Source organism: Eulemur rufifrons, chromosome 6 (genome assembly GCF_041146395.1).
Source record: "Eulemur rufifrons isolate Redbay chromosome 6, OSU_ERuf_1, whole genome shotgun sequence".
Classification (NCBI taxonomy): Eukaryota; Metazoa; Chordata; class Mammalia; order Primates; family Lemuridae; genus Eulemur; species Eulemur rufifrons.
The window spans coordinates 90369644-90658001 of record NC_090988.1 but is presented as its reverse complement, the minus strand read 5'-3'; the positions used below and the strand labels follow the sequence as shown (position 1 = coordinate 90658001).

The 288358-nt window shown below is 43.0% G+C and overlaps 14 protein-coding genes across 14 annotated transcripts; 4 read left to right on the top strand and 10 right to left on the bottom strand.

Moving 5' to 3' along the window:
• The first annotated feature begins 1340 nt into the window (after positions 1 to 1340).
• On the top strand, positions 1341 to 2270 carry LOC138384397 (olfactory receptor 4C46-like). The gene has a single exon (XM_069469904.1). The coding sequence runs from the start codon at positions 1341 to 1343 to the stop codon at positions 2268 to 2270; it is 930 nt and encodes a 309-aa protein (XP_069326005.1).
• Positions 2271 to 6585: 4315 nt separating this feature from the next.
• LOC138384396 (olfactory receptor 4A5-like) lies at positions 6586 to 7530 on the bottom strand. Its single transcript, XM_069469903.1, has one exon. It carries the CDS (start codon positions 7528 to 7530, stop codon positions 6586 to 6588), a length of 945 nt encoding a protein of 314 aa, XP_069326004.1.
• A 15374-nt stretch (positions 7531 to 22904) lies between these two features.
• LOC138384395 (olfactory receptor 4A5-like) lies at positions 22905 to 23891 on the bottom strand. Its single transcript, XM_069469902.1, has one exon. It carries the CDS (start codon positions 23889 to 23891, stop codon positions 22905 to 22907), a length of 987 nt encoding a protein of 328 aa, XP_069326003.1.
• Positions 23892 to 38012: 14121 nt separating this feature from the next.
• On the top strand, positions 38013 to 39041 carry LOC138384394 (olfactory receptor 4C46). Its single transcript, XM_069469901.1, has one exon. It carries the CDS (start codon positions 38036 to 38038, stop codon positions 38972 to 38974), a length of 939 nt encoding a protein of 312 aa, XP_069326002.1. The 5' UTR covers positions 38013 to 38035; the 3' UTR covers positions 38975 to 39041.
• Positions 39042 to 41549: 2508 nt separating this feature from the next.
• On the bottom strand, positions 41550 to 42611 carry LOC138384393 (olfactory receptor 4C12). Its single transcript, XM_069469900.1, has one exon. It carries the CDS (start codon positions 42575 to 42577, stop codon positions 41648 to 41650), a length of 930 nt encoding a protein of 309 aa, XP_069326001.1. The 5' UTR covers positions 42578 to 42611; the 3' UTR covers positions 41550 to 41647.
• Positions 42612 to 53194: 10583 nt separating this feature from the next.
• Positions 53195 to 54198, top strand: LOC138384925 (olfactory receptor 4C5-like). Its single transcript, XM_069470572.1, has one exon. The coding sequence runs from the start codon at positions 53260 to 53262 to the stop codon at positions 54196 to 54198; it is 939 nt and encodes a 312-aa protein (XP_069326673.1). The 5' UTR covers positions 53195 to 53259.
• A 6613-nt stretch (positions 54199 to 60811) lies between these two features.
• On the top strand, positions 60812 to 61765 carry LOC138384924 (olfactory receptor 4C45-like). The gene has a single exon (XM_069470570.1). The coding sequence runs from the start codon at positions 60812 to 60814 to the stop codon at positions 61763 to 61765; it is 954 nt and encodes a 317-aa protein (XP_069326671.1).
• An 8487-nt stretch (positions 61766 to 70252) lies between these two features.
• On the bottom strand, positions 70253 to 71283 carry OR4C3 (olfactory receptor family 4 subfamily C member 3). Its single transcript, XM_069469899.1, has one exon. It carries the CDS (start codon positions 71181 to 71183, stop codon positions 70275 to 70277), a length of 909 nt encoding a protein of 302 aa, XP_069326000.1. The 5' UTR covers positions 71184 to 71283; the 3' UTR covers positions 70253 to 70274.
• A 7315-nt stretch (positions 71284 to 78598) lies between these two features.
• On the bottom strand, positions 78599 to 79528 carry OR4S1 (olfactory receptor family 4 subfamily S member 1). Its single transcript, XM_069469897.1, has one exon. It carries the CDS (start codon positions 79526 to 79528, stop codon positions 78599 to 78601), a length of 930 nt encoding a protein of 309 aa, XP_069325998.1.
• A 7957-nt stretch (positions 79529 to 87485) lies between these two features.
• On the bottom strand, positions 87486 to 88415 carry OR4X1 (olfactory receptor family 4 subfamily X member 1). Its single transcript, XM_069469896.1, has one exon. The coding sequence runs from the start codon at positions 88413 to 88415 to the stop codon at positions 87486 to 87488; it is 930 nt and encodes a 309-aa protein (XP_069325997.1).
• Positions 88416 to 98247: 9832 nt separating this feature from the next.
• Positions 98248 to 99177, bottom strand: LOC138384389 (olfactory receptor 4X2-like). The gene has a single exon (XM_069469895.1). It carries the CDS (start codon positions 99175 to 99177, stop codon positions 98248 to 98250), a length of 930 nt encoding a protein of 309 aa, XP_069325996.1.
• A 6672-nt stretch (positions 99178 to 105849) lies between these two features.
• OR4B1 (olfactory receptor family 4 subfamily B member 1) lies at positions 105850 to 106779 on the bottom strand. The gene has a single exon (XM_069469894.1). It carries the CDS (start codon positions 106777 to 106779, stop codon positions 105850 to 105852), a length of 930 nt encoding a protein of 309 aa, XP_069325995.1.
• Positions 106780 to 115490: 8711 nt separating this feature from the next.
• On the bottom strand, positions 115491 to 116420 carry OR4X2 (olfactory receptor family 4 subfamily X member 2). Its single transcript, XM_069469893.1, has one exon. It carries the CDS (start codon positions 116418 to 116420, stop codon positions 115491 to 115493), a length of 930 nt encoding a protein of 309 aa, XP_069325994.1.
• A 19135-nt stretch (positions 116421 to 135555) lies between these two features.
• On the bottom strand, positions 135556 to 282620 carry PTPRJ (protein tyrosine phosphatase receptor type J). Its single transcript, XM_069470569.1, has 25 exons — positions 282174 to 282620; positions 179193 to 179211; positions 177842 to 178072; positions 175376 to 175639; positions 172187 to 172408; positions 170818 to 171057; positions 166614 to 166883; positions 163701 to 163958; positions 159276 to 159533; positions 158265 to 158543; positions 156061 to 156351; positions 154545 to 154676; positions 153029 to 153239; positions 152789 to 152913; positions 151611 to 151698; positions 150139 to 150180; positions 149292 to 149300; positions 149105 to 149192; positions 147794 to 147884; positions 145827 to 145900; positions 145590 to 145724; positions 142822 to 142941; positions 141187 to 141347; positions 140299 to 140434; positions 135556 to 138497 (listed from the first exon to the last, which is right to left on the bottom strand). Exons 1-25 carry the CDS (start codon positions 282618 to 282620, stop codon positions 138339 to 138341), a joined length of 4350 nt encoding a protein of 1449 aa, XP_069326670.1. The 3' UTR covers positions 135556 to 138338.
• Positions 282621 to 288358: the final 5738 nt, after the last annotated feature.

The window sequence follows — 288358 nt, the reverse complement described above, 5'->3', positions numbered from 1 at the left end:
TCAAAGATGTCATTGTGTGTGTGCACGTGTGTGTATGTCTACTGATGAAATTACTCCATACAAATTTGCCTCCTAAGTAGTATTAGAGTAGTTACAATAACAAAGGTCATATCAAAAGTAGATTATTAGTTTAATGTTGTTTATTATAACATAGAAATATAGGACATGGGTTCAGGATTTGGAGAAAAAAAATTAACTAGTAGAATCTGATCTATTCTTGACTCTGCCCTTTGTTAGCTATTTGATCTTGGACAGAATCTTGAACTTCCCTGTTTCTATTTCCTAATATGTAAGATAAGTACATAAATGATTGGATTAACTATTTGGGGGGCTTATGTTAAGGATTAAATCAGCAATTGTCTGCAAAAAATATTTAGAACTGCTCAGTATGTTTTAGGTAATATCATCATTATTACAACTGTGAATGTTTTAATGTTAATATGAGTACTTTTATAACTATTACTGTGTTAATATAACCATTAACATTAGCCTCTGACATTGTTGCCTCATCTGCAAAATGGATGAAATAATACCAACCACACACACAGATTGTTACCAGTGTTAATTGGAGTCATATGTGCAAAGCACTTACTAGAATACCTTCCACAAGGAAATTAATCATTAAAAGGTATATATTATTAACTATTATAAAATTAATTAGATTTAGACAATAACATTGTGAATTCTTTTACAGTAGCTCTCATATTCTTTTCTGCATACCCATCACAATGCCCAGCTACTTATGTCAACTACTCTAAATATTCTGCTCACTGGGGTTTCTTTCTCTGGTTTCCACCTCCTTGTGGAATCTCAGTCCATTTCATTCAAGACGCACAAAGACCTTCATTAGAGGAATATCCCAAGATTTCTGCTTCCTGAAATTCCTCTTCATCCTCAGGCATATTCTCAGTAACCTACCAATGTTCCTCATTTTCTAAAGAATAAAGAACAAATTCCTTAGCTTTACAACCATGGCCTGTACATTCAGCTTCAACCTCCCTTTTCAGGTTTAGCTGCCACTCTGTGTTCAATCTACTACTTCAAATTAGGCTCTTAGTCACTTCAGATGATGAAGTGTACACAGATGATCTCTTGACTTGTGTGTTTAAAAAAGTTCCTCATGTCTATACTCTTAACAGAGTCTTCACCAAGGAAGTAATTTGAGTAATCTTCACGAACAGAGAATCTTTATTTGCATCTCAAGAAAAATCTTATAAGCATTCACAGATCTATAGAATTCAAACAGTTATTATTTATTAGAATGGACAAGTGTAATGAATTCAAGGTTGCATCAATAAAATATTTTTTCAGGTAATGTAACTAACCATCTCATGAAATACATGGAAAATAGAAACAACGTCACAGAGTTTGTTTTACTGGGCCTTACAGATAATCCAAAGATGCAGAATATCATATTTGCTGCATTTTTTCTCATCTACATCATCACTGTGGTAGGAAATTTGCTTATTGTGGTCATAATCATGGCCAGCCCATCACTGAGGTCCCCCATGTACTTTTTTTTGGCTTATCTCTCCTTTATTGATGCCTGCTATTCCTCTGTCAATGCCCCTAAGCTGATCACAGATTCACTCCATGAAAAGAAGACCATCCTGTTAAATGACTGTATGACTCAAGTCTTTGGAGAACATTTCTTTGGAGGAGCAGAGGGCATCCTACTTACTGTGATGGCCTATGACCGCTATGTGGCCATCTGCAAGCCCTTGCACTACACCACCATCATGAACCAGCGTGTATGTGGCCTTCTGATAGGAGTGGTGTGGGTGGGAGGCTTTCTTCATGCAACCATACAGATCCTCTTCATCTTCCAATTACCCTTCTGTGGCCCTAACATCATAGATCACTTTATGTGTGATCTGAACCCTTTGCTCAATCTTGCCTGCACTGATACCCACACTCTTGGGCTCTTCGTTGCCGCCAACAGTGGGTTCATCTGCCTGTTGAACTTCCTCCTCCTGCTGGTCTCCTATGTGGTAATTCTGTGCTCCCTAAGGACCCACAGCTCAGAAGGGAGGCACAAAGCCCTCTCCACCTGTGTCTCCCACATCACAGTGGTTGTCTTATTCTTTGTGCCCTGCATATTCGTGTACATGAGACCTGCAGCTGCTTTACCCATTGATAAAGCAGTTGCTATATTCTACACTATGATAACTCCCTTGTTGAACCCTTTAATCTACACCTTCAGGAATGCCCAGATGAAAAATGCCATTAGGAAATTGTGTATCAAGAAAGCTATTTCAGGTAACAAATAAATGTGCCTGGAGCCCAACTTTGATTTAACTGAGGCAGGTGTCAAAAGAATATTTTGGACAATCTCAGGGTGGCATCCTTATTGGATAGAGATAAAATTCGCCATACCATTCATAGATTCTGCACTGATGGAAGTAGAAATGCTTCCAGAAAACAGGAGCAAATCTAATCCTGCACAACCCTGCATATTTAGGAAATTCTACCAAATTGGGGCTTAGTTTTACTAGCTTCATCCACTACATGGATTCATAGGCTTTCTTTCTCATTAAAAAGAAGAAATATGTGCCCTTAAGTATTGGTCAGTTAAGTCAGTTATTACCAATTTGATGGTGAGTACATATGGTGCATGTTTTTCCATTTTTCTGATACTTCACTTAGCAGAATGGGCTCCATACAGTAGTAACATTCATCAGGTGTCGGGCAGGTGGGAGAGAGGAGGAGGGGTTGGGTATATTCACAGCTAATGAGTGTGGTGCACACATTCTGGGGGATGGACATGCCTGAAGCTCTGGCCCAGGTGGGGCAAAGGCAATATATGTAACCTAAACATGTCTACCCCCATCATATGCTAAAATTAAAAAATAATAATAATAAAAAATAAATACATTAATAAATGAATAAAAAGAAGTAATACAATATACTGGTATTGAGCAGTAATATCAACAACACTCCAAAGAGGGAAGCATATTGTTACCCCCATTTCGTAAGTGAGGAAAATGACAGAAAGGGGAAGTTATCGAAACAGAAACATTGACAAGCCAAAAACCAAAATATGATTGATTTTCCAGACCATACTCTTGACTTCTGCAGTACTCTGCCACAGAATGGTGACTAAAAGGTCACATAATTATACTGCTTAACATCTTGGAACCAGGGACTGTGCTGGGCACATTGCATACATTAGTTGGTTATATAAACAAAATGTAATAATTTTTATTAATAACAGCTCATTTTATATATCATAATTGATGATCATTTGATGTTTGAAACATTATGGTAACTAACTCCTTTAGGGCCATAAATAGCAATGGGCCATTTAACTTCTCCTGGGTAGGTAATGAAGTTTATGCCATGTTTCCAATTGTTCTTGTAAGCTTTAGAACCACCTTGTATTGCTCATGTCACCCATGTTACACTAAAATCCATCAGAAGGACTGATGACTCAAATAAAAGAACATTTAAATGTCAGACAGAAATTTCTATTCATTAAATATACAATCATAGGCCATAAAATATCACCTGCTAGATAACAATAGTTACCACAAGGCAGCACAATGTCCAGTACATGAAAAATATTGAATGAATGAATAAAAACACTAAGGAAGATGAATGAATTCAACAAAACGTAGAGAGAAAAATGGTATTGGAGACAAGGGAATTCTTTCCTACCCACACCTGATTCAGAATCTGAGGAGAGTGTCAGCTGGACCTCTTGAGGAAATAACAGTTTGTTTTTATGCCTCTGTACACCGAAGAATAAGTAAGAATTTGAAATAAACTCTCAGCATATTACCAAATAGTTAACCTTGAAATTCTCTCTGCTCTCACTAAATTTCATTATCTTATGATTGTGAACTATGTATATTTCTCTGTTAATCAGTTTGCTTTTTCATAACAGTGCATTATGTATTTAAAAACATGTAACTCCATATGTTTGTTGGCCATTATTGTCTTCTTCTGAAAAGTTTCTGTTCATGTCCTTTGTCCACTTTTTGATAGGGTTGTTTGATTTTTTTCTTGCTGATTTTCCTGCATTCTGAATAGATTCTAGTTATCAGCCCTTTATCAGATGTGTAGCATGTGAATATTTTCTCCCATTCTGTAGGTTGTCTGTTTGCTCTCGTGATAGTTGCTTTCTTTGGCTGTGCAGAAGCTTTTTAATTTGATCAAGTCCCATTTACTTTTTTTTTTTTTTTTTGCTGTGATTACCTTTGGGGTTTTAGTCATAAATTCTTTGCCCAGGCCAATGTCTACAAGAGTATTTCCAATGGTTTCTTCTAGAATTCTTATAGTTTCACGCCTTAGGTTTAAGTCTATTATACACCGTGAGTTGATTTTTGTGAGAGGTGAAAGGTGTGGATCCTCTTTCAGTCTTCTACATGTGGCTATCCAGTTTTCCCAGCACCATTTATTGAATAAAGATTCTTTTCCCCAGTGTACGTTTTTGTCTGCTTTGTCAAAATTAGATGACTATATGAGGATGGTTTTATATCTGGGGCACTCGAATGTTTATAGCAGCACAATTCACAATTGCGAAGATGTGGAAACACCCAAGTACCCAACAATACATATGTATATTAATAAAATGTGCTATATGAATACCATGGAGTCCTATTCAGCTACAAGAAACAATGGTGATATAGAACCTCTTGTATTTTCCTGGGCAGAATGGAACCCATTCTACCAAGTGAAGTACCCAAGAATGGAAAAATAAGCCCCACATGTACTCACCATCAAATTGGTTTCACTGATCATCACCAAAGACCAAATTTAGGAATACCATTAATCAGATGTCGGGCAGATGTGGGGGGGATGGGTGTATACATACATAATGAGGGCAATGTGCACTGTCTAGGGGATGGACACTTTTGAAGCTCTGACTCGGGGGGTGGGGGGAGGGCAAGGGCAAAATACGTAACCTAAACTTATGTACCCTATAATATGCTGAAATAATAAAAAAATAAGTAAATAAAAATGAAAAAACAAACCCACAAGGAACTCACAGTCTTAAAGCCATTCCATTAGCAAAAATATCAAACATCTCACAATATCAAGTATTGGTAAGGACACAGAGCAATGGAACTGTTGTGTCCTACTGGTACAAAAGTCACTTATAACATAGCATTAGGGAAAACTGCAGCCATCTGTAAAAGTGAACATATAAAATTTCATTTAACACAAAAGACTTGCCATCAGGATATCCATAGCGGTACTATGTGCAATATAAAAAAACTGCTAACAATGCAAATGGTTCCTGATTGAATGGTTACATATCCCGTGGTATATTCACACATGGAAAAACACACAGCAGGGGACAGGATGAGACTAAGGCAACAGGCAGCAATGTGATCATATTTTAGAAAGTTAACATTGTGGATAACAGTAAAATTCAGAAAATTGTGTACATATAAGATAATTTTAATAAAGGTAAAGAATAATAAACTATCAATAATATATTTTAAGGAAAAGTTTAGCATTGGGATTACATCTGGGGAGAGACAGACTAACAGCATCAGGTAGGTACAAATAGGTAGTTCAATGACATTGATAATATTCCAGCTAAGAAGTTACAAAATTTATAAATAAATTGTATACATGATTGCATAGGTATAAAAATTTTAAAATAATGAGTTCTAAAATAATGTTTTCATTTAGAAAAGTACAATTGTTGTACATTATTAGATCTCTACACTCATTCGTCCTCATATCTGCTTCTGCTCCTTTCTATCCTCTAATACAGAAAAAAAAATTTTTATGCCACAACAAATCATTTTTAAGTCTATAAGTAAAGTATTCAGATCTAACATAACATTTAGGAAGCACATTGCTTATGCAAACCAAGACATTTCTTTACCAATATCTTCAGCATCGTGAAGACAAAATAAGAAGCTTTGCCTGTTCTTTGAAGAATGGCAATAATGCACACGATAACTAGTGAGGAAAATCACAAAATAAACCAAAGCAAAGTATCCACCACATAATCAAGAACTATAGTCTGTTTTTGTCACCCATCTACATTTCAACCAACAAAATTGTCCACTGAGAGTGTCCTTAACTAAACATAATATCATCTGTCAACCAAATACCCTGAACTGGAAATGCATAGTCAATGACCTAAGAAACCAAAGTAATCTGTAAAAAAAAAAGTACAATACAGCTAGAGAGGTATTTTGCTGATAAATTAATGATCATTAAAACACAAAATCTAATTGTTTGGACTTGGGAATTTGTTCTAAGTATTAGTCAAATTGCTTTCTCATGAATGTGAGTGATAGTAAATTTTCAAGAACAGCCTTTTTTTCTCCTTTGAAAAGAATAAACCACTTTCTTATAAGTCCCATTTCAATATAAACTAAAAAAAATAAAATTACAAGATGAGCTTAGTTTTATTATTACTTGTAATAGGATACCAGTGTTTTATTCACCCTGTAGAACTTCTCAATTAGAATTATTCTAATCTCAAAACATAATTTCTTCCACTTTATTGGTGACTTTGATTAAAGAGAAGCATTTCTAGAGAATCCGTTGAATGGACTACATAATCCATCATTAGAATTTACTGTAGGTTTGTTGCCTTAGAACAGGAAATAAACACGTTCATGTGGAAGACATTCTTATTCTATCTATAGTTAACTTTTTACACAAGAGTTTTTCCATAGCATTTTTCATCTCTGAATTTCTCAAGGTATATATTAAAGGATTCAACATGGGAGTGACAACTGTGTAAACCACAGTCACAGACTTATCAATGGGAAAGTTGGAGACAGGTCTAACATACATGAAAATACAGGGAACAAAAAAGAGGACAATCACCGTGATGTGGGAACTGCAGGTAGACAGGGCTTTACGCCTCCCTTCCTGACTGTAACTTTTAAGGGAGCTTAGAATGACTCCATAGGAGATGAGTAGAAGGACAAAGACGACTGTGCAGATGGCTCCACCATTGGCAACCACAGTCAGACCTATAACGTAGGTGTCAGTGCACGCAAGTTCCAATAACGGGTACATGTCACAGAAGAAGTGGTCAATGACATTGGGGCCACAGAAGGGGAGACTGTACACAACGACAATTTGGACCACAGAGTGCAGAAAACCTCCAACCCAGGCCACCACCAACAGAAGAACACAAACTCGTTGATTCATGATGGTCAAATAGTGCAGAGGCTTACAGATGGCCACATAACGATCATAGGCCATTGCCACCAGAAGGAAGACCTCAGCTCCACCAAACAAGTGTTCTATAAAGAGCTGGCCCATGCATCCTAGGAAGGAAATCCTCTTTTTATCACAGAGTAGGTCTACAAGCAATTTAGGTGAAATGGTAGTAGAATAAGCACCATCTATGAGTGACAGGAAAGCCAGGAAGAAGTACATTGGGGAGCCCAAGGAGGGGCTGCTGATAATAGTCACCATGATGAGCAGGTTGCCCACCATCGTCACAATGTATATGAGTAAAAGCATTACAAATAATGCTTTTTGTCCATGAGGATCCTGAGTGAGACCCAGAAGGACAAATTCTGTCACATTGTTACTCTCTCCCATTTACTCTTCTGGAAGGCTTGTATCAGAGCTGAGAGCTCAGGAGAACAGCTCCTGTAATGAAATTGTGACAGGGCTACGAACACACCCACGATGTTATGAAACACATCTTCATCATCATACCTTCAACAGTGGTTTACACATAATATACGTTCAGTAAGTATTTATTCAGTTCCTCTTCTGAAGGAGAATACACCAGGTTAATAATTTCATTTTGATGTTTTTGTTTTGGTCCTACAGATGAAAGGTTCTATCTCTAAGTTTTATTGGATATTCTATAAAGAAGAATAAGGGCCCAATAGTCATTCACACATTTAATAACTCGTTATGTAAAATGTGTTACTACTTGGCACAGATATCAGCTACAAACAGAGAAAGTGTTCCAGCTCTCAGGAAACATACTCTCTGGTGGTAGCAATAAACTCTAAATAAATAAATTGGCAGAGAGTCAGTCCCTTGAATTTATAGCAGTCATGGCATCTTTACAATATGATCTGTGTAGCACCAAACATATTAATAGAAAACTCTTCCAAAATATCTCACACAATACTATGTCATGCCACTGTGTGAAGGAAGAGAAAATAGACACTGAAAAGAGAGGTAAAGAACAGTAGGACAGGGGTTTATTTATAATTCTGTTTAGGTACCAAGAGTGCTCAAAAATAGAACTTCAGTGTCCAGATTCCAAAAGGAAGCATATTTGAGGGAAAATTCCAAGCTCAACGTAAGAAGACATGGGATTGAGTAATTTTCTAAATGTAATTACAAGTCTGGCTCAGTTTACTCACTGGGAAATAATGGGATTGAACTAGACAATCTCAGAATCTTTTTCAGTCAAACTATCTATGATACTATTGGGGCATCCCTATTTTATTGCATTCAGCTAACTTTTTTTTCATTTATCAGATTTTTGTATTTAAATACTAATATCCCAGATTATCATCATTACTTGCACAATGTAAACCAGTCACAAATGGGATTTGATCATTACAGTGAGCAAGTAATGACTGTATGTTTCTCATTCAGGGTGTACATATTTAAGATCCCAGGCATCCCTGGAGACAGAGCCCCACGCAGCAGAGAGTAATGTGGACTCTGGAGCCACACTGCCTCTGCTGCAGCCCCAGCTTCACCACTTACTATGTGACTTTGAGCCACCTAATACAACTCTGGGCCTCAGTTTCATCATTTTTAGAATGGGGACACCCATAGTGCTTACCTCTTAGGCTTGTTGTTTATTACAACAGGTAAAGTGCCTAGAACAGTGCCTGGCACCTGGTAAAGCCTGAATAAATGAGAGCTGTTACTAGTGTTCTTGAAAGCTTCACTGTGAACATTGAGTCTCAACAAATCATCTGGAAGTTAGTCAACTTGAAAAGAATTATAGAAATAGTCCAAGATAAAATGAAATAAAACCCATAAGTCATTAACTTCATTTTAGAAACAACATAAAATGGTATCTCTCAGGAATTACTAAGATAACTATATGAGAGAAGTAATTATACCTGTGCTGGGATGGACTTTGACGAGAAGCATGCAGAATAGTAGGGGGAAAATTCAACCCTTCATGAGAAGGAGAGCTACATAGTAGAAAAGGAAAGAAAAGAAGGATCAAATCAGGAAACAGATAGTATAGTTAATAAATGAATGTGCACAAGTAATAAGAATATTAATGTGATAATTAAGTGAGGCTAGTATTCTTTTAAAAAATCTTCAAAAAGGATTTCTTTCAGTGAGGAAGTACTGGGAGCCCAACCTCCTAAGCATCCCTGGGGATACACAGGAGGATTCATGGGGTTTCCACAACAAATAAAGTCAAACTAGATCCTAGTAAAGAAAACTTCCAAAAATTCACAAAGACAAAAGCGTTGATTTCTTAAAGTTTCTAGGTCTGATGGTTAAGGACAAACTTAAAGAACAGAGAAAAATGGAAAAAGGTATAGCTACAAACCTAGACTTTCTGATTATTCACTGCTGAAGAAAATTAATAAATCTCAAATCGTAGACAAGATGATTCCATTTACATAGATTTGACAGTGGGGGAGGTCATGTGCAGGGAGAATTTGTGCTCTTCCTAGAAGGCATATGTGATTAACTACACATCTCATTCACATAATTCACGAGTTCTGTCATTGTTGAAGCTATATAGACCAATAAATGCATAACTATTGAAGAACGTAAGAGTATAAAGTACTCTGTACCCAATTCTCTTTCGTTATACCTACCTTATTTCTGTGAGGTGAGGGCCTTTTCTCTCTTTAATCATCAATCATAGATCTCACCTGGATAAGTCTTCTATTGAGCAATTTAAATGTTTACTTGTCAATTAGGGTACATTAACTATCCTCTATAGTTTAAGCCATCAAAAATTTAATATATTAGGAAAGTATTACTAGGCTTTCAATGTAAAACACTATTTTAACACTTTTCTGGTAGAAAAATAATTGCATGCAGTTTCTTAAAAACATGACATTTTTAAAAGAAAAATTCTCATAATAACAAAAGTAAACTCTTTGGTATTTTACAATTACACTCTTATAAATCATTCTAAATGACAGTACACAAGGTAATTTCCAAGTGTCATGTTTGCTAGGATATGGTCCCTAATATGTTTCCTAGATAATTTTTAGATTTATACATTAAAGCCCATATCGTGTTTCCAAACAAAATACACATTTGTTCCTTTACACTCTAACACTCTTGGTATGACATATGATTTTAAATTCTCTAATTCAAATATATCTGAAAGGAAATCTACATGTTTATTAACATACCATGTAAAGTATGATATCCCCAAAACTGAAATTATACATCCATTGATTTATTTGTTATATGTGTAAAATGCAACATGTTTCTCATGTTATTTGGCAAAATGAAAAATAAATGCCTATCTAGCTGTATGCTATAATCAAATGTACTTTGTATATGCTGATTAATTTCTGTGTATTGCTACGTTAATATTTAAAATTTTGATTTCTCCAATGAAAACATATGATATTTAAAACATTAGCTATATTTCAACCTATCACAAGAAATTTCAATGAGTAGCTGTTGTCAATTGTGTCAAGAACTCACATCTTGGGTCTTGTCCTTGGTCTGGAAAAGTCAATGCTTCTTTCACTTAAGGTAGCTGTAGATACCTCAAGCATCGATGTGTGAGCATAAAACACACGATAACATGTGAATGATCAGTGAATCTAGAAATAGATCCCAGTGGCAACAGTTTCCATATTTCTACAAAGGCTTCCCATTATCTCAGTCCTTCAGACAGGTGTAGAAGCTACCAAGTCTCATGCCTAAAGTATAAACACAAGACACTTAAACATAATGTCAATATTTACTGTACAAAGGTAGTTGAATATTCTCACCTGCTGGAAGAATTTCTTCATAGAAAAACAAAAATGCTATGTTTGCATGACGATGTAAAAATTGACCTAACTACTGTAAATTAACAAGGCTAAGCGCATTATGGGTGGCACAAATAAACAAAACGTTTAACAACATTAAATTTAGTTACTTGAATTTTTCTCTCCTCAGTCACTTAAGATGAAGCAACCAAAAAGTATTTTACTATGATTGAGGATTTATAACTTTCATATCTTTAAGCTCTGTACCTAACAAAGCAAATGCTGAAATTTAACTTCATGGAAAAGCCAATGGCAGAGCTTTATCACAGCTAGAAGAAAAACTCTTCAGTTATTCAGTCATTCAAATAGCATACCCCTATGAACAATTTACTAATTAAAAGCATCTCCCTATATATCCCAATCTCATCCCTGGAAATTGAGAACTTCTACAAATTTCTCCAAGCAATGATGGATATAACAAGAAAACATCACATCTAGAGGACTAGATACCAACTGAACACATACTCCAGCTTGGGCAGAAAACTGAGTCTTCAGAAATCTCCTGGGTTATTTTATCAGGAAAGTAATTCTTCCATTTATATACGCAGACACATTTTTACGACATTTTAAATTATCACTAATTTAAATGGTGGAGAATGTAGGTCATTAAAGATTAGTTCATTGGAATATTTGGCACAAACTCAGATGAAGTAATCTCCCTGAACAGTTTTCTTCCCTAGAACAATCCCTAGAGGAAAAAGACTTGAGTCTTTCCAAGAAAAAGTAGTTGAATGCCAAGGAATGTGAAAAGCCTGTAATGTGAAAAGAAAAATCCTCCAGTAAATTCAATAATAAATTATGAGTTTCACATTATGAAATGTTTAGGTAAGGTAAGTCATATTTAAATCAGAATGAAGGAGAATGCAGCCCCAGGTTCCCTTACCCAACCATATCCCCAGCAAAGGAGCGTTTTACTCTGGCTGTTAGAAAATCTCTGCCCCTGAAGCCATGAAGCTCAAAGACAGAGAACCCTAGGGCTGAAGTTGGCATTCTTATGCTCTGAAAGATAAGCAATCTTAGTTCTGCAGTTTTAGGTTGGATCAGAGAGTATTGATCAAGGCCTGTACCTATGTCAGATGTAACCATGATGATCTTTAGTCTGTCACTTAATCCCTTAATTTTAGTTCAATATCAATTCAATGACTGTTTCTACAAGAAAAAAAAGTGTTCTTTTCCAACACAGCAACAGCACCTAAAGTCCTCACTGTTATTTCCTTGACTTGACTTCCCTTTGGCTCCACTGAGCATCTTTATCTTTATCTCATGTTTAGTTAAATATGGGTCTTCTATGCCATAAGGGCCTTAAAGAGTCACATAAATACCTATCTGAACCAGCCAAAATCTTTATCATGTAATGGGCTCCACTAAAAGTTGGCAGTTTTCAATTTGCCCAATATATCGGTTTAATCCAGCAACCCCAAATGTCCTATGTATTATTTCTAAGAGTTAAAGAGCATATCTAACCACTGTGCCTCTCTTATTGGTAAGTGGTAAAAGATGCACATACTTTAATTCTGAAGAACTATCTGATGGAATCAAAGTCACTGTGGATTAAATTATGACTCTAAGATGAAAAACTACTATACGCATAAGCCATAATTTTCTATGTCCCTTCCAGCTGAATTCAAAGAACTACTAATGCTTTCTGCTTATTTGAATGAGGCAACAGTTTGCTAGATCAGATGATGTCCACAACAGCCCAGAATCTGAATTTAATTACTCCAATAAAAAATACATTGAAAATATTAACTGATATGAATGTTGCCTCAAAATATGCTACAGTAATTTTCTATAACCAACATATATTGCCCAACGAGAAAGTTAAAGATAGATCTAGCAAAAAGGGCTTCCTTTACCCCAAATCCCCATATAAGAACAACCATGAGAGCTAGAAACATGAAATATGTATGTCTTGAAAGCATTTTAAACAATACCTGGAACAAAGAATTTTGGGGACCGATATTTTGAAGGAAAGCCAGAGACCTAGACTCTGCATTTGGGGTCTCTTTTCTCTAAAGGTATGGAATAATCCTAGAAGCCACACACAAAAGCCTGAAAAGCTGAAACCTTCTCTCTTTAGATGCTTTACCCTGAGGGACAAGTGAAATTCAAGGTCTATCAAGAAGAAGAGTCCTTTTTAAACAGCCAGGCTTTCATTGAGACCATTTGAGGGCTTTACTCTTGTAGTAAGGGAGAATAGACTATAGAGTAGGCCTCAAAGGAAATCAAGCCCAGCTTGAGTCATCTAATTTCTTGATTATATTAGTGTTACATGGGACCTTTACCTCTCCAATTCTAGCTGCCACTCATAAACATAGGAAATCCTCTCTTGAGGCAGAAAACTTTGGAAAAAGTCTACAATTGTCTTACAACTTTTTATACACAAAATCTAGCACTTAAAAATAATAATGTATAGGAGAAGACAAGGCCTGATTGAAAGGAAAGAGCAATAAAAGTAGACATAGATGAATCAAATAATTAAAAGCAAGCTAAAGTAAGCTTAGCAAGTACAAATAATTAAAGCACGAGAGAGATAATAAATTTGAAAACTCAAATATATAACCTAAATTAAGAAAATTCATATATGGAAGAATAGTACACAGTAGAAAGCCTCAAGAATAGGGTATATCAAGCAGAAGAAAGAATTTCAGAGCTTGAAGACAACAACTTTAAGTTAAAAAAGTCAGTCAAAGAGAAGGAACTGAGAAATAAGGAGGAAAAAACAAAACCTCCAAGAAATATGGGATTATGTAAAGATGCCTAACATAAGATTCATAGGCATCCCTGAAGGGTGAAGAAGAAAAACTACAAGGGTTAGAAAACCTATTTGAGGAGTAATTGAGGACAATTTCCCTGGCCTTGCTAGAAATCTAGATATTCAGGTACAAGAAGCTAAAAGCACCACTGGGAGATTCATTGTAAGGAGACAATCACCACAACACATAGTCATCAGACTGGACCAAGTAAACACAAAAGAGGCACCCCTATGAGAGAAAAGGCAAAAGCATCAGGTAACCTAAAAGGAAAACCTACCAGAATAACTGCAGAATTCTCAACAGAGACCTTATAATCCAGAAGGGATTGGGGCCTCATTATCAGTATTCTAACACAGAATAATGGCCAACCTAGAATTTTGTATCCTGCAAAACTAAGTTTCGTATATGAGGGAGAAATAAAGATTTTCCCAGACAAGCAAACACTGAGAGAATTTTTCAAGAACCAACCTGCCCTGCAGGAAGTACTCAGGTCTCCATTATACACAGATCAGAACAATAGCCACCAGTATAAAATCACCCAAAAGCTAAACATCAGAGCCCAGAGACTACAATGGCTCAAAACGTAAAATAAAAGTATAAAGTTCTACTCACCAAAATAAACAGAAAGTCATCCCACCTATCAATTTTTTAAATAAATGGGAAGAGCTTGAAGTTCTCAGTCAAGAGACATAGGCTAGAAAAATTTATAAAACAGAATACAAGCCACGTATGTGCTGTATCCAGGAAACACATCTAACCCACAACGACTCATTCAGACTCAAGGTAAAGAGATGGAAAACAGTATTCCATGCAAATGGAAACCAAAAGAAAGCTGATGTAACTGATCTCATATCAGATAACAGTGACTTCAAATCAACAAAAGTAAAGAAAGACAAAGATGGTCATTATATAATGGTGAAGAGAATGATTCAACAAGAAGACCTAAAAATTCTGAATATTCATGTACCTAACACAGGTGCACCAGGATTCATAAAGAAAATCCAACTTGATCTAAACAAAGTCATGTTTAGTCATGTCCCCATTGTAATAGCTGGGGACTTCAACACCCCACTCACAGAACTGGACAGACCCTCCAAGCAGAATACAAGCAAAGAAATGACAGACTTAATCAGAACTCTAGAACAAATGTCCCTAACACACATTTACAAAACATTCTACCCAACAACCATTGAATATACATTCTTCCCATCAGCTCATGGAACATTCTCTAGGATTGATCACATACTAGGCCATAAAATATGTCCCAAAAAATGTTAAAATATAGAAATTATGCCATGTGTCTTCACAGACCACAAAGGAATAAAATTAGAAATCATTTCCAATAGAAACGCTCAACTCTACACAAAGTCATGGAAATTAAACAACATACTGCTGAATGATTTTTGGGTCAAAGAAGAAATCAAGGTGGAAATCAAAAGATTCTTTGAACACAATGACAAAGGGAACACAAATTATCAAAATCTGTGGCATTCAGCAAAAGCAGTCAGAGGAAAATGTATAGGCTTAAATGCCTACACTCAAAAGACAGAAAGATTACAAATCAATCTAAAGCCAGACTTGGTGGCTCAAACCTGTAATCCTAGCACTCTGGGAGACTGAGATGGAAGGATTGCTTGACATCTGAGGTTCGATACCAGCCTCAGCAAGAAAGAGACCCCATCTCTTCTAAAAATAGAAAAAAAGTAGCCAGCCACTAAAAAATTAGCCAGGCATGATAGCATGTGCCTGTAGTCCCAGCTACTCAGGAGGATGAGGCAAGAAGATAGCTTGAGACCAGGAGTTTGAGGTTGCTTTGAACTAAGCTAATGCCATAGCACTCTACTCCTGGAAACAGAGCAAGACTCTGCCTGGGGGAAAAAAAAAAAAAACTAATGAATCATCTTCAGGAATTGGAAAAAGAAAAGCAAAGTAATCTCAAGCCCAGCAGAAGAAAGAAATAACTAAGGTCAGAGAAGAACTAAATGTAATTTATAGCAAAAGAATTATACAGAAGATTAATGAAACAAAATTTGGTTCTTTGAAAATGTAAACAAAATTGACAGGCCTCTTGCTAGACTAACCAGAAACAGAAAAGAAAGGACCCTAATAAGCTCAGTTAAAAAGGAGATAGCACAACTGATACAATGGAAATATAAAATATCATCTCTGAATACTATAAAAATCTCTAGGCTCATAAACTTTAAAACATTGAGGAAAGGGACAAATTCCTGGGAACACACAACATCCTTGGGCTCAATCAGGAAGAAACAGAACTCATGAGCAGACCAATATCAAGTACAAAATTGAAGAAGCAATAAAAAATCTCCCCCCTCCAAAATCCCAGATGGTTTCACAGCCAAATTTTACCAGACCTACAAAGAACCTATACTGCAGAAATTATTTCACAAAATAGAGAAGGAAGGAATCCCCCCAGACTTGTCCTACAAAGTTAATATCATCTTGATACCAAAGCCAGGAAAGGACACAACAAAATGAGAAAACTATAGACCAATATTCCCTATGAATATAGATGTAAAAATTCGCAATAATATCCCACCAAACAGAATTCAGCTGCATATCAGAGAAATAATCCACCATGATAAAGTGGGCTTCATCCCAGAGATACAAATTGGTTGACCATAGGCAAAGCTGTAAACGTGATTCACCACATCAATAGAAGCAAAAACGATGACCACATGATCCTCTCAATAGATGCAGAAAAAGCATTTGACAAAATTCAGCACCCTTCTGTGATAAGAACACTTAACAAAATAGGTATAAATGGAACATACCTCCATATGATAAAAGCCACATATGACAAACCCACAGTCAACATCATACTGAATGCAGAGAAACTGAAAACATTCCTGCTTAGAACTGGTACCAGACAAGGTAGCCTGCTGTCATAGCTGGTGCTGAACATAGTGCTGGAAGTCCTAGCCAGAGCTATGAGGCAAGAGAAGGAAATTAAGGGTATCCAAATGGAGAAACAAGAGGTCAAACTGTCGCTCTTTGTAGATACGATCTTCTATCTAGAGACCCTAAAGATTCTGCAAAGAGACTACAGGAATTAATAAATAAACTCAGAAAAGTTTCAGGTTACAAAATCAATGTGCAAAAATTATTGGCTTTCCTATATGCCAATAACAGTCAAGGTGAGAGTCAAATAAATGTCTCAAAACCTTTCACAATAGCAACAAAGAAAATAAAATACCTAGGAATATATTTAACCAAAGAGGTGAAAGACCTCTACAGGGAGAACTGCAAACTCTGAAGAAGGAGATCACTGAGGATGTAAACAAATGGAAAAACATACCATACTCATGGATCAGCAGAATCAACATTGATAAAATGTCTATACTATCCAAGTGATTTATGCATTCAATGCAGTCCCCACTAAAATACCAATGTCATTTTTTTTGCAGATCTAGAAAAAATAATTGTATGCTTTGTATGGAACCAAAAAGACCCCCAATAGCCAAAGCAATCTTAGGTAATAACAAATCAGGATGCATTTTCCAACCAGACTTCAAGCTATACTACAAGACTATAGTATATATACTATATATACCAAAACAGCATGGTACTGGCACAAGAACAAAGACATAGACCAATGGAATAGGACTGAGAACTCAGATATGAAACCACCCTCATATTGTCATCTAATCTTTTACAAAGCAGACAAAAATATATACTAGGGAAAAGAATCCCTATTCAATAACTGGTGCTGGGGAAATTGGATGGCCACATGAAGAAGATTGAAATTGGATCCACACCTCTCACCTCTCACAAAAATCAACTCACGATAGATAACAGACTATGCCCAAGACATGAAACCATAAGAATTCTAGAAAAAAATGTTGGGAAAACTCTTATAGACATTGGCCTAGGCAAAGAATTTATGAAGAAGACCCCCAAGGCAATCACAGCAGCAACAAAAATAAATAAATGGGACCTGATCAAGTCAAAAAGCTTCTGCACAGCCAAAGAGCTATCATTAGAGCAAATAGACAACCTACAGAATGATAGAAAATATTTGCATGCTACACATCTGATAAAGGGCTGATAACTAGAATCTATATAGAATTTAAGAAAATTAACACGAAAAAGATCAAACAGCTGCATTAAAAAGTGGGCAAAGGACATAAACAGAAATTTTGCAAAAGAAGGCAGAATAATGGCCAGCAAACATACAAAAGTGCTCAACATCTGTAATCATCAGGAAAATGCAAATCAAAACCACTATGAAATATCGCTTAACTGCAGTGAGAATAGCTTTTATCAAAAAGTTCCGAAACAAAAAATGCTGGTGTGGTTGCAGAGAGAGGAACACTCTTACACTGCTGGTGGGCCTGCAAATCATTACAATCTCTATGGAAAGTCATATAGAGATACCTTAAAGAACTAAAAATAGAACTATCATTTGATCCAGCAATCCCACTACTAAGCATCTACTCAAAGGAAAAAAAGGCATTTTATAATAAGTCTTTATTTAAGACTGCACTCGAATATTTATGGTAGCACAATTCACAATTGCAAAGATGTGGAAACAACCCAAATCCCCATGAATACATGAGTGAATTAATAAAATGTGGTATACGTATACCATGGAGTACTACTCAGCCACAAAAAACAATGGTGAACTAGTACATCTTATATTATCCTGGTTGGAGCTAGAGCCCATTCTTCGAAGTGAAGTATCAGAAGAATGGACCACATGTACTCACCATCAAATTTGTACTAATTGACCAACACTTAGGTGCACACATGAAAGCAATATTCATCACGTGCCAGGCAGGTGGGATGGGGGTGAGAGGAATGGGTAAACTCTTAACTAATGAGTGCAGAGCTCAATGTCTGGGGATGGGCATGCTTGCAGCTCTGGCTTGGGTGATGCCAATGTAATATATGTAAACAAAGTGTTTGTACCCCCACAATATTCTTAAATTTAAAGAAAGAAAATAAATAAAAATAAATAAGAAGTCATTTCACTTAGCATAAAGTCTTCCGGGTCCATTTATGTTGTTGCAAATGATATCAAAACATCTCCATAAGAATATAAAATAATCTGTCAGTTAAAACTAAAAGGCATTATTAAAGTCCTCCAGGTTTATGCATGTTGTCATAAATGGCAAGATTTCCTCTTTTTAAGCTTGAATAATATTCCATTATATATATTTTTCATATACACGTGTGTGTGTGTGTGTGTGTGTGTGTGTACACAGGGTACAAAGTTTCAGTTATGCAGGATGAATAAATTCTGGAAATCTAAGGTATAACATGCTGACATTAGTTAATAATACCATAGTGGGGAGATATACATAGATGTATAGATATATATTTAAAAACCATATTGGGAGAGATATATGTATAATATACCATATTGGACATATATGTTTGAATGTGTGTGTTACACACATATACATATATCATATTTTCTTTATCCATTCATCTCTTGACACGTTGATAGACATTTAAGATATTTCCGTACCTTCATTATTGTGAATAATGCTGCAGTATACATGGAAGTGCAGATCTCTTCAAGATACTGATTTCATTGCCTTTGAATATATACCAAGAAGCAGGATTGCTGGATCATATGATACTTCTATTTTTCATTTTAATTTTTTTAGGAACCTCCAAAGTGTTTTTCCATGATGGCCATACCAATTTACATTCCCCCCAACAGAGTACAAAGGTTCCCTTTTCTCCACACTGAAAAATAAATACCGCATGATCTTACTATATGTGGAATCTTAAAAAGATGAATTCCCAGCAGTAGAGAATAAAATGGTCATTACCAGGAGCCAGGGGTGGGGGTGGAGCACAGTTGAGAGATTCTGATCAAAGAATACAAAATTTCAGCTAAATACAAGGAATAAATTCAAGAGATCTATTGTACAACCTGGTGACTATAGTTAATAACCATGTATTTTATTCTTGAAAATTGCTAAAAGAGTAGATTTTAAGTGTTCTCACTCATCACTTAAAATAAGTCTGTGAGGTAATATACATATTAAATACCTTGATTTAGCCATCTCTCAATATGTATGTATTTTTAAAACAAAATGTTATGCATGATATATCTATAAAATTTCATTTGTCAATTTAAAGAGTTAATGAATTAGGCCGGGCGTGGTGGCTCACGCCTGTAATCCTAGCACTCTGGGAGGCCGAGGTGGGCGGATCGTTTGAGCTCAGGAGTTCGAGACCAGCCTGAGCAAGAGCGAGACCCCATCTCTACTAAAAATAGAAAGAAATTATATGGACAGCTAAAAATATATATAGAAAAAATTAGCCGGGCATGGTGGCTCATGCCTGTAGTCCCAGCTACTCGGGAGGCTGAGACAGGAGGATCACTTGAGCTCAGGAGTTTGAGGTTGCTGTGAGCTAGGCTGACGCCACGGCACTCACTCTAGCCTGGGCAACAGAGTGAGACTCTGTCTCAAAAAAAAAAAAAAAAAGAGTTAATGAATTAAAAAGATGAAAATTAAGAGGTTTTTTATTTTCTTTCATTTATTTAAGAATCTTACCGAAACACACAAAAACACAACAAAAACTAAATACAATTTGTTACGCTTCATGGGTGATCATTTTTACTTGCAAGAGTAAACCTTCCCAAATGCAGCCAATACATTTTTAATGCATGCGGCCAATTTTTTAAGTTACATATAAAAATGGCTGGAACAATCAATTCTTGACACTTGGACCTGTATTCCCATGAAGGCTGAAGTAAGCAGTGCACTATCGTTAGAACAGTGCATACTCTTCACACACGGACGGACACTCCAAAAGAGAGTACCAATATAAAAAAGGAGATTTAAAAAAAAAAAAAAAAAAACAGAATGAAATAAAAACAAAGCAAGAGTATACATCCACCTTTCTTTCAAATTGTCTTTGGAATCCACTAGATCTTGTTGTTTCGAGATGCACCGTGTCAGATTACTAAAGGAGGAAGATCTATGCCTACATATAAAACTATCCTTTGCTCAGAGGAGGTAGAACCTGGCAGAAGTTTTATTGCTCAGACACCGTTAACCTCTTCCCACCTCTCGTGGTTCATGATACGAACAACTGGTTATTGAAAAGTATCAATACTTTGCAAATTCAGTATAAACCATGAACAGGATGATTTTTTTCTAGTAGCAGTGAGGCCGCAATGTGCTATGTAGAAAAAAAGCTCTCTCTGCACTTTCATCAAATACAATTATTATGTATCAATAAAAAAATAAAAAAAGAATAAAAAGACAAATTTCTGCTCTGCATAGAATAACAGTTAAATAAGAAAAGATATCTAATGTGTGGTCAAAATTAACTTATAAACTTCATGTAATTCCAATGGCACAGCAATGGTTTGTTTGGTAACTTAACAATATTCTTCTACAATTCAAATAATAATCACATGAAAATAACGTGAGTATTTAAAGAGTAAAAAAAATTATAAAAATGGAAAATCACAAACTGAGAAAATATTCTGCCATACCTATAAACAAAAAAGATCTAGTATGCAGGATTCCTAAAAAACTCCAATAAATTAATAATAATGAAAAACAACCAGCAGAAAATTGGGAAAACAATACACATTTCAGAGAAGACTGGAAAAAAAATGGAGATCCAATAAACATATGAGAATATCCACAACTTCAATAGCAATAAACAATGCAAATTAAAACTACAAGGAACTCACAGTCTTAAAGCCATTGCATTAGCAAAAATATAAAACATCTCACAATACCAAGTATTGGTAAGACACAGAGCAGTGGAACTCTTATGCCTTACTGGTACGAATGTCACTTATAACACAGCATTAGGGAAAACTGCAGCCATCTGTAAAAGTAAACATATAAAATTCCACTTAACACAAAAGACTTGCCATCAGGATGTCCATAGCAATACTGTGTGCAATAAAAAAAAACTGCTAATAATGCAAACGGTCTCTGATTGAATGGATACATAACCTGTGGTATATTCACACATGCAATAACACACAGCAGGGGAAAGGATGAGACTAAAACACCAGGCAGCAATGTGATCATATTTTAGAAATGTAACATTGTGGATAACAGTAAAATTCAGAAAATTGTGTACCACATAATTTTAATAAAGATAAGGAATAATAAACTGCCAATAATATATTTTAAGGATAAGTTTAACATTGGGATTACAGACTAACCGCATCAGGTAGGTACAAACAGGTAGTTTCAATGACATTGATAACATTCTAGTGAAGAGGTTACAAAATTTATAAATAAATTGCATATATGATTGGGTAGGCATAAAAATTTTAAAATAATGAGTTCTAAAATACTTTTTTCCTTTAGAAAAGTAAAATTCTGTACATTAGATGTCTACACTCATTCATCTTCATATCTGCTTCTGCTCCTTTGTATCCTCTAATACAGAAAAATTTTATTTATGTCACAACAAATCATTTTTAAGTCTACAAGTAGTCAGATTTAACATAACATTTAGGAAGCACATTGCTTATGCAAACCAAGACATTTCTTTACCAATATCTTCAGCATCGTGAAGACAAAATAAGAAGCTTTGCCTGTTCTTCGAAGGATGGCAAAAATGCAAATGATACCTAATGAGGAACATCACAAAATAAACCAAAGCAAAGTCTCCATCACATAATCAAGAACTAATCTGTTTTTGTCACCATCTACATTTCAACCAACAAATTGTCCACTGATAGTGTCTTTCACCAAACATAATATCATCTTGCAAAAAAATTTCCTGAACTGGAAATGCATAGACAATGACCTGAGAAACAGAAGTAATCTTAAAAAAAAAAAAAAAAAAAGTATAGTACAGCTAAAGAGAGCTGCTTTGCTAATAAATTAATGATCACTAAAACACAAAATCTAATCTTTTGGACTTAGAAATTTGTTCTAAGTATTAGTCAAATTGCTTTCTCATGAATGTGAGTGATAGTAAATTTTCAAGAACAGCCTTTTTTTCTCCTTTGAAAACAATAAACCACTTTCTTCTAAGTCCCATTTCAATATAAACTAATAAAGTTACAATATGAGCTTAGTTTTATTATTACTTGTAATAGGATACCTGTGCTTTTTATTCATCATGCAGAACTTCTTGATTAGATTGATTCTAATCTCAAAACATAATTTCTTCCACGTTACTGGTGACTTTGAATATAGAGAAGCATTTCTAGAGAATCTGTTGAATGAACTACATAATCCATCCTTAGAATTTACTGTATATTTCTTACCTTAGAACTGGAAATAAACATGTTCAGTGCGGAAGAAATTCTTATTCTATCTACAGTTAACTTTTTACACAAGAGTTTTTCCATAGCATTTTTCATCTCTGAATTTCTCAAGGTATATATTAAAGGATTCAACATGGGAGTGATAACTGTATAAAATACAGTTATGAGTTTATCAATAGGAAAGGTCGAGACAGGTCTAGCATACATGAAAATACAGGGGACAAAAAAGAAGACAACCACGGTGATGTGGGAACTGCAGGTAGACAGGGCTTTACGCCTCGCTTCCTGACTGTAACTTTTAAGGGAGCTTAGAATGACTCCATAGGAGATGAGTAGAAGGGTAAAGACGGCTATGCAGCTGACTCCACCATTGGCAACCACAGTCAGACCTATAAAGTAGGTGTCAGTGCACGCAAGTTCCAATAACGGGTACATGTCACAGAAGAAGTGGTCAATGACATTGGGGCCACAGAACGGGAGACTGTACACAAAGACGATTTGGACCACAGAATGCACAAAACCTGCAACCCAGGCCATCACCAACAAAAGGACGCAAAACCGTCGATTCATGATGGTCAAATAGCGCAGAGGCTTACAGATGGCCACGTAGCGATCATAGGCCATTGCTACCAGAAGGAAGACCTCAGATCCACCAAACAAGTGTTCTATAAAGAGCTGGCCCATGCATCCTAGGAAGGAAATCCTCTTTTTATCATAGAGTAGGTCTACAAGCAATTTCGGTGAAATGGAAGTAGAATAAGCAACATCGATGAGTGACAGGGAGCCCAGGAAGAAGTACATTGGGGAGCCCAAGGAGGGGCTGCTGATAACAGTCACCGTGATGAGCAGGTTGCCCACCATCGTCACAACGTATGTGAGTAAAAACATTACAAATAATGCTTTTTGCCCATCAGGATCCTGAGTGAGACCCAGGAGGACAAATTCTGTCACATTGTTACTCTCTCCCATTTACTCTTCTGGAAGGCTTGTATCAGAGCTGAGAATTCAGGAGACCAGCACCTGCAATGAAATTGTGACAGGACTATGAACACACCCACAATATCCTGGAGCACGTCTTCATCATCATACCTTCAACAGTGGCCTACTTACAAGATACGTTTAGAAAGTATCTATTCAGTTCCTCTTCTAAAGGTCAATACATCTGCCATTAATAATTTTAGTTTTCCTCAGATGAATGTGTTTTGCTCCTACATACCTCTAAGTCTTACTGGATATTCTATAAAGAAGAATAAGGGCCCAACAGTCATTCACACATTTAATAACTCGTTATGTAAAATGTGTTACTACTTGGCACAGACATCAGCTACAAACAGAGAAAGTGTTCCAGCTCTCAGGAAACATACTCTCTGGTGGCAGCAATAAACGCTAAATAAATAAATTGGCAGAGAGTCAGTCCCTTGAATTTATAGCAGTCATAGTATCTTTACAATATGATCTGTATATCATCAAACATATTAATAGAAAACTTCCAAAATATCTCACACAATACTATGTCATGCCACTGTGTGAAGGAAGAGAAAATAGACACTGAAAAGAGAGGTAAAGAAGAGTAGGACAGGGGGTTATTTATAATTCTGTTTAGGTACCAAGAGTGCTCAAAAATAGAACTTCAGTGTCCAGATTCCAAAAGGAAGCATACTCGAGGGAAAATTCCAAGCTCAACGTAAGAAGACATGGGATTGAGTAATTTTCTAAATGTAATTACAAGTCTCAGTTTGCTCATTGGAAAATAATGGGATTGAACTAGACAATCTCAGAATCTTTTTCAGTCAAACTGTCTATGATACTATTAGGACCTCCCTATTTTATTGCATTCTGCTGACTTTTTTTATTCTTCAGATTTTTATATTTAAATAATAATATTCCAGATAATCACCATTACTTGAACAATGAAAACGAGTCGCAAATGGGATTTGATCATTACAGTGATCACATAATGACTCTAAATTTCTCATTCAGGGTGTAAATATTTAAGATCCAAGACATCCTTGCAGAGAAAGCACAGCACAGCAGTGAATAATGTGGACTCCGGAGCCACACGGCCTCTACCAGTTTGATCACTTACTATGTGACTTTGAGCCACCTAATAAAACTCTGGGCCTCAGTTTCATCATTTTTAGAATGGGGACACCCATAGTGCTTACCTCTTAGGCTTGTTGTTTATTACAACAGGTAAAGTGCCTAGAACAGTGCCTGGCACCTGGTAAAGCCTGAATAAATGAGAGCTGTTACTAGTGTTCTTGAAAGCTTCACTGTGAACATTGGGTCGCAGCAAATCATGTGGATGTCAGTCAACTTGAAAAGAATTATAGAAATAGTCTAAGATAAAATGAAATAAAACCCATAATTCATTAACTTCATTTTAGAAACACTATAAAATTGGATATCTTAGGAATTACCAATATAACTATATGTGAGAAGTAATTATACCTGTGCTGGGATGGACTCTGAAGAGAAGCATGCAGAATAATAGGGGGAAAATTCAACCCTTCACCAGGAGAGGTACATAGTAGAAAAGGAAAGAAAGGAAAGATCAAATCAGGAAACAGATAGCATAGTTAATAAATGAATGTGCACAAGGTATAAGAATACTACTGTCATAATTAAGAGAGGCTATCATTCTTTTAAAAATCTTAAGAAAGATTTCTTTCAGTGAGGAAGTACTGGGAGCCCAACCTCCTAAGCATCCCTGGGGATACACAGGATTCATGGGGTTTCCACAACAAATAAAGTCAAACTAGATCTCAGTAAAGAAAACTTCCAAAAATTCACAAAGACAAAAGTATTGATTTCTTAAAGTTTCTAGATCTGATGGTTAAGGACAAACTTAAAGAACAGAGAAAAATGGAAAAAGTATAGCTACAAACCTCGACTTTCCAATTATTCACTGCTGAAGAAAATTAATAAATCTCAAATCGTAGACAAGATGATTCCATTTACATAGATTTGGCGGTGGGGGAGGTCATGTGCAGGGAGAATTTGAGCTCTTCCTAGAAGGCAGCAGTGAATGCTACACGTCTCATTCACATAATCCAGGAGTTCTGTCATTGTTGAAGCTATAGACCAATAAAGGCATAACTGTGAAGAACATAAGAGTATAAAGTAGTCTTTACCCAATTCTCTTTTTTTTTTTTTTTTTTGTTGAGACAGAGTCTCACTTTGTTGCCCAGGCTAGAGTGAGTGCCGTGGCATCAGCTTAGCTCACAGCAACCTCAAACTCCTGGGCTTAAGCGATCCTACTGCCTCAGCCTCCCGAGTAGCTGGGACTACAGGCATGCGCCACTATGCCCGGCTAATTTTTTCTGTATAGATTTTTAGTTGTCCATATAATGTCTTTCTATTTTTAGTAGAGACGGGGTCTCGCTCTTGCTCAGGCTGGTCTCGAACTCCTGACCTCGAGCGATCCACCCGCCTCGGCCTCCCAGAGTGCTAGGATTACAGGCGTGAGCCACCGCGCCCGGCCCCAATTCTCTTTTATTATCCACATCTTACTTTCTGTGAGGTGAGGGCCTTTTCTCTCTTGAATCATCAATGACAGATCTCACCTGGATAAATATTCTATTGGGCAATTTAAATATCTACTTGTCAATTAGGATACATTACCTGTACTCTATAGCTTTCGCCATCAAAAATTTAATATTTTAGGTTAGTATTACTAGGCTTTCAATAGAAAACACTATTTTAACACTTTTCTAGTAGAAAAATAATTTCGTTCAGTTTCTTAAAAACATGACATTTTTAAAAGAAAAATTCCCATAATAACAAAAATAACCTCTTTGGTATTTTACAATTACACTCTTATAAATCATTCTAAATGACAGTACACAAGGTAATTTCCAAGTGTCATTTTTGCTGGGATACAGTCCCTAATATGTTTCCTGAGATAATTTTTAGATCCATATGTAAAAGGCCATATCGTGTTTCCAGAACAAAATACACATTTGTTCCTTTACACTCTAACACTCGGTATGACATATGATGTTAAATTCTCTAATTCAAATATATCTCAAAGGAAATCTGCAGATTTATTAACATACCATGTAAAATATAATAGCCCCAAAACTGAGATTATACATTAAAATGCAACATGTTTCTCCAGTTATTTGGCAAAATGAAAAATAAACACCTATCTAGTTGTATACTACAATCAAATGTACTTTGTATATGCTGATTAATTTCTGTGTATTGCTACATTAATATTTGCAATTTTGATTTCTCCACTGAAAACGTATGATATTTAAGACATTAGCTATATTTCAACACATCACAGGAAATTTCAACGAGTAGCCCTTGTCAATTGTGTCAAGAACTCACATCTTGGGTCTTGTACTTGATCTGGAAAAGTCAATGCTTCTTTTACTCAAGATAACTGTAGATACCTCAAGCTTCTATGTGTGAGCATAAAACACATAGCAACATGTGGATGATAAGTGAACCTAGAAATAGATCCAACTGGCAGCAGTTTCCATGTTTCCACACAGGCTACCCATTATCTCAGTCCTTCATACAAGTGTAGAAGCTACCAAGGCACATGTCTAAAATATAAAAACAAGACACTTAAACATAATGTCAATATTTACTGTACAAAGCTAGTTGAATATTCTAACCTGCTGGAAAAATTTCGTCATAGAAAAACATGGTTCTCCTGGAGAGAGTTGGAACCCATTATATTAAGTGAAGTATCCCAAGAATGGAAAAACAAGCATCACATGTACTCACCAGAAAATTGGTTTCCCTGAACATCACCTAAATACAAATCTGGGAACGACACCAATTGGACATCAGACTGAGGTGGGGGGTGGGGGAGGGGATGGGGGTATGCCTACACAATGAGTGCATTGTGCACGATTTGGGGAGTGGTAACACTTGAAGGTGCTGACTCGGGAAAGGGGGGGGTGGGGAAAAAAAATATGAAACTGTTGTTTTTAACTTGCATTGTTCACTTAATAATTTATCATGAATATTTCCCATATTATTTCATATCATTGTACAAGAAATAATAAAAAAAAATTTCATTAATACTTACTGATTTTCTTTGGCCTTTTAAAAATAAAAAAAATTTAATAATAAAAAAACACAAAAATGCTATGTTTACATGACTATGTAAAAATTGATCTAACTAGTGTAAATTAACAAGGCTAAGCCCATTATTTGGTGGCACAAATAAACAAAACATATAACAACATTAAATTTAGTTACCTGAATTTTTCTTTCCTCAGTCACTTATGATGGAGCAACCAAAAAGTACTTTACTATGATTGAGGACTTACAACTTTCATATCTTTAAGCTCTGTACCTAACAAAGCAAATGCTGAAATTTAACTTCATGGTAAAGCCAATGACAGAGCTTTCTCACAGGTAGAAGAACTCTTCAGGTTTTCAGTCATTCAAATAGCATATCCCTATGACTACTTTACTAATTAAAAGCATCTCCCTATATATCCCAATCTCATCCCTGGAAATTGAGAACTTCTACAAATTTCTCCAAGCAATGATGGATATAACAAGAAAACATCACATCTAGAGGACTAGATACCAACTGAACACATACTCCAGCTTGGGCAGAAAACTGAGTCTTCAGAAATCTCCTGGGTTACTTTATCAGGAAAGTAATTCTTCCATTTATATATGCAGACACATTTTTACGACATTTTAAATCATCACTATTTTAAATGGTGGAGAATGTAGGTCATTAAAGATTAGTTCATTAGAATATTTGGCACAAACTCAGATGAAGTAATCTCTCTGAACAGTTTTCTTCCCTAAACAATCCCTAGAGGAAAAAGACTTGGGTCTTGCCAAGAAAAAGTAGTTGAATGCCAAGGAATGTGAAAAGCCTGTAATGTGAAAAGAAAAATCCTCCAGTAAATTCAATAATAAATTATGAGTTTCACATTATGAAATGTTTAGATAAGGCAAGTCATATTTAAACCAGAATGAAGGAGAATGCAGCCACAGGTTCCCTTACCCAACCATATTCCCAGCAAAGGAGTGTTTTACTCTGGCTGTTAGAAAGCTTCTGCCCCTGAAGCCATGAAGCTTAAAGACAGAGAGCCCTAAAGCTGAAGTTGGCATTCTTAAGCTCTGAAAGATAGGCAATCTTAGTTCTGCAGTTTTAGGTTGGAACAGAGAGTATTGATCAAGGCCTGCACCTGTGTCAGATGTAACCATGATGATCTTTAATCTGTCACTCAATCCCTTAATTTTAGTTCAATATCAATTCAATGACTGTTTCTATAAGAAAAAAAAAATTATTCTTTTCCAATACAGCAACATCATCTAAAGCCTTCACTGTTATTTCCTTGACTTGGCTTCCCTTTGGCTCCACTGAGCATCTTTATCTTTATCTCATGTTTAGTTAAATATGGATCTTCTATGTCGTAAGGGCCTTCAAGTGTCACATAAATACCTATCTGAACCAGCCAAAATCTTTATCATGTAATAGACTCCACTAAAAGTTGGCAGTTTTCAATTTACCCAATAAATTGGTTTAATCCAGCAACCCCAAATGTCCTATGTGTTATTTCTAAGAGTTAAAGAGCATATCTAACCACTGTGCCTCCCTTATTGGTAAGTGGTAAAAGATGCACAAACATACTTTAATTCTGAAGAACTATCTGATGGAATCAAAGTCACTGTGGATTAAATTATGACTCTAAGATGAAAAACTACTATACGCATAAGCCATAATTTTCTATGTCCCTTCCAGCTGAATTCAAAGAACTACTAATGCTTTCTGCTTATTTGAATGAGGGAACACTGTTTGCTAATCAGATGATGTCCGCAACAGCCCAGAATCTGAATTTGTTTACTCCAATAGAAAATACATTGAAAATATTAACTGATATGAATGTTGCCTCAAAATATGCTATAGTAATTCTCTATAACCGACATATATTGCCAAACTAGAAAGTTAAAGATAGATCTAGCAAAAAGGGCTTATTTTACCCCAAATCTCCACACAAGAACAACCATGAGAGCTAGAAACATGAAATATGCATGTCTTGAAAGCATTTAAAAAAATATCTGGAACAAAGAATTTTGGGGACCAATATTTTGAAGGAAAGCCAGAGACCTAGACTCTGCATTTGGGGTCTCTTTTCTCTAAAGGTATGGAATAATCCTAAAAGCCACAGACAAAAACCTGAAAAGCTGAAACCTTCTCCCTTTAGATGCTTTACCCTGAGGGACAAGTGAAATTCAAGGTCTGTCAAGAAGAAGAGTCCTTTTTAAACAGCCAGGCTTTCATCCGAGACCATTTGAGGGCTTTACTCTTGTAGTAGGGGAGAATAGACTACAGAGTAGGCCTCAAAGGAAATCAAGCCCAGCTTGAGTCATCTAATTTATTCATTAGATTAGTGTTATATGGGACTTTTACTTCTCCAGTTCTAGCTGCCACCCACAAACATAGGAAATCCTCTCCTGAGGCAGAAAACATTGGAAAAAGTCTACCACTGTCTTACAACTTTTTATACACAAAATCTAGCATTTAAAAATAATAACGTATAGGAGAAGACAAGGCCTGATTGAAAGGCAAGAGCAATAAAAGTAGACACAGATGATTCAAATAATGAAAGGCAAGCTAAAGTAAGCTTAGCAAGTACAAATAATTAAACCACAAGATGGATAATATTTGAAAACTAAAATATATACCCTAAATTAAGTTTCTTGTATGAGAGACGAATAAAGATTTTCCCAGACAAGCAAACACTGACAAAATTTGTCAAGAACCAACCTGCCCTGCAGGAAGTACTCAGGTCTGCATTATACACGGATCAGAACAGTAGCCACCAGTATAAAATCACCCAAAAGCTAAACATCAGAGCCCAGAGACTACAAGGGCTCAAAAGTTAAAACAAAGGTATAAAGTTCTACTCACCAAAATAAACAGAAAGCCACCCCACCTATCAATTTTTTAAATAAATGGGAAGAGCTTGAACTTCTCAGTCAAGAGACATAGGCTGGAAAAATTTATAAAACAGAATGCAAGCCACGTATGTGCTGTATCCAGGAAACACATCTAACCCACAATGACTCATTCAGACTCAACGTAAAGAGATGGAAAACAGTATTCCATGCAAATGGAAACCAAAAGAAAGCTGATGTAACTGATCTCATATCAGATAACAGTGACTTCAAATCAACAAAAGTAAAGAAAGACAAAGATGGTCATTATATAATGGTGAAGAGAATGATTCAACAAGAAGACATAAAAATTCTAAATATTCATGTACCTAGCACAGGTGCACCAGGATTCATAAAGAAAATCCAACTTGATCTAAACAAAGTCATGGCAGCATTGTAATAGCTGGGGACTTCAACACCCCACTCACAGAACTGGACAGACCCTCCAAGCAGAATACAAGCAAAGAAATGACAGACTTAATCAGAACTCTAGAACAAATGGCCCTAACACACATTTACAAAACATTCTACCCAAAAACCATTGACTATACATTCTTCCCATCAGCTCATGGAACATTCTCTAAGACTGAGCACATCTGAGGCCATAAAATATGTCCCAAAAAATGTTAAAATATAGAAATTATGCCATGTATCTTCTCAGACCACAAAGGAATAAAATTAGAAATCATTTCCAATAGAAACACTCAACTCTACACAAAGTCATGGAAATTAAACAACATACCGCTGAATGATTTTTGGGTCAAAGAAGAAATCAAGATGGAAATCAAAAGATTCTTTGAACCCAATGACAAAGGGAACACAAGTTATCAAAATCTGTGGCATTCAGCAAAAGCAGTCAGAGGAAAATGTATAGGCTTAAATGCCTACACCCAAAAGACATAAAGATTACAAATCAATCTAAAGCCAGACTTGATGGCTCAAACCTGTAATCCTAGCACTCTGGGAGACAGAGGCAGAAGGATTGCTTGACATCTGAGGTTCAAGACCAGCCTCAGCAAGGAAGAGACCCCGTCTCTACTAAAAATAGAAAAAAAGTAGCCGGGCACTAAAAAATTAGCCAGGCATGATAGCACGTGCCAGTAGTCCCAGCTACTCAGGAGGCTGAGGCAAGAAGATAGCTTGAGACCAGGAATTTGAGGTTGCTTTGAACTAGGCTAATGCCATAGCACTCTACCCCTGGAAACAGAGCAAGACTTTGCCTGGAAAAAAAAAAAAAACCAATGAATCATCTCCAGGAATTGGAAAAAGAAAAGCAAAGTAATCCCAAGCCCAGCAGAAGAAAGGAAATAACTAAGGTCAGAGAAGAACTAAATGTAATTTATAAATAAAGAATTATACAGAAGATTAATGAAACAAAAAGTTGGTTCTTTGAAAACGTAAGCAAAATTGACAGGCCTCTTGCTAGACTAACGAGACCCTAATAAGCTCAGTTAGAAAGGAGATAGCACAACTGATACAATGGAAATACAAAATATCATCTCTGAATACTATAAAAACCTCTAGGCTCATAAACTTTAAAATATTGAGGAAAGAGACAAATTATTGGGAACACACAACATCCTTGGGCTCAATCAGGAAGAAACAACATCTGTTGTTCCAAAACAACAGATGCTGGCATGGATGTGAAGAGAAGTGAACACGTCTACACCGTTTGTGGGACTGCAAATTAGTATGACCTCTATGGAAAATAGTATGGAGATACCTCAAAGAACTAAAAGTAGACCTACCATTTGATCCAGCAATCCCACTATTGGGTATTTACCCAAAGGGAAAAAAGTCATTTTATTAAAAAGACATGTGCATTCAAATATTTATTGTAGCACAACTCACAATTGCAAAGATGTGGAATCAGCCCCAGTGCCCATTAATACATCAGTGGATTAATAAAATTTGGTATATGTATACTATTGATACTATGCAGCCATAAAAGGAAATGGTGAACTAATGTTAATACCCTTTGTAACAACCTGGGTGGAACTAGAGACTATTCTTCTAAGCAAAGCATTGCAAGAATGGAAAAACAAACACCACATGCACTCACTATTAAATTGGAGCTAATCGATCAACACCCATATGCACGTATAGTATTAAAACTCAACTAAAAACAATGAGGTGGGGGGGGAGGAGGGGACAGGTAGATTTACACCTAACAGGTACAATGTACTCTACCTTGGTGATGGGAACACTTATAACTTTGACTCAAACTGCACAAAACCAAAACATGTAACCAAAGTTTATACTCCCATAATATTCTGAAATGTTTTAAAAGTGGATTCACTTATATACAGTAAAGTAAATATAAAATAAATACAGTAATAAAGTGATCATCTCTGATGGCTAAGACTCAAAAAAATATGTCTAACACACACATACACACACACAAATATGGAATATTATTTTGCCCTAAAAAAGGAAATCTTGCCATTTGCAACAATATGGGAAAACCTGGAGGACATTATGCTAAGTGAAATAAGCCAGACACAGAAAGACAAATACTGTGTGATCTCACTGTATGTGGAATCTAATCTAGTCAAACACATAGAGACAGAGAGTAGAATGGTGGGTCTAGGGCTTGGGGATGAGGGGAATGGGGACAAGTTGATCAGAGTCTGGGTATCTAACAAACAGAGCAGTGATGTATGTGTTAATTAATTTGTTTGTAATAATCATTACATAAGGTATACATCTATCAAATCATCATATTGTACACTTTGAATCTATACAATCCTTGTCAATTAAATATTTTTAAATAAATAAAATTTAAAGGCCGGGCGCGGTGGCTCACGCCTGTAATCCTAGCACTCTGGGAGGCCGAGGTGGGCGGATCGTTTGAGCTCAGGAGTTCGAGACCAGCCTGAGCAAGAGCGAGACCCCATCTCTACTAAAAATAGAAAGAAATTATATGGACAGCTAAAAATATATACAGAAAAAATTAGCCGGGCATGGTGGTGCATGCCTGTAGTCCCAGCTACTCGGGAGGCTGAGACAGGAGGATCGCTTGAGCTCAGGAGTTTGAGGTTGCTGTGAGCTAGGCTGACGCCACGGCACTCACTCTAGCCTGGGCAACAGAGTGAGACTCTGTCTCAAAAAAAAAAAAAAAATTTAAAAATCAAATATCTTAATTAAATGGCTGCCATTAATTTTGTGCCTTCACCGCTCTAGATCTCAAGCAATGGTGGGTTTCCAGAAAAGGTTGAATAGTGATAAGAAAACAAAACCTCTTTCTGTGACATGAGTCAGCAGAGAAACTCCACCACGGGTCCACACACTGGAGTTAGGCCACCTTCATGGTCACGTAGCATTCAGCTTTCTTTTTTTTTGTTTGTTTGTTTTAGTTTTATTTATTTCAGCATATTATGGGGGTACAAAAGTTTAGGTTATGTATATTGCCTATGCCCCCCAACCCACCAAGTCAGACCTTCAAGCGTGTCCATTCCCCAGACAGTGCGCATCACACTCATTATGTAGATATACACCCATCCCCTCCCCGCCCCATACATCTGCCCGGCATTCAGCTTTCTTAACAGCCTTGCTTCAGATGGAGAAAGGGGACTCTCACAGGCTTATCTTCCAAGTGTAAGGAATACAATTCCCCATTCAAAATGGTGTTTCCCAAACATGTCTCTCCAGAATACCTTCTTCTAAAACAAAGTCTTTTCATCAAAGTAGATAATGAATTCCTGGGAGAGAAAGCAGCAACTACAGAACAAAATCCCTGAACCTTTATGGAAACCTCTTTAAATAACCATGCAATGAAGATGAAAATGATTTCATTGCCATCCACATCTCCACAGCAACATTATTCTGGGCGGAGTGACCCATTTATATCTGTTTCCTTCACATTTTCTGTCTCTTGCACTGCAGGCACAGAGCCCTATATAGGCAATCAATTGTTCATAGGGTTTCAAGTAAATCTACTTTAATTCAAATCCCAGGTTTTCTGTGAAACGTTTTGAGGCTTAGGCCAGGTAAAAAAAAAATTATACTTGTAAGAACACCTTCCTTTTTTCAAACAGCTTTACTGAAGCATAAGTGCCCATTAAATGTATACAATTTCTTAACAACTATTGATTTGATACTGAATTGTCTGAATAGGCTCCTCACAAGTATGAAATATCTTTCACATTGATGCTTACTCCAAGAGAAGATCAATTTGAGAAGGGATTGTTTCTGGACACCCCCCAACATCAGTAAGACCGTCTAAATGCTCAGACTACTGAGGTAAGCTTTTTCATAGTACTGCTGCTTATTAAATATTGTTACTTTCCATAAATTGTAATCAGTATTTTTAACACTTCAAATATAGCAATAAAGTCTTTCATCCTCATCCTAATTCTTCAAAGAGAGTTGGTAAATCCTATTAATCTAATTTGACAGTTGAAAAATTTGAGGCTCATAGAGATCAAGCAATTTGTAGAACCCAGCTCTCTGATACCACACCATGCTTTTGACTGAGACACTTCCTTAATAATCAAGACTAGTCAGGAGGATTTTTTTTTTTTCAGAGTATTAGAGGGATACAAATGTTAGGTTACATGGATTGCTTTTGTACTGCTTCAGACGAAGTTGTAAGTGTGCCCATGACCCACATAGTGTACATTGTACCCATTAGGTATGATTTCACCCCTCCACTCTTCCCCTCTTTCACCTGCTTGATTTCCATTAAGTTTTACTTCCATCTGTGCACATGAGTGCTATTTGGTTAGTTCCAATTTACTAGTGAGTACACGTGGTGTTTGCTTTTCCATTCTTCTGATACACTTCACATATACCAAAGACATAAATATAAGTAATAAATGGCATAAATCATCAGCTGTTTAGTCCAAGTGCAAAACATGGAGAACCCTTCATGGGATGAACTTGTATGAATAATATAAGTCTCTGTTGCTTCTTTGAGAATAATATTGGAAATGCTTCTTCCAGAGCTTATTGCATGATTAAATGTTTCTCTGATTATTGCTCTATCAATTCTTACTATCTCCTATATGTATACAAACTCATAAAAATAAATGAGTCCTATGTGTATCCATAGCACTGCACTAGATTTTTTTTATATGTGTTCCATCAATCGATTCCCATAACAATCTGTGAGTTAGTATTGTTATTTTCACTTTATGTTAATAGATGAAGAAACAAGGATGTAAGGTGCCAAGAAATGTACCCCAGGTAAAAGAAGTTACAAGTGGAAAAACCATGATTCTAATGCAATGTACTTCTGATTCTAAATCTAACATAATTAACCACTGTGGTAGTCATTTTCAACATTTTGCAAAAGAGTCTGGGGGCCCATGATTTGAAGCAGGTTTGAGAAAGGAACAAATTACTAATATATGAAACAACTTGAATGGTATTCAGAGAATTATGCTGAGTGAAAGAAAAAAACCTTCCCTAAAAGTGACATAATGTATGATTCCATTTATATAACATTCTTGAAATGACAAAATTATAGAAATTAATTGGTGATTGTCAATGATTTGCCATGGTTAAGAGAGAGTTAGGATGGGCAGGTTGTGGGTGTAGCTATACACAAGCACAAAATGAGGTGATATAAATGTTCTGTATCTTGACTACATTAATATCACAGTCCTGGTCAAGATATTGTATGGTTTGTAAGATATTTCCGCTGGAGAAACTGGGTAAAATGTACATGAAATCTCTCTGTATTATTTCTTACAACTGCATCTGAATCCATAATTATATCAAAATAAAAAGTTAAATTTAAAAAAAAAGAACTGAGGCTGAGGGAGAGACTAAGATCAAATTCTCTTCAATTAATACAATATCACATTTTTCTTAATATTTCCGAGTTCAAAGATGCCATTGTGTGTGTGCATGTGTGTGTGTGTGTGTGTGTGTGTGTCTACTGATGAAATTACTGCATACAAATTTCCTTCCTAAATAATATTGGAGCATTTACAATCATAAAGGTCATATCAAAAGGAGATTACTAGTTTAACATTGTTTATTAGAATGTAACAAAATAGCGCATGGATTCAGAATCGGGAGATAAAAAATTGACTAGTATAATCTGACCTAATTTTGACTATGCCCTTTATTAGCTGTTTGATCTTGGACAGAATCTTTAACTTCCCTATGCTTCTATTTCCTAATATGTAAGATAAGTACATAAATGATTGCAGTAACCATTTTTTTGGGTTTATATTAAGGATTAAATCAGCAATTGTCTGCAAAAAAGATTTAGAACACACTAGTGCTCAGTATGTTTTAGTTAATATTATCATAATTATTACAACTATGAATGTTATAATGTTAATATGAATAATTTTTATAACTATTATTGTGTTAATGTAACCATTAACATTAGTCTTTGATATTGTTGTCTCATCTGCAAAATGGATAAAGTAATACAAATCACAGAGGATGTTACCAGTGTTAATTGGAGTCATATGTGCAAAGCACTTACTACTGTACCTTGCACAAGGCAATTAATCATTAAAAGGTATATATTATTAACTATTATAAAATTAACTAGATTTAGACAATAACATGGTGAATTCTTTTACAGTAGCTCTCATATTCTTTTCTGCATACCCATCACAATGCCCAGCTACTTCTTATGTCAACTACTCTAAATATTCTGCTCACTGGGGTTTCTTTCTCTGGTTTCCACCTCCTTGTGGAATCTCAGTCCATTTCATTCAAGACTCACAAAGACCTTCATTAGAGGAATATCCCAAGATTTTTACTTCCTGAAATTCCTCTTCATCCTCAGGCATATTCTCAGTAACCTACCAATGTTCCTCATTTTCTAAAGAATAAAGAACAAATTCCTTAGCTTTACAACCATGGCCTGTACATTCAACTTCAACCTCCCTTTTGAGGCTTAGCAGCCACTATGTGTTCAATCTACTACTTCAAATTAGGCTCTAAGTCACTTCAGATGATGAAGTGTACACAGATGATCTCTTGACTTGTGTGTTTAAAAAAGTTCCTCATGTCTATACTCTTAACAGAGTCTTCACCAAGGAAGTAATCTGAGTAATCTTCAAGAACAGAGAATCTTCTTTTACATCTCAAGAAAAATCTTATAAGAATTCACAGCTCAATAGAATTCAAGCAGTTATTGTTTATTAGAATGGACAAGTGTAATGAATTCAAGGTTGCATCAATAAAAAATTTTTTCAGGTAATGTAACTAACCATCTCATGAAATACATGGAAAATAGAAACAATGTCACAGAGTTTGTTTTACTGGGCCTTACAGATAATCCAAAGATGCAGAATATCATATTTGCTGCATTTTTTCTCATCTACATCATCACTGTGGTAGGAAATGTGCTCATCGTGGTCACGATCACGGCCAGCCCATCACTGAGGTCCCCCATGTACTTTTTTTTGGCTTATCTCTCCTTTATTGATGCCTGCTATTCCTCTGTCAATGCCCCTAAGCTGATCACAGATTCACTCCATGAAAAGAAGACCATCCTGTTCAATGACTGTATGACTCAAGTCTTTGGAGAACATTTCTTTGGAGGAGCAGAGGGCATCCTACTTACTGTGATGGCCTATGACCGCTATGTGGCCATCTGCAAGCCCTTGCACTACACCACCATCATGAACCAGCGTGTATGTGGCCTTCTGATAGGAGTGGTGTGGGTGGGAGGCTTTCTTCATGCAACCATACAGATCCTCTTCATCTTCCAATTACCCTTCTGTGGCCCTAACGTCATAGATCACTTTATGTGTGATCTGAACCCTTTGCTCAATCTTGCCTGCACTGATACCCACACTCTGGGGCTCTTCGTTGCTGCCAACAGTGGATTCATCTGCCTGTTGAACTTCCTCCTCCTGCTGGTCTCCTATGTGGTCATCCTGCGCTCCCTAAGGACCCACAGCTCAGAAGGGAGGCGCAAAGCCCTCTCCACCTGTGTCTCCCACATCACAGTGGTTGTCTTATTCTTTGTGCCCTGCATATTCGTGTACATGAGACCTGCAGCTACTTTACCCATTGATAAAGCAGTTGCTATATTCTACACTATGATAACTCCCTTGTTGAACCCCTTAATCTACACCTTCAGGAATGCCCAGATGAAAAATGCCATTAGGAAATTGTGTATCAAGAAAGCTATTTCAGGTGACAAATAAATGTGCCTGGAGCCCAACATTGATTTAACTGAGGCAGGTGTCAAAAGAATATTTTGGGTAATCTCAGGGAGGCATCTTTATTGGATAGAGAAAAAATTAGCCATACCATTCATAGATTCTGCATTGATGGAAGTAGAAATGCTTCAAGTAGGAAATTCTACCAAACTGTGGCTTAGTTTTACTAGCTTCATCCAATATATAGATTCATAGATTTTCTCATTAAAAAAAAGAAATAATAAAATATACTAGTATTGAGCAGTAATGTCAACAACACTCCAAAGAGGTAACCACTATTGTTACCCTCATTTCATAAGTAAGGAAAATGACAGAAAGGGGAAGTTATCAAAACAGAAACATTGACAAGCCAAAAACCAAAATACGATTGATTTTCCAGACCATACTCTTAACTGCTGCAGTACTCTGCCACAGAATGATGATTAAAAGGTCAGATAATTACCCCACCTAACATCTTGGAACCGAGGACTGCGCTGGGCGTATCACATATGTTAGTTATCTAACCAAACTGTAACAATGTTTATTAATAATGGCTCATTTTATATATCATAATTGATGATCATTTGATGGTTGAAACATTATGGTAACTAACTCCTTTAGGGCTACAAATAGCAATGGGCCACTTAACCTCTCCTGGGTAGGTAATGAAGTTTATGCCATGTTTCCAATTGTTCTTGTAAGCTTCAGAACCACTTTATATTGCACATGTCACCTATGTTATGCTAAGAAGCCATCAGAAAGAGTGATGACTCAAATTAAACAACATTTGAATGTCAGGCAGAAATTTCTATTTATTAAATATACAATCACAGGCCATAAAATATTGCCTGCTAGATAACAATAGTTACCACAAGGTAGCACGATGTCTGGTGCATGATAAATATTGAATGAATGAATAAAAACATTAAGGAAGATGAATGAATTCAACAAAATGTAGACACAAGAATGGTATTGGAGACAAGGGAATTCCATCCATACCTGATTCACACCCTAAGGAGAATTCTAGCCGAACCTCTTGAGGAAACAACAGTTTGTTTGTATGCCTCCTTACACCGAAGAATAAGTGGGAAATTGAAACAAATTCTCAGCATATTAGCAAATACTTAACCTTGAAATTCTCTCTGCTCTCACAAGATTTCATTATCATGATTGTGAACTATTTATGTTACATTTCTCTGTTGATCAGTTTGCTTTTTGGTAACATTTATGTTTTTAAAAGCATGTGACTTCACGTATACACAAAGCCATTTCAGAATAAATAAGTCCCATCTTTCCTTCTAAGTCTTATTTGTTGATCAACAACTATTTTAACCCAAGGAATGTGTCAGGCACATTTATAATTTCTGAGGCTTCAATGGTCAATAAAGAGTAACCCAGGTTCTGCCTTTATAGAGCTTAGGATCCATTGAGAGACTCCCAGAAGAGGACAGAAAATTACAGCACAGTGTTGTAAATGGTAAGATAGTGGAAGCACAGGCATGTGGTAGGGACACATAACAAGGACCTGAGGGGTCAGGAAAGGATGCCTTCATGAAAAGATACCAAAAACGGGACCCAAAGGATGAAAAGGAGTCAGCAGAATGAATAGGCATGAGACTGAGGCACAAGTGTTTCTAGGAGAGGGGATGCAGGACAAAGGCCAGGAGGTGAAAGAGAGTGTGTGGGAAACCTAATCAGTGCAATATGGCCATAGTTATTAATTCATCTACTCATTCAACAATTACTTACAGAACTGAGTGCCAAGTGCCATGTTGTACACTGAGCTTGTAAAAGTTTGTAAATAGCAAGACTTGAAGCTGGAGAGACAGGAACAGGGAAGATCAAGGAGGAACTTACAGTTGTGTTAAGGTTTAATGCTAAGGAGCATGGCGGAAACGTTGAAAGCATTTTGAAGCCACTGAGTGATGCAGTTAGATCTGAATTTTAGAATGATGACTTTAACTACAGTCTGGAAAATGGAATGAAGGGTCAAGATTGGAAGCAGAAGAGCAGTTAGGAGGTTATTTTAATGATTTAGATATGAGTGGCTGGAGGCCTGATCCCTCGTGTTGCCAGTGAGGATGCAGACTGTGATGGACACCATTGTGTCCAGCTCGAATCTCCTTTACTGGGCCAGCACACCCATGGCCAGCTACTGTGAGTCTGGGCTGCTAACGGCTCATAACCCTACCCATCTCTGGACAATTGCACAAGATAAAATGGGAACTGCTTTACTATACAACTAATGTTTAATGAACAATAAAATTCACAAAAGAAAACATTTATATTAAGGCCAGAGTCCAAAGTAAAGGAATATCATTAAACATGTTATTTTCAATAATCAATAGTAACCAACATCTCAATGTTACATAATTGAGATGTTGGTTACTATTTTTAATATCAATCCAATATTTAGATTGATACTTTTTAGCATCTAGAGATGTTTCAGATTTCCAGGTACTTGATAAGTATTTATTGATTAAGAAGCAATATTGATGATGACAAGAGGGTGGGATGAGAGACAGTAAGTCTGGATTATAGTACTAGATTTAGCTTTATACTTTAGTGACTACCTGCAGTTATCATCCAACCCCTTGTTAGAGTTGATATCTTCACCTGCAGATCAAGAAGCTTAGACATCTATTATCTTTATATGTAATGAATGCTCAGTGATCTTATTTAATCATTATCTGAGGTTACTTTTTTTCTCCAGAGCTTCCTTATTGCATTTTTTACCTCAGCATTTCTGAGGGTATAGATCAAAGGATTTAACATAGGGACCACCATAGTATAAAACACAGCAACCGCTTTATCAATGGGCAGAGTGGTCACAGGACGCAGATACACAAATATGCAGGGCACAAAGAATAAGACAACTACTGTGATGTGAGAGACACAGGTGGAGAGGGCTTTGCGCCTCCCCTCCAAGCTATAGTTCTTTAGAGATTGCAAGATGATCACATAGGATACCACCAAGAGGAGGAAGCTTAACAGACAGATGAACCCGCTGTTGGCAGCAACAAAGAGACCTAGGGTATGAGTGTCCATGCAGACAAGGTCCAGCAAAGGGTACAAGTCACACATGAAGTGGTCTATGACATTTGGGCCACAGAAGGGCAGCCAGACAGTGAAGAGGATCTGGATGGTTGCGTGGAGAAATCCCCCCGTCCAGGCCACTCCCACGAGGAGCGTGCACAGCCTGTGGCACATGATGGTTGTGTAGTGCAGAGGCTTGCAGATGGCCACATAGCGGTCATAGGCCATCACTGTCAGCAGGATGATCTCAGTAGCACCAAAAATGTGTTCTGCATAGACTTGAGCCATACACCCATTAAAGGAGATGATTTTCTTCTCCTGAAGGGAGTCCACAATTAGCTTAGGAGCTGAAGAAGAAGAATAAATCGTGTCTATCAAGGAAAGGTGGGTCAAGAAGAAGTACATGGGGGAGCTCAGAGCCCGGCTGGTGATAATGGTAACCATGATGAGCAGGTTGCCTGAGAGTGTTGTTATGTACAAAACCAAAAATACCACAAACGTGACTTTCTGCATCTTGGGGTTCTGTGTGAGACCTATTAAAATGAATTCAGTCACATTCCTTTTAATCTCCATCTATGTTGTGTGGGTGATAAAAACTCCAGGAAGGAAAATTTTACCTTGAGGAAAAAAAAAGGAAAAAAAAAACCATAAAAGAATTAAATAATCCAAAACTCTGCCTTTTCAGTACTCTGCCATCTCAAAGGTGATTCCTTCTCTTCCCCAAACTCTCTAGGAATAGGTACCTCAACACTTATCTAGCTGTCTCTCTTAGTTTTTTGTTATCTTGACCTCAAAAATCTTCTAAGATACAGGACACCCAGAAGAAAGAATGTCCATTTCCAAGGGTCAGAGTAGTCATTGCAAAACTTCACTTGGACATCAATATGAGGTAATAATGTAGTCATTAGAAGTAATAATTTTGGAGTCTAATAAGACTTAAAAATGTATATGTGAAATAACATTAATTAAAAACCAAAAATAGTCTCTATACCCTAATTATAGTTATATAAATATACTGTAGGTAAAAAGGTAGTGGTAATAGTTATGGAGAATTTGAAGATTATAGATTTTATATGTATATTTTAAGAATAAAATTTAAATTCAAAAATTTCACTTATAAAATTTTATACAGGTTTTATTTCACCTATGTTAAAGCATATATATTTAAAAAGTTGATAAGGAAATAAATTAATATATTTAGGACATTTATCGCTGGATGTGAAATTATGAGTGATTTTTTTTATTTCTTTAGGATTTTCAGTATTTTCCAAATTTCTACAGTTTGCATTACTAATTGTATGGTCAGAAAATAAATACAATTTCCGTATTTTTTTCTTAGAGGTCTGAAGTTGAAACCATGAATCTTTAAATTGAGTGGAATATATGGGAAAAGAAAGATAGGGAATTGTACATTGATACATCATGGAAACTCAAAGAATATTATCTGAATGTAATTGAAGTAAATGCTGTAATGTGGTCATGAAATTATTGTCAGCAATTCACCAAATGGACACAGGGTAAGGGCCTGACTGGGCACTAACTGCTTTGAGAAGATCAGGACAGAGGAAGAGGCTGCATGACTGCCCCCATGGATAACTTACAATTTTCCTGAATATCATCTTTCATCTACCGGCCAAAGATCACTGATCTCTGGTTGTAACTTATACCATTGATACTGATAGTCAATAAGTCAACTCTGAATAATCAACCAGAATCAGTTTAATAGATAGTCTATTTTCATTTACTTGATGAACAATGCACATATCACTCAATTAAACTTCAAGATAGTATTTAAAACTAAGTTTTGCCATTATTAATTCTTTGTCCTGGACCTCAGATTCCTTTGTATTTTACTTTATGTGTTCTTAAAGCAAGGAGGCAGTGAAGGATAAGATGAATTGTCCCTGTTACATGTGGTACACGAGGTACATGGAAAGGAAAACTCTTCCCGATGATCCCGCAAATGCTTCATTGAGAAGCTGGCCTAAGAGCCCCCAGCCCAGCACCGTGGTCTCCCTTCTGGATAACCCCATGCATCAGAGAATCCTTGCAGGGACAAGAACCCTTGAGAATAAAGTGTAGTACACTTCTAATTGCCAACTCTTCCCTAGAGGAAAAGACCTTTGGGAGGACCAATAACTGACTATAAGTTTTTATAACTTCCCGAAGGTCTGTGCCAAAGGTTATATTACATGATCAAAACCAGACAAAAACTCCAAACTTGACTCATTCATCTTTGTGATTTCACTTATTAGTTCAGTTTCTTACAAATCTTTAAGTAATAGGAATATATTTAAAACACAGTTCTCTTTTATGATTTTCATCTGTTTTCTAATCCCCCACAGACACAAACATACAAACAGAACAACTCAGTGTCATGTCAACATTGATGTCTTTGATGTCTGCTGTTTATTGGCAGACCCAAACACAGGGTCCGTTTCTTTTACTTTCCTAAACCAATAGTGTACCTATTACCACTTAAATCCTCTAGTACCCATACTTTTATAGAAATGAGAAATAGAAAAATGTGTCACTCAAGCAGGAAGACCCTGATCTTCCATAAAAGACCCTGAGACTGCCAATGAGAGACAAGGATCTAAACAGACAAACTTCTTCCCAAATAGAGAAACCTTTGTTACTTGTTCAAATTCCATATACTCAAACATTTTAATATGCAAACTTTTACTATGACTCTGCTTTTCCCCATTCTTAATAGCATGCAGAGATTTATTTTTACACCATGTACTCCCTATAATAATTGTTCATTTTTATCGAGTGTTTTCCACATACTATACTAAATGCTTTACATGCATTCTTTCACTAAAACCTCACAACAATGTTATGAGGTTGGTACACCATTATCCACATTTTAAAGAAAAGGAAACTATGGTTAGGAGAAAAACAACTTATCCAAAGTCATAATGATAAAAAAAAAAAAAAAAAGGGCCGGGCGCGGTGGCTCACGCCTGTAATCCTAGCACTCTGGGAGGCCGAGGCGGGTGGATCGTTCAAGGTCAGGAGTTCGAGACCAGCCTGAGCAATGAGCGAGACCTCGTCTCTACTAAAAATAGAAAGAAATTATCTGGCCAACTAAAATATATATAGAAAAAAAAATTAGCCGGGCATGGTGGTGCATGCCTGTAGTCCCAGCTACTCGGGAGGCTGAGGCAGTAGGATTGCTTAAGCCTAGGCGTTTGAGGTTGCTGTGAGCTAGGCTGACGCCACGGCACTCACTCTAGCCTGGGCAACAAAGCGACACTCTGTCTCAAAAAAAAAAAAAAAGAAGACAAAGCTATATTTAAATCTGGTATGTGTGTCTCTAGCTCTTCAGCACTTATTTCATGCCTCTCTAGTATAGATCCAGTTTACTTCTTGGAATCAACAGTGCCAGAGTTTGGACAAGTGGATGAGTAGCTAAAGCTACAACCTATGACCACAGGAGTCCTTTTGCTAAGCTATGAAATTGCTTAGGTAGAATCAGATGTTAATGAGTTCAAGGATTCATTGGACAAGACTCTAGAATTGTACATTAGAAATCCTCATGTACCTTGCATTTTATCAACTTATATGTGCTTTAAAGATGTGGAAACTGAGGACCGGAGAGGTAAAATCCAAGGGAAAACTGATAATTGATTTGTGGCAAAGAACAATAAGAATTCAGGTCTACTAATGCCCAACATAATATTTTTTTCACCATCACATCTTGCCTTCCTTAAGATGCCTTAATATGAGTGTATACCAGGAAAAATCACTCTAAGGTGACAAAATTGACTTTCCTCTCTTACTTTAGTAATACCTATCTTGACTCTCTAAGAAAGAGGGCTGGGTCTGAGTTCAGAGGTGCAGAAATTCAGCCATATTGCTGGGTACACATCCATTGTAGCATAAACAAGGTCTCACCTGGTGAGAACAATATTTGAGAATTTGCGTAGAGTCAAAACAAAAAGTGTCTCTAAGCATGTAGTTCAATATAGATTACTCTTTCCTTGAAGATTCTGTGTTTTAATGCATTTGCCTTTGGATCTGTTTTAGAGTTAAAGTTTCCTTTGAAAAACAGAATCCAAATGCTGTCCTCCTCCTCCCTCCCATGCTGAGCTGTCTTGACCTCAGTGGTGGTCACACACCCTGGCTCACCTCTACCTCCTATTTGCCTTTTTTTTATTCTCAGTTGCCTCTCATAACTCCTTGTGTTAGTACAAGGTGAGATTTTCCCTCTTTGTAATCCCTGGAAATTTTCAAAGTCAGATCACTATTTCAACAAAATGAGTGACTGTGCATAAACCGATCTCTGATTATCCAAATCATCATCTCATACACCCTGTCCCTGAGGAAACCCTCACAGACCCCTCCAGCTACTGTACTCTCTCCACACTCAAAAGCTTAGAAATTGACTCAGGAATCCATAAAATGTAAACTTTTCCTGATAGGTTGTAAATATATCGATATACAGTGAGAAGAAAAATATTTTTTAAAAATATCCTAAAATATCTATTAATAGAAATGATCCACCATCAAATATCAGAACTAATGATTTTATTAATAGTTATAAATGCCCTGGGAGAAAGCAGCAATGTAAGAACCTCTATTAAATATCAGCAATTCTAAATAACTTACCGTGGTTGCCTCTGTAGTTGAGGAGAATACCCAATGTATTCATAGATAAGAATTAACCATTATCTGTAGCTGTTCAAACAGCATGTATGTAATGTATATTTCCCAAGTCCCGTTGGGACAATATTACAAAAATCAGGGAATGTTAAAATGGTACAAATTTCTCCAAATGGATTCAGCGAGCATTTTTAAAGCTCCAGTGCCTTTGAAATTCAAGTTAAAGGAAAAGAAAATGCTCTACTGAATTTGAAATCCAAACTCCTTAGGCACTACAGAGAATCTTTTGATCTTCTCCAGCACCTAGATCTATGTTACAGAACAAGAGACACAAATATTCTAACACTTAATGCCCCTCTCTTATTCTGCCCTTAAAATAAGAAAATAGCTGCTTCTCGAATCATAGTGTTTAGAGAGGATACTGATAACATCAAAGGACCTAGCCTTTTATCTAAGGCTTTGTCCTCCCAGGAATTAATTATCTCTGTTTATTAAAGATTATTTTTCTTAGGAACAGTTTATTTGGGAATATTCATCTATAAACAATACAATTTCACTTGATTAGGATTTTTCCTTGCACTTTAAACTGATCTATTAATATCCTACATTACTGGTCTGGAATATTATCCAATAAAGCACTCTGTTACAAGCCTTACATATCATGAACTGGAACATGAAGGACTGTATATGCTGTGTGAATAACAACATGGGGTTTCATTCAGGTTGCATATCCCTGAGGAGATTCCCTCACTGTTTGAGGTCACAGAGGAGGCTGAGATACTGAATGCACATATCACTCAATTAAACTTCAAGATAGTATTTAAAACTAAGTTTTGATGTTATTAATTCTTTGTCCTGGACCTCAGATTCCTTTTTATTTTACTTTATGTGTTCTTAAGGCAAGGAGGCAGTGAGGGATAAGATGAATTGTCCCTGTTACGTGTGGTACACGAGGTACATGGAAAGGAAAACTCTTCCCGATGATCCCACACTGGAAAGGGAAGAGTATTACCATAATTGGTTTCAGCTAATCTGACTTCACACCTATGGCCTGGATAAACCCCAGTTTGCCCCAAACACATGGCCACCTGACACAAGAACAAAACAGAGTTCTATTAGAAAGAAAGAAGATAGGAAAGAGCTGCTCTGTGAGCAACCAACAATGTCTACCCACACAACATTCTATATTGATTACTCCTCTTTCTCTCCTATCTCTCTCTCTCCCCACCATCTTATTCCCACTAGCATTTAAACATCAAGTTTCTCCCATCTTAAAAAAACCATTCACCCTCAATCCCATTTCCCCCTCAGTGACTAATTTGATTCTCATACACCCTGTCATGTAATATTATCTCTATTTTGCATAACAGAAAACTGAGGTACAAGGAAGTTGAGTAACTTCCCCAAGATCACACAGCTTGGTCAGGATTCAATAAAGATAGCCAACAGTACCATAGTAGTAGAAAATGCAAATATTTCTTTCTTGAATTTCAGATTATTATGGGTGTACAAACATAGATTGCCTTTGCACAGCCCAAGGAAAATCCAAGCATTTCTCTCAATTTAATTCAGAAGATATTTTCCATGCATAATTCACTAGCTGATTTTCACATGCTATCTTTTTGTATTCTCCCCCAGTAATCCTAATTTAAGGCTGTTTTATAGGCTCAAGTATGTTAAGTGATAAGCATGTCAAGTGACAAGCATAGAGCCATATGGTAAATAGAAGAATTGAAAACCATACCCAGGTTATGTCTATTTTGTATTATTTCTCTAAGACCCTGACACTTTCCATTCATGTAGAGGATGCTCCTTGTCCTACATCTGAATTTCTGCTTAGTCATCCTTTCCATTCCACAGGCATCAGGAAATTTCCAGAATCAAAATTTCCAAGATGGCACCGAGGCAGTTCCCCAGGATGCAGCCCAAAGGTAGGAAAGGAAGATGAAAGATGTTCTCTTTTCTCCATGCCTCTCTTTTATGGACAATTGCTGCACATGAGATCTGACTGAGGAACATGTTCTGCTTGCCACTGCAGGTAGAACCAAACTTGCTGGTCTGTGTCAGCACCTCCCCTCCCATCACACCCAATAGATGAGACACATCATGGACTTAGTGTCTAGTCAAGTATAATATCATAGTAGTTAAAGCTCAGGCTTAGAATTAAATCAGCCTGAATTTAAATTCAACCTCTACCAATTATTAGCTTTTTGGCCTTGACTAAAGGATACTTATTCAGAGTGAGCATCAGTTGCCTTATACATAAAATGGAATTAATATTTTCCTCATGGGGACTATGTGTGAATTAGATGAGATACCACAGTTAGCAGAGTGACTGATAGAAAGTGGTTATTATTTGTTACTTCTCATTGTACCCACATTTCCTTTATCTCCATCTACAACCATTTCAGGGAATCTTAACTTCAGTGTCAATTTTTTAGTGTAAAGAAAAATATCAAACTCTCAGAGAAATATTTTAAAATTATAATGATTTACGAATCAGTATTAAATACCTCAAAACTTGGCCTTTCTTCTCTCCTAATTTCTGGAACTTTCCTATCCTACCAAACATAAGAGTAAAGAAGGCAAGCCATATATAAATGAATTGATACAGTTCTTGCCATAAATCTGAATCAGTCACATCATGAGCTCTGATTTCCTATACAGAAAGTGACAACAGATAACAGTGAGCTTTTTTACACTTTGCCAAGCGCTATTCTAATTACTTTACATGCATTATCTCATATAATCCTCAAAATAGTCCTAGAAGTACAACTATCACCCCCTTTTAACAGATGTGGAAACTCAACTATAAAGAGGCTGAGGAACCAAGGTAAGCAGTAAGTAGGAGAGCCAGTGAAGCTCTGACTCATAAGCATGATTCAGTTATTTAATATTAAAGAGCAGTTTCTCTAGTCTACACGTGTGTATCCTCGGGGTGTTAATAATAGAATAGCACTTTTGCACTGACTTAGACATTTTCACATTATCTTGCTCAATCATCCCTACATTAGCTAATTGGTCTCATCTAATCTGAATTCACACCTGTGGCCTGTATAGAGCCCACTTTGCCCCAAACATACAGCTACCCGACACAGGAACAAAATGGAGTTCTATTATTATAAAGAAAGAAGACAGAAAATAGCTGCTTTGTGGGAAACTAACAATGTCTACCCAACCATGGGTACATACCTATATAATACCTAACTATACCTGACAGATATCTTAGGGCTGTTTGATAGGCTCTGACTGGCTCATGCATCCATACACCAGGACATTCTGTGCCTAGGATCTCAGGCTGTAAGAGCACTTCCTAACCTCCTGAGAGAGGCTGTTAACCCAGTAGCTGGCTCTCTCCCCACTCTTTGGAAACAGATGTCTTGGTCACAAGAGAAAGAACAGGATAAATTGGTTTGGCTCCCATCTTGGCTCAAGCTGCTAATTCTAATCCTCTGGGAGCTGAAAGGTCAGAGCATCCCTAACTCCTTGTACTTGAATAATATCCATTAAATATTACCCTGAATCCACATTTGAAAATGTTGATAAGGATGGACTCTGAGGATTTCTGACCCAGGAAGACTACATAATCATAATCAGCTACAAATCACAGATGCTGTTTGGTTCTAAATTTCCAACTCATTTGGATCCAGACTTCCAGGGACCAAAGAAGCTATCTCCAGGCTGAGCACAGGCTTACCAAGAAAAAGGCTTAAAATAGCTGACTTTGGAGACCTGCTACTGTGAGGCAACTTTAATTTGTTGCTGATTTCATGGTGCTTGCAATCTCTAATCTTTCTGCTTTTATAGTTTGCTATTTTCAGGGATCTAGATCTCAGATCAAGTGATTTTTATAATATACTTCATCTGGTCATCAAGAAAGACTGGCAAATGTGTTATAAGGAAGCTTGGAGAGAGATATCCTTCAGTGGTTAGGGTTTGTTGTTTTTTTTTTTTCTTTTTTTTCATCAATTTCTTTTGAAGCCTAGCTGAAGCCTAAGGAAGCCTTTGGAGGTTAACTAAAGACACTCATTCTCTGAGCTGGAATGCTTGTACCTCATACTCACCAGATGGTATGACCCTATAGAGCAAAATAAACCCAGCCCATGAACTCAGCTTTATTTCTCCTAAGCAACCATTTTTAAGTCACTAATTGAGGGAAAGACATATAATACTTAAGTTAAAAATGGGTGAGCCTATAAAGCAGCAGTTAATGATGGGTCAGTGAATGCAAACTCCATGCAAACTATTCTCTACAAATATGATGCCTTGCCAAGGAATGGACCTGTTACTTGTTTTCCTTATTCATAATTGTTTTCTCAAGGGTCTTCAATTTACAGGTGAGTTGGATTTAGATATGGTTTTCTACCGTCACATATTTTTATGAATAATAACCAACATACCCAGTCTACCAAGAAAAAAAAGTCACTCAGGATATTATAGACCCAGACTGATAATAAAATAAAATTTCTTTTATTAAATTATTTTATTGACTGTAAAGGTAATATATACCCTTTGTAGAAAACTCAGATCAGAAAGTTTTTAAAAGAACACAAAAATTGCCCTTAATCCCATAATTCAGATAAGGATGATTAGTCTTTAGCATACTTTTTTCAGATGCTTTTCTATGGAAATATGGCATTTTGGACAATTTAGATCATTCTATAGAAGCTACTTTATATTTTATATTTTCCACTCAATATTATATTGAAAGAATCTTTCCACATCATTACTCTTTCTTGTAAATAACTAATGTCCACTTGACATATCATAACTATAATTCAGTTACATGTTCCTCTTTATTTAGACATTTGGATTGTTTTTACTTTTTCATTATAAAAAAATTATGAAATATTATACAACCTATATACATAATTTTTCCTATATTTTTAATCTAGAATAGATGTCTATAAATAAGGAATACTGTACCAAGAGATATGACCATAAATTTATAATTAAACCCTTATTATATCCGACCAAACTTCTTTCTAGAATATTTTATATCAACACACACTCACCAGCACTGACTAATGTGACTGTCATAAATCTGCCAGTTTACCAATTAGTTTTTCATTGTTTTTAAATTGCATTTCTTTGATTTCTTATGAAATTTTTTAGATGTCTAATGTTTTTTCTAAGAATTATTTTTTATTAGTTTTGCCCCTATTTTTATGATCATGTGACTAAACATTTTAATTTGTTAAAAACTATTTCTATAATAACAATTGTCATACTTGTAAATATTCTCCCAGTGTGTTCTTTATATTTATGTAGATGAATTCATCAGTGTTGTCCTGTATCGTCTTATATCATTGCATTTTTGTTTAAAAATCTCCTTCCTGGCCGGGCGCGGTGGCTCACGCCTGTAATCCTAGCACTCTGGGAGGCCGAGGCGGGTGGATCGCTCGAGGTCAGGAGTTCGAGACCAGCCTGAGCAAGAGCGAGACCCCGTCTCTACTAAAAATAGAAAGAAATTATCTGGACAACTTAAAATATATAGGAAAAATAAGCCAGGCATGGTGGCGCATGCCTATAGTCCCAGCTACTTGGGAGGCTAAGGCAGAAGGATCACTTGAGCCCAGGAGTTTGAGGTTGCTGTGAGCTGGGCTGACGCCATGGCACTCTAGCCTGGGCAACAGAGTGAGACTCAAAAAAAAAAAAAAAGGTACAAACAGTATTGAAGAATACTGATATTCTTCAATTCCTCCATGACATTTATTTTTCCCATTTTATATATGAAAAAGTTTAGGTGCAGTAAGACTAAGATTTGTATACAACATCATGTGGCCAATAATCAGTGAAAATGGAATGTAAAAAATAATCTAATTCTAAAGAACACACTCTGTTCATTAAATTATGATGCTTTTGTTTCCTCACCTTAAAAGTATCTGTTTTCTAAACAGATCCAGATATTTTTTCATAATCTTCCTTAAATTGGGTTTTGATTTGCAAAATGCCCCTGAAATCTAAACACGACAGAAGTTCTCCAAACGGTGAATTCTGAAGTTTCAAATAAATTTGGGGAATGTTGCATTGTATGATGCTGTTTTATCCTCTTCAGGATATGCTTCTTCTAGAGGTGTTGGGTAGCATTATTAGACAATTCTGTCTGGAGGTAGCACAAACTCACAAATCTCTCTGCCAAGGTGTATCTTACTGCAGCCTCAAACATTCACACAGTTCATTTGATTCTGAAATGTGACTACCTCATCCCTAATTTCAAACTGAATTCACCTGATGTTTTATATGCACCCTGAAGCGAGTTAAAAATAATAAGAATAACAAACTCCATATGGTTCTCTTTTTATTCCTGTTTTTTTAATGAGAAAAAATACTATGGGAGTGACCGAGAAAGGTGCCTAACATGTCAACATCATAAAACCAGGCTTGTATATGTGAATGAATGTGTGTATTGGTCTGTGTCTGTGTGTCTCTGTGCATGAGAGAGAAGAGGGACATGTGTCTATAATGGACTCATATGGTAATATGGCCCAACTTGAAGTCTTGGGTGTACCTGCTTGGGAATTCTATCAGTGGTACAGAAAATAATCTTGACCAAAATTATGTTCTTGTTCAAAACTTATGTGCCACAATTGCAGTCCTTGTCCTATTCACAGATAAGCTGATTGCCCGAATGCCAAAGTGGATTCATGGAGCAAGTGAGCAACGTGACAGAATTCATCTTGCTCGGCCTGACACAGAACCCAGACATGCAGAAACTCTTGTTTGCGGTGTTCACAGTCATCTACTTTCTCACCCTGGCAGGCAACCTACTCATTGTGGTAACAATCACCACCAGCCCAGCCCTGGGCTCCCCCATGTATTTTTTTCTGTCTGTCTTGTCCTTCATAGATGGCTGCTGCTCTTCTACCATGGCCCCCAAAATGATATTTGACTTACTCGCTGAAAAGAAAACTATCTCCTTCAGTGGGTGCATGACTCAGCTCTTTGCAGAACATTTCTTTGGGGGAGCTGAGATCATCCTGCTCGCGGTGATGGCCTATGACCGCTATGTGGCCATCTGCAGACCCCTGCACTACATGATCACAATGAACAGGCAGGTGTGCAGCCTCCTGGTGGCTATGGCCTGGGCCGGGGGTTTTCTACATGCTCTGATTCAAATTCTCTGTATGGTCTGGTTGCCTTTCTGTGGCCCCAATGTCATTGACCATTTCATCTGTGACCTTTTCCCTCTGCTAAAACTATCCTGCACTGACACTCACATCTTTGGACTCTTTGTTGCCACCAACAGTGGGCTGATGTGTATGCTCATTTTTTCTATTCTTATCACCTCCTATGTCCTCATCCTTTGCTCCCTAAAGACTCACAGCACTGAAGGACAGCGGAAGGCTCTCTCCACCTGCACCTCCCATATCACTGTAGTCGTCCTATTCTTTGTACCCTGTATATTCGTGTACCTTCGGCCCATGATCACCTTCCCCATTGATAAAGCTGTGGCCGTGTTTTATACTATAGTGACACCTATGCTAAACCCTTTAATCTATACCCTCAGAAACACAGAGGTGAAAAATGCCATGAGGAAGCTCTGGTACGAAAATGTAATCTTGAGTAATAATTTGTGTGCATAGAGAATATAAAAACAAAATTGATTTATATTTTAACAACTACAAAGATCAAGAATGATCAGGGAAATATGACACCACCAAAGGATCAAAATAAAGCACCAGAAACCAACCCTAAAGAAATGGATATTTATGAACTCCCTGACAAAGAACTAAAAATTATTGTTTAAGGAAAGCTCAATAAACTTCAGAAAATACAGAGAAAAAAATAAATTAAATGAGGGAAAAAAATAATTGACCAAAATTAGAAATTTAATAGAGAGATTGAAATTATCTAAACAAATCAAACAGCAATCCTAGAGCTAAAAATGGCAGTGGTAAATTCTTGCCTATTAATAATTACTTTGATGTAAATTGATTAAATTTCCCAATCCAAAGACATAAAGCGGCTGAATGGATTTTTAAAAAGGAAGATCCAACTATATTCTGCCTACAAACATTCACTTTGGTTTTAAGGACACACATAAGCTAAAAGTAAAGAGATATAAGAAGATATGTCATGCAAATGGTAACCAAAAGAGAGCAGGCCTCACTATCTTTAGATAAAATAGACTCCAAGTGAAAAACTGTCAGACAATACAAAGAAGGTCATTATTTAATGACAAAAGCCTTAATTCATAAAGAAGATGTATTATTGTAAATATATTATGTGAATCTCGTGGTAACCATAAAGAAAATCTCTATGTAAGATAGACAAAAGAAAAAGAGAAAGGAATAAATTTATATCAATACAAAAAAGTCAATCAAACCACAAAAGAAGTACCACATTTTGAGGAGATTGGCAAGATGGTGGACAAGAAACACCTCCAGCCAGAGCATCTCTGCAAGAAGGAGAAATTTTAGATGAAAGTGAAAAAACAAATAGGCAGACAAGCACAGATCGGATGAGGGTCAGAAGAAAGGGTGCCTGAAACTACAGGAGACTCCACAGGAAGAGGCTGAGGAGCAGAACTGGAAGGAGAAAGGCATGAGCAGGGTCTAAACCCTGAGAGGCTTGGAGACCAGTGACCGAGGGTAGGTGGAGAGGTTACATTTCCCCTCCCTTGCATCTCGGACTGCCGGTGGGCTCCTGAGCTGCTGGAAAGACCTGCCAACACCAGCCCAGAGACGGCCACCATAAGTGAATAGAGAGCCTCTTGCGGACAGGGCAATAGGCTCCCAGCTACCTCAGGACACCTCCCATCCCACAGACCCGAGCCGATTGGCAGGCACCATATTACTTCATTCTCCCCTTCCCTTACCCTACCCGCAGCTACCGAGAGAGACAATTTAGCCACCGCCCAGAGGCAGCCACAGGGAATGGAACCTTTCCTTTTGGGGCCCTACAGTGGACTGAGGGGTGCTTGGACTGTGAGCTCCCTAACCACCGGCCCTCCCTGGTGCTGCTTGCCTGGTGACTCCAGCAGAGCAGGGCAAACCTCAAGGCAGAGAGACATTGATGCAGCTTGGGCACCCTGTGGGTGACTTGGGACCAGCATTCTTCTCCCTGGCATGGTCAGGAATTGATTTCTGGGGTCTTGGGGGACAGGCTTGCAGGCTAGATCCCACACACCCAAGTCTCGATCGCATTGCCCAGGGGCACAGAAGGGATATTTGTGAACTAGTCTACTGAGGTGTGTGTGCCTTCGGGAGCAGATCAGTGTGGGTCTTAGCTTCAGCATGCTTGAGGAGCACCCTTCCTCCCATGGGAAGGCCACGCTCCCAGCTAAGGCCAAGATCCTGGGCAGGGAACCTCCTGGCCTGCATCACAGTTGAGGGAGAGCTCAGCTGACTTGAGATCCTGCCTGCAGGCAGAGGCCCAGGGAAAACCACAGAATAGAAGAGGGTGGAAAGGAACGAGGCCAGCTCCAGACTGCCAGACTGTGGATATCAGATAGCAATTCCTCTCCAGCTTGGAGGACAGGGTGTTGTATAAATCACATAGAGTTGTGGATGCAGAGAGATAGGAACACTCATACACTGCTGGTAGGACTGCAAACTAGTACAATCTCTGTGGAAAGCAATATGGAGATACCTCAAAGAGATACAAGTAGAACTAGCATTTGATCCAGCAATCCCATTACTGGGCATCTACCCAAAGGAAAAAAAGACATACTATAAAAAGACATCTGCACTTGAGTGTTTATAGCAGCACAATTCATAATTGCAAAGATGTGGAAACAACCCAAGTGCCCATCAATACATGAGTGCATCAATAAAATGTGGTATATGTATATCATGGAGTACTATTCAGCCACAAAAAACAATGGTGACCTAGCACCTCTTGATTATCCTGGATAGAGCCGGAACCCATTCTACTAAGTGAAGCATCCCAAGAATGGAAAAACAAGCACCACATGTACTCACCATCAAATTGGTATTAACTGATCATTGCTTAAGTGCACATATAGTAGTACATTCATTGGGTGTTGGGCAGATGGGAGAAGGGAGGAGGGGATGGGTATGTACATACGTAATGGGTGCAGTGTGCACCGTCTGGGGGATGGACACGCTTGAAACTCTGACTCAGGTGGGGCAAGGGCAATATATGTGACCTAAACATTTGTACCCCCATAATATGCTGAAATTAAAAAGAAAAAAAATAACCCCCCCCAAAAAAAAACAGATAAAACTCGAGGGCATTATGCTAAGTGAAATAAGCCAGTCAAGAACAAATATTGCATTATTCCACTGATATCAAAAATATTCAAACTCATAGAAGTAGAGAGTACAGTGGTGATTGCCACAGGCTGGGGTAAAGGGGCAATAGGGGGTATCTATTCAACAGGGATAAAGTTTCAGTTATTCAAGATAAGGTCTAGAGATCTGCTGTATAACATTGCATCTATAGTTAATAGAACTGTACTGTATACTTACAATTTTGTTAAGAGGATAGATCTCATGTTAAATGTTCTTACTATAATAAAAAATCAAGGAATAATGAATAAACAAAATGTGGTTTATTCATACAATGGAATATTATTAGCCTTAAGAAGGAGAATTCTGACACATGCTAATACATGGATGAACCATGAAGACATTACATTAAATGAAATATGCCAGATAGTAAGGGATGAATATTGTATTAATATGATTCCATTTATAGGAGGTACTTCTATTTTCTGTTAAACTATATAGACAGAAAATAGAATGGTTATTTCCAGGGCCTTGGAGAAAGGGGGAATAGGGAGTAACTGTTTAACAGTTAGAGAGTAACAGTTTGGGAAGATGAAAATGTTCTGCAGATGGATGGTGAGGATGGACATACAACAATGTGAATGTATTTCACACCACTGAACTGTACACCTAAAATGGTTAAATGACACATTTTTTTATATATAACCACAATTTAAAAAATAAATAACAAGGGAGAGGGTAGCAAACAAAGGAGCAAAACAGTTGACTATTGAGAATAGAGCTAAAGGCTTTTCTTTGCTTTTCTGGTCCTGGATTTCAGGAGTGTGTCAGTTTGTTTTAAAGGTAAAAGTTAATAGCAAAAAAGGTGATTCCATGTGAGGCTGCAACCAAGTCTTCATCACCTCAGAAGCTAAAGGAGACAATACAGTAGAGGAGCCTCCTTCTAAAGCATCTCTATTCTGCACCTCTGGATGCCATTATACATGAGTGATTGGCGGAGTGTGATAGTCTCAATGGCTGTTTGGGAAAGCGTGGTGCCTAACTCTAAGTCCACCAGCCATTCGCTCTTTGTGGGATAGAGAGAAAAGATATATACTCCCGAATTAATCAAGAGAATGTGTCATCTAGGTAATCATCCCATGGGAAGTTAAAATCTCTATGTTTTAAGTCATTCAATCTCTGGTAGCTGGGAATCCTGCCATCTAAATTACCTCAGTCAGTTACTAATAAAAATATCACAGTCTTCCAGAGTAATTCAGGCACATGACTTTGAAGACTGGCATTTTTGTTCTTCAGAGCAACTATAATAGTTAACCCAGTCATGTTTTCAGAGAAAAATAAATCCATTCTAACAACTCTGATCTTTGCCTAAAACCAGGCCAGGCTCAACATGTCACAGTTAGAAAAATAGCCCTATAATGAAAGTTTCCAAATTATGTTACCCAAGTCTTATCCTAAACTATAGTGACAGACATATCTTTAACCCAAGCTCAACTGCATTTCTAAAACTAGCCACTAGTGATGTTTGTGGGTGCTACACGGGAGTAAGTGAAGCACCTTGACTCTTGCTTTGGTAAAGATTCCGAAAGGGCCAATTACTAATCCTCCGGGTACTAGAGAGGTCAATGCATTGCCAAATCCTGCAGTCTCTGAAAGTCTATTTAAACACTTCTCTAGAGTCAATGAAGGAAGAATTACAAAGAAGGGCCTGTGAGAAAATGACAGCAGCGGAGCCAAGTACCAGCAAGGTAAAGATTTGTTTGAGAGACGCTACTCTTGAGTTTAGTGGGTGTCTAGGGAAACAGAGTCAAAAGAAACACATGAATCAGGAATAAAAGAAATCTTCTCCACATTGTTCATCAACTCTTAAGGAAACAGAAATTCAGCAAAATCGATTTGTGAAAACAATGTTAATTAAGTGGATTTGAGTCATTTATTCAGGTCATAGTTGCATATACTAGCTTTCCAGATTTGAAGAATTTTGCATTATCCCCATTGTTTTTAATTTGGATTGAACATAGTTCTAAGAGATCTGAAAATATATATTATGTATGTTTTATATATATATATATATATATATATATGATTGGCTTATACTTTCATAGGAAACCAAGAAAGTGAGTAGAAGTTAAATCCTAGGTATATTGAAGTTTCCTAACTGAAACAGTTCGTTTTCTGAGTAAATCCATACTGACACTGGAAACCAAAATAAACTAAAATGTCCAAATTGGGAGAGTTGTCCAGAGAGAGAGGAATTCCAATGTCCCGTGTGTCGGCTCAGACTCTCTTTGTGGTTGTGCTCCATATGCCTGTAGAAGAATATAATCACTAAAAACAGAAGAATCCACCATCAAGTAGACCCAGGTCAGTGAAAACTCAATCTTTTTCCCTAAATTTTAAGCAGATTAACTTGATTTGGCCAATTTATTTTCACTAAAGTAGCTTTTATAATTACATATTTAACCTGAAGTTTAGTATTTTGCTCTAAAAATGAATTTGGACACAGCAACATAAAAATACAAAAAACACTATCTGTAATGTTGCCAGACCAGGTGCTGTTAAGAACTTCTGAAGTCATTTTTAAGACACCATGGTTAACATTTATGTCTCACTAAACATACTGTTTCTATAGATTTCTGCTTATAGTGGCTTGAAATTTCTTTCCCCTTTTCATGACTTGTTGCCACACTGATGTTAGAATTTGTGAATTAAATCCATTAAGAATGATTAACCACATATCACCATCTACAGGAGCCACAGATAAAGAGGAAATAAGTCAGCTTTCCTTAAAACCAAAGATATCTTTCCTCACCTTTATTGAAGCCTAGAGGTCATGATGCTGAATTCTGTGCAGAAATGTTTGAGGAAAAATATGTGGTTATATTTTTCATCAGGGATTGGGAAAAGAAGGAGAAAAAGAAGAGGAGAAAGAATAAAATATCTTATGCTCTCTTGTAACAACAACATGAACTCACTGTTGAAAATTCAAGTTCAGATCATTCAAAAATATATGTTTTTGTATACATTCAATATTTCCCGTTAACAATGAAAATTTTCAACTATTTACCAGTTAGCAATGAAAACTACAAGTTCATCTTAATTGATTGAATTTATCCCAAAAAGGAAAATTGTATTATCTCAGGTGAGCCTAACATTTCTGCCTCGTCAATAGAAAACTCAAGGAGAGCATGACTCAATTCCATTTGTAAAATACGTGTGGGGAAATATATCTAATGCAGAGCATAATTCTACATGTGACAAGAGTCCAACTACAAGGAAAATTTATTTGTGAAATATTGTGAACTTTTAGGGGAACTTTACACCATTTACATATCCACATCCAAAGATGCAGAAGGAGTGAGCATGAAAGAAAGGGTCACGTAGAGACAGACACGACATCCAAGGCTGCTGAATGAATTATACTCAATGAGCTGTTATAGTTCCTTGGCATTCAGAAAGAAAAGTAACTCCATCTGCAGCTCTGTCTCTAACTCTGTGTACGTGTGCATTCATATGAGAGAAAGGGAGAATAGATCCCAGAACACAGCTGGCTTAGATTTAGTAAGGCACATTAGTATCTGATACACAGTTGACTTTAAGAGATGATTGTGTTCACATACCTATAAATAACCATAACAATAGACAAGTAGAACTTCAAAATAATTGTTATTGATGAAATTTGTCCCAAAAATGAAAGAGAGCCATCTGTGAGATTTTTAGAGCCAGAAAGAAAGTTTGGGAGTCAAATGTAAGTAAACGTGTTTAATAACACCTTGCTTTATGGTGGTACTTGTAAGGCGTCGTCACTACTCCATTAATATGAATTAGAGGAAATCTAACCTCTTTCTGTTCTTCTTTACAACTCTCTGCGGAATAGCAGAGGTGAGTGGAAGTTCAGCTCCATCAATCTCAGAGACCAGGACTAAAGATGTGATGAAATATTTTGGTATTGAATTAAAAAATCATCACTCAGAAATACTGTGATTTTTTTCAGATGGACCATATGCACACAACCCAAGCTAAATCAGCGGAAAGGATAAACAATGTAACAGAATTCATCCTGCTGGGCCTGACTCACGATCCAGAATGGCAGAGATTCTTGTTTGTTGTGTTTTTAATCACCTACTTGATCACATTGTTAGGTAACCTGCTCATCTCAGTCACCATCTTCATCAGCCCAGCCCTGGGTTCTCCCATGTACTTTTTTCTGTCCTGTTTGTCCATCATAGATGGCTTCTACTCTTCTTCCATAGCACCCAAAATGATCTTAGACTTGGTCTCTGAAAAGAACACCATATCCTTTAGTGGCTGCATGACTCAGCTCTTTGCTGAACATTTCTTCGCTGGAGCTGAGATCATCTTGTTAATTGTCATGGCCTATGACCGCTACGTAGCCATCTGTAAGCCCCTGTACTATGCGACTATCATGAGCCAACCTACGTGTGGATTCTTGGTGGGGATGGCTGGGATTTTGGGGTCTGTTCATGCAGGGATCCAGACTTTGTTCATGGCTCAGTTACCATTCTGTGGCCCCAATGTCATCAACCACTTTATGTGTGATTTAATACCTCTTCTGGAGCTGGCCTGCACAGACACTCACACTTTGGGGCCCCTGATTGCTGCCAACAGTGGGTCACTGTGTTTCCTCATTTTTTTCATGCTGGTTGCTTCCTATGTCATCATCCTGCGCTCCCTGAGGACTCACAGCTCTAAAGGACGTCGCAAAGCCCTGTCTACTTGTGCCTCTCATGTCACTGTTGTCATCCTATTCTTCATACCTTGTTCATACCTTTACTTAAGACCCATGACCTCTTTCCCCACTGACAAAGCAGTGACTGTGTTTTGCACCCTAGTGACGCCTATGTTGAACCCTTTAATCTATACCCTCAGAAACGAAGAAGTGAAAAATGTCATGAAGAAGCTCTGGGGACAAATAATAAAAACTGATGATAAATAAATCTTGAAATTTGACTATTTAGGAAAGAATATCTACTGATATTTTATGTAGAGTCATCCCCTTTTCAATTGATTAAATTTGGGACAGTCAATTATCCTGTCTTCATCAATTTTTATTAGGAGCACACACAGTGGGCTGGGCTGACACACATAAGGCACAGTAGGAAGTGCTGAGAGCCCACGATACTTATAGGAGCCCCTGAAATGCTTAATTTCTTTAAAATAAGGGGGAGGGAGGAATGAATATAATCTAAATCCAACTTGCGTTATATTTGTCTTTATGTAAACATACTAATAAAATATAATTTTTAATATTTCTTACCTAGGGAAGGACCCAAGAGGGCAAAAGTACCAAGGGCTCACAAAAGTAATATTGTTCTGATTGTGGGTATGAAACAGATCAACAGCAATATTCTTGTCACCTTTCATACCCAGCACCACAGCCAGAATGAAGTTTTATTTTAAAAGAAAAAAGAAACAACTGTCTATGAAAGGACTGTAGAACAGTATGGAAAGAGTCTCAAGAAGTACTTTCATCAAAATATACTTTTTTATCTTCCTAAGTTTGAGAGGTTTATAAATGTTCTATAGCAGCAATAGAAAACTTTTTGCATAACACAATCCCAAAAAAGGCCACATTTTCATGAAAACTTACTTTTAAAAACATTACATCTCCACTATTCCCTGTGGTATACAATTATTTACCAAAAAAAAAAAATGGAAACAGAATTGGCTGGAGCAAAAGAACTACAATTGATAAAGTCTGTAAGGTTAAGGCAGAAAATATCTATACATTAAAGTCTGGTCTTAGCTATCAACAAAGGAAAAGAAGGCTCTGAAAACAAAACAGCTGTTATAGGAAATTACAGTGATGTAAAAAAAAGTTTGCATCATGGAACTAGATGACAATGATCAAAAATCTGGATTATAGAAAAGTACCATGCACATAATGAAATACTAAAGATTGAGAAATAGTCAGATGCTTTGAAGTTAGGGATTAAGAGCTTTGGATCAAATGACCTGATTTCTCATCTTGTCTCCATCATTAGTTAGCCTTATAAATGTAAGCAGGCTGCTTCACTTCTCTACCTGTTTCTTCATCAGTAAAAGGGAAATAAATAATTTTACATGCTTCTTTAAATTGTGATAATTAAATGATTTACATTGAAACTAAGAGTCAGCTGAAAAACGGCAAAAATTGCTCAAATACTGAATACCCTTCAGGGATGTCACCAGAGTCTAAGGTGTGCTGGGCACTGCAGTTCCTGACACAGGAGAACAAGAACATCACTACTATTCTTCAATAGCCACTGTCACAGCAGGCTTAGATGTCTGTCTCAGCCTCACTGTACTTCATAATAGATCATAAATGCTATCCATTTACCAGTACCTACAGCACAATGGTGTCCTAGAGGCCAGTGACCAGGTCTTAGAAATTAATCCTATTCTGAGATTAAAATACCCTTAAAAATCTCTGCAGTTTCAAATGATGGAGCAGGTGGGAACCACTATGAAATGCTTCAGCAGAACTAAGCTTAAAAGCTCTCACAAATTATGGGTCCCATCCCATTCTGTTCCTCTGGAAGAAAGAGGAGAAAGGAGAGACCAGTGCCAGGGACCAAAAGATCCACCTCTGTACTGAGCTTGTGGTTTCTGTGGGAGAGTCCAGAAACAGGTTTTCACGAAGATATTTCTAACGCTTGGATTTGAATATCAGCTGATGCCGACATTTCCTGTGTTCTCGGGACTTTACATCAGGACAGATCTCACATACAATGCCTTTTAAAAAATAAATGCATTGCCGTAGTTTCCTATGAGTGTCCATTTTGTAAACACATAGCAGCAACAGTATGTTTTTAAAAATCAACTTTATCTTTTAAAGACGTAATTGTAGTTCCCAAGAAAAACAGAATGAGAAATAGGATCATATAAAAATAAGAATTATGTTAGTGATGATATTGATGATATTAATAACTAATGTTTACTGAGTAGTTTCTGAGAATAAAGTCCTGACCTAAGCACTCACTTTATGTGTTCTATATGTCTTGGAGGCAGTGAATTTCTTTTTTTAATGTTTTATCTTATTTAAATTCACCAATAAAATTATATATATCTGTCATATACAACATGATGCTTTAAAATATATATACATTGCAGAATGGCTAAATTAAGCTAACTTACATATGCATTACTTCACATGGTTATCCTTTTTGTGATGAAAACACTTAAAATCTACTCTGTTAGTATTTGTTAAGAATACAATATATCATTATTAACTATTGTCATATAAGTACCGCGTGCTAACCAATTGCGCCACTGGTAATGTTTTTTTTAAATAAAATTCCAAATGTTTATTTAAAAAAAAACTATCGTCACCATGTTGTGCAATATATCTCTTGACCTTAGTTCTCCTGTCTAACTGAATTTTGTATCCTTTGACCAACATTTTAGAGTCAGCAAATTTCTGACTTCAATTTATTTCTGTTCTTAATTTTTTTAAGCCTCAAACTGTGGAACTTACCTCCATCTAAAACATTTCATTATTTGAACATAATGGTGATTCTACTCATAGGACAGTGTGAGCATCAATAAAACATGATAGTATTTATAATTATGATAGCTATTTTTAATTGATTTGAGTGCTTTATGTGTGAAGTGCCTTATATTCTTTTTGTTATTTAATTCTCACTGTAGCCCTATAAGCACAATAATATTGATATTCCCATTTCATAAATTAGGAAATTAAGGGATAGAGAAATTAATTACATTGTTGAAGATTAATTAGCCAAAATTTGGCTTAGATAGAATTTAAGGCTTAGCCTGTTCAACCAAAACCCAGTGTGCTTTGCCAAATCCTATTCGACTTCCCTTTAATATAAACAAACAAGTTAATTTGTTACATTTGTCTTAAATTTCTTACATTTTCTTTGGAATTCTCTTCTTGAAACTCTTTGGCCTTCATTTTTTTAGAGAAATTTTATTGTTTATATCATTTTTTAATTAATGTATAGGTGGACTTGCTTTCACAGACAGGCCAGGCTAAAAACGTGTCGGCAAAGAACCAGGCAGTGACTTGTCAATAGTTTATAACTCTATGAATCTTTCAATTTCCATATAACAGGAAATTTCTTTGAAATTAATTATTTCTTTTCCATTTGTACCAATTTGTACATGGAAGAAGCAGCCTGTGGCTTATAGAGTGGTACTTTCCTCTGATAAATAAGAACAAAGGAAAAAAATAGCAAATACATTTGAAATGAGCATATATATTCATCCTGCTGTCGTTCATTTAAAAAAAAAAAAAAAAACTCTACTTGAAGGAAAGAAGTTCCAAAGAGTTAAAAAAAAAAAAACTGATTTTTTAAAGTAGCTTTCCAGTGGCCACATATAATGAGTTTCAGAATAAAAATCTCAAATACAAGTCACCTTTTTAACTCCACCAGTGCATTTTCCACAGTACTTAAAATTTAGAGGTTTACATTATTTCTAGGCTTTATTTTACTCCCTTTTCTTGCTGGCAGGGAAGGGAGCTAACATTTATTAGGCTCCTATCACCTGTCAGACATTGTGCTTTCTATACACACTCTCTTTTTACAAGGGCATAACCTAAGGGATAAAACGCCCACTTTTGGACAAGGAAACTGAACCTCAGGTTTATTTTCCTAAGATGACTCGGAGCTGAACAAAGAAATAATTTAGCCCTGGAGTGTAGTTTCCACCTTTAAGGTTGGCAGAGACTTAACTAAGTTTATAGATGAAGCCGAAGTTGATAACAAAGAACAGTAATTGAGGAGTGAAGAGGTCCTGGAAGTGAGACGATGAGAGGGGTTCATGGGGAGCAAGGGAAAGGCTGGCCTTGGATAGGAGGGTAAGTCAAAAAGAGTAGAGTGGGCAGGGCAGAGGGAATTCATGGGACCGGGAGAGGGGCATAAGCACATGTCTTTGTTTTGACGCCATTTAAAGAAAAATCCACATTGACTTTTACATTTAAAAAACACATAAAATACAAACAACAGGAAAAAAAAAAACACCATTTTTTACCACCAACAAGCAACAATTCTTAAGTTTAGCGTATCTGGTTTTGTGGGGTTTTTTCATTTTTAATTACATAAAGTCATGTACAAATGTATTATACTTATTAAATTAGGATATAGGCTGGGTGCAGTGGCTCACACCTCTAATCCCAGACTTTGGGATGCCAAGGCAAGAGGATTGCTTGAGGCCAGGAGTTTGATACCACCCTGGGCAACATAGTGAGACCTTGTCTCTGCAAAAAATAGAAAAATCAGCCGGGAGTGGTGGTGTGCTCCTATAGTCCCAGCTACTCAGAAGGCTGAAGCAGGAGGATCGCCTGAGCCCAGGAGTTTGAGGTTCCAGTGAGCTATGACGATGCCACTGCACTCTAGCCTAGGCAACAGCACCACATCCTGTCTCAAAAAAAATAAAAACAAAAAATGAGCAAATAAATAAACTAGGATATAAAAGTAAAAGACTCCTCTATTCTTCTGCTTCTCATGATAGAAAAACAAAACTACGATCATGAATCTGGTGGTATTCCTCGAATCCTTTAGCATCTGCCTTCACATACACAAATACACACTCACACATGCATACACAGAGAGAAAATAATATTGGTTTTAGTGGTTTCTTTTTCTACTAATGTTATCATACTAAATGCATCATTCTTCAACTTACTTTTTCACTCAACATTATGTTTTCCAGACCGATTTCTGTTGCTAGATATTCGAGTCATTTCTTTTAACTGCTGTGCAGTGATCCATCATGTATGCCATAGTTGTTTAAGCATTCCCCCACTTGATTCCTTCTGTTTATTATGCACATCCTTGCACATGTTTCCATGTGTGCATTCATGAAAGTTTCTCTGAATAAATACCTACAAGTTAATCAAACGATTTGTTTTTATTTTTAATAAATACCACCAAAGAGCTTTCTGTAGTGGCTGCCACCAGCAAGATGTGAGAGAATCGCCACGTCTTATCTTTGACAACGATTGATATCATCAAGTGTTTTAGTCTTTGCCAAACTAATATGTAAAATGGAATCTCATTGTTACTACAATTGGCATGTTCCTGATTACTCCTGAGGTTGGGCATCTTTTAAAATGTTCATATAAACTGTAAATTTCTTGTTCATACATTTGCCTGTTTATTTATTGGTTGTCTAACTTTTTCTTCTTATTCGTAGGAGTGCTTTTTATATTCTGATTCTTTGGCTGTTATATATGTTACAAATATCCTCCCCTCCCCCAGGCACTGACTTTTCTTTTACCTCTATTTATGGTGTCTTCTTATCACTCAAAAGCCATTTGTTAATTACATGGCCACATTTGTTGATCCATTTTTATATCTCATTTCTGAAAGCTTTCTCTAGCCTAGACCATGAATATGTTCTCAAATATTACCTTCTAATAATTTTTTAAAAGGAATTTTTGAGTTTAGGATTTTTTTCCAGCTGCAATTTTTCTTAGTCCTATAAAGGAGAAATCTAATTTTTTTTAAAACCCTCAAAAGTCCACATATCCTTACAGAACTGAGTCCATTCATCTCCCTTTCCAGTCTGTGTTCCAGCTACACCAAACCATGCACTGTGTCCAGAAAGCACATATTGTCCCCATGACTTGAATTCACTTTCCATTTCTCAAATGTTTAGTTGATTTGTTGGACTTCTTTTACTCCTACTTTAAAATTCAGTTAAAATATAGCCTCCTGCGTGCAATACTCCTGCTCATCTCCTGACTATACCTGGTTCACACACTATTGTTTCATTCATCACACCGTGAAATCATTTATTTACATACTAAGATTTGACTCCTGATTCTGAAATGCCTCCTAATTCATGGCCACTCTACTATGTCTTTTCTTGCCTCTAACTTATGAATGAGCTTACTCCTCTAGACTATTCTTTTCTACCTCTGCTCCTGGCTAACTCTGACTCATCTACTAGGTCTCATTTTTTTCCTAAGGAAACAAGCTTAGATGTTTAAAAATATTTGACTAAAAGGATATTTGTCTCAGTGCTATTTACAAAAGCAAAAACTAGAACCAACCTAAAATTCACCAATAGGGGTCCAGTTAAATATATTTATTAAGTCTATACAATAAACACTAAACATCCAGACTGATGTCACAGAAAACTTTGAATTATGTGGCTATTCATGCCAGACATAATTTTAAGCAGGCAAATCATATTAAACAAATAAGTATAGAAATATCACATATATTATATCCTTATGTCATATATATGATATGATAGACTATATATAAAGACAGGGAGAAAGAGAGGAAAGGAGAAGAGGAGGGGGATGAAGAGGAGAAAGAGGAACAGGAGGAAGAGAAAAAGAAGATGATGATGGCTAGAAGAATATCTACCAAAATGTTGATAGTGATTATCTCTAGGTAATGGGTCTAAAGGTAGATTTACACACATACATATGCCTTTATTTTCTTGTTTTATAAATTTTCTAAAATAAATATGTATTATAGGGAAAAGATATTTTACATGGTCTCTAAAATGGAAATACAACTACTTTTATAAACAAGATTAGTAATAATTTTTAAATTCTCAAAAAAACTTCTCCTAATATTTACTCATGTATTTAATTGAGCAGGTTGAAATTTTTCAAAAAGAAGCACCATTCCTAAGTTAAGTGGGATGTTGCTAATCATCAGTTGGATGCTAAAAGGAAGCATACACTAGGATCAGTCCTTTATGCTATTTGATATTTTAACTGTACTGAAAATCAGGGTACATTTCAAATTCCAACTAAAATAAGTGTACTTTTCTAGAAAGTCTCTTGAGATAAAATTGTAGCAAGCTAGCAAAAAGATAGGCTATTTTTTAGTAAACCTTATCATGATTTCACATTTCTTAGTTGATTTGCAAATGGGTTCAGTTATACTTTTACCATCTAACAGCAGAAATGAATGGGTATAGAATTCAAGGTCTCAATTATACCTAGCTATTATTAATTAGACTATCAAAATGTGACAAAGTGAAAGAAAGCAGTATTTCCTTCACCTAAAAATTCTACATCTGTTGTTTTTATTATACATAGAGGTATGAGAGTAAAACAAGACCTATTTCCTGACAATCTTCCAAATTTAGTGGAGACTAATATCTTCAGAACTAATTTTGAATATATCTTCCTAGGCAAATTTCTTTTCATATTAATTTCTGGGTTTTTTTTCATAACACAAAAAATGAATATGTTGCAGCATGGTGAATGACAGATTGTTTGTCAAACAAAGGATAAGTTTATTGTAAATCATGGGAGCCTATAATCTTAAAGGGTAAAGTTTTGGAAGGGACATAATGAGAGTTTATAAAACCGGGAAAAAGATGGAATGAGCATTGACATACGTTTCAGATTCCAGAACACCAGAATTCTTTGAAGTCTGGAACAAGAAGAGTTAGGAAAAATAAAGGGAAATGCCACTTTGCATTACTTAACAAAAAAAAAAACTGTTCTCCTCTAAAGGCAGTATATATTTCAAACCTAACAGAGATAGAAAAGCCAAAGCAACCTCTTTATGGAAGGTAAGGAAAGGTTTGAGGTAGACATAATAATGTCAAATGAACATGTTGAGAGTTTACCATGTGCCAGAAACTGCATTAAGAACGTTATGTAGATTATCTACTTTAATTTTCACAATCACATTTTGAGACACGTATCACCTTTGCCTTTTCTTCCCCAGCTGTATTGGGACGACACCTTTAAAAAGAAAGAAATCCTGTCATTTGCAACAAGGTGGATGGACCTGGAGGACATTATACTTAGTGAAATAAGCCAGACACAGAAAGACAAATACTGTGTGATCTCACTTACATGTGGAATCTAAAATGTCTTTACTTGTATTTTAAAGACAGACATCAGAAGATTATAGAGTTTTCTCAAGGTTATGCCACTGGTAAGCATAGGAAATAAGATTCAAACTCGGGTTGGACTGTCTCCAGAGCCAAACTCTTGACCTCTCTGCAGTGGTGCAGCAGCTGTACTGCTGTCATAAAGGGTGATGAGAAGGAACAGAAGCCAGGACTGGATGCACATGAGGCTGCTAAATAAATATGGCTAAGCTTGGATACTCTGCCTCACATTTCTACAACTCAATAATTATCACATAGACTCAACACAGTTGCTGTTTAAAGATCTAGATGATGGATCAAAAATAACAGATTCTGAGCTTTGGTTTAGGCACTTAAAAACCAGACAACCTTGATTAATCAACTAACCACATCAGGAGACAGAGTTTCCTAATTGGTAAAATAGGAATAATAGTCATTCATGCCATATGTATTTCATATAGTTGTTTTATAATCAAATTATGCAATTTAAGTAAAAGACTAAATAACAATAAAAGCCTATGAAGATTAAAGGATGGATAAGATAGATGAGATGACATATGGTAAGAAGAAACAAACCTTGGTTTGTTCCGCTTATAGAAAGTCACTTTTATTTCCTGCTTTATCTCTCATTATCCACATGCAACTTCTTACTGTGTGAAAAGCTTTCTCATAGCATTTTTTACCTCTTCATTTCTCAGGGTATAAATGAGTGGATTCAACATAGGTGTCAGAATACCATAAAATACTGCCATGTTTTTTTCTGCAGATAAAGTAGAAAATGGATTCATATAGGTAAATATACAGGGCACAAAGAACAAGGCAACAACAGTGAAATGGGACCCACAGGTGGACAGGGCTTTGTGTCTCCCCTTTGCACTGTGGAACCTCAGGGACAGCAAGATGACAATGTAGGAAGCAACCAACATGAGGAAGTTCAACAGGCAGAGCACACCGCTGTTGGCAACCACCAGCAGACCGATGACATATGTGTTCGTGCAGGCGAGTTCCAGCAAAGGGTACATGTCACAGACAAAGTGATTGATCATGTTGGGCCCACAGAAGGGCAACCGGAGGACCAGAAGGAGCTGAACCAATGAATGCAGGAAGCCCCCCAGCCAAGCTACCCCCACCAGGATGGCACAGAGATGCGTGGTCATGATGGTCGTGTAGTGCAGGGGCTTGCAGATGGCCACGTAGCGGTCATAGGCCATCACTGTGAGCAGAAGGATCTCAACACCTCCCAGAAAATGGGCTCCAAAGAGCTGAGCCATGCAGCCCTCATAAGAGATTGCTCTCCCCTCATACAAGGAGTCAGCGATGAGTTTAGGGGCCATAGAGGAAGAATAACAGATGTCAATAAAGGATAGGTTGGCCAGGAAAAAATACATAGGGGAAGCCAGAGCAGGGTTGGAGGTGATAGTGACCACAATGAGCATGTTGTCACAAACTGTGACCACATAGATCATCAAAAAGACCACAAAGAGAACTCTCTGTATCTCCGGGTTCTGTGAGAGTCCAAGCATGAAAAATTCTGTGATATTTTGTGGTATTTCCATAGATTCCAAGGACACTGTGAAAGCAGATAGAGTATTACCTCCAAAGTCAAAAGAGAAACAAGTAATAGAACTAATTCTGGGCAAGGAGGAATGTTGCAAGGTTTCCATAAGCACACCAACTTCCCTGTGTCCCTCTTAACCCTCTTCTGTTCCAAAATTCTCATACCGGTTGATTCTGTTAACCACAAAATGTAATCATACATACTTTAGCATCACTGGGCACTTGATATCTTAGCTATTAGATGAAAATAACTTTATTATCTAAATTTGCATTTTTTTGCTGCTAAGATTGAACATTTGACAGACATTGATTTTCTAATTCTAACTGGAGTACATCTCTGACTATTTTCAGCATAGATAAGATAGCAGTTGAGAAAACCATGAAAAATTAGGATCTGCTGAAATTTCTGCACATATGGTCCATGGTGGGCAGCGTTTTTCTGGTGGTAACACAAATTGATGTAAAAGAAACAGAAGCAGGATTGGCAGAAACTGACGTGGTTACAGCTGGAGACTTGTCCAACTTCTCCACTTCTCTCCTTGTTCATTTACTCCTACCCACACCCCTGCTGTGGACAGCATCTTGTCTGGGAGGCCAACTTAATGTCCTCGTCCCCCTTCCTTTACACTTTCATGTACTTATGGGTTTTGCTTTCTCTGGCCTTCGTAAAATCCTTCTAGCTAACGGCTGCTAGTCTTTCTGCAGTCTACAGGAAGGACTCAAAGTAAATAATAATAATAATAATAATGGTGAGCATCAGTGAAAGATTCTATTAAATGATTATCTGCCTATTGACTACATCAGAGAAGCTACAGAGGCAGAGAGAACAGATGCCCTATCTTAACCAGCTATAAATTATAATCCCCTATGGCAGAATATCAGCTCTCCTTAAAGTTGCTGAATGCTCCCACTTGCTGAAGATTTAATGCTCAGTATGAGGCTGGGCGCGGTAGCTCACACCTACAATCCTAGCACTCTGGGAGGCCGAGGCGGATGGGTAGTTTGAGCTCGGGAGCCTAAGCAAGAGTGAGACCCCATCTCTACTAAAAATAGAAACAAATTATATGGACAACTAAAAATACATACAGAAAAAATTAGCCGGGCATGATGGCACATGCCTGTAGTCTCAGCTACTTGGGATGCTGAGGCAGGAGGATAGCTTAAGCCCAGGTGTTTGAGGTTGCTGTGAGCTAGACTGATGCCACGGCACTCTAGCCTGGGCAACAGAGTGAGACTCTATCTCAAAAAAAAAAAAAAAAATGCTCAGGATGAAGAGAATTAAGGGAGAACTACCAAGTGTTTGATAAATAGAGATACTCAGATACAAGAAATACTGGAGACAAAAGTCCTGTGCTGATCAGAAAATGGCCCCCTTTTTTCTCTCTCCACACTTTATTGCAAGAAGGCAAAATACAGCTTCTGCAAGTCATAAGCCTGATGGGGACCTTTTCAGAGTAGAACATTATGGCCAAAAGCACAGAGAGCAATAATAAGAGCAAACATCTACATAGCGGTTAATCTTGGCCAAGCATTATCCAAACTGTTAGCATATATCACCTCGTTTCATCCTCACATCATCCCCAGGAGGTAGATTACTCTTTGTATCTCATTTTGCAGAGGAAGACAGTAAGACACATACAGCTATAAGTGGCAGAACTGGGGCTTGCACCCAGGCAGTCTTGCCACAGGGTCTGTGGCTTCACTGTACTTATACTGTCACGTTAACACATCTGGGTTTGAATTCTTCCTCTGCCATTTTATTGGCTGTGTAGCCACACACAACTTCTCAAAGTCTCAATGTTCTTATCTATAAAATGAAGATAAGAGTACTGCAACACCCTGAGGTTGCAGAGAGGACATGGAAACTGTGCATGTCAAGTGTTTTCACAGATAAGTATTCAATAAACGGCATTTCTTATAATCACTATAGTCAACACCATGGGCAACAAATTCTTCATGTGGCTTTAGGAGCCAAGGACCTAAACATATGCATTCAAGACTAAGCAGGTATTGATATGGGTATAATTTCACTATAAATATGAAAAATGCCCTAATACTGATCCTCATATGGAACACAAGGAAGTAGAGAAATATAATCAATATGAGTAGTATACAATGTAGCCAAATAATGAATTTATTTGCCCAAAAATGAAAATGATAAGCTGATTCATCTCTGTGATTCAAATTTGGGGGACTACAAAATAAAGTATTTGTTAAAAACTCATAAAGAAAGGAAGTTTCCTGTTCAAGTTATCCATGAGAAATAAAATTATTTTACAGAAAATAATGAGAATTTTAGTAAAATTATTCTTCTGCATTTTTATCTGGGTTTCATTTTTCTTTTATTTAATTTTAAAAATAGATTACAGAAAACTTACACTGACTGGATCTGAAGACACCTACAGTTGTCCAGAATGCATTTTACATCATGGAACAGCGTACCTAGATGCATTCTTAAAGGGTTGTCAAGGCCAACTTCAAGCATATGATTCCAAATTTCATCATTCCATGTTTTTAAACTCCTGGATGAGATTTGAATTGCTTTTTATATTGAGGCAAAGCTTAGATGCTATCAATTACCGAAACTCACCTAAGCTGAGAATTTCTTAGAGTGGTACTAGATAAAAACCCAAACGGGGGTCATTCATTTATAGGCAGCTGGGAATTCATTCTTTCATCCATTTCCCTTTTATTTGGTGAAGAACCCTATACATTTAAAATCATCTTTTTCAATTGCCTCCATTTTAATGGTGGATTTGAGATTCAGAAAGGTTAAGTGCCGTTGGTCCAAAGTCACATGGGTGATTCGTGGTTGAGACACGGCTGGAACTCAGGTGGCTCATCGCTCCAGTCTGCGGCCTTCCCAATATAGCCACCACCTTCCACTGTCCACTTCCTTTCCCTGGGATAAGTCAAAAAGCCCCGCTGCTAATATTCAGGAGAAAAGCCTCACAGAAGGGATAGCCAGTGTGTTGGCTCTGCTTTCTGCTATGAACCAGCACAGTCTCAGGAAATCTTTCTCGGTTCACTGAAAAGAGCTACTTATAAGGTGGAAATGAGAACATAGGGATTATGCCTTATGCTTTCTGCCCCTCTGAGGGAGACTAATTCTCTCCTCACAGGGTCACTGGCTGAGACAGTGTTGAAATGAGCTTCTGCCGTGTTCACAGGTTAAGAACAATGTTGGTGCCATATTTAATTAGTCCCTGTGAATACAGTTTTGGTCTCACAAGGAAGTAACTTCCATTCTGCCTCCTAAAAGCACCCAGTGTCCTTCTAGTCTCTAGAGAGACTGTCCAAAAATTATCAGGAAGAAAAGGAAATTAAGTTATTTCGGGAACTGATATTGGAGGGTCAGCGTTTTTAGGGAAATCACTGACTGAACAATAACAATAAAATCGACAGTACTTATTGAGCATCTCTTGTGTTCTGGGCACAGGACTTAGACTCTCCCCCACATGTCATCTCCTTCATCTCCCCCCTACAAAGCTGAGAGAGAAGAATCTCTGTCTCTTACCCACACCTCTACTGTGCGACATGCTAAAAGATCAAGGGAATTAGAGTCAGAACAACCTGAATTAGAATTACACTTCCACTGTTTCAGTCACTCAGTAAGCATTTATCACTCAGGCCCTAGCTAATAAAAGATAACACTCTGCTAAATGCCAGGAATATTATGGTGAATAAGACAGACCTAGTTTCTAGCACCGTGGAGCTTACATTCAAAAAAGGAAAGTAGCCACCCTCAAAACAAAGCAGGAAGAAAAAGAAATAAATAGAATGATTAAAAAATCAAATATATAGAGTTTCTGGAAGAATTTTATAAATATTTTTAATGCCAATAACTATTGACAAATTTCTATCCAAAAAGGCTGCCCCAATTTACCTTCCCACTTGAGCCCAGCAATCCCGCTTTTAGGAATTAATCCAACGGATATAGTCCCACATGTATATACAATGGAATTGCTGATTAAGAGGGACAGGCATGTTCAGTACTTACTGATAATATGCAGCAAATTTTTCTCCATAAAATTTGTAACCATTTACATTTTCAATATTCTTGCCCGTATTGCCATATGCATCCAAAAATTCCCTAGATGGAGTCTATTCTAAGCCTTTTCCAAAACTGTTTTCCTGAAAGCACCTACTAGGAAAAGTAACAAAATAGGGAAGATTTAGTCTGCTATAAATTTGTGTCACAAATGTCAAAAGGCTTTCAACATTGCCCAGCAATCCTACTATATTTCTTTAATCAACACATATTCCCAACTCTCCTCAAGGACCACGTAAAACTTTCTTCACTTTCTTCAAAATTCCTTTCCCCTACCTCCACTCTCTGCTCTTCACCTTTAATTCAAAGACTCTCTGTCAGTGTTGATAAAACTTTCTTAGAACTATGTGTAGTCTGGAAGTTTCCTTCCTTCCTTTTCTCCCTCTCTCCTTCATAGAAGTTAGACCTGCAATATTCCTGGTGGCTCTTCCCACCTTCCCTCACTGGTTTTTTTCCCAATAAATCTCTTTCATATTTTATCTTAGCATCTGCTTCTCAGAAAACCAGGACTGATACAGAATATATAAAGAATTCTTATAAATAAATAAGATAAAGATAGATAACAAAGTGAGACTTGAACAAGCACTTCAGAAAAGATGGCCACTAAACATATAAGAAAGTTGGGGAGGGCTCACCTCTCTAGTTATCAAAAAAATGTAATGTGTAACCACAATAAAATACCATTGCTATGCTCCTTCTGCATGACTAAAATCAGAGATTGCCAAAACCCAGTGTTTGTTGTCAATATAAAGAAGTGGTATCTCTCATACACTGCTGGTAGAAATGTGTGTTGATCTTCTAAGAGTATATTGGAAAACTATTGGAGATTATTTGCTAATGTTGAATATACATATAAACTATGACACAGAAACTCTACTCCTATGTATAAATCCTAAAGAAATGTGTGCACTTATGCATTGTAAGACACATTGTCGAGTATTAGTAAAGCATTATTTGTAATAATACAAAACTGATAACAACCCAAATGTCCATCAGCAATAGAATGGATTTAAAAATTGTGGTATATTCCTATAATGAGCTAATATAGCAAATTGAAAGCAAATGAACTACAGGTACAAATAACAACATGAATGAATCTCACAAACAATGCTGAGCCAAAGAATCCAGACACAAAAGATTACACATACTGTGTGATTGCTTTATTTAAGATTTAAAAGTGAGAAAAACTAGGAATGCAGTTAGGTGGTAAATGTATAAAAGTATAATGAAAAGCAAAGAAGTTTTATCATAAAAGTCACGTTAGTGTTGATTCTGAAAGGAAAGCTAGAGGTGTAATTGAGAAGAGACATGATGGAAGGACTGGCAATCTTCTACTTCCTGGCCTGGTTTGTGGCTATATTGATGTTCCACTTTATAGTTTAAACGTTTTTATTTTGTTTTGATTTTTTTATTTGACAAATAATAATTGTGGGGGTACAATGTGATGTTTTGATATATATATACATTGTGGAATGAGGAAATCAAGCTAATTAACATATCTATCACCTCATCTACTTATATTTTTGTGGCAACAACACTTAAGACTACCCTCTTAGCAATTTTGGAATATATAATACAATATTATTAACTATGGTCACCACGCTGTGCAATAGATATTTAAAATTTATTTCTAATGTCCAACTGAAACTTTGTACCCTTTGACCAACATCTCCCCTTTCTCCAGCCACCAGCCCCATACTCTGGTAACAAAATTCAACTTAAAAGACATCTGCACTCAAATGTTTATAGCAGCACAATTCACAGTTGCAAAGATGTGGAAACAACCCAAATGCCCATCAATATATGAGTGGATTAGTAAAATGTGGTATACGTATACCATGGAGTTCTACTCAGTCATAAAAAACAATGGTGAACTACCACTTGTATTATCCTGGATGGAGCTGGAGCCCATTCCTCTAAGTGATGTATCACAAGAATGGAAAAACAAATACCACATGTACTCACCATTAAATTGGTACTAATTGATCAACACTAAAACTTATGTGCATATATAGAGGTAACATTCATCAGGTATCAGGAAGGTGGGAGTGGGGAGGAAGGGATGGGTGAACCCAAACCTAATGGGTGCAGTGCACTCTGTCTGAAGGATGGGCACACTAGTAGCTCTGATTCGGGCAGTGCAAAGGCAATTTATGTAACCAAAGCATTTGTACCCCTGTAATATTCTGAAATAAAAAAAGAAAGAAATGCAGCATCTCAGACCCCACCTGAGACCCACTGAATTAAAATCTTAATTAAAATTAATTTCATTAATAAATAAATTCCAATTAATAGAACACTAATGTAGGGCACAAGTCATGGCAAATAAAGACCCATACTGAAAATGTAAGTGTTGGAAGATTTTATCCTCGACACTACCTCCTAGCTTTGTTAGAATTAAATAAAATAGTTTATGGATACTGCTTAGATTAGTGTCTGGCATATAGAACATGTTAAAAGATAGCGTACATTATATACCCTTGTTCATAGAGGCATTATTCATACTGGCCAAAAAGTGGAAGAAACCCAAGTGTCCATCCACAGATAAATGGATAAACAAACCATGGTCTATCCATACAATAGAACATTTTTAGCCTTAAAAAAGAAGGAAATTCTGACACATGCTACAATATGGAAGAACTTTGAGGACGTTATGCTAAGTGAAATAAACCAGCAAAAAAGGGCAAATACTCTATGATTTCACTTATATGAGTTTCCTAGAGTTGTCCAATTCATAGAGACAGAAAGTAGAACGGTGGTTGCCAGCGGTGGGAAAGAGAGGAATGGGGAGTTAGTATTTAGTAGGTACAAGGACCTGGGTTCTAGTCCCCACCCTGCTCTGGGCTTATTGTGTAACTTTGGGTGAATCTCTTAATCTCTTCACACTTATTTAATTTATTCATCTGCCTGCTGAGAGTATGAAGGGATAAGAGTAAAATGCTTTGAATATCCTAAGAAAGAAGAAAATGAATTTTATTGAGCACTGTGTTAGCCAACACAAAGGAACTATGTAGTGCTTTTATCTATGTATAGGTGAAATACCTGGACTTCCAAGAGACTCCCTCATTCACAGGTTTACTGAATGAGCTCTTAAGTATCACACTAAGAGCCTCCTGGACTGTAATCTCCTTGAGTGTAAAGACTGTGTCTTACATCTATTTGTATTCCCAGTGCCTCACTCATTATGAACACTCAATAAATATTTAATGAATGAAGGATTGAAAGAATACCTGGGATTGTCATAACAAAGAGCTACAAATATGGTTCTCATTATAATCATCAAACTGGAGATACAAAACCTGTAAGATGCTAGAAGATGGGAAGTCTCCCAATTTCTTGCCTGGATTGAGATTCTATGGAGTGTCACTTCTCTCCTAAGCCCCTCCCAACCCTAAACAGTTTTCTCATGGCATTTTTTACCTCATTGTTTCTTAGCGTGTAGATCAGAGGGTTCAGCAAAGGTGGCATCACAATGTTAAAAAGGATGACAAGCTTGTCAGCAGCCAGGGTGGTGGAGGGACGAATGTACATGAACATGGGGGGCACAAGGACCAAAAGGACAGTGATGATGTGTGAGCCACATGTGGAGAGAGCCTTCCGCCGGCCCTCAGATGACCGGCTTCTCAAGTTTAGTAAGATGGCCACATACGAGAGGATAAGGACAAGGAAGGAGACTAAGGAGATCATACCACTGTTGGCTACCACAATGAGCCCCACCATGTAGGTGTCTGCACAGGCCAACTTCAGCAGGGGATGAACATCACAGAAGAAGTTGTCTATCTCATTGGGTCCACAAAAGGGCAGCTGGACTGTGAGGAGGGTCTGCAGGATGGAATGCAAGAAGCCAGCGACCCAGGAGGCCCCTGCCAGCAGGCCACACTTTCGCCGATCCATAATGGTTGTATAGTGCAGGGGCCTACAGATGGCCACATAGCGGTCATAGGCCATGGCTGTGAGAAGGAAGATCTCAGTGCCACCAAAGAAGTGAGCAGAAAAGAGCTGGGTCATGCAGCCATTAAAGGAGATAATCTTGCGTTCCACGAAAGTGTCAGCAATCATCTTGGGCGTGGTAGCAGAGGGATAACACATGTCGGCAAAAGACAGGTGGCTGAGAAAGAGATACATGGGAGAATTCAGGGTCTTGCTGGCATTGATGGTGATGATGACCAGAAGGTTCCCCAGGACAGTGAGCACATGAAAGAGAGAGAATACCATGAAGCACGCATGCTGCATTTCCCTGCTCTGGAAAAGGCCAAATAAAACAAACTCAGTCACGTTGTTCTTGGCACCCATGGATTTTCTACCCCGAACACCAATAAAGTGGCTGACTCTGCAAAGACACAAATTATATGATATAAGAAAGTTTCTTGAGACATCACCAAGGTAGTGGAGTAGGAGAGATACCAGCCTTATTCCCCTCACAAAAAAACAATAAAGACAGCTATCCCCAAACCAAAATATTCCTGAGAGGGCTCAAGGATCCATTAAAGAATCTGCAGCAACATAGTGGAGAAAAAAAAATTGAGAATAACCACACTGGAAGGATTCCTGGTGAGATTGGTGTATTTGAGATGCCAGAAAATGGCTAGAAACAAAGAAAGGAGGAGGCAATTGGTGTCAGCCATGTGATAGGAACCACCATGGTCCCTGGAAGCCTGCTCTGCTGAGGACACTGGTATCTTTTATCACTGAGATAACCAACCAGGCATTCCCACCAGGGAACCCTAGAAAGGGAGATGCAGCTACACACCCCTCCCTTACCCCAAGAAGCTGATGCTGTTCAGCCACTTTGGAAAAGGAGTCCCCACCTCTCCCAACCCCATGCATACCCTGAACCACAAACTTCAGCTGCCCCTTGAATGTTCACACTCCAGACCTAGGCTCTGTGACTGGAGTGCACCCACCCACATCTCAGACACCAGAGATATCACCAGAACAGGGTAGTTTGCACTCTAGGTCCCAGAGTCAGGGTCTCTCTGAACATGCCCACATTCTAAGCACCAGCTCAACCTCCATAGAAAACTAGTCCTCATCCCAACTGCAGAGACAATAACTCTGTGTACATCTGTGCTCCCACTCTCAGCTCCCCGGCTCCTTCACAAGCATTCACACCCTGAACACTGTTACCAATGTGGCAGCAGGGGTGCCTGCACCCTGGGCACCAATATTATTACCACCTTGAATCCCAGAGCCATAGTCACTCCACATACGCCCCATGCTTCAGGCCTCAGCTCTGTGGCTGCTCCGCAGGTGCCACTCATCATACACCTGTGCCACCACCACCAAGAGGGGGCACACAATCCAGACCCAATGCCAAGAGGTATTCTCCTCAGCCACAACTTCTCCAGTGGGAGAAAAACAAATCAGGAAGACCTCAACAGCCACCACCACCAAAGACCCAATAACTATCACTGCCACTGCAGATATCTATAGCATTGGCCACTGTGAATCCCTGAAATCTCTGTCAACACCAACTGCAACTAACAGAGCTGCATAGAGACTACACAGCTGCATCCCACTGGTGCCAGAAGTACTCCACCCCACCCAGAAGGCACCCTCCCACCCCCACAGGAGAAGATCTTTCCACACTGCAACTAGCCCATAAAATCTAAAAGAGATGACTACTCCACCAAATCCACAGACATCAACTAAAGGCAACAACATGAAAAACCAAGGACATATATCACCACCAAAAGAATACAATAATTTTCAAGTTGCTGACCCCTAAAAATGGAGTTCTATGAACAGCCTGAAAAAGAATTCAATATAATTGCTTTAAAGAAGCTTAGCAAAGTATAAGAAAATACAGAGAAATTATTCAACAAAAAAAATCAAGAACACAATAATCAAATGAGAAATTTGACAGAGATATTGAAATTATTTTTTAAAAAGTAAATAGGAAGAAAGAAAGAAGATTCATAAAATCAGAAATGAAAGAGGAGACATTACAACTGATGCCACAGAAATATAAAGGATCATAAGAGACTGTGAACAATTATACGCCAACAAATTGGATAACTTAGAAGAAATGGATAAATTCCCTAGACATATACAGTCTAACAAGGCTGAATTTTAAAGAAATAGAAAATCTGAACAGACCACAGTGAGTAAGGAGATTGAATCAGTAATAAAAGTCTCCCGTCTAAGAGATAGGAACATTCATACACTGCTGATGGGACTGCAAACTAGTACAATCTCTGCGGAAAGCAATACGGAGATACCTCAAAGAAATACAAGTAGAACTACCATTTGATCCAGCAATCCCATTACTGGGCATCTACCCAAAAGAAAAAAAGACATTCTATAAAAAAGACATCTTCACTAGGATGTTTATAGCATCACAATTGCAAAGATGTGGAAACAACCCAAGTGCCCATCAATACATGAGTGGATTAATAAAATGTGGTATATGTATACCATGGAGTTCTACTCAGCCACAAAAAACAATGGTGATATAGCACCTCTTATATTATCCTGGGTAGAGCTGAAGCCCATTCTACTAAGGGAAGTATCACAAGAATGGGAAAACAAGCGACCACATGTACTCACCATCAAATTGATATTAACTGATCAACATTTAAGTGCACATATAGTAGTTACATTCATCAGCTGTCAGGCAGATGGCAGGGGGGAGGAGGGGATGGGTAAATACACACCTAATGGGTGCAGTGCACACCGTCTGGGGGATGGACATGCTTGAACCTCTGACTCAGGTGGGGCAAGGGCAATATACATAACCTAAACATTTGTACCCGCATAATATGCTGAAATAAAAAAATTTAAAACAAAAAAAAAAAAGACCTAGGTGTTAGTCTCAACTCTGTCACTTGTAGCTGGAAGACCTCAAACAACTACCTCCCTCTCCTTGGTGCTCTGTTTCTCCATCTATAAAAGATAAAGCTTGGACTAAGTGCTGTGATTCTAAGGTGGAAAAGTAGAAATACACTAAAAAAATTAATTTCACTGATATTGATTAATTTAATGATGAATCAGTATTTCATACATTTAGAAATGACAAGAAAGTATAAAGAAAAATAAAAATCTCCGGACACCTACCCCAGCTCCTTATGCAAAAGGGAAGGCCAAGTCTAGAGGCTGAGTCATGCAACACCCCCTTCTAAATGAATAACTGTCAATAACATTATGCAGCAGTAGAACCCCAGGGGAAAGTCAAAGGCCTCATGCATCTAAGGACTGCCTCCAAGACCATTCATAAGGAAATTCCTTGCTGGCCTCCCATAACAAGGATGTGCAAATTGTAACTTTGGGTCTGCAGGCTAAGTCTAGCTCCTAAAACTAGTCTGTTGGATTTCACGCTAATAATGGTGATTACAATTTCATCTTCCCAGGTGCAGAACAGAGGCAAGACAAGATCAATCATTCCTCCACCTACCCAGGGATATCTACATAATTGATTCTTCCTTCACCCACTTTTTATAATATCTTCAAACATTCACCTTATCTTATGTAAAATGTGGATTTCCTGGACCTCACAAGAATGTAACCATTTAGCCTCACTGTCCACCCCCTCCTCCTTTTTATTCCTGTATGCCTCCTCCCTTTTAAATACTAACATTCCCAAATCCCCCTTCAGTAAAATAGTGACAGATGCATCTATGGTTTTTGTTTTTCCCAGGTGTGTCCTCAAACTTTGGCTTAATAAACCTTCATGGGTTGAGATCTTTCCCTCAGTTGCTTATTTACAGTTGTCAAAAGCAAATAAGTACCTTTACATCTTTATTAATTCCCTTCACTACTTTGCCTGGAAACTGGTGGGAAATGCAGGTTCATATTACAGTGAATTTGATCTCTCACCGCTTTTCAGATACATTCTCTGTCTTGAAGAAGAAAGAACATTTGTCATGCAATTTAGAAATATTTCTGCCTTAAAATAATAAGATGTATAAAGTCTTCTAAGGTCTTTTAAGCTTCAGGTATTCAAAAGATTCATTTACATGAAAGAGCACTTTGCCAGGCGGGTAAGAATTTGGTGGAAAGTGTTCCAACACTATACTTCAGTGACAATACACTCAGGATTGCTCTAATTTCCAAAAGGTTAATGTGGCTTCAGGGATCACATGCCAGGGAAGCCCATTCCCTGGTCAGTAAACTCTGACGTCTCCACTCTAAGCACACATCCTTCCCCACTGGCAGCTCCCAGCCATGGTCCAGACATTCATCTAATAAGCCTCTAAATAACAAATCACATACAAAAGTACTCTCTGAGCTTTAACTCTTCCACAAGTAGAGGGAACAGTAACCATAGCAGTATGCCATTTGCTTGCACTTATTGAGCACTTGCTGCATGCCAAGCCTTGTGCAAAACACTTTAAATGCCTCATTTCACTCGATACACTTAATACTACTTTGAGGAAGCCACTGTGATTGTCCCTATTTTTCAGGTGAGGAAAGTGAGGATTAGAGTCAATGGGTGACTGGGCCAAGTTCACACACCAAGTGAGGGTTAGAGCTGAAAATGCAACCCAGCATATAGAGATTTAGAGGGTAAACTAAAAATAAAATGCTAAGCCCCCCCTGCCAACTGAATGGACCCCCTCTTGGCTCAGGGGACCCCCAGAAAAACCTTAAAACTGAGTTCCTGGCCATGAAGGGGATGGAGGTTGGACATGCTTTGATTATACCCCTTATCTTTTGGAGTTTAGATACAATTGACCAGAATTAATATTAAAACAGAGATCATAAGACTGACAGAACAGAATCTTTGTGACAATAAGATACTAAAATATTAACAGGAACTAAGGCCACGCAAGATGAAGGTTAAATCACACCTGCAGGCCATCAATTTGCTGAACAGATCACTTGAGTCAGTGTATTGGGTCAGTGTATCGTACTGTCTCTGACTAACAGACTTCCTTATCTTAACTTAAAACATTCCAAGCCTTTAGACAAAGCTTTATTTCTTTAACCAATTACAAACCAACAAATTATTGAACCCACTTATAACTCCCCCCCTTTAAGACATCCTGCCTTTTCAGGACAAATCAATGTATACCTTCCATATATTGATTTATGATTTTACCTGTAATTCCTATCTCGATGAATGTGTAAAACCAAATTGTAACTGGCTGCCTCGGGTGCATTTTCTGAGGACCACTTGAGACTGTGCTCCTTGGACCATGGTCACACATATTCAGCTCAGAATAAATCTCTTTAAATTATTTTACAGAGCTTGGATTTTTTTCATTAACAAAAGCCATCCTTTAGTCACTACACAACACTCCTGACCAGAGATCACCCAAAGAGACCATGTCTTTGGCAGCTAAAGAGTGGGAAAGAAAATGATTAAGAAGAATTTTAGTGATGTCATGGGAATCTGAAAAAAAAAAATCAGACGTAAAACTTCCATTTGAGGCATTTGAAGGCAGGAGGCTGAGAAACAGTGTGATATTCTGGTAGGATTTCCATCTTGGTTTGGGAACAGGACAGAGAGAGAGCAAAGCAGATGAAAACATCTGTTTTCTATAAGGGTCCTTGGTTGGTCAGGTTTATTTTAGACAGAGAGTCCCCGAAAGATGAAGCCTACAGGAGAACTGACCTCAGTGAGCTCCACCCTCCTCAGGTGAGCAGCCAGAATGAAGGAGTCTGGCCGGAGACCTGGAGGGTTGCTGTGAACTTTTAAGCACAGTGGACTGGGGGGAGCTTGTGTAGTAGGTATCACCCCAGCCAAAACCATCACCAGACTTGAGCGCCTCTGCTTTGGAAGTCATAGCACATTCATTTTTTAGCAAAATCACCTTGAGGCTTGCTAATGAGACCCCAGGAGCATTGTAACCCAATTAGAGGAGTGGGCCATGGAGACAGCTTACCCCCTTGTCACATAAACTTTGTGGTTCAGATTAACTTTAGAGGCTAAGAAAGCCACTTTTTTATCCCTGTTTTAGGCTCCTGTACTGAGTCATCCCAAACTCTTTCATTCAGTATGCAGTTATTAAGCAGCTACTATATACAGGGTATGATTTCGTGCCATCTATTTGGGGAAATAAGCTGGTATTAAACATGAAGTGATCTAGTTTTTGTTGTTATTGTTGTTGTATTCTAAAAAGCAGGGACAAATTTGAACTAAACCAGCCCACTGACTATCCACTTTATGTTAACACAGCACTCTGGAAAATGTTTTTACCCTGTGAGTTAGGAAAGACAGACAAGGAGTGGTATATGACATGGTGCTTAAAAGCATAGATGAAGGAGTCAAGCTGCCTTGTTTAAAGGCTGACTCTCCCATTACTAGGTACATAATTATACCCCCAACAAGTGGCTTAATTTCTTAATGAAGGATGCCATTTCCTCATCTACAACTTTTTCTTAGATTTAAAGAAATCAATAAACAAGTCCACAATAATAATTGGAGAAATTAACTCCACTGCCCCAGAAAGCAGTAGCATGATTAGATCAAACTATAGAAACAGAAGATCAGAACAACATATGAACCACTTTAACCTGATTGATATTTACAAAACCGATACATTGAAGAATACACATTCTTTTCAAGTACACATTGTGCATGCACCAGGATAGACCTTATGTTGGGCTATCAAACAAGTTTCAATAAATGTAAAAGGAATGACATTATTCAGTGTGTTCTCTGACCACAATGGAATTAAATTAGAAATCAGTAACAAGAAATCAAGCAAAAAAAAAAAAAAAAAAAACCCTTTATTTGGAACAACACAGTTCTAAATAATTCACTGGTCAAAGAAGAAATCATTTAAAATTAGAATATAGTTTAAACTGAATGATAATGAAAATAAACGTGAAATCTTGCAGAATGCAGCTAAAGCACTGCTTAAAGGAAGTTTACAGGTTTAAACTTACATTAGAAAGGAAGTAAAGTGTAAAATCAATGAGCTATTTTTACCTTAGGAGATTTAAAAACAAAAAGAAAGAACAAATTTAAACACAATCTAAAAGGAAGAAAATAAGATAGAAATTTATCACATAGAAAACAAAAACAGACAAAAAATTTTAGACAAAAGCTAAAAAATGGTTCTTTGAAAACAACAACACTAATGAATCCCTAAATAGACTGCTCAAGAAAAAAAGATAGAAAGCACAAATTTTAATATTGGAAAGGGAAAAGGATATTACTACAATCAGATGGAAAATAAAGGATGATGAGAGATTATTATGAGCAACTTGAAGTTTCAGTATCAATGTCACTTGATGACCTGAAGTCCATCAAATTCATATCTTAAAAAGGATTTTTTTAGGTTTTACATTGAATAAAAAATTAAAAATCCAAGTGACTTTCAGGTGCACTAAGGATTTTAAAAGAGTTTCCTACTGTATCCATGTATAATAAAAAAAAAAATTGTACTCCCTTAATATTTTGAAAATATTGCCTGCTACGAGTGAGTGGCAGGGCTAGGGTTGAGGTTTGGGGTACATTCTTATGGTCTAGTGGCTGCTGGAAATAAGACTCCAAAAAGGATGGCTAAAATATTGCAGGACAGCAGTGAGGACCCAGCGGCAGTTAAACCCATACCTTAATCAACAGGTACCAACTGATCAAAGACTAGGAAGGACTGGAGTACTCGTGGATGGTGAGCAACGAGAAACTAATGGGCCAAACAGCTGGAGGCAGAAGGAGGTAGAGGGCACCAGTGTGAACAGAAGAGAACTTTAAAGATGGGAATGTTGATGATACAGGGAAATAAAACTTGTGCCTACAAAGTAGATATCATGGTCGAGAGCTTTCCAATCACTTAAAATCTCCTTGTGGTTCCATTTGATAGTTTAGAAACCTGAGCCTAACGCTAGCATGAGCTCGGGTGAACCTCTCCACAAGAGTCAACGCTTTCTATTCTGACGACTAAAAACCCTTCTAAGTCAGCTTGGCCCGCCCAGAACCCTCTTGGCAAATCCTCACTAGGGCAGGTCGAGAGAATTTCTACCCATGTGAGTGTTCAAACCTAAAGATACACATGACCACTGCTCCCTGAGACAGCTCTTCTCCCGCCTGCCCCTTCACGACTCCCAGACTGACCTGGCTTTCTGGAAGATTCATTCTCTCCAGACCAGCCAGCCTACCTCGAGGCCGCTGTCAGATGTGGAACTGGCCCCTCTTACCGTTTCAATCTTGTCCAATGCCCTAAAACTGAGGAAACTGAAACTTCAAGAAAGAAGGTGACTGGCCCAAGACCTCCCCATGAGGTAAGGGAGAGCCAGAGTGAGACCTTAGGTGTCCCGATGTCCCACCCCATAAGCCCCCTATCTTCCCTAAATCAATCATCTATTTCTCTTCCCAAGTCACTCTCCTTCCCACGAGTCTCCTCATGGCATTTTTCACTTCCGCATTCCTGAAGGAGTAAATGACAGGGTTTAAGAGAGGTGTGACGACGGTGTAAAACACGGCGACCATCTTGTCCGCGGGGAGGGTGACACAGGGCCTCACGTAGACAAAGGAGCAGGGTATGAAGAACAGGCCCACCACGGCCACGTGGGAGGCACAGGTGGCGAGGGCCTTGCGCCGCCCCTCTGCGGGGCGGCTCCTCAGGGAGCGCAGGATGACGAGGTAGGAAGCGAGCAGCACCGAGAAGCTGATCGCCGAGATGGAGCCGCCATTGGCGATGATGAGCAGCCCGGTGAGGAGAGTGTCCGCACAGGCCAGCTTCAGCACGGGGTGGACGTCACAGAAGTAGTGGTCGATGACGTGAGGGCCACAGAAGGACAGCTGGAGAACGAGGACGGTTTGCCCGACGGAATGCAGCAGGCCCCCGCCCCATGCCGCCCCCACCAGGCGGCCCTGCGCTCGTTGGTTCATGACGGTCGTGTAGTGCAAGGGCTTGCAGATGGCCACGTAGCGGTCGTAGGCCATCACTGTCAGGAGAAAGATCTCGGTGCCACCAAAGAAATGGAGGAAAAATATCTGTGTGATGCAGCCCTTGAGGGAAATGACTTTCCTCTCGGTGAAAGAGGCAAAGATGAGCCTGGGGGCCGTGACAGAACAGTAACAGATCTCCACAAAGGACAAGTAGCCGAGGAAGAAATACATGGGGGAGGTGAGCCCTTTGCTGGCCATGATGGTCACCACGATGAGGCCATTGCCCACCACGACGGCTGTGTACATGAGGAGGAATATCACAGAAATAACCTTCTGCTCATCCTGCTTCTGGGAAAATCCCAAAAAAATGATGTCAGTCACATTGCTTGTAGCAGCCATGCTTTAAAGCATGGGATGACAGCCCGGAATCACAAAAATCAAAGAACTCTCCTCAATTAGAAGCATCCTTCTCAAGCCATGAGGACTATTGTCATTCTGCTCCCTCTTGAGTTCTCTCTCTGACTTGGATTTCCCCAAAACACGTTCCCTATGAGCAAACAAAACGGCAATCACCAGCTATTTGATAGTGTTCCCAAAATATGGCTTGACTGTGTGGTGTTGCTGCTTCGAAGCGCTTTCTCTGACCCAGGCACGTGCATTAGCTGATTTAATCCTCACAACAAAAATGAGAGAACATTTTATAGATAAGAAAACTGAGACTCAGAGAGGGTTAGTCACTTGCCCAAGGCCATACAGCTCATATTTGAACCTAGGCCTGTATTTTTCAAAATGCAGATGCTTCCACTACATCTCCTAGTCCTGAAGAGTGCCTTATATTGGTGGCATAATAGTGGTTTCAGGTCAATTTGCCTTGCACGGTAATGTGGAACCCATATTTTATAGCGAGTGCTAGAGTTTCTCAACCCCAATTATTCTGCAACCTGGAAACTAACCAGGCTCCCTAACAGTCATAAGAAAGAAACTGAAGAACAGATTCACCACGATTTAACCACTGTCCTTGGAGGTGGATATGGAGAGGGGGAAATGTAAGTTAATAACAGGTTTCCTTAATGGTCCATGGACCAATAGCTAAGAAACAATTCAAAAGACATTTTTTATGGTTAAATTAATGTTGATTTATTTTAAGTCCCATTTTATTACACCCTATTGTTCCACAAGGTTGTCAAAACATGCTTAGGTCACAGCCTCAAAGCACAGTAAGTCTGCACAAAGAAAGCCTCTAAGCTGGGTATCAAGACTGCCTCCTGAAGCAACAGCATGTTAGGAGACCCCAACACACACTACAGAGGGCCCTGAGACTGACGAAGAATGATCAGACACAGAAAATCACAATCACAGCCTTTGACGTGGTCACTCCTTTGGGGTGAAACAAGCCCTGCCAGCAAACTGAAGGTACCCTGAATCGCACACTTCAACCGGGAGCTTGCAGTCCAAGCCAGCCCTCCACATGTGGGAGAGCAGCTGTGGCACTGTGGTCTGGTGACAGGAACACAGGGTTTGAGATCAGGAGTCCTGAGTTCAAATCCTAGCACTGATGCTTAGGAGCTTTGTGGCATTTAAAAAGCACAGAAATGCTTCCAAGCATATAATTTTCATCTAAAAAATGAAAATAAAAATACCTTCTGCATAGTGCTCTTTTGAGAATTAAATGAGCTCACAAATATTAAAAGCGAATTATAACTATAGATTATAATCGATTATGCTTTTATTCAGTTTCATCACCCTGTTAGTGCGTGTGTCATGGAGATTCATTAAGTTGCTCTTGCTGCAGGTGGCAGGCCTGACACTCACCTTTGCTTTGCAACTCGCAGTGTCCCAGTGTTCTGATTTAACCATCTTATACAAGCCCTTAGAACAGTCGGCTGTTATAAATTGCAACCGAACATGCTAAGTGACCTGCTAAACCAGTTACGGAGAAAAATATATTCTATGAGTCTACTTATATGAGATACCTAGAATTCAGGACAACAGAAAGTAGAATGGTGGTTTCCAGGGAATGGGGGAGGGCAGAATGTGGAGCTAGTATCTAAGGGAAGGGTTTCAGTTTTGGACAATGAATAGTGTTCTGGAGATGAAGGGTGGTGATAGTTGTACAACTATGTGAATGTACTTTTATGCCACTGAACTGTACACTTAAAAATGGTTAAAATGGTAAATGTTGTTTTGCATCTTTTATCACACAATTTAATTAATTAATAATAAATAAATAAATGAAATGCCTTCTGACTTTTTACCTCCTCACACATTTCCCCTTCTCCATACCTTCTTCCAAGGACAGTGGTTGATGCTTGGTGGCTTCGTCTTTTTCCTTTTGCAGCTTCTTTCTTATGCCTGTTAGGAAGCCTGGTTAGTTTCACAGGTTGCAGAACAATTTGGATTGAGAAACAAAGTCTAAAGACAAAGAGATCAAAGAAATATACATACTGTGTTAGTGCTCACCTTTCTAAAACTTGGAAATCTTGGCTTAAGATTGCTTCTCAGCAAAATGTAGGTTTCTGCGTAGACTGATCTCCATCCAGGGTCAGATGAGCTAATACTTTTATTTCCCCCAGAGAAGGCCAGATATGAGAATGTCTTAGGCCCCTTGAACTCTTCAAAAGAATATTCCTAAATAATACATAACTCAGCAGTTGATTCAGAAAGCTAGTTTTGCAAACTATTCCACACTGGCCAGGTTACCTGTGGCTCTGGTGAGAATGACTGTAACATCTGCTCTAAGCCAAGATGTAAAGTGAATTTCTCACCCTGTTCTTTAACTAGGTAGGTAAGGCTTTAACAGGATGATGTCTAAGATCTGCCCCACCAGCTGGAACAGTGAGCAAATACAAAAGCTCCCCATGTGTGGAAGCATGAGTAATGCCAACGTGTGTGAAAGACCCCGCCTCAGGGTCTGCTCACCTATGGTGAGGGCTCAGTGAATATAACTGATTCGGAATCTTTCCACCCCTAAAAGGCACTGCTAAATGCTAACCTTCCTCTACGGACTCACCAGGTGCTATGAATGCCTCACCTCCGTGTGCCAACTCCAACACTAATTACTTTCTTGCTAAGCAAGTCACCAGGAAAATAGAACAGGGTCAGTCTACACTAAAACCCACTAAAACGAGAACTGAGAAGCCTGAAGCATTTAAGGTATATGAAATGGAAAATTAAAGTTAGAGAATTAAATTCCCTAAACTTTTCTTGCATCCTCTGTCTGGGGAATTTCTGAGAAGAGCAAAAGTCAATTTCCCAATTGCTTCATTGAGAGGTTAAGGAACCTACCTGTAATTAACCCAATTATAAAGCCAGGCCTCTTACTTGCCCCCTTGAGATTAGCCCAGGCTCCCCACTCTGGCCCCCATGGGTTTCCGCCTCCATTCTCAAGTAAGCGATACAGGAGAATCCAACATCACATCACCCCTCTGTCCCCACCACAGACATCTCAGGGGGCTCTTGGTGACCTCTTCTGCCCTCACACCTCATTAAACCAATAATGGGAGTTCCAGGAAGACTTCAACCCAGTGGACCTGGACCACTTCACATACATACTTCATACATGTCACCTGAATCAGAGAATGCTACACATGGGATGGCCTTCGAGTTCATCTTGTCCAACTCACTCACTTTAAAGATAGGAAAACTTCCAAAGTAGAAAGATTACTTGTCCGTTGGTAGCTTAGCTAAACCGGCCCTCTCCCAACCCCTAATATAAGCATCTTCCAACTGCTCATTCTTAAAGTTCTAGGCATTTTATCACAAATTTGAAGCACATGGTTTTTACATGCAGGGGCTTTAGAATGACTCAAGTTCCCTAACTTCTAGACATAGTTTCCTAAACAACACATTGCCTTACATTTGTGTTGGACATTATTATCTTTCAACTTTTCTAATATCTCAAGTGTAGTCAAAGTAACACCCTACTGGAGTAACTAGTATTCCCATTTGACAGATTAGGTACCTAGGGCCCAGAAAGGTTAAGAAAATGGTTCAAACCTATAACACTAATAAATTGCCCAACTGGATCAAATGACAAGGTATTCCAGTCCCTGCCCACTCAGAATATGTGACCAGCAGCTGATGTCCCTTTAGGAAGCAAAGAAGCCAGTCGAAAACTGAACTATGATGTGCCCCCCATCTGCTTCTACTCTGTCCAGCCATTCTGCTTCCTCAAAGTTCTGTATCCTTGGCTAAATAAATCATGAAACAAGGGTATAAGTGTGGCCTCTTCCTTCTATCCATATCCCTCCTGAAACACTGCAAGTACTCAAACTCTATTTTTAAAGCCCGGGACATTCTCACTATTCAAAGAAATCTATGTTAAATCCTTATGTATATAACATTAATAACTTCCCAATTTATCGGTTGCAAACTGAATAGCACAAGCTGCAGTCACAGGCACAGCCTTTCTCAACTTCCCCTTAAATATCTCTGGAGGAGCAAAAAAGATTGAAGGCTCACAATATCAAAAAACAACTGGCTTACAGCCATAACCTGGGAAGGGCTTTTAGGAGGATCAAAGGCTAATGGAAAAGAATGAAGAAGCACAACCGATGGCCCAGACATGCATTTCTGCTGGCCGAAGGAACGGAGGAAAAGAGCTAGTCTAATTAGCACTAGACTTTCATAAGTTAAGGATGCATTCTGTAATCTCTATAATAACTTCTAAAGTAAAACTAAGATAATGAGTAACTTCCAAACTAAGAAAAGCAGAAAAAGAAAACAACAATTTTTAAAATAAAATCAAAGGAAAGGTAAGAACAGGTGAAACAAATGGAATGTGTCTGGTAAGATAGTAGGTTTAGATGTAAATATATCTCTTATTACATTCAATGCAAATGGAATATGTAGTCCAATTAATAAACCAAAATGGATATACTAGATTAAAAGAAATCCAAACATATACTGTTAATAAGAAACACACCTAAAGCATAAGGATACAGAAAAGTTGAAGATTAAAGGATGGAAAAAGGAATACCACCCAAATGCAAAGACATCTGATGAAGCTATAGTATCATATAAAATATATGTAAAGCAAAAAATTACTCTAAGTGATACATTTATTATTAATATGATATAGTTTCAATACGCCATTAGATGTTATAAATTCTAAAAGAGCCATTATCTTTTAGAGATATATTCTGAAACATTCACAAAAGAAATTACATAGTGTCTGAGATTTTTTTTCAAAATGTTAAGGGGTGAAGCAGGGAGTAGATGTGGTATAAAGGAAACAAGCTTAACTGTTGAAGCTGGGTTATGGGTAAAAGAGATTCTTCATACTCTACTGTCTATTTTGGCATATGTTGAAATTTCCCAAAATAAAATGATTACAAAATAATCCCGCCAGCATCCAGCCTGATTCCTTTCATATAAAGGTCCATTTGGTCCTCGGAGCGCAACTGGTGATTCTGTTCCCTGATCCAACTGGACAGGTGGCTGATCCTGCAGACTGGTCTGCAATGACTCTTTTATGCAAGGTGTTCGTCATCATGCCAAAGCACAAAGTGGAGACTTAACTGAGTTTGCTATGTGACAGTTGAGTGCCTGTTTGTATTGACATATACTTGTATACAGCAAAAAGATAATATGCAGAACTGGTGGCTTTTATACCTACATCAGTTAGTTCCCTATGATAGACAGATAACACAGCATGAATTGTGCACAACCTATGTAAAAAAAAAAAAAAACTTTAAAATTCTGCTGAAGAACACAAAAGAAGATGTGAACAAATGGTAAGACATACCATGGTTTTGAATGGGATGTCTGACAGCATTACAGTGTCAGTTAAAATACATTTATAAGTATACATGTAAAATATAAATTTGACTAATAAAAAATAATAACAAGTTATTTTTAGGAGATTGGGGAGCAGGAAGAAAAGCTAAATTAAATTTAAAGTTCATATAAATATCAATAGCCAGGAATATTTTGAAAAAGAAGAGAAACAAAAAGGGACTAGCCCACTAGATATTAAAAGATTCCATAAAACTTCCAGAATCAAAAACAATGTTTCTCTGGATATTCCAGAGCCATAAAGGAAAATAATAGCTTACACTTAAAAAAGACTTCTGTATATCAAAAAAAAAAAAGCCATAAACAAAGTCAAAAGATCAATGACAAACTGGGGTAAAAATCTACAATTCGTGTTGGAAAGAACTAATTTTTATATATAAATAGTTCTTAGATTATAATAGAAAGGATCACAACCTAAATATGCATAGATGACAGGAACAGTTTACAAAAAAGACAAATGGCTGCAAAATATATGAAAAGATGTTCAGCATTGTTAAAAATAAGAGATATGTAAATTAAAACTATATTGAGCTCCATTTTTCATCTATCAGATTAGCAAAATCCCAAAATTTAACAATACATTTTGCAGGAAAGACAAAATTACTGGTAAGAGGGTAAATTGGTACAACCAAGAGCAATTTGGCCTTGTATATCAAATTACAAAAAAATACACACTTCCCTGATGATTAGTGACATTGAGTACTTTTTCATATAACAGTTGGCCATTTGTACGTCTTCTCTGGAGAAATGTCTGTTTAAATTCTTAGCCCATTTTTAAATCAGGCTATTAGTTGTTTTGCTATTGAGTTTTATGAGTTCCTTACATATTTTAGAGATTAGCCCTTTGACAGATGCATGGTTTGCAAATATTTTCTCCCATTCCTTAAGTTGTCTTTTCACTCCGTTGATTGTCACCTTTGCTGTCACCTTTGCTCACCTCCTGCTGTGCAGGAACCTTTTAGCTTGATGCAGTCTCGCTTGTTTATTTTTGCTTTTGTTACCTGTGCTTTTGGTGTCAAATTCATGAAATCATTCCCAAGCCCAATGTCATAAAGTCTTTCCCCTACATTTCCTATGTTTTCTTTTAGGAGTTTTATAGTTTCAGGTTTTACATTTAAGTCTTTAAACTATTTTGAATTGATTTTTGTATAGAGGATGAAATAAGGAACCCAATTTCATTCTTTCACACGTAAACATCCAGTTTTCCTAACACCATATATTGAAGAGATTAACCTTTCCTCATTTTATATTCTTGGCATCTGTGTCAAAAATAAGTTAATCATACATGCATGGATTTGTTTCTGGGCTCTCTGTGCTGTTCCATTGGTGTATGTCTGTCTTTGTGCCAGTACCTTAGTGTTTTAATTACCGCAGCTTTGTTATATGTTGTTTTTTTTTGTTTGTTTGTTTGTTTGTTTGTTTGTTTTTGAGACAGAGTCTCACTCTCTTGCCTGGGCTAGAGTGCCGTGGTGTCAGCCTAGCTCATAGCAACCTCAAACTCCTGGGCTCAAGCGATCCTCCTGCCTCAGCCTCCCAGGTAGCTGGGACTAAAGGCACGCACCACCGTACCTGGCTTATTTTTTCTATTTTTAGTTGTTTGGCTAATTTCTTTCTATTTTTAGTAGAGACAGGGTCTCACTCTTGCTCAGGCTGGTCTCGAACTCCTGACCTCAAGCAATCCTCCCGCCTCTGCCTCCGAGAGTGCTAGGATTACAGGCATGAGACACCACGCCAGGCCTGTAATATGTTTTGAAATCGGGACATGTGACATTTCCAGCTTTGAAATATGAACATTTGAACAGGCAGTTGTATTTCTGGAACTATATCCTACAGATTAGTTGTACATATTTAAATTAAGGTTATTCACTACAACACTATTTGAAAAGAATCCAGATATCCATCAGAAGACTACTTAAGGTAAATGATGGTATGGTCATTCTATAAATACCACAAAACTGTAAGAAAAGAATTAGGACAATTTATAATTGCAAAGATGTGGAAACAAGGCAAGTGCCCATCAATATGTGAGTGGATTAATAAAATGTGATATATAGATATCATGGAGTTCTACTTGGCCATAAAAAATGGTGACCTAACACCTTTTGTATTAACCTAGAAGGAACTGGAGACCATTCTTCTAAGTGAAGTATCACACGAATGGAAAAACAAATCACCATTAAATTGGAACTAATCGATGTGCACATATGAAAGTAAAACTCATTGGAAATCAAGCAGGTGGGAGGGAGGAGGAGGGGATGGATAAATTCACACCTAATGGGTACAATGCACACTATCTGGTGATAGGCACACTTATAACTTTGGTTTGGTACAATAACAAAAAAAGGGCACAAAAGCAACTTATGTAATCAAAATGTTTGTACCCCTGTAATATTCTGTTATATTGTCTTTTTTTATTTATTTATTTTTTATTCTTATTTCAGCATATTGTGGGGGTACAGAAGTTTAGGCTACATATATTGCCGTTGCCCCCCCAGCCCCCCGAGTCAGAGCTTCAAAAGTGACCATTCCCTAGAGAGTGCGCATCGCACTCATTATGTATGTATACACCCATCCCCTCCCCCACCCACATCTGCCCGACACCCAATCAATGTTATTCCTAAATGTGCTTTTAGGTGATGATCAGTGAAACCAATTTGATGGTGAGTACATGTGGTGCTTAGAAAATATGTATTTAATGGTGTAGGATAATCTAAACACAAAAACAATGGAATAAATCAATAGAAAAAAAAATTACCCTGATTGGATCATTACACATTATATACGCGTGTCAAAATATCACTCAGTATTCCACAAATATGTACAATTATTATGTGTCAACTAAAAAGGAAAAAAAGATTAAATTTTTAAAACTGATAGATTTTACTATATACAAATGTAAAGAAAGCTTTGAAACATTGAAAACTTTGTAAATAAGACTCAAAGCCAATTAAACATGAAAACACCCATCCTCACAAAGAATCAAGAAGATGTGAACTAAAAAATAAGAAGTCTATCTAATGTGAAGAACATTTTTAACTTTTTATTGTAAAATAATTTGACTTACAAAAAAGTTGCAATAATAGTACAAAGAATTTCTGTTTTCACTTAATCCAGATTCCCCAAATATTAGTATGTTTCCACATTTTCCTTATCCTCCATTTTCTCAATAAATAGATACAAAGACAAACAGATGGATAGAATTTTTTCTGATATAATGGAAATGTGGAGAAGTAGGTCAAAGGATACAAACTTGCAGGTGTGTAGGATGAATAAGTCGAGAGATCTAACGTACACCATGAGTACTACAGTTAATAATATTATATCATATACTGGAAACTGGCTAAGAGAGTAGATTTTAGGTACTCTAACCACAAAAAAATAGAGCTAACATTGGAAGGTATGTTAATTTGCCTGACTATACTAGTCATTTCACTGTGTTCTATATATACATACAAAACAGCATATTGTTCACCTTAAATATATACAATAAAAATAATAATTTTTTCTAAAATATTTGAAAGCTAACAATATGATGGCCCTTTATCTCTAGATATGACAATGAGTAATTCCTAAATCCAAGGACATAATCTAAAATAGACACAATTATCAAAATCAGGAAAATAATGTCAACATAATTTGATTATCTCATCTCTAGAGTTTTGCCCCACTAATGTCCTTTATCTAATACAGGATCCAATCCTGGATCACATGTGGCCTTGTCATGTCTCTTTAATCTAGAACAATTCTTCAATCTTTCTTTGCCTTCACTCTTTTGAAGGATTTTGCTGAATGTTCTTCAATTTGGGTTTCCCTTATGTTTTTTCATGATTAGACTCAGGTTGTACATTTTGGTACCACAGTAAAGATATTGTGTGCCTCTCCAGTGCACCACAGGAGGCACCTGGCATCAATTTGTCTAACTCCTGGTGATGTTAACTTTCGGCAATTGCTTAAAGAGGGGCTGTGAAGTTATATTTTTTCCCTTTGTAATTAATAAGTATCTTGTGGGGAGATACTTTGAGACAATATAACATCCAATTTCAGATGAAAAAAGTGTTCAATGACAGTGTCTGATTCTGCCAAGAACAATTTTACAATGTAGGTGATTCCATTTGACCCTGTGCATTAAAGGCCTTTATACTCTAACACAGCATATTCACAATAGGAAGTAAGTTGAAAAGAAAATCGGAAGTATAATGAAAGATTTCTATTCAAGAATATTAACCACAGTATTATTTATGGTGTTAAAAAAAATTAGTAAATCCATAACAAAAAATACTTCACAAGTGATTAAACTGAAGTGTCTGCAGATGCACACCAGGTAGAATAACACTAGTACTAACAAGTCCTATGAACTTCCCTTCAACCCCAACTACTCCTTCAGTTTGGACTCAGCATCACCCCAAACCGAACCATCAAATCCAAGACTCGAACTCTATTTCTCATCCACTTTCATTGTCCTGATCCACAGCCTCTTCATGGCCTTCTTCACTTCAGCATTTCTCAGGGAATAGATGATAGGGTTGAGGAGTGGCGTTACCACTGTGTAGAACACGGCCACCATCTTGTCCACAGACAGAGTGGCAGAAGGCCTCAGGTATATGAAGACACAGGGTGCAAAGAATAAGATAACCACAGTGACATGGGACCCACAGGTGGAGAGGGCTTTGCGCCGCCCCTCCGAGCTCCGGATCCTCAGATGGAGCAAGATGACCCCATAGGATGCTAAGAGGACCACAAAGCTTATGACAGACAGGGTCCCCCCATTGGCAACAATCAGCAGACCAATGCGGAAGGTGTCAGAGCAAGCAAGTTTGAGAAGGGGAAGCACGTCACAGAAATAGTGGTCGATCACGTTGGGGCCACAGAAGGGCAAGTGGAAAATGAGAAGGACTTGGGAAATGGAATGCATGAAGCCTCCCACCCATGCTGTTCCCACCAGGACAGCACACACCTGCTGGTTCATGATGGTGGTGTAGTTGAGGGGTTTGCAGATGGCCACGTAGCGGTCATAGGCCATCATGGTAAGCAGGAACATCTCAACACCACCAAAGAAGTGGATGAAGAAAAGCTGTGCCATGCAGCCCCACACAGATATGGCTTTCCTTTCAGCCAGCAGATCTGAGATGAGTTTGGGGACTGTAGTGGAGGAGTAGCAGATTTCCACGAAGGACAGGTAGCTGAGGAAGAAGTACATGGGGGAACCAAGACTCCTGCTGCTCATGACAGTGAGCACAATGAGAAAGTTCCCCAGCACAACTGCTGTGTACAGGAGCAGAAATACCACAAAGCAAACTCTCTGCACCCCCTGGTTGGGAGAAAGTCCCAGAAAAATGAATTCACTCACATTGTGTGTGTTAGCCATGAGGTTGCCACCAAGAGGCTGCAGTTGGGTGATGTGATCTGAAATGATACAAAAAAAGACTTCTTTTCTAAGTAGGTAATTTACATAAAAGCCCTTGCATGTCTGAGAAGCTTGTGAGCAGGACATTAAAAGATGGGTAGGAGTTAGTTATACATAAGAGGAGGGAACAGCATTCTAAGGCAGAGAGCAAGTCCAAACACATCATGAGTGGCTGGAATAAAGGGGAGAATAGCAAAACATAAAGTCATAAGTGCAGATTAGCAGCAATCTGTGAAGCACCATTAGGGACTTTGGGGTTGATCCTGCAGACAATGGGCAATCATCAGGAATGTTCATCAACTGGAGAGTAGACTCACTTTGTATGTAGAAGGTGGACTAGTGGGAACAGGCCAGAGCAGGGGACCTATTAGGAAGTTAGTAAGTCACCTCTGGATGATGTTAGATGTCTTTCTATTGCCTTTAAATGTTTTTAATAATCTTTTACCTGCAGCTCTCCTTCATCCCACTTCTCCCTGATCCTTTTCTATCCTTGGTTTGCAGAACAGTGTCCTCAACCTCTCCACACACTCTTTATAGTCTTCACAAGAGATGTCCCTGGAGCACATCCCTAGATCTCTTATTTCTGCTTCTCCTCCTAATTCTGTCTCTCCACTCTAGGTCACTTGGCGACCTTGTTCCATTCCAAGGATACTGCTCAATCCATGCAAAATTCTCCCCTTTACTGGTACTTTCATTTCCTACAATCCTCTGTCCCCATGACAACAAAGTTCCAAACGACCCAGTACCCCTTGCTCAGGGGTTGGTGATGCCCTGACACATCCTTCTGACAGCTCAGGCTCCCAGCACCTCAGGGCATCACCAAGACCGCTCGCTGACTGCTTTGCCGCCTGCCCTAGTCCATGCTGGACTTTGTATCAACAAGGTGACTGAGGTCCATGTATCAGCACAGCCCCTGGTACAGTGAGGCTACAGGGCACCTGAGCCAGAAGCCAGAAGACTTCCAGTCACACCACAGAGCTTCCTTCCTTCAGTGATTGGGACAGGCTCACGGGATTAGACCAACATGAGCCAGAAGGAAACCACTGCTAGAACTTAACAGTGACAGAAACAAAGAAAGGGCAGAGACCAGCCCTAAACTATCAGATCAGCTGGGGAATTCTACCAAGAAGCTGTTCACAGACGAAAGCACTGCTAGCAGTCTTCACTCCTGGGCGCACAGTCAAGTTCTTTCAGGCAGTACCTATGTAATATGTAGAAAGTTCCTTAACCCCTCAGAGACTCAAAGTCTATGTAACTGCAACATGCAGATAATACCTGCCTCACAGGCAGAAGCCACAAATCCACTCCCAGCCCCATCCCAGGATAAGTTAAATTCCAGTCCGCTGTGCTGCCTTGGATTCCTCTGAGAGACTGGAAATTCATCTCCCCCATCTGCAGCCCCTCACCGCCAGTGACGCCTCTTATCTCAGAACATTTTGGAATAATGGCACTAACCACACTGATTTCTAATTGTTTTACATGGCTGTCTGCCCCACTGGGGTGTGAGCTTCCTGAGGGCAGAGGTTAGAGCTCGCTCACCACTCCATCTCCAGTGCTTATGGAAGCGCCTGCCATGAAACAGCATTCGGTGAATGCAGACAGAACGAACGAGCAGGGGATACATATCTTCCCTACGCTTCTTACCACAGTATTCAGTTACTCCAGGTGTTCAGTAAATACCGAAAGAACAAAGGTCCCCAGGACAGAGACCGCGCCTTCTCCATCCCTGACTCCCAGGGCCCAGCACTTGCACTTGCACTTGCCTCAAAGATGGACCCACTCAGGAGCACTTTGCAAAATGTCATGTGCACCTGGCACCATTCCCTTTTCTTTCAAAGTAGAATCGATCAGCACATGCAAAAGAAGCCCATGGTCACAAAACAAAATTCACCCCAGTGTCTCTGTGTGTGGCTCTGCTGTTCGCAACAGCGTTATCTTTTGTGTTCTGACCACAGAGATGCAAATAACGCCCTGAGAGCAGCCCTGGCTCAGGCAGCTTTCCCAGTTAACCAGTCGAGAAGCCTTACATTGGCCAGGCTACCAAACGGAGCGCCTGCCCTGCTGGAGGCCCCAGATGGAGAATCTGCTCCCTGTAGCCTCAGGCTTGGGAATGCTGAGACTAAGCCGCTGTCGTCTCGGTTCCACTGCATTTAAAACAAGAGCAAGGCAGACTTGCCTCCCAGGTGTTCCACAGAGAACCAAGGACTCTGGCAGCTCAACCCTGAGTTCACACTACTTAAGGGACACCAGGGAGAAGATGTGATCAGGTGAGAGAGGCTTGGTCCCCAGAAGGCCATACCCCTTCTGTTCCTAATCAGGCAGACTACCTCCTGGGAAGCAGGACCTCAAACTCCTTGTAGGAAACAACTTCTGGGAAACAACTCAAACCTGTAGGAAAAGCTCAGACTTCCTTGTAGGAAACAACTTCAGAAATCAGCAGGAAATGCGAATAAATTAAATCCACCCAAAGTTCACAGAGCACTTGCTCTGCCTGGGCTGCTCAGAGGCAGTGAGCTATAGCTATATCTATAGGAGGGCATCCAAATGGGGGCAGAAGAGCTCCAATTATCTCTCTTTGCTGACGATATTATCTTATACCTAGAAACCCCAAAGATGCTGCCATGAGACTACTGAAATTGATAAACAAATTCAGCAAAGACTCAGGTTACAAAATCAATGTACAGAAATCAATTGCATTCCTATACACCAACAACAGTCAAACTAAAAACCAAATATAAGGGCCGGGCGCGGTGGCTCATGCCTGTAATCCTAGCACTCTGGGAGGCCGAGGTGGGCGGATCGTTTGAGCTCAGGAGTTCGAGACCAGCCTGAGCAAGAGCGAGACCCCACCTCTACTAAAAATAGAAAGAAATAATATGGACAGCTAAAAATATATATAGAAAAAATTAGCCGGGCATGGTGGCGCATGCCTGTAGTCCCAGCTACTCGGGAGGCTGAGACAGGAGGATCGCTTGAGCTCAGGAGTTTGAGGTTGCTGTGAGCTAGGCTGACGCCACGGCACTCAGTCTAGCCTGGGCAACAGAGTGAGACTCTGTCTCAAAAAAAAAAAAAAAAAAAAAAAAAAAAACCAAATATAAGACTCAATACCCTTCACAATAGCAACAACAAAAAAAAAGTACCTAGGAATATATTTAACTAAGCAGGTAAAAGTCCTCTACAGGGAGAACTATGAAACACTGAGGAAGGAAATAGCAGAGGACATAAACAAGTGGAAAACTATACCATGATCACGAGTCAGCAGAATCAACATTGTTAAAATGTCTATACTACCCAAAGTGATCTACAGATTCAATGCAATCCCTGTTAAAATACCAACATCATTTTTCACAGATATAGAAAAAATAATTTTAGGCTTTGTATGGAACCAGAGAAGACTCCGTTTAGCAAAAGCAATTTTAAGCAATAAAAACAAAATGGGAGGTATTAATTTGCCAGACTTCAAACTATACTACAAGGCTGTGGTTATTAAAACCGCTTGGTATTGGCACAAGTGCAGGGACACAGACCAGTGGAACAGAACAGAAAATCCAAATATAAAACCATCCTCATATAGCCATCTCATCTTTGACAAAGCAGACAAAAGCATACTCTGGGGAAAAGAATCCTTATTCAATAAATGGTGCTGGGTAAACTGGATGGCCACATGTAGGAGACTGAAACAGGACACACAGCTTTCACTTCTCATAAAAATCAAATCACGGTGGATAACAGACTTAAACCTTAGGTGCAAAACTATTAGAATTCTAGAAGAAAATGTAGGAAAGTCTCTTACAGACATTGACCTAGGCAAAGAATTTATGAAGAAGACCCCTAAGGCAATCACAGCAACAACAAAAATAAATTAATGGGACCTGATTAAATTAAAAAGCTTCTGCACAGCCAAAGAAACAGTCACAAGAGTAAACACACAACCTACAGAATGGGAAAAAAATTTCACATACTGCACATCAGATAAAGGACTGATAACAAGAATCTATTTAGAACTCAGGAAAATCAGTAAGAAAAGATCAAACAACCCTATCAAAGAGTGGGCAAAGGACATGAATAGAAATTTTTCAAAAGAAGATATAAGAATGGCTAACAAACATATGAAAAAATGCTCAACATCTCTAATCATCAGGGAAATGCAAATCAAAACCACAATGAGATATCATTTAACTCCAGTGAGAATGGCCTTTACCAAAAAGTCCCATAATAATAAATGTTGTCGTGGATGGGGAGAGATAGGAACACTCATACACTGCAAACTAGTGCAACCCCTGTGGAAAGCAATATGAAGATATCTTAAACAGATTCAAGTAGACCTACCATTCAATCCAGCAATCCCATTATTGGGCATCTACCCAGAAGAACAAAAGTCATTCTATAAAAAAGACACCTGCACCAGAATGTTTATAGCAGCACAATTCACAATCGCAAAGATGTGGAAACAACCCAAATGCCCATCAATTCATGAATGGATTAGCAAAATGTGGTATATGTATACCATGGAGTATTACTCAGCTATTAGAAATAACAGTGATATAGAATCTCTTTTGTTCTCCTGGAGAGAGTTGGAACCCATTCTATTAAGTGAAGTATCCCAAGAATGGAAAAATAAGCACCACATGTACTCACCAGCAAATTGGTTTCCCTGATCATCACCTAAGTGCACATTTGGGAATAACACCAATTGGGTATCAGACAGAGGTGGGAGGTGGGGGGAGGGGATGGGTGTATACCTACATGATGAGTGCAATGCGCACTGTCTGGGGAATGGTCACGCTTGAAGCTCTGACTTGGGGGAATGGCAGGGGCATGGGCAATATATATAACCTGAACTTTTGTACCTCTAAAATAAGCTGAAATAAAAAAAAAATTAGTAAGGCAAGGATTGTGTGTGGGCCTGCAGGGTTGTTTATTCAACAAGCACTTATGAAGCATCAGTTATGGGCACGATATTTAGCACTGAAAAGAAGCGTCAGTGGATAGTCCTGACCTTGAAAGCGTACAGTTGAATGAGAGAGAAAACCACATAAAATAATAACAAATCAATGGGGCAATAATGAGAGCATGTAAAAATGACCCTGGAAAGGAGACATGAAATCAACCCAAGCTGCAGGGAAATCAGAGAAGGCCTTACAAGGGAGGTGACTTGAAACTGGGTCTTATAGGATGTATGGGATTTTGCCATATGGAAAAGGGATGTAAAGTCATTCCAAGCAGAAGCAGCAGCACGTTCTCAGGCATTAATGATGGCCATCCATGAACATGATTAATGGGAACACCAAGGGAAATGAGTAAAGTTTCTTGGTACCTTTAAAACGATTATTCACCTACATGTTCAGCCAGCACCTACAGGAGAAAGGAAAAAGACCCTAGACCAATAGCACAGCCCTGATGCTCCTTCCCTCCTCTAGAGAAGTTGCCTACATTACTTCACCTGGTCCTCAAGGAAAGATGAAGGGATACAGTGCAAATTCCATGGCAGCCTGTGTAATTCCTAAGCCAACAAGGACCAATTTTATCATCTTCTCTAAATAGTCCACAATGACATGTTACAATGGGGTGAGGGGGAAATTCTGAGAGATGAAACAATAATATAGACACATCTCCCTTCACCAAGGAATACTAACAGACATTAAAAGAATGGACTTGGCATAGTCACTTAGAATAAGGGGCAGAGGTCTGGAGTATTATAGAAACATGCTTGGACAGTATCACCCTCCCCTTCATTCTTAACTCAGGGCTAATAAACATTCTGTGTTAGTCACATCTTGATAAAACTATCGATGATCTCCATGATGGGAAAACATTTCATTTGATCTTTCTGGACTGCTAAGTAGAATCTACACCATTTGGATATTATTTTGTTTATGGATGTCGGAAACCATGAAAGGACCAAAGAGATTTAAGGACCATATTTTATCAACTGTCACAAGAATTAAAATTGCTCCAGGGACATTTCTGGTTCTCATGATCAGATAGTCTATGGTACAAGATGCCAAGAGCCAACCAGAAAACAGAAAAGTCCCTGGATGTAATTTTCAAAACACACTTGTCCACACTGGAAGAAGAGATCAGATTCGTAACCTCCTCCCCAAATATTGCCTGAATATTCCTCTAGTTCGTTTCCTTTTTTAAGGAAATATAATCCGTTATCACGAGGGAGGTTGAACAAAGAAGGAACAAAGAATGAAGGAGGAAAAGGAAGGAAGGGAGGAAGGAAGGGAAAGAGGGAAGAATAAAGTAAGGGAAACAAGGGAGAAGGGAAGAAGGGAGGGGTTAACAGGAAAAAGTGATCTTAATCTACAAACATTTCTCAGAATATTCTCCTTTGCATCTGCACTTGGTTCTAGGTTTAACATTCCCCAACCCCGTGATATTCTTGGATATCACGGAGCCAGTCAAGTTATGTAAGATTCAACAAGACTATCCGATACTGTCCTTGGAACATTACACCATGATGCCAGGGACTCTGGTTACCAAGGAAAATCACAGCAGCAGTAACATTAAGTCCATACATTTGTTTCTGGAATTCTTGAATGTTCCATGAAAACCAAAATCCATTTCAAGACCAGAGAATATTCAGACATACATCTAGTATCACTTTTCCATCCCTGAGCTCTCCTTTCACACCATCACTGAATGCTGCTTTTTGCTCCACAATCTTCTCATGGCGATTTTCACCTCTGCATTCCTGAGCGTGTAGATCATGGGGTTCAGCATGGGGGTGATGACTGTGTAGAACACAGCCATGAGTTTGTCTTCTGTGAAGGTAGAGGAGGGTCGCATGTAGAGGAAGATGGCAGGTCCAAAAAACAAGGTGACCACCGTGATGTGAGAGGCACAGGTAGAGAGGGCTTTGCGCCTCCCCTCTGCAGAATGTTTCCTCAAGTTCACCAGAATAATGATATAGGAGGACACCAGGATAAAGAGGGAGCACACGGGAATTAAGCCACTGTTGGCCAACACAGTCAGCCCCTCCACAAATGTGTCGGTGCAGGCAAGCTTGAATAATGGCAGGAGGTCACAGAAGTAGTGGTCAATCACGTTTGGACCACAAAAGGGCAATTGGATGGTGACGAGAATCTGAATAATAGAGTGAAAAAAGCCTCCCAGCCAGGAACCAGCCACCAGAAGGTGACACAGTTGACGACTCATAATATTCATGTAATGAAGAGGCTTGCAGATTGCCACGTAGCGGTCATAGGCCATCACCACAAACAAAAAGATTTCAGTAACCCCTAAGAAGTGGAAGAAGAATATTTGAGCCAGGCAGCCCTCCAAGGAGATGGTTTTAATCTCAGCAAGTAAGTCTGCGATGAATTTAGGGACAACAGTGGAGGAGTAACTGATCTCCACCAGGGACAGGTAGCTAAGGAAGAAGTACATGGGGGACTGCAGACTTTTACTAACGCTGACCGTCAAAACGATGAGGCCATTGCCCAACACCGTGGCCAGATACACAGGAAGAAACACCACAAAGCACACTCTCTGCACCTCCGGATCCTGGAAAAGGCCAGTGAAAATTAATTCGGTCACGTTATTTGTCCTGGCCATGGATAGCATTTGGAGAAGGTAGATCTTGGAGAAGAGCCCTGTGACAAAGCAAACACGATCATAACTCTAACCCTTCATGTTTATTTAGCACTTGCCTATTAATAAAACCCTTTCACACATATTATCTAGATGGAAATAAGACTCTCCAAGAACAGGAACTTGTCCATCTTTCTACCTGCACTTGTCATCAGTCCCAACTGGAGTCCATACTCCAGGCATTCTGAGTTATATATCATTATCCCAAATTTGCTCTTTGTATACGGTCTTCCTTCTGCCTGGCTGGTGTGCACACTGTGACTTTCTAATTAACTTTTATGCTTGTTCTAATGTCAGGTCAAACATCACTCATTGCTCCACTCCCAGACAACACTTTTCCATGTATTTTATATATTTCTACTGAAGTACTTAGGATATTTTATTATAGTTACTGTTTCTGTATCTTTCTCCTTGCTGATCTTATTCATTTCTGAATCCTCTGAATAACTTCTCAGCTAATGTTCACTGAATTGAAAAATGAATAAATGAAGTTCTTCTACCACCTACAATTGAAAGGACACAATGCACTACACTTTATCGTCATGCAGACTCTATTGCTCACTGTGGTTTTATGGGCATCTGTTTGTCTTCAGGAACAGTCTAAGGTTGCTATTCCTTGAACCCACACAGCATCTAAGTGTCAACCTCACAGATAGTGTTCAATGTATATTAAGACTCTCAATTGATGATAAAATGATTAACTAGTAGATTGATAAGTACCACATTCTTCAATGTTATCTCTCTACCTTTTCCTTTCAGCCTGTGCTAACCTCATATAACCTAGGTCAGACTCCTTCTCACCAAATATGTAAAGTTGTGAACAATGTAGATCATTTTTATTTCAGAAATGGACATTTTACTGCACTGGATCAAAGCCACACATGACGCAACTTTGCAATTGAGACACTTTGTCTACTTCTAGATAATCTTCCATGAGCTGGTTGTGGAGGACCCTAAAATCATTCTGTTTTTTCCAGTGTTACTTGGACATAAATTATCTGATTTTCACTTAAAATGCCAGATCTCTTACACACACACACATCTGAGTTCTTATGCCGGGAATGTTGCCATAATGGACCACATGATGTATATTTTAAAAAGAAAAAAAATCCATTAGCAGAATTTAAGGCAATTATATCCGATGACTTCATGGGATCATTGTGAGAGGACACACCTGAAGGATTCCAGAAGGGAAAGCAACCTGCCTTTTGGTGGAGGGCACAGTTCTAGGTCCACGGGCCCCTAAAGCACTAAGGAAAACAAAGCAAGGACACCTGGCTGAGCTGCCCTTCACTCTCCTCAGGAATTGGGCTAAAGTAGTGGCTAAGGGAGTGAATGTTGCAGTTGGCAGCCAACTCTTAGCTCTACCACCCATATATCATGTGTCCTTATGAACAGGGGTTTTCTTTAGCAATTTATGTTTGACATGGTTGCTGCAAGAATTAGTTGTGAAATAAAATATATAAGCACCGGGCAGAACTCCCTGGCAGATAGAAAGCTCTCAATAAGGCCAGGTGCGGTGGTTCACTCCTGTAATCCTAGCACTCTGGGAGGCCAAGGCAGGCAGATTGTTTGAGCTCAGGAGTTCAAGACCAGCCTCAGCAAGAGCAAGACCCCATCTCTACTAAAAATAGAAAGAAATTATAGAGACAGCTAAAAATATATATAGAAAAATTAGCCGGGCATGGTGGTGCATGCCTAGAGTCCCAGCTACTCGGGAGGCTGAGGCAGGAGGATTGCTTGAGCCCAGGAGTTTGAGGTTGCTGTGAGCTACGCTGACGCCACTGCACTCTAGCCTGGGCAACAGAGTGAGACTCTGTCTCAAAAAAAAAAAAAAAGAAAGAAAGAAAGCTCTCAATAAATAGTAGCTATTTTTAGCTCAGATTTCCTAGTATTTGTTTACATTTCTTTCTGATTTCTCTTTACCCCTCAACCAAAGAGAGAAATAGTTGATAACAAATTGCCTCCTCTTCCCTCTCCAGATAAAACCCACACCCTAGGATCGTGGATTACAAGGCAATCCATGGGTTACATGGAAAAGCATAGGTAGGTAAATGATGGTCAGGCTACTAACTATATACAATTTCATCTTCTAACATAAGGCCCCAATGGGAGAACTCTGACAAGGACAAAATAATAAATCAGACAGATCCTAGACCAGCTATTGCTAAGAGCTCAAAGTCACATCACAAGGGCCTCCTTTCCATACTCACTTTGGACCCCCAATTGGTACTGCATGAAATCCCAGAGAGGGAAGGCCAGAAAGAACTTTACCACACGCCTGTCCAGCCCTCTCTTTTCTACAGAATCAGAAGCTGAGCCTGAGGGAGGGAAAGTGACTTGCCCTACATCACACAGCAATTTGGAGCCTCTATTTCATATTCAATGAACCTGAGAAATCTTTCTGGATAGAGCATTACTTACGGTCTCTGGATAACATTCAACCTTAGAGCAAGGACTTGAACATGAAGGTTCTTCTCCGTCCTCAGGCTCAGGAAAATTGTCTTCCTCCGTCGCAAGAAGCATCTCTCAGAGGGATGTCCAGGGCTGAAGAGACTAAAGGGGAGTGGCCAGAAACACAGGGGGTCTCTTCAGAACAGGAATCCTCCACCCACTGGGCTCCTGTATCTGCACTGGAGGCGCCCAGCTAGGCAAAACCACTTCATCTCCACTAAGGCGCCAGGGGAAAAAAAAAATCAAAGAAACTCTACAGCTGAAAGGAATTTGTAGACCATTAATTCAATCTCCTTAGTTTTCACATGATGCAACTAAGGGCCAGAGAGTCTAATTGACTTCTCAATGTCACAGTCTAGTTACTGATCAAGTCTCTGAGTTACAAATAAATGCCATTTCCAAGATACTGTGATTCCTTTCTAGGGATCCTGATTTGGTGGTTTTTATTGCCAATTAACAAGTAAATTTTGCTTCCACCCAACAAAATTCCCTGGGTCCTCTGATCTTTAATAAAATGAATAGCCTTTGGTGATGTGCATAAATTACAAAGGAAAGGATTCAGGAAATCAGTTCCATGGCCAATCTTTGGATCAACTATTGAGAAACAGAAAGAAAGAAAACCCTACTGTAATCAGTTAACCAGTGATTTTTAGATCTATTTTTTAGTTTACAAAACCCACTCACTCACTAGTAGACCAAGGATTGTTTTTCAATATTAAGATGCTTCAAGTATTTAAAATAAACTGAGCCTACACTGTGATCAGGGATCAAATTTCCCCATGGAATTTCTTGTCGCTAGTGTTGAAACTTTGCCAAGAAACTGAGTTAGAAGTAGTTGCAAAATGTGTTTCAAAGTAATATGGAGATACTTCAAAGAACTAAAAGTAGAACTACCATTTGATCTAGCAATCCCATTACTGGTCATGCACACAAAGGGGAAAAAGACATGCTGTAAAAAAGACATCTGCACTAGAACATTTATAGCAGCACAATTCACAATTGCAAAGATGTGGAAACAGCCCAAGTGCCCATCAATACATGAGTGAAATAATAAAATGTCCTATATATATCCCATGGATTACTATTCAGCCATAAAAAATGGTGAACTAATAACTCTTATACTAACCTGGATGGAACTGGAGACCATTCTTCTAAGTGAAGTATCACAAGAATGGGAAAACAACCACCACAAGTAATCACCATTAAATTGGAATTAATTGATCAACACGTATGTGTACATATGGAAATAAAACTCATCAGAAATCAAGCAGATGGGAGAGAGGAGGACGGGATGGGTAAATTCACACCTAAAGGGTACAATGCACATTATCTGAGGGATGGGCACACTTATAACTTTGACTCAAATAGTACAAAAGCAATTTATGTAACCAAAACGTTTGTAACTCTATAATATTCTAAAATTGAAAAAAAGCAAATACAAAATTTAAAAAAAAGAATTTCTTTGTATTAATGTAGAAAAATCTTCAAGGTACACCGTTAATAAAGCAAGTTTCAGATCCATTTATAGAGTGTATTATTATTCATGTAACAGATAGAGATAAATGGGGACATATATATTACACTTGACTTTGCTTAAACTGAAAGAAATCTACAAAACGTGGAAAAGCTAAAGTGGAAAGCAGGGATGGAGAAAGGAATGGAATGAAACTTTTCACTCATGTACCTTTTTATTTGGTTTATTTTTTAACCTTTATGACTACATTACCTTTGCACAAAGTTAAATTAAAACTTTAAGTAATTTTTCAAAGAAAATGTGTATTTAATGGTGTAGGATAATCTAAACGCAAAAACAATGGAATAAATCAATAGAAAAAAATGAATTACCCTGATTTGATCATTACACTTTATATACACATGTAAAACTATCACTCAGTATTCCACAAATATGTACAGTTATTACGTGTCAACCAAAAAGGAAAAAAGATTAAATTGTAAAAACTGACAAATTTTACTATACACAAATGTAAAGAAAGCTTTAAACATTGAAAACTTTGTAAATAAGACTCAAAGCCAATTAAACATGAAAACACCCATCCTCACAAAGAATCAAAAACATGTGAACTATACAATAAGTTGTCTATCTAATTTGAAGAATATTTTTAACTTTTTATTGTAAAATAATTTGACTTCCAAAAAAGTTGCAAAAATACTATAAAAAATCTCTTGTTTTTGCTTAATCCAGATTCCGCAAATATTAGTATTTTGCCACATTCTCCCCATCCTCCATTCTCTCAAGAAATAGATATACAAACAGATGGATAGAATTTTTTCTGATACAATGGAAATCAGGAGAAGTGGGTCAAAGGATACAAACTTGTAGGTGTGTAGGATAAGTCTAGAAATCTAACATGCAGCATGAGGACTACAGTTAATAATATTGTGTCATATACTGGAAATTGGCTAAGAGGTAGATTTTAGGTACTCTTACCACAAAAAAGAGCTAACTTTGGAGGTATGTTAATTTGCCTGACTATACTAGTCACTTCACTGTGTTCTATATATGTATACAAAACAGCATGTTCTTTACCTTAAATATATATGATAAAAATAATAATTTTGCTGCTATAAACATTCAGATACAGGTGTCTTTTTTATAGAATGACTTTTGTTCTTTGGGGTAGATGCCCAATGATGGGATTGCTGGATCGAATGGTAGGTCTACTTGAATCTGTTTAAGGTATCTCCATATTGCTTTCCACAGAGGTTGCATTAGTTTGCAGTCCCACCAGCAGTGTATGAGTGTTCCTATCTCTCCCCATCCACGACAACATTTATTGTTATGGGACTTTTTGGTAAAGGCTACTCTCACTGGAGTTAAATGATATCTCATTGTGGTTTTGATTTGCATTTCCCTGATGATTAGAGATGTTGAGCATTTTTTCATATGTTGTTGGCCATTCTTCTCTCTTCTTTTGAAAAATTTCTATTCATGTCCTTTGCCCACTTTTTGATAGGGTTGTTTGATTTTTTTCTTGCTGATTTTCCTGAGTTCTAAATAGATTCTAGTTATCAGTCCTTTATCGGATGTGTAGCATGAAAAAATTTTTTGCCATTCTGTAGGTTGTCTGTTTGCTCTTGTGACAGTTTCCTTGGCTGTGCAGAAGCTTTTTAATTTAATCAGGTCCCATTTATTTATTTTTGTTGTTGCTGTGATTGCCTTTGGGGTCTTGTTCGTAAATTCTTTGCCTAGGCCAACGTCTAGAAGAGTTTTTCCAACATTTTCTTTTAGAATTCTTACAGTTTCCTGCCTTAGGTTTAAGTCTGTTATCCACTGTGTGTTGATTTTTGTGAGAGATGAGAGGTGGGGATCTTGTTTCAGTCTTCTACAAGTGGCTATCCAATTTTCCCAGCATCATTTATTGAATAAGGATTCTTTTCCCCAGTGTATGTTCCCCAGCAAAAACATCTTGCTTTGCCAAAGATGAGATGGCTATATGAGGATGGTTTTATATCTGGGTTCTCAGTTCTGTTCCATTGTTTTATGTCTCTGTTCTTGTGCCAGTACCATACTGTTTTAGTTACTATAGCCTTGTAGTATATCTTGAAGTCTGATAAATTGATGCCTCCCAGTTGTTTCTTTTTGCATAGGATCGCTTTTGCTGTACGGGGTCTTCTCTAGTTCCATACGAAGCGCAAAATTATTTTTTCTGTATCTGTGAAAAATGATATTAGTATTTCAATAGGGATTGCATTGAATATGTAGATCACTTTGGGAAGTATAGACATTTTAACAATGTTGATTCTGCGGACCCATGAGCATGGTATGGTTTTCCGCCTGTTTACATCCTCTGCTATTTCCTTCCAGAGTGTTTTGTAGTTCTCCCTGTAGAGGTCTTTTACCTCCTTAGTTAAATATATTCCTAGGTACTTTATTTTCCTTGTTGCTATTGTGAAGGATATTGAGTCTTTGATTGGGTTGTCAGTTTGACCATTGCTGGAATATACAAATGATACTGATTTGTACATATTGATTTTGTAAACTGAGACCTTGCTGAATTTTTTTTATCAATTCGAGTAGTCTCATGGCAGAATATTTGTGATTTTCTAGATATAAGATCAGATCACCAGCAAAGAGCAATAATTTGATCTCTTCTGCCCCCATTTGTATGCCCTTGATTTCCTTCTCTTGTCTGAGTGCTCCGTCTAGGACTTCCAGCACTATGTTGAATAGACGTGGTGATAGAGGGCAAGCTTGTCTGCTTCCAGTTCTAAGTGGGAATGCTTTCAATTTGTCCCCATTCAGTATGATGTTGGCTGTGGGTTTGTCATGTATGGCTTTTATTATATTTAGGTAAGTCCCATATATGCCTATTTTGTTAAATGTTCTTGTCATAAAAGGGTGCTGAATTTTGTCAAATGCTTTTCTGCATCTATTGAGAGGATCATATGGTCTTCATTTTGACTTCTATTTACGTGTTGAATTACATTTATAGATTTGCATATGTTGAACCATCCCTGCATCTCAGGGGTGAAGCCCATTTGGTTGTGATGGATAATTTTTTTGATAAGCACCTGAATTTGCTTTGCTAGAATTTTGTTGAGAATTTTTGCATCTATATTCATAACGGATATTGGCTATAGTAACTAAAACTGCATGGTACTGGCACAAGAACAGAGACATAGAGTAATGGAAAAGAACTGAGAACCCAGATATAAAACCATCCTCATATAGCCATCTCATCTTTGGCAAAGCAGACAAAAACATACTCTGGGGAAAAGAATCCTTATTCAATAAATGATGCTTGGAAAATTGGATAGCCACATGTAGAAGACTGAAACAAGATCCTCACCTCTCACCTCTCACAAAAATCAACACACAGTGGATAACAGACTTAAACCTAAGGCAGGAAACTATAAGAATTCTAGAAGAAAATGTTGGAAAAACTCTTCTAGACATTGGCCTAGGCAAAGAATTTATGAACAAGACCCCAAAGGCAATCACAGCAACAACAAAAATAAATAAATGGGACTTGATCCAATTAAAAAGCTTCTGTATAGCCAAGGAACCTATCACAAGAGCAAAAAGACAACATACAGAATCAGAGAAAATATTCGTATGCTACACACTGGATAAACGGCTGATAACTAGAATTTATACACACCTCAGGAAAATCACCTAGAAAAGATCAAACAACCCTATCAAAAAGTGGGCAAAGGACATGAATAGAAACTTTTCAAATGAAAGTACGCTAATGGCTAACAAACATGAAAAAATGCTCAACATCTCTAATCATCAGGGAAATGCAAATCAAAACCACAATGAGATATCACTTAACTCCAGTGAGAATGGCCTTTATCAAAAAGTCCCAAAACAATACAGGTTGGCGTGGATGCGAAGAGACAGGAACACTCAAACACTGCTGGTGGGACTGCAAACTAGTGCAACCCCTATGGAAAGCAATAGGGAGATACCTTAAACAGATTCAAGTAGACCTACCATTCGATCCAGCAATCCCATTATTGGGCATCTACCCAAAAGAACAAAAGTCATTCTATAAAAAAGACACCTGCACCCGAATGTTTATAGCAGCATAATTCACAATTGCAAAGATGTGGAAACAACCCAAATGCCCATCAATTCATGAGTGGATTAGTAAAATGTGGTATATGTATACCATGGAATATTACTCAGCTATAATAAATAATGGTGATATAGAATCCCTTTTGTTCTCCTGGAGAAGGTTGGAACCCATTCTATTAAGTGAAGTATCACAAGAATGGAAAAACCAGCACCACATGTACTCACTATGAAATTGACATTAACTGATCAACACTTAAGTGCACATATAGTAGTTACATTCATCAGGTTAGGGCAGATGGGAGAGGGGGAGGGGATGTATATATTCACACCTAATGGGAGCAGAGTGGACCATCTTGGGGGAGGACACACTTGAAGCTCTGACTCGGGTGGGGCAAAGGCAATATAGGTAACCTAAATATTTGTACTCCATAATATGCTAAAAGAAAAAATAACAAAACAAAGCAAATTCACCACAGTATTATTTATGATGTCAAAAAATCAGTAAATCCTTAAGACAAAATACTTCACAAGTGACTAAAATGAAGTTTGTGAAGATGGACACCACGTAGAATAACACTAGTCCTAACAAGTCCTGTGAACTTCCCTTCAACCCATTCTGCTCCTTCAGTTTGGACTCAGCATCATCCCAAACCAAAGGATCAAATCCAAGACTCGAACTCTATTTCTCATCCACTTTCATTGTCCTGATCCACAGCCTCTTCATGGCCTTCTTCACTTCAGCATTTCTCAGGGAGTAGATGACAGGGTTGAGGAGTGGGGTTACCACTGTGTAGAACACGGCCACCATCTTGTCGACAGTCAGAGTGGCAGAAGGCCTCAGGTATATGAAGACGCAGGGCCCAAAGAACAAGATAACCACAGTGACATGGGACCCACAGGTGGAGAGGGCTTTGCGCCGCCCCTTCGAGCTCCGGATCCTCAGATGGAGCAAGATGACCCCATAGGATGCTAAGAGGACCACAAAGCTGATCACAGACAGGGTCCCCCCATTGGCAACAATCAGCAGACCAATGAGGAAGGTGTCAGAGCAGGCAAGCTTGAGAAGGGGAAGCACGTCACAGAAATAGTGGTCGATCACGTTGGGGCCACAGAAGGGCAGGTGGAAAATGAGAAGGACTTGGGAAATGGAATGCACGAAGCCTCCCACCCATGCTGTTCCCACCAGGACAGCACACACCTGCCGGTTCATGATGGTGGTGTAGTTGAGGGGCTTGCAGATGGCCACGTAGTGGTCATAGGCCATCACGGTGAGCAGGAAAATCTCAGTGCCACCAAAGAAGTGGATGAAGAAAAGCTGTGTCATGCAGCCCCACAGAGATATGGCTTTCCTTTCAGCCAGCAGATCTGAGATGAGTTTGGGGACTGTAGTGGAGGAGTAGCAGATTTCCACGAAGGACAGGTAGCTGAGGAAGAAATACATGGGGGAACCAAGACTCCTGCTGCTCATGACAGTGAGCACAATGAGAAAGTTCCCCAGCACAACTGCTGTGTACAGGAGCAGAAATACCACAAAGCAAACTCTCTGAACCCCTTGGTTGGGAGAAAGTCCCACAAAAATGAATTCACTCACGTTGTGTGTGTTAGCCATGAGGTTGCCACCAAGAGGCTGCAGTTGGGTGATGTGATCTGAAATGATACAAAAAAAGACTTCTTTTCTAAGTGAATGAATTACATAAAAGCCCTTGCATGTCTGAGAAGCTTGTGAGCGGGATATTGAAAGATGGGTAGGAGTTAGTTATGCGTAGAAGGAGGGAAGAGCATTCTAAGAAGGCAGACAGCAGGTGCGAATGCACCTTGTGTGGCTGGAATAAAGGGGAGAGTAGCAAAAAAATAAAGTCATAATTAGAGATTAGCAGCAATTTTTGAAGGAGCAAATTAGGGACTTTGGGGTTGATCCTGCAGACAATGGGCAATCATCAGGAATGTTCATCAACTGTGGAGTAGACTCACTTTGTAGAAGGTGGACTAGTGGGAACAGGCCAGAGGAGGGGACCTATTAGGAAGTAAGTCACCTCTGGATGATGTTAGCTGTCTTTCTATTGCCTTTAAATGTTTTCAATAATCTTTTGCCTGCAGCTCTCCTTCATCCCACTTCTCCCTGATCGTGTTCAATCCTTGGTTTGCAGAACAGTGTCCTCAACCTCTCCACACACCCTTTACAGTCTTCACAAGAGATGTCCCTGGGGCACCTCGGCTCACGGGATTAGAACACCATGACCCAGAAGGAAACCACTGATAGAACTTAACAGTTACAGAAACAAAGAAAGGGCAGAGACCAGCCCTAAACTATCAGATCAGCTGGCGAATTCTACCAAGAAGCTGTTCACAGACGAAAGCACTGCTAGCAGTCTGCACTCCTGAGCTCACAGTCAAGTTTTTTCAGGTAGTATCTATGTAATACTCAGAAAGTTCCTTAACCCCTCAGAGACTCAAAGTCTATGTAACTGCACATGCAGGTAATACCTGCCTCACAGGTAGATGCCATAAATCCACTCCCAGCCCCATCCCAGGATAAGTTCAATTCCGAGTCCACTGTGCTGCCTTGGATTCCTCTGAGAGACTGGAAATCCATCTCCCCAATCTGCAGCCCCTCACCGCCAGTGGCCCCTCTTATCTCAGAAAATTTTGGAATAATGGCACTAACCACACTGAGTTCTAATTGTTTTACGTGGCCGTCTGTCCCACTGGGGTGTGAGCTTCCTGAGGGCAGAGGTTAGAGCTCGCTCACCACTCCATCTCCAGTGCTTACGGAAGCGCCTGCCATGAAACAGCATTCGGTGAATGCAGACAGAACGAACGAGCAGGGGATACATATCTTCCCTACGCTTCTTACCACAGTATTCGGTTACTGCAGGTGTTCAGTAAATACCGAAAGAACAAAGGTCCCCAGGACAGAGACCCTGCCTTCTCCATCCCTGACTCCCAGGGCCCAGCACTTGCACTTGCACTTGCCTCAAAGATGGACCCACTCAGGAGCACTTTGCAAAATGTCATGTGTGCCTGGCACCATTCCCTTTTCTTTCAAAGTAGAATCGATCAGCACATGCAAAAGAAGCCCATGGTCACAAAACAAAACTCACCCCAGTGTCTCTGTGGCTCTGCTGTTCTCACCACAATTACCTTCTGTGTTCTGACCACGGAGATGCAAATAACGCCCTGAGAGCAGCCCTGGCTCACGCAGCTTTCCCAGTTAACCAGTTGAGAAGCCTTACATTGGCCCAGCTACCAAACAGAGCGCCTGCCCTGCCGGAGGCCCCAGATGGAGGATCTGCTCCCTGCAGCCTCAGGCTTGGGAATGCTGAGACTAAGCCGCTGGGGTCTCGGTTCCACTGCATTTAAAACAAGAGCAAGGCAGACTTGCCTCCCAGGTGTTCCACAGAGAGCCAAGAACTCTGGCAGCTCAGCCCTGAGTTCACACTACTTAAGGGACACCAGGGAGAAGGTGTGATCAGGTGAGAGAGGCTGGGTCCCCAGAAGGCCATACCCCTTCTGTTCCTAATCAGGCAGACTAAATCCTGGGAAGCAGAAACTCACACTCCTTGTAAGAAACAACTTGTGGGAAACAACTCAAACCTGTAGGAAAAGCTCAAACTTCCTTGTTGGAAACAACTTCAGAAATAAGCAGGAAATGGGAAAAAATTAAATTCACCTAAAGTTCACTGAGCACTTGTTATGCATGGGCTGCTCAGAGGCAGTGAGATACAGCTCTTGCTTCTCGTGAGCGCCATCCTGTGGCTTCATATAAAATAACAGTGTTCAAAAGGGCGGATATGACGTTTAGGTTCTCAACCAGAAGCAATTTTGCTCCCCAAAGGACATTTGGCAATACCTGGAGACTTGTTCTGTTGTCACAACTTGGCCTCTAGTGCTTAGAGCGCAGGGACGCTGTGAATCCTCCTGCAATGCATATGACAGTCCCCTACAGCAAAGAATTATCTGACCCAAAGGGTCAGCAGTGCTGCTGCTGAGATACCCTGGTATAAATGAAAGAAAATTTGCGCTGAATTGATGATCACTGAAACTGGCTGTTGAACACATGGGAGTTCATTACACTGCTTTGACCACACCTGTGTATGTTTTAAATTTTCTAGAACAAAAGGTTTCAAAAATGCCATATGAGCATTTTGTAAAATGAAAGGTACACTGTCCCAGTGCTACTAACAAATATTCTTAATTCAGCCTTGATTAAAATTAGAGTTGAAACAATATTCCACAAGTTCCAACTAATGATTAATAAGAAAACAGTAAGACATTTTTAGATTTCACAAAAAGTTTGGCATTTTCCTTTTGAGTATGCAAACACTGAATTCACCATTAGCCTTTAGAAAGAAACACAAGGAAGATTAGCAAATAATTACATAAAAGCTCCAAGTATTTAAGTAAAACCTATTTTTATTCTGTAATATGTCATCACGAAGGTGGGTTTCATTGAAAGTCTGTCAGCAAAATCTTTTCCATATGGAAAGATTTGGTTTAATAAATCTAAGGGAGATATTCTTAAACATTAGTCTAGGAATGTTTGTTATAGAAAACTACAGTTGTTAAAATATTTGTGGTATAAAACCAATTATTTGCCTACAATTATAAATTGTATCGTAAGAAATTGATTTTAATTCCTAACCTGGTGAAGATTAACCCATTGACTGTGACCTCATTCCTCCATTTCTAATTAAACCTGCCATCATAAAAGATGGTCAGGCACTTTTAGAATTAAGAATATATCTAGGCCGGGCATGGTGGCTCACGCCTGTAATCCTAGCACTCTGGGAGGCTGAGGCAGGAGGATCGCTCAAGGTCAGGAATTCGAGACCACCCTGAGCAAGAGTGAGAACCGTCTCTACTAAAAATAGAAAGCAATTAGCCAAACAACTAAAAATAGAAAAAATTAGCCAGGCATGGTGGTGCATATCTGTAGTCCCAGCTACCCAGGAGGCTGAGGCAGAAGGATCGCTTGAGCCCAGGAGTTTGAGGTTGCTATGAGCTAAGCTGACACCACGGCACTCTAGCCCAGGCAAGAGAGTGAGACTCTGTCTCAAAAAACAAACAAACAAACAAACAAAAAAACAACATATAACAAAGCTGCGGTAATTAAAACACTAAGGTACTGGCACAAAGACAGACATAGACCAATGGAACAGCACAGAGAGCCCAGAAACAAATCCAGGCATGTACAATTTACTTATTTTTGACAAGAATGCCAAGAATATAAAATGAGGAAAGGATAATCTCTTCAATATATGGTGTTAGGAAAACTGGATGTTTACATGTGAAAGAATGAAATTGGGCCCTTATTTCATCCTCCATACAAAAATCAATTTAAAGTGGTTGAAAGACTTAAATGTACCACCACCCACATGGGAGATTAAGCCGGGGGACCCGACATAATTTACACTGCTGGGAAGGGGTGAAAACAGCAGGACAAAGACAACCCGAGAGGATCATCCCATAGGGTGCTTGAACACCCCATAGGCAACTCAGGGCCAACACTCTTATCCCCAGCACAGTCAGGGATTGATCTTTGGGAACCTGGGGACAGGCCAGCAAGCAAGGCCCAATACCCCAGGGACTGGATCGAGAGGTCAGATGAGAAGGAATCAGCAAAAGAACTCTGAAAGTATGAAAATTCAGAGCAAAAGGTCACCCCCAAAAGGAAACAACTCTTTACTAATGGATACCAACCAAAATGAAAATATCAAAATGAGAGATAAAGAATTCCAAATTTACATTATAAGGAAGCTCAACAAAATACATGAGAAAATGAAAAACAAACACAAAGAAACCACAAGAATAATACAGGAAATGAAATATTAGGTACCCCATAATATGCTGAAATTTTTAAAAAATAATTTAAAAAAAGAAACAGCTTTATTGAGGTATAATTTGCATATCATATGATTCACACACTGTAAAGTGGACATTTCAATAATATTAAGTAACTTTATAGAGTTATAAAACCATCACCACAATACAGTTGTAGAACATTTGGGGGGGGGAGCAATTCAAATTCTATATTTGTTTTTTTGGTTGTTGTTGTTTCATATCACCATATTACAGGGGTACAAATGTTTAGGTTACATATATTGCCTTTGCCCCACCCAAGTCAGAGCTTCAAGCGTGCCCATCCCCCATACAGTGCACACCGCACCCATTCGGTGTGAATATACCCATCCCCTTCTCCCCCCTCCCATCCGCCCGACACCCGATGAATGTTATTCCTATATATGCACTTAAGTGTTGATCAGTTAATACCAATTTGACGCTGAGTACATGTGGTACTTGTTTTTCCATTCTTGTGATACTTCGCTTAGTAGAATGGGCTCCAGCTTTATCCAGGATAATATAAGAGATGCTAAATCACCAATGGTTTTTTGTGGCTGAGCAGTACTCCATGGTATACATATACCACATTTTATTAATTCACTCATGTATTCATGGGCACTTGGGTTGTTTCCACATCTTTGCAATTGTCATTTGTGCTGCTATAAATGTTCTAGTGCAGAAGTCTTTTTTATAGAATGTCTTTTTTTCCTTTGGGTAGATGCCCAGTAATGGGATTGCTGGATCAAATGGTAGTTTTACTTGTAGCTCCTTGAGGTATCTCCATATTACTTTCTACAGAGGTTGTACTAGTTTACAGTCCCACCAGCAGTGTATGGGTGTTCCTAGCACTCCACATCCATGCCAATATTTATTGTTTTGGGACTTTTTGATAAAGGCCATTCTCACTGGAGTTAAGTGATATCTCATTGTGGTTTTGATTTGCATCTCCCAAGGCAGGAAAATTGTTTAAGATGATGCCACTGCACTTCAGCCTGGGCAACAGAGTGAGACCCTGTCTCCAAGAAAAATCATTTTAACCATCAGTTTGACAAAAAATGTAAAAGGTTGAGAATATCCATTGCTGGTACAGTATACGACAATGGCACCTTCTTATTGTCAGTGGGCATGTAAGTTAGTTACTGGGGCAGAGACCACCAAGCATCCACCAAGACCTACTCTTCCCTCCTTTAGGCACACAGCTAGAACACATTGCTGGCTACTAGTGCAGTGAGGAATACAGATAAATAAGTTCTCTCCAATAGAACGTGAGATGTGATATGGGCCACTCTCGGGTCTGACCACAGAATCCTCCCATGCACACACTCCATGCCCTTCCTCTTCCACTGCCTGGATGTAGATAATGCTGAGATTTTAGCAGATGTCCCTAAATCACAGTGTAGGGAAGAACCACCCACCAACCTGATGCTGCCCAGAACTGTTACCTGATATTGGTCAAGCCCTTGGAGTTTTCTGGATCATCCACTACCATGGCTTCACTTAACTTAATGAACTGAGTTGTTTAACTATTTTAGCAGGGCAATTTTGCCTCCTTTGAAATGTAATATGTTGCAGAGCTGTGGAAACAACCCAAGCACCCATCAATATGCAAGCGGATTCATAAAATGTGGTATATGTATACCATGGAGTTCTACTCAGCCACAAAAAACAATGGTGATCTAGCACCTCTTGTATTATCCTGGACAGAGCTGGAGCCCATTCTTCTACGTGAAGTATCACAAGAATGGAAAAACAAGCTCCATATGTGCTCACCATTAAATTGGTACTAATCGATCAACACACATGCACATACAGAAGTAACGTTCATCAGGTGTCAGGCAGGTGGGAGGGGGAGGAGGGGTTGGGTAAATTCACACCTAACGGGTGCAGTGTGCCCTGAGGGATGGGCACGCTTGTAGCTGTGACTCTGGCAGTGCAAAGGCAATTTATCTAACCAAAGCGTTTGTACCCCCATAATATTCTGGAATAAAAATAAACAAATAAATAAACTACCATAGGTCAAACACCAAAAAAAAAAAAAAAAGAAAGAAAAAATTCATCCAAGTTGTTGCATGTATCAATAGTTCCTTTCTTTTTATTGTTGAGTGGTATTCCATGGTGTGGCTGTACCACAGTTTGTTTATTCTTCTGCCATCTGTGGGACATTTGAGTTGTTTCCATCTTTCGGTTGTTATGAATAAATCTGCTATAAGCATTAGAAATGATGTAATATGTGCATCCCAGGGACCCAGCAATTATCTTCCTCGTTACCTCTCCTAAAGCAGTATCACAAATGGAATGTGATACAAAGAGAGATGCATACAAAGAAAGACATTGCAGCAATGCTAATGAAGCATTGTTTGTAATGTACCCCCAAAATTTCCACTTAAACACAATAGAACACTGCCTATTTGGAACAGTATAATTAGCTCAATCTTGAGATTGACACACACACACATTTGGGGCCATGTGTAAAATAAAATGCTGTGAAACAGTTAAAAGAATGGATATATCTACATATGCTGACATTGAAAGAGCTCCAAAACATACTGTTAAGTTAATTTTTAAAAAAAGGAAAAAACAAGTTGCAAAACAATATGCCTAGTGTAACACCACAAGTGTGAAACGGAAATACTTATTGATTGAATCCTTGTTGCTTCCACCAACCCTCACAACTCAGACATTGGCCTCTTTGGATTAAGCAGAAAATGTTCTCTGCTGCGACAGTGATCACCAAGGGGAGAAAAGGGCCAATTAGTTCTGTGCTCTGTGAGTTCAATGATCAGTCAGCCCTCTGCCTTCTGGGCCTGCACCCAGACTTTATGGCACGGTGACAACCTTTGGCAATTAATGACACCCTAAGGAGCTGAGCCAAAGAGTTAGGAAAAGTTTTGAAAGAAGAAAACTAATGTCATCCTTCGGGGACTCTTCAGAGCCGACTGAGAACTTCTTTTACCTCGTTGAGATTCCCCAGAGCTTCAGGTGTGTAATTGAAGGCACGATGGGAGTCTGGGAGAGCACATTCTCACTGACTGTGCCACGGTGACCCAGGACTCAGGGTTCCAGATTCCGCCTGTAAATATGCTGTGATTAAAACCAAGACACAGTGTCCTACCAATACCCTTGTTAGGTCCATAGCAAACATTAAGAAGCAGCTGGGATGGGTGCCGATGCAGGACCCGGCTTTCCTACTTTACCTACTTTTCTACTCTATTTCTTTCCCCTCTACTGCTAGACAGGTCGCTCTGGGAGGGAGGAGGATGGTGCCATTTATGGGATCCCTGGTATGTGCCAGGCACTCTGCTGAGCACCGTATCCAATGCCCTGACTGACGTGGCAGGGAATGCCAGTACTCGCCGACATGCACAGCTTTCTCCTTCCTGGGCATGCAGCTAAATGCTATTTCTCTACCAATGCAATGCGGATGAATGCGATGAATGTGGATGAATGCGGATGAATGTGGAAAGGACACACGGCAGTCCCTCGGTATCCACGGGGGATGGGTTCCAGGCCCCCGGTGGACACAGAAATCTACAGATGCTCAAATTCCTTACATAAAATTTGCATATAACCTACACACATCCTCCTGTATACTTTAAGTCATCTGGATTACTTGTAATACCTAATATAATATAAATGCTATGTAAATAGTTATACTGTGTTTTTTGTTTTATTATTTTTTATCGTTGTACTGTTATTTTTTATCAATTTTTTTTCCTAACATTTTGATCCTTAGTTGATTGAATCCATGGATGCCGAACTCGGGGATACAGAGGGCCGATTGTGTGTCACTCCCAAACCTGCCCCATACAAACTTGTCACACATTGCCTTTGGCTTCCTCTTCCTCGGCTACCCACTCAATGGTGACATTCTGAGCGACCTTGAGGGATTTGGGTTAAAGGCTGTAGAACCTCTACCAGCCTAGATCCTTGACTAGCTGCCGGCCACAGGAAACTGCGACGTGGGTCTTAAGTCACGGAGACCTGGGGTTGGTGGTTATAACAGCAGTGGGTTTACTCCAAGTCATGCAATCCATTTCACCACCTGGAAAATACACATTCAATCACATTTTTTATCTACCCAACTAACGGCTCATGGCCTCACCTGCCTTATTAGCGGGATGTCCGTTATCTCTCACATCATGCCCATCCCCATCTGTCTCTTCCACCTGAGCCTGCGTCTGGAATTGGCCTCCACCGGGATAAAACACAGGCTTCCCCCTCCACTGGTCCCCATCTCAGAAAGAAGACAAAAGAGGAAAATGGAGAAAACCATCAAGGCAAAGCATTTACCCAAAAGAACCTGAGTTAACCTAGAACACTGTTTTTAACCAGACGACACTGAATTACCTGTTACTGATAAGTGTGTGCTTTCCCTGGCCCTCTGCCATCAGGACAGGGGCTCGGAGCCGGGTGAGATTGGCTCTGGATGGTCAGGACAGCCACTCTGTGTTCACTCAGCTGAGCTGCAGGGCATGTTTTGGACCCCTCAGCAAACCTGTCTCCTAGGACTAACACAACGTATGTAAAGTGCTTAGCAGGCCCAGCCCACAGCAGGCCCTCCGTGAACGCCAGCTCAACCTCCTCCTTTAAGGATGGGATTCCAAGCAACGGAAGTGTTTGGGTGGGAGACTCTTCCTGGCATCCCTCACCTCTGTTGTGATGGAGCTGGCCTGCTTCTCCCATGCGTTCGTGCATTCATTCATTCAGCAACACACTGTGTGCCTACCAGATGCCAGGCCTCGTGCTGGCCTCCGGGTGTTAGCGATGAAGAAGAAACAGTTCCTGCCCCCACAGAGGAGAGCGAAGCCACAGCTACAATCTTGTGTTCCGAATGCTATGATGGAGCCATCTATGATTTCTTTAAAAATAGTAGCAACATTTATTGATCATTTACTATGCTCCAGGCACTATCTTTTCACTTAATGCTGACAAATCTGTGCGGTAGAGCCAACTGGCATCCTCATTTTTCAAATGAGGACACTGGGCCCCAAAGTCACGGATAAGATTCCATGGCAGCACACTCTAAACAGGGAGGAGGAGCAAGAGAAGGCTTTCCAGGGTAGGATGTCTAACGCTGACTTTTGAAGAAAGGTTGAAGAAAGTTTGGGCCGAGCAAAGTGAGGAATTAGGCATTTGAGCAAAAGGAAGACAGTCACAGGTGTAGGGAGAACTGTGTGTAAGCGGTTTATTACGGCTGGAGGGTGAATTCTGAGCATAATATGGTGGAGACAGGCGGGTGGCTGGGACTCAGCCATGGAAGCTGGCGTGTTAGACTGAGGCAGGAGACAGGCCTGTGGCATCCCCTACCCCAGCCTGCCCTCCTGCCTCGGCTGGTTCCCAGGGAAGTGACTGCGATGTCCCCTGCACCATCAGACGGAAACGCAGAGGCAGATCCATCCTGCTCTCGGGTGCCTTCTTTCTTCCTGCCCCACTGTCCCCCCCCCTCCCCCCCCCGCCCCCAGCTGGCAGCGTTGCAGCAGGGGCGGAGCAGAGGGAGGCACAGACTCACCAGTCGTGCTCCAGGGAAGGGACCATCCGGCTGCCTGGGCCGAGCCTTCTCCACTGGACGTGCTCCGACGGGAGGGCTGACCTCTCAGAGGCGTTCACCTCTCATGGGAGTTTACTCCTCAGAAGGCCCGTCCTTGTGTTGAGCTGAACCTGTCTCCCTGTCAATGCCACTGTCACTGGCATGGGTCCTAGGCTGGCCTGTGGAGCCACAGGAGGCACGTCTGTTCCCTGTTGTCTATGGTGGCCTTCCAGACATTCCAAGAAATAGCCAAGCTGTCTCCCTCTCTCCTCCCTTCAAAGATTCTCGAAGTAGGCAAGCTTGCAGGCCAGGTGGGGCAGACGGGACCAGTGGATTTGTTCAAAGCGCCTTCAAGGATTCTTGCCATCTTAGGAGCCTATGACCCATGTCAGAGAACAAGTGCCTCAGATGGACCCTCACTGCCAAGGCTGCTGGGTCAGGGTCTACAGGTGTGGATCAGGTTGTCCAAAACACAACCATAACGCCTGGCCTCACACCCAGGGCCACGGCTATGACAACACAGGACAGAACCCCTTGGATCCTGCATGTGTGGGCCTCGCTAAGTGGGAGACTCTAACTGGGGCTCCCAACTCCCTGTAGAGGCTCCCAGAGGTTTTGAGTTTGCTTCTTTTTAACTTACCTGTTAAAGTCACAAAAAAAGGTGGGGGAAAGTTTGATGTTCATTGCTGATGAAGGTGTGAGAAAACAGGCATTCTCACAAACTATGATGAGAGTGAAAATGGATATCTAGAGAAAAACTTAGCAGGATTTCATCTGAAGCCCTAACTTTTGATATACATTTTAATTCATTAATTTTACCTGTAGAAAGTTTACCAAGAAATTAATTGTGAATATCTGCCAAGACCTGACTACTGCAATAGAGGCGACATCCTTATTTATAGAAGAGTAAGATCACAAGTAATCTAATGTCAGTCAACGAAAGAGTAGTTAAGTAGAGAGTGACACGTAGCCATGCTGTGGACTATTATGCAGTCATTAAAGGGAGCACAAGATGAATACCTAATGATGCAGAAAAAAGTTAATGATACAGCAAGTATAAGAATCAAGTTTCAGGCCGGTCGCAGTGGCTCATGCCTGTAATCCTAGCACTCTGGGAGGCCGAGGCAGGTGGATCATTTGAGGTCAGGAGTTCGAGACCAGCCTGAGCAAGAGCGAGACCCCCACCCCCCCCCCCCGCCCCCCGTCTCTACTAAAAATAGAAAGAAATTATCTGGCCAACTAAAAATCTATATAGAAAAAATTAGCCAGGCATGGTGGCACATGCCTGTAGCCCCAGCTACTTGGGAGGCTGAGGCAGTAGGATCGCTTGAGCCCAGGAGTTTGAGGTTGCTGTGAGCTAGGCTGACGCCATGGCACTCACTGTAGCCCGGGCAACAAAGCGAGACTCTGTCTCAAAAAAAAAAAGAATCAAGTTTCAAAAAATAGAACACAATCAAGTTGACTTATGAGGTGCAAGAAAAAAATAGAACACAAAACTAACTTATAGGGTTAGTAGCCAGGATAGTGGTTAGCTTTGCCAGGGTGTGGCTGAAGGGGACCCCAAGGGGTCTTCCCAAGTGCTGGTCTTGTCTACTTCTTGATTTGGGTGCCATTTACATGGGTGTGCTCATTTTTGGAAAATTCCTCAAACTAACAACCTACAATTGGTGCATTTTTCTGTCTATATCATGCTTCAATAGAAACTTTACTCAAAAAACTATATTAACCTTAAAAAGAGAAGTGAATATGTTTGACTCCAGTTTTGCAAAAAAAAAAAGAAAAGAAAACAAATATATAAATGAGTATGTGTTTTTGTACGTGTGCACATATATTCTCATATATCTGGGATGTGTGTGTATATATGGTATGTGGTATGTGCTTGTATGTATGTAGAGAGAGACAGATAATGTGTGTGTGTGTGTTTGTGTGGAGAGAGAGAGAGAGAATAAATATATGCAGTGAAAATTTTCAGAATTATTTATACCAAAACATTAAGAGTGGTATTACCTGTCTAGGAAGATGTATTAGCCCATATTAGTTATCTCTTACTGCATAATAAATCTTTCCAAAACAGAGTAGCTTGGAGCAGCAAACATTCATCGTCTCAGACAGTTCTGTGGATCAGGAGTCTGGGAGGCTTCACTGAGTGGCTCTGGCTCAAGGTCTCCCAGAGGCTGCAGCCATCCCAAGGCCTAACTGGGGTTGCAGAGTCGGCTTCCAAGCGTGTGGCTGTTGGCAGGAGGTTCAGTTCTGCCCCACATGGACCTCTCCAAGGGCTGCTCAGGACATGGGGGGAGGGGGAGCGAGAGAGATGGAAGGAGGGAGGGGGAAGAGAGACCAAGAGAGAAACCGCCGAGCTCTATAACCCGACCTCAGAAGGGAGACGCCATCACTTCTGCCGCATTCTGTGGGTCACACAGGCCAACCCTGGTACAACGTGGGAGGGGACCACACAAGGGTGTGACTAGCAGGCGGCAGGATCACCGGGGACCATCTTACTGGCTGGTGACCACATGGAATTTTTTTTTCCCCCTTCTGAATTTCTTAAATTTTTTTACCATGCACATAGTATTATTAATAACAAATTATAAGGAAAAGCTACCAACTGCTGGCAAGAGCACTTCCTTAGCCCTGTTGATTTTTTGGCTTCCCCTACCCACCTGGTTCCTTCTCTGATCCGTTCCTTCTCTGATCCTTTCCTCCTCGCCCTCTCACGGCCTGGCCAAGGATGGCGTCCTTGGCCCGGTCCTCCGGCGCCACCTCGTGGCAGCTTCTAACACTGCTGCCCCCAGCTGCTCGCCGCTACCATTTGGAGTCAGGGAGCCGCACCTGCCTGCAGGAAGGTGACTTTGCTAGGATGTACCGGGTAAAGCCCAGGATCTCCTGTTTTTCCTCAGGGGTCCCATAGATCTTCCACATTCAGCCCCACGTGGAGCTGAGAAACCCCAGGAGGGACGGGAGGGGTGTCAGAACTTGTGGGAGCCCAAACCTTCTCGGTTCTTCCTGCCCACTTCTGCTCGCCACTCGGCCAGAGCAAGAAGGCAGCCTTACAGCTTGGAACCTCACATCCCAAAACTTAGCTTTCATTTTGAATAAACTGCTAGCAACAGGAAGTGCTCCAAAAACAGCTCATTTTTTAAAACTTTGTAAGACTTGACTAATACATTTTCAAATATGTTGTAGCTTCTTTTTTTTTTTTTTTCTTTTTTTTTTTGAGGCAAGGAGGAAAAAGATGCTAAGTTTTAACTAGTTACTCTTCATAAGTATTCCATACTCATTGGGAGAAAGTAGAAAATATAGGCAAGTAGAAATAAAAATAAAAGCCACTCTTAATCCCACTATTACCTTATTCTAGAGTTAATTTCTTTTCTTCTGTGTACTTATTTCATTTTTAATGGGATTATTCTCTAGTTATAGTTCTGTAAATTGCTTTTCCCACTTAAGCTTTACACTTTATAAAACCACAGGTGATCACTGATTTTTCCTCCCCATGATATCTGTTTCTAGGCCTTTCCTGGGTAGTTTTTGTCAAACTAAGTGCTGAGAGCCGAAGACACTTGAGCGCTATGCCATTCCTCAGTTTAGCCTGGTATTTTTCAAAGTACTCATAACAGGTCAGCGATAGAATGTGAAGATGTCTTGTCTCCTCCTGCCTCCCCCAAACCCGTAGAATGTACAGAAGAGTTCTAAGCCCGAATCGAAACAGGAAAACTATGGGTACTTCCCCCAGCCCAGGTGCTGTCTCTAAGCGGGAAGCCCAGGAGAGCTGACTCTACCATAATCTTTAGTGAAGGCCTCTGGAATAGAGGTATAGGCAACGTTTCTTACTGTTTACCTCCTGATTCATAGATGACCCCTTTTGCTGTGTCCTCACGTGGTGGAAGGGGCAAACAAGCTGCCTTGGGCCTATTTTATAAGGTCACCACCCTCCTGACCTACTCACCTCCCAAAAGGCCCCACCTCCTAATACCATCCCGTTGGGGGCTAGGATTTCAACATATGAATTGGGCGGGGAGCAGGGGACACAAACATTCAGAATATAGCACTTGCCAAGTTACCATCATCTATTTCCTAGACCACTGCTGAACTATGATGGCTTCCCTTCTTTCAATCTTCCCTGCAGATGTATGTCTGGTTGGCCCATACAGTGACCAACACAATCATGACACTCTCCTGTTTCAAAATCTGGTGACTTCCCACTGCTCATAGACGAGAATCTCATCCACTCCTTACCATGGTTTATGAAACATGACACCATCAGGCCCCTGCGTATCTCTCCGGCTTCATGATGTGCTCTTAGCTCCTACCAGCCATGCTCCAGAGATCTCAGTCTTCTGACTGTTCAAGGTCTTGGCACGCTCTATTCCTCCTGTATGGTATCCTCTGCCATCCTGCCCATTCCCTCCAGGGCTGGTTTCTCTTCCTTCTAGCCACAATGTGTCAGCAGATCATGTTTGATTGCTTTTTAATTTCCTGTCTCTCCCATAGGCCCTTATATCCCACAAGGTGGAATGTCAGTGACCATGTCTGTTTTGTCCACAAGACATACCCAGGACCCACTGCCAGCCCATAGTAGATGATCAATAAAAATTTAAGTTGATAAATGAACAACCACCACTTACTGGGTGTTTAATATGTTCCAGGCAATATACTAAGTGCCTCAGCATGTTATAGCATCCAAATTTTAACTACAGTCATACATGTAAAAACTCTGTCATCATTTTTCTTACTGAACTTACTCACCTTCAAGCCCCTCTCTTCTGAGTAGTAGGGTCTGGGTCTCTGGGAACTTCCCAGATGAAAGTGTGACTGTCATATGACATCAGGGCTCAAAACACTCGCTGGGGCTTGAGGCTCTAAACTTCCTCGGCTTTAACAAGAAGATGTTAACCCATGGTGGCATGGGCCCACCTGTTTAAGGCTGTGTATTCAACAAGCAATAGATCCGGCAACCCCAAAATTCAAGACAAAGCCCAGCTCTCTGCTACCTAACGCTGATCAAAAGTAGAAAAGTTCTGTGGTTTCCATTTAGTCAATTTAGGTAGAGGGAGAACTAAAGCTCAGGACTCCTAACTTCTGGACTGACACCATCCTTCGTACCAGCGTACATCCAGAAGCATCATTTTGAAAGCAAAATACTTTCTGGCTTTAACCAGGGAAGTAATTATGTCCGGAATAATTAAACCATCATGTGCCCCAGATGTGTGCTTTTTGCCTAATCATTAAAGTAATTACAGCATGACCCGGACATACATGGGGATGCTATGCCTGGAAAGTTGACCTGATTTCACCCGGTTGTTTTCACAGTAACAACGCAGGAATGTGCTGGAATTGTGACTAGCTGTTTTGCACTACAACATTTTGCCATAGTCTCCAGAATGGGTGGGAGAGAGGAGGAGTAGAGAAGAAGAAAGGAAGGGAGAGTACGTGTGTGATGGGCAAGCCAAGCTCCTTGAAAGAAAGCCCCAGTAGGAGCCCTGCCCAATGGGCCCAGTGTCAATGATGGTGAGAACCTGTGGGACTGAAGACCAGGGCAATGTGAAGGCCACCTTTCCAAAAAGAACACCACCTCGACTAATCAGATCACTGGAATTATGTGCCAGCCTGTGCAGCAAATGTTGCAACCCTGGTGAGCTTCCCAAACCTCATATATATAAACGGGCCCCAAAACTTGTCCACTTCGGAGCACTGACTTCCATTCATTGGAATTGGTGTTCCTGGTTGGTCATCCTTAAGCTTGGTGTTCAAATAAAGCCTACACTTAACCACATTTCCTGAATCTTGTTATTTAAGGTCGACGATATGTATGTGTGTGTATATGTACACAGGTGAGACAGTAGTACAGCCTCTATGGAGATCAGTACGGAAATTTCCCAAAAGTAGACCTACCATTCAATCCTGCAATCCCACTACTGGGTATCTACCCAAAGGAAAAGAAATCATTATATCAAAAAAGACAAAGCCGGGCGCAGTGGCTCATGCCTGTAATCCTAGCACTCTGGGAGGCCGAGGCGGGTGGATCGCTTGAGGTCAGGAGGTTCGAGACCAGCCTGAGCAAGAGCGAGACCCCATCTCTACTAAAAATAGAAAGAAATTATCTGGCCAACTAAAAATATATATATAGAAAAAATTAGCTGGGCATGGTGGAACATGCCTGTAGTCCCAGCTACTTGGGAGGCTGAGGCAGAAGGATTGCTTAAGCCCAGGAGTTTGAGGTTGCTGTGAGCTAGGCTAACGCCACGGCACTCTAGCCCAGGCAACAGAGCGAGACTCTGTCTCAAAAAAATAAATAAATAAAAAATAAAAAAATAAAAAGACACCTGCAGTCGTATGTTTATCACTGCACAAATCACAATTGCAAAGATACGGGATCAACCTAAGTGCCCATCAACCAAGGAGTGGGCAAAGAAAATGTGGCATATAAATGCCATGGAGCACTGCTCAGCCGTAAGAATGAAATTATGTCTTTTGTAGCAACTTGGATGGAACTGGAGGCCATTATCCTAAGTGAAGCAACTCAGAAACAGAAAAATAAATGTCACACGTTCTCACTTCTAAGTGGGAGCCAAACTATGGCCACACAAGGACACATAGAGTGGTTAGCATAATGGACACTGGAGACTCAAAAGGGCTGTGGGAAGGGGTGAAGTATGAAAAAGTACCTGTGGGGTACACCATACACTCTTCAGGTGATGGGCACAAAAGTCTCACTTTACCACTATACAATATGTACATGTAGCAGGTTAAACTTGTACCCCCTAAATCTATTAAAACAAAAATTTAAAAAAAGAAAGGTGGGACAGTTTCAGCCAACCACATAGGCAGTCCTAGAGCACTTACCTTTCACACTCATCAGCCACCACCTCACCCCTCACCACATGCTCCTCATATTCTAACCACTGGAAGCCCTTACTTACCACTCTCCAAGCAAAGCTGCACTTTTTTTTTTTTTTTTTTTTTTTTGAGACAGAGTCTTCCTTGGTTGCCCAGGCTCCAGTGCAGTGGCATCATCATAGCTCACCGCAGCCTCAAACTCCTGGGCTCAAGCGATCCTCCTGCCTCAGCCTCCTGAGTAGCTGGGACTAAGGGTCCACACCACCACACCCAGCTAATATTGTAGACACAGGATCTTGCTATGTTGCCCAGGCTGGTCTTGAACTCCTGGACTCAAGTGATCCTCCCACCACTGCCTCCCAAAGTGCTGGATCACAGGCATGAGCCACCACACCCAGCCCAAGGCTGCACTTTACTGCCTATACCTTTCTCCCTTTTATCCTCTTGCTAAAATTCTGTTTCTTTAAGACTCGGCTCAAATACCACCCAACTCATAATTCCTCTGGGTCCTCTTACCTCTTCCTTTAAATCTTGTGTAGTATTTCCTGGCTTTCATTTTGCATTTGCATCACACAGCACCCCCACGCCCCCTCAGCTCCATTCGACTGTCTCCCTGATGGGCCTGGGAAGTGAGCAATGCCACTGTCCAAACTCCCTCTCTTCCTCTCTCCCCCCAAAGCTGGGGCTGTGTGGAGAGCGTGCTGCAGAAGATCTTCCACCTTGGCACTGTGTAACTGCACGGCCTGCTGTGTGAGCGTGACGAGTGGGTGCGTCAGGACGTGAAACGCAAGTTTTCTCCGTGTTTTCACTAACACACTAAAGATTTGATTCACATGTGTTGCTTGTCTGTCTCCTCTTACCAGCAATGTAAACTCCACAAAGGCAGAGATTGTCTATTGTGTCCCCCTTGAACCCTCAGCCACTGAGGTATAGCGCCTGGTACAAAGTAGGCACTCAGTAAATCGTTGAATTAATTAATTAGTCTCAGGCAAGAGGAACAAGAGAGATCTCACTACAAAATCACCTTAAGTCTTCTGCAGAGAGTACGCATCAGGGTGTAAGGCAGAGAGATGAAATCACAACTACCCAAATTGCCAGAGTATCCCAGCAATTCTAGGATTCTCCAAATCCATCAACAAAAACCCTCCAAGAATCCTGGGGACACACACACCACAACGAAGTGGTTGTCTGTCCATCTGCAGACCCATGTATCTAGCCCTGAGGACACACACACATCTTAAGATGCACACGCACTTTTCCCAAAGCCTCCTCTTCACTCCATTCCCTGGAAGTATGTTAGGGCTGAATTGTGTCCCCCCAAAATTCATATACTTAAGTCCTAACCCCCAGTTCCTCCAAATGTGACTACATTTGGAGAGAGTGTCTATAAGGAGATAATTAGGTAAAATGGGGTCATTAGGGTGGGCCCTACTCCATTATGACTCATGTCCTTATAAGAAGAGGAGATTAGGACACAGACAGACACAGAGGGAAGACCATGAAGACACAGGGAGCAGATGGCCACCAACAAGCCAAGGAGAGAAGCCTCAGAGAAAACCAACCTGCCAACACCTTGATCTCAGACTATTGGCCACCAGAATTATGAGAAAATGAATCTCTGTTGTTTAAACTATCTGGTCTGTGTCTTGTTATGACAGCCCTAGGAAAGTAATCCCACGTAGACCCCAAAGGGAAATGTGTTTTTGTTACGGATGCCCCAGCAGAAGGCAGGCTGGTAAACTGCTCAATAAATGGAACAGACACAAAGAGGGGGGGAAAAAAGAAAGAAACAAAGGCATAATGCATTGACATTTTTTATATTTGGTATTTGTAAGTCTTTAAAAAAATTTTTTTTTCAGGCCATTTTTTTCCTTAAAAAAAAAAAAAAGCAACCAACAGCAATACTCTGTACAAGTATAACAAACATTAGAAATATGCATCATTCCAAAATAGTTACAAGAAAATTACAGTTTAGAGTCCACATCAACACATCCTATTCATATGTGCCCCCAGGGAGAAAAAGCTACAGTATGTTAAACACACAACCGCTACACAGTAGTCTGAAAACCCAGCACTTGGACTTTGGAGGCAAATTAACACCAGTCACTGAGACTTATTTATTTAGCTCAATAAGCACAATCAAGCACTTCAAAAGAAAACCAGGCTTTTGCATCCCAGGTGAAAAGCAAACATGATCAGCTGCGTAGGTGACCCCCACCGCCACCCCTGGGAGCCTCCGACTCAACAAAGCACAAATCCAGTGAAGTCGATCAGGCCAAAGTCTGGCTGGAGGTCACAGTGTGGCCACAGTGGACAGACACCAAATGCCATTTCCCACTGGTGCCCATCATCATCAGATTCGATGCTGGAGGCAACAGGTCCTTGTTCTTGGGAGAAGATACCAATGGCCCAAATCCCCCAAACCAGCTGGCCACCCTTCTTTGGCCCTTCCACTGATAGCCAGCCACACCGGCTCCTCTTCCGTACGCCCTTGTCAAAGACTGAGCAGGGGGCTCACACCATCCCCGATTCCACTGGACTCTCCAGATTTTAGTGCACTGTTGCTGGGAGCGTCTGGAGGAGCTCAGAAGCACCTTCCTCTTGCCTCTGAACAACCCCAGCCTGTGTGTCCTTTATATTTACACACTAATCCCTTTTCAAGCACTGTGCTATAAATACCCTCACCACCCCCACAGCCCTGGCCCCACCCTCTTCAGGACGCAGGGAAGCATCGTGACCTTCGTGTGACCTGCCCATTTGGAAGCCCAGACCTCTCCCCGACAAGACTTCCTCCCAGGACAGCTGGGGCTCCGGCCCGTTTCCCAAGCCTGTACCGGCCGGAAGGGAGGAGGGCTGCTGTGCTTTGCATTTTTATACCATATGTTTACAATTATGTTGCTTTAATCTTTTAAAGGATTCTAATCTTTTAAAGGATTTTTTAGGGACAAGTCCCTTCCTCTGACTTCTCCACAGCAGCAATGTGGGCAGGGCAGGGCTTAAGATCTATGTGGGATCTACCTAGACACTCACCACGATGGTTTTGGATAAATAAGGGGACATCGGCATGGCCCACAGAACTGCTGCCTGGACAGGGACCTCTGAAAGGAGTTACGGGCCTCTCTGAGACCTGCAGGAGCTGGGGGCAGACCTGCGGGAAGGTGTGGTCTGCAAGGAAGCAATCGCCCAAACCCAGCTTCACTCAATACCCCGGGACAGCGTGGCTTCCCTAATTCCACCTACAGAGCCAAGTCCCCTCTGAAGTTAGGTCAAGAGGACCCGACCTGGCCGGGCCAACCCATTCCTCCAAGGACCTGACACTAAACAAACTGTGTGCTCCCAAAAAATGCAAAGGATTCAGCAAAAAAGTGCAATTTCCAGTGGAGAAGATTCTCCCCAAAACGTGCCACCACCATGACCCCTTATTTTAATCCTCTCAGTACCTCAAAGGGAAGGGGGGACAAAAGACACACAGCACTACACCTCGGAACCACATCAAGGGCTCTAAGTACGTTGTGGTTCACCCCTTATAACCTAAAATACCCATTAACACGTCCAGTCAGTTAGCAAAGTGCCGGCGAGGGGAGGCGCGTGGCAGTGCGGGAAACAGGGCCCCAGACAGAGGTCAACAGCGGCCAGGGCCCTGGGAGAGACCTCATGCCCATTCCAAGAGGACACGCGTGTCCTGTTTACAGCAGGCTGCGTTACTGTGGAAAATGGCCACAGGACTCCAGGGACTTGGTTATTCCTTCATAAAACCTTGTACACTTCATTGTCTACTGGAGGATAAAGTCAAAACTTCTTCAGAATATAACCTGAGCCACAATATAAAATAAAAAGAAACAAATCCTTTCATGTTAATGCCTTGAGAAGTTTACAGATTATGTACCAATAAAATAAACACACATAAATTCTGAAATGCTTGGTGGATACACACCTAAAGCAAAAAAAAAAAAATTAACCTACATTTAAAAAAAATCAAAGTAATTACAGCAGCAGTATAGTGAAAAGAGGTTTTAAAAATAATAATTACATCTTTGATACAAATTCAAACTTTGTACACCTCGATTCATAGGAATGACTGTTTTGGAGAGTTTAGTATGTATATATACATATATATATATACACACAGTAGATTTCGATATGTGTCACTGCAGATAGAGACTAAAGCCAGTGGACTTTGGGGGAAGAGGGATTAATCTGACACTGAATTCACACTGAAGTGTTCACAGATTGCCACGCTGTTAAACTCACACAGATACACACACACACACATACACACACAGATACACATAAAATGCCAACCTGAGTAAAACGTTACTAAAAACCTAGAGCATCATGAATCACTAAGTCACATATTGCACCTTTAAATAATCCTTCTTACCAAATACAGCAATGAGAAAAAGGATGAAACGAGGACAAGAAAAGGATTTATGTTTCCATAGGATCCCTCTGCTTCTCCCACTCCCACCCACAGAAATTCTCAAGGTGACGTTCAGTCTCCCTTCTCACCCAACCAATGGGCTGAAAATGTTGCCAACAGAAGAGTCTTTGGAGAAAACTGGGAGGGAAAAAGGAAGAAAAAGTGGAGCACAAATGTACAGGGGGTGGGAGAAGTGGATTCGGGGGCAAAGAGGCCTCCTCTAATCAAATGAGAACAGGAATGTTACTGAGAAGGCAGACCTCTGATGCTAAGCTACTGCTTAAATATTCCATATATTCCAATTATGAGATTCAATACAAAAATAGAGACATCTACTGAGTTTTGCCTGTGGAAGCATAATTCAGAAAAGGCACATGTTCAAATAGAAAACCCACTCGGAAGAGGCGCCACATACCCCTCCCTCCACGATAATCATCCGCAATTAGGTATTTTCCATCAGCTAGATCCCAAGATACAGTAGGTAAAAATAGACTTCTGATACTTAAAATATATTCAACCCAACACAATCCTGGCTTTAGCATGTGAATCATATAAAATAGTCTTTTTTTAAAAAAAGAACCTGTTTTGAAAAAGAAAAAGAAAATCATAGCTCACTTTTCCTGGTTTTCCACAACTCTCAAAAAAAAAAAAAAAAAAAAAGTGAACTCATCCCATGGGCAATCAGGAATGCAGTTGATTTGCTCACGACCTAGCCACAGCCCCTGGCAGCCCAGTTTCTCCTTGTCATGTTTTACATGTGCAGCGTCACACCCTCAAAATCAGTTCTAAGGAAACAGCACAAAGAATTAAGATACTAGACATATAAAAACATGTCAACATCGGGGCATGCTCCTTTGCTGTGGGTGTGACGGTCTGGTGAACTCCAGAAAGGTTTTCCTTTGGAATTAGGCGATGTAACCATTTGTCTTTCCAAACGTGGTCACAGGCGCGAGGTTTTCATAGATTGTCATTGCGGTTGTGTTCTGGTAGATGAGATCTACTTTGGAGTCTTTCTGGGATCTGACAATATCCAAAACACACTGATTGAGGAAAACATACTGGTCCTAACAGAAAAAGGGAAAAGAGAGGAAATGAGCGCAGGTCCCAGAGGTGAGCACCCAAAACTATTTTCACAGGTCACCCCCCACCCCACTCCCAAATGCCGTCCACCTAACAGCACACAGTTCAAGTTAACATGTTTCAAGAGGTAACAACATTCTGGTGAAACCTGAAACCAGAGAGAGCAAGATTTGCCTCATCAAAGATCCCCAATCAGAGGAGCACACTCCACACTCCACACTCCACACTCCCCACCCCCACCCCCCACCCGCCAAGGAGAAGCAGAAGAATTTGGGGGAAGGGCAAAGGAAGAATGTGGAGGAAATAATGCACACCCATATTCGAACGATAAAAAGCTCCAGCACAATTCCCTTGTCTGGTGAGGCTGTGTAGAATGAGAGAAAATTGTTATCTCTCAACCGAGGAGGTGAGTTAAAAGGGGATGACCGGGTGAATTTGGATGGGGGACCACCCTTTTAGGCAGATGTATTACAATCTGGCAGGAGCCATTAAAAAAGAGAGAGAAGGGCTCTATGCTGACACAGAAAGACATCCATAATACTGTACGAGGAAAAAAAATCACGGGAAAGCATTATATATAAAACAGGATCCATTTTTTTCAAAATACTCCCCGTGCGTATGTGCGTGTGTGTGTGTGTGCGTGTGTGTGTGTGTGTGTGTGTGTGTGTGTTTATAGATGTATGTAAAGAGGCCTGTAAAGACATCTGCCAAGCTGTAAATATTGGCTACCTCTAGAGAGTGAGAAAAAGTAACAAAGAAAGATATATTCTATGTAGCCCTATATTGTTAAATTGTTTTAATAAGTATTGTTTTCAAAATATTAAAAAAAAAAATAAGAAAAGAATTTGGTGGCAGGTTTAAGATTTCTGTGTTTCTCAAAAAAAGATAAAAGATTGAGAAATACTACTCTATATAATTATAGCAGAAAAAAGAAATATCCCTCTTCTGACCAACACAGGAGGTGAATTTCACTCTTTCCACCACAACTACAGACCTCGCCCAAAAGCACACAATGTACCCAGGCCTCTAGAACATTCCCTGCCAGACTCAAAAATACAGCACATATTCATAGAGTTCTAAATTGGTACAGGGTGACAGCCTGGTGCAAAATTAATATTCTGCTCTAGTCCTTGTCAAAACACATTCGCCCCTTTGAGGAAGGCTACTTCCCAATATGTTCTGCAGAAAACCTGCCTCGGAAACACTGTTTCCTAGTAACATTTCAGGGAAAGCCAAATGCAACAGTCTTACAGAAATTATACCACAGATAATTAACACGGCCAGTCATCCTTCTATAGCTCTGATAACTGACATTCTTTAATATTTACAAGGCTGGAGGAGGATAAATTGCTGCATTAATGCTTAAGCGGCATTGTGCTATTTGGTATCCATTAATATTTGATAAAATTGTTTCATTAGCTTATTTTAAAGATGGTCAGACCTCCTTAGAAACAAAGAGTGAAAAATATCAGTTTTATGAATTTAAAATCCAGAAACCAAAGTTCAGAAGCTTCCTAAGGTTATTTGGTAAGTCAGAGGCAGCAAGGTAAATCCTGACACCGGCTTGGTTGCAGTTCCATTACTGGTATCAGGACTGCCGTGTCACTTGTATCAGATCATTTAATCTCAAGTCAGTTTCAGGTCTGCAAAGCAATCCAGTGTTTCACGGCCAAGAGCCGGCAAGATCTGGAAGGGTGAAATATTTGAACCCAAGTGTGCGACACAATGCAAAATCTTAAAAATGGATGGGAAGGGTGGAACATCAAGCCCAGATCCTGGCCTCACCTCTGTCTGCACCATTAAAGGCCTGTGCATTCGAAGGTCATATACAATCCCATACACGTCCACAGTGTTCTCATTCTCTATCTGGTAGATAAGACGATCAATGGCAATGAAAGTGCCCGTCCTTCCAACCCCAGCGCTGAAAGAGAGGGGAAATAGGCACATTACAGAGAGTTATGTGAACCTCTCCAATTTCCCCAGGAGTGCAGGCGTCTTGCTTTCCTCCGCGATCACGCTTTGAGAGCAATGCCCAGATAAACATTCGCTCAGCTGAAACCTCGGCAAGTCAGACAGCACTAGCTTGGGACTTGTACCCAAGTCCCAAATTTACTTTTGAGTCAAATGACACACAAAACACTGCTAGAGCTTCTTAAACCTCACTCCCATTCAAGTTGCCACCATCACCCAGGATGGCAAGTTTCATCAATTCATTTCCCACTGGGCAACAAAGCCCCTCCCTTCTTCTGTTCGAAATTAATTCCTTTTACTTTAGAGCTAACATATTGTCCTAGAGTGGGGTTGGCAAACTCTTCTGTAAAGGGCCAAATAGTAAGTATCTTCAGCTTTAGAGACCATAGGGTCTCTTTCTGCCACTGTCATAGAAAAGCAACCATAAACAATAGGTAAACAAATGGGCATGGTTGTGCCCTAATAAAATTTTATTTACAAAAAACAGGCAATTGACCAGATCTGGCCCATGGGCTATAATTTGCCAAGCCCTGTTTCTAGAGTCTCGGGGTTTAGGAGTAAGTCCATGGTCCCTTATCTGAACCTTTCTCAAATTTCTAAATGCCTATTGCATTCCCTCTTACGCCTTACTTTTGTAAAGTGCTCATAAATATATAATTATTGCATCTGAAATCTGTCACACATGACGTGCCAGTGGCATACCTGCAATGCACCAGAATTGGCGATTCAGGAGGACTCTGCTTCATGTAGTCACGAACGAGGTACCGAAAGTTGATGAGCAGGTCAGTGGTGTCGGGAACACCGTGGTCTGGCCAGGAGGTGAAATGGAACTGTCGCAGGGGGTGACTTTCACTTGTTGGGATCTAAAAGCCAAGAAAAGGCGTTAGATTCAGAGAGAGAAGCTGCCTAAAACATCAGAAAGGCAAGTGATACCACTGTTGGATGACTAGGGTCAGCAATGATGGTTTCCAATAGCTAGAAGGAGGAATGTTTCCAACATAAAGAAATGATCAATGCTTGAGATGATGGATATACTAATTACTCTGTCTGATCACTATATATAATATGTACGGAAACATCATTATATACCCCATGAAGATGGACAATTATTATCTGTCAATTAAAAAATAAAATAAAATAAAATATCCAAGTGTAATATCGGAAAAAAAAAAGGCAAGAGAAACCAAGCAGAGCCTGAATACAGCACTGCAAGGACAGATGACAGGCAGCTAACCAGGAGGGGTTAGCTAACTGGGAGTGGTTACCACTAAAAATCAGAATTTTACATTTGCACAACAGCTGATAATGTACTTGCAAAGACTTTTACTTGCCCATCAAACCCCAACAATATGCCCAAGAAGGAGGGTTTACTATCCCCCTTTAAAGACAAGGCAGTAGAGATTCAGAAGAGAAGTGACTTCCCAACACCCATTTCTGACGCAGCCGACATTCTCGTCCTCTGATGTTGAGTTCAGAGCCCTCCCTTCCCGCCACAGCTGCCTGCCAGTAACATGCTCACGTTCTTACACCTGCAACTCCTTAGGGCTGTGGGAACCCCATGCCCCACGCCCACCTGGAAATGTCATTGACCGTAAAACCAAAAATAATTTACGTAAGTATGACTATGATAATCAGTGCCTTCTGGGCAAGAACTGCCCGAGGATGCCCCCAATCTAACAACGTGACAGGCAACTAGCAAGCACCAAGTAAACGTTAAGAATTGTAAGAGTCTGAGAAACGACCCCCAAAAACCCATCCATTTCATCTGACAGATAATGGAAAGTGGACCTGGTCATAACAGAGTTAGTTATTACACAGACTGGGTTCCTACCTCGGACCAAAGCACGTCCCTTCAATTACCAGGACTCCACGCCGGCTAGGGCCGGTCCCGTCCCTGACTCAGCCGTGCCCATCACACCCACCCCCGGGGACTGACCTTACCCATGCCACCTACACCTGACCGCAGGCATGTCCATCTCCTTTATGACAGCCACCCTTTGAAGCTCATTTTTTAAAAAAATGTATATTCATTATAACAGCAATCAATTTAGAATATTCAAAATTTGGAAAACAGCAGGGGAAAAAAAGGCAGAATGAGGGGAGAGGGTACTAGGAGGCCTCATCACAAATAAACTTAACAGTCACAACTTTAACTGACAGTAACTCATCCAAACAAAGAAACCAGCTGTGAGAGCGGAGGCGGGTGGAGAGGGAGAGGGAGGAAGCATGGAAGTTAAATTTCTCAGTATTATGTGAGAAATATTAGTATTAAATATTAATGCCAATATTAATATATGATAATTTTATGAGATCTACCCATCTTGACCTCTTACTTACACTTTTCACTGTGAAATCTCTGATGGTCCATTCTGGAAGAACAACTTCTGACGTCATTGCCACAGTTATGTCCCCATAGTCCTGAGCTTGCTTGGAGGGCCAGTATTCCTCACATTTGGTCTAGAATAAAGTTGCATTTTTATAAAAAGATTCAGATCACACCATCTGCCATCACTAAAACCTCACAAAGGGGACCCGATAATGAAAACTGGCATCAGGGGACTGAAGCCGTCCCTTAGTTGGGTTCCGTTTGAACCTTAGAATTCTTTTTCAAATTTACAATTCCTGCCAACTCTTTTAAAACTGGGAGCTTTTCTCATAAAAATCTAGATTTCTGGCTTCTCTTTACAAATCAGAATCAGAGTATTTTTTAAACACCAGGCCCCCATTTCTGCATGAAAATTGATTCAGAGCCAAGCAGCAGCTGTCCCCTGACCTAGGACACAGTCCCCATCCGGCTCTCTTTGGCCCCTGGAGCAGCCACTCCACAACTGTTCACTGAGCTAATCTCGGATGGGCCCCCAGCCCCAGGCAGCTGGAAGAAATGCGGACCTATCCCAATACTTTCAGATAAACATCAGCTGTAACACAAACATGCCGATAAAGAGGACCAAATTAAATCATTTTGGGTCTTTGATTTCTATGAAGTTGGTGAGCAGATGTGAACGGAAATAAAAACCAGGAAATGACTGCTAAGAATATCTGAATCCCCACTTGGCAAATGACTACACTCTCTCTCTCTCTCTCTCTCACATTTTCTCTCTCTCTCTCTCTCTCTCTCTCCCTCTCCACTTCCCAAGGTGCGCTCTACCGCAGGTGGTTTCCAAAACTGATTATCTGACTCACCTGAGAAGTTTGTTTTGTTTTAAAAACACATGCCTGGGTCCCACCTTCAGAGATTCTGACTCTGACCGCAGGATCTGTATTTTTTTAGAGATCCAGGTTTCTAGACCACTGCTCCAAGAAAGAACCCAGGACTTGGATACACATTGACAAGGAGCTGATTCCCAGTTCAGCCTCTTACCAGCTGTACTTTTGCTGCTACTTTGTGGGCAAGTTCTTAAACGCTCTAAGCCTCAGTTTCCCCATCTATAAAATGATAATACCTGGCAAGGTTGTTACAGGAAAGAAATGACATATGTGGAGTATCCAGTGTAGAAAATACACTGGCTCCCTTCCCCTTTCACCCAGGCCAGTCACATCCACCTCCATCCCAACTTAGGATGAACAAGCGCCCATCTGAATTCATCTTTGTGTTCTCCATTAATTTAGCCACATCATTTTTGTTTGTCTAACAGACATTTATGAGATATTCCATGTATAAGGCCCTGGACTCAACAATATTATAAAGTTTACTTGTATTTATAAAATAAATGTTCTTTCATTTCCATAATGGCCTGTTCTCCTGATGTAAGAAGCGGGTAAGGAACCCAAGCGTCACAGGCAACATGAAGACGAGCATGATCTCTATGTAGCTTTCCCTCCTCCCTCCCCAGCTCCTAGCAGAGGACTTTACACATTCCAGGGGCTGAATAAACATCTTCCAGCTTAAAGCGAAATAAAGAACATTAAAAGAAATGATGCCTGAGGGGTTCCCACTATCACCTAGGAACTGTCAGAAATGCAATGCTGGATTAGAAAGGTGCAGGCAGACCACCCTCCAGGTGACTCTGATGGACGTTAAAGTTTGAGAGCCACCAGCCTGAGGACTCAACTCCTATCTCTCAAGTAACAAACCTACATTTAAAAAAAAAAAAAATTCATGGAGCAATATTAGGTCCCATTCTTCAGGCACAGGATTTTTGAATTTGAATTTAGCATGTGTTTTTCAGATCTCACATCCATTTATGGAAACATGGAATATTCCTACTAGAAGAAATCTTATCTTTGATGGGAATGGCAGGGGATTTCTGGCCATCACGGGGGACAGGGGCTGCTGAGCTAGGGATAGGCCTGAGATTTTGCTGAAAGAAAGAGTTCCAGTGCTAAAAACTGAGTTTGAAAATCACCAGGTTGATCCAATCCCTCGCCTCACAGATGAAGATGCTGGTTGCTTGGAGACATAACGGGCTTGTCCACATTCACGGAGCTGTGTCGTGAGCAGCACCTTGCTCCAGGCCTAGGGGACCTTCCACGGCACTAACCCATCTCCTGCTACTTCCTAACTCCAGCAGCAGTGACTTCATAAACAGACGACATTGATATTTGTCCCCAGAAAAGGGTAACAACAGGCCGGGCGCAGTGGCTCACGCCTGTAATCCTAGCACTCTGGGAGGCTGAGGCGGGTGGATCGCTCAAGGTCAGGAGTTCGAGACCAGCCTGAGCAAGAGCGAGACCCCCGTCTCTACTAAAAAAAATAGAAAGAAATTATATGGACAACTAAAATATATATAGAAAAAATTAGCCGGGCATGGTGGCACATGCCTGTAGTCCCAGCTACTCGGGAGGCTGAGGCAGTAGGATCGCTTAAGCCCAGGAGTTTGAGGTTGCTGTGAGCTAGGCTGACGCCACGGCACTCACTCTAGCCAGGGCAACAAAGCAAGACTCTGTCTCAAAAAAAAAAAGAAAAGGGTAACAACAAAATAGAATTTTTTTTTAACGTTTCTCCTAAGGGGGAAAAAAAAGAAAAGTTTCTAAGAAAAAAAGTGCTAATGTTTAAGGGGAAGAGTTTTTTTTAAAAGAGATAAATGGTTTTTAAGATACCCTTCTACCACCATAAAAAATGATTTAATTTTAAAATTTGTTAAAAAATAAAAAAAGATACTTACCCTTCCCTGTTCAACACATTTGGTCAACATAATAATGGCATATACATTTTTCTCCCAAACCATACGCCAAAAATCTTTTAAAGTGTTGGGTAAAGGTCCTTGTGTGGCAATAAAATCTTTCTTGGAGTGGTAGCCCTAAAAATGGACAACAACACACATTCAACCTCAAAGAAACAGAAAGAAGTGCTCTGAGGCTGCGCCAGAATGGCCCAGGGCTAGGAGACCCGCCCCACTTACAGGCATGTAGTTGGCATTGATGTAGTCATCAGCTGAATGGGTCTGGATGGAAAGTTTGACACGGGAAATATCATCTGTGACATTAAAAGAGAAAAGGTCCTCATTAGAAGCAAATGTGTTAGTGAAGCTGTACACAAGAGAGAAGAAAAAAAGGACAGAATGGCAACACTGGGATTTGAGTCTTCGAGGACGTTCGGCCTGTCATTTCACACAGATGTCTGCATTTAATCCTCACGGTCACGCTATGTGACTTTGGCACAGAGAAGTCCAGTGGTCACCAGGGCAGAGCTGGTGAGTGGCAGGGCCAGGATTTGAACCTGGGCAGCCTGACACCAGGGCCTAATCGCTTAATCACACGGGACACATTCTCAGAGAAAATGAACCTGTTACTATTAGCATCCTTGGGTGTCTGCCATAAGTCAGAGAATGTGCTAAACAATTGTATTTACTCCTCGAAACCACCCCACAAGCCTTTACTGTGCTATACAGATGAGGAAACTGAAGGTTGCGGAGATTAAGTGACTTCTCCAAGTCCTTGTGTCTAACGAAGGGCACTCAGAGTTCAAACTGGGTGTCCCTTCCACTACGGCAGGGTGGATACCCAGGTTAACCTCTCCACCTGCCTCTACTGCCGTGTAAACACCTTGTTATAAAAAGTACCAAATTCAAGAATTAACTGAATGTATAAGACTACTATGAGTGGAAAGGTCTCAAACACAAAATCCTCATGTTTTCTAGATATAATTGTCATTTCAAACACACACACACAAACCTGCCCAGCTCAAGAAATGAAATAACATTAGAATTCCAAGTGTCAGGCGGAGCCATAAGCAGCACCACCTAAGTGTCCCTGTCTTGACTGCACCATCTCACCCTCCCCTGGGAGAAATAATAGAACAACGCCAAATCCAGCCACCAACGTCTTAGTCAAAGCTTCCCAATGACAACACCACCCAAACACCAAATTCCCAACTCTCACGGGATCCGAGGCCTCCACGGAATTCACAAAAACAGGCCCATCCTCCCCAGTTAACCGCACCAGGGAGGGGCTGAGGCAGCTCCCAGCAGCCTAGTTTTTAAAACGTTTACCCCTTGTCAAGCACAGGGGAGAAAAATGGAGAGAAAGAACCTGGGAGCTACAAAATGCTGCCTCTAAACACAAGTTACTGTTTTAGTTCAGAAAAGGAAAACATGGCTTTAAATTAAAAAGACAATGTCCCGATGTAAAAATGACTCACAAAGCCTATGGATTTCAGCTAAATCAGACCCTGGCTGTGATCTACTTACACTTCTCTCTGTGCCCTAATTAGCACCCAGAAGAGAGACCGTGATGAACTTTCCATGGAGAAGTATTTACATTTCATCTAATGGTTGATGTACTAAATAATTCTCGTTTTAAATTCAATTTGCTATTATCCCTGTTGGTTGGGTTGTAGACATTGTTAATTCCCCAAAACAGGAAAGAATCTAAGTATCACTGATACTTGGCTATAGATGCACTCGGCCCAGCAGAGGTGTGTTTGCATAAGCAGAAGTGCGACTCCCTGCGTTCTCCCACCGCCCTCCCTTGTTCCAGAACTACAGAAATTGAAATAAAGGGGCTGTGAGACGAAGGGGTTAAGAGCAGGACTCGGCCTTTTCCCTGAATGAGACAGACAGACCTGGCCCAAAGCCCGGCTTTGCCATTACTACCTGAGAAACCTTGGAAAAAAATCACCTGAACACTCTGTGCCTCACTTTCCTCATCTGCAAAGCAAATATTCCACCCCCTACTTCGTAAAGTTGTTGTGAGAATTAAATCAAATGCAATGCACCTACATATAGCACTCAGCTCACAGCGGTGACTGATGGGAGGCTATGGCCGTGGCTAGTCACTATCACTGGTTCCATCCCCCTCGTCCACCCTGCTGGAGAAGTGACGGCCAGGGACAGGAAAAAGGGATGATGCCGTGGAGAAAAGAACTTACAGGGCAGGACATTATTGTAGCGATTCTTTCCTCTATTCTCAGCCAGTTCAGCCGCATATTTAGGTTGACTAATTCCAACAAGCTTCAGATCCTGAAAACAAAATACAGGAGTTGTTCCTTTGTTTAGACTTCAACTCTTATTCATACTGAGCACAGAGCAGGACAGAACCGAGTGGGAATGCAGAGGTGTTATGGGTGAAATTGTGCCCCTAAAAGATACAGTGGGCCAGGCACTGTGGGGGACACCTGTAGTCCTAACTACTTGGGAGGCTGAGGCAGGAGGATCACTTGAATCCAGGGTTTGAGTCCAGCCCAGGTAACAACGCCCTGTCTCTCTTTTAAAAAAAAAAAAAAACTGGATTTCTGAACCCCAGTACCTGTAAGTGGGATTTTATGTAAAATGAGGTCACACTAGAGAAGGGCGGGCCCTTAATTTAATATGAGCGGTTCCCTGATAGGAGGAAAAGAGACAAAGAGACACGGAGGGGAGGCGGCCATGTGAGACGAAGGCAGAGAGCAGAGTGATGCGGCCGCAGAACCGCAGGAGGCCTGGAGGGGCCGGGAGCCAAAGAGGCGAGGAAGGGCCAGAGATTTAGAGGGTGTGGCACTGCCGACACCTTGATTTTGGACTTCCGGCCTCTAGAACCAGGAGACAGTAAATTTCAGTTGTTTCCAGCCACTGAGCTTGTGGTGCTTTGTTATGGCAGCCCGAGAAAACTAATAGAGAGGTTGCAATGGAAGAAAAAGGACAATCTTTGCCTTCCAGGAGCTTACAACCTGCAGTGTAGACGGAAGTAACAAATGTTACAACACGGCAGAATTAAACAAATGCTGGATATTGGTAACCAGCAACGAGCCGCAGGTGAAACAAGGCAGTCTGAGGACACGGGATTCCAGTCCTCCTGCGGAGCCTGAGAAAGCCCTTGCAGAAGGCGGCGTCTGTGCTGTGCTGAGTGCTGAGCAGGATCAGAGAGGGAGAGCAGAGACTTGGGGCAGCACAGGAAGCACAAGGGTGCTCCAGGGTGCTCGTACATCCTGAGCAAGGCTAGTCCCTGGGCTGGCCGGAAACAGAGCGTGGGGTGCCGAGACGCAGACGCTGCCCCGACGACGTCCTTCCGCAGGGCTTCACGGGACCCCACGAGCCAGCTCACAGCACAGTCGTCAAGCCCCAGACCTCTACATGCCCCATCTGGCTTCTTTCCCCCTCACAGTTTCCTAATTATTCTAGTTAACAGTCCCCTAACCTGAATTCCCAGTTTCTATGTCAGTTTTCCAACTTTCAGGAAAAACACAATATTGATAACCACATACCTCATATTCCTCTGCGAACCCACAGTTGGAGTCAGCTTGCTGTTTCTTAAAGTAGGCCTCAAAATTCTCCACTCTGATTAACTTGGATCTAAGGAAACAAAACATTTGGGGTTTTTACATATAATGAAGTTCGTACTGAAAATACCTAAATACAAGTTATAAAAAAAAAAGTAAAGAGGTTACTCACTTTTTAGGTCTTCATCATAGAAAGGAAAAGAAAAAAAAGTAAGCCATTAGAAAGACTCATTCTTTGGAGATGACAGTAAACATCTTCACAATAATTTGGGAGTATGGGGGCCAACGTCATATTATTTACAAACCACTAAAGCGTATATCAGGAAATCTGATTTCTAGATCCTGTTGTGTAACTGACTGGCTTTGTGACTTTAAGTAAGTTCTTCTCGGCCGGGCGCGGTGGCTCACGCCTGTAATCCTAGCACTCTGGGAGGCCGAGGCGGGTGGATTGCTCAAGGTCAGGAGTTCGAGACCAGCCTGAGCGAGACCCCGTCTCTACTAAAAATAGAAAGACATTATATGGACACCTAAAAATCTATATAGAAAAAATTAGCCGGGCATAGTGGCGCATGCCTGTAGTCCCAGCTACTCGGGAGGCTGAGGCAGTAGGATCGCTTAAGCCCAGGAGTTTGAGGTTGCTGTGAGCTAAGCTGACGCCACGGCACTCACTCTAGCCTGGGCAACAGAGTGAGACTCTGTCTCAACAACAACAAAAAAAAAAAATAAGTAAGTTCTTCTCTCCTGTTAAATCTTGATAATCTATTCAATTATTTTAATCATGAAATATATATTTATTGGTAGAACAGAAGAACGTGACAAAGAAGGTAGCTTCAGGAGACTAATAAAACATAGATTCCCTGCAGAAAACAGAGCAAGCAAGGAACTTCAAGATGATCACGGTCAAATGTGTCAATCAGGAAAAATGACAGCAAGTTCCATCAGAAATTCCCAAGATAGTCACTGAACAGATTGAGAGACTCAATGTCTTAAAAATAAAGCTCATATCTCGAGAGACTTACTTAATTTGAGAAAAGGACACTTCATTGTTCTTTGCATCTTTCCTGTTTTGAAAGAAAAGAGACCCATTAGACCAAAAAGGCTCAATCTGTGCTTTTCCCTTTCGTGTATCTACAAAATGCCTTTTCTCCAGGCATCAGTTCGTATGTGACACTAAATCCTGCCCGCTAATACTAAGCTTAATGTTCCAAGCAGCAAACGCTGACTACAAATCTGTGAAGTTATTTCCTTTAATACTACCCTAAAAGTATGAAAAAAATCAAACTCAAACAGCTTTTAGGAATTTCCTTGCAAATACGTATCAGAATTACCTTACTGTAAAGCAAGCTGTTATTTCGTGCTCTGTTTTTGAGAATGCTTTTCTGATAAGTTAATGCAATAAGCCAAAAAAACATATCAGATCCAGTGCAGGCAAGCTGGTCAGGCACCTGCACTCTCCTACATCGTTGACTAAACTCCCCATTGGTGTTTATAAAAATCTTTCCGGAAGGCAGTCTGGTAGTATGTATCAAAATTGAAAACAGGCATTCCCACTGACCTAGCAATTGCCCAGCTTGGAATTTGACCTAAGGAAATAATCATGAATGTGCCCAAAGATTTAGGCACAAGGATAAGTAACTATAGCAAAAACAAACAAAAACAAAAACCCTGAAAATTGAAAATACCCAGGAAATTGGTTAAATACACGATGGCACTTCCACACAGTTGAACACTCTGTAGCCACTTAAAATGATGATGAAATGAAGCTGCCCACAATGTCTCAAGTGAATAAGGCAGGCTAGACACTAACGTGTATGATTCCATTTGTGTGTGAGTTCTGTAATCACATCGAAATATTAAGAGTAGTTTTGGAGTTCTATGTGTATGCTACAGTTATGGATCACCTATTTATTTTTGTTCTTTTCTGAATTTTTTACCATAAGTATGTATTATTTTTATCTTTAACAAAAAAACAATAAAGCTCTTTTACCCAGCCACTGAACTCCCTCCTCCCCTCTTCCACCCTGCAGAAATCAGAACTTAATATAAAAGCTATGCAAAGCACCTTATTTATTCAATGCTCCTCAGCTTCATGAGTTAGGCAGTTATTATCCCCATATCATAGGTGAGGACATAAAGCCTAAGCTTCCTAACAGCTAGTCATAGATGGAAGCCGTGTTCAAACTTAGCTAACCCTAAAATGAAGTCTCTTAACACTACACTATGAAAAGGAATGAGAATGCGCCCTTTGAAAGGAGCATCACACTCTGCAGCGTCTACCAACGGCCTGACATCATGGCTGTGATGATGGCTTTAAAGTCCCCCGCTGGAGTACAGATGACACGGCATTGGCCAGATGGTGAGCACTGCGGGTGACGGGAACATGGCGCTCATCATACTATCCCTTCCCATTTGGAGAAAGTTTGAAATTTTCCATAATAAAAAGCTTTCTTAATAAAAAGTAAAATATTATTATGAACATGAGAAGTATCACCTTTTCTTTCTCCAGAAGATGAAGCCTCCCACAGCTACAATAACCAGGGCGCCGAAGATACATCCAAACACCGCTCCACAGATGACACCTGGGGAAGTCCAAATGGGAGACACTGCAAGAGGCGTTCAACGCAGGACCCTATGCTGCAGTGACAACCAGCCCGGGCCCTCACACCAGAGGGTTTGGGGCTGTGGGGGTAGGTGTACACACACACACACACACACACACACACACACACGAGGTAAATAGCTTTGGACTATTTCAAACTAGTCTAAGTTCAGTCCAGCTAGTTTTGCACCTAAAACTCAGGAGCCGGTTTCTTCGTCTCCAATCCATCACCAACTGGATGGTCTTGAGAAAGTCCTCTCCAGGTCTCAGTTTCCTCAAGCACAAATTTAGGGAACTGGGCTAGATCAGTTATTTTCTTGCCACCTCTGACTTTTTGAGACCAGCATCCCCATACAAATGAGCAGAGGTACCTACAGCACCATGCTCAGGCAACGTGAAATCCATTTGTTTACTAAGGGAAGGGTGTGGGGACTCCCTAAACTTTGCTTCTGGGGCAGGAATTCTTTCCTACACCCAACAACTACACCCAACACAAACTAACAAACCAGTTGGTCCATTTGTCTCTCGCCTGGAGACAGGCGATATACCCCCGCAGGTCCCTAAAGCTCCTGTATCACTTAGGTCCGTGTGACAAAGAGTAGGAGCACTTGACAAGGAGTCCAAGACCAGAATTTCTGCCTCTAAAGCTACTGTGTGACCCTGGGCAAGTTACTCCCCTCTCTGGGCCCTAACAGCTTTATTTCTGAAAGGGGCTTAGACAAGTCAAGTTCTGTGGCTCCTTCTGATGCTAATATTCAAGGATTCTATGCACCATGTCACACCATGTGCCTGGAACGTGGGCATGTAAGTGACCACCCTGAGATAACGGGACCGAATAATCTTTGCAGATCGGAAGGCAACTGGCACTCAGAGAAGGAGAGTGTGGGCGCTGGGCTGTGGGACCTCAGAGGAGGAGCTGAGGGAGCCTGACAACCCAGGGACATCTCAACTTCTGAGACGGAGAGCCGGCCACGCCAACCCTCCCAGGGTTCTAAGGGAAGCGTGTAGACATCCAGCCTTCTGTGGAGCCCTGGAGCCAAAACCCACTAAATTGGCTGTTTTCCCTCTACCTGGATCCTGGGGCAAGAAAACGGCATCTGAGTAGCGACTGAAGGACACGTAGCTCTCAGCCCCATTGATGAGCCCGCTGTTCTGAGGGTGAAAGGTGATGTTGGTGAAGCCAGCCACACAAGCCCTGCGGGTGACAAAGAGCAGAAAGAGGCAGCTGAGACATGTCTGGCGCCCCAGACGCACAGAGCTCTGCGCTGACGAGGCTCAGCCCCCAGAGAACAGGGACGGGAAAACGTTACCGGTAGGAGCCCAGAGGCTCCAGCTTCCCGTTGTAATAGCCAAGTGTGGTCGACTCATTCCCAACGTCAATTTCGTATTTCGAGACTTCAGACGAGCCCTGAGAATGTCCCTTTTCTTCTGTTCTGATGAGGTATGTCACATAAGTGTCTGAGGTTCCCTTTTTGAAATCTTCATACGTATATTTCAAGACGTCTGCAGAAGGGTGACCGGCTGAGAAAGGCACACAGAAGGAAGATCATGAGAAAGTGATGGATGACAGAGGGTTAAGCCTCCCCATACCCAAAAAACGACATGACGCTGGGTGGTAATGGTGTCAGCTCTGTCAGCACCGCTCTATGCCAGTTCTAAGTGCTGTACCTACACTAACTCATTTCATCCCCACATGTCATTGCCTAAGCTCAGTATCCCCACTTCACACCTGAGAAAACGAAGGCACAGAAAGCTAACAGGACCAGCCCAAGGTCCCACCGCCTACGAGGTAGAGCTGAATTTCCAGCCCAGAACGTCTGGCTGGGAGCCTGTGGTCTCACCCACCACAGGCTGGCACCGGGCAGTCTCGTCACCTCCCTCCGTGCGATGTGTTGGAAACCATCACAGCAAAATGACAAAGAGCTTGCAACAGACCCAAATAAAAAGACAGAAAGGGAGAGGGGTCCTAACCTCGCTTTTTGAAACTTCGCCACAGGTTACTAATACAAGCACATTTCTACCCTGCAGGATCCCAGTCCCTGCCGGTGTGCCTGGTCCCTGCCTTGCTCAAGGAGACGAGAACGAGGCCACAGGAGCAGAGACCGGGCAGAGGGGCCACTGCATCACTCACATTTCCTTTAAAGAATCCTCGAGGCCTTGTGCAAAGCACTCACGAGCAGGTACCAAAGACACTCAATCGTCCCCCTCTTACTACCAAGGAATGTAACAAAGCCCTTTAAGGAAAAGCAGCCTTTAATCCACCTCCTCTCTCAGCTACCGGGATGCTCTTTACAAGTTCCTGCTAATAAACACAAACCTTTTTCTGTTTTTTTCCAAGATAAACTCATCCCCTGAGGATGATGGGTGTGTGTCTCTGTGTGTGAGAAAGAGACAGAGCTCATTTAGACTAAAAGGCCTTCTGAGATAAAAGAGAAGGAAAACCTAGATCACAGGCCAGCAAGTCACAGGCCACAGGCCAAATCCAGCCACCCCCTGTTGTGGTAAATATCAAATGGGAATGGCCCCGCTCATTCTTTATGTATCTTCTATGACTTTTTTCACACTACGGTGGAGCTCAATAGCTATGACAGAGACTGTAAGACCTGCAAAAATTAAAATATTTGCCATCTGGCCCTGCGTAGAAAGCGTATCAACCATCAGCCTAACAGCTCACCATGCCACCCCCCGCCCCCGCCCGTGTGAGTGGGGCTGCAGTGGATTGACAGGCATGTATAGGCATCACTAACGTGCTTCAGTGTGCACAGAAATGGCCCCGGTCACAGCATCACTCACAGACTGTTTAACCCACGGAGGCCCCGTCCTTACCTTCCCCAGTGGTGAGAATGACAGCGTAGGCTTTGATGGGTCCATGGCTGGCTTCAAACCCACTGAACTTGACCTTGACTGAATTGTGGCTGACAGATGTAATGTTAGGGGATCCATCTGGAGGAGGGGGGTCTGGAACAAGACAAGACAAACTACGATCACCCAAAATTTAAAACCAAAGAAGGAGCAAAATGATAAGGTAGAGAATGTGCTGCAGTGCCCTCAAGATCTGACCCTGCTCTGGGAGCTGCACGCTGGGCTCATGCAAAGCCAATCTAGAAGCAAGAGGCAGGGAAGGAAATCGGTGACACGCAGACACAGATCCTGGGAATCCTGACCAGCTCAAAATGACCCCTCCGTGTGTCCAGCCTCATGTCCAGGGTGGGTGCCCAGCAGCCTTGTTTGATTTTGTTGTTATTGGTGCAGTTGTTGTTTATAACACTATATGCGTTTATTTTTTACAGATTTATTGAGGCATAACTAGAATACTACCAAGGAGGTAAAGACTCACACAACAAAAACTACAAAACACTGATGAAAGAAATTAAAGAAGACACAAATAAATGGAAAGACATTCCATGTTCATGGATTGGAAGACTTAATATTATTTAAATGTCCACATCACTCAAAGAGATTTACAGATTCAATGCTACGCCCACCAAAACCCCAACGGCATGTTTTACAGAATAGAAAAAACAATCCTAGAATTCATATGGAATCATGAAAGACCCAGAATAGCCAAAGTGATCTTGAGAAAAAACAAAGCTGGAGGTCTCACACTTCCTGGTTTCAAAATATGTTACAAAGCTGCAGTAATTAAAACAGTATAGTATGGACATAAAGACCGACATTGAACTATGAAACAGAACAGCTCAGTAGCTTATTAATATGAATTCCAGGGAAATATAAGTCTTGACTGAATATCTGATAATAGTACAAAAACGTCTTTTTAAATTTTTTTAAGTGTAGTGCTAATATTAACATGGCTATGTTTAACAGAAAGAAAAAAAGGAGTCCCTATCTTGAAGTAATACACACTGAAATATTTAGAAATAAAGTTATATAACGATCAGGACTGGTTTCAAAGTATCCAGAAAGGGAAGGGAGGAAAGGACACAAATGAAACAAACAGGCCAGGTACTGACAGGTGTCCCACTGGGTGAGGAGGGACACGTGGGTTTCATCACACTATTCTCTACTTTTGTGTATATTTGAACATTTCTATAAAAATGCTTTTTTTTAATGCAGAAAGGAAGCTCACTACTTAAAATGTGGCAATTAGATATTTTGTAAAGAAAAGGAACCTTTTAGAATGTAAAAAAATGGGTCCCTCTTACTCTGCCTTTTGAGACTGGATTTCTTTAGAACAGGAAACCAGTCTATACAAATAAAAGCAAACATTTTAGAGGAAATAAAAAAGAAAAACAGATTTCTAGGCCACACTCTCAGACCCACCGGGGCTGCCTCTCTGGGGGGACCACGATGTTGACTACCCACCCCCTGCCACGAAGCCCACCTGTGATGCCAGTGATACAGGTGTTTTGGGCAGGAAATGCCATCTTTTCACAGGACACAGTGGTGATGCTGATGTTGTACGAGGTAGAAAAATTCAAATATGTGACTTCTGTCCTGTACTCGGTGCCATTCTCGGAGGAGCAGCTCTCCAGGTGTGTCGTGTTGTCCCAGGCCCCGCTGCTAATCTGCAGCTTGAAGCCTGCGTTGGCGCCAGGAGGGCAGGCCCATCTGAGAGCCAAGGCTGGCTCCTTGGGGACCACGTCACAATGGAAGGAGGCCACGGATGCGGGATCTGCAAAGCAAGCACAGCGCAGCGTGGGATGCTCGAACCTTCGCCTTTGCAGACACTGAAACGTGGGGAGCAGCGGAACCCAGGCCCAGCCGTGGCAGGGAGGCAGGTGTGTGGTGCGGTGGGAGAGGCAGAGGCTGACCCTGAATCGGGCAATGCCAAACTGTGCGACCTCAGGTCAGTCACCCCGCAACTCCGAGCCTCAGCTGCAGGACTGCTTGAGGATTAACTCAGACAACAGGTGTCAGTCACCAAGCAAGAGGCCTGGACGAGCCCAGGGCTCCACGAGAGGCAGCTGTACCGTATGTGAGTGGTCGCAACTGCCTCACTTGCATTGTCTCGTTTTGCAGCTCTCTTGGCAACCCTCCTGGAACAGCTAAGGTTCACACTGCCCCATTTTGCAGATGAATCGACTGATCACCTAATTTGCTGAAGATGACATGGCTGGTAAGTATCAACACCACAACTGGATCCCAGGCTTTCTAAATCCAAATTTAGGGCACTTTCTATATACACAACATGCTGAACAATCAATGGCAAATGGTATCAATTTCTTCATCTTTAAAATGGGGTATTATCTGTCTTTAGCTAAGGGCCAATGGAGTTTTCTTAAGCACTAACATCAAACTGATGAAATGGAAATTAATACACTGGTGGAGAATATTATCATTAATTTAATGTCACAGAATTTTAGAGCAAGAAAAGCTCTAAAAAGGCACCTAACGCAACTCCTGCATTCTCCACCCGAGGCCTGGAAGGGTACCCTGCCCAGCGGACCAACTGCTACAGCTCCTGTTCCACCCACTCCTGGTCATAAATGTTCAGATAGATTTTTTTTCTCTTGCTGCAAATAACTGTAGCTAAAGTAAGTATCAGCAACGGAAGCTGCCCAAATACCAAAGATGAGAGCCTAGACCAGGTGGGATGGAGCCTCACTTAGCAGAGGTGACCCAAAGCTGCAGCGATTTCTTTGGCCACCCCATGTGAAAGGTCAGAGGCCATCGAGGTTCCAGCTCCAACGCTACCAGGAAAACTGACCCAATGAGACCCCTGCTTCCAAATCAGCCTGAGCACATCTGAACAGCCTGGTCTCAGGAGGGAAGATGAGGGGAAAAGGCAGCAGGGAATGAGGTGGTACCCGGGTGCCAAATGACAAAGGTGCCACAGCCAGAACTGTGAGCAGAAATGCCCACCACCGTCTACAAAAGCTTGCCTGGGCTGCTCTCTGAAAGCGTCCTCTGTCAAACATGAGGCTCCTCCCTTTATCACACTTTTTGAATTGTGAGCTGGGTAGGGATTCAAGAAGGCTGAAAAGACTGAGCATCATTTTAACAACTTCCTTTTCTTCTCCTTCAGTGTAAAAGCCAAACCAGGAACTGCATGGCTGGACATCACCTGTGCCCTGGCCCAGCATTGCTCGGGCGGGCCTTTCTCCTGCCCCACATGCTCCTGCTTCCACGGCTCCACTCCTGCCACCCCAGGCTCTGGCTCTTCCTCCAACACAGCAGGCAGACGCCAGCCCCAGGGCCTTCGCACTGGCTGCTCCTCTGCCTGTAATGCTCTCATGCCCTGATATCCACATGGCAGGCTCCTTCCCTTCCTTGAGATCTTTGCTCAATAGTCACCTTTTCATGGAGGCCTCTTCTGAGCACCCTATAAACATCTCGTTTCCTCCTTCCAGAATAAAAGTTCCAAGAAGGCAGGGATTTGTCTGTCTGGCATATTGTAAGTGCTCCATATAAATATGTGAAGAAATGAGGACATCGAGACAGCACTAAGAAGCTAATATAATGTCTCGGAGAGCTGGATGTCTATCACTGCACACCATCTGAAACCTAACTACAGACTGCGGAGGACCTGCCTGCAAGGTCAGCACCCCCTGGGAAGGGGTCCAACAGGCACCTGGGACCACTCACCTGTGCAGAATGACGCCCTCCCAGGTGTCAGTGACTCAGTAACATCCCCCACTCGTGCAAAGATCTCCACGTTGTAAGATGAGCCAGGTGTTAATTCTGGGACTTCAATGTAAGTGACTCCAGTGCCCGAGTCTACTTGTTTGACACTGCTGGAATTTCCAACTTGCTGGATAAGAAGGCGGTAGGAGTACGTGGCAGAGGCTTCATCAGAGTTATTCCACCTGAAGGCTGCTGTTGTGGTGTTGGTGTGTATTTCAATGCTGGATACTTCGCTGGGCCCTTGATTTAAAAAAAAAAAAAATTTTTTTTTTAAGTAAAAGTATGAATTAGCTAGAATTTCAGGACTATTTTATTTACTACATCCAAAAATACCCTGGCTCCTTTTGGAAAGAATGATCAAAGCTAGTATTTGCTGGCTCAAAAGATGAAAAATTTCCCAAAAAGACATTCAGAAAATAATTATACAGACTAAATCTCAACAGAGGTACAGTTTTTTAGGCTTCTTTTAATACTTCAACTTTATTGGAAATATATATTAATATTTTAAGATGTAATTTCTAATCTGTTTTTTAAATCTGACAGATAAAAGAGAAAAACACACTAAAAATGTTATTGTAAACTAACATCTCTACCATGTACTTAGTTCAAATATTAGCAAAACACACCTATTGCTGTTGTAGACAAAGTTCTCCATCGAACGGTACCTTCTAATGCCAACATGACAAGAAGTCTGTATGCCCCAGGAATGAATGGAACAGTTATGTTCTCCATTCCCACAGAATCACTTCCTGCTTCTAAAGACAATTTCAAGTTCACGTAGCTTCAACACCAGTGTCCCGAGAGGACAGCAGAACCGTTGCCGAGACCGATGTTTTCAACTTCAGCAGTTTCAGCTTCAGGTTCAACCTGGAGCCCAGAAACACACTGGCTCCTACCCCATCGTCTACCCAGTGCCTCCTCCGAGAGAACGTCAGGGAGACCCTCCCTAAGAGGGCATCCCAAGGGACTTACGTGTGTACTGTGCAATGGAGTTGGCGTCCCCTGGGACATGGTCCACCTCAGGAGAGATTGTGATGTTATATAACGTGCCCGGGATCAGGCCCTGGAGAGGGAGCGCTTTGTGGGACGTGCTCGTGTGGTTAGAGCCGTGCTCGGACTGTACGACTACACGGTAGACGTACTCAGAAGCGCTGTCTTCACTCTCCCACTCCAGCCGCATCTCGGTGGTGGTGATTCCGACCGTGCGGATGTCGAACACTGCACTGGGGGCTGGCCGGAGGAAATGAAGGCAAACGAAACCTGTTAGTGACCCCCCATGATGTCCAGCTTCATCCCCAAGTGTCTGTCGAGAGAACCTGCTGTTTTGCCATCAAACTCTCAAATGCAATCACAAAAGGAAAATGTCTCAAAATTGAGGTGAGAAATGCACACACTCGCTTCTTTCAGGAATTCTGGCTCTTCCATGACACAGATGAACCTGCCAGTTCATCTTACCAGTTTCTCTGGTCTTTCGCCTTTGTCATAAAAATGACCCCCTCAAGGGGTCGTCTGGAGCCAAAGTCCTGTTCAGTTTCTTGATCTGGGTGCTGGTAGCCCAATATGTTCAGTTTGTGAAAATACATCCAACTGTGCACTGAGGGTGTGTGCGGTTTGGGGTATGTATATTATATCTCAATAAAAAGGGCTTTTTTTTTTTTTTTTTAGATCACTCACTCAAAAGAAAACACCTTCCTGTGACATAGCCTGTCACACTGAAGAGGAAAACTGAAATGGAGAGCTGACATTTACCAAATGTTAGCATTTAAGTTCGGGTGAGGAAGGGAAGAAAACACATGTGCCCTCCACCCTCAAAACCGGGAGTCAGAAGTGGGGTCCCCACAGGAGCCCATCCTATCCTCTGGCCACCTCGCCCCTGCACCCTCAGCCACCTGTGCTGTAGGTGCCTGCATCTATCTGGGCCCAGAAGGAACAACAGAAGCAGGGCCTCTTTTCTGCCCTTGCTTTCAAAACCCATCTTTCTTTACCTGGCAACCAAGGTCACCTCCAGGGAGAGGAATTGGGTGGCTGGAGGACAAGAAAAGGAAACGCTTTCACTGTAAAAACACTTTGCATTTTAAAAGTACCATGTGTATACTATCTACTCTAAAATTAATTTACAATTTTTTAAGTGGGTTCTCCTTAAAGGGAGGCAGCTTGGAGAGCCTTGTTTCGCTACCTGCAGATTCCTAATGTCAAAAGGATTCCATAGACAAAAGACCATGAAAGGCAACTTTGGTCTATAAACATAAAACAAAAACTAGAAATAACCTAAATATGCCATAAAAAAGGGAAGAGCTGCGGAAACTGTGATCTGGCTGCACAAGGAAACATTCTGCATCCACTAAAAACATGAAGACCATCCAAACTATGGGGGGAAGTTATGATATATACGAAGTAAAAAAAAAAAAAAAAAAGTTCAAATACAAAATAAAGTTATTTGTGTAATAATTATAATGCTGCAAACAACATGTATGACTGTGGACACAGAAAGAAAGGGAATTCAGTTGGGCCAGAAGAGTGGAGTTATATTTGTTTCCCTCCCTTTTTAAGTGGTAAAATGTACATATTATAATATTTACCATTTTAACCATTTGTCCACATTCAATTCAGTGTCATTAAATACACTGGCAATGTTCTATAACCATCACCACTATCTATACGCAAAACATTTTCATCATCCTCAACATAAACTCTGCACCTATAAAACAATAATTCCCTATTCCCACTCCCCCAGCCCCTGGTAACCTCTGTTCTACCTCTGTCCCCATGAATTTGCCTATTCTAGGTGCCCGTGTAAGTGGAACAACAGTATATGTCCTTCTGTGTCTGGTTATTTCCCTTACATAATGTTTTCAAGATCCATCCATGTCGTAGCATATATCAGAATTTCATTCCTTTTTATGGCTGAATAATATTCTACTGTATGGAGATATTACATTTGTTTACTGATGGACACTTGGCTGTTTCTACCTTTTGGCTATTGTGAATAATGCTACTATGAACACTGGTGTAAAACAACTGTTTGAGACCCTGCTCTCGATTCTTTTGGACATATACCTGGGGACTAGAATGGCTGGATCGTATGGTATTTGTTTCCCTTTTTCAAAAATGCCTTCAGTGCTGTTAAATTGGTTATTCCCAATAAGAATGACAGCTATTGAGTAATAGGAGGTAGCCCCCTAAGAGTCTAGGGCCTTACTTATAACCCTTCTTGACTTCCATTCAATGGGCCCAGTCACAGGCTGTAGCTAGGAGACGCCTTCTCCTCTCAAACACTGAACTACTTTGCAGCTGCACCACATCAAAGTGTCAGTCCATGTGGTGGGTTAGCCTTGGTCTCACAGCCAGCCCGAGGCCAGTCCACCACCCTGTGACCCTGGGCCAGTTAGAAAAGCTCACAGAGCTCCCACTTCCTACTCTGTAAAAGATCACTGATTATAGTACCTACCATGAAATTGTGTTAACATTTTTTAAATACAGTATGAGAGCACCCAACAATTTGTAGACCCCCAATCTATTATATTATTATTACATTAAACTCTGGGCATTAGCAAGTCACACAACATCAAGGGTTCCCCACAGTGATGATCCTCTTTTTAAACATTCTTAATAAGAAGGAAGAAACTTCTGTTGATAACAAAATGCTATCTCAAGAGTCTAATCTAAAATATGTGTTGAATTGCATCTGAGGGAAACATTTTAGCAGTTCCCTTATTTTGGAAACAGATCCTCTAAGTGACTATCAATGCCTAACCCAACCAGCAGAGCTGAAGAAACCTACCTAAGGAGAATCTCAAAAGCCCAACAGATTACATGTGTGGCTTAAGAAAGCTGTCTCATTTCTTTGTTTTCCCCTCTGTATAAAGCATTTCAATTCTCGTACAAAGATCAAGGAATACTGTATGTCTTTCAACCTTTCCAAAAAAATGTTTTTCAAATTTTATAAACAAAAATCATGAACATCAACTCCCTAGCAATTCTGAAAAGTTTCTCCGGGCCGGGCACAGTGGCTCACGCCTGTAATCCTAGCACTCTGGGAGGCCAAGGCGGGAGGATCACTCAAGGTCAGGAGTTCGAGACCAGCCTGAGCAAGACCGAGACCCGCCCCCCCCCCCCCACCTCCGTCTCTACTAAAAATAGAAAGAAATTATCTGGCCAACTAAAATATATATAGAAAAAATCAGCCGGGCATGGTGGCGCATGCCTGTAGTCCCAGCTACTCGGGAGGCTGAGGCAGGGGGATCGCTTAAGCCCAGGAGTTTGAGGTTGCTGTGAGCTAGGCTGACACCACGGCACTCACTCTAGCCCGGACAACAAAGCAAGACTCTGTCTCAAAAAAAAAAAAAAAAAAAAAAAAGTTTCTCCTATTAGTCCAAAAATAATTCAATGATTTATTTAAACTATTTTATGAAATAATATGATGAAATGCATCATAATGAAAGATTGTCAATAGCCTACCTGCCCAACGATAGAGGAGTAGTTCATTTACAACACATCTAGAGCAGAGTTTCTTAAACTTTTTCGTCTCAGGATCCCTTTAACTTCTTAATAATTATTAAAGCTCTCAGAGGATTTTTGTTTATGTAGGTTATAGCAATATTTAATATATTTCAAATTTAAAATGAGGACATTTTTAAAACCTAAGAATACGCAACATGCATGTCATCAGCCATGATGCTGTCACAGAGCCCTCTGAAAGAATCTAGGGGACACCCCAGAGATCCCTGGACCACACTTTGGGAACCACTAATCTAGCCCAGAGATCAGCAAACTTTCTCTGTAATGACCAGAGAATAAATATTTCAGGCTTTTCGAGCCATACATTCTCTGTTGCAACTACTCAATTCTAGCACAAAAGCAGCCATGGGCAGTGCATAAACAAATGGGCATGGTTGTGTTCCGATACAACTTTATGTACAAAAACAAGCAGTGGGCCAAATTTGGCCCATGGGCCATTATATCTGCCAACTCAGATTTAGACAATGGAATTCCAGGCAGGTGCCAAAATTATCCTACAGAAATATTTATATTGACAGCAAAGAATACTCATAATAAACTAGTATGTGGGAAAAAATCAGATTAAGAAAAAGCACACATTCAGGATGACCTCAATGCCTGTAAAAGAATATGTTATATGTATATACCTTAAAATTGTAAACCATCATATATCAAAAGTTATCAGTCATTATCTCTGGTTGATGATTTCCAGGTGATACATTTTCTTTTTGATTGCCTGTATTTTATATATAATGAATATGCATTACTGTTACGACATATTTTAAAGATTTTTCTTAGGTAATTCAAAGAAAAACAATATTTGGAAAACATGACATTTATAAATTACACCGATTTCCTTTAAGAAACATGATCGTTGGACAGAAAAGCCTATTTGCCTACCAGTTCTGTTGTAAACTGTTTGAGATGCCCCTTCGGTCCCATTTGGTCCTTGTGGAAATATTTCAAAACGGTATTTGGTTCCAGGGTACAAGCCATCAATGCTAATACTTTGGTTGGTGGTCGTTTGCACCCAAGATGTTCCAGCTCCATCCTGTGTGGTGTTTATCTTGAAGGAATGAGCGTCATTGCTGCTCCAAGCCAAGCCAATTTCCCTTGTCCCAACCACGGTCACTCGAAAGTCGGAAACTGGACCAGGGGCTGTGGGGAGAAAGTAAATGCCTAGATTTAGAATCCGTTTCTGCAGAAGATGCAGATGATAAACCTCACAAAATATTTATACTGACATTAAATGTACACTTAGGACACCTGATCTCGCTTTTTGTCTTCTTTGTATGATTACCTAAAACACAAACCCTTCTGGCCATGGAGGGAGCGCTTGGCCACAGGAGTGCAGACTGGGTGCTTAAGTTGTACAAAGTCCTTCACAGCTATGCGAGGAGGCGTGAGCCCCACATTCAAGGGCCCAGGCTCTGGAGGACCTCGGCCGCTGTCGGCGGCTTTACCTTGAACGCTTTACTGAGGCTCCAGAGCCTCTGTTCAGGGAGGTGCGGCAGAGGCTGCGCTCGACTCCCAAAATCCATTCCCCCCTTTTTCCTTCATCACACATTTGAGGATTATTAGCTGCATACACAGCTGTTGGGAATAAAGAAAACACTTCCCAGCCTCCCTTGCAGCTAGCTGTGACTAGAATGCGAGCAGAAGTACACGGGCCTTCCAGGAAGTATCCTGAAAGGGTGAGGCGCGACCTGCTGCCCTTCCTCCCTCTCACAGCCGGAACGTGGACGTGATGACCGGAGCTCAGGCTGCCTGGCCCGAGAACCAACACCACCACAGCAGCGGCCGTGGCTTCCTGATCCCAGCTCGCAGCCGAAAACATGTTCCTGGATCCAGCAGCCACAGCGGGGGCTTGCTGATTCCTCACTCTGCTGTCTGTGACAATGGTGGGGACTCTCCAGGGTGCTCAGTTCTGCAGCCTTAGTAAGGGAGTCATTTCTGGGGGCCGAGGCTAAAGCCTGCTCCTCAGCTGTTACAGGCTGAATTGTGCCCAGCTCCCAAAATTCATTCTGAGAAGAGGAGATGAGGACACAGACACGCACAGACTCAAGGACAACCATGTGAAGACACAAGGAGAAGACAGCCATCTACAAACCAAGACGAGAGGCTCAGAAGAAACAAAATCTGCTGTTACCTTGACCTCCAACTTCCAGCCTCCAGAACTGTGAGAAAATATATTAATATTTCCGTTGTTTCAGCCACCCAGTCTGTGGTACTCGTTATGGCAGCTGTAGAAAACTAATACACCAGCCCTTCCAATGACTCTATAAACCCTCAATTTTTAGGATAAACCCCTTCTGGCTTAAAATAGCTCATAGTTTCTGTTTCTCGCAATTTCCTTTTTTTTTTTTTTTTTTTTTGAGACAGAGTCTTACTCTGTCACCCCAGGTAGAGTGCAGTGACGTCATGATAGCTCACTACAACCTCCAACCCCTGGGGGCTCAAGCGATCCTCCTGCCTCAGCTTCCCAAGCACCTGGAACTACAGGCCCAACACCACCACACCTGGATAATTTTTCTATTTTTAGTAGAGACGGGGTCTCGCTCTTGCTCAGGCTGGTCTTAAACTACTGAGCTCAAGCGATCCTCCCGCCCTGGCCTCCCAGAGTGCTAGGATTACAGGTGTGAGCCACCTCGCCTGGCCTATTTCTTGCAACTGAACCCTGGCTAACACTCTACCATCCCCGTCCTGCCTAGCATTGGGTTTCTGTTATAGGTGAGAGAAATAAAATCATCTTATTTAAGCCACTGATATTTGGGGGTTTGGAGGGTGTTATAGTTCAATCTAATACTAAATAATAGAGATAATAAACAGGAAGAAAAGTAAAAGGTGAAGAAATGAAAACAGACGTCCTTGTCCCCAAAAAGCCAGTCCAAAAGACATCTGTAAGGGTGTTTAGGGTGTGCTTCTTTGGAAGGAACAGACATCTGAGTAAAGCATTCTCATGGGATGAGCCTGGGGCGAGAGCCAGGTACCCGGGGTTTAATTCCTACTCTGCCATGTACCACCTCTACGGCCTTGGGCGAACCGTTCGGCCGTGCTGGCTCTAGTTTTCTCATCTGTAAAAGGGGGACCCTATTCCCAACCATGGAGGACACTGTTATACACGTAAAGCTCCCGGCACTGCACAAAATGCACTGCTGCTGCCAATGCTATTGATGAGCAGTAAAATCAGTGTTCCACTACTATACTACCAGTACACCATTACTGTCTTATTTTACATTATCAGCCTTCTTTGGAACAGAAAGCTTTTTATTTGCTGCCAAATGTTTTATCTTTTAGAGACATTTAAGCAAAGGATGAGACATACAGCTGTGCCAGTGGGTCATTATAATGTCAGCGTCCAGGGGCCAAAGAGACATGAATACCCAGGCTCTTTTTGTCTCCCTGTTATCAATTCCCTCTACGTCTCTGCCACACTAGAATGGTCATTACAAGACAGACCAGAGGTTTGCTCTCGCTTCTGTCACTTATCAGGTGTGACACCTGCCTACATCACCTCTCTCGGCCTTGGCTTCCTCATCCACAAAATAAGGCCGACGCCAACCATGTCCCGGGGTTGTTGTGAGCACTCAAGGAGACAGTGCATGGAAAGCGCGTCACACGAAGCTCAGCGTGTGGTTAGTGTCAGCCAAGAATCACCGTCATTATCTCACACACCTGGAAGGGGGTAAGAGCCCCTGTGGGGCTGAGCTGGGCATTCCCAGAGGGCAGGATCAGAGCTTCTCTGTCCTGTATCTGGGCCTGGCACGTAGTAGGCCAGCAAGGAAGGTAAGCCAGAGCAACACATGAACTCACGGGTGTACACTTGGAGGAAGCCCGGCGTGCCCTCGGCGTCGCCTAGGACAGCACGAACCGTGACGTTGTAGAAGGTGCTCGAGCTGAGTCCAGAGATGACAGCATGTGTCTCATTGACGGTCTCATTGAGATAGAAGGACTTGTCCTCCCCAACCACGTGTATCTCATAGGTGTAGACGGAGGATGACTCATCATCACTGATTTTCCAGGTCAAGGTCACGCTTGTGGCACTGATGTTCACAACCGTGAGGTCAAAAACCCCACTAGCATCTGTGAGGACATAGGAGGAGTTGAAAAGAACCAGAACGGCCACTCCAGAGACAGAAAGAGAGGTTGTCTTCAGGGCATGTCATCGAGGCTGAGAAACACCCTTAGGGATTGTCCCTTCCTGCTCTACACCCCCTACCCACGCCAGAGAAGCGGGTCAGTCCCAGCCAAAGTCGGACATCGCCGGCTGGTGAAGAAACAACCTTGCCCACCGCACCTGCACGGTTATTCTTTGTCCTTTTTTGTGAGTTGACTTCGGAGATATGATGGACTCATAATCAAACAATAATGTGGACTCTGTGTGTGCCTTGCTCTAGGTGCTAGGGTGACCTAGAAAAGTCCCCAAGCATAAATCCATCCCAGAATGAACACTATACAACTGCAGTCCCCAACTCCCAAGCTTCGGAGTGGTCTCAGTCTGTGGCCTGTCAGGGACTGGGCCACGGAGCGCCGCTGCCCCCTGCCCCTGCCCCCTCAATCCACGAGGGGCAGCGAGCGTATTTACAGTCACTCCCATCGCTCGCATGACTGCCTGGGCTCCGCTGCCCTCCCCGCTCTGCCATGGAAAAATTGTCTTTCATGAAACCGGTCCCTGGTGCCAAAAAGGTTGGGGATCGCTGCTCTAGGTGATCAGTTAAAATCACAGCCTTCACCATGAAGCAGGTCTGGGCTGCAAGCCTAGCTCTGCTTTTAACAGCCAGCTGGGCCGAAGAAACCCACCGAGCTCAGTTTCCTCACCTGTAAGATCAGGACAGCAACCCTAACCTCAAGAAATGATACCACGAGAGTGCCAGGTATCCTCCACCTGCCCGCCCCACCCTCCCAATCCACCCTCTGCCCTTCTCTTGCCTGCTCTGTGCCCAGGAGGCTGGCCCTGCACACGGCATCACCGAGGCTTTGCCACATGGCTGTGACCAGGTCCCACCAGCCAGAGATGCAGACAGGCCACTGGAGGGCCGGGGATGGCGGTCAGCATCCTCCTCCACCACCTCCCACTCTGGGCCTCAGGTCCTGACACAGCTGTGTCCCCTACCTCCCCAGCTCTTCCCATGTCCTCCCCTCACCCGCCTGCCCTAGCAGGGGCCTTCTGCCACAGCCAGTCTTGGGTGGCTCAGTGACGTTGATGGTCTCCTTAATGCTGCCCCACCTAACTAGTCATTTGAAAGATGAGGGGCTTTCTCTGAGTATGTATGTGTCTGTCTGTCTGTCTTGTCTGTCCTATAATGGACTGAAGGTGTGGGTCTCCCCAAAATCCATATGTTGAAATCCTAACCCCCAATAAGATGGTAGCAGGAGGTGGGGCCTTCGGGGGTAATTAGGTCATGAATTACCTGCCTAATGGGAGCACTCATGAATGGGATTAGTGCCCTAATCAAAGAGGCCTCAGAGAGAGACCTCTCCCTCGCCCCTTCAACCGTGTGAGGTTACAGGGAGTGTGCAACTCAGAAGGCCCCCAAGAACCCAGCCATCCTGGCACCCCAATCTCAGACTTCAGCCTCCAGAACTGTGAGAAATAAATGTTTATTGTTTACGCCACCCAGTCTACGGTAATTTGTCATACCAGCCCAAACCTGCTAAGACACACACACACCCATATTCAGAAGCAAAGGCTACTATAATTACTATTTACTATGCACTAAGACAGTTCAACACAAACCAGGATATGTGTGTATTCCTACCACCAAGAGTCTTAAAGATACAATCGCTATTACTTTACTTCTGCTCAAGTCACTTTAAAAAGCAGGGGACCCAAGGCTCACACTAATCCACATGATCCCTTTTAGCAAGTCAGGTAAAGGGCCTTCCTCTGGAAGGACCCATCCCTGGGGTGCGTGGCTTGGTGGGGGGCACACAGGCTAGATTTCAGCCTTTCACCCACTCACGCAAGCTTCTCGTGTGCAGGACAACCCCCCACTGCCAACACCACCCGTGGGGGAGCCCCTTCCTCCTCCTGGAGCTCACCACCCTCTGTAAACCAAGCCCTCCTCACCTGGCAGCCTCCCCCTGCTGCTCCTGCGGAGCACGGAGGGCCCCATGAGGTCAAGCAGCGTCTCCCACGGCCACATGCTCCCCGCCCCACCCACACATTAGCAAAACCGTGGAAAGGGAAGAGGTAAGGACACAAGCGGACCCTCCCTCAACACGGATACCAAGAAAAGCTGCAACTCCTACAGCCATGGCTCATCGCTGACTTCTCGCCCAAATTTTCTAGCTCTGTATAAGAACACAGCCTGGCCTGTAACTGCCTCCAAGTATGCTAAAACCTGCTCCCCTTCCCCCACTTTACAGTCTCTAAAAGAGAGGAAGAGACAATTCTCAAAGTGTACATATAACGTCTCTCTAGGAGTTAAATCAACCCCCCTGGAATTACCAGGGTCCCTGAGATACCTGTGAACCCCGATGCCCCTCCTCCCCCACCCACCACTCCTGCTCCCATCCCCAGCACCAGGGCCTGGGCCATGGGGTGGCCTCCTGGCCAGTCTCCTGCCCGGGGTCCCACTCTCCATACCACCCACACTTCACCGCCTGACCGTTCCTCTGACACCCATCTACCCTGTCACTCCTTAGGCACAGGGAGGTCTATGGCCTGTGATACTTTTGCAATTTTTTTTTTCTGAAGACATCAAACAGCCAAAGTTGCCCGATGGACCTTGAAGAGGGAGCCACGGCCTCCTTTCCAGCCCCACCGCCTCAGCTCCCCTGCCCTCAGCTTCCACACCCCCCCACCCCGCCCTGAGTCCACCGTATACACCTTCACCCAGGGTGTTTGCTCACTAACTCGTCTTCCCCGTCTCCCGTTCGTCCCTCCCTCCTAAGTGAGCCCACATCCTCCCTGTAGGATGGGCCTCCCCCAGGCCTGGAGGTCAGAACTGTGCTCCCGCCATCCAACGTCCGCAGCATTGCATGCGCCACTGCAGTGGACAGGGCCGTGTCACCTGTGTGGCGCCCAACCTCCCTGCCGAACAGCACCCCGACCCCCTTGGTGGAAGAAGCACTTGTCACCCATGGGAAGATGGGGGGACGGCGCCTCCCTCCCCCAGCACAGCCATCCAGAAAGCAGGTACTGACACCCTCTCCCTCCCAGACTTTGAATCCTGGTGTGTCACCAGATCTAGCGTGGCCCAGCCCTCCAGAGGTTCCTGGGTGCCAGTCTGTTTCTGTCCTTGCTCCTCCAACCCCGACCCTCACTCCCTCAGTTCCGTGGGCCTATGACAGCCTTTCAAAATGTGTATATATATTTAGTCAGATACCCTGACTCAGTTCACGGTGCCCACACTCGGGCCCCCGAGGGCCGTGATGATGCAGCATTTGTTCCTGAGCCCACGGAGCCCGACCGTGTGCTCTTCCGGGCGTGTTGGTCTCACCTCCCCGTCTGTACTGAGCGTTCCCTGAGGGTAGAAACCGTGCGTTTCTTTACTGTCTCATCAGCACCAATCCAAAAAGCCTCCAAGTATTGATCAATTTATAGAGTGGGCACGTCGACAACTTACAGCTAGGAAGCAGCAATGTGCACATCCACGAGTGTTTCAACGCAAAGATCGGAACGAATTCCAAGGGAAGGCCAAAAGAGGAAACTCATTTCCTTATCTCGAAGGGAAAAAATTAACCAATGATCATCTATTTCTAGAGAAAACTATGACACCAGTTTGTCTCACGGGCTAAATGCGGAGACGTGAAAGACAGACACGAGGCAATGCCCGGTGCCTACGCGTGGTAGCTGCTCAGTATGTTCTATTTCGCCAAATGAAAGACGTGCCTTGCCCAAGGAGTTCAGAAGAAACTCACTGGATCAGCTCTGTCGAAAATATCTCCCAGAAAGCTCCCCCTGACAACAAAACTAGTTGCTAAGCAAGAAATAACTCAGAACCGGAATCTCAGAGACAAAACTTTGTGCTAGGAAACTCTGGCTGAAGCCGTTTTACAAAACTCAACATACTTGTCCTGAATGGTATGTTCTCAGGCCGTCCTTCTGTGCCATCTGCTGCTTGAGAATAAACAACGGCCTCGTACTGAGTGCCAGGCTTTAACCCGGCAAGCAGGACGTGCGTGTCTCGGGACTGCTGGCCAGAGGACGGGTCCGCGTGCCCGAGGAGGCTCTCATCGTGCTCAGGGGCGCCGGGACTGCTGCACGGCTGGGGCCAGCTCTCTGCCAGGCCTCTCTCTGTGCTGTTGGCATCTGCTTCAAGCACAAGAGGCAAAGACATTAGCCGCAAGAGGAACGCATCCCCCATCTTCTTTCAGCACCCCCACCCCGTCAGATGCCACACCAGACAGTGCCCACAGTCGGTGCTCCATAAACATCCGTTCCCCTCCTCCTCCAGAGACAGACACAGCCCCCTGAAGGGGCCCTGATAGCTCGTTTCGGATTGTTATTCCAGTAGCACCACGGATATTTGGTGCTTCTCTTTCGCACTCTGCTATTTCGGATCATTCTCCCTTCGTTGGGACATTATCTTCTGCCATCCCAGCATGGCTTTCCAGGGACAGCTCCGTGATCCAAACTCTGCTAATCGGAGCCCACTCCAGCAATGCTTCCCCTGGACCAGACCCCAGCTGGTGGGGGGCTGCAGGGTGTGCACAAGGGAGCAGCTGGGGGCCACTCTTCCTTGAGCTGTGCAGAAGGAACCACTGCTAGAGAAGCTGATCAACAGAGAGAGATGAGAACTGCCCCATCTCTCTCTTTATGGCCTCACTGTAGCAGGGAAATACACGTGAGCCAATACATTGCTCGTGTCGTCTAAGCTACTTAAGGTCTGGTTTCTGTCACTTGCAGGCAGGAATCCTAATAGCTGCTTTGTAGCTCTGTTTCCTTAGTCGTAAATGGGGACTAAGTGCCTGTCCTTCTCAGCTTACAGGTTACCACAGGGATCCCCTGAAAATGCAGTAAAATCTGCAAACGACTACTCCAAGGTCAGTGCAGAAGACGTCTGCCAGACAGGCCTGCCAAGCATCCCTTTGCTCAGTGGATGTGATAAGCTCCTCCCCAGGCCCAACTTAGGTTAACACACCTGCTGTTTGTTCAACTGAAAGATCAAAAGCTAAAGGGGCATCTACTTTCCTGGATGCCAGATTCCAAAACGTTTCCGTCCCTGCTGTCATTCTAAGCCCCCGTGTGTTCACCTGCAAAATAAGAACAGTCTTTCTTCCCTCCTCACTCAGGTGTAGGATCAAACTAGACGTGGAGGAAAAGCCCTTCATACATTCTAAAACTCTAGACAGATCTAAGAATGATATTTTTAAAAACTATTGATTTCTGGAAAGTCAAGACCAGCGAGGGAGACGGGAGGCACACTCTCGCAACTCACCCAAGCTGCTTTCTGTCTCATTTGATTCTGGAAGGTACAGGGTGATGTTGTATTGACCCCCTGGCTTCAGGCATGAAATATTGACTGACGAGTGTTGAGTCGACTCCTCACGGCCTTTAAGAAGCATCCGGCAGGAGGCAGTGCCATTGTCATTGCTCCAGGAAAGAGCAACCTTCCTCATGCCAATGAAGGCAACGCGAAGGCCAGAAACTGGACTAGGCTCTATTTTAAAAACAGACGATGGGCGTTAATGGACAAGACATTTGTAGTCACCTTTCATTAGGAATAACTGGAGTCACCGATGTCCCAACAGGACCCACTAAAAATACTTCCTTTACCCAACACATTTCCGTCATTTCACAGTGGGGGGGGGGGGAACATCACAATGCAGAAAAGAGGGGAAGGAATAAACCTTGAAACCTAAATTGTTTAAGATTTGCACTATTCTCCAAGATTAACCCCAGCAGTGATTTGAAATTCTCCTACATTGGCCCCTTTTGAACAGTAGCATTTAATTATATCTGTTTTAGATGTCAGGAACAAAGCATCAAATAAAGTGATTGCCTGATAAGTCTAAAGGTCTCAATTCAAGATAATGCAAATAATACCATTTTACAGTATCTACACATTTCAACTAAGGAGCGCAGCCCTGTCTGCCAACGCCAAGGGGATTTTTCAGAAGACTTTCCATCTATACTATACCCCAGCCCTTCCTTTCATCACCTTACGTGGCTGACAGTGACATAAATCAAACCACTTGGACCAAAATGCTGTCCGCTCCCTGCAGGTCTGAGATGAGCATGTGGAAACCAGAGAGGGAGGCGGCCTGCTCAGGGACACTGACTACTGGTGACAGTGAGGACCCAGAGCCCAGGGCTCCAGCCTGAAGTGCACATAAGCACAGGTTGTGTTCCCGTCACAGCAAAAACCCCGCCCGAGGGCTGCGGGGGTCTGAACGCAAAGACACCGGGGCCTGAGTGATGCTCAGGCACCGTCCCCCACTGAAACAACGTGATCCACTCTGTGACTCAGTTCCTGGCGACGAACGTCTCTCACGCAAAGATTTCTAAATCAGGTCGCTGGTGTCTTTTTGCTCTTTTTTTAAAGAAATGTTAACACCCAGAAGCCCGCCAGCCCAGTGACCCAGACAACTGTTACGAACGTCACTGTGCCACAGCGGTCTGGAGTTGGGCTGCCCGGGCGCTGGTCCCACCACCTGATGCTCGACACTCTGAGATCGGCCGGGCGCGGTGGCTCACGCCTGTAATCCTAACACTCTGGAAGGCCGAGGTGGGCGGATCGTTTGAGCTCAGGAGTTCGAGACCAGCCTGAGCAAGAGCGAGACCCCATCTCTACTAAACATAGAAAGAAATTATATAGACAGCTAAATATATATATAGAAAAAATTAGCCGGGCATGGTGGCGCATGCCTGTGGTCCCAGCTACTCGGGAGGCTGAGGCAGGAGGATCGCTTGAGCCCAGGAGTTTGAGGTTGCTGTGAGCTAGGCTGATGCCACGGCACTCACACTAGCCTGGGCAACAGAGTGAGACTCTGCCTCAAAAAAAAAAAAAAAAAAACACTCTGAGATCGCAAAAGAAACTTCTCCAGGTTACAGTTTCTTCAGCTACGGCCCCCAGGGTTACCGTGAGGACAAAATAATGTCTTCAGGACAGCGAAGCGCGCACGTGCTCAATACCCAGTAGCTGTGAACCTACCCTGGCACGGCCCTGCGCTCAGGCGTTGGGGTGGACAAGGACGCCCAGCTCCTGCCACCCCACCACCTCCTCTCTCCATGTCGTCCACTCTGTGTCACCTTGTCCCCATCACCATCTCCAAATTCCGCATTTTTCCTCATTAATTCTTCTGTCGTCTCTCTGCCCTCTCCTCCTTTTCCTCTCTCTTCCACAATGTAACACAACAAACCTTCATGGTAGTTTTTTCTTTTGCCTCTAAAAGTGTGCTCTGAGGACCCGAGGAGTCTTGAGGTGCCCGTGACACCCAACTCTGTGGCTTCTCTCTCTCAGTTCTTTCTATTTTTACGTATTGGGTCTTCTGGGCAAGACTGGGTTTAAAGAGTTTCCTGACTAAAAAAAAAAATGTTGAAAGCCGCTGGTTTCACGTTTGCTGCTCCAGGTCCAGAGGCTTGTTGCTGCCTTCAGAGATCACACACACACACACACACACACACACCCTGAAATCAGAAAACAGAGGACCCCTTTTTGCAATGTTTGGTTCTCCTCACCTTAAAAAGAGCTTCTCACTTGTTTGTTTGATTTTTAAATTTGTGGCTCTTTTCAGCTTACAGAAAAAGAGCTTAGGTTTGCAGCTCTAACAGATGGCTTAGGTTATTGACATCTAAGCTAAATCAAAATCTCAGCTGCCTAATCTTAATTAAAATCTAAATGTCATCAAACTCTTTTTTTTTTTTTTTTTGAGACAGAGTCTCACTCTGTTGCCCGGGCTAGAGTGCCATGGCATCAGCCTCACTCACAGCAACCTCAAACTCCTGGGCTTAAGCAATACTTCTGCCTCAGCCTCCCAAGTAGCTGGGACTACAGGCATGCGCCACCATGCCCAGCTAATTTTTTCTATATACATTTTTAGTTGACCAGATCATTTCTTTCTATTTTTAGTAGAGACGGGGGTCTCGCTCTCGCTCACGCTGGTCTCGAACTCCTGACCTTGAGCGATCCACCCGCCTCGGCCTCCCAGAGTGCTAGGATTACAGGCGTGAGCCACCTCGACCGGCCTGTCATCAAACTCTTATCTCCTTTGAAGCACACACTCCTGTATAAAGGATACCAAACTTCCCTGCCCAACAGAAACTCCTGGGAATATACACACAGCATCATTTTTCTGGGGACTTAAAAGGCAGGTAATTACCATTCAAATGCATTTCTAATGAGGTCTCTACTCCTGAGCCTTAGCAGAAAAGTAGGTATTAACCAATAATAACAAAAGATTCATAAAACCAAACAGAAGTAGTCAGAATTTCCAAAACCACACAGGACCTTACTACTGAATGATGTGGCCACCTGAACTCCTGGGCTTGAAACAACACAGCGCCTTTTCTCCTCCACTGTATGAAAACCAATCTCTTTCCTACAGGCAACTTGAACAGACAGGGCTCCAGGATACAGGGTAAAAAGGAATGGCTCCCGATTGTCCCTGGGATCCAATCATCTTACCTGTCGTGACATTTATGGCCGTGGGATCTCCCCAAGTCCCACTGCCTGTTCCTGGAGTGACGGAGAACGTATACGAGGTCGCTGGACTTAGGCCTGTGACGGTGCACCTGCTTTGATTTACAACAGGAATCTCCGGCCAATGTTCCATCTCATTCTTTACTTTATACACGTACTCAGAAGCAGCTGTGTCATTGTTTCTCCAGGTTAGGGTCACATTCGTTGGACCGATGGAAACAGCTTCAATGTCAAATACAGGATTGGGTTCTATTTAAATATTGTTTTCAAAAAAAAAAAAGAAAGAAAAATTACATTTTAAAAAGGAATGTAAAGCAAAGCCTTTTCTGTCTATCTACTTTCCAGGGTGAATTTTACAATCACAGTTTCATTTCTCTTTACTTGCCTCTAGACTTCCCTGCAACAAAATCTAGTTAAATCCTTACACATACATGCATGTGTGTGTGCTGGTGAAGCAGAGGCCTCAGGATGGAGGAAACCTGATAAGGTTGGTCATGTTGCTGTGACTGGAACATGGGGCTAAATATGTACAGAAGCTGATATAAAAAGAGACCTGAGATGCACAGTGAGTCCACCTCCCCATTCTCAGGAAACACTGCATTTAGAGAGATGTTCTATGACACAGAAGCACATGACAACATTTTTGCCAAACCCTGATGTCAGAAGGAAACGCAGCAGGTTTCTGACCTAAAATGGCAGTGGAAGAACAGTGTAAGGAGAAAAGAACCGGTCTTGGGATGTAGATGTGGACTTGAAGACCTGCTCCACCCATTTCCTATATGACCGGGAATTAGTTTCTTAAAACCTCTCGGTCTCAGGTTCCTCTGTTCACAGCTCTAACACACCACACTAAACATAAAAGATTATGATTGAACCACTATGATACGATGAACAAGGTCACTGGATTTGGACATTAAAAATCTAGGTTCAGAGTCCAATGCTGCTAGAAACCAGCCATATAGTTTTATTCCAAGTCATTTCACCACTCTGAACCACAGTTTCTTCTTCTGTAAAACTGCAGATGTACAGAGTCTTAAACCCATGGAAGCCATCATGATTATTAACAGTAAAACTACCAAATGGACGAATCCTAATTAAAATCAAAAAAGAGGAGTAACAACCAGAAATAGAAAACTAAAACACAGATGAAAAGGCCCTTCTTCTCAAGGAGCTTGCGACTGACCCGAAAAGAGGAAAGATGATACAGGTAAGACCATCTCAGAATGCTCATGGAGAGGGTGCCTTTCTGGCTCTTGGGCGATGCAAACATTTATCCAGTCAATGAGAAAGGACAGGAGAGGAAGCAAGAGAAGGGAAAATAGAACAAGCAGGGAAGAATCCTGTGGCCCACAATTCAATAAACTTCATACCAGGAAGCCCCTCCAGACTTGAGTTTCCTCTTTATAAAATGACAAGTTTACAGTGTCAGAGGAACATTTTTGGCAGATTATCACGATGCTGCCATTTACAAGCAATGACAACGATGAGGAGGAGGATAGAGACAGACAGTAACAATAGCCGGAGTGGCAGAGGACGTGGGACCAGCAGCCCAGGGCTGACCATGTCCCAGACGCTGCCAGGTGCCAGGCAGCACTTCTTTATTTACGCCTCACAACGATTTTGTGAGCAAGGCTGCCAGGCCATTTCAAAGATGGAGAAATGCGGTAAGAATTCAATTTTGTTGATTCATACAGGGGTTCTGGGAAGGTTTTGGAAAAGCAGGTTCTTAAGTTTCAATAGTTTAGAGCAGAAAGCACATTTCAAAATATTTTTAAATATACATATATGTTAATAAAGATGATGAAAGTGGGGCCTGATAGGATCCATGACTTGCCCAAGGTTACACAGCTAGAAACTGGCAGACCCAGGAAGCAAACTGAGATCTCTCTGAGTCTGAGTCTGTGCTCTTTGCTGCTCTGCCATCACCATACGTAAAGGCAGAAAGGAGAGGCCAGGCACGGTGGCTCAGACCTGTAATCCTAGCACTCCTGGGAGGCCGAGGCGGGAGGATTGCTTGAGCTCAGGAGTTCGAGACCAGCCTGAGCAAGAGCGAGACCCCCGTCTCTACTCAAAATAGAAAAATTAGCTGTGCATGGTGGCATGCGCCTGTGGTCACAGCTACTCGGGAGGCTGAAGCAGGAGGATTGCCTAAACCCAGGAGTTTGAGGGTGCAGTGAGCTATGATGACACCACTGCACTCTATCCAGGGTGACAGAGTGAGACTCTGTTTCAAAAAAAAAAGGCAGAAAGGAGAGTGTCAGAGCAGCTCTCAGAGGAACCAGGCATCCCTCAACCCAAGCAACAGGGCCAAGAATGGGGAGAAAAAAGATATAAGATATACTGACTTTTTAATATTGAGGCTCAGATGAAGTGATTTCAAACGCACTACTGATATGATAATATTTAAATACATTCTCTACCAAACCATCCCAAAAGAAAAGTCTCGCTCACTTGTTTCCACTTGTTGACAGCAGGTACTGGAGCCATTTAAAAAGCTGAAATGATACTGTGTCCCAGGAGCGAGCCCCCTAAGTGAAATAGCCCCACTGGAGTCAGGTGGGGAACTCTGGAGGATCTGGCCACTCAGATCAGTTACATTTACTACTGAAATGTTTTCTGGTACTTGACTGAAATGAATCTCAGTGGCTGAAGAACTGAAGTTGAGTGAATCACAGCTGACGCCTAAAATGCAGGAAAGAAAGAAAAAAAAAAAACACAAACTAATAAAATGGCATCTCCCACCATATGCTTGCCATACAACAGATTATTACAATTTTTAAAACTGATTATAGTTCCCTCATCTCCCGGATTTAAAATATCGCATCTGTGCACAGAAGTTTTCTTCTTGCGCACAAGTGATTCAACCCTGCACAAGGTACCTATCAGCTTATTTACCAAACTGATTAACGGAAAGGAAAACAATTGCAGAACGCTCCCCACTGTCTGCACAGGCTTTGTGTAATTACAGATATTAACTGAGATGTGCTTTATTAGGTTTCAGCAAGATCCGCCCCCTTTTATGGCACTAAGAGAACAATCTAATTATTTTATCTCTATGGTTCATAGACTGGGATTTTACCAGTCAGGAAAAAAAGGTCTCAAGTTTTGGAGACAAACTAAAGCTATCAATTTTTATTTTTTTCCCAAAAGATACATTTTTTTAAAAACTACTATTATTTTTATTTCTTATGGAAATGTTTTATGACCAAAAAAAAAATTAGTAAGGGCATAATCCCAGAATGGATGGTGCTTTCAACTGAATATATTTAGCTTCCTTAAAAACTTACTATCATATCCTTACTTTTTTCATTTTAGTATTAACATTCCAGCACCAGTCAGCAATTGAGACTCAGCCCTCTATATGAAAGCAAAATATATAGGAGGCTACGTCTTTTTCCAAAGGTTATACAAACCCTGGTCACCATTTTTTAAATGTCTCAGTGTAGCAACACAAAGGCAGTGTAGCAACACAAGAAATACTTATGGGATAACAGCACACAAAATATATAAAAATCACACTGCATTAGAGTTTCAAATAAGTTAAATCACCCATGGGTATGGATCAGAAAAGTATCACAGGAAATGTAAATTTTTTTATTTGTCACAGTTGCGAGATTAACTGAATTTTCTTCTTTCATTTGCTGTTTCCACGCTCGCCCTACTTCTAAAGAAAAATTGGAAACTAAGCAGGTTTTAATAAACGAGCGTGTTCTGTGATTTCCACATTGCTGTTAATGTTGCTCTGTGTCCAGTAGGGGGCAGCAGCGAACAGCACAAGCAGGGAGAGGGAAGCGGTACTCACAGTCACCTGCGCACACCATCTGTAACAGAAAAAGAAAACGGAAGTCAGCAGATTCATTCAGCCACAGAAAATGCAAATCAGAAATAAAGCAGTTGAGGACTTAATAATGGGGGTGGGATGGGAAAAAAATACATTAAGCAAAGGCCTGCTGGCCAGGGTTAGGGTGTCTTGGGACGTTAAACACCGGGACTCAGTGAAACTACGGGTCAGTTACAGACAAAAGATTAGCTGGGTTGGATGGAGGCCAAGCAGCTGTGACGACCCCTGTCCCATCCTGGGGCCGCTCCCCGGGTCAGCACCTCCCCCCAGCCACTGCATGGAGAACTGAGGCAGGAGGACACAGAAGCAGAGTGGAGACTGTCGGGGCCAGAACCAAAGGAAACCAGGACCAGCACGCCCGTTCCCCCAGAGCCCTCTGCAGGTTGTGACTGCAGGGTGGAAAGCCAGACGCATGGCAGAAGAAACCAGGGGGGTTGGGATTGTCAGTGCACAAAAATTCATCTTCTCCTTTCTATCAGTAGGTGGCAGTATTTTTCTAAATCATATGGCAACAGTTTGGGGAAGAACGAACATTTGAAACAGAAGAGGCCTCAAAGATCTAGCTGACAGTGTCTCAATCTGCAATCTTTACATCCCTGGGGAGTCCTCGAGAATATTCATTGTGATCCATAAATTATGTCCCCCTACTTTAAAAGCCTCAAGACTGTACATTTCTATTGTTTCCATAAACACACCTTCTTGGTCAATACGATTTTTCAAATTATGGTCCTCATGAAGAGAAAATAACCCAAAAGGACCCTGGTGGAAAAAAAATGTCCTCCAATCTCCCATCACACTTAGAATAAAATTCAAACTCTTAACCACAGCCCACCTGGCCCCTCTGGTCTCACTGACCCTTCACGTTCTCCAAGGTGGTTGCCCCTTAGAGCGTTTACCTATTTATTCCCTCCTCCAGAAGCAGTCTGCCCAGATCTTCCCAGGGCCTGGCAAAAAATGCCACCTCCTCAGCAAGTCCTTCTCTAAGCAGCCATGGAAATCAGCGCCCCCCCCCCCCCCATCACACCACTGCCTCCCCCTGCTGCAACGCATGCTCCACAAGAACAGAGCCCTGTGCCTAGGATGGTACACACAGCAGGCGCTCGATAAATGCTCCCAGAAGGAGAGAATGAGCCCAGGGAAGAGAAAAGACTTGCCCCAAGTTCCCCCGACTGTCAAGCTTTCCCATCCCCCAGCCCACGCTGCCTTCAAGCTCTCGGCATCTCAGGCCTACACTATCCGTGCCTCTCCCTGCCTCCAGCCCCTGCCCCTCAGTCTATGCTGAGCCTCAATCCACACAGTCTATGACGGATTCACAGGAGATAGGAAAAGAAAAAAGGAGTCCATGGCTGCCCAAGTCACACAGGGCAGCAAACATTTTTTGCCTGGTAGTTGGAAAACTTAAAGTACATAAGCTCGAGATTCTAGGACGGCAGGTCCTGGCCCCTTCCAATGCTACTACACCTTGGCATGTGCCTCTGTGTGTTGTCTCCCCAGCTGAAATCCGCTCAGTCGTTCATCCATCTGAGTATCATAACTATCTAGATCCCGCCCTCACGCTGTTTACAGGAAAGTAAGGAAGTAAGACAGGTCTGTAAATGAGTAATTCAAAGTAGAAAGCACTGACAACTCAAAATAAGCAATTCTTCAGCCCCTGCATGGGTCGAGCACTGCGCTGAAGTGCTAGACAGAGCTAAAGCAGAGGCCTGATGTCACTGGAAAGAGGACAGCGTATGACCAAACCACAGGAGGACAGGTGAACAGTACCCCGGGCGCAGGCGCCACTCGCTAAGGGAAGTCAGAAGAGGGCATACATGGAGGCAAAGAGGGTCTACGAATTTTTGATCTGTGTCCCTATAGTCACAGACTAGATAAACATTCACAGGCTGATGACCCTTAACAAGGGACAACGTGTCAAAGAGCTCTGATTTCTAGAGATAAAAGTACAAAGATCTCATCTCGGAGAAAAAGGCAAGTTTCTGGGAGATGAAAATCATAGTATTTTATTAATAATTTGCGTATGTGTGCTCCATGCATTTAATCAAATACACACAGAGTGCTAACTGCTGGTCACTGTTCAAATATTAACACACTTCGTCCTCCAAACAACCCTAAAAGGTGGGCACAGGTCACAAATAGCTGGTAAGCTGCAGTACTGGACTGGAACCCAGGTACTCAGACTCCAGAGTCGACATACTTAACTACTAGCTATGCTACCTCCCAACATAATAGCAGGTGCAGAGAAATGTACTAAGATTTGGGGAAGATTTAAAAATTAATTTCAAAAGATTTATCAGCATGCTCCCTTCTTCTCTCTACCCTGCAAAAAATCCAGCAAGCAGAGTAAAAAGAACTCCTTGATAGACAATGTAAGGCTTCTCCTTGCAAGACTTCCAAAGGCCCTAGGTGCTAAGCAAACATGCCAAGCTGTGTCTCTTCGAGGCACACCGTGAAGCCATGGCCAATGCAAAACCATGCTGCATCACATGACCTCATGTCTTTCCTGGCCTTGCTCACCCTGTTTTTTTCCCTCATCCTCACCCCCCTGGGCCTGGCATCCCAATGTGTCAGCACTTGCCTCAGAACTCAAGGAACCTAAAGGAACCAGACAAAGACACGGTGCAAGAGGACCTGAGAATCTGCAAGAGGGATCCTGGAGAAGAGCTCCCTCACTAATAAACAGGGATGCACAGAAAAAAATACTCCCCTGCTTTAGTGGACTTCATATGGTCTGCCTGTGATGCCTGGAGCTGCTGCAGCCACTCTGTGACAAAGAGGAGAGAAAACACCCATTTGCTGAAGACAGCTGAGGGGAAAGAGGAAAAACACCTAGATCTTTGAGCTACTAAATTAACCAACTCTAGACCCTTCTGCCTCCAGACTTCTTGCCTGGGGAGATAAAACACCCCCTTACTATTTAACTATAGTCATGAGCTGCATAACGACATTTTGGGCAATGGACATATGACAGCTGTCCCATAGATTATAATGGAGCTGAAAAATTCCTATTGCCTAGTGACATCACAGCACAACACATTACCTTTTCTATGTTTAGATATTAGTATGTTTAGAGACACAAATATTTACCATTGTGTTACACCTGCCTACAGCACTCAGTACAGTAACATGCTATACAGGTTTGTAACGTAGGAGTAACAGGCTATACCATATTGCCTAGGTGTGTAGTAGGCTACCCCGTCTAAGTTTGTATAAATACACTCTATGATGTTTGCACAAGGATGAAATTGCCTCATGATGCATTTCTCAGAGTGTATCCACATCCTTAAGCAACACATGACTGTACTTTGGGTTGTCTATTATTTGCAAAAAAAAAAAAAGGTAAGGTAAGGTTTCTCCTTGCAACCCTTTTGATAACAATCCTTGCTGTTGTCAACAGCAACAGCAAAGCAAGGTACCTAATTTTCACATTAACCCTCATTTTTACAGATGAAGAAACTGAAAGGTCAACAATCCGCCATCCAGGGTCACAGAGCTGGTCATGAGAGGTAGAGCCAGGATACATGCCCAGGTCTGCAGGCCCTCAACTCTTCCACTAACCACAGATACACCCTGATACATACTTGGCATGGTGGATACTTCATAAATACTTTTACAGTTGACCCTTGTCAGTTTAAACCATGCAGGTTTAAACTGCGTGGATCCACTTACACAGGGATTTTCTTCCACCTCTGCAACTCCTGAGACAGCAAGACCAACCCCTCTTCTTCTTCCTCCTCCTCCTCAACATGTAGATAACAAGGATGAAGACTTTTTTACGAGGATCCATTTTCACTTAATGAACAGTAAATATGTTTCCTCTTCCTTATGATTTTCTTAATAACGTTTTCTTTTCTCTAGCTTACTCTATTGTAAGAATACAGGATATAATACATGTGACATACAGAGTAGCTGTTAATCGGCTGTTTATGTTATCAGTAAGGCTTCCGGTCAACAGCAGACTATGAGTAATCAAGTTTTGGGGGAGTGAAAAGTTATATGCAGATTCTCAACTGCAGATTCTGCCCTGATATAGTGAGGATGAAACCAAAGGATCTATCTGAGCTGCTGCTGTTGTCATCATCATCATCCTTAAAGCTTTGTAGCAACCCTGCAAGGTACTTTTATCCCCATTGTACAGGTACCACCACCAAGGCTCAGATCCTCCTGACAAAAACCAGTGGGCAATCTTAAACTCATACTCTTTCAAGCATTTTTTTCTAGGTACTTAAGTACAGCAACAACTCAGTTACAGAGGAGAGACAGTAAGTGGCTTGTCCAAGGACAAGCAGCCAGAGAGGAAGCACCACAATCAGAACCCAGGTCTCCACCTCAACCACTCTAAGCTTCCGCACCCCCTTCTCCCAGGATGCAGGCCTGGATGGGGCACACACTGCTCACCCCCCACCCCCTTGCTGCTCCTCCGCAAAGTCAACGGTATGTATGACCCAGGGCTTCTGCTGGCCCCCATAGCTGGACAAAAGGAGCAAACCCTGAGGAGACTAAGCTCACTGATGCAACAATGAAACGCACAGGAAGAATATGGTACCACCCTCAGTTCTGCCAAAGACTTCCGGTTACTTGGCTATCCCAGGTGTGGCAGAAAACCCATCACTCAACCAGATGTGCCCAACAATGTCCAATGCTACACAGCAGGCAGAATCTTCTCCTCTTTTCTGAGGAGCAGCCCCTCGCGGTTGAGCCTTCCAGCCTTGTTCATTGCTCCCCCTTCCCCACAGATGGTTCCCGTTTCACAACCTCCTTCAGCTATGCTGATGAGCCAAACCCTCTCTGGAAACCACCACCAGTCCGGGAACTGTGGTTCCAGTCACAAGGGTCCTCCTCCAGGCCCCAAACTCCAAGAGCTCCTGGGCAAAAGACCTAGGTGCCTAAGGACCTAGCAAGCTTGGAGGACAGGGAGGAAGGGGTGCAGGGGATTTGAAGGTAACACATAAGGGAAGAGTGGTAGAAAACACGACCTAAAGAGTGACTCCATGTGGGAGTTTAATGTTGGTCCATTCTACTTGCTATAATACCGACTGAGCCTTTAGCTGCTGGCCAATCACTGTGCTACAACTGTTACATTTACCATCTTATTTAAGCATAAGAATCCCAGGAGGCAGGAACTGCATTTATCCCCATTTTATAGATGCAGACAATGAGCCTTGGCAAAGCTAAGTTCCTGACCCAGCATCTTATTAATACCGCAGCTAGTAAGTCTAAGATCCTGGCCCAGGTGTGCCTGACCCTGAAGCCCCTGACCGTAACCACTCCCAGGGAGCCCTAAACTGGCTCATCCCTGGGCAAGTCTCAGCTGAGATCATGAAGCCCTAAGGCACTTCCAGGGCTGCAGGTCACAAATCTCTGCCTGTCCCCACCCTGGGGAACAGGTCCCATCAACCCATTTGAATTGACTAAATTAAGGCAGCTTTTGTATTGTTTTCAAAAGGAACAGGGTTTAGGGGTAAATTCACAGAGCAGCCTGGATTTTAGCAAGTGACAAAGCATCAGGTTTGCTATTATACATTGGGTTTTTAAGGATGGGTAATAAAGTGACTGAATAGCACACAATGAGTAACAATAGAGTCTTTATCCTTTTAAAACCAAACCCACACACCATATGACAATAGTTATTTTTACCCACTGACGTAATTAACCAAAATGTGAACCGCTTCAAGCAATGTTTAAAATCAAATAGCATTTTATGGGATTTGGAGCAGCACAGATTTCAACTCTGAAAGGCCATCATTCTTCCTAGCTCTCATTTGTCTCCCTTGTGAAAATTATCCGACAGCTCCCCATAAAACCGGCCCTTGAAAGGTAAATCATTGATCATGAAAATGACAGGCTGGGTGGGCCCTCCCACTGAACCCCGAAGCCAGGCAACGAGCACCATTGTGGAAAACCTCCCAGAAGGCAGGTATGGCACTGTGGACCCGAGGGTGGGAACAGACGCCAGGTCCCGCCGCTCCACAATGCATGGTGAACCGTACCCAGAGCACAAGGCATCAGGCAGAGGGAGAAGAGAATGGGCTGGCTTCCTCTGCCGTCACTGGCAAATAAAGAGCTCTCTGAACTTGACGCTGTCATCAAGGGATTATGGAGAAGAGTCAGCACAATCCATAATTCCGTGTCCCAGAAACGCCAGGTGAGGCTTCAACAGAAGGGACGAGTCCCAACCGCCCCGCAAAGAGCAGCTGGCTCATCCTCCCCCTCCTGGGGCAGTTGGAGACACGATGGGCTCTTCCAAAGGCACAGAGGAAAAAGTAACCAGAGGGGCTATTTTGGTGAGGCTATGTGAACTCCGAAACGCAGAGCTGAGGGTGACCTTGAAGTCCCAGGCCAGAAGTTTCCATGGGTATTTTTAGCAGCAGAATCATTTTTTCAAAAAGAATTTTATGAAGAACTGCATACATGTATGGAGTTCCACATTCCATACATATCTATATATGTGTGTGTATACAATTGGATAAAATCAGGTTTTTCAAAGTTCAAGTTACCTTCTTCTTATTTTGAATGTAATCGATATGTGCCCAAGTTAAGACATCAGTAGTCTCCAACGCATCAAAATTTCGTGTAACAGATATCTGGGCAAGTGTTTTCATTACAAATACACTAAAATTTGGGGGGAGGTTCCCCGCCCCCCTCCCAAGAGAGATAGGATCTCGCTCTGTCACCCAGGCTCGAGTGCAGTGGTGCAAACACGGCTCTCTGTAACCCTGAACTCCTGGGCTCAAGGGATCCTCCCACCTCAGCTTCACCATATTAGCTAGGACCGCAGGCGCGCAGCACCACGCCTGGCTAATTTTTTTTTAATTTTTTGCAGAGACAGGGTCTCGTGATGTTGCCCAGGATGATCTCGAAGGCCTGGGCTCAGGCAATCCTCCCGCCTCAGCCTCCCAGAGTGCTGAGATTATAAGTATGAGCCACTGTGTCTGGCCAGCATTGTTTTTAATAAAGCTCAAAGCAAACACTTATGGAACCCCCCGACACACTTCAAGGAACCCAGTTTGAAAACCAGTGATCTACCTACCCTTTGACTTTACAAAGGAAGAAAGTAAGTCCCAGAATGGCTCAGCAACTCAACCCAGACCACCCACTACTGAGACTGGAGGGCAAATCCTGGGAATCCTTGGCAGGGTTCATTTCCTCATCTGAAGAGAGGGTCACCACTGGCAACCCCCAGGCCTCGTCCAAACCCTTTCGCCACACCATATGATAAATATGGGGGTCTTAAATTGGGGCTCTGTTGTCTGAATTTAGCCCACTGGCATGTTTTTTGTTTGTTTGTTTGTTTGTTTTGTTTTTTGACCCACTGTATTTCTTAAAATCTTGAGCTAGTATTTAAAAATTGGGGAGACGAATGGCCGGGCGCGGTGGCTCACGCCTGTAATCCTAGCACTCTGGGAGGCCGAGGCAGGTGGATCGCTCAAGGTCAGGAGTTCGAGACCAGCCTGAGCAAGAGCGAGACCCCGTCTCTACTAAAAATAGAAAGAAATGATCTGGCCAACTAAAATATATATAGAAAAAATTAGCCGGGCATGGTGGCGCATGCCTGTAGTCCCAGCTACTCGGGAGGCTCAGGCAGTAGGATCGCTTAAGCCCAGGAGTTTGAGGTTGCTGTGAGCTAGGCTGACGCCACGGCACTCACTCTAGCCCGGGCAACAAAGCGAGACTCTGTCTCAAAAAAAAAAAAAAAAAATTGGGGAGACGGTATTGTTTAAAATCCTGGTTTTTAGCTTCTCAAAATAAAAGAAGATCTGGCTTTCTCATCTGGCCACATGAAACTGGATATGAGTGTCGGGACCCCCTTTCCATGGGTAAGTGCTTAGAGTTCACAGTCATTCCCTAGCACGGTCCCCTCAACGCCGGGGACAAACGGCAGCTGCCAAGCAACATGGCACCCTCACCGCTGATTTTCTCTATCACACGTGAGCATATGAAAGACCAGGAAGCAGAATAACTTTTCATCATTTGGCCCATTCCATTTATTTATATTTCCAAATGCCCCTGAAGACATCTGAGTTTGTGACCCTTGATCAAAGTGTACCTTGTAACCAAAGTACATGGGCTGCAATAATTAACAAACTGTTTACTTTCTACGTTTCTCTCTTAGGAAGAGATTTCTGGCCAGTGTCTGATGTGAATATAAAATGCACCTGTCCTGCCTGTCCCTAAATTCTCCCCTTATCCCCTAAATTGCTGCCATACACCAACCACTACCACCCCCAAAAGAGCAAAAAACAGGGCAGAGAGTTGCAATTCTTCAGTTGAAGACTTTAATTTCATGTCCTTCACTCCATAAATCCCATCAATTCCCTCCTGCACCACCCATCCACCTTAGAGTACGGATAAAAACAGCCAATAGCCACCCTTCACCAAGCACGTGCTATGATCAGGGCCAGCTCCCCATGGACTCCTCCTTTCCCCCTGCCCAGCTCGCTACATCTGCAATCTGCCTTCCTGACTCCTTGGTCTCCACTTCCCTCCTCTTTCGTCCACATGAGGACAGAACATCAGGTTCTAGGTTCCAGGTTCATGAACTCTGCCTTCAACTGACCACAAAAAGCTAAAGGGGTCTCTCACTGTCTACACCCCGGCCACAAAGCCAAGCATAGATTCTAGCACAGGAGCCACAAGAGGCAGCAGCAATATCAACTGACCCAGCTGCTTTCACACCTTCACAGAACTACCCTGAAGTCACCCGGGTCCTTCTAAGGCTTTACAAACGGAGGCTCCCACAAGCCAAACCACCCACCGACTGCCACCCCAGTACAGATGTGAGGAGGACAGAGACAGGGCAGAGCAGGAAACTCCTGGGTCTGGGTTTGAATCCCGGCACCACCACCTATTATTAGCACGGAGTCCAAAGGCCAGCGACCTAACTTCTTGAGTTTTTTCACCTGTAAGTTACCACCTACTCTGTAGGCTTGATGTGGGGACTAGCAGCACATAGCAGGGGCTCTATATACAGTAGCAAACACCACGGATTCTAAAAGGCAGGGTCACCAGGGCACTGTCCGCCATGGAGCATGGGAACTAAGAGACGTGCTCTGGAGCCCGACCCTCCTAGCTACAAGAACCTGAGCAAACCCCTTAACCTCATGCAGCAGTTAACAGTAATAGGATCCACCTGAAGCAAGAGCAGGGTGAAACATTGACAAGCACTAAACTTGAGAGATGAGTATTTGGAAGTCCATTTGTGTACGTTTGATAATTTTCATAGCTAAAATAAAATGGCAGGGGGTATATGGGATATTTCTGTAATGTTCTCTCAATTTTGCCGTGAACCTAAAACTGCTCTAAAAAAAAGTCTTTTTTTTTAACGGTATAAACAGTATTCACCGCATAGGATTGTTGTGATAAGTATTAAATGATATAATCTATGTGAAGCACTTAGGGGGTACACAATAAATATTAGCTATTATTATAATTATTACCATTAGCAGGGCCTCAGGAAGGAAGGTTCGAGTAGTGAAGGGAGGGGTGAGCTGTCTGATGAAGAAACTGCAGGACCAGAAGACATTTCTGCTAATGCAGAAGCCTGAACAACAGAGAAGGGCAAGTCGGTGGTTTGGATTCTGCTGCCTGAAAGGAGGAAGGAACCTGGGCTAAAATCCTCTGACTGGCTACATTCTTGTCTCCTGCTGCCCATCGTGGCCAAAGCTGAGCTGAGCCCAACAGCAGGCCATCCCGCCTCAGGCTGAGCAGCACGATGCTTTTTGCAAAGCCTCCGTCAGCCCCAAACCCACACCTGCCAGTGGGGTCTGCCCAGTACAGCTGAGAGCCCAGGACCCAGCCACCTCCTCCCCACGTGCCAGGACAGTCTCAGGGTGGGCTCAGAAGTCCCAGGTGGTGGTCACAGGCCAGTTCTTAGGCAGATTTTTCTGTCTACACTATTTCCTTTCAGTTACAAAGTGCACCACTGAAACATCCAGACGACACAAGAAACTGCAACTGTTCTCCAATAACCTAAATACGACCATCACCAAAGGGGAACAAAGTTTCAAGGCAAAACCATCCAGTCATCCTCTCTCTGAAATTAACGTTTTGATAAAATGGCAGCTTGGCAAATCACGTCGGGTAGGTCCTATCAAGCCAGTAGTGCCACAAAGTAGACACTTGCATTTGACATTCAAGGATGAGAAAAGAACTCTGAGTCATCAAGCATCAGATTATTGCAGAGCTGGAGCGGCGGCGCCTACCCACCAACACAGAAGGCAGTCACAGGAGACGACAGGTGAATGTCAACATCTCATCAAGTCTTATGGATCCCCTACGTCAGGGGTTGGCAAACATCTTCTGTAAAAGGCCAGACAGTAACTGTTTTAGGCCTTGCAGGCTGTGCAATTCTGCTGTTGGTGTGTGAAATCAGCCATTGACAATATGTAAACTAGTAGCTGTGGCTATGTTCCAAAAAAACTTTACTTATGCGCATTAAATTTGTATTTCATATAATTTTCATGTGTCATGAAATATTATTTTTGTTTGGTTTTTTCCAACCATTTAATAATGGTAAAAATGGCAACAACCATTCTTAGCTCGCAGGTCATCCACAAACAAGCAGCACTGTGTTTGGCCGACCCTGCCCTAAAGCACGGATTTACTGCGGACAGAGCCACAGGAACAGACCCAGCACAGCTCAGAGCCTGAGTCCTGTGGCCTGGGCCTGGTTCTGCGTCCTAGTGCTGATGATTACCAGCTTGAACACTGATTGAGATTCATCTCAATCTTCTCATCTGAAAATAGACAGGACGCTCCTCAAACACGAGAGAATTAAATGAAATCATGTCAGGCACAAGGCAAATGTTCAAGAGAGGATAACTCTATTAATATTGTCATTGTTTCTTTGCTTTTGGCTAGATTTCAATCAACTCAATTTAAGAACATGGGATCTGTCAATGCTAGTCTGCATTTCCAATTGGAAATCTTTGGTAAGACATGGGAAGGAACAGTCTTTCTTAATGAATACAGGGTATTTGGGAGATAAAATAATTTGAAATGTGGGTCCACTGGTGACAGAGGGTGGTGCCTGGTGGTCAGGGCAGCAGGGGCCACAGAGCTGCCTTCTCAGAGCAGCCCCGCAGTGTCCTGCACGTTTGCGGCCTGGTCCTCTCTGTCAGCACCTAGCACTGGCACACTTCCTTGTCCAGGTGTTCACCTTCTCTGTTACAGCAGAAATTCTTTTGAGGTAAGAGGAGCCACACACTTCCTAGCCACCCGTGCCCAGCATGTGGCCTTCTCTGTTCCACGCTCATCTCCAGGCCTGGAGCAGAGCTGGCCTGGCCTCTCGTGGGTACAGCTGAAGTCCACAGTATGTGTGGACTTCAGGGACTCGAAGGCAAGCAGCGGGGACTGGGTGATCACAAGTAGGGTAAAATCTTAGGGATTATCTGTACCAACCTGCCTCTGTTTAGAGTTGAGGAAAACAGCTCAGAAAGGAAGGCCGGGCAAGGTAGCTCACGCCTGTAATCCTAGCACTCTGGGAGGCCGAGGCCGGAGGATTGCTTGAGCTCAGGAGTTCGAGATCAGCCTGAGCAAGAACAAGGCCCCATCTCTACTAAAAATGGGAAAATTAGCTAATTGTGGTGGTGAGCACCTGTAGTCCCTGCTACTCTAGAGGCTGAGGCAGGAGGATTGCTTGAGCCCAGGAGTTTGAGGTTGCTGTGAGCTAGGCCTGATGCCACGGCACTCTACTCAGGGCAACAGAGTGAGACTGTGTCAAAAAAAAAAAAAAAAAAAAGGTAAACTGACTTGTCCAAAATACGTGGGTCTGAAACTCATTCATTCATCCCCACGTTCACTGACTGTATTCCACAAGCCAGGCCCCAGGAGCACTTTAGGGACACAGAATGAAAGTTCCCTAGTCTTAAATTGCTTAAAGGCCAGCAAAAGAGACAAAGAAATAAACAACTGATTTTTTTTCTCCCTTTAAGTGGAGCCATTTAATTAGCCATTTAACATGAGAATGTTTTACATTCTATCACTTTATGCCTCCACTTTGTATTCTTCTGAACTTTTCAACATATATACTTTTTTTTTTTTTTTAACAACAGATATAATCAGTGCTTCTGTAAAGGACAGTGTGAGTCACAAGAGCAAGAACAGAACTCACATTTCAGGTGCATTTTCCCATGTCTCAACATACCTCAAATTCCCTGAGTAATCCGTGTTGTCATCCCCTACTTTGGCTCAGGCTGCTCCTACAGCCTAGAAAAAGCAAGTGCTTCCTCGCTCCCTCCTTTGCCCAATTAGTTCCTGCTCGTTCTTCTGCCAGGACAACTTCACCAAACTCCCTTCCCCAGCATAGCCAGGCCTTCCTCGGTGGGTTTGCTCAGCACCCAGCACTCACCTCCTATCTCCAGGTATCGGAGCTGACTCTGACAGGCTGGGAACTCCTTGGTCGGGGACTCCCTGCCTCACACCTGGCGCAGGGCCTGAATAGGCTGGCGGGGCGCTGGCTGGCTGGTAAGCAGGGCAGTGGGATGAAGGATGAGAGCGGGGAGAGGATCTGGGCGTGACAACTGGATTTGATTTGAACAGCAGGGAAGAACAGAGGCAAGCAGTCAAGCCAAGAAGATGAGCATGAGAAAAAAAAAATACAATGGCAAGAAAGCACAAGGAAGTGGTGCTCACACACTGGTAGGTACCAGAACCACTGGGAGGATTTGGTAAAAATACAGAGGCCCAGCCCTATCTACTTCAACCAGCCTGGGCCTCTGTTCTTTATCAGCTCTCTAGGTGACTCGCACACCCTCCAAAGTTGGAGAACGACTGTCTTAAGGTATTTTAGAGAGACAATGAGAAAGGGTGATGTCGCCCAGAGAGACCCCTCAGATCTGAGCCACAACCCATAAGCCTCCAGGAGGGGCTTGAACAACTCTAGGGGGTGCTCTGGAAGTTAGTTTGGTTTGGTTAAACACTCAACTCAGAAAAAACTGAAGACATTCTTTAATGGTCTTAAAACAAGGGAGGAGCCTGATCTTCTGGAATCCAGACTGAGTCCCAGTGCATTCCTGTTGGGCTAAAACCAGATTAGTCTTGGTGGAGAAGGTGGACCAAAGGGAGTGGTTCCCTCAGATGCCCTGTAACCTTCTGACAGCTTCTTCCAGTTCTTCAACATATCCAGCAATCCAACAAATCTTAGAAAGCAATCCCATCGCCTACGTAGGAATTTGGGCTAAGAGTGATTTTCCTCACTGACTAAGTACTTGAAATATTTTTCATATCAAGACTGGGAAGACCAATACTCTGCCACTCGGCACCTAGTAAATCCTCTTCCTGCCCATTGACTGGCACCATCTGACCACACAGCACACTACTCGTCACATTCGCAAATCTCTTGGTTTGCTCTGTGTTATTTCAGGACACAAAATCAACACTTAAAAGACATGATGGATGTACATATATTCTGCAAACTGCAATGAACTGTGCTAAATTGAATGAGTCAACAATTTACAGAAAAAGAAGAAAGGCTATGGGAGTCAGAGTGGACTGGAGTCTATGCCCCACCACTCACTAGCTGTGTGCCACGGGGTGAGTCACCAATTCTCTGAAAGTTTCGGTTTCCACATATTCATGGGGGAAACGATGATGCTGCTTGACCTCCTGTGGTTGTGACAAGCAAGAACTTCCATAAGGTCTGGTACAAAGTAGATGTTTAATAAACAGTAGCTGGGTACATCTATAAGATACAATCATCTTCAAAAGTAGCATTATTTAGCTTTGAACAAAAGATACTCTCTCCCCCTTCTCTCTCTCTCTCTCTCTTCTTCTCAAACACACAATGGTATTTTACCCAGTTGAGGATAATTATTAACTATTAACAATAATTACCACATTGTACAAATAAATTGCATTATTGAAAGAGTCACTCTCTTCTAAAGTTTGTATTAACAAAGAAAAAGCTAAAATTCTCAAAGTCTCATAAGTCCAGTCCATCTTTCTTTGCCATCTAATAAAACACTTTTTATTTCCTTTCATGGGCTTAAACTGCACTAAAAGGCAAATTGTCTGAGAGCATGCCGCTGAGACAACAGGACTCTGTGTGTGCTCAAATAATCCCCTGTTCCAGTTGACTGTTTTCTATTTTTCTGAATAGACACTGGACAGAATCAGGAATCAGAAACAGTCCTGTGATCTCCCTAATTGCTTCCACAGACGAGTCCAAAATGGGTAATTTTTTTAAAAGACATAACTGACTCAAACCCCAAATGTTCATCAAGGAGTCTCAGCCTTCTCTCCCACAATGGCCTCGACCCCCCTTCAGGCAGCCCTCACACCCCCAGGCTGGGCAAGAATTCAAATGGCAGAAAAGGCTACCCCTCCAGACAAGACCCATCTCTGCCCAATAAAGGCCAGAGCTCAAAAGAGGAGGGCCAGGAAGTTGGAGACAACATGTTCTTGGGCATCCATCCCTTGCTACCCTGAAGATGACCCAAACTCTAATCCAAAATCCAGCATTTTGGAGCCACTCGGTTACAAAGAACTTCTGCACACCAAAAACAACCTTAAAGGCCACATATGGACTTCAAATACACACATCCATTGTAGTAAACACAGCAAAAAAAAGCCAGTCCAATCTCAGATTTGACAGATCTCAGTAGAGATCAGGGTCAAAGTCTCCCTGGCACTTTACTAGGATTCTCCCAATTCCTCATATTAGATCTGCAAGGAAATAGCCAGGTCTAGTTAGTCAAAAGTTTGGGCCAACAAGACCACACAGAAGCTAACGTCTCATCAGGAAAGAGCACAAGATCCCAATTCCCATCAGGTTTGACATCAAACTGACAGTGCTTGATTTCAGACATCAACTCTGTCAAAGCTATTTCCCCACTTATGCCACGAAGATCTCATTATGGTACTTTGTGGGCTTGATAAAATGATTTTATTACCATTCATTAAAAATAAAAACCATAAAAAGCTCCAGCAAGGTCATTTTGGCAAGATCTCTTAGTGGTACTCTATTTGGGATCTAAGAGGGCATTTTCTACTCTTACATGTTTTAACAAATTAAATATCAAGGAAGAAAAATGTACTTGGTCCTTGCTGCTCAAAGAAAAATTTCCCTGCTTGCACTATGGCTTCTGACATCCTGCCAAGTTTCAGACGCTGAAATATGAATGGGATTAAAAAGGATTAAGACAGAGTAAATGCTATTAACAGCTCTTCTATTGCATGCATCTATCTTACTCAGGAGCCAATGGCCCACCAGGGAAAAAGAAGGGCTGAGGGGGAACTGAGCTCATTCAACACCTGCTCACGATGGCAAGGTCAGCAATGAATGCTGGGCTTTCTCCAACTACAATCATGTCTGTCAAAGGTCTGCACCACTCATCTTGACACTTAAAGAACCCTTCATCATGGATCGTTAGAGCTGCAGGAGCCATTAACAACCAGTGGTTTTCCATTTTCATTTTAGGACAGCAAAATCCTCTTGATAAATTAAATGTTATGAGAAACCCAAAGAAACTCAGATAAAATGGACAACATTATTAGTAAGCCTTAATTTTAAAATTCCAAACTCACAACATTTACTTATGATAGAGTATCAACCTATTTTAAAAAGGCAGTCTGGGCAAACACAAAAATCTGAAATCACTTGTTACATTTCATTCATTTCTGGGTTTCATTTGGTTGTACAAGATCAATAAAATTCTGACTCATATAGATACATAGTTGCAAATGGTAAAAGCTTAATAACAAGTCATCTCCATTAAACAAAGAGCAGAGGTTTTACTTCTGAAGACATCATAAAAAACAAGTTAAGCTGGCAGTACAGAGCAGCACATGGATGGTCGCCAATGTTAAAAGTTTTAAATAAAAAAGAACTTTTTAAAAACTTTGAATCAAACATTTAACGGGATTCCTGAAACATACCACACTATATTTCCTTAAGAAAGCTTTTAAATGACTCATCTACACTCTAACCTTAGACAAACTCTACTAAAGAATTTTTTTAAAGGATGAACATTCTCTCATTCTATGAAGCCAATATAACCTTGATACCAAGACAGACAAGGAAAATATGAGAAAGGAAAGTTACAGGCCAATCATTTACATGATCACAGATGCAAAAATCCGAAACTATTAAAATATTAGTAAAAACGAATCCAGCAATGTATAAAAAAAAATGATAGTATCACACCAAGTTCCTTTATACCAGGAATGCAAGAGTGATTTAAAAATAGAAAATACATGCCATTTATTACAGTATCAGATTAAAGGGAAAAACCACAAGGTCTTCTCAATGAATGCAGAAAAAGCATTTGATAATATTCCACACTTACACGTAAAGCTGTTTGAAAACTCAGATTAGAAAGGAGCTTCCTTAACTCATCGGCATTCTGCCCATGTTCACTGCTGCATTATTCACAATAGCAAAGATATGGAAACAACCTAAGTGTCAGTCAATGGATGAATGGATAAAGAAAATGTGGTGTGTGTATATATATGCACACACAAAAAAAATAGAATATAACTCAGCCTTTAGAAAGAAGGAGATCCTGCCATTTCTGACTATGTGGATGAACCACGAGGACATTACACTAAGTGAAATAAGCCAGACACAGAAAGACAAATACTGCGTGATCTCACTGAGACGTAGAATCTTAAAAAAACGTCAAATTCATAGTAACAGAGAGTAGAACAGTGATTACCAGGAATGGGAGGAAATGGGGACACACAAAAGTCAAAGGCACAAACCTCCAGTTATATAGGATGAGTCCAGAGATCTAATGTACAGCATGAGGACTGCAGCTGACGACAGTGTATTACATACTGGAAAATTGCTAAGAGAGTAGATTTTAGGTGCTCTGACCACATACAAACAAAAACTCTCACTCATGTCCACCAGAAGACACGTACAGGAATGTTCACAGCAGCATCATGTGCAATAGCCAAAAAAGCAGGAAAAGCCAAATGTTATCCATTGTTCAGGAAAATAGATAAATAAACTGTAGGATATCACACCAGTTAACAGTTTATGACAAGGCAACTGCGGCAACACAACGATGTGGATGAATAACAGACAATACCAAGTGAAAAGAGCAAGTCACAGAAAACCGGGCGAGAGACCACCTTAACCAGCCAAAGTAAACAATACACTGCGTAGGGATGTGCGGACGTGCTGAGACCTGGTGAACATCGGACGGTGGTGATCTGGGCGGGGTGGGGGGTGTGTAGGGAGGGCTCAGAAAGCAGCACAGGCCGCCGAGATAACCGGGTGCTGGATTCACAGGGGTCCACTCTGGTTCTGGACTTGTAGCACAACCTCGCTCCTTCTGATTATCCAGTATTATGTGATAAACATTTTTAAACTACCGACACAGTCCAGCATCATCATCCTCAAGGACAAGGGCAGCAGCTTTTATCAGGTGATCCCTAGATGTCAGGCACTGCTCCGATCACACAGAGAAGAACTAGAGAAGTTCAGCAACTTGTCCAAGGCAGCACCACCAGGTGGGAGGCAGGAGCCAAACCACAGCCCTCCTCCTCTTGGCCGGGGTGCGCCCCACGGGGCGCAGCACCTCACTTCCACCCGCTGTGGGTGTGTGGTACTCGCTCATCCCCCCGCCACAGCGTAACTCAAGGAACACACCTCATCAGTTCCTTCGTTCTCTCCTGAGTGCTGCATACAGTAGGTGCCCAATAAATACCTGCAGGCTGTTCACGTAAGTGCACCAGAGCCTCAACAGCAAGGCTCTGTCATTTGATGGCGGTCACTATTATAAATTGGCCCGTGAGCATCCACGGACACCCTAGAACCAATTTCTTTATCCAATTAGCAGCTGATCAGTAGCTTCTAGAAAAGTGATTCCAGCTGACGAGGTGGCAAGAGAAAGGGAGCTGCCATCAGTCATGAGAAATACTGCCCGTAATGTGTTACTAAAAAGCTCGGGAATGGCTGACTTCTTGTCCAAGCTGAGCAAATTGAAGGCTTTCCAAACAGCCGTCACTTGCATGGTTTAACAGGCCTCCTTCACTAGGAGGGAAAGGGAAAGGTTTACGGCCTGGCTGGGTCCACAGACCTGCGTGCGGGGTGGGGGCAGGACGTGCCGAGAACCTCGATTCTGGGAGGCCTTCAAGGAACAACAGAGAGAGAGAGAGAGAGAGAAGGGGAGGCAGAGAGTCAGGAGCTGGGTGGAGGTGGCTGGACCAGGAGGTTGCCCAGTGAGTTCTGAGGGGACAGGGCAGGAGGCTGCTGGTAACAGGATCACAGCTCAGACCACCCTCCTACTCCACAACTGACCTAAGGGAAAAGAAAGAATAAGTCTGTGGGTCCAGAGACCTGCATTCCGGTCCTGGATCCCACCACCTGGTCCATCCCTGGACTCAGGACACCTCACCTGCTGGGACCTCAGCCCTTTTGTCTGCAAAATGAGAGCTGTCTCTCCTGCCCCCTAACTCCACAGAAGTATTTAAAGATCTATTCTTTGCAGGCTTCACTCTTCACATGTGATACAAAATTTTTCTATCTGCCAAAGTACGTATTTAAGACATGTAATTTCTCAGAAGATGCCACCCTCATGAGTTTGACAACTACCTCTCCAAAGAGCTGGCTTCACTCTGGTTGGTTCCCTTAGTCCCGTCTTGACACCAAGCCTGAGGAAGCAGGTGACTTTTGAGAATTTTTCAATCATCTGAAGGAACAAAAGGTCAAATCCAGAGCAGAAAAAGAAAGGAAAGTCACATAAACAACTACATGTTTTTCACTTAGGGGAGGCCAGTCAGGACCTGCCTTTAAGAAGAGAGTAAAGGTGAGAACAGCTGGCTATGTGACTTCTCCCTAGGTCACCAAACACTGCTAACTAAACAAGACACATCCTGCCCTGAGGTTTGAAAAGGGTTTTATTTTGTAGCCTAACCTTTTAAATATACACATACACTTTCACACACTTAACTCCTTACAGGGAAGTAACAAAAAATGCAAATTTATGACGATAATGATAATAGGGCAATAGCAAGCTTTTACTGAGCTCTTCCTATATGCCAGGAAACTTTTTCCAGTATCTTAAGTAATCTAATAACATTCCTATGAAATAAGGAGGCTCTCATCTCCATTTTACAAATGGGGAAACCGAGGTGCAAACATAGGAAGGGAGTGGCCCAAATGGGTGTGCAGCCCCATGGGACTGACACTCCTAACACAGCGCCACCTTTCTCCTGCGGGCATAACTGGTCCCTGAGAGCCCACACCCCCTCTGCCTTTCATTAAGGATGGGTTTGCTCGATGGCAGACTGAAGAACCTCTCCAAGGCAAGCAGGTAAATGCCCTGTCAGAACTCTCTGGAATGTGGTGTGGGACACCCACCTCCCCCATTCTCCTCCTCTCGAGTAGGGCAGGCTGGGCCCTTCCTAAGGTGCTGGAAGTCCTGAGGACGATGTACCAGCTAGACAAAGACTGGATGACTCAGACACATGGAGAGAGTACTGGCCACACACCCAGGTAGGCAGGACCAGGTGACAGACAGCTCCAGGGAACAGGCATCAGAGGAAACCCAGAGATGGGAAAGCCAGTGGCCCCAGACCACATCCACACGGAGCCCACGCTCTTCCTGGGAAAGGAAAAGGTGCACTCCTGGCCACAAGGACCAGCCTTCCAGGACAGGGACGCGTGGGGGGCAGAGTTAACAGAGCAGTCCAGGGTATAGGAAAGCAGCCTGCAAGGCCAGCGCGCAGCCACAGCTGGTCTGTGAGGACAATGGAGGCGCACGAGGCCAAGCTGGTGACGGACCTATCTCTGAAGAGGGCCACTGCGCTCGGCCTTGGCTGGAACACACCAAAGCCTTCTCCTTGGGGGTGAATTCAGGGCACGCGGCAGAAATGAAAACCAGCCTCCAGGCTCTGTTAGGTGCCAGGAGCTTCAAGAGAAGAGACCAGCGTGGGCCACAGGTCTGGGAGGGAGAGACCACCCTTACTTCCTCCTTGAAGCTTGAAGAACAGGAGACTGGAAAAGGAAAGAGGACACCAGGAAGAAGGGAGGAGGCCGGGCGCCCGGGGCTGTGAGCCTCATTCACCAACTAAGGACGCCCAGGGAAGATGCTGCCTGCGGGGACAAACGCTGTGTCAGCCCTTGAGGGCTGCTCCCGGGCCAACACTGGGCCACACAGTGGCCTGGGAATTAAAGAGTTTCCTCGATCCACTAAAACTAAGCGGGTGGAGGGAGAGGACTGAATACCTGCCTTGCTCAAAAATGTTCTGCCACCTTTTGTTGAATAAGAACAGTCCATATGTACCGTGAGCTGCCTACAGGACAGCACTGCTCTGAGGACCCTCCAGGGGACATTTCATTAAATCTGCACTATAACATTTTAGGGTACCTCCCATTCTGCAGATGGGGAAACTAAGGCACCGCACTTCAACGGCTGGCTCTGGACCCTAGCGCCAGAATGTGAGGAGCCAGGCCCGGAGCCGGGCAGTTTGACTCCGGAGCCCGCTCTGCCGGACGCCCTCCATAAAAATTCCTTCCACTTACTGTGAACGGCACCAGGTGCCAAGCACTGTGCTAAGTATTTTACATTTATTGTCTCACAGCAGCCCCTAGAATAAAACGCATGAACTCCATTTAAAAATTTATATATGGACACTATGACATCAACTAAATTTTTTTAACCATTTAAAAAAAAAAAAAGACAGAACCTGGCTCAGAGGAAGCGCCTGCAGTCCCAGCTACTTGGGAGGCTGAGGCGGGAGGATCGCTTGAGCCCAGGGGTTCAAGGCCAGCCTGGGCAACTTACCTGGAGACCGCATCTCAAAAAAAAGAAGAAAGACTGAAAAGACACTCAATCATTAACAGTGGTCTCTTCAGGTGTAGGTTACAGGCAACATTTATTCTTTTTTAATGTGTTTCTGTACTTGTCACAATTTTTAAACATGGTTTTATTAATTCAACTTAACACACATTTGGGCATGAATAAACAATCAAAATTACAATGTTCCGAGTGGTTCTCAAAGATAGCAGACAGCCCTCCTGGCCACATAACACACTGACCAGAATGACAAATGAGCAGCTCAGAATTGAAGAGACAGAAGTGTGTTACCTGGATAAATTATAGATGATAAAGTCTTCGCAGAGTTCCTAAAGTAAAGCACGTCAGCCGACTTGGCTGAAGCCAATACGACATAAATTTTTTCAATACGGCATGCCAGGATGGAAACTACATCTGCTAACTTCGCCCCTTGCCAAGCACAACAAGCCTTAGTAGAGAATCCACATGTGATTCCTCTTCACCCTGGAGGAGGAGGAGGAGGAAACAGCCTTGTGCACAAATGGGCCTCTCATGGGTATTCAATTCATCTGTCCTGCAGAACACACAAGAGGCTTAAGAAGCCGATAATCAACTAACATGTAGAGACCTCAGGACCTGGCTGGAGTCGGGAATGCCGGCTGTGATCACCGCCACCTATGGAGGGCCCACTGGACACCAAGAATGATTCTTGGTGGGCATTTTTCATACATCGCTGTGCCCAGGTCTCAAGGACAATCCTATGGCAGCAAGCCAGGGGCATTTGGGGCCACCAAGTTACTGCACTTCCTTCATCTATGAACATATAGATGACAGTCACTAAACTGTCACCAAGAGAGGATGGTACAGCCCAGCTTAGGCTGGGGCCACTCCATTCCCACAAGATAAATTATGTCAGTTATTACAAGGCGTGGAGAACGAGCATGGGATGTTCTTTGGTCTTGAAATCTGCTAGCACGTCATGAGAATTTCTGCATGCTTGCTACTCTGTGATAGCTGTTAAAAGGCTGCCTCCTGGTGCCCCAGATGGAAAAGAAAACACTATAATTGGATGTTATCACTGCCAGTCATCTTGAGTCTCCAAGAAGAGGGCAGATCACCTCCAGAGTGGGAAGCGGGACCAAGCTGTGTATGCAGCATTTGACCTGCACAAAATCCTTTTTATCCCACCCTCCAAAGACCTGTGCCTGGAATTGGGAACGGGGAAGCTGGTAGAGGGGTTTTGAAGCTCTTCTTAGATCTTGAAATCGTTCCACAGTTGAGGAGAAAGAACACCAAGAGAGAGTTGGGAAACCAACATGAGTAATAGCTAATATTACTTAGAATTTTAAGTAGTAAATACAGAGACTTTGCTAAAAATAAAACCCTTCTGACTGATGTTGCTCACTGACACATCACAAGGACCTGTTTATTAACAGCGGGAGGGGAGGCAAGGAGAAGACGGAAGGGGAAAATTGCCGGATTTCTCCTAATCCAAATCATCTCATTAAATCCTCCTGTGAACACTTAGGTAGGAAGGTACCCCAGTTTCATAGATAAGAGATCAGTTCATATATAACAGAAGCAGGATTTGAACACAGGTGTGGCCGACTCAAAACCAGTGCTTATGTGACCATTCTACGGATTTTAGCCCTAACTTGCCTCAGATTTGCTGTGTGACCTCAGGCAAGTCACATGCTATCTCTGAGTCTCAGGTTCTTTAACAGTAAAATGAAAGCAAAGCGCCTTGACTAATTGCTAAGGTCTCTTCTAGCCCTGACATTTATAGTTAGATCTACCAGGGTTTTAGATTTCACGAGACTAATGCAGTTTCAAATATGACACACACCAAAATGTTAAGGGTCGACACACAGATTTCAACTTTTTACTTTGCCATAAAAAGGTACTTACCACCTGCTAACATTCTTATTTCACAAAAGGAAATACTTTCCTCCTAAAAAATATAAGGAAGGACATATTCTCAATGAAGGATGGTCCTTTGAATCAAGTAACATTCAGCTTCATTTAGCTTCCTGGGAATCGCAGTACATTAAAGCTTTTTTTCTTCTTAACAAGGACCACTGGAACTTTTCACAGGCTGTGCCCTGGTCTGCAGGCCAGTGTTTAGGAACCACCATCCACGCATTTCTAGCCATGCTAACCCTAGGACATAAAATTTATTGCTGTTCCTGGCACACAGAAAGAACACAAAGCATTTTAGTTGCAGAATAAGCTGGAATATTGTGAGTTACACAAATCAACTATCAAGACTGCTAAAGAGAAATAACACTAATCATCATAATAATGTATTACTTTAATTTATCATTATTATTATTATTGAGTCAAAGTGCTCAGTGCTTTGCATGCACTGGTTCATTTATTAATAATTCTCCGATCCAACTTTGGCCCATTTTCTATCAAGGTGGGCAGTTCCCCGGGGGCACGATGATATGGAAATATTTCAAATTAGAAAAAAACAGATTTCAATATATTGCATGGCTTCAAGGGGGAAATACACATACAGAGACTCTTTTTAAAGCACTGTTGCTCTGAGAAGAGCAACTGGAAGTTATACAGGAGCAACTAAAATAAACACACAGTGCCTTCCTTGCAGACTAACTGGTCAGTGGAAGGGGCAAGTGGCCCACGGCCAATGACCTCAGTTGCTCAATAAATCCCAAGAAAAGTCCCCATATGAGGTCACTGCTGTCATCCCAGGCTACAGGTTACAGGTTGAAGACCGTCCAGGACCCAGGATGAATGTAATTGCGCCTTCACCAGTCATTGCCTCAGTTTACTCATCTGCAAGAAGCAGTGGTTCCCCACTTTTAAATGTCCATCCTGCCTCAGAGACAACCCTTGTTCAGCTTTAAGCCTCGCCTATTCCCTGAGACCTTCTCTCACTGTTTAATTCTCACTGATATCTTTCCGAGGAGTGAACGGAGCTAACATGTGGAGAAGGTTCCAAGAATTAAATGTGAAAGTGTTAGAGCTGGAGGAGACCCAACACATTATCTTACCACCCTACTTCCAGAAACCTGGCCCAGTTTTTAACACATGAGAAAACTAAGGTGCACAGAGACAGGAACTTGTCCAAAGCCGCGTGGCTAGAAAGGCAAACCCATCATTCAGACAGGCATCTCCTGACACAGGGGCTGCTGAGTAAACACTAGTCACCCACTGAGAAAAGAAGCCCGTGTGATCTACAGGACGGCTTCAATCCCTTCCACGGCCCACGGGGCTCTGTCTTGAGCAGTGCTGCTTAAAGTTTTTGCTCTCAGGACTCCTCATACTCTTAAAATTATCGAGGGCCCCAAAGAGGTCCTTTATAATAAATCTATTACCTGTTAACATTATTAATAACATTTTTATGGAAAATGACAATATCCCCCAAAACAAACAAAAAAAGGAGTGGCATTATTTTAGATCTTTACAAATCTGCTTAATGTCTGGCTCAGTAAGAGACAGCTGAATTCTCATACCTGCTTCTACATTCGCTCTGTTCTAACATGGTTTTTAGAGGGTGAAGTACATGAAGAAATTCTAGACTCACACAAACATGCAGTTGGGAAACGAAGTATTTCACAGCCTTTTCAGTAATTGTTGATATTTTTCAATGATGCCACACCAAAACTCAACAAGAAGATGATAGTTATTAAAAAGTTAGCTGCGATGTGGAATCGAAACTATGGCAGTGAACTTCTCCTATTCTGTTACATGAAAATCCACTGGTCTTTGTATCCATTGCACTTTGGGTTTTTTGTTGTTCTTTTATTAATTGACAAATAAAAATCATATATATTTATAATATACACATTGCATATGACCCTGCATAGCTTTGTGTCATCATGCATTGGTTACTTGGAAAATATCAGTTCAATGAAATTTGCACACATGAGAGAATGAAAGAGAAAAGGCAAACAATATTATTATGAAAATACTTTTGACCTCACAGACCCCTGAGAGGGTCTCAGGAATCCCCAGGAGTCCCAGCATCACCCTTTGAGAACCATGAGTCTAGACCAAGGTCCAAGAACTTACCCACTGAATGTAAGTATTCATTCATTCATTCCACGAATATTTACTAGGCATCGACTATGTGCCAGCAGCTGACCCAGGTGCTGGAAATCCATCAGTGAACAAATCAAAGAAAGCCCTGACCTGATACAGCTCACATTCTCACGGGGGAGGCAGACCAGATAGAAACAAACACGTACGTTTATACTCTAATGTCAGGTAGTAGTCAATGCTAGGGGAAAATAAGAAGCACTGAACCACTAACACTGGCACATGGGGGATGTGGTTTGCCTAGGAAGCTTAATTCAGCCAGCCCAAGATTTGCTAATTTGAGAGTTTCACAATAAAATATGGGGTTTTTTAAAAATACCAAAATACTTGCGGACACAGGGGGTTGGGGGAGGAACCAGCCCCAGAAGGGTTGAGAACTCACCATTGAGGCTGGATTCCTTTCTGATTGCTCTAGAAGGGAGAAAACCTCAGGGGTCACCTCACTTAGAGGCTTCTGCCCCTCCAACGGGCCAAGCGCACCCTCTCTGTGTACACACTGTATCACTTGTGCACCCCCTTGCTCCGGACAGCACATTCACACACACTACCTCGCAGGAGCCTGGCATGACTCCTGGAGAGGTGGCCGAGGATGGATGTTATTCATCTATTTTACAGCTGAGGAAACTGAGGCTGGGAGAAGTTAACGAGTGACACACCTTCTAAGTAACGCATGCTTCATTTCACCATATGAATTTTTACCATTTCCTTAATCTCTGACATTCCTTCATGGAAAGAAGAGACACTGGATGAAACGTTGAAAATAAAGGTAAAGTATCCTCCCCTCCCCCCCTTCTCAAACAGCAGGTCAAACCTGTGAAGAAGACAAAAGAGATGGGGCCTGACGCTTAGCAGGCGCCAGCACTTGGAGCTACTTGCTCTGTACTTATGGAGACCTGCTCTGTGTCCAGTGCAGCTCTGAGCAGTGGGGACACAGAGAAGAAGAAAGACCAAGTCCCTGCCCTCTGGGAGCTTATATTCTAATGAACGGCCGTCAGCACAATACTGAGACGATTCACCACGTGCACGCTGAAAGAGTTAACTCCAAAATTTGAGCTTCCTGAGACTTATCAATAGCATCTGACCAAGAACAGAGCCCTGTGTTCAATCTTGACAGGAGAAGAAAGCAGCTTTATTACCCCGATCCTTTCCCTGCAGCCCACCCCTGCCCATTTTACAGAGGGAAAAGCGAGGCCAGGGCCCCAGAAGCCACTCCCTCTGAATCTCACAATGAGTCAGTGGTGGGACTGGGGGGACGCCAGCTCTCCTGTCTTCCGGTGAAGCCCTGGCCGCAGCCCGGCCCCGTTCTCTCTTTTTACATCCCAGGAGGCCTCCTTGAACAACAGCCACGCATTTGTGGTGACCGACCAACACACAAGCCAGGCGGGGAAGTGACTATTTCAAGAGGAAAGGGGCATATATAGCAATGGCCCTCGGCGGCCACCCAGAGTACAGCCAGCACCACGACGTCCGCCAAGCCCCAGCCCCACATCGAGCTTCCTCTCCTCCCTGTTCGCCTTGCCAACACGGCTCCCACCAAGGTTTTAAAAAGAAGTGGAAGTTCCCTTCTGCCTGACTGGCCAGCACATTCCACTGACTCAGACTGTTCTGGGCACCGCGGAGAAGACACTGTTCATTTTCCCTGGGCTGAGAGCTGACCCACATCCGGACCTGTCGCCGGCAAGAGGGAGCACTTGGCCACTCGGCACAAGCAAATGAATGGAGTGCTATTTTTAATGTTCAGTTCCTGTCTTTATTCCAGAAGGCCTGGCACCTGTGCCAGGGTTGCTGCAAGTGTGGCTTGCAGACCACCCGCATCAGAAACACCTGGGCACTTTCAGGGCAATTCAGATTCTGTGGCTCCCGCCTCAAGCCTAGGAGGGAATCATGGGGGTCGGGCTCGGGAGTTCAAATCTTTAAGAGGCTCTGACATCCTGGGTCTGCATTCATTCGTTCATCTATTCACTCGACGTTAGCTGAGTGCTCCAGCATGCACTGTGCTAAGGAAGCAGGACTAGAAAGGTAAATGCCATGTGCTCTTAGCCTTGGGGTCTATGAGCTAAAGACAGAGCATGGAGCTCAAAGGTGGAAAAAAAATCACCTCTGCCTGCGGGGTCAGCGGCAGCTTTACAGAACAGCCGCTGGAGTGGATGCCAAGAATTATCATCATTCCATACCCTGGCTGGCCTGTGGCACTCCCTTTAGCTTGGCCAAAGCCAAGATGGGGTCCAATCTGTCCCCACCTAAGTCAGTGCCCTCTTGACTTCTCGCAAGTACTGAGTACACGTTTGATAAATGAATAGAAACCCAGGAGAGACTGGACACAGTGTGGGAACAGGAGCAAGGAAGCTACTCGGGACAGTTCTGTGTGCACTCTGGGTTAAGAACACCGGCTCTGGAGTCAGAGTGACTAGGATCCAATCACCATTTCTAGTTATTAGATCAGGAGCAGTAGCCTTTCTGAGCCTCCCTTTCCTCATTTGTAAACAGAGAAAATAGCTACTTCCCATGGTTGTAGTGAAGATTAAACCTGCATATAAAGCATCTGGCACATGGCATGCACTTGTTAAAGTTAAAATTTGTTCAGCAGTAATAACAACAAAAGGCCTGAGATTAACTCCAAGTTCCAACACCAACAAACTTTGGTAACTCCATCCATCTTGGGCCTCGGGTTTCTTACCTACAAAAGGCGAGGCCTAGAGCAGACTCTCTCTAAAATGTCTCCTAGCAACAAGACTCCATTTTTCTAAAGGTGGTAAGAGACTTTTGTCCCCAGATCTGTCCCGGACTGATGGGCATCTTCCCTCTGACAGCATCTGAGATGCCCATTCAGCACCCCTAACCCTGTGGAAGTCACTCCTTTTCCCCACTGGGGACATCCTGAGGGATGTTTTGCTGTCCCCTTGGGCCTTCCTTCTCACCCTGTGCTTCCTCTTTGTATCTTTTCATATTCCAAGAGCTCAGTGCCCTGTGCTCTCCCCTCATCCCCCCAGCAGGCACGGGACACTAGGGAAGTTGACCTCCTGGCCTTCTCCTCACCCTAAAGGAGTCATCAGCTTCCCCTCTGGTCCCCAAAGGCGGGGCGGAGGCGAGGCGGGGCGGGGGCGGGGGGGGGGGGGGCGTCAACACCAGCCAGAAACAAAGAGCTCCAACTTCTTAGGTCCTGACCTAGGCACAAATGCCCTTGAGAGGCTGCAGCTGGGCAGGAGTCAGCCTCCCGAGGGCCGGGCCGTTCCTCCTCCACCTCTCCTCCCACCTTCTCTGCATAACACAGTTACCTACAAGAGCCTCATTCGGAGTCAGGTGTGGACCTCTGGGCTTCACTACCCAGTCTAGTCCTGCTTCATCAGCAACCAGCAAACTGTCCAGCCATGAGACCCACATTGAGCCTGGAACCATCCAGGAGTTTGGGTGTACTCTGAGACTAGCTCAAACCCCCCACCCCATCATGAAAACACAATCCTTTTTCCCTTCTGCGTATCTCAAGCACCACCCCTCTCAGAAGAGAAGAGACCAGGCTGGCATGGTGGTGACTCACACCTGTGATCCTAGCACTCTGGGAGACCAAGGCAGGAGGATTGCTTGAGGCCAGGAGTTCAAGACCAGCCTGAGCACAAGAAAGACCCCTGTCTCTAACAAAAACAGAAAAAATTAGCCAGGCAAGGTGGCGCGCACCTGTAGTCCCAGCTACTCAGGAGGCTGAGGCAGGAGGATCACTTGAGCCCAGGAGTTGGAGGTTGCAGTGAGCTATGGTGACGCCACTGCACTCTAGTCAGGGAGACAGAGCGAGACCCTGTCTCAAAAAAAAAAAAAGAAAAAAAAGAAGAGAAGAAGCTACACTGCATCTTCCTCTGACTGTCCCTTGATCCTTTCCAGTCATACTCTCTCTCACCCTGGCTAGTCTACACCAGAGGTCAGCAAACTTTTTCTGTAAAGGGCCAGAGAGTAAATACTTCAGCCTTTGCAGGCCATGTGGTCTCTGCTGCAACTGCTCAGGGCCGAGATAGCTGTGTGAAAGCAGCCACGGATGATACGTAAATGAATACACACGGCTATGTTCCAAGAAAACTTTAGTTACAGACATTGACCTTTGAATTTCATAGATTTCCACATATCACAACATATATTCTTCTTTTGATTTTTTTCAACCATTTAATAACATAAAAACCATTCTCAGCTCTCTGGCTGTGCAGAAACAGGTGGCAAGACGGAGTTTCTTGACCCCTGGTCTGTTCCTTTGTCACCTTGTCCTAGACTACAGCAATGTTCTCCTACCTGGCCTTCTTGGCACCTCTCACTGCCCCTTAAATCCATCCTGCTCACTCCTACTCAGGCAGATCTTCCTGAAAATTCCACTTTAACTACTTCACTGCTCTTCTAAAAATGGCCAAACAGCATGGCCGGCACTTGAGGCCCATCCCAAAGGGCTCCAGGACACTTTGCCACCCTTGTTTCCCAAAAACCTGAACTGCCTAATCCCATCCTCTTCAGTTTTGCACATAAATTCCATATCCACCTTTATAGAGTTGATCTCTTCCCCGATCACCAACCCCAACTCAGTGGCAATTCCCATAGCACTTGGTTATGACATTCGCTTGGCCACTGAAGGGCTCACAGTGTGCAGGGACAGAAGTGTGAATAGATAATTCCAGTAGAACAAAATAACTATATATCATATAACATTTGTTGTTCGCAAGGTTACAAATAGTTGGAGAACAAAGCAATCAGCTGAGGGGAAATTAGGGGGAAGGCTCCATATGGGGGACTTTAACCCTTGAACCAGGTCTTGAAGGGTGAATAAGGATTCATCAGCCACTGTGAGGTCAGGAATCGGGAGCAGAGCAAGACACGTTCCATGTGCAAAAGCACAGGGTGGCACAGGGGGTGGAGAGAGGGGCAGGTGGCAGGATGTCGGATCAGGAAGAGCACAGCATGCCCAGCAAGCTGTGGGGGAGGCCTGGCGTGGTGCTGAGACACAGAGTAGGCCTTCAGGAAATATATTTTGGGACGACCATAAAAACTGGGAGGGCTCCCTTTCTCATTCCTGGAAGAGTCAGTCACTCCCAGCCTCAAAAAGTCAACAAACAAGAGCATCAAAGGGTCACTGGTCTTTAATCTCCCTCTCTTCTCTGTCAGCCCACACCCACGGCTCCAAGAGCTGGGTGTGAGGTCTCACCGGGCCCAGGCCCTGTTTTCTGCTATGTAGCATGCAACCCCACATAGCCACCTTGGAAAATGCTGCACATGAGTTAAGGCTATATTTCCATCCTAAACTCTGGTAACTAGGACAAAACAGTAAAAGTCTTTTTTTTTTTTTTTTTTTTTTTTAGAAAAAAAAAACACATTCTTTTCTACCAATTGTAAAATCACTTTCATTTTTTAAAGATACCCTAAATTTTTTTAGAACTGCGCTGGGTTGTGCTTGATTTTTTTTTTTTTAAGAAGCAGATGTTTCTGTAACCTTCCCCCCTGCCTTCCCATTTAAAGGGATTATAAAAATAGAAGTCCCAAAAAACTCTTAAATGCAACTGTCACAGGGTCTTCCACTGACGCCAATGCCGACAGGCTTCGGTGGCAAGTATTTCTGGGCCAAGGGGGCTTTGAAGTCAACTCTTTGAAGTGAGCCTGGCACTTTCTCACTACTAAAGGAAGTAAAAATGGAAGCTAAAAAATAGGAAGGAAGACAGAAATACAAGAAAGAAAAAGAGGAAGGAGGCAAAGCTCCCTGATTTCATCCCTTACCCAGAGTAACTCCAGATCACTTCATTTTTACGGATATCAGCAAAACATTTATGTACCAAGCTCTGTGTTAGGCGCTACTGGAGAAACAAAGAAAAGACAGTGTCACCTTCCATAAGATTATAATTTATTAAAACAAGGTAAGACAAAGACATAAACCCTAATGCAACAGCAAATGTGAAAACCACCACTAGGTAAACGGAAGACACCAATGCTCACAGAAAACCTGCTACAGTCAGGCTCTGTGTTGGGTGCTCCAGCTACACTGTCTCATGAGAGTTAGGTATTCTCTGCCCCATTTTATAAAGCTCTGAGAACATGAGTTGACCCGCCCAAAGACCATTCCTCACATGACAGGCAGGATTTGAACCCAGGTTAAGCCACCATGTTCTTCCCACAGGGTAGTTCCCATAAGAGAAGAAGTACACCTAGTTGGAGTTGGGGGAAATTTCAACCATGAGAGGCTTCATGAACAAGGGGGCCTTTGAGATGGAAACTGGATGACCAAGACTTCAGCTGGGAAGGAAGAACATTCCATGCAGAAGGCTCAGACATGTGGCCCCTGGAGAGAAGACAACGAGCAGGCTAGCTGAACCAGAACTCGGGCTAAGTCTCAGGGACTGAGGCTAGAAAAGGAGACGTGGCAGAGGGTGCGGAATGCCAAGGTGAAAATGGCAGAAGGCAGCAGCCACCAAGGGCTTCGGAGCAGGTAAGGGACGTGATCGTAGGACACCAAAATACTCTTCTCCCTGTCTCTGGGAAAGACGTTAAGAGGCTAGCATGTAGCTGCTCGTTGTAAACAAAGACAAAAAAATCTTAGAGATTCAACAGTCTTCAACTATTCTTTATGTTCTCCTCCTTAAGCTAATGTCTCACCTGATCCACTCTCACTAGCTCCCACTTACAAAGGAAACCCAGCCACAGGACTGCCCCCCTACACAGACACTGCACCTCGACCGTGCTTGCTTAGTGTGCAAAACCTGCATAAAATACATGGAAGGTAAGATTCTTCCATGTTGTAAGCACTGACTCCTAACCGTAATCTGCAGAAATCCACATTCTCACCAATTATTCCAGCAAGTGCTTTAGAATTCTCAGAATTACCTAAAAACTATGACACACTGCACTTTAGAGAAAATCAAACATGAGGGTCAAAAAAACTGAGAAGCACTGGCCTAAGGGCTTAGGTTCAAAGTCTCCATCACTGTCATGTTAACACTGAACTTCAAGGTTTCGCCCAAATTGCACTGGTACAATCATTGCTTTTTTTCACACCAACTTTTACTAACATCTATCTCAGTTACAAGAAGAAAGGGTCTAATTAGACTAAGGCTCAGAAAGGTTACACACCTTGTCCAAGTTCACAGAATAGGTGGGGAGAGATTCTTTGCTACTACTTAAATGATGCCAAGTTTATATAAGGCATTGTTGCCTAGAATCTAAACATTGTCTATTAATTTGAATCCCATGCTAGGTAATTACAAAATTAAGCATGATATATCTGATTTTTATCCAGTAAAAGGCTCTAAATATACTCATGCACTAATTAGTACAATGTTCCAACATGCTAATACTAAAGATGGCTCAAATAAATTACCATTGCAAAAACAAATTAGGGGCCAGGCGCGGTGGCTCACACCTGTAATCCTAGCACTCTGGGAGGCCAAGGCAGGCGGATCGTTTGAGCTCAGGAGTTTGAGACCAGCCTGACCAAGAGTGAGACCCCGTCTCTACTAAAAATAGAAAGAAATTAGCTGGATAACTAAAAATATATAGAAAACATTAGCTGGGCATGGTGGCGCGTGCCCGTAGTCCCAGCTACTTGGGAGGCTGAGGCAGGAGGATTGCTTGGGCCTAGGAGTTTGAGGTTGCTGTGAGCTAGGCTGACGCCACGGCACTCTAGCCCGGGCAACAGAATGAGACTCTGTCTCAAAAAAAAAAAAAAAAAAAACAAATTGGGAACATAGAACATGCGAAGATACTTAAGGTTCTCAAATTTAAAGTGCATTAAACAAATTTTTTTTTTAGTTTTTAAAAATTAGAAAGTTTTTCTCTATCATTAAAAAAATTTAATATTTTAAGTATAATTTTGCCATGTAAAACATATTAATACATAAAATGCTGCAAGCTGTTTTAAATATAATATTCTAAAGATTTTTTAAGTGAATGGGTCAAGTGAAATGCAAGAAAAACCTATTCAACACTTACAGCTACACAGATTTACTTTTAAATCACATGTACATAAAAATTTTTTTAAATAATAAATTTAACCATCCCCCAGAAAAAAAGGAGAAGAGAAACTGAACTCAAAAGTGAGAAGATGTTAAACGTCCTTTTTTTTTTATCTGAAAGGAAAAATTGATAAAAAGAATTGGGAAGGGGGTCCTTTCACTATGAGGCCAAAAGTCCTAAATCTGGAAGTTTTAAGTTCCAGTTGACTAGTCCACTCTGAAGAAACCACAAGCAGAAAACAGGAGCCAATGACAGCAAAGGAAAAGTCACCTGCCAGTAACAGCAGTACCCTGTGCAAATGGGTATCACACAGTGCTATCTCTATTAAGGTGGTTTTTAGGATTGTTGGATTGTTGGAAAAAAAACACACCCCAGTACTAAGCACAGTGCCATAGTTTCATCATTCTTACCATCTGCTATGGTTTGAATGTTTGTCCCCTTCAAGATGCACGTTGAAATTTAATTGCCATTGTAACAGCACTAAGAGGCAGGACCTTTGAGAGGTGATTAGGTCATTAGGACTCTATCTCACAGGTGGGACTGGTGCCATTTTAAGAAGGCAAGTTTGGCCCTCTTGTGCCCTCTCTCCCACCCTCTCACTGCCCTTCTGTTTTTCTACCATGTAATGACACAGCAAGCCCTTGCTAAATGCCAGCCCTTGATTATTGGACTTCACAGCTTCCAGAACTGTGAGCCAATAAATTTCTACTCATCATAAATCTCCCAGTCTCGGGTATTCTGTTATTGCAGCAAAACAGACTAAGACACCGTCTTTACTGCTGTTTTTCACATTGTTTGATAGGAAGAGTTCAATAAATGGTCACTGTTACTATGAACTAGTATATCAGTTCAGAACCTTGTAGAAGGTTCCCTGCACTGGAAGGAGGGTGAACTAGACAGTGTCTAACTCTTCTTTGAATTTGTCTGCAGTTCTAGTGAACTAATAATTATGCAATCCCAGGAAAACCAAGTCCCTGTCCCTCTCTGAAAATAGGAATTTCCACAATCATGCGACAGACCAGATAAAGGTCCTATCACATAACACTAAATTATCAGACTTCCGTCTACATTTGAAAATGTCAAAGCCACTTTTTTGTTTTGGTTTTTTATTCTCGGCCATGATCAATCAAGAGTCAAAGCCACTTTTAATTGAAGAATATAAAAAGAGTTCTGCCCCTCCAAACAATAATAATGAATATTTGCTGCTGTTGATAAATTGTCAGCGGATAAATAATGAAGTACACTTCAATAAGCCATTTAATAAGTTTTCCACACAGAGTAACACATAGAACAAAAGTTCTTAGCAATGGCATATTCACATTTAAATTCAGATCACCAACAGTAGCAAAAACAAAAAGCCCAGGTGGGGTCCCATCATGTAAGCATATTACTCAGGTGAATTAAACTATACCTGCTGAGGGGATTTGGGTAGTGAAAGAAAAAATCATGTATAGTGCTGGCTATTCCACCCACACTCTTCAGTGAGCCTGAGCTGGGAGACCTAGGTCTACTAATTGAGTTCTGATTCCCAAGTGCCATTTCTCATCATCCTCATGGTGATCTAACCTTTAAGGATATGGATTTTCCATTTCATGTAGCCCCTAAATACAATATTTTATCTGATGCTCAACCACAGATGTGGCACCTTTTTCAACTCAGAAGGATTAACTGGCTGAGGGGGGCTTACTAAGAGGTGGTGGGTGTTCACCAATGTGGTGGATAAACATCACCTTGTGCACTGTATCTTGGGATAATTCAATGAATGATTTTCACTTGTGATTTTCACTAAACACCATTTCTCCCATAGCACTGATTTTCAAGCGGGAACCTCCTACAAATGAGCCACAAATCCACTACATTGGCTGCTTTCTTGAACACCAACTTGGCATCATTAATGGTGACCTTGGTCCAAAACCAAAGAAGTATTGTACAGTGAAGTTGCATTTGTCCAGCATCATCGGGGAATAAGGCTTTCCATCTAAACAAACCATCAGTGCACTTATCACAGCCATTTGGAATTGCAAAGAGTTGAAAGTAGGTACACATCTTATTTTCAACTGGTGTCTCCTCCTCTGCACTTAACTAGGGTAATTTCAAGATTGGATTTAAAGATCACTTCCTCTCCAAGGCAGTCTTGGAATGCTGCCTGGGGCAGATTTAGAACGTGAAGGAGCAGCAATCAGGGTTTGCCAGGCTATGTGCAAAGGCAGTTTCCATGTCTTTCTCATTTAATCTTCACAAGAGACCTCTTTCACACAGGAGCAAAATGAGGGTTAGGGAGGGGAGAGACCTAGCCAGTACTCCTGGAGAGAGTAGGTGGCAGGGCCAGATTCAGTGTGTGGCTTATTCCTGGTTCTGTGTTCCTCTGCCTGGGCCCTCTCTCTCCCTTCTTAAAGCAGATCACATGGGCTCCCACCACTACAGTGCAAATCCTCTGTGAGCAAAGTCCATGTCTTTTCATCTACCGACTCCCAGCAACCCACACAGTTCCTGACATGCACCAGCAGATTTCGAGATGTTCATTCCGTGTCTCTGCTGCCTAAAGCAGGCCATTCATTCAATCAATAAGCAATCAATCTAGCCATCGCTAACATGTCTATCTCAGCCCGGCTGCCTCTCCAAACGAGGAACAAAGAAATGATGGAAATCTGTATCACATACACTGTTTCACTTTCTTAATGGAGTACTCCAAGTTTAATGTTATCACCCTGACCTTTTGAGGATGCCCAGTCATATTATTAGCAGACTGTTCGTACTGTGCTGGCTTAATATTTTCCAGGCCTGCTAAGATACAAGCCTTCTGCGCTCCCACTAGACACAAAGCACAGAAGGGTCTCCGGGGGCTACAGAGGTGTTTGAGCACGTGCTTCTCCTTTTTGCAGTTTCTCCTACCCTATCTCCACCCCGACTGAGGTTCTTACTCTGCAGCCTCTCCTGTTGCTTCTAATATCCTGCTTATCTGGATAGGAAACTAGAAGAACTACACTTGTCAGACCAGTCTTTAAAACGTGAATGAAAAGACTCCTCAGAAAAACACGAATACATGCTTTGGGGAACCTCTATTTTCGCTGCCTGTTCGGATTTCTTTTTCCTGTGGTTTGCCTCTTGGTGCAGAGCTGTGGTTTGGATAATTGCTATTGCCTGGCCAGTGAAATCCAGAAAAAAAAGTGCTTCCTGGGATAAGGCTCTCTTCTCTTCTGAATTTCTATATGAATTCACAGTCAGAGGGCCCTTCCCTACCTAAGAAAAGTCTGAAACTTTCTTTCCCGGACAATAGGATGTGGAGAGTGAAAGCAAACCCTATCTCCGGGTCCTACCAGGGGACCAAGCCTGGCATTGAGGAAGTCATCCGTGCTGTTGCCAAAGGCACTGCTTTCCTTTCCTTCCCCCCATTGTTTGCAGAATGGTGTCTTCTCCAGGCCAGTAAGGAAGGTTCCAGGCCGGAGGCTCTGTAATTGCTCCGGGGGAGGGAGAGGGGCTAGTTTTATCACAGGAAAGGGACTCCTTTCCAGGAGGCCTCCTAATCCCTTCTCTCTCCAGACTAGGGGAAAAAAAAGGGGGGGGAGGAGGAGCGAGGAGGGGACTGGTTCTACTTCCTTCATTTCCATATTCCCCATCACAAGTTTCAGATTTTCTAAACCGAAACTGAAGATCTGCATTAGTCTGTCTTTGCCCGAAGCCAATTCCCTTTTCCATTGTGAGCCTGGAAGGTGCCCACAAACAGCATTTAATTGTGACTCATTTATCCATTTACTTTTGACCCTGAAAGGTGCCCACAGCTGCCTGGAAGCCCATCTGTCAACAATACGACTGGAGAATTCCTATAAAACCAGCCCTGACCAGTTCCCCAGGAGGCAGGTTACAGTGGAGAGAGATCTGGGTCCAAGTCCGACTCTTCCATTGCAGGGCCCTGGGGCAGACTACACCTAAGCCTCCATCCACCACCCACTAGTGTGATTATATATGTCATGATGCTTGATACCTGTAAGTATGTGCATGTATTACAAACGGAGGTCTGCAAGGATAGCCCCTGTTAAAGTTTGGTCTATCTCAGAGCACCGGCCGAAGAGTGGGGGGTTCTCACTTTCTGTTTTTATGTACCTACATTATTTAAATTTTTCCTGCAGTGGGTTTTATTTTTGAATTTTTTCCCTCCATTTGGCAAATGCCTGGCCTCCAGAGTGTTCAACCTCTCTCTGCCTTCTTCCCCTCCCCCTACATAACAGGGGTGATATCAGCACAATGGGTCATTGTGGGGTTGTAAGTTAGCATGTATAAAGTTCTTAGAACAGAGCCTGGCATAGTAAGCACCACACAGGGTCTGCCATTGGTACTGTTTATAAGTAAAATAACGCATGAAAGTGCTCTGTAATCTGTCATGTGCTACACAACTGGATCACAGCAACAGAGAAAGACACTTACTTTTAAAGGTTTTTAAATCTAACAGAGGATATACAACTTACAAACAGGAAAAAGACTTACAGATGTTTCTAGAATTTAAATGCAGATCTGTGTAATGGGAAAAAGCTGGTGGGTACCCGAGGGAGGGAGGGATGGAAGACAAGAAGGATACAGACAGGACCTGGGGTCCTGGGAGGGCCACCTCCTCCTAGGAGGGACACACTTTGAGGGACTTAGAGAAGCAGGAAGGACTTAGTAACCTCAGCTAGGGCTGGGGAGAACCTCTTCCCCTGGTTCCCCTTTTAAAGTGGCAACTTGGGCTGCCTAGTGGGGTTCATTCCTCACCCCTTGCTCAGCAGGAAAACATTCTGAGGATCCTAGAGGAGGAGTAGACGCCCAGGCCGTGGCGGGCTGACCCCACAGCCCCGACTGCCGCTGGGCTGCTGCCCAGTCTCGGCCCAACCATTCCCAGAAAGTTCCAACCCTTCCCTCTTTCTGATCTAACCCAGCCCTTAGGGAAGGAGACCTCCAGTTCCCCAGGGGAAGGGCTGTGACAAAGCCAGGACTCAAGGGCCTTCACCACCTGCACCCCAGTCCCAAAAAAATCACACATGAAGGAGAAAGAGGATCCATTTGTCTCATAGTCAAAATGGGGCGGGGGAGGGGGGTGGGTAAGGGGGTGGGGAGGAGAGCCCATGTACTTTGAGAGACCCCATTCTACATATAAACTAAAAATAGAAGGAAACACAAGCTGGGAGCAGCACTTAGAAGGCCTAAGAAAAGGGTTTTTAAATCACCTCTAAAACTGAAACTGAACTTCAGGCACCCACTTAAGAGCTGGACTTTCAAGAAGCAGAAAATCAACTCTCAGCCAGCAAAAGAAATCACTGAGAATCAAAACTAAAGCCAAAATATGAGCTCTTTTAAAAAAAACACACATAAGCTGAGAACTTTCTACAACAAATGCCAGATTTTTAGCTTGGGAGAAAAACAGAAGCTTTTGGGTAAAATAAACAGAAAGGGGAAAAATTTCCCCTAGCATAAACCAAAGGGAACCTCCTTCCCGCAGATTAAGTTCTGACCTTTACGTGAACTCGAAATAACTGGCTCATGATTTCGCAAAGCAAGAGGAATGGCAAGCATTTTGAATGATGCTAAAAATCTTAGTTCTTCTCTGGCTTTTTGTTAGGCAGCCAAGTGTATCAGTCAGAGCAAAAGTAGCTAAAAAATGTGCACTTCTCTCGTCGGGAAAGACTGGTGAGGCCATTGCAAACAGCACCCCACCCCCAGCAACCTGTCGGAACACTGCCCTGTATGTGAAAACCAGAATTTTCAATGATAACTGAGCAAGGAAGGCCAATTTCCTTTTGTTCACTCATTTACCAAATCTTTACTGAGCACCTACTATGTATGTGCCAGTCACTACTTTAGAGCGGTGAGCAAGAGACTAAAATCCCTCTCCTCACGGGATTAACTTCTCCAAAGTTAGATTTTTAAATAAAGGCATCAGTTTTCTTTTCTACAACTAAATGGGCCTTTAAGACATTCCCTCACACCCTCATTCATACCTACAAATCTGCTCTTACCTGACTCCTATTTCTGCATAGCTATTAGGTTATTAAGTATGAAATGTCCAATTTCCTTAAGTACTAAGTTTGAAAGTTGGTATCTACGACATTTCACTTTGACATTTCACTTCTTGTTTTACTTTTATTGTGAATGTACATCCTCAGTCTTTCAAATGCACATTTTGGCTTATGATCATCTTGCAAATTTTTTAGGGCAGTTTTTGTGAAACCATGGATAAGTCAACAATTCATGTTATTTTTGAATATGAGTTCCGTCGTGGAACCAACGCAGAGCACACAGGTCAAAATACCAATGAAGTGTTTGGGAAGGATGTGGCTAACAGTACAATGGTTTGAGAAGTTCGGTTCTGGTGATTTTAATCTTGAAAATCAGCCACGTGGGTGACCTAAGACCAAGGTGGATAATGATGAGCTGAAAGCTGTAGTGGAAGTGAATCCATCTCAACCTACACGTGAATTAGCAGCAAGGTTTGACGTTACAATTCCAGCAATATTGGACCATTTGAAACAAATCAGCAAGGTAAAGAAGCTAGATAGACGGGTATTGCATGAATTAAACAAGTGTCGGAAGAGAAATCATCTCAAAGCTTGCCTTTCTTTGCTGTCACAACATAAAGGCAAACCATTTCTACACTGTATTGTTACGTATGATGAAAAATGGATTCTTTTTGACAATTGCAAGCATTCAGCACAATGGCTGGATAAAGATGAAGTGCTGAAACACAGTCCAAAACCAAGTTTTCATCAACAAAAGCTACTGGTTTCTGTTTGGTGATCCAACGCTGGTATCATCCACTACAGCTTCATGAAAGCTGGTCAATTGATTACAGCGGGTGTCTACTGCAACCAGTTGGATGAAATGAGGATGCTTGTAATTAAGCAGCCGAGATTGATCAACAGAGACAGGCCAACCCTCTTGCAAGACAATGCTCGACCACACATCACACAAACAACGCTGCTCAAATTACAGAACCTGGACTTGGAAACTCTCTGTCCTCCACCGTATTCATCAGACCTTGCACCAACTGACTACCACTTCTTCCAGGCTTTGGCCCACTTCTTGCAATGAAAAATATTCAATTCTCAACAAGCTGTGGAAAATGCCTTTCACGATTTCATCGCCACTCACTCTCCAGGCTTCTTTGCTACTGGCATAAACAAGCTACCGTTAAGTTGGCAAAACTGTGTCGATAGTTTAGGCGCATACTTGATTAATTGTACTGCTTCTTGTATGAGATATAATAAACTACACCTTTGATTCAAAATCGGACATTTCATATTTAACGACCTAATGGCAAGCCCGGAGTGCATACCAACTCCATTACCCCTGCATCCGTCCAGGTATAGACACTGACAACCTGCCCAGGAACAAATCTCAGCCCCAGGCTGGTAACGAACAGCTCTACCAAAGGATGTGTCTGCCTGCAAAGATGGCAGGGAGGAGTGATTAAACAGGAGAATATATGAAAAAGAGCTTCAGAAACAAGCTTTCCCAGGGCAAAGAGGCCTTACTGCTCAATACTTATTCCTCTTCCTGATGCTGCTCTAGTACCTTGTCCGCCCCTCAGAGGCTATTTGTGTCTCCATATACACTGAGCTTGGTATACAGTGGGAGATCAACAGTTGCTGAACTACCTGCCAGTGTTGTTGATGATGATGCTGTAACAGTAACAACAACAGGGCCACGAGCCGTAAGGATCTGCCAGGCACTTTTCTAAGAAACCTGTAAGTTAGTGCCACTATGATCCCCACTTTACAGATGAGAAGACCGAGATAAAGAAAGGTTAAGGAAGACGTCCAAAGTCACACAACATGACATGTTTCCATCAACTGTGTAAAGTATTCGGCCCCGGGTACCAAGCAAGGGGATTATTTTCCTCCAATAACAAGTACTCCAGAAGCAGGCAGCCCACCCAGGACACTCGCAGCTGCTCAAGGCCCCTCCGGGATAGGACTGGGACCTTTGTGAGCGGCACATAACGGAAAGGTGAGGATCCCAGCTCTGCCACTTAGTCAGTGTGTGGCCCTGGACAGCTCAGTTGCCCTTCCTCAGTCTGTTTTCTCATCTACACGATGGCGATCACAATGGTACCTCCCTTAGAAGGTTACTGTGCATGACACCGCACGGTCTGTGTTAGTGTGTGTGTGTGTTACCATCAGCAGCAGCAGCAGCTTTGTTGCAGCCACACCTCCAAGCACAGCACCCACACGCTGGTGACTCCAAGTCGATCCCCTGTAGAGGGCTTTCCGGGAGCCCCACCCGTGATAACAACTTTGTGACCATTTGCCCAGACAAGATCACAAGGCCACCCCTATGTGTGAGTGAGGCTGCGGAGCAAGAGACGAAGAAATTGGGACTAAGTAAGACACCAGCAGTGTCTCCCATGGTGGTGGAGGCAGGACCCGTCCCCAGGCAGCACACAGCACATGAGGGCTCCTTGAGGACAGGCCCAAGCCGTGAGCAGCCTCTTCCTCTTCTGAGCTTCCTAAGAAGCCACGGGTCACAGAGGACTTGAAACCAGTGCATCGCTTTGGAAGAGTGGGGCTGAGGGTAGAAGCCTTCCTCTTTGTTAAGAGGCTGGGGGGCTCCTGGTTGCTCAAGGGATGCAGACCCTAATGAATTTCTAAAATAATATTTTTTCTATCAAATCTATGGAGGCGTTGGTTCTAATAAAAACACTAAACAGGCTAGGAGCTTCTTCTAGACTTACTAAAATTAACAGGCGCCCCTAAAAGAGTCTGGCATTACCTCACTGGCTTCCAACTTCTCCTGCAATACTGCATGTTTCCAACTTTGTGGGTGGGTAAAGCAAATGTTTGTTTTTGGAACATACTGGTTTATTTTGCTGTTTGTGTGGCAACATGAATTTGGATCTTTAAAAAAAAAAAAAAGCTTCTGCTTCTATAAGTTATGAAAAAGTAGCAGTTCACTGGAGCTCAATCTTTGTTTACAGTACACCATACACACTTTAATGGAAAAGAGCATTTTCGTGGAGCCTGCTTCCCGGCTAAAAACAGGACTTCCCAAAAATGTTTTTCAAAAGATAAAATTGCATTCAAATGTTATTTCGTTAATCCACCTCTTGAACTCTCAGTAACTATAGCCCCCAATCATTTTAAATTTCACTAATGGCAAAAGTCTACTTCACAAACCTAGAGGAAAAAACCAGGCATATTTTCATTTCTGAAAGCCTGATGTATTATAGTTCCCCAAAAAGCAAGCTAATTTGGGGCCAATCATTCCATTTACCAGGGAATTCTTCACTTAACAGAACATCCCTTCCACAGAGAAGGCTTCCCAGAACCCCTTTTCCATAAATCACCCCATTAACCATGCTCAAAGCTCCTTTACAGCCTCAATCAAACTGGGTTTGGTGGTTCTTAATGTGATTTGGGTTTGAGTCTATGGAGGCAGTAGGCATGGCGGTGACAAGCTCAGACTCTTGGAGCTGAGACTCAGGGCTAAAGCGCAGCTTCACCACATGCCAGGTGTGTGACCTTATGTCAATTATTAATAAATACTTCACCTTTCTTGGCTCCACCTGTAAAATGGAGGTGATAACAATAGCTACCTTGTTCTGTGGCTGGGAGGAGGCACGTGGCCCAGTACCTGCCACAGAGTGAGGGCTATGCAAGTGTACACTGTCCTTATCACCCGGTGAGGGCGGGGACAATATGTGTCTTGCTCCTGCTCTTTCCCAGGTGCACAGAGCACAGTCTCCAATGTTAGTTACAGGACCATATTCTGTACCTATTCATACTTTGTACCAGACACTGCCTTAAGGGAGGGCTGCAGACGCATCAGTCAACAAAACAGATCGGCATCCTCACACTGCCTCCATCCTGATTCCGTGCGTTAGAGGCAGTGAGTGCTATGGGTGAAAAATGAAGCAGGGTGAGGGGGGACCCGGAGTGCTGGGGTCGGGGGAGGTGGCTATTGCAAAGGGGGTGGTCAGGGCGGGCCTCTTTGGAGGGTGGAGGAAGTGAGGAGGGCCCCGTGCAGTGCTTGGGGAGAGGGTGCTCTGTGCAGAAAGAAAGGCCTGGCCCATGCAAGGTTGGAGGCAGGAGTGAAGCTGCAGGTGTGAACCTGATGTGTTCTAGGAACTACTGGGGCCAGCGTGGCTGCGCAGTGGCAGCGGCAAGAGGGAAAAAAGAGGCCAGAGAGCTGATGGGGCAGATCACGCAGGCCTTTGTGAGAGCCCTGCCCCTTCCCTTGGCTGTGCCGGGAAATCACTGCAGGATTTTGAACAGAAAAGTGACATAATCTGAGTTCCATTTTTAAAAAGTATCAATTCTAGGGGCCTGGTAGGAACAGACTGAAGAGGGACAAGGGCAGAAGTGGGGGGACCAGAGAGGAGACCCCACAATAACCCGGGTGGCAGCAGCTGGGGAGGTGTGAGAAGTGGCTGGGCTCCAAATTTGCTCCGAAGGTCGAGCCCACAGACTGGCAGGTGGACTGGACCTGGGGTTTGAGAGAGGGGGGCCGAGAAGACCCAAAAGTGTTGGGTGTGAGCAACTGGAAGGGTGAAGTAGCCATGAACTGCGGTGGGGAAAACTGGCTAGAAACATCGGCAGAGGTGGGTTTTCGTTTCTCTGGGGGGCATGTATTTCTTTAAATGTAATTGTGGCCAATAGGTTTCTTCCCTACTCTGGTCTCCAAAAGGAAGGACTTTTCCCTCAAAACTCCTGGCTCCCATCTGCCCCTCCACATGTTCTCCCCCAGGGAGCAAGAGTGATTTATGTCACCCAGGTGGTCTCCTCCACCCAGAAGTTTTATGGCGACCACCCCTCCACCCATGTGCGAAGGCCTCTGGGTACCCAACGCTGCCCGTGACTGGGTGGGTGCATTTACCTAATCTCAGGTTCACATCAGGAAGCTCGTGCTGCCCCACACCCAAGCCACGTCCTCCAGCCCAGCCTGTATCAGCAATGAAGGTGACATTTTGACCTCTACCTTCTTTACAACATGCTGCTCTTAAGCAGTTCAGAAATCTGAAAAACAGGTATGCCGTTTTAACCCCACCAATAAGCACCTTGGGGCACTTAAAATAACAACTAACTTTTATTCAGAGTTTTATAGCTCACTGGAACCTCATAATAACTCCCTAATGTAGTTAATCCGCAAATGATTCCCAAGCACCTGTTATTAAGCGCTCACAGGGACGCACCACACTAGGCAATTGACAGGGGAGGTTCCTGTATCAGTAGCATCGTGTAACAGTGGAGAGGGCAACTCAGAGTCAAGCACCGTGCCATGGGCCACACCACTAGAAGACAGCTTGCAAGCATGCGACCCAGCTATTCTGATTCTAAAATCCATGCTCTTTTTACACTTATGAGCTGGGTGACTTTGGGCAAGTACTTAACCTCTCTGTGCATGAATTTTATCATCTGTAAAAGAGAGCTTGTACCAGCACCTACCTTGTTGGGTTATTGTGAGGATTAAATGAGTTAAATGATGCCCAGTACTTAGAAGAATAGTTGACACAAAGCAAGCACGCAGTAAATGTCATCATCATCATCATCATCATCATCATCATAATTATTACCATACCAAGCTGCCTGTCTACTAATTAGGGTAATAGCTAAACATTACTCTGTGGCAAAAAACGTACATTAAATGTTTTACATGCAATAACTCACTGAAACCTTACAATAATCTACAAGTTTTTGTCCCCATTCTACACTGAGGAATCTGAAGCTCAGAGAGCAAGGTTAAGTACACTGGTATAATGGCTGGAGTTCACACAACTAACAAGGGTCAACGTCAGGATCTGAACTTGGATATTGCCAATTATTTGGCAAAAACATATCTACTGCATAAAATAAAGCCACGTGTGTGCTTCTAACTTCTATTCAAATGTCAAAAATCCATAAAGAATCAAGGGCACCTCGCTGATACAAAGCACCTTTTGAGGCGCTTTAGCCCAGAAGTACAAAAGGAAAAAAAGCTCCACAATTCTTAACTTTATCCACAGTGTGTGATACTAATCACCCTAGACCACATCCTATACCCACCACAACCTGAAAACCCACTTCCTCCCCAGAACACATCCCAGGGCGCAAAAGTCAACATTCAGCTCCGGCTTCCCGAGAACACCTTGTATATTGACCTATGCGTGCCAGCAAGTAACCGAACTGGAAAAACATTCTCCCAAAGTCTGGAAAAGGATCAGAGTGCTTTGGGCTGAAATGCATCGCGTCTTCCACGCTGCTTATTATTCCCGGCACTAGCAAGGCTGAGCCAAGCAAGTTAGCAGCATCCTGCTGGGTCGTACGACCGGCATCACCAACCAGAGACAGGCTGGGGGCCCTTTTCTGGACCCCAACTTCAGGGATCTACCTTCCTCACCTGCCCCCCAGGCCTGTATGTGGAATGGTAGAAGGTGTGTCTGTCAGCATGCCTCGGAAGCTAGTGCGCCTTGAAGGAGGAAGCCTAGGGGCCCTTCTGAGGATTTGGAGTAGGGAGTGGCAGTGTTCTTCACACGTCCGTCATGAGGCCAGCCCTCAAGCCTCCCAAGGCTAGAATTCATCAGAAACATTGCAGAGAGGATGTGACTGTCACGCTGGGGTGGTGGGGAGGTGGGCAGGCGGGGGTAGGAAGAGGGAGACAAGAAGAAAAATTAAGAAGGAAAAGCAAAAGGTTGACTCTATGTTAATCCCAGAGATCTGGAAGAAGATTTGGGGCCTTTCAGACCCCGAGAATTACTGCTATATCAAAAGTTGCATGCTTGCAAGCAATGGACCAGGCAAGAATGCTGTCTGCTGCCCCTGAAAGAATCCACAGTATTCCATAAACACGGGGTGATCCTGACTGCTTTGGAGGGGAAACTGCTGAGTGCCTACCACGTGCCAGTGCCGCGCTAGGGGCTTTATATACCTCCCTTCATTTAGTCCTTGCCAACATGCTGTGAGACACACAGAAACTGGCCCTTTTTTTTTTTTTTTTTTTTTTACAACTGAGGAAACTCACACTCAGAGGAGTTAAATAACTTGTTCCGATATAAAACCGACTCTGTAATACAGTGGAATTAAAGTCTGCTCTGACTCAGAGCTCATGCTCGACTTTTCTCAAAAAAAGGCCATTGGGGCGACATCATGAGAGGTCTGGTGTACATCAGGCACTACGGGTGGAGAGCAGGACAGCAGAGAGGGCAAAACAAAATGAGACAGGAGTTAGAAGATGATGTGCCTCACCTCGCTGGGCAAGTCACTTAACCTTCCCAAGTCTGTTTCTTCACTTGAGATACGGGGCCTATTGAAAATAAGATAATGCAGACAAAGTGCCTGGCACATAAGAGCTGGGATGTCATTTCTCTCATGCAACTTCTCTGTGAAATCAAAACGATGACCTCTGCTTCATAGGGCTTCCATGAGCTCAGAGGAACCACACAGCTGAAACCTCATGGCAAACTCTCATTTGCTACGTATAAGTTTGCACCCTGGGACCCCTTGGCCAAGTCCAGCCCCAGACATGTTTTGTTTGGCCATATATATATATTTTTTTCTTCAATGTGAACTGGGTGCCTGCATTTAAACAACAGAATATATCCCATAAAAATATGATTTCCAGCTTCTTTGGGGGAAAAAAACAATCAGAAGATCTGAGCCACATTCCCACATGGCAATAAGGACTGGGGCTGAGTAGAACCCGAATTTTGGCGGGGGGCATGACACCTTCGCCTCCACACCAGTGCCCTCAGCAAGCTTCTCGCATTTCTGTGGCTGCCAGGCCCATGTAGGCTGGTGGTCCAAGCACGGCATGAAAGGGAGGTGGTGTGAGAGAACACAGCTGCTCAGCCATCACTAGTTTCTACAAGTCTGCCGACTCTTTATTGCACTGTTAAGATACCTGGTACTACTTCCCTGTTACCCCCGGGGGGGTGGGGGGGCATGAAGGACATTTCACTGATGACAGTAATGTCTCTTGGAAAGGAAGCATGACACTCCCCCAGGCTCTTCTCTGTGCCCTGGGTCCACCTGTCCCGGCCTTCAATATCTGAGCTCCCACTGATTAAGTTACTCCCCTTAAAAGTATCAAAGAAGAAATGCAGATACATGATATCTCCGGCCTCGCGTGGCCTCAGAGGCTGCTCCACCACCCAGAGGGCACAAGCCTGTGTCAAGCAGGGTAGGGATGCCGGTGGCCTTGCTTTCACGGCTCTGGCACTAACTCTCAGGCTGGAATGGTGAGCACCTCCATTCCAGGCTGAAGCCAGGAGTGGGTGAGGTCACCCATGGGCTCCAGAGGATGTCCAGCATCTCCTGAAGTCCTGGCAGGGAAAAGATCCTGATTATGAGAGAGGCAAGTGCCTGTCCCAAGGGGACCATACTCCCGCATTTCCAGAGCCTGAAAATCGTCCAAATGGGCTCCCAGCACAAATCCACAGTTGAATCATGACTCCATTACGTTTGCAGACCACGCATAAATACTGAGCTGGACGTCACTGTAGACGTGCTATTTCACATCTTTCTAAAAATTCTAAATTTAGCCCACACCCTGATGGGATCCAGGGGCAAACCTACGGGCCGCTCTAGACACAAGAGAGAGAGAGAGAGAGAGAGAATAGAACAAGACAAAACTCTGCCCTCAGGAAGCTTAGACACTTCACCTTTATACTTGGTTAAGTACCATCATCATCATCATCATTGTCATCAAGGCGCTAACATTCACTGAGTGCTCACTGTGTCCCAGAGGCTGTATGTTATGCATTTCTTTCTCTTTGTTACATTTAGGAATGACTATTATCTGCCTATGTAACAGATGAGAAAATGAGACTTAGCAAAGTTAAAATAACTTGCTCAAAGTCTCAGAGGAAGCTAGGATTCAAACCCAGGATGTCTGACTCCAGAACCCACACTCAACATGCCAGAGAAGTATCATTTCCCGATTTTCAGAAGAGGAAACTGAGCCTTAAAACAGTTTGCATAATTTGCCCAAGACAGTAACACTAGGAAAAGGTCTCACTCCTAAGCCCACTCTCTTCCACACCCAGAAGCACTTCTCGGTCTCTGCACCACCAACATCTAGGGCTGGATAATTCACTGCTGTGAGGGGCTGCCTAGTGCATTAGAGGCTTTTGCCAGCATTCCTGGCCTCTACCCATTAGATGCCGGTAGCACTCTTAGAACTCTCTGCACCCAAATCACAACAATCAAAAGGTCTCCTGACATTGCCAAATATCCCATGAGGTGGCAAAATCACCCCTGATTGAGAGCCACACAGGATTCCAAGAGCAGGGCCCAGGAAAACGAGGCAGAAAAGGCACACTGACAAAGAAACACCTTGGGTGTGAGGCAGGCCTTAAATTCCAGCCCTACCCCTTGGGCTCATGACCCAGCTCTTCCTCTGTAATGCAGGAATGATCAGGCTTCTCCCTCTCTGGGCAGATGTGAAGAGTAAATGAGACTAGTTATGCAACGGTCAGTGGCTGGCTCACAGTCAGTGGTCAACTGCCCTTAGTTACTGTTAGCATAAAGATTCTGACTGTCAAGTTCAAACCCACCCCACAGTCCTGGAAAACCTCTCTGAAAACCAGGAGCAAGTTTTTCCACATTTACAGATTAACACAATCATCAGAAGAACCATTTTCCTTATGCCATGGGAGGAGGAAAAATATGATCAAGTGACTTCCTCTAAATAAAAAAACAAGAAACCACAAGCAGCTTGGCCTGGAGGTCAAATGTAAGACTCTTCCAGCTCTAGTCTAGATCCCAACAGCCCACCACACAGCTTGGTGCTGTAAATCCATGTGAATGCATGTGCACATACCCACACACACACACATACATGTGCACGTGCACATACACATCAGAGCAGCACTGCAGTCACAGCCCTTGTTGAAAGTGAAAACATGGGAATACCCAGTAAGAGAATAAAATGTTGCAATGGATGCTGTTACAATGTTACAATGGATGCTGGAGTATTATGCATTTACTAAATATGGTGCTTTAAAAGAACCATTAACATGAGAAAGTGCTCACAAGAAGACACTGAGGCACAAAACAAGATACGCAAAATGATATATGCAAGATGATCAGTTTTGTAACATGTATTCTGGGAGATAAAATCATAAGGAAATATAGTAAAATGTTAACAATGTTGATCTCTAGATGGTAGATTAAGGGATTTTTTTCTTCCTCATACTTTCCTTCATTTCCCCTGCTCTTTATCTACGATGACCAACCCAAGGCAGGAGAGCTCTGTGGGTAAGTGCAGGGTGGAATCTACCACTTACCTGCTAGGTGACTCTGAGCTAATAGCACTACTAATAATAGCAAGGACTCTGAATGGTAGTTATTATTATTACCCTTATAATGGAAGAGGGATTAAGCCCTGGAAATAAAAATAACAGACACTAAGGGATTAAAAAGGTGTCATCAGTTAATTGGCTATCACCCCCGAAGAAACACTATATTAGTACTGACAAGAAGACAGACATGTTCACCGGATGCTTTGGCAAAACCGCTCTGTTAGGGTAACCGAGACTGACACATGAGCCATTTCCTGAAAGCCGGCCACTCCCATGAGATGTGCCAAACTTAAGACAACTAAGACATCCCCCGAAAAGGGTGCCTGCTACAGAAAGGAGCACACTATACCTTGGCTCATATATGTGTCACTGAAATAGATATATAAAGGAATGCTACAAACTGAACCCAACTCATGACACAACAGGAGGGAGCTCTGTGTCATGGAATCCAAGCAATGGATTTATCTGATTTTATCATCTAAAAAAAAGTTCCCTAATTTTACTATTCTAATTGAGGTTTTCATAAATTGAGATTTCCTCAGCACAAGGCACCTCAGTAAACTGCATGCTCTAATGGTCAATTACAATAACTCTCCAAATAAATGTTCGGGGGCTTCAAATACAGCCTGGCATATAGTAGGCACATAAGCAATGAGGAACAAATGTGTGAACAAATGTGTGAACAAACAGGAAATATACATCAAATTGAGAACAAGAAATGATAATTACATGTCATTATACATTTGTCCAAACTCACAGAATGTGCAACACCAGGAGTGAACCCTAACGGAAACTATGGTCTTTGGGTGACAGTGATGTGTCAACATAGGTCCATTGATTGCAACAAATGTACCACGCTGGTAAGGGACGTCGATAATGGGGGAGGCTGTGCATATGTGGGGGCAGGGGGTATACGAGATATCTCTCTATCTTCTGCTCAATTTTGCTGTGAACCTAAAACTGCTCTAAAAAATAAAACCTATTTTAAGAGAAAAATCATATTTGACAAAATGTGACAGGTTTACCAGCCACATTGCATAAAAACAAACTCATACAGGCTGTGTGTACACACCACAAAACATGCATTCTCAGACCATCTGACTGGAAAAGCTATGAAACCTGAAAAGCGGGTTCACCGGCAGCTCCATGGAAAGCACAGGAATGTTCTGCGCTTTGTACATTCTGCACTTGTCAGGAGACTCAAAGGACGCCCTTCTAGTTTTTCACCTGGTTCTTTTCAACAAAAAGTGCTTTTATCCACAAAACTTCAATAGATCTAAGACTATGATTTTTTTCCCCAAGTTTCCAGTACAGAAAGAAGATATTTTAAGGGGGCTTCCTATGCAAGGCCTCCAAGAGGCATGCAGTGTAATTTCATTTTCATTGTGAAAGGTTATTCCCACATAAAGCCCATTGTCAATGTCTGCCCACACAGGGCGCTAAGACAGTCCTAATTTCTAAGACAGTCCTAATTTCAAGTGTTCTACATTTCTCCATCTCCATACACTGTACATCCCAGCTCAGGGTTTGAAATGATCACCGTGACTCAGTGGTTCTCAATTAGGTGAGATTCCCCCCAACCCCCAGGGACATTTGGCAATGTCTGGAGACATTTTGGTTGTTGCAACGGGGTGGGATTGGGGCAGGGGTATGACTGGCATCTAGAGGGTCGAGCCAAGACGCTGCTAAACATCCTACAGTGCACACGACAGCCCCCACAACAAAGAATGATCCGTCCCCAAATGTCAGTAGTGCCAAGGTTGAAAAACCCTACCACAACTTGAAAGCTTACTAGTGGGAGAGCTGAGGAAGGCTTAAAATAAGACTCCTGCTCGGGACTGAAAGTGAAGGTTTATTCCAAGCAGGAACTGTGCTCTCTGGGGGACACAGAGCCCTCCATCATTGGCTGTGTGAACTTGGAACTATAAAAATATCTGCCTCCCAAGACTTTCGTCAAAATGATAGGAGATCACGTATACAACATGTTTAGAGTACTCCAGTGGCTGGCACATGACAAACACAAACTGCACCAGAAACTGATCACCGATCAGCAAAGTGCTGGAACGCCTTCTGGACTGCACTGGTCAACGTGGCCACAGGCCGTGGGGCGGCCAGCCTGAGAAAGCACCAGGCAGAGAGGGGCCTTCCCAGCAGCGGGGCAGAGCCGCTCAGGACGCTGGGAGAGCTGAGGCAGATCAGGGTTGTCTGAAAAGAGACACCAACAACTGAGCAGGGTTGCTCGGGTTACCTGCACCCCTAAACATGTCCCAGATGGGGTTAATGGCTTCCCAAGCAAACGCAGGGAGGAGGGGCCCAGGTACCGGAGCACTCTCGGTTCGGCATTTGGTGGGAGGAGAGCCAACCCTATCACAGAAAGGAGTGAGTCAGGGCTCTTCTGCAGACCCCAAAGGAAAGAGCAACAAACTAAACTGCAACCTCCTCCAATGTGTCCTTAAATAATGTGGACAACAGCCACTGAGAATACAGTGCTGAGGGGCCTTCAACGGGTCCCCTCAAATGCCCACACACTGCAAGGCATCCCACCCAAAAAGCCACAAAGAACCAGAACCCAATAAAGTGAGTAACAACTAACCCGGGAGGTGCAGAGCCCCACAGAAGCCCCACAAGAGGAGGGGACTGCATGTGCAGTGGAACTTCTGTTTCCATCTGCCCCTGGCCACGTCACCCTCCCCAAGCCACCCTGATCCCGTGTCACACTCATGCTCACGTGGGGTGGCTCAACTTGGAATTTCCAGACTTCTGTTTTCTAAAAGTTTGAGCAGGGTTTGGAAATTACTATAGGTTAATGTTGGCAACAAATGTGAGGGGTTTATTTTAAAAAGCTTTTTACCCCAACCCTAACCGGAACACTCTCGTCAGACAGAGAGACCCTCCTTCTGGCCTCCAGACCCCAGACAACCCACATTCCTCTGAATTACAAGATGAAACACAGGGCTTCACCTTTACTTGTCAGCAACTTTGAACTGTTTTCTTTTCAATGTGTTCAAGAGCTCATCAAAATGTTAACAGAATGATTATTCCCCTATAAACTGCTCTTTTTAAATTTTTACATAAATACATTACTCACAGATAGGCAGCATAGGAGGATAGAACTCAATCTGGAATCTGTTCAAATTCCAGGCAATCTACTGTGCAACCTTGGATGAGTTACCCAGCCTCTCTGAGCCTAAGTTGACACATATGTAAACTGTGCTCATAATATGCATTGGGACGGGGGGCGGGGGGGAGAAGCACAGGTAAAAGGGCAGTAACATGGTGCAATATAAAGCATTTAACTAAAATGGGCTAAAATCCTAACTCTCTCTCCAGCCCAGATTCCCTAAACAGCAACCCCTCCCCCACCACAATAGAAACCTTAATAAGGGATCCTTATCCTCAGAGTTCAGCTCTATGAGAAAAAGGATCTTCTCAGTCTTACCCACCAAGGCCAAGTTCAGGCCATGCCCCAGCACACGGTAGATGCCTAATAACCACCTGTTGAATGAACAAATGAATGACAGCAATCCTTGGCAAAGGCAAAGAGCTCTTACTCTCCATTTCCTTATCTATAAGACAGAGATGTTACCCCACTGTATTACTGTGAAGATTAAATGAGCTAACGTATGGGACCCTGCCCAGCCCAGGGCCTCCACCCAGATCCTCGGCAAACAGCAATCTACCCCTTGTAAGACTCAAAGGAGATCACAAACAGAAGAGAACTCTGAAATGGTCGTATACTACATTAACATTATCTGGTGGCATTTTCATTTTCTCCTCCATCCACACGAGCACATGTAGAACCAAACTTGTAAGTCCCAGGTGGCCGGTCCCCCACCCATCCAGCAGGCGGCACAAATACTACACCAGTCCCCTCCACTCATCACTGCCCAGGCAGCCATGAGGGGCAGGTAGAGAAAAGGGAAGTGAGGGGAAGGGGAGAAAACCAAACTCTCAAAGGAAAATCCTTGATTGCTACCAGAGTCTTGAGCAAATAGTCCCAATTTTTTACTTGGACAAAGAGACACTCCCCCACCATCCTGCTCTAAAGAGAAGTTCTCCTGCTCAGCTCCATGTGGCAGGAGCCACAGAGACTTAAATTTCAAAGGATGTCCCTGGTCACTCCTCTTAGGGTCCATTCATAGACCATATCCATAGTCCAGGGTCACCCACTGGGATTTGGGCAGAAAAAGCACCACAGTAAAAGAGCAGGTTCACGCCCAGCCCAGCCACTTCTCGCCAGAGGGGCAGGTGGTTCCCAAGGCCTCTCTGGGACCTACTGTCCCCAGCTGTCAAAATAAAAAGGTTATAAGGACTCTCTCCCACATCAAAGGTCATCTATCTGCATCTGAAGCAAGTTCAAAATCCAGGCCACGGCCTCACACAGTGGCTCACGCCTGCAATACCAGTGCACTGGGAGGCCAAGGGGATCAGATCCCTTGAGGCCACGAGTTTGAAGTCAGCCTGAGCAACACAGTGAGACCCTGTCTCTACAAAAAAGAAAATTTTAAAAATTAACCAGGCATGGTGGCACATGCCTGTAGTCCTAGCTACTTGGGAGTCTGAGCCGGGAGGATCACTTGAGCCCAGAAGTTCAAGGTTAGTGAGCTATGATCACACCACTGCACTCCAGCCTGAGCGACAGAACAAGACCCTGTCTCAAAAAGAAGAAAACAAAAATCCAAGCCTCAAGTTAACACAGCTGAACCTAAAGTTGTCTAATTCTCCCAAAGGACACTCCCAAGTCCCAGAATTTGTTGGGGAAAAGAACTGAATGGATATCCTAAGGGTGCTGCACAAAGCTGATCCTACTCCTGGGATAAGAGGTGTAACCCAGGAAGGCGAGAAGAGGGAGTCACAAAGAGAAGGAAGAAATTCTGGAAGGTGCTCAGCAAGTGAGTGAGAATATCCCCCATACCCAAGAAATTCTTTCATGTTCTCAGAAAACACACTTATTGAGAACCTACTATGGCCAGACACTGCCAGGGGCTTGGCACACAGCCATGAACAAGACCAACGCCAACCACGAAGGCTTCTACTCTGTCTTTGGTCACTAAAGGCATAACTTGGCCTGTGTCCTCTCTCTGGTTTTAACAGAGTAGTAGAACAAATACCAAATTTGCAATAGGTAAGTTCCAACCACTTTATGATCTTAAACAAGTCTCCATTTTCTCACGTACGAAGTGGGGTAGGGAACCACCTGAGCTGACCCACTCGCCTTACTGGTTGCTTGTGAGACCCAAACCAAGCTGACACATATGAAAGAATTGTGCAGTCAAGCCTGACCTCAGAGCAGCTGTGGCTCTGCCCAACCCTACAGTGGCCCTCACTGGAGGTCACATCTCCCACCCCCCAGGTGGGATGCACTGAGGCAGTTAACCCTACATCCAGCTGGGCTGGGAACCAGTTCAACCCCACCCAAGCAAGACGCACACACGCCTCAAAACAAACACAGTGAAAAGCCCGAGGGTGGACCTCGGCGTCCCAGAGAAGGCTGTGCGGCCCTGGGCATCAGGTATTCCCCTTGCCTTTCCCACACGCCCAGTCCCTCCCGGAGGAGGAAGCGTGTCCAGTGCCACGGGAGCCCTCTGAGCAAACCAACCACCTGGTTCTGGAATGTCCCAGAGCCGTCAAAGCAAAAGGGAAGGATTATGCTTCCCTTCAGAGGGAGGGGAGACGGCTGCACAACTGCCCTTCCAAAGATGTCAAAAGCTCCTCCCACCGGCCCACCAGCACGGCCTTGAAAGCCAATTAGGAGCTGTGAGATACTGGGAACGTCACTGGCCCCCTCTCAGCCCCCAGTTCCTCCCCCCATAGGACAGTTACGAGGACTGAGCTGCCCAGTAAATGGCAGCCTTTGGCCAAGTACGGCTGAGCCCCTTCAGAGACACCCCACCCCTCAACGCCCCTCTCTAAGGATCCCACCATCCATTTCATCGGACCTCGCCAATTTGGAAGTCTCTCTCTGAGGAGGGCAGTGAGGGAACTCAGGGTGGGGGAGGAAAAAAAAAAAAACTCAAGAATGGAAAGAAAAGAATTATTCAACCATTTCCTTCCCTGTTCTGCTTTGGCCACTGTCTCATACAGGTGGCACTTGTTCTAGTTAACTGAACAACTTCTAAAGACAAGAAACTCGGCCTTCCCTCCACTCGCTGAGCCCCAGCTCGCACAGCTCTCTCGTCAAGGGGCGCCGTCTCACCAGGGCTCTGCCCGGGTCTGCCTGGTCTGAGGGGAGTGGTTCTGTTCTTCTGGAAAATAAAAGACCTAACTAAACGTAACCCCATTTATGAATATGGGGCTAAAAGAGAAAGTTCCACCCAAACGGGAGCTGACCAAAGATTGCGAAGACCGTGGTCTGTGCTCGTACCAGGTTGTGGATCTCACAGTCAACGCTCACTCTGTGGGAGTTTACTCTTTCTCATAAGGCAGCCCACCAGCTGCACTTTTACACTTTGGTAAGATTTCATATTAACAGGGTCACAAATCATAAGAAAACCTTTAATCAGACCTTGAGCCTGATTCCAGGACTGGAAAACATGGTTATCTACGATGTCTCTTTGGGTCTTACATTTCAGGAAGCCCTGTTCTACCCTGTGCAAGAGCCTCCTAATCAATCTCTCCCTCTCTCTTTTACACACACATACAAACACACACACACACACACACACACACACACAAAAAAAAAAAAAAAAAAAAAAAAAACAGGCAAAAGACAGAGCCCAGGGCCACAGATTTAGCCTTGCAAGGTCTCCAGTGTTCTGAACTGTTGTCCTCCGTGCTGAATGCCCCTCTAGCTTCAGGACACAGCACTGTTTTGGTTTGGGAGAGTGGAGGAGAGGAAGGGATTTCTGATCATTGGCAGAACATCAATTTCTAGTAAATTTGCTAAGATTAGTCATGTAACTTAAAATATACTTTTTCAAACTCAAGAGACAGAAGGGAAAGAGAGTAACAGACATGCTTTCCTTGCCACACGGGAGCACACCAGAAAATCTTTACCTGGATTGCCCCAAAATGAAAAAGCCCATTGGTTCAAACGTTAGAAAAATACACCACGTGCTGGCCCCAGTGGAGCAACAATTCAGGACACAGAGTGTTCTATTCATGAGCAAAACATAAGAGAGATGTTTCTTTGACTATTCAGGGCCTCAGTCATGTTCTACTGGGCAAATAAAATTCATATGACCAAGAAGACACTAAGAGACCCCTTATGGCACAACTCCCCATTGCTGCAATGCCCCACCCAGCAGCCCTGTGTCCCTCACACAAAGTGAACCCAGTTTATAGGGATATCAGATTCTCAACTATTCAAAGAGATAGTATCTTTACTGATTTAATAAACAAGTCCAACTTGGCCTTCACATAAATGTGAACTATTTGAGAAAGAAACACTCCCCCACCCACCTCCCCATGTCTCTCTCTCTTTCTCTCTCTCCCCACCTACCCAAGAGTTGGGCAATTGGCAACCTCCCATGTCCCAAGCACCTAAAATTGTGTTTAAAACACTGTCATAATGTTCCCCCCGGGTCTCAAGGATAAGGACTTTCAGCTTTAAATCATAAAGTGCCTTGAAATGCTCAGAAGCCACAGTCTATCCTGGAGAGAAGGCTTCTCCTCTGAGAAACCAAGAGAAACAGAGCCCCAGTGAATTCATCTTGGTGATAAAGTTAGTTTTAACACCATGTATCTGGAAGTTCTATGAGGATTAACAGGAAACTAACACGCATAGAATGCACACAGAAGACATTCAATAAATAGTAGTGTGTGTATTAATTATTAGGTAAACCTGGGAATGCTCAGTTCCCACCTCCCTGCATTTTCACAATAATCCTTTATTCAGCGCACAGTGCCTGAGCCCCTACTGTGTGTCAGACACAGGGTTGGGAGGTGCAGAAATGAAGAAGGCACGATGCCTGCCCTCAAGACGTGAAGGGTCTACTTGGGAGAGAGACAGAAACAAAACCCACCAGGGTGAGCTCAGTGATGCAACAGAAGGACGGACCCCAGAAGGACTCGACTGACATGAATTTCCAGCAGTGGCCAAAAGGAATTAACCAGGCGGAGAAGGAGAAGAGTGATACAGACAGAGGGTGCAGCCAGTCTGAAAGGCCTAGAAAAGAGAGACTGCACACACATGCAGGAAAAACATGGAGCTCACAGTGGCTACAGCGAACAGAGAAGAAGAACATGAAAGAAGCAGCTGGAGAGGTGAGCAGCCAACCGGCCAATCACCTGAGGGCAACTGGGAGCCAAAGAAGGATTTTCAACAGTGAAATGACTTCGACCAGCTCTGCATACTGGAAACGCTCTGGCTAGTGGCAGTGGTATGGAAAATAAATTTGTGGAGGCTGCAAAAAAGCAAAGATGAGCAAAACATATGGAGTCCCTGTCAAAGCTGTGTACATAAGGAGAGTATCCAAATTTTGGCTGTGGGGAAAGAATTTCTTTTACTCCCCATAAATGTTTGCATCTCAGTAGGCACACACACAGCATGATGAGGGTCTTGTGATGGAGTTGCTAGTGCTTTGTTGTTGCTAGTGCCTGTGCTACCTGGGAGCTTCAGTAAGAAGGTAGCACCCACCTGCAGGTCATCTCCAAGGAAAATAAATCTGAGACTTGAAACTTGTGGGGACAGGACGCATCAGTGATGCCAAGAAAGGGCAGAAGCAGGCTGGAGGAACACTCAACTATTACCATCAAACTTGACAGTGGGAGCCCTTCAGCCTCCCACTCAGCCAGTGTGTCCATAAAACTTCAAAAATAAGAGGGATAGGCCGGGCGCGGTGGCTCACGCCTGTAATCCTAGCACTCTGGGAGGCCGAGGTGGGCGGATCGTTTGAGCTCAGGAGTTCGAGACCAGCCTGAGCAAGAGCGAGACCCCATCTCTACTAAAAATAGAAAGAAATTATATGGACAGCTAAAAATATATATAGAAAAAATTAGCCGGGCATGGTGGTGCATGCCTGTAGTCCCAGCTACTCGGGAGGCTGAGACAGGAGGATCGCTTGAGCTCAGGAGTTTGAGGTTGCTGTGAGCTAGGCTAACGCCATGGCACTCACTCTAGCTTGGGCAACAGAGTGAGACTCTGTCTCAAAAAAAATAAATAAATAAATAAATTAAAAAAAAAAAATAAGAGGGATGAAGGGAAAAATAGAATTAAGAAAACCTGGAAGAGCAGGTAAATTACCCACATTTAAATCCACAGATACCATGCCTGGGAGAGGAAAAAAAAAAAAATGGTTGTTACTCAGAGAGAGAACATGGGCACAAAAGCAGGAGGGAAAAAAGCAGGATCAATGCAATAAGTCAGACAGACCACAGACCTGAATCTAATTCCCAGCACTGCCATTTACTTACAACCTTGCCCAAGCTGGGGTTTTTAACCTCTCCAGGCCACAGGTTTTGTCCCTGCCTGAATAATATTAATAAAACCCAACTCACTGAGATAATGTGCATAAAACTGCCAGCACATAGTAAGTGCACCAAAAAAATGAAGTCATAGATGAAAACTTCATTTAACTGATCAGAAGAAATCAGAGCAAGGCTGTCTTCCCCAGTGATGCCGAATGGAGGAAAAGGCAGATTTTGTGTCTCGTGCAGTAATCCACTTGAGGTCAGTATAGACGTTGCCAGGGGAATATCTTCACTGCCAACACTTTTGTCAGGCCCTCCCTCCACTGGAAATATCAACTGATCCCATGAACATTTGTTCAACAAGCATTTACTGAGCACTTACTATGTGCAAGGCAATGTGATAGCCCACACTGCAGGAATGGCAGACCAGCTCTTGTTCATCACAGAGATGAATGAAGTCAAAAAGACATGTACACACAAATAACTGTAATACCAGACAGAGAGAGACAGCAGCTATAAGGGTACAGGAGGCCAAGAGGCCAAATTGTGCAGCGTATGTATGAGGATAAAGCAAAGGAAGGTGATCTGAACTGAGCTTTGAAAAATGGCTTGAATGTAGCCACTGGAGAAGGTAAGGGGAAGGGCATCCCAAGCAGAGACAAGGGCACATGTAGACTCACAGAGGCCAGAAAGAACAGGAAATGAAAAGGAGACAGCAGGTATGGGGCCATCCTACAGGGCTTAAAAGCTACGAGTATGGACTTTAATTCTTGCTCAGCGACACTCCACAAGCTGCTTATCCCACAGGAGTCCCGACACGTGTTCTGGGGGACACAAGGGCTTCCAGACTCCAGCAGGCCTCCTGACTGCAGCATGTCTCTCAGCCTTCCAGTGATTTAAATGCTTCAGGAATCTTATTATGGGCCTTTCCCCCAGTTTGTGTGACCAAAAAGCTCTTTTCCCCCCTCCTATTATCTCCTGGATCTGAGAGAACACAGAGCTTGGAAAAGACTCCTATGTTGATCAAGGCTCTGCTTCAGAAAGTCTATTTTATATATTACAAACATAGAAAATGTTACCATACTGTTTTCAGTTACTATAATGTTTTCAAATAGGAACTCTGAGGGACTCTACAGGAAGTCTGAATTGGGCAGATTAAATTACAATCAACATGGTCTTCAACCTATATTTTACTCTCTCAAATGTAATTTTCTCTAACAATGTGATGTATTTTAGCATGTGATATTTACATATGCACATATATGACAATCTGTGCTCATATCAGGGAAGGGAGATGAATCTGATATGAGCTGGCTTACCTGGTGCAGCTCCAGAGAGAATGGTTAGCCACTGCCAAGTTAAAAAAAAAAAAAAAGAAGAAAAAGAATTTGGGAGCAACTCACCCCAGACTACCCAGGTGAGAAGAGGCTCATGCAGTATGTGTCTGGTTTCTCTGGGAGGAACCTAGAATTCCGACAGGACAAAAGACAGAAGAACTAACACCAGTAGAAACTGATTTGAAGGCAGACAGACCTGGCTTTAAATCCTAACTTTCTCTTAAGTTCATACTCTCAGTAAACTCATTTCTAGGAATCTGCTCTAGGCTAACTGCCAATATGATGTGACTTATAATAGCAAAACAAGAGGGGCAAAAAAAAAAAACAAGATGCAACCTAAACATCTAAAAATGGTGAAATGGGCCAGGCGCGGTGGCTCATGCCTATAATCGTAGCACTCTGGGAGGCCGAGGCGAGTGGATCGTTTGAGCTCAGGAGTTCGAGACCAGACTGAGCAAGAGCGAGACCCCGTCTCTACTAAAAATAGAAAGAAATTAGCTGGACAACTAAAATATATAGAAAAACTTAGCCAGGAATGGTGGCGCATGCCTGTAGTCCCAGCTACTCGGGAGGCTGAGGCAGAAGGATCACTTGAGCCCAGGAGTTTAAGGTTGCTGTGAGTTAAGCTGACGCCACAGCACTCTAGCCCGGGCAACAGAGTGAGACTCTGTCTCAAAAATAAATAAATAAATAAATAAATAAATAAGGTGAAATGACTAAGTAATGATACATGTGTGTGATAAACTATGAAGCATCACTAAAAATCACTTTTCAAAGATTCTTTTTGATAATAATGATATTCAAAACCCATGTACCATTAAAAGGGAGAAAAAAACATGGCTGTAGACCTCATACTAGCAATGTGAAATTTACAGACAAAAGAAATGAGAGAAAGGAATGAAAGAAGTTTACAATCAGGAACGACTCAGAAAGAGCAAAACTCTGGAAACCCTGTGATTAAAACAAGGCCGGGAAATCAATGGCATGAAACCCGAGAGGGCCTGCCTCAGCCCTGGGACAGATTCCCTCGTAGGTTGTGTCAGGAATGCCAAGAAGGGGCAAAAAAGAGATACACTCTTCTATCTGTTTCAGCCAAGATGTAGGTCAGTGTGTCATTTCTTCAAAGAGGTGAGTCAGGATCAGAGGAGCTGAGAATTCAAAGGCAGAAGAGACAAGAGCTAAATTAAAGAGGCCCCTTGAGAGAGTCCCGCACTCCCCTAAGACTTCAATCTTCATGCTATTTTTTTACCCAGCTACTGACTGAGAAGAATGCACTATTAAGTAGACCATTTCTCCCCCTCTCCCCCTGTCCTATAAATTGGTCCTGTGTCTGCCAACCCCAAAAGAGGGTAGTAACTCATGGAGAGCAAAATGCCAGTAGTATAAATTTAGAACACGGGTTAAAAAATGTTCCGATGAAACCCCCAGCAAGAACCCTGAAGAGACAGAGAGGCAGAAAGCAATAGCCTTGCTCTCCCTGCAACTTAATTCTATGCTCTAATTCAGAGTGGTATAATTAACCCCGAGTTTCACTGCTAACACTGAAGTTTTTCAGCCTGATGAGAATATCATTTAGTATCCTGAAATCGCCAATAATAGCAATATGACACAATGGTGCCTACTGAAGCTCTAATCAGGGCACAGAGTCATTTACATAGAACATTTTCTGTGACTCTCTGTAATACAACGCTACAAAGACTCGATTGAGACACAAGTCTCCCTTTCCCATAAATGAAAAAAAAAAAGGAAGAAAGAAAAAAGAAAAGAAAGAAACCACAATTTCCTTTACGGGAGAGCACAGATGGATCCCACCCTTCCCAGGGGCTCACCAGGCCCAGCCACTTCACTAGAAACAGCCCATCCCGATGCTGACCAGAAACTGGACACTGTGTGCGTACATCTGCCCAGTCTCTCTGCACAGGCAAAGGAGATCTGCAATGCTTTAGGGAAACCCTAGGTTTACAAGGGAGCAAGGGATGTGGACAGGCTCAGCTGGATTAACAGCTTTCAAAGCCAAGCTCTGACTAAGCTGGCTCCCTGCAGTGGCTCATGTGGCCTCACAGTCAGGCCTGGGGTTACTGTCCCGCCAAGGCTCAACCAGGTGCCCCAGGCCACAAATTGAATGTCAAAGGAGGTAACCAGGTGCCAAGAGTCACCAGGGAGGGAGAGTGTGGCAGTCTTGCAGGAAGAAATAGCAGGCATCAGAAGCCAGACAGACCCAAGTTTAAATCCTGGCTCCCAGCCTTGGACTTTGATCAAGTAACTCAATCACTCTGAACCTTCATTTCCTCCTCTGTAAAATGGGCTTTTAATACCATACAGGGATGAAGATTTTCACTCATGCATCTGAAATACACGAGGTACGCAGCATATAAAGAGCAACAATTATTAGTATGGCCATCATTACTTTTTAGAAAAGATTTTCAAGAAGAATGAGAGGCCTTGGAGTGTAATGGTGAGGAGTCTGGACCCTGGAGCCAACCTCCCCTGGGGCAAATCCTAGCTCTACCACTTGCTAGTCAGGTGACCCTATTTAACCTCTCTGTGCCTGTTCCCTCACCTATAAAATAGGCAAAATAATAATACCTATGTCTTAGGGCTGCTGTGAGGACCAAAAGAGTTATGTGCAAAGCATTTGTACGGTATGTGTGTAGTGTGTGTGTGCGTGTGTGTGTACCAGACATTATTCCAACAATTTGTTATATAAATATGAAAAAGATGAACCATAAGGAGTCTGGGGAACACAGGTGTGCTTTAATGCAATCACAGAAATAGTTACTAATACCCGTATTATGCTCTCATAGCCACTGTTATTTAATCTTTTAACTGAAACTCAAGAAAAATAGAATCCCATGATGTGAAATTGAGCCCTCGATTCTACGGAAGGCCTGAGAACCCTCCTTTCTTAAGAGTTTCCTTTAAGACAGAAGGAGAAAACAGGCCCTGGTTAATGGGAAGCGCCGAATGAATAACCATTTGTTCTTCTTGTAGCCCAAGCCCATGCCTGTACAGCCAAGTTTCTCTCCACACAGCACATCCTCCTCACGTGCCGTCTTGAGAGGACAGCCAGCGAGAAGGGCTGAGCCAGGATCCTACACCAGGATGGGATGGGCCGAAGGACAGGAAAAGGGAGACTTAGGCCAAGTTTACAGGTTACTTTCCAACCACTCAGCAACGTGAGCAGCGTCAGCGCCCCAGAGTTCAGACCAGAAACTGTTAGAAGCTCCTGTTCCTCACTCACCCAACTCTGCCCTAGAAAGAAGTCTTTCGGGAACTGAAGGATTTGCTGAACACTCAGCTGGCTACTACAGGTCAAATGCTGCATGTGCTAACCAATCCCCAAAGATCCACAAAGACCCAGGGTAGGCATCTTCCCTGTTCCCCACGGGCGGTCCAAATGGTTCCTCCTCGTCCTCCTTTAAAACCTTCAAATCCTCTGAAGGGCCACCATCGCCCACCACACAGCCATCAAGGCCAGACCTCGAGTATGACTTGCTGATTAGTGACTATCTCCCTCTCCACTGCCCCCTGTCTCATGCTGAGGGACTCCCACACCTAGGCAGTCAGTGAATCCATCCCAGAGCCAGGTTCGGACTCTGCCCAGATACAGATGCAAAACCAACGGGGTGGGCAGGTACTTGTGCCCCAGGAGCACCAGCTGAGACTGACAACTGCATCACCTGGCCAATACCACCTCTCTAACATGACGGCAATCTCATCCAGTCCCAGGGCTTTGCAGAGCTGATTCCTGTGAAATTGATAATTCCAGCCTCAATATCTTCCCTGAACTCCAGGCATATAGACATCTAGTAGGCAACTCAAGCTCAAAAATATTAAATACAAACCACCACCCGCCAGCTCATTCCACTATGTCCAGAGCTGGTCCTGTTGTTATTCCATAAAGAAGCCAATGAGTCTTACCTCAGGGCCTTTGCACCTGCTGTTTCCTATGCCCCCTCAGAGAGACTTTCCTTGTAAAATAACACCTATGCCCCCATCACGCTGTATCCCCTTACCCTATTTCACTTTTTTCACAGCCCTGATGTCTACCTGATGTTATACTTTTGTTTATGTATTTATCTCTCTTCCCCCACCAACGTAAGCTCCATGAGAGAGTAAACTTTGTGTGTTTGGGGTATGCAGATATCCCCAGCACATAAACAGTGTTTGGCACAGAGTAGGTGTTGAATAAATTGTGTGTGCTGAATGAATTAATTGGTTAATTAATTAGAGGCCAAGGTAGACAAAGACAGGGTCAAAAAACAAAATCACATGTGGGGCCTAACTCAAAGTTTTTAAGAAGTGCTGAAGCCCAGCTGGGAAGCCGCCCGAGCTGCGCAGCACGTAGCACTCGGAGTCGGGCTGCGCTTTCCGGCTTCTCTCTTCTCCCTTCCCCCGCTATGTTCGGTTTCATAATGTTTTGAAGCCAATGGCATATCAAAGTCCAGAGCTGAGGGAATGAGAACTTCACAGAAAAGGGAACCAGGCTAGGGGGACGCATCCTGGCAGGGGGCAGGGAGAGACACTAGGAACTGAGTCAGCTTCTGCCACCCGGCCCTACTGAGCCAGCTGGACGCAGCAGCAGTGGCAGTGGTGGCAGCGGTCACTCACTGAGCCTTGACCAAGCACCAGGCACCAGGCACCAGGCTGGACACCGTCCGCATCCACCTCACTTCATCCTTACGACAACCCTCTGATACAGTCTCAGGGACACTGCCTCTAACATGGGGCCAGGTGCTAACGTCAACAGGGTGGGGGTGAGGGGATTGTGCATAAGCAAAATAACCCTTGAAATGCACCAATGTAAGCGTTTGCTGGCAAAGGACACACCGCCTCTCAAGCCCCAGCATCAGAACAGGTGAAATAAAGGTCTAGTGGCTCACATTGGCTCATATTCAGAAGCCATGCTATGCGAAAAATGAAAACTATGCATCTTTAATCCCCAAAATCACACACACCACTTAGGAGAAGTACCCGGAAACCTACGAGAAAGATCAGGTGCATGTTTCCAACCTTGCATTCCCTGAGCTAAATCTGGATAAACAGCGGTAAGGAGCAGAGCCAGAATCTGATCCAATGAGTTCACCCAGACTGAAGCTGGACCACACAGGCCTTTCCATCCAAGTGCTTCATCCAATGACATAATCCCAGCCCTGTGGACAGAGACCACCTCATCTTTCATGGGTGCTTTCCACATGCCTGCTGGAAGCACCTTCAGCCAAGTAAAGTAGGAATCATCTGGAGTATGCTTTGGAGCCCGCCAGGGCCTTCCACAGCAACCCCATAAGGACTGCCATTCCCCAACCTACTGATGTGCAAAGCTCAGAGAGGTAAGAGTCTTGACTGAGGCCCAGAGGAGGACCAGCGTTGACCCGGGTCTTCTGACACCAGGGCCTGGGCTAATTCTACAACTCAACACAATTTGCCTTTTGCTCCTGTGTTAGTTGACCTTTGACTCTGCTTTTTCAGGTTTCCTGCATCCTCCGTCGACCATTATAAAAATAAGATCAGGCAGGCCGAGGCAGGCGGATCATTTGAGCTCAGGAGTTCAAGACCAGCCTGAGCAAGAGCGACACCCCGTCTCTACTAAAAATAGAAAGAAATTAGCTGGACAACTAAAAATATATAGAAAAAATTAGCCAGGCATGGTGGCCCATACCTGTTGACCCAGCTACTAGGGAGGCTGAGGCGGGAGGATTGCTTGAGCCCAGGAGTTTGAGGTTGCTGTGAGCTATGATGACACCACTGTACTCCACCTGGGTTGACAGAGCAAGAGTCTGTCTCAAAAAAAAAAAAAAAAAAAAAGAAGGAAACTTATTTACTTTTATATATTGTACCTGGGACTAAACAGCTACACTTTTCAGCCTCCGTTGCAGCTGGGTGTGTGCACGTGACTAAGTCACAACCAGTGAGATAAAAGCAGAAGTGTGACGTGGAACTTCCAGGAACACCACTCGGAGTGAGCTGGTGCAGCAGCGAAGGCCTCCTCTCTACCTGTGCCTTTCCTCCTGCCAACAAATGGCTCAGACGTGAGGGCTGGAGCCCCAGGAGCCACCTGGACTGTCAGGTGACCTAGAAGATGAAAGTCATGTGTAGGAAGGTGGACGACAACAGCCTGTGGCCTCCAGGAGCCGTGAACTGCTACCTCCAACTTATTCTTATGTGAGAGAGAAATAAAACTTTACATCACTTCAGCCTCTGTTAAATGTCTGTGAATCTGATTTGCTGTTATTGTTGCTGTTATACGCAGCCGAGGCGGATCCTAACTAACATGAGCCCAAAGCAAAAATAAAATGACAACAAAACCATGCCCCTGCCTCCTAATCCCAACCAACTCCATAAAAAACAAAACATCTGTCCAGATAAAAATCCAAAATTCCTACAAATTAATCTGTTTTACATTTCAATGTCCAGAACTTCTTATACTATCATTTCTATCACTGGCTCCAAAGAACACACAATCAGGCTACTACGTCTTTTTCTAATTAAGAGAAACATTTCCCCCAGTGTCACGCCAGGCGTTCCCCAGGGGCTGGGAAGGTGAGGAAAGCAAGCTGAAGCTCCGACATGGAAGGAGGAGGGCACAATAGGACTGCAAGCTGAAAACAGCACTGTTCATCTTTACTATTTTTCCTCTTTCTCTTATGCAGCAAAAGATGTATGTTTATCTATGTATACAAACTGCGCTGACCCGCTAGAGCCTTCGGTCACACTGTCATGGGGGAAAGAGATTCTGTCCACCGTCCCCAAACAAAACCCACAAACCTAACCACAGTGTTTTCTGCAATAATTGCAAAGGGAATTGCTAAAGAAATCCTGAATGTACAAAAAAGAAAAAAGAAAGTTCCATAAGCACCCCTATGTGTGCATAGGATTTGGGGAATTTCATATCAATTCATTTAATCCACATTAAGGAAAAATAATAATAATCAGAGCTAAGTTTTATTATTGCCCTATAACATATCAGGAGACTTGGGTTGGAGAGGTTAAAGGATTTGTCTGTGGTCATATAACCAGTGAGACATTCTTCTTGTTAAAAGAATTGGGACGGGAAGAAAGAAGGGGAAAAGTAATTTTCCGTCCTTTCCTTCTATCTTTCTGTATAATCTAAATTTTATGCAACTACGTACACTCATTACTGTGATAATTTAATTTTTTCCCTTAACAAAATAATAATAAAGTTATTTTTCATGGCTCTGAAAAGGGAAAAGTAACTGGACCAATACGCAATGAGGTCACAAGGGCTAAGCAATGGACACAGGTGTGAGAGGCTCACCTGACCCAAGATGAGCCCACGTCCTCCAGGGGGCAGGGGTAGAGATGCTGAGCAACGCTGGGCGGGCAGGCAGGACCACGACCGCCACACTCCCTGCAGCATCTGCAGCTCTCAGCAGAGGGCCTGCACCTCACACAGCAGGCCGAGTGCCAACGCTGTGCTTGAAGCCACCGTAAAGCACAGGGACCACCTGTTTCGTGCAGCATGCCACCAGAAAGCGGTATGAAACCATACACTGACAATCTAAAATTTTGCTTTAGATTCACTTCCAAACCACTTTGCATTTGCAGATGAAAATGATACCTGCGGCATTTGCTCCCTCACTGAAATCAATCAATTAAAGCTCCCAAGGGCAAAATTATTAGAAATAGTCATCAAAGGAATGTCTTCCATTATTCCTTCCAACAAAAACTGAAAGTCTACATACCAAATTTCTCAACAACTCGCCCTGTTTTTTGCTTTGTTTTGTTGGGGGAGGGGGGGCTCAATTTCACATACTTTAATAGCAACGATATGGGAATTCTAAGCCCATCCATATCAGGACCAGACTGCACATCTTGCCTGGTGGCCCTGTCTTTTACAGCGAGACTCTGTGTCCTGGGATCCCACCCGTCCTCAGCCTTTCCTGGCTGTGACATCTCAGGGGGATTCCAAGGCTCCTCCAAATCAGGCCGTTGTCATGGAACCCTGTTTCAAACCTTGACAAGAGGCCTTAAAAAAATCTTCCTGTCAATCATCCCATCCTAATCCTTGTGCTGGATCAGTGTACACTTTGTGTGTGGTGGAGAACAGAGAATGACAAAGGCGTTCATGAACGTACGATGACAGTGACTAGCTGGACCAACATAACCCTGAGTCATGGGATGTCAGGGCCCCAAAGGACCCTAGCAATGACTTAAACCAGGTGAGGAAATAAACGCCAAGGTTAAGAATCTTACCCAAAGTCACCCAGCTGGGAGAGGCAGAACTGGTACTAGAATCTAGTTCTCCACACTCCTGAACCAGGGGTCTCTTGAGAACACACTGCCTCTTCTTGCTCTTCTGGAAGGTGGGCCTCTCTGCCTGCTCACAGCCCTAGGCTGTCCCCAACTCCTTGCCACCTCAGGGAACCCACAGAAGACCAGTCACAGACAGTAGGAGGAGGTGCACTTGTGGGGAAGCCATCCCCGAGGCAGAAAGGGTGGACTTGGGTTTGTCTTGTTCTGTCCCTGCCTTCAGCTTCTTGTAGGTGTCAAGGACAGACCTAAAATCCTAGCATTTCAAGTCAGGCCCACAGGAGGCTCACGGCCACAGCAAGGAAGATACACAGGACGCTGCCCTCCCACGTCGGAGGTACAGTATTGGGTACTGCCTTGGGCAGAAGTGGAGCTGGATCCAGCTTTACCTGCCCCCCACACCCTCTGTTCCAGCCAACTTCCCCTTTCTCTGCGCTCCAAAGAATCAGTTTCCAAACCTTGACTCCAAGTGTCTGACTCAATACACCTCTGTTGACTGCTAGCCTGAGCCGAACACTGAGGGGATATAATGATAAGATGTGAACCTTCCACATTGATCTTGTCATCTACCAGGAAGACAGGCCTCTGCACGGCTGTGACACAGGGCTGCGGTGCAGAGACAGGGCCAGCGCTGTGGGAGCTGAGAGAAAGACATGGTGTATTCCAAATTTACAGAGTGGGGAGGACAGCCGACGTCAGGGAGAATGTGCCTTCTGTGCAGAGCCTGTTGAAGGGTGCGTGGGGAGTACGATTTCCATAAACTGGGGGGATGAGCATTCCGGGAAGAGGAATGGCATGGGCGAAATCAGGGAGGGAAGAAACCGCGGGCCCATCTCAGGAACACTCGGCCGTCTGAGGCAGCTGCCACCTGGGAAGTCTAGAGCGACTGACGGGGAGAGCACGGGAGCGCTAAGAGGCCACATGTGGGACCCGTGGCACCACTCAGAGTCTACCCGTGTGAGCAGGGCGTGGAAGTCCTTGAATGCCAGGCTGGGAAATGCAAACTTATGTCGTAGGGAGCAGTGGGGAGTCCTCGGAGGCATGGGGGAGGGAGGGAGACCAGGAACAGAAGGCTCTCTGGTGGGCAAAGAGCTTGACCTTCACTGTCAAGGCCTCCTTGACGCCAACTCGTGGCATCCGCTCTGCCTGCTCTGCGTGGCATGTCCATTTCTGTGGCGATCCCAGTGTCTGACCATCTGGACGGTGACTAACACCCACCTCATCTGACCCTGTGGCACACGTGTGTCCCCCCGTGGCCTCTGGCATTCACCAGCCCTGCCTCCCACTCAGAGGTCGGCAGGCACGATTTTGTAGTTGAATTGGTTGCCAACTTCTAAAACATTAGGGGACATCACATAAAAAAATGTGGATTTCCTGGTGCTATTCTTTTATGTTACAACAAAGAAGCTGACGGGCAGCCTCCCCCTTTAGGCAGAGCGTGCAACCTCCAGTTGCCCCTACTGGCACCTTTTTTAATCTCTAAGGCTGCGAATCAATGGCCACTGCCTGTTTATTATTTCACCAGGTTACCTACTATACCCCAAAAGCCTCCGAGTTTGCAACACCCAGCTACCCTGAGCTCAGATTTATGGGCCCACTAGATTCCTGATCTTTCCAGTCCCAGGTGCTAACCCTTCACCCAGACCCCGGAGCCTGCCCACAAGATCCAGCACCTCACTCATTCCCATAAACTACTCTCAGCCTCTGCCAGATGGCACTGCTGAAAGAAATCAGAAGGCCCCTCAAGGGAATTGGGCAGCATGCCTAGAAGAAATCTAATACACCTTTCCTTTCCTTTCTATTACCATAGAATTCTGTAAACTCGACTCTTCCTGACTGCCTACTGTGCATCAGGCCTGCCAGGCAGGGCTCAAGAAACACAGCTGAATGAGACGGGATCCCTGCCTTTCCAGGTCTGCTGGACCTGGAAAAACTCCAGGTAGCCTTGGCTCAGATGCCACTCAGAATGAATGAAATGACAGCACAGCTCAGGCGTGAAACTCGGCGATCCACACACGTTCTACAACCAAATGTTCGACACTCACCAGCTAGCCAGTAAGGCAGCAGGCACAGGGTTTCAGAACAGGGTAGGTGTGCAGTGCCCAACACTGATTCCCGTTAGCATCGGCTGTTTGTGACAAATGCAAGGAAACTGACTCCACTGCTTAGATCTTAGAGACAGGGTGAGACAGAGAGAAAAGGTTGGTCAGGGTAGAAAAATAGAAAAGAAATCTAAGTGTGGTTCCTGTCTTCAGTGAGCAAGCAATCTAGCTGGGGAGGAAAACATGGAACCCTACAGAATAACGAAGCCGCTAACTATAGGTATGGGAGGAATGTGAACACGGGCAGGGCGGGGTAGGGGGGGTCTGCTGGATGAGGTGTGCCAGTGCTCAGGGTTTTGGAAGACGATTTTTGGACAGACCAAGTGGTCTGGAGGGGACATGTAATCAAAATTCTGGTTTTGACCAAAAAAGTTGTAGATTTAATAGCACTACAATTAAGGAAATTGTAGGAAACATTAAATCCCACTTTAATAAGAGTAAAGTTCTAAAAGCCACAGAAAGCTCTGACTTAGCTACCGATTTAGCCTGAGAAAGGTTTTTCCACTTGGCAAGACAGCACCTCATCTCTAAGCGATCACACAAATGAATGAAGGGGCACTCAGCATCGGGGAAATTCCTCATGATTATCAGAATGGAAAGGAAAGACAAGAGGAGGAGGAAGCAAGAGCATTAACTACCGGCAGGCACCCTCTGGTTTAAGTTCTGGCAAAGGCAACAGCTGTTTTGTTCAAGCTGGGGAAACCTCCAGCAAACTGAATTTCTGTACTCTTAAAACACTCATTTTTCTGCGTTTCTTATTCTGAATTTCTCCTCCAAACTCTGGTCACCTTATCCAAATGAGGAAATTGACACCTTATAACACGAAGCCATTTGTACCTCCCTAATAAGTAAATCAACCCATGCCATTTGGACAAAAATGCTAACAGCATTTACCCACCATTCTATCCCTCTGTTTGGCCCCATCCCATATTGTGTGACTTTGGGTCTTCAAGTCCCTCTCCCCAGACCCCCTCACACCACCAGGCCCAGCCCCACCAGCTTCCCCCCGGCTCACCCACTTCCTCCTGCACCTTCCCCGGAAAGGGTCCTCAGGTCGTCTCATTCGGCCACTTCCACACTTCTCTGTTTCTCTCTCTCTCTCTCTCTCTCTCTCTCACACACACACACACACACACACACACAAGCAAGAGAACCCTTTCTTCTCCCAAACCAAAATCCATATGTGAAATGAACCCACGCTGCTCTGTAACTTGGTCTTGAGGCTGCCCCCACCTCTACCCCTTACTACAGAATCGAAAATAACACTATTCAAGGCAAACATCTCCATTTTACGGTTGTGAAATCAGAACACCAGAGAGGGTAAGTGCTTGGCCTAAGGACACACAGTTTGTTAGAAACAGGCCTGAAGCCAGGTTTCTAGATTTACCAGACCAGTAGCTCTTTTCACAGCCCTATACTGTATCTTGATCATCTCATACAGCCAACACTTATATAAAACTTACATGTGCCCGGCACGCCTCTAAGCCCTCTACGTAGACTAACATATTTAATGCTCACAACAACCTTATGATGTAGGTTCTGTTATTCTGTCCATTGTACAGAGTAGAAAACCGAGGCACAGAGATTAACTTGGCCAAGGTCACCCAGCTGGCAAGTAACAGGGCAGGAGCTTAAACCCAGGCAGCCTGGCTCCATGCCCTTGGTTCTTAAGGAGTTGGCCAGAAGGAATCATTTGTTGCCTTTAGGCAGAAACAGGAATACTATGTTATTAACCATTTGCTAAATGAAATTTACCGAGTTTCCCTTAAATAGCACAGCAAAGGCCTATAAAAATGAAAAAAAAAAAAAATCCACTGGAGACTGCAAGGCAAGGCTGAATGTGCTAGACCCACATTAAAGCACCTTTGTTGGCTTTCTTCTCCAGGGATGCGTGCTTGCAGGGAGCGGGGCGGGAGGCAGTGCACGTTGATCTACACAATGGCCTAAATTTTGTGAACTATTCTCAACACATCTGTCTTTTGGACTTACCAATTTTCGGTTTCATTCCCACCTCTGATCCCCCAAACCCTGGTCTTCTATAACAACTACTGGAAATAGCCTACATACAAAACCTAACCTTTTGTTAAAGGTTCTGGGCTGTGGCCAGCCTACCCTCCTACCATGGAAAAATAAAATGCCCCACCCTTTCTCTAAAAAAAAAAAAAAAAAAAAAAGTCACTGTTAGCCAGCCTGTGCCTTTGGGGATTTGAGGATCTTTCTCTGTTTCTATCTGAGAATATGTCTTCACCCAACTCTGGCACAATGCCACTCAAAATAAAGTCAGATAATCTGAGGTGGACTGTCCAAATCCCTCACTTCTCTATCGTTTCGTTCACTTGCCCACAGGCTCACCTTAGCTCATTCACATCTACACCAGCGAGGAACAGGAGGAAGCGTTAGGATGTCCAGCACTGAGACCCAGCTCAGTCCATGGTGCTTCCAGAAGCCCCAAGCTAGAAGCCAGCAAATGCAGAACGGACACGCAGTTTGATTACCAGAGGGTTTGAACCCAGGGCCTGCTCAGCGGCTAACCCACCTCGGGTAACCGAGCCGTGACTGGCTGCAGTCTGAGACTTCACTCTGCACCCAGACTGCACGGAGCCCAGTTCCAAGGGCCCCAAATGAGAGCTTAACAGGGGACAGATGCACAAGGGTTTGTGAAAGCCCAGGAAATTCTAAATATCTTAAGGACAAGAGGCCACACCAAACAAGGTGTCGAGGGAGACTGGAGACCTTCCCATAATATTATAGCAAGGAGCAAAGAGCATCCCCACTCCCCACACCAATGCCCTTCACCACCACCACCACCAAAAACTACAGTATTTCATGCCCGAGCTGAGACAAAACTGACTCAAATCTGGCCACTTCCACATTTGCATAGTGGGTTCTGACATTTGGCTACCATCTAACAGTCACCCAGTAAGACACAGGGTGGAGACGTCCTCACAAAGCAATATTTATTGTCTTTGGATCACCACGGGCCTAAAACCTCCCGAAATTTTACCAAATTCAGCTCTGTAAAACAAGGGAAAAAGACCACTGTAAATTACAATCTAGCCAGTATCACAGGACATGCCCATGCTTTGCATTTATAATTTCCATACAAATATTAGAACCATACAGAAACAGGGCGATTTCAGAAATAATGCCATTTTGGTGGCCACATGACAAAACCCAACTATTTATTTCACTTTATTCTCCTTCTTATCTCAAATACACAGTTCCTTTTCCTTTAACAAAAATGTCCCTCTTTTAAACAATATGAGATGCAAAGCAAATATAACAGGGCACCAAAACAAATCTTTCCTGCAAAATTTATGGTTCCTCTTCTGGCCCCTGCGGCACCACCACCACCCCCCAGGCCTATCGCTGTGTACACAGCACAGGCGACTTAATTCTGACTAATTCTAAAGAACCGCACTAATCTCTCCACTGTGTGCAGTGTGATAGGGCATGTGTAGATGCCGATTTTTAAAAGCAAATCAACTTTCCTTGAATTTTTAAGATAAATCATTAGGAAGGGAAAGCTGACGGCATTCAGTACAATAGGGGGAAAAAACCAAAACCCTAAATGTTCCTAAGTCTCAGGGTGATGGCTTGGCACCGGTACCACACTGTTAGTGCCCTGGCAAAATGTCCATCACAACGTTTTTTCCAGCCCTTAGCCTGAGTCACTATATTCTACTTTCTAAACCTGGGCAAATGAGCTTGCTGAGCAGTCAATTCAGGGACTAGGGCCCCTTCCGGAAAGCTCCTCCGTCCACTCTAACACAACTCCTTTCAGGCTCAGAGAAAGGAGGTGGGGTTTTTTTGTTTTGTTTTGTTTTTTTGTTTTGTGGGGGTGATGTGGAGGGGCAGATTCTAGACTGGTGGAAGAGAGGTGTGGAGCCAGGACAGGCTTGTCCCCGTGTGTCTGCCCAGTGGGGCCAGCAGAGGGTGAATCAGCACGAGAGAATGTTTCCTCTCCACTGAAAATCCCCTCTTGCTCTCATAAAAGCCAAGTGCCCACCAAGCCCCTGCCACCTCTGTTCCTAAACACAGGGTGTCCTACGGGCAGGAAAAAAGCACTGAGGTAGCAATTTAAATTTCCAGCAGCCCAGCAGGACAGGACGGATGGCCTCACTCCACTTACCCTGGCCTTTCCATGGGCCCCCGCTTCGAGGGCCTCCCCACCCCACACACACACACACACACACACACACACACCCCTACACACACCAACAAAGAGTAACTCAACACCACTGCCCGCCTCCCCACCAGCCTGGAAAGGCAGAGGAAAGAAAGGCCGCTGCTCCACCCTCCCAGGTATCTGACCCTCCCTGGGCGGCTGCCAGCTGCCATTTGCATGAATGAAGACTGTGGTCAATTTGTACGTGGAAGAAAACAAGAGGTGCTGTCACTTACTCAAATCCGAAGCTCACAAGTCTGACAAGGGAGCGCCACCTCCCCGCCCAGCTCAGAGCGAGGGATTTGCGGGCTGGGGCTCCAGCGCCCCTCCCCCTCCCCGGCACTGACAAAGGATCTTGTTCTCACTGAACCTGTTTCCCCTGTGCCCGTTTCTAGTCTCCAAGGTTATTGTATTTATATTTTTAATTAGGTGCTTTTTATAGTAACTTTTTTAATATTACTATGACTTGTACATGGTAAGAAAAAAAGATCTAAACAAACAATGAAATGTCTCCCTCCTCCCCCAGGGCCCTGGAATCCCAGTCTCTCCTCCCAGGGGCTTCACTTTTAATATCTTCTCTAACTGTCTTGAAATGCAGGCCCAGAGCTTCATGCCACCCACAGCCACCCCCAGCCCCCAACCTCAGCAGAGCTGGCACGCTCTCACCCGTAGCTTGTGCCTGGCACTAGGCTAGGACTTTGCAAAATGGACTTCAACAAATTGGTCGGAAGAAGAAAAGAAGTCTCCTTGAACAGTTTCTAGAATGTAAAGGGTTACAAAATACTTTGCATACATACAGAGTAATAAAAAAGACTAGAAAGATATATATCAAAACATTAAATGATAATGCTACTTAAAAGGATTATGGATGGTTTTTAGTTTCAGTTTTAATGTTTTTCTCTATTTTCCAAGTTTCTCATAAATAAGCATAAAGTATTTTTATCATCAGAAATAAATCCCATTCACACATGCATACACACATTCATCTCCCCACCCCAGCCCGGTAGATCATTTTTTGCACATTTTGTTTTTGTTCCTTATCTATGCAGGAACTAATTTACATTTCTAAAGTGCTTTACAGCTGATAAAGTACTTTGAAAACTGAAAAACTTCCCAGGAGTCAAGGATGGTCCTATGACTTTCTGCTTTCTGACAGCCCCGCCCTGGGCTAAGCCTGGCATCACTGCCCAGAGCTCTGTGACAAACTGTAATGCACTCACCTGTCCTCACCCTTGTCCCTGGTCCATCCCTACAGCAGGCACTCTGCAGCTGGCGGGCCCAGCTCTCTGCAAGGTGCCTTCCATGTCCACAGAGCACTTCCACAGACATGGTGCACGCAGGTAAGGAGATCAGGTGGCGTTTCCCTCACAGAGGAGGACGCCAAGGACCAGCAAGGCTCCTGCCCATTGGGGCATGAACCCATGCCACAACCAGGGGTGAGGGGGCCATTCCAACTAATTTACATCCACCCTGTATGTTTGTGGACTGTAACTCTTATATCACAAACTTTTTTATAGCAACGTACAAGTCTCTAGGTATCCCTTACTTCATTTAACCCCATGAGGCATGTTATTATATCACCATCTTAACAGGTGAAAAACCTAAAACTCCGTGACAAGCTCAGTGTCCCAGTGTCCCAGGGATATTATCCAGGTTCTATTGCCCATCCAGGGCCACCCACACCCACACCCAACTTTCTGTCTCCAAGGGCTCCTACTGACCCTACCAGACTGACATGCATAAATGTCATCACCCAAAAAAGTCCCAGTCTTCTGCTGTTTCCTATATGATAGTGGTAGGGTAGGTGCCCTGGGACCAAATCTAGGCTATATCACCTCTCAGTGACCTTAACTTTTCTTTAAGCCTATGTTTCCACCTGTAAAAATGGGGAAATAATAGACGGTCCCTAGTTACCTGCTTGTTTTGTGCATTCATTAAGATAAGGTACATAAAGTTTACCGTGGTGAACTTCTAGCATGGAAGTCATTGTTACTTAAATGTTTGCCATTATTATCATTAATACCATCATCATCATCATCATCATCATCATCGGGCCAGTGCAGACAGAGCACAACACACAGGCACAGTGCTTAACAGCAGACAAAAGGCTTCCAAGTCCACCTTCTCATTTTCTTTCTCACACAATCCTAGGAGGCTAGCAGGGCAGACACTGGGGTCCACATTTTAAAGATGAGACCACTGAGGCTCAGAAAAGTGACTTGCCCATATGCACGTAGTTGTGGCCAGGACTCAAGCCACACATCATCCAACTCCCAAATCCTAAGCTCTTCCCGGTTCCCATGCTTCCTCCTGACCCACAGACGGTTCGGTGAGCTCTTTTGGGGGCTGTCTGCCCTGAGAATTGCCTGGGAGCTGGGGTTTTCTGTTGGGGCGCAGACTCAACCACCACCTAGTAGAAAAAGTCATTTAACCTCTGCAGGCCTCCGTTTCCTCATCAATACCACCTGTTCATCTTCCCCTTCTCTACCCACGGCTGCTATGAGGATAATGAATGGGAAGATGCTATGACAAGCACACAATGCTCATCTCGTCTGGTCCCTGCTTGGAACCTGATGCCCAACAAGCAAGAATTAGAGGCATGGTTTCTCTCCTGGGCAAGGCTGAGCAGCCCTCACCAAGAAGGAAGCCATAGCCCAGCCACACTGCTTGAGCCACATGTGTGGCATTCAGGTCAATTCAAGTCACTCAATGCCTCCAATCCAGCCAGCCCAGCTTCCTCTGCAACCCACGAAATGATGGCTGCAAAAGCCAAAGAGACCTGGCTCCCACTGCAAAGTACCCTGGTGGATCCTAATCCAGAAAGGTATGTAGCATGTTGGAAAAAGGGTGGAGCCCAGAGCCATGAGAGCTGGGCCTGGAGCCCAACTCCCTACAGAGTAGCTGGAGGGACCTTATGAAAGTCATCTTCCCATTATTTTAAAAATTTAGTTATACCCAGGTCCATTCCACCAAGTATTAATATTTACGGTGGCTTAGAATAATACAAACATCACAAAAGAATAAAATAAACAGTCAAGAGAACTGGGCCAAAAGGAAATAAGTGTAGGGAAAATAATAAAGCCAGTGGTAAGATTAGCACTTAGAAATGTGTACCATATGGTCCCTTCCTGCAGAAGTGTCAAGATGGGCCACAAATCCAGCTCTCAGGTGCTTAGTAACCAAAGCCAAAGGGAAACACGATCAGCCACATGATTCTAAATGCCCACTACAAAAAGGAAAGAAAGAAAAAAAAAAAGTTGTTCTGGAGAAATACATCTCTCCCTGCCTGAGTCGGAGCCTCAGAGAAATTTCCTCATCAGACCTTCATAAACGGACACAGGGGTACAGCACCGAGGCCTGGAGCATCCCACACAGACCCTAGTGTCCCTACCAAGTAGTCTATATTTCACCAGTTCCTCTCGCAATCTGATGACATAACCCAAAAGGACAATTCAGCCAAAGTGGGCAAGTCACTTTACCCCTTAGACCCTCAGCTCTCTAATCTTTAAAATGGTCCATCTACCTCATCGGGCTATTGTGAGGGTTAAAATGGATAATATGTAATAACTCACCAGCCTGACACATAGTAGGTGCTCCATAAAGATTAGTTCATCACTTCTGCTAGAAAGGAAGTTCCTAAAGGAGAGAGATCTCAGTCTGAATTGGTCACTGATGTACCCCAAGCACCTAAAGCAATCACTGGCACATATTAGGTGCTCAATAAATATCTTTTGACTAAATGAATCTCCTACAGCAGGTTCCTGAAAACACTAGTCTCATGAGATGCCTCGAAAAAGAGACAGGCATGGAGTAAAATAAAAGTCTAGGGAAAACAGGGAGTTTACATTCCCCAACCCTGTCCTCTTAAAGAGTTACAAGCATATTAAAGGTTCTTATAAGTCCTGCAAAAAGGACATCTGTTTGATTTTGCTTAGACCAGAGTTCTCCAAACTTGCTTGGTCACAATAACCACTCTTTTTCCCCCACAGAATGGGGGACAGAACCCACATTCGTTCTAATGACCCCAGGGGATTTTAAATGATCCTAAAAAGGAAAGGGAGCCACCACCGCATAGACAAGAGCTGGTCCCATAACAGCAAAAGAACAAAGAGCATCCCCATTCTCTCATGCCAGTCCACTCCTCCACCACCATCTATCTATTAACTTTGGAACACACTGCATTTCTAAAAATCAAATAAAAGCCAGTGAGGTGTTGTGTGCCTATAGTCCCAGCTACTCGGGAGGCTGAGCAAGAGGATCACTCAAGGCCAGGAGTTTGAGTCCAACATGGGCAATATAGCATGACTCCTTCTCTAAAAAAAAAAAAGGATCCTTCAGACCTAAATAGCTGCCTTTGCCTGGACAGATGGACACTCTGGTTGCCCCTGCACATTCCAGAACCCACTTGTTCAGCCCAACTTCAGCAAAGCCGACTCTCTGCCTCCTAGCTCAGGGTCATGTGAATGCAGAGAAACACCCAAGTCAAAGCCAAGATCCCAGAGACCGGGGCCAGAGAAGGGTCCTCACCACCCCCAGGCACTTTCTTTGAAGTGGGTAGGGGAGGAGGGCAGGTCTGGAATCCCCGGGTGGCCGCCCACAGGGTGCATCACATGGTTCTGTTTAGCTCACGAAGCCAAGAGGCTACAGGCAACGGTTCCCCTCGCTGTGTTCGCTGCTTATTTACCCAGAGCCGCCCTCACTGCCCCGCTGCCCTGCCGCCCCGCCCCCACAGGTCGGTGCCACCATCAGGCTCCCAGACAGCCAGCAGGCAGGCAGGCAGGAGAGCAGGCCTCCAAATGACAAGCACCCCCTCCCCCACGCAGAGCAGGTCCCTCCTGGGCACACCACGGGGCTTCGCCAGGCAGGAAATGATTAACAAGCGTTCACTGAGCACTTCCGGGCAGAAGGCACTCATCTCTCCCAGTCCTGAGGCCCATTCACTCCTTTGTGTCTACCTTATACTGGCCCATACCGGGCTCCTGCAGGGACCTAATTCTGACCAAACATTGGCCTTGACCTCTGACCCCTGTATGCTGCTGGGATCCAGGCCTATGGTCTACACCTGATGTGGTCCCTACTCGGCCACCACATTCATGGCCTTCCTAGTTCTTGGTGCGCATTCCGTGTATACGAAAGAAAATAAGTAATGTGTAGGTGAAGATGGGCCCAAAAGAGATTATTACCACCCGTCTCTTCCCGCCCACCCCGTGGGGCTTGGTATCGCGAATGCAACCTTGACACGCATTGTCAGCAGGCCTTGGGCTTACGTGCTAGGCTATGAAGGTGGGTGAGAACCCTGAACCCTCTCTCCAGGGGCTCATGCTGGAGGACTCTTCTCCCAGGCTACCTCCACCTGTCTGCTCATGTTGTTCTTGCCACCTGGAACATCCTTCCAGGTGTGTCACAGGCAGAGGAGAGGCCCTCTCCTGCCCAACTAGATCACGAATTCCTTGACTACAGGGACAGTGGCCCCCACTTTTATTCCCCGGGTGCTTCGTGCAAGGCTGGGCACAGAGCAGGCGCTCAGGGAATCCTGCTGAATGAGCAGGCGTGGCGGTCCGCATTTGGGTTGGCTAGAATACAGTGCGAGACCTTCTGACAAAGCCTCCAAGATGCCAACCTTGAAAACATGACCTTGGGGCTGTGGCTCAATTCAATTAGCACCACTCACAGAAGGGGTGTTGGTCAAAACAAGCTGATCTGCAAGGCTACTAGTAGCAAAGCATTCACAAAAAAGAAACGAAAGGAAAACCGGGGCAACCGCTAGCACTGCACTCACCCCAGGAACACCCACACACTGCCCCAGGTGTGAGCTGTGGGACGGCGGCGCCCTCCCCCCCCCCCCCCCCCCCCCCCCCCCGCCACCCAGCTGGGAAATACACACCCATGGAAACCACAGTGCTCTGTCACATCAACACAGTGACAGACCTACACTTTCCTTACTGCACTTTTCAGTGCTCTTTCCTTAAGGAGATATTTTTTAAAACTGAAATTACTGCCTTCCTACGTGGAGGAAAGACTATCACGGGCTTGGCGGTCTCTCAGACTCAAGTTCAAATCCTGACTTTGCTCCTCCCTCCCCATGTGAGCCTGGCAAGTCACCCCTGAGTCTCAGTTTCCACACCTGTGGAATAAGAAACGCCCCCACGGCCTCGGGAACTAAAGTGAGAGAACTGTGCCTAGCACGATGTGTGCCACCAGTCAGGGCTGATCAGATGTCCGTCCCTTCCCCTTCCCTGGTAACCCCCCACGGAGCCGGGCGCACACCAAGGGACAGAGCCCACTCTGGAGCCCAACTGCCCCCCTCCGCTGTGTGACCTCAGACGAGGTATTTCACCTCTCTGTGCCTCAACGACCTGAGCTGCACAAGGAGGGAAAAGATCCCCCGACCTCAGAGGGCTCCTGTGAGGATTCAAGTGCCCTGGAGACAGGCAAGGTGGGCGTCAGGGCTCCACCAGGTCACGACAGGTGAGGGGGCTGCCAGGGCCACAGTGGAGACGGGTGTCACCTGGCACCAACAGTGTTTTGTTTCATGAACGGTGTTTCGTTTGGTTCATTTGAATCAGTATTATTAAAAAGCAAGAGATCTAACAATTAAAAACATTGTATTTCCAGCTTTTCTGGGGGGGAAAAAATAAACTGACGGCACTGGGCTCCCTAGGTTAGAATCTCGGCTGCAGCACTGACTGCATGGCCTCTGGGCAAGCTACGAACCCCTCTGCACCTCGGATTCCCCAACTCACAAACGGAGACACAGAATGCAGATTCCTCATCGGGCTGCAGTGAGGGCTGAATGAGTTCCTATTTGTAAAGCACAAAAATCAGTGGCCAGAGTGGACCGTGGCGATGGGTGGCTGCACGACACCATAAATGTACTTAATGCCACTGAATTTTACACTTAAAAATGATAAATTTTACGTTATGTATATTTTAGTACAATTAAAAAAAAAAGAACAGTGCCTGACACTTGGCGTTATGTGTGTTCATTTAAGAAGGGCAGGGGAAGCGGCACTCTCCTGCAAACAGGGCCTGGTCTCTCAGCCCCCCAACAACTCTCCACTGCGTCATTGACACCAACCACACACAAGAGGCTCCTCAGTCACATTTTGAGCTGTACGCCTGCTGAGAATAATGCACATAAAAACACTCAGAACACTCTGGGCCCCCAACAGGCATTTCTTTACTTCCTACAGTCACTCCACGCCAGAGCACCCACGTGGAAAGGGTAGGCCAGGAACAAGCCAGCCCACCTCTGCCTCCAAGTCCAGCTGTCATCTTACCATCAGCACAACACAGGTGGCCTTACGCACATACGTGTTTACTGCACAGGCTTAGGTAGTCCAGGTAGATCTCTCTTATAAACAGGCACACACAGCCCAAGCTAAAAAAAGGTAGCAAAACTGATCAAGCCTTATAGATTAAATGTCTTACAACGTGTGTTGATTCCCAGGTGACAATGAAGCCTTAGACAAACGCACCAAAGTCGATCTCTGCCCAGCAGGCCTGGTCCCGGAAAAGGCAGCAGTGACCACCGCAGCCCACCTCCTCGAATGATGCTCCCACCCTGCTCACCAAACCCCACTCTTTCCGTAAAGGCCCAACTCAAGTCCCACCTCTTCAATTCATTCGACAAACACTGAGCACCTACTGGCTTGCCAGGCCCTGCGACGTGGTGCCCTTGGGGAACCTGGTCTATTTAGGGAAACAGAGAAACAAGAGTTACTCCAGCACGTGCAAGGGCCTGGTGACAAGAAAGAGTGTGGCACACTGGAGGAACTGCAAGAAATTTGGAGTGGGAAGCCCCCAGAGTGTGTATGGCCAGAAACGCTGCCCTGCATGCCAACCCAAAGAACTTAACCGTATCTAGAAGGCATGGGCAGCCTTGATAGGCTCAGAGCAGTAGATGAGATAACTTGGTCTGGTCTGATCAGAGCCACAGTGCACAAAAGCCCTTTGTCTGAAAGCCCACACATCTCATTTAATTCCCACAACAACCCAAAGAGATAAAGTACCATTCCCATTTAACAGATGAGAAGCCTAAGCTTGGAAAGGTCTAGTGACTTGCCCAAGGGACATGGCAACTATGTGGCAAAGCCCAGACTTGGCCCAGGTCTGCCTAACTTGCTGATAGGTAACACATTATAGTGCACCCACATATCCGCACAAGTTCTCAAGTTTGAGGTCTGCTTGATTGTTTCACCAAATTAGATTTATACTTTATTTTGTAGCCCAGATCTTTAAATTTGTTATATTATAAACAGCTTCCCATACCGTTAAACATTCTTTCAAAGCATTTGTAATGGCTGTGTAGTAGTCCCCGATTTCAGCAATCCCTATTGCTTAACATTTGGGTTATTTCCAACACATGGCTTCTTGTTTTTCTTTTAACAGACCAGCCCACACACAGTTCATGCCACTGTGTCCTCACAGGGGGAAACCCTGTACCCCTGATACCACCAATTGTGAGACTTATCTCAGACATGGATGAGTAAGACAATGACTTTCAACAATGACTTTCAACATTGTATCAGCAAGTTTTATTATAGAAGAAACTATTTTTCTTCCCCAACCCACCTACCAGTTTTGCTGACAATATCTTCATTTAGTTACTGGGTAGATTTTTCTGTTGGATGCAAATGCAATAAATGCGGGTGGAAGGTGCTGGCAGCCAACACCTCCAGGGTGCAGGCAAGCTCAGCCTCCCCTCAAATGGCCAAAAACAACAGAGATTCCAGAATCCGGCAGACTCCTTCAACTCATCCCCAAAAGGAATGGATCCCACCCCACCCCACCCCACTCACAGCAGATCGCCTGGCACAAGTCAGAACTCAACCCCAGAAACGCAATTCAGCAATTAGAAACAGACCAAAGACGGGTTCCTGAATGTCCTGTGTGTGCACCATGGAACTTCAGTGTCTGAAAGGACAAGACAGAAAGAACAGGGGCTGGAGCCAGGAAGCTGGGCTCACGCAGGCTCACACTGAGACTAGCTGTGTGGTCTTGGGTAAGTCACTTCCCCTCTCTGGGCCTTGGTTTCAACATCTCTAACTGTTTGGATCAGACAACCTTCAAGTTCCCGTCCTGCTCTGAATGAGGCCCTTGGGCCTGATCAGTTTTATAAATGACAGTGACTGTACGTCATGATGCAAACTCTAAGTACAGCTCCCAACCAAAGAGCTGCTGCCTGACGGGAAGACAGAAGGAACACACAGAAGGAAGGGCCCTCACACCTACGTCCCCTCATGCGGTCGCTGGTCAGAATAAAGGGGAACATATTGGATAGTTCTCTGATTCAGGGGTAGGGGCAGAATTCTTGGTATTTAAAGAAATCACCTAACTTGCATCACATAAGCCGAGTTTCTCAAATTAAGACAAATGTGTTTGTCATGCTTAAAAAAAAAAAAAAAATTAAGTAACTGATTCATAACAACCCAGCAAAACCATGGAGTCAGAATGAGAGCAAGTCATCACGACACCAACTCCAAAGGGGAGGGTTCTGTCTTTATTTTCTAACTGGCAATGACAAGCTTTTTACAAAACCCAGGCAAGCTGCATGTCAATGATAAAGAGGACAGTCAGCCTTGCCACTTGAGCAGAGATAGGCCCAGATAGGCGAGGCCACTGGGTGACCTCCCGGACCCAGGAAAGCCTCATTAGTTTTAAGGTCATGCCCAGCAGGAATGAGGAAGGGGTCGGGGGGAATGGCGGAGGGCTGCCGATGCTTCGTGGGTCGACGTCAGACTCTTCCCAGTAACAACGACTCAAATTCAAGTACATATTTGGGAAAATCCATAGCTCATCAGCCTCTGGGTAGGAGTTCTGTAGCGTTCAGAACTCCCCTAAATGGGCAGGGATGTCCTCCCAGACCAGCAGACTACCTCCTCCCACACCTACCCACACCTGCTGCATGTCCCTCCCTGTTCCCAGATCATTGGCTCTGCAGGTTCTAGTAGGTTCTGCCCCCCCATCCCCACCCGTCCTCTCCTTCCCCCATCCCTCCCTCTCCCCCAGACCTCTTTCCTTTTTTCTCTCTCTTTCTCTCTCTCCCCCACTTCCCAACAGCCTTGAGGGAGGCATGCGACCAGGAGAAGAGGCCCAGGTTCCAGATGAGGAAGGCGGTACTCAAGGGAGATGAGATCAGCCCAAGGTCACAAAGGTCACACCAAGCATCCAACCCACTCTCCAAACTTCAAGTCAGTGTTCTTCCTCCAGTCACATCTTCACAGCAGGTCCTGATGGTGCTGCCTCTGAAACATCTCCCCTCACGCCACAGCCGCTCACACTGGAACACGCACACACCCGCCTGTCCCTCGTGCTGCCTCTCTCCAGCACCGCTCAGCCTCTGGGCCACGCCCAGCAAGGCCACCACAGTCACCTGGTCGACTGGGGGAAAGGGGCCTGCAGGCCAGCTAAGGGCCGGACAGAGCTGGGATCTGCCACTTTCTAGCGGTGCAGCTTTCTTACTAAGCCTGATCCCTCATCTGTAAAAAGGAGATGATAACAGACCTTGCCTCAGAGGGTCACTTAAAACTTGCCCTGGGGCCCGGTGCGGTGGCTCACGCCTGTACTCCTAGCACTTGGCGGGAGGATCGCTTGAGATCAGGAGTTCCAAACCAGCCTGGGCAAGAGCGAGACCCCGTCTCTGTTAAAAGTAGAAAAAATTAACCGGGCTTCGTGGCATTTGCCTATAATCCCACCTACTCGGGAGGCTGAGGCAGGAGAATGGCTTGAGCCCAAGACTTTGAGGTTACTGTGAACTAGGCCGACGCCACGGCACTCTAGCCCAGGTGACAGAGCAAGACTCCATCTCAAAAAAAAATAAAAAAAATAAAAACTTGCCCTGACCTGGTACAGGCAGGCCCACACACAGGCTCCTCACAGCCCACCCTGCCAAAGGTTCCAAACGCTGCTCCCCAGTTCAAAATCTTCCCATGTTGAAAACACATGTCCAGATAAAAACCAGTACACAAATGTTCATAGCAGTCAAAAAGTAGAAATAACCCAAAATGTCCATCAACTCATGAAAGAAAAAATAAAACATGGTATATCCCTATGATGGAGCATCATTTGGCCATAAAAAGGCACAAAGCACTGATACATGCTGCAATGCGGACGGATCATGCAAACATTATGCTAGGTAAAATAAGCCAGAATCAAAGGACACATACTATATGATTCCACTTACATGAAATACACAGAATAAGCAAATTCATAGAAACAAAAAGCAAATTAGTGGTTGCTGGGGGGTAGGGGGAAATCAGGAGCAACTACTAATGGGCATAGAGTTTCTTTTGTGGGTAAAGAAAATACTGGGAACTAGCTGGTGGTGTTGGGTGCACAACTCTGAATATACTAAAAACAACTGAATTGCACACTTTTAAAAGAGTGAATTTGCCAGGTGCAGTGGATCCCAGCACTTTGAGAGGCTGAGGCGGGAGAATATTGCTTGAGGACAGGAGTTCGAGACCAGCCTGGATGACTTAGCAAGACCCTGACTCTACAAAAAACACACAAATTAGCCAGGCGTGGTGGCACACACCTACAGTCCCAGCTACGCAGGAGGCTGAAGCTGAGGCAGGAGGATTGCTTGAGCCCAGGAATTTGAGGCTACAGTGAGCTGTGATGATGCCATTGCACTCTATCCTGGGCAATATAGAGTGAGGCTCTGTATCAAAAATGAAAGAAAGAAAAGAAACCAAGCAAGAAAGAAAGAAACTGTCTGCGGCCTACCCATCTATCTCTCCAACAAAGCTGGAGCCTCCTAAAGGAAAGAGACTTGGACCAGCCTATTTTCCACCTCTCCTGTCCCCGCCTCAGGCCAATACTAACAACCACCATGACTTCCTGTGAGCAAAATCCTTAATCACATGATGTCCTTAATCCTGACATAGGCCCACTGTCAACCTGATTTACAAGTGGGGAAACTAAAGTGGGTGGTAGAGGAGGGGTAGGGAGGAAGCGGGGGAGGAACTTGATCAAGGTCACGATGAACGGGGCAAAGCTGGGATTTGGACTCAACATTCTCTTCCCACGGTGCTAGCATAGGCTGCCTCTTCTGAGACGTAAGCAGGACAGGACAGGTCTAGACAGCTAGTAGGTGCTCCATCAAATTTCATTCTGCAAGTGTCCATCCAACGATCACATCATTTGGGATTACAGCTAGATATTGGAGAACAGGCATCCCTAAAATCAGCTCTAAAAGTACCTGATAATCTCTGCAGTCAGGTAACATACAACTAGGCTCAGCTGGTTTCTGGCTACAGTAAGACTTTTTCTAGGTACCACTAGACAAGTACAGATTACAGTACAAAACATAGACAGTAACTTGACATTTTTCCTGAGCATTAGAAAAAATTTAATTAATTTTGTCAAAAAGATCACACAAAACAGGCTCTATGTGAGTCACACACAGTCAAAAAGTGGTGTGAGACAGCCACCACACAGCCCAGTTGGCACGTCTCCAAAAAGCAAATATTAAATTTAAAAGCTTTTTTTTAAAAAAATGACAAAACCCAGTGCCGGGGTGGGAGTAATGAAACAGGCAATCTCATACGTTCAAGGGCAATGTAAACAACGCATCTCTTTTGGAAAGTCATTTGGCAAGTGGTGCCAAATATCAGAAAGATGCCTGGAAATTAATCCTGAAGAAATCATTCTGCTTCACAGAAAATGCTGTATTCATTCGTGAAGACATTCATCCCTGCGCTACTTATAATGGTGAAAACTTGGCTGCTGTTAAATCTCTAAATAGGAAAAAGGTTAAGTGAATGACAGTATATCCACTCCATGCGGTATTCTGCAGCTATTAAAAATGACGGCTTATATTATCCATGTATCGCCACTGGAAAAAACGTTCTCTTCATTTAGCCTTTTGGCATTAAAGGATCTGAAACTGGCCCTGCTCTGTGCTTACCATTATTTCAAATAAGAAGCCACCTGGAATAAATCGTAGCTATAACTACTTTAAAATTATAATAGCTCTGTGATGAGGGGAATAAATGGCTTTTTTTTTTTTTCCTTTCTCTAGTTTCTAAATTTCTTTTAATGTTGTTATATCACTCTTACATAATTAGGAAAAAAATAAATTTTTTTTAAAATGATCAAACTCCTTTGGAAGCTGCCCGGTGTCACATAAGCGCTGGGGCCTGCCTGTCCCTAACTGAAGCAGCCACTGGAAACGCAGCTCTGGCTGCTCCTTCTTCCGTTCATCAAAACAGAGCAAAGCTGCCCAGAAAACTTGCCCCAGCACGGTGACACCCACCTCAGGCCCACCACAGTCACAAATCCACATCTCCAATGAAAGTAATCACAACCAAGAAAAGCACCCAGGTAACCAGTTACGGAAAAAGAAAGGATTGACGAGTGGGGGTGATAGAAGAGCAAATTATTGTTTTAATTTTTTTTTATTGATCATTGTCACAATGCCTGGCACCCAATAAATATTTGAGGCAGAAAAAAATTTCAATGGGAAATTGCACTCATCTGTCCACCCTCCCTGAGTGCCAAGGCCCAAAACACTGTGCACACTTCTCAGCCTGAGAGTTGCACTCTCTGAGGTCTTATCAACAGAAGCCGTGTTTGGAAGTGAGCACCTCCAACAGATAGGAAATTAGCACTTTTGTCACCAACTTGACAACAAAACAGTAGGAAAACTTAAATGTCACTTGAGAGTAAATGTCCAAGGGGGAGGGGCAACTAACATTCACCGAGTGTCTCTGCACCACTACCTGTTCCGGAGGATTTGAGCATGAGTTCATAAATTCCTAACACTCTGACGCTAGAACCAAGCAGCCTAGGCTCGAGCCTGGCTCCTCAACTGATGAGCTGTGTGACCTCAGGCTGGCTGCCTAGCTTCTCTTTATCTCATTTTCCTCTGCTATAAAATGAAGGCAAGAAGAGACCTATATCATTCAATTGTCATCAGGATTTACTCAGTCAATACACAGAAAGCATTTGGTACACTGCCTGGCACATAGAAAGGATTCAATGCAATTAGTTCTGTGATTTCATTTTGCAGACGAGAAGAAGTAAACTTTCCCAAGATCACACAGCTAGCAAGAGGCAGTGCTGGGATTCAAATCCAAAAAGGGACTCCAAAATCTGTGCTCTTTCTACCAGAACAAGCTAATATCCACCCTCAAGGATTATTAAGATCCCTCCACAAACACACACACACGTACACAATTTAGGGCTATCACTGCAAAAGGTAAGAATATTATGAGATGACTGGAAGTGAAATGGGACTGGACAGCAGTCCAGTCTATTGTAAGTTGGGAATAATACCAGCCCCGTGTCAGGTGGGTCTTTCAATTCGTCACTCAACAAACACCTTTTTGAGGCAGGCTCTGTTGTAGGCATGAGGAAACCAGACATAGACATACAGGGTCCCTATCCTTCTGAAGCTCATATCCTAGCAGGGAGAGAGACAGACAGAAAGGAGTAGGTGATGCAGGATAATGGGATAGAGGGGCCTGAGTTAAATGAGGGAGCCAGGAGGACAGCAACAGGCCCTGAGGGAGGGAGGCGGAGTAGGTTCAAGTGTCAAGGTCAGAGGGGAGGGAGGGGTCTGGTCATCCAGATCAGAGGCTCAGGGTCTGGCAGGCCACTGTTTGGGTTTATACTAAGAGCAACATGAAGTTACATGGGGTCTGAAGCAGCGGCACGACATGACTCAATTTGTGGGATAAGAACCATCTTGGCAAAGTGAAGGAGCCCAGCATATGGTTGGCACTTGAAAAAGGTTGGGGTTTTTTTTCCCCCTAGTTTTCCTTCTGCTTGTGCCACTAACCCTACATAAGCCTGGACAATCATGCTCCCTTTCTGGGCCCCTGTTTCCAAAAAAAGTGCTCAACCCTGAGTACATATTAGCATCACATGAGGAGCTTGGAAAAGAAAACACCACTACCAGGATGGTATGTGCCCACCCACCCAGACATCCAGATTCTGCTGCTCTGGGGTGGGGGCCTCCAATTGGTATGTTCCAAAAGCTCCCCAGGTGCCGCCACAATTGAGAAGAGCCTACCTAAAGGGGCTTCCAAGGCCCTTTACCTCAACAGCGTAGGTACTAACCCGGAGAGTGGCCCACAGACAGAACATGCTGCCTCTGGAGATGGTGAGCTCCTCCTCACTTAAGGCAGTCAAGCAAAAACCACTTTCTCAAACGTGAAACTCGAGAATCGGACATTCTTAAGAGATCCCTTCCAAAAGAGATTTTTGTGGTTTGATGACTTGCTAGGTGACCCTCCAGTGGGCAAGTCTTAGGCCTCATTGTCCTCAGCTGTAACCAAAGACAGCAAATAAATAGCATGTGTGCCCCTCCTTGCCTTTCCTGTGGCCACGGCAGACATCACTAATTGATCCCAGCACAGTCTCCTGCTGAGCCAGGACAAGCCAAGTGGCCTGAGAATCCCTTCTGTGCAGGGCCCAAGCAGCCACCATCAATCCTTTGAAGATGGACACAAACTGGAACCCATCTGTCTTGCTTAGCCTAATGTCCCTAAGGTCTTTTCCAACTCTGACATTCTTTGAGGGGGAGATCCTTGTTATCTTTTTACTAGTAATCATTAACTACCAAGTTGCATGGCAATGAGCTCAGCTGGTTTGAGGCTGGTCAGACCACGAGATCACACGTTCCATCCCTGAGGGCGGGTTTTGCTTTATTTCCTGAACCGCAGGCTCTTTGTCCTCTCCAGGTAACACCTCCCCCATACTTCCCCAGTAGCTACACCTCCAACATTTATTTACAGAGAAGGGCCTGAGACAGGCTGTATGATCAGGGTAAACCAGTCTGTATTCCTGGAAAAGCTCATCAAAGCAGGTGCCCTCTGTCATCGCTGGTAGTTGAAACAATAACAATGACAGCAGCTGGCACGTGGGGAGCACTCTCTGGATGCCAGGCACCATGCCAGGGGCCTCACATACATTTTCTCTTAGAATCTTGAACACAATCCTCTGAGGTATTTATTATGCCCATTTGGCACACCAGAGAATTCAGGCTTTAAAAGCTACCGAATTGCTGTTGATCATTAAGCAGAAGTGAGAGATTACAGGACAGGCACACACCTGGCTCTGGGCAAGTCCCGTCACCTCTATGTGCCTCATCTCCAAAATGGACGTGATGACTATAAGGATGAAATGATAGCCCAGCACACAGTATATGACAGTCCAGTGAACATCTCAGGAAAATCTGTTGGAACTTGGGTTAAAAAAAAAAAAAAGAAAGCCCCTAGACAACAGTATGCCCTGTCCAGGTCTGTCCAACACTGAGCTGGGAGCTCTTTGTTGGCTTCATGAAGTAATGCATTCCTGATATACAGTCAGAACACTGAGTTTTCAGAAAGCCAACCCTGCCTCGATGGCCCACCGCCGGCATCACCCTTCAGGAGGGTTTCTCCTCCTGCCTCTTTCCTGCCATTCTCACTGTCACTGGCTCAAAGGCATTCTCTCTAGTTTTATGCCCTGAGGCCTTTGAACACTAAAAGCTGAAAATTACTCCAGGGAGCTGGTGGGAGAGAGAACTTGGCAGTGAATCTCTTTGTAATGGGATCTCCCTCTGACCGGGCGTATCTCTTGTGTGGAACTTGGCACATGTGGCCTCCCAGCTCCCAATAAATGGGGAGCCTCTCCTTCAACTTCACATCCCTGCAGCGGGGCTTAGCACCGCAAGCATCAATCACATTAGCACGGGCTTCCTTTCCCGCCCCAGGCAGGGTGGGAAAAATATCAGTTACTCCCATTTCATGGAGGAGGAAGCTGAGGCTGAGAACACAAACTTGCCAAAAGACTCCCAGTCCTGTGCTTACTTTCCCACAGTATCCCAAAACAGTACTGACTGAATGAGCAAGGAGTCAAATGTGGATCCCTTTTGAGAGAGACCTAGCAACCTGGATACGTGTGACATGCGTCAATGCTCTGGTTAGTTTAGACCTACTGTCTCACTGGGAGGAAGTCAATTTCCACCATGAGGTTGATGGCATGGGAATGGAAGGACAGCCAGTCCCACCTGGTAAGACTGTCGGGACATAGGCCATCTGCACCAGTACTTCGAAACAGGAAATATCTAAAGCACAGGTTCTCAACCAGGGTAGTTTTCCCGTCAGGGACATTTGGCAATATCTGGAGATAGTTTTGGTCCCTGGGGAAAGGGATGCTACTGGTATCTAGTGAGCAGAGGCCAGGGAAGCTGCTAGACATCCTACAGTGCATAGGCAGCCTCCCACAACAACAAATTATCCAGCCAAAAATGTCAATAGTCTGAGGTTGAGAAACTCTGGTCTAGGGAAAAAGTAGTTGTCCTCACTCACCCGACCACACAATTAGGTGCGAAGCCGAAATGCCAGATTCCAGGGACAAGCAAAGGCTAAGCCTTCCATGTGCATCTTCCAAAAGAAATCAAGAGGCTGGTGACCAACTCTGTGGTCAGATGGAGGCTGGAGGTCTGAGTCTTACCCCCCAACACATCACCTTAAATAAGAGCTCCCATACCCCATCCGCAACAGTTTCTCTTCACACAGTAGAATTCGGCAACCACTCTAGAAGACAATAGTCCCTGGCATCGAGGCTGGCAGAAGTTGTTTGAACACCTTCAGAACATGTCTCCCCACACCTAGGGCCCATGGCAATCCTAACCAGCCCTCTGCGTCACCCTGCACCCTAAAGTCAGGAGGTGTTAACAAAGAGGGGTGTGCTGGGAACAGAACCACAATCTGGATTGAGTGTCTTATACACCCTCCCTCATTTAACTCTGATAACGCCATGCCCTGGCTGTTATTACCCATTTTCCAGGTTCTGAGAGGCTTAGTCCCTGGGCAGATACAGGGTCGCACAGCTATAGGGGAAGAGCATGGATTTGGATCCACGCTTCTGCTGACACCAAAGCCCGTGATCTTTCCCATGCTCCTCTTCTTACCGGATATCCTGAAGTCATGTTATCCGTGCCTGATTTCAAACTCTATGAAATCCAAATTCATTCACAACAGGAAGGCCAACACCCCAACAGCATGCCATCTATGTCATTTGTTTGATCGGGGCCAAGCCCCAAAGGGTCAGATGGCTTCACCACCTTACAGCTCCAGGATCTAAATAAACTCCAGGGCAAGGACGCTCTTGTCTTCTAGGGCTTTGGGAATCACTTCACTCCTGCCACATCATGGCTCTGAGCAGCGAGTGTCAACAAGTCACCCACCCCCACTGGAAGGCGGCCCTCCCAGCTGTGAGAACAGCCCTCAAGTCCAGCTGTCCTTCTAGAAGACTCAGACATGCCCCGGCCCATGCAGACTCTCCTGTCCAGCTCCCCCTCGGGCCCCAGAGGAAGGCCGCAACTAGCTGGCGGAGGGTCTGAGCCTCAGTCTCCTTCGCTGCACCTATGTCACAGTTAAACAATTTAATGTGTACAAAGTGCTGACAACAGTTCATAATAGATAGTCAACCTATGGTAGCTGCTATTGTTATTTTTATTATTCAACTTATCTTAAGACAATCATCAGATATGTATTCAGAGATCTAATCACAAAGTCAAGTGAACAATGCTCCTCACGGCAAAAAAAATTTGGAAACAAACAAGGAGACTAATTACAGGACTGATTAGTTAAATTAAAGTACCTCTACATAATGGAATGGGAAGCAACAGCTAAAAGTTATACCAGAGAAGACTATAAACTGACAGGGGAAAATGTTTGCGGCACATTGCCAACACTTCACAAACTGCCCCCAACTGCCCCGGAGAATAGCAGCGGAGAGTGAACTCACACCCTCAAAGGTCTGTGGGGTAGAAATTTCTTTGCTGTCTCCTGCAGTTGTTGAAAAAAATCCTAATCCAGATTTGGTATCTAGTCTATAATATGTCCATGTTTGTTTGTTTTCAAAAAACATTTCAAAATACTTTCCACTGAGTAACGGTGACCTTCAGGAAGAAGCCTCATGTTTATATTGTGGTTTCCTGGGGTACCCCTAGGGAGACATCTACCGCAATTGGGAAAAGAATGTTAAGTTACAAAGCCCGTGTAGGAGGTTATCCTATTTTAGTAAAAATGGATAGAACATGCATTAAAAAAGACAAAGATCACCCATCAAAATGGTACTCAGAGTTAACTTGGGGGGGGTGGAGATTACAGGTAATTTTGCTCTCTTATTTATTTGTATTTTTAATTTTTTATATTAAAAAAACTGAAATGATTCATACAGCAATCAGATCAACCTAGGGATCAGCATCCTCCCACCAACTGGGCTAACAGCTCCCAGCCAGTTCACTCAGTCCCATGCAAATCACCCCTGAAGGTGACCTAGGGCAGCACAGCCTGGAGGTCAGGCAGGGCAGAGCTGAGATATCCACTACTCACCAGAAGGGAGGCGACCTCAGCTCCCCGCAGTGGTCGTAAGTTCCCACTAAAAGTACACATGCAGTAGTGCTCGCTCTCTAACACATTTACCAAAAGAGCACAGAGCTCCGACCCATAGCATGTTCTACTGGGTGGTCCCCCTGAAGTTTCAGGCAGGGCAGCAGCTACTTAAAGACAGGCTTCCTCAGCTTTTAGTCGACCCACTCCCTTCCTAAAGTGGCTCTCCAGCATCTGGTCCTTCCTGCACCAGCTGCTGCATGATGGTTTCCAGCTACACGTGGAGGCACTGACGATGCATAATTGGGGACTTTATACTGGTTTTTTACTGTCTCTGGAAACAGAATCCACCTCTATCCCCCATCGAGCACCTTCTACCATTCCATCCCCTAAAACAGTAACTTCCAGCGGTTTTGGCAACAACTGGACCCATGATAAGAAATTCATTTTATATGCAATTTAGTACACACACACATTCACATAACGCACACACACGCATATATTAATATATAACTGAAATGAATTTCATGACATAATACTTACCAGTAAACTCTGATAATTTCTATTCTATCATTTTTTAAATGCTGGTCATAACTCACTAAATTGATTTTATTGACCCATGGTTTCAAATATACTGCCTTACAGCATGTAAGTCTACAATTTGATTTTCTGAACTTCACTTTAGAAGTACATTTTCTGGAACATATTGGGTTGGAACCATATACAATTGCTGATATTCAAAGGACCAAAAATAGTAATTTTATATGATTCAACCTAATAATTATATATGAACCAAACTAGAGAACTCAACTGATTTGCCTCTTGTAAGCTATTATATAAATCTGAGTAATTCTTAAAAGTGGGCTACACTACAAATATACATTATTGCGCAAAAAACAGATGACATCTGAATTAGACAAGTCAATTATAGCCACTCTGAACCACACTTTAAATGGAAATAACAATGATAAACTCACAGGGATGCCGTGAAGATTGAATGAGCTGATGTATGTTAATGAGCCTTGTAAACTACATTTTAAGGATAAAATTTTTAATTTTTTTAAATAGTAAATTATGCCAGTGTCTCAGCAAAATAAGATAATAAAACAGCAGCCAATATCTGTTTAGGAGTTATTTCATGCTAAGCACTTGTCATGCAGATCTATTTACTACTCCACAACAATCCTGTCAAGCAGGTATTCTTCTTGTCCCCATTTTACACATGAGGACAAACGAGGCTCCAAGCAGTAATGAGTTGGCCCAACGTCACAAAGCTAGGACATGGAGAAGTTCCGTCGGTCTGACTCCAAAGCCCCTGCTCTAAGCGTTGGGCAGAAATCTCCCTCCAAACTCAGAACAATCTCCCTGCAAGTAGGTCCCCACTTTCCAGCCTCAAGAACAGGACCAGTTCTTGAGAGCCAACCAGCACAGTCGGCTCTCAGTGAGGCAGAAAGACTCACCCATGACACAATGAAATGAAAATGCACTGGCCTCTCAGCCAGCAGCAGGAAATGCAAGATCACCTTGCTGCCTTGGAAACAGGTGGCAAGTCAGCACAGACTCTCAGCCTCCCATCTCCGGCAATTACAGCCAAGGATTATGTCTGTAAACTTCCCACTGGTGGCTTAAAATAACTCTTCTTGACCCTACAGAAAATGTACCCAGAGACAGGAGGCAGCCACAACCAGAGCTGGCCAGGTCATAAGATAAAGAAAGAGAAGCGCTCAAGCCAATACAAAAAGAACATTGTTTGTTTTTAAGGGATATGGTCAATAGCCCCTTGCTCCTTTGGGGTAGGACCACACTGGCCACTCTTCAGTCACATCCCATGGTCACTTAATCTATATTAATTCAATTATGCACACTTGTCAAATGAGAATATTTAAATTGTGCTATCAGAGAAGTCTTTAATGCTCTGCATTATACATTTTAATACATTCATGTGTGTGTGTGTTTGTGTATATATACAGAATACACATAATCCGCTGTGGATTTAATCTCTTAAACCCAATTTAAGAGATTGTATAGCATAATTTTGACAATTCAAGTCATAATTATGACCTTTTGCCCTAACTTCAGACTAACTCCTGAGTAAATGGGATATCTTGGTATTTCATAAAATGCTGCTCTTACATTTCCATATCCATTTACAAGGAACTTTAGTATAATGTGACCACAAACTTAATTTATCCAGCTATTCTGTGTGAGAGGTACTACTGTTAGTATTTGAGGAATATGAAAACCAAGGATTAGAAAGGTCAAGATACCTGCCCTAGATCACACAGCTAGTGAGGTGGTGGAGCCAGGACTCTAATCAAGCAGTCTGATTCCAAATTCTATGCTCTCTTCACTACCCAAAGGGCTTATGTATCTCTGAGTTCCTAAGGAACAAGGGCTGCAGCTAAAATAGTTGGGAAAAAATGTATTTGCAACACAAATGAGAGTCAAAGGACTAATTCCCTTAATTTCCAAAAAGCATGTACAAATCAATAACAAAGAGACTATGTTGTTTCTTTTAAATGAACAGGGAGTTAACCAAAAAAAAAGGAAGAAAGAAATGCAAATGGCCCAAAACTTAGGGAAAAAATACTCAACTCAAAATGAAAAGATATGAATAAAGTAACAAGGTACAATTTGTTACTTCTCAGACTAGCATACATTTAAAAAGTTAACAATCCTCAATTCAGGTAAGTATATGAAGAAAAATACATTCTCCAAACCTATGGGTGCAGCTATGAACTGGGGCAACGTTTCTACAGGACAATTTAACAACAGCTATCAAACTTTTAAATGCATATATACCTTCTAAATCAGCAATCCTAAAACTAGAAATTGACCCTATGGATATATTTGTGAAGGTTACAAGAAATATGCACCAGTGGAATTCTGGGAAGTGTGATTTGTGACGTGGGAGGGGGTGTACTGAAACAAGTAAACTGGCCATTGATAGAGGAATGGTCAAATAAATCATGGTAAATCCACACATCAGAACACTAACCAGTCATTTCTAAGAATGAGTTAGAACTATAGATACAGACAGGAGATAATCTCTAAAATAACTGAGCAAATTAAAAGGCTAAGTAGTGAACAATGTATATGTAACATTCCCTTTAAGGCTGTAGTCCCCAGTCTCCAGGGCCCAGACTGGTACTGGTCTGTAGCATGTTAGAAATCAGGACACACAGCAGGAGATGAGCAGTGAGTGAGTGAAGCTTCATCTGTATTTGCAGCCGTTCCCATCCCTCACATCACGGCCTGAGCTCCGCCTCCTGTCAGATCAGCAGCAGCACTGCCAACCCTACAGTAAATCGTGCATGTTGGGGATCCAGGTTGCATGCTCCCTATGAGAATCTAATGCCTGATGATCGGAGGTGGAGCTGAGGTGGTGATGCTAATGCTGGGGAGCTGGGGAGCAGCTGCAAATACAGATTATCATTAGCAGAGAGATCTGACTGCACAATAAATGTAATGCACTTGAATCATCCCAAAACCATCTCCCCTCCCCTCCCCAGTCCATGGAAAAACTGTCTTCCATGAAACCAGTCCCTGGTGCCAAAGAGGCTGGGGACTGCTGCTTTAAGGTAATTTTTTTTTTTTTTTTTTTTGATACGGAATCTTGCTCTGTCACCTGGGTAGGGTGTAGTGGTGTCATCATAGCTCACTGCAACCTCAAACTCCTGGGCTCAAGGGATCCTCCTGCCTCAGCCTCCCAAGTAGCTGGGTCTACAGGTGCATGCTACGATGCCCAGCTAATTTTTCTAGTTCCTGTTTTTACTAGAGACAAATCTCGCTCTTGCTCCAGCTGGTCTCAAACTCCTGAGTTCAAGCCATCCTCCTGCCTCGGCCTCCCAGAGTGCTAGGATTACAGGCGTGAGCCACCACACCCAGTCAGGTAATTTCTTAAAAAGATGAATATGGATACTTGTGTATATCACATAGAAACATTTTTTTTTCCTGGAAGGAAACCAATGATACCCACATGGTTATCTATGAAGAGGACTGATACTTTCCTAACCTCAGTTTTAGATTGAGATTTTTTAACCTGGGCTTTATGGACTGTTTTAAATAAGAGTCTATGAAACTCCTGAGATTGAACACAATATTGTACACATGTGCATTCCTTCTGGAGAGAGGATTCTTCCCTTACATGCCCTGGAAGGGTCTTGTACCACTCCCAGAAAGTTTAAGAACCACTGTTATAGACTCCATGTTGGTGTTAAGTTTTAATATTCACTCAATTACATACTCAGGGAGCCAGGAAATAACACTGGGCTGGGTCCTGGAACAGGCACCCAGAAAAACACCCACTGGGTTCCTGCCCTGGAGAAGCAGACAGTTTGTAGCATAATAACGACATTGTCTACCCAAGCCTCAGAAATGGCAACAGGGCACAGCTTCCCTCTAACAGGAAGAAGGAAAAGTGGAACTGAAAATTATTTGCATGTTTAAAATTAGCCCTTCTGTGGGAGCTGATACTACTTGGTTTTCAAAATGCCCCCCATCTGTTCACTACCAGCACCCCTCATGCTGGCATTTACACGCCAGGGAAACTCTGAGACAATAGGATGACTAAAGCTATCACTAATAAGGAAGCAATAACAAATTTCCTACAGCTCCCGTCCTCCAAGGGGTCATCAGAAAAGCCACTGGAAAGCCAGTCATGCGAGGTGGTGACAAAATCACTGTGGATTTCTCTGGTCTGAGATAACTGCCGCTTCCAGGGATCTGCACGTAGGGACCCTCTGCCCCTCTTATCACCATTCCTTCCCTGGAAAATCCACTGCCAGCCCTTTCTCTGAAGAGGTGACAGGGACGCCACACTCACAGCCTCTATCACAACTGTGGCTGGTTAGCTGGTGTGAACTGAGTTATATCTCACCCCCAGGCGCCTCCTGTTCCCCACTACAGCCTCCACTCAGGGCCTGTCCCCCAAACTTAAGCAATTTATCACCTTTACAGTTTGGCCATAACCACATCATACTTACATAATTATTTACTCAATGTTTTTCTTTAGATCAACTTATTATTAAATTTAAACAAATTTATTTATAAAATCATGGGCTTGATATGCAGCTTACAATGTTGTTTTTTTTTTTTTCTTTTTTACTAAGACCTTGTAAAATAAATAATTCTTAACATTTAAAAAAAAGAGTTTGGGGATTGAGCAAAGTTCACCTTGCATGTCCCCAGGATTATTCCACACCGTTCTGTACAAAAGGCTTGATAAATATTTGTTATATGAACTAATGATCCGAAGCGCCATTTCTTCTCCCCAGTAACAGCGGCAGCCACAGCCAGCAGCGGGACTGTGCTTTAGGTTTTACACAGCAGTTCCTCTTCTATCTCATTTGATCCTCTCAACCACCCAGTGAAGCAGGAAGTATTAGCCCCATTTTCCAGATAAGGAAATGAAGAGTCACAGAGGTTAAGTGACTTGCCCAAGTTTATGCAGCTACTAAGTGCCACAGACGAGATCTAAACCCAAGTCTTCCTATTTCAGACCCCCATTTGTCTCCACTAATGCAGCCTCGCCTTGTAAAGTCAGGTCCCACAGAAACATGAGCAGAAAAGAGGGTACCTGGGTTGTCTGTGTTACAAATGGAGCAGATCCCACAGGGTTTTAGATGCAAAGAACCCAAAATGCTCTCTGCCCTGCCAGGGTTCAGGCCATACAAGCCTGTCCTTGCCACAAAAGCCTGCTATCTCATCTCTCAGCTGCACACTGAAAACCTGCTCTAACACACATGACTTCTCACAGCACAGGACAGTAACCTGGGGCCGTAGAGATATCAGGCCTGGCTCTGCCACACACTAGTTATGAATCTTCGGCAATTTCTGAACCTCACTTTTCTCTCAGATAAAATGAGAACATGAATAGCACTCACCTCTTATTATTTCTGAAATGGTCAAATGAGATAACACATTAAAACTCATAGCACAGTGCCTACCATGCATGATACTACCTACTAATTATAATATCAGCGACAGAATGTTAGAAGGGAAATACACAGAAAACTGCCTCTTGTCCTTCACTCAAAATAATTCCTCGGCCAAGAAATGAATGAACTAAGAAGTAATTACTGATGACGCTCTGGCTAAACCCAGGCCTACAGTCACTCAGCAGCTCTGCCTCGGCCTCAACCCCAAGGAAAAATTACTTTTAGGGGCTAAAAAACCCCTCTGTTAACCGAAATTGCTCATTCGGGAGCCAGGATTCTATCTGCTTAGGAAAGCTTGGGTATTCCATGGTTATCTTTATGGTGGGGCTGAACTTGAAGTCAGCTCAAAGTCACAGTCTAACCATAAACCAGTTTGCTCTGTTTTCTTAAACTGTCTGCAAACAAAACATAATCATTTGATTTTCTGTTGTTCTGAAGCAAAACAAAAAATACCTAAAGTCACTTGTATGAGAATCTAACAAGTAGTTTAAAGAGGAGTCAAAATATATTTTGTACTCTGGATGAAGCAGGTAAATAATCGGCTTAAGGATTAGCTATAATAGATAATAAACAGTTATTATTCACCAGAAAACAAGAAAGCAAAAGCAAATCCAAAACACAAGACCAACAAAATAGCTATCAGTCATCAGCTTTTTTCACTTCTCATTTTAAAGCAACTCACATCAAACTGATTTCTTGAAGAATCCATCAGGACTACATTTCTCAAGAGAAGGAGGCAGGGGAGAAAATCTGCTTTGTCACATTGCCCAAAACACATACACATAAACCAAAACTAGTGTGCAGAATGCTATGAGAATGGGTGGAGTCAGACACTGTAACCAGCAAAGTCCTCATGTTGGAATCATCGCTGACCGTCCTTCCTGTCTTGGAGAAGAGCAATGAGATGCCAGGTTCAAAAATTGCTTTTCCGGGCCTACTAAGTACAGAGTCTTTCGGCATCTCAGCTTTCCAGCTCCCACGCCCGACCTCATTAATGTCCAAACAGAGCTGCGTCTTTGCCATTGATTCGTCCATGTTTTTAACCTACTACAGTTGATTCCAGTTTAAAACAAACACATACACACACATAATCCAAGCCTCACAAAACCAACCAGCTGTTAGGGAGGTAGTCTGATACCTTCACTCTTGTTTCCTAAACAAACTTCAGAAATATCTAAAATATGAGTCGATTTTGAAAAACTCAATTTATATCCATAGTTTTGGGATTCCACAGTGATGTAGCATCGTGCCTGCGGTTAAAAGTAATATCAAAGTGGAAACATGTCACAAAAAAAAAAAAAAAGTAGCCCTATGAAAATACTAGGCACGGGTAGGCAACCCAGGTTCTAATCCTGGCTTCTCTGCTACCTCGCCAGGTGACCTCAGCCTCACTGTTCTCTCTGGACTTCAGTATGCTCCTCTAAGGGCTTGAGGGGTCTGAGCTATCTTGAAAGTCTGGTCCAGCTCGAAAACACACTGATTCCCTGAAATATCCAATAGCAAAATGAACGGTTGAACATGGATTTTGAAGATGTTTCTTCAGAGTGCCTTTTAAATTTTCAATTTTATAATGTATCCAAAAATGAGAAATAAAAAGAGAGTCCTCTTGAGTTTTTACACAACAAACTATAGAGGAAGGAAATATCTAATACAGGACAAGCGTAGGGTGGCAATACGATCACGAAATACAAGGAAGGATTGGGCAAGAAATAAATTTACCCAAGAAACTTTTTGCTGACTCCAAGCACAGTTAGCAACCACCATGGTTGAAGCAAAAAAAAATAAATAATATATATGTATTAAATTAAACTAAAAATAAATGATGTTCAAGTATTGTTTTTAGTATAAACTTTGATACAAAATATCTTCAAATATGAGGCTTTTTTTTTTTTTTTTAACTTCAGAGACTGCTCTCCATGAATTTCCTTACACGGACAGGAAGAAGACAGCCCATAGGCACTGCACCTTAATGATAATCCCATCTGGAAATCCTTATAATGTTTACAGAGTTCTTTTAGACATTGGCCAGTGGAAGCTCCTCAAACAATTCCAGGGGTATCACACCCATTCTATGGATGCTGTTAACTGAGGATGGGAGGAGACTGAACTGCAAGTCCAACCCTGATGCTTGGTGCTAGACTAGTCTAACACCTACAAGACCCTCTGCAGAAGGTCACACTGCCTTCCTGCCCTCAGGACAGCCTGTTCAAAACCTTCTGAGGAAACTGCACCCATCGTGTTCCGTTAGCACCCAGAGTGACCCTTGTGTGCTGAGGTAACCTCAGCCTCCAGGCCTAGCTTCCTTCTCCTCCTGCCTGCTGAACTGCATTGCTGCCCCGGGGTGATGGTTCTGCTCTCAGACAATCCTGTATTTGTGCTTGAGAAGTTTCCCCTGAAACCAGGTTCCATCCCCAGTCAATAACTCACTTCCTTAGAGCTGGTGTCTGTATAAAACAAGCAAGATGTTCATTAGCCAAATGCACAACAGGTCATCACCAGGCCACTTTCCCCTTCGGGCTCAAGACCCTCACAGGCTCCCAGAAGGCTGCGAGGAAGGACCCGCTTGCTCAGCTGGGCGACTTCTCTCTTTCAGTTCTCCCCATCAGTTCCCTATCTGTGAAATAGGAATGCCCCCCACCTGCTCTGCCTCATCCCCATGGAAATGCCAGGAAGGTGAAAGGTCGGTCACCTAAACGCCAGGCACAGCATTATCCGAAAAGTGAAGCAAGGAAAGACAGCGGTGGGTGGGGGGCGCTGGCGCCCACAAAGCAAGAATTAAACACCCATGAAAGCAAAAACCTTCTCCGGGAAGATGACGGGAAGAGGGCCGGCTGCCTTGGGAAACGCCTGCCAGTGGCACCTTCTCCTGAGGCTGGGAGTTTTCCCCAGAAGAAGCGCCCTCGGCCCGGAGGTCCCGCGCCCAGCGCCTGGCCCTGTCCTGGCGCCCCCGGGCCGCCGCCGCTGCTGCCCTTCGGCCCGGGCCCCGGGCCCCTACAGGCCGGGTCGGAGGTCGGCCGCGGCTTGGCCAGGCCGCTCGGCTCTGCGTCCCGAGCCCTCCGCAAACACGCCCCCTTCGGCCGCCTCTGGCAGGCTAGCCGGGCCCGCGCCGGCCAGATGTGACCAGCTCCGGGAAGAGCAGGGCCAAGAAATGGCCTGAAGCCCGCGCAGGGGCTTCCGTGGGGAGGCTAGAGGCACCCCAGGACCCCGGATCCCGCTGCCCTCCCTGGTACTGGGCAGCCGGGGAAGGTGCTCGTTGGCCGGCGTGCGAGGCAGGCGGGGGTCCCCGTAAGCCCCTCCAGGAGAGGGCTCCGAGGATTCGGACCCCTCGCCTCCTTCTCGCGAACCCCCAGGCGGGATGCACCCGGCAGGTGCAGGGGATGCCTGTCCCGCCCCCACCCTCCTACCACCCCCCGCCCCGCCCGGGCCCACCCGGCGGCTCACCTGGCCCTGGCGCAACAGCAGCAGCAGCAGCAGCGGCAGCGCCCAACGCAGCCCCGGCGATCGCTGAGGCAGCCGCGCCTCCCGCGCCGCAGGCTTCATGCCCCGCGCGCCCTGGATCGTGCCCGGAACGCGCGGATCGGGCCCCGCCGTGCGGCGGAGCCCAGGCACCGTGATCGCCTCCTCCTGCCGCCGCCTCCGCCTCCGCCTCCGCCAGCCCGTCCGCCTCGTCGCCGCTCCGCCCGCCCCGGGCTTCCCCGGGGACATGGCAGCGGCGGCGGCGGCCGCAGCCACACGCCGGAGCCTGGCGCGGCTGCCGCGGGGGGGCCGCGTCCCTGAGCGCGCAGGGGCTTCGCGGGGCGGAGCGAGCGGCGCCCACCCCTCGCGCGCGGCGTCCGGATCCCGGCTCCCGCGGCTGCGGCTGCTCCCGCTGCCTCCTCCGCGCGTCATGCGGCTGGGGCTGCAGGGAGCCGCGGCGAGCGCTCAGCCCCCTCCCTTCCCCCTCCTCCTCTGAATATTCATCGCTTCCTCCCGCCCCGGCCCGCGGGCGGCTGCAGAGCTCCGCGGCCCCTCACCGCCCTCCGCCGCAGCCCCCGCCCCCACAGAGCCGGCGGCGGTGGGGAGGGGGCGGGGTGGCCCCGCGCGCGCCCTGGCGGCTCCCCTCGGGCGGGCAGAGGAAGCGCCCCTGCCTCGCCCGCCCCCTCCGCCCAGCCCTCCCACATTCCTGGGACTTGGGACCCGAGACACGGCTCCATTGCTCTAGCGCCTCCAGCCCGCACCCCTCAGCACGGGCTCCCCGGCGTCAGACCAGGTCCACGGCTCCGGGCTTGAGTCACTAGATATTGACCGAGACCCGTGCTGAGAGCACAGCCCAGCCGGCTTCTAGACAGCAACCCGGTGAGGGCGTTCTTGACCTGGCCCTTAGGTGGGCTTGGGAATGCCTGAACCCCGAAATTGTAGGAAGCGTGCTGTACGTTGTGTTTTCCCCATCCCTGTCCCCGGGCCACGGAGGCAGAGAGCCGAATAGGAGCCAGTCCAGTGATTAGACCCCAGCTGCGGCATATGGCAAACGCGGCCCTGCTAGGAGTACGAGCTGTGCGACCTCGAGAGAGGGATTGCACCTCTCTGGGCGTCCCTCTCCTCGTGTGTGAAATAAAGATAATACTAGTGTCTGTGGAGAGAGACAGCTGACAAAGATGCAGTGGTCAGTGAGGTCCTAACCACCCGGCCTGACACATAGTGAGCCTCGGTATACATCAGCTCTTCTGGCAGCTTTCATCACATTGTCAGAGGTCCATGACCTGGCAGGAGTTAAAGGTGACTGCAGATGTTACTACTGTGCCCATGCACAGAGGAGGGAACTAGGATCAGGGAGGGTAAGCCACGTGCCCAAGAAGTAATGGAAGAAAGGGCCAAACCACGGAGTGCTAGGGAGGAAGAGGTTAATTCCAACCAGGGGGAGAGGTGACACCTGAGCTGGGCTTTGAAGGATGGGTTGAATTTCACCCGCAGATAGAGGGGAGCAGTGGCTCAGGAAGTGGGAGCAACTTGGCAAAAAGTAGGAGGCAGGTTCTTCAGGCTTGGACTTCTGAGAAGCAGGAATGGGAGGGTAGGGAGTTAATATTTGGGGCAGACTTCGAAGGCTGGAATAATGACTCTAGGCTGGATTCTATGTGCAGCCAGGTACAGACCACCAGGTGTCCAAAAGTGCCTCCAGGCACACCTTGGGCCTCTGGTTGCCCATCTGCACAATGGGAACACACCTTCACTTAAAGGATCTAAATTCTAAGCCGCTCCCACCATACGGCACACGCAGACAAGCACAGAAGGGTGTAAGCCTGTTGACTTAACACATCTTGCCATCTTTTGTTTAAACGTTATGTAATTATCATAATTCACAAGGATTTCTGTTTCTCCCTGCCCCCTCCCCTTCTTGAGGCAGAGACACTGGTGGTTTAAAAGGTGCTCCTGTCCACGATGCCCAGAGGGAAGGAAGGTCTGACTTAAGATGCTGTGAGGTCTGCAGGCTGCCTCAGATACTCACAGACCCTGCAGACCTATCGAGGTCTCCCCAGATTCATGGCTCTGAGAACTCCTGCAAGCACTTTAGTTTCCCCTGGGTAAAATGTATGCCCATGCTTAAGTGTTGGTTAGCACCGGATTTCCCCACTGCATGGTGATAAAACAGAATAAACAGCCTTTTCAGTTAAGGGAGTTAAGACCTGAATAATAAACTACCTGTTCAATCATAAACAGATCACACTGGATCAATGACCTCTGTGAGAAATGAAATTAATCCTGAGTAGGTGTGATGTAAACTCTCTGAGGGCAGGGGCTGGGCCCTCCTCCCCCTGGTGGCCCTGCCACATCTCACCCAGTGCCTTGCACGTGGCAGGACCTCAACATCTGTGCAGATGCATGGTTTCCTAAATGCATGATGTGAAAGTTCATTTTTCCTTGAAGATAAATTTGGAAAGGATCAGGATCATTTCCTTTGCAAAAAGGATTTGAGACTGGATTCCAATTTGTAGGCCTCTCCCCCAGAGGTCACTTCCTGAGAACTTCCCAGGTGCCCCAACACGGAGTTGGATGCACTTCCCCCACATCCACTCATAGCTCACTTTGCTTAACCTTATCTACCCACAGCTTGGTAATTGCTAGTTTGACCATCTTCCTCATTGGACTCAAAGTAAGGCCCTTGAAGACAGGACCCGCATCTTACTTATCACTATATCCCCAGCATATAACAGCCACTGAGATGATATTTATTTAGTTAAATTAAACACATTCCTTTGAATACCAAACTAAGGTATTAAATACATATCTGTTCTCTCTCACACACACATACACATATACACACAACAAATTCCATTTGCAAATAGCTTTTCAGGAATAAATCTGCTATGCAAAGTTCAGGACACATTTGCCTTGAGAATATATAGTATTTGACCTTTTAATCATGTCCCCGCCAAGTAAAGGCTAAAGCTTTACTGATTATGGGGCCAGATGCATACAGGACAAAAGGGCCAAACCAAGAAGTTGGACTGGAGGGCTCCTGGGTGTATTCCAAAATTGCCTGGTAGAAGTCGCCCAGTGGCCTGTTACAAATAGATTCCCAGATTGGCACTAGCTCAAGTGGTTACTTCCTCATGCCGGACTTTCCATCTATAATATAGATTCCCATGCTTTTCCTTAGCCTGTAGAGGGAGAAGCCTAGCAATCTGTATTTTTAACCAGCTCCTCGGAGAATTCTTTTTGTCTGGCATGATTAGAAAACATTGTTTATGCACTGGGCACAGTGGTGCACGCCTATAGTTCCAGCTATGCGAGAGACTGGGATGGAAGGATTGCTTGAGGCCAGGACTTCAAGGCTATGGTACGCTAGGATGGTGACTGTGAATAGCCACTGCACTCCAGCATGGACAACATAGCAAGACTCTGTCTCAAAAAAAAAAAGGCAAAAAAACCCAAAAAACCCACTGCTGTGTTTCTTATAGTAATAAAGACCATATACCAGGTACGTACTAGGGGCCAGCACTAATCTAGGTACTTTACATCCATTATTTCTACTCCTTACAACACCTATGTATAATAGATACCATCATTAATACTTTACAAACAAGGACACAGTCTCAGAGAGGCTTAGTTACTTACACAAGGTCACACAGTTTCAGAGTGGCAAAACCAGGTTCTGAAACCATATCTTTGTTGCCACTGTGCCATGGTACCCCCTCCCCTTGACATCTACAAACAAGCGAATATAAAGTACTCTATGTGTTGGATGTTATTATTTCTTTTATTATTGCTTTCTTGGGCCTCAGTTTCCCCAATTTTAGAATGTGAAGGGGCAGAGTACAAGACTTCCCACTTTATCCCCCAAGAACAGGGAATAGGTGAGGCAACCACATTTAATGACAAGCCCACCAACCCACCAGGAAGCAGGCCTGCTGGGCACCAGCCTAGAACCAGGTCACCAGCCCCACGGGGAGCCCATTCAGCCTGGCAACCCTTGGTTTATTTTAAAAGCCACCATAAGCAAACCATTCTCCAATGCCCTCCTAAGCGGAATGGAATGTTTCTTGGGAGTCTGATTAGCTAATGTTGCAGGCATGGCTGCTCTGAGACCTTCCTGCCTCTCAGACTTGAATTGAATCAGAATGGAAAGGAAGACTTTTAGAAAGTTCTTCAAAAAAAAAAAAAAAGTAGCACTTCATCTTTATAATAGTAACAGGATGTTTCCCGTGGACTAATAACTGGGCTGTGGTTAGAACTCCATGTTTGTCCACCAGACCTCAATTCCTCCCTAAACGGTGCCTTAATCACCTGCCCTTGCACAGAGTCGGGGACTGCCTCCGCAATCCTTTTCTTGTTTCTGACTTCAAGCATTCGCAACATTAAGCATTTTCCCAATTCTTCTTTCCTCTGTGTGTGTGTGTGTGTGTGTGTGTGTGTCTGTGTGTGTGTGTGTGTGTGTGTGTGTGTTGAGATAAGAAACAAAATTTGACTTTCAAAGAGACAGTTGCATGTGACAGATTTTCAATGCAAGAAAAAAAAGCCTAGCTGGGAGCAGTGTTCACGCCTGTAATCCCAACAACTGGGGAGGCAAAGGCGGGAAAATTGCTTGAGGCCAAGAGTTTGAGACCAGACTAGGCAACAAAGCCAGACCTGTCTTTAAAAAAATAAGAAAAAATTAGCTGGGTGTGGTGGCGTGCACCTGTAGTCCCAGCTACTCAGGAGGCTGAGGCAGGGGAATCACTTGAGCCCAGAAGATCAAGGCCACAGTGAGCTATGATCGGCCACTGCTCTCCAGCCTGGGCAACAAAGTGAGACCTCGTATCAAAAAAGAAAAAAAAAAAGCCTATAGCGTCTGGGAGAGCAGAAACAGGGCCTCGCTGTCAAGGCCCCCACCCTTTCCCTATGGCAGACACTCATAGTGATGAGCCCATTAACTTCTGTGCTTCCTGCCCACCTCCAGAGCTCTTAGGACCTGAGTCAACGCTCCCAGTGACCTTCATGTTCTGGCAGGACAGACCCAGGACCCAGGGTCTTAGGGCACCTGGAAACACAGGGAGTATGTGACAAGGAAACTCAGAGCCTAGAGGACAAGGAGCTTTTGTCCAGGGCTTGAGAGCAACTTCTGCACAAAGCCCAGAAGTGGCAGGCAGGGGGCAGGAGGCATTCAAGCCTGCAGCAGAAACATCACCTCAAAGAAAGGACTGAGAGGTATAAAGACAAGAGGAGAAAAGAGTGAATGAGCATGAGGCCCAGAGGCTCAGGCCTTCTCGGCAGCTGGGTCCTCCCTTGTTAAAAATAAATTATTTTTCTTCAGGTTTGAAAAGAAGTGTTCTTTTTTTTTTTCAGGTTGAAAAAAGAATTCTTAATCACATTATGGTGGATGTATAGAACACCTGTGTCCTTAAATTAACTTGAAACAATAATATCGTATGGCAACTTGCTGGTAGAAAAGAAAGTACCCCACAATCTAAATAAGCAAATAAAAATTATATGTGGTAATATAACTAAGTAATGTGTATAAATGATATACATACACACACGTGTACATATATATCACATTAGATAGGTTATATACATGAGCTTTGCTCATAGTGGTAAAGTGTAGTAGATATGAGCATGGACTGTGAAGTCAACTGCCTGGGTTCAAATCCTGGTCCTTCCACTTATTAGCTGTGTGATCCTGGACAAGTTACCTAAGTTCTCTGTGCTTCAATATCCTTATCGATAAGTAAGGATGTTAATGATGATAATATCTATCTCATAGGGTTGTTATAAGTATTAAAATAGTTAAAGCACTTATAATATTTCCTGGAATAAAGTAAATATCATGGACATGTTTGCCATTATTAGAATATCTTTTTGGAAAATCTACAATAGATGGTGTGAAGGGAAGAATATGTGCTTTGGATTAGATGGTCATAAATTCAAATTCTATCTACTTCCTGCACAACTTTGGCCTCCATTCCCTCACATAAAGAATGAAATGACAATTTATTGACCTCAAATAGTTGTTGAGAAGATAAAAGGAAATGACACATGTGAAGTGCCTGGCACATATTCCAGGAGACCAAGTGGTGAAGACTCAGTAATTGATGGAAAGGAGTGGAGATTGGAAGTCAGAGCCCTGAGACTTCATTAAGCAGGTGTCAGACCACAGACAAGTTATTCGCCTT

Excerpts from the sequence above, each read along its gene's own strand:
- OR4X1 (XM_069469896.1), bottom strand. The coding sequence starts at position 88,415 with ATGGCTGCTACAAGCAATGTGACTGACATCATTTTTTTGGGATTTTCC.
- OR4S1 (XM_069469897.1), bottom strand. The coding sequence starts at position 79,528 with ATGGGTGCCAAGAACAACGTGACTGAGTTTGTTTTATTTGGCCTTTTC.
- PTPRJ (XM_069470569.1), bottom strand. The coding sequence starts at position 282,620 with ATGACGCGCGGAGGAGGCAGCGGGAGCAGCCGCAGCCGCGGGAGCCGG. Across the intron at positions 153,240-154,544 it reads CATTCTCACCACTGGGGAAG|CCGGTCACCCTTCTGCAGAC; the intron begins GTAAGGACGGGG and ends TGCCTTTCTCAG. Across the intron at positions 145,725-145,826 it reads TCAATGCCAACTACATGCCT|GGCTACCACTCCAAGAAAGA; the intron begins GTAAGTGGGGCG and ends GTCCATTTTTAG.
- LOC138384924 (XM_069470570.1), top strand. The coding sequence starts at position 60,812 with ATGCACACAACCCAAGCTAAATCAGCGGAAAGGATAAACAATGTAACA.
- OR4X2 (XM_069469893.1), bottom strand. The coding sequence starts at position 116,420 with ATGGCTAACACACACAACGTGAGTGAATTCATTTTTGTGGGACTTTCT.
- OR4B1 (XM_069469894.1), bottom strand. The coding sequence starts at position 106,779 with ATGGCCAGGACAAATAACGTGACCGAATTAATTTTCACTGGCCTTTTC.
- LOC138384395 (XM_069469902.1), bottom strand. The coding sequence starts at position 23,891 with ATGGGAGAGAGTAACAATGTGACAGAATTTGTCCTCCTGGGTCTCACT.
- LOC138384396 (XM_069469903.1), bottom strand. The coding sequence starts at position 7,530 with ATGGGAGAGAGTAACAATGTGACAGAATTTGTCCTTCTGGGTCTCACT.
- LOC138384394 (XM_069469901.1), top strand. The coding sequence starts at position 38,036 with ATGAAATACATGGAAAATAGAAACAATGTCACAGAGTTTGTTTTACTG.
- LOC138384925 (XM_069470572.1), top strand. The coding sequence starts at position 53,260 with ATGGAGCAAGTGAGCAACGTGACAGAATTCATCTTGCTCGGCCTGACA.
- OR4C3 (XM_069469899.1), bottom strand. The coding sequence starts at position 71,183 with ATGGAAATACCACAAAATATCACAGAATTTTTCATGCTTGGACTCTCA.
- LOC138384389 (XM_069469895.1), bottom strand. The coding sequence starts at position 99,177 with ATGGCTAACACACACAATGTGAGTGAATTCATTTTTCTGGGACTTTCT.
- LOC138384393 (XM_069469900.1), bottom strand. The coding sequence starts at position 42,577 with ATGGAGATTAAAAGGAATGTGACTGAATTCATTTTAATAGGTCTCACA.
- LOC138384397 (XM_069469904.1), top strand. The coding sequence starts at position 1,341 with ATGGAAAATAGAAACAACGTCACAGAGTTTGTTTTACTGGGCCTTACA.